This window comes from Pagrus pagrus (genome assembly GCF_965226575.1).
Source record: "Pagrus pagrus genome assembly, chromosome: 15".
In the NCBI taxonomy this organism is placed as follows: Eukaryota; Metazoa; Chordata; class Actinopteri; order Spariformes; family Sparidae; genus Pagrus; species Pagrus pagrus.
Genome location: NC_140199.1, coordinates 29621722 through 29887579, shown reverse-complemented (window position 1 = coordinate 29887579; position 265858 = coordinate 29621722). Strand labels below are relative to the sequence as shown.

Genomic DNA, 265858 nt, shown 5'->3' with positions numbered 1-265858 from the left:
GTTCTGCAGAGGCGGATTTGAGAGTTCATCAGATGAGTCACTTCTCATTTCTTCCTCTGGGATCCGTGACATGTCTCCAGCAGCTCCCATGAAAACAGAGGACGATTCATCATCGCTGTGCACAGGACTGGGCAGTGGAGTAGGTGTTTGTTTCTCAGAGCTTTCTGTCTGAGTTCCCACACTGACCATCTTGGGCTGTGCCTGGACAGCTAGAATAAAAAGAGGTCCCCCTTTATTTGTGTAATTTCATACATTCAGTGGCTGGTTTACTAGATACCCCTGTCCAACCTGCAATCCCATTCAACAGTTCTGTCACAGAATGTGTTAACTCAATTATGTGTTAAAAATGGAGGTCAGATAGCGTTGGAATTGTACCAACCTATACAGAAAGATTTTCTATTTTATTCCCCTCCAACATTGTACATAAATGGCATATACAATTACTTCTATATATGAGTGATGTTACAGTACCTGATGAACAATGAAAAGGTCTGAGGTTGCATTGTGAGCCACAGTGAAGTGCAGATGACTGAGGAACCGGAGGAGGGAAAGCCTCTTGCTCTGTGTCCACGTGCGCTGCAGCAGCAGAAATGGCTGTCATCTCTCCCGCCTCATCACTGCCAATGTCTCCTAAGTCCTTCAAAATATAACGGATTAAATACATTATGAATGTGTGCAAACAGGGTCACTGGGCTGTATCTAAACCTGACTGTTATAATGTGCACAGTTCACGTTTACGCCGAGCTGAGTCTCTGCCTGATCCGTGACCGTGTCTCCCGCCGAATTTGACATTTTTGCAAACAGATTTTCTTGATGTATTATGCAGTGGAGTTTCATGATGGGGTGGCCGACTTTTTCTTCAATCAGTTTGACAGCTCCCTTTTGTCTCCCAACCATAGCGGGGGCACCGTCTGTGGTCACTTCAAACACTTTTCTCAGCGCCGCCCCTCCCTACACGCAGAACACGCGCTGTCCGTAGGGGTGGGGGGCCCCATTTTGTTTTTGCCATTTTTGGCAATATGAATCAGGAGCAAGCAAAAGAAAGACAAAGTCAAAACAAGAGGAGGCTCGTGCTTCACTTGAAGGTGTTGTTGAAATAAAAAAGAAAACTTTGTGGCATAAACAGCCCAGCTGCTAGCCTGCTAATCATGAGACAGAAGAGAGGATAATTCTGTCTAGATGTGGACTGGAGATTAAATTTTCCAGCGGCCCTGATTATCATTTATTGAATGTCTTGTTAACTGCATCTACATTCACCTCTGTTGAAAAATGAGCGGTTAATTGACCAGTTGGTGGTCATATGTTGGCTCAGGTTTATAGCCTATCAATCTATGCTATCAGTAGAAGTTTTGGGCTATTTTTATGGAGGTAAAATGTCGCCATCTCTTGGTGAATTTAATTCATAACAGTCATAAGATTAGATAAAATCAATCAATCAAATCAATCAAAACTTTATTTATATAGCACTTTTCATACACTTCGCTGTGCAGCACAAAGTGCTTTACACATAAAAGACAAAACAATTTTAAAGAAAGCCCCTCCTTCCCACCCTCCATAATACACACACACACACACGCACACGCACACACACACACATACACACATACATACAAACACAAACACACGCACCTGCACACTCTCACTACTGACAATAGGGAGACATGGCATGGCACCGAGGATTTGAGGAAACGCCACCTTCGGGGGCCGTCCGCACTGGGAGGAGTCGCAGGCTGTGCCACAGAGGGCACCAGTGCCCAGGCCCCCCGACCCCGACAGACAACAGCTGGCAGGGCCGAAGGAACCCAGGACAGCACCCCCAGCAGCAGCCCAGGCACAACTCCCAGTGCGGAGGACCCCCTGGGGAAAACACTGGAGTTTAACCTAAAAAACTAAAAACATAAGATAGAATAAAAAGCCTGACAAGAGATGAATATAAGAGTGAACAGTTAAAAAGATTAAAATATGTAAGATAATAAATAAAATGGCACCGAAGGATAAATCAACAAATACAATTATTTTATATTAAGATTAAAAAACAAGATAAAAGAAACAACGTAAAATGAGATGAAACCACAAAAGAACGTAAGAAGAATTTAAAATATTAGTTAAAAGCCTGATTAAAAAGGTGTGTCTTTAACCTTCCCTTAAAAATATCAACAGTCTCTGCAGACCTGAGGCTCTCCGGCAGGCTGTTCCACAGGTGGGGGCCATAGTGGCTAAATGCCGCCTCACCGTGGGTTTTTGTTCTTGGTTTTGGTATGGATAAAAGGCCGGTGCCGGAGGACCTCAGGGTCCGCGAGGGTTGATATGGTAAAAGCAGGTCAGATATATATGAGGGCGCAAGGCCGTTAAGACATTTAAAAACCAGTAAAAGAACCTTAAAATCGATCCTGAAGCGGACGGGGAGCCAATGCAGCGACTCTAAAACCGGTGTAATGTGCTCCCGCCCTCTGGTCCTCGTCAGCACACGTGCTGCTGAGTTTTGTAATAATTGGAGATTATAAATACTCTTTTTGGGAAGACCAGAGAGCAGGGCATTACAGTAATCTAAGCGACAGGAAATAAAGGCATGCATTAGCACCTTCGTACTGGCCTGGGAGAGAAACGGGCGGACTCTGGCTATGTTCTTAAGATGATAAAAACCTGTTTTTGTCATATTTTTAATATGTGGAATAAAATTCAGCTCAGAATCAAAAATCACGCCCAGATTTTTTACGGATTGTGTTGGTTTAAGATCTTGTAGTTTTGGTAAAAGTTTCTCTCTCTGGCCTTCAGGACCTCGGTTAAAATAAGATAAATTAAGATAATCCTTTATTTGACCCACAATGGAGAAATTTAAAGCGTTGCAGCAGCAAACAGTAGTGTAGGAATATAGAACCTAAGTACAAAATATAAAAATAACTATATAAAAATATTTAAATATAGAAATATCATCAAATCAAATCATAATCGTTCGTTCGTTTTCTTAGCCACTTATCGGTAAGGGTCGTGGGGATGTTGCCCCTCTACCCCCCCCTTTCGGGGGGGTTGCGGGGGATTACTGGGGCCTAATCCAGTTTTCAATGGGCGAAGGCCAGGGTACACCCCTGGATGAGACGCCAGCTCATCGCAGGGCTCAAATCATAATGAATATTATTATTAGTTGTAGTCATATTTGCCATAATTGCATTTTAATCTTTGTGAGGCTAGCCCCATTGCAGTAACTCTCCCTGTTACAGTTGCCTTTGCTGAGCAAAGCTTTTCAAAACTGAAGCTCATCAATGGCGCAAGAACACTTGAGTGGCCTGGCTATCATAAGCATCAACTCAGAAGTGGCACAGCAGCTGTCATATGATGACCTCATTGATGACTTTGCATCCAGAAGATGCAGACGTGTGCATCTGTAAAAGGCTTCTTCCATTGTTGAAGGAGTCATTTTGTAATGGGGAGGGGGGGCCTCAAAATAAAATTCTGCTTAGGGCCCCAATTTGGCCAGGGGCGGCCCTGACTTTTCTGATGTTCATCAAGTGCAATGCTAAACACCGCAGCATCTTTTAATCCAGCTGTTTGCTGAGCTCTGACATTTTCCGCCATTTCATCGATAGGCTACGTCGCTGAACACTTCTAGCTGAGCTGGGAATGTCCTTTATTCGTGACTAGATCGTTTCTTTATTTGGCAAGCTTTTAAAAAGAGCATCTGAGCAACTGAGAAAAGCCTCCTTAATAAATTCGCCATCCATAAATGGCTTCCCATGCTTTGCAATGCAATGCGCAATGCGATAGCTTGCTTCTGTCCCGTGATTTTTAGCAGTGGTAAAAACTTTGAGGGAACCAGCTTGTTTATCATACCTGGACACAGCACATTTAATTGACTCTGCTTTGTCTGCTTGGTCTTTGAACGTCTTCTCGTGCGTCGTCTCAAAATGACGCTTAACACTTGACGTTCGGCACACAACATTCTCATAGCATAAAGTGCACACAGCACGGTCCTTCAAAAATACAAAACCAAACTCTTGTGTCCAGGAGGACTGGAATGCCCTAGTTTTGGCCTTTTTAGCAACACCGGCGTTGCCATTGTTGACAACATCATGTGCGGGGGTCTCTGGGAACGTGGGCAGGACCGCAGCTACAGCGCTGCGGCGGGAGCTGTCACTCAAACCCATGAAATCAGGACGCACAAAGTGAGGAACACTGAGGTGCCAGCATGCCAGTGTTTATTCCACGGCGTGCCACCCGTGCCAAAGGTTGCCGACCCCTGCTCTACACTGACACTGATATTCATAAGAAATCTGACAGAAAACATTTAACAGACACCTACCAGCCTATGACATCGAGGATGCAGTCACTACTTTGCTCTTCCAACCATTTCAGCACTGGCAGATCTGTTTGATTAAGCACAGAAAAATAAAGTTGACTTAGGGGATCGACTATGGTATGATTAAGTAGGCAATAGGAATTGATTGCCTTGTTTCCACAGTGTTCTCCACCTAAGCAAGAATCACTGGGTAGCTTTTCAGAAGTGTCCTGAGCGCCCTCTTGAAGTGCAGGAGCCACCTTATTCCCCTAGGTTTGTTGGCTTCCAAATCTTTTGGTGGAGCACATGTGCCAAAACATCCATCACCTGAAATAGAATTATAGGAGTGAGAGAATTAAACAATGTAATATGTCTTAAACAACAAAAGATGTTCTTATTTCAATTTTTAAATTGTAATACTAATTTTCACATAAGCAGCCCCCTAGAACTACTGTAATTAGGTGATTTGTTAGTGTAATAAATCAAACCATTACTTGAACCAGTATCTCTACATTGATTATGCAAGGACTAGGATTCACTTGGACTTTTCTGTACAAGTATCACAGATAGAATTTGGTTTATGTTGACTAAGATTTTTTCTGAACAGGCTAGTCTAGAAATAAAGAGAAGTAAACATTGCTGTAGGTTGGCTTTAATACTTTACTGTTACTCGCCTTTCTCATTCTGTCATTGCCTTTCATGGCATCACCTCCAAAAGTTCTCCGATGATACAGCCATTGTTGGATGTGTGTCTGAGGGGAACGAACAGGAATATAGAGGGGTCATCAACGACTTTGTTAACTGGTGTGAATGCAACCGCCTGCATATAAACAGGGTGCAAAGGACATTACTACGAACATTTTATGACACTGTGGTGGCATCAGCGCTCCTTTATGTAGTGGTCTGCTGGGGAGGTAGCAGCATGGACAGGGACAGAAAGAGACTGAACAAACTGGTCAGGAGGGCCAGCTCTGTCCTGGACTGTCCACTGGACACCATAGAGGTGGTGGGTGAGAGAGGATGTTAGCCAAGCTGACGTCAATCATGGACAACACCTCTCATCCCCTGCACCAGACTGTGGAAGCCTTGAGCAGCTCTGTCAGCAGCAGACTCTTATACCCACTGTGTAAGAAGGAGCGCTACCGCAGATCATTCATCCCCACAGCCATCAGACTGTGTAACTCAAGTACTACCTGAACAATGATTTTCCACTCACTTGTTTGTTTTTTATAAATATTGTATTTTTATTGTTTTTTTGTAAATATCTTGTTTTGTTTCTATGTATTTTCTATTTAACTTTATGCACATTTGTCTGACTCTTTTTCCTGTACTGTTGCATCTCAAGCTGTTGTAACAAGTGAATTTCCCCGTTGTGGGATAAATAAAGCCTGTCTTAATCTTAATCCATTGCCACCAGCTCCAGGACATGTCCGAGGCACTGAATGTTTATCAGATGGGGAGCTTCGGCATGTAAGAGTGTGGTGACACCTCCAAGCCTCCCCACTATCACAGCCGCCCTATCAGATCCAAAGCCCACAACCTTCTCTTTAGAAATACAAAGAATAGATTCAATAACATGTCTTACCAGTGTTTATTGCAGCATAGTGCCCAGGCGCAGTGGCATGCTGTAGCTCCTCTACTGCGATGAACACATTTGTAGACCCCCTCCAGATCTCTGCCACTTACATCTGTGGCAGCATCTGCCCCATCACACTTATACAATTCGCTGCTTTGATTTCTGCTGCGCAGCCCTCCCACAGCTCATCAAATATGACATTCACAAACCTTAAAAAAAGAATAAAGGACTAGTAAAACTGGAGACCAGTTGTCTGCAACTTGTTTGCAACTTGTTTGCAAGACAGTCACACACACACACACACACAAACACCCTTACAGACACACACTCAGCACGATGTTAGAAAAAGTTGGACTATTGTGTTCGTCCAACTGAAATAAGTCGAGTTTCTCAAAGTTGGACAAACACACCCAGATAATGTGGTTGGAAGTCCCTTTCTTTTTCATGTATACGCCTTAGTAGGCCTGAACTGGCCTCCGTGTTCTGTGCATGCACCACAGTCCCCGCGTCAGGCATTGACACAGAAGTTGTCCATGGCATGAATCTGTAGTAGGAAGCCGGAAAAAACAAAAGAAGAAGACAACGACGAAGGTATTTATACAATATATATTATGCAGGGCTTGAAGACTTCCGGCACGGTGCTGGAAATCCGGCGTAGGAATATTTTGGTGAAGTTTTTTTTTTTTTAAATAAAAAAAAACAAACTGTAACCAGTCGTTTAAAGTGATAGTTCCAACTACCAATGGTACTCAAGGTAGCCAAGGAGTTCTAGCCAATCAGAGGCATAGTAGGGCGGGCCTTAAGTTTTCAGGCACCTCGGACAACGTTAGAGTGGTGAGGAGCTGGTTTACTGTATACTGCTAGCATGGATGCCAGGTATATTAAACCAGGCGAAGAAACCTCGAGACGGGAAGCGGGAGTGAAAAATAAGCGGCCCTGGGGTTGGATAGAGGAGGCCAGAGTAGATGCAGACCTGCAAACTAGTCACCTTTCATTTACGTGAATCGTGCAGAACCGGGGAGTTTTTCAAAAAGGGGGGGGGGGTCGTCCGGCCGGCAGGGAAGTGATAGAGTCTGGCCTCACCGGAGTGACTGTTTGATGTTGTTCAGGCTGGAATAAACCTTATTGGACAATATGTAGTAATAACTCAGCTGCAACAGCCCGACACCTACAGGAAAAAACCCACAGAGAAGCACCCGTCCCAGTGTTTCCCATTAATTACCGAGACCATGGCGGCCCGCCGCAGTCTAATTCACCCCGCCATAGTCTCATAACGCACCGAAAATATGTTTATGCTGCTGTAGCTCAGGAGGTATAGCGGGTTGTCTAGTAATTGGAAGGTCACTGGTTCGAATCCCGGCTCCCCCTAGTTACATGTCGAAGTATCCTTGAGCAAGATACTGAACCCCAAATTGCTCCTGATGAGCAGCTGGCGCCTTGCATGGCAGCCTCCGGCATCAGTGTATGAATGTGTGTGTGAATGGGTGAATGTGGCATGTGTTGTAAAGCGCTTTGAGCTGTCCGAGAGGACTGGAAAAGCGCTATATAAATGCAGACCATTTACCATTTACAATAACACAACGTTGTGTTTTTGCGCCGTTGATTCAGCAAAGTATCTCTAACTCTGGTCAGCCGGTACTGTAACGTTTCCGGTGCAGGCGTGATGCTGCGGATGTGTCGGGTTCGTCTGCAGGCGAGTTAGTGTGAAATGATTGACGTGTGTTTTCACTCCTCTGTCAACACCGGAGCCACTGCAGCTGCATGCTCGTTAAATACGGTTAGCGTTAGCTTAGCTTTAGCTACTAGCCGCTAACGCTACTCACTATAGGCGTCCACGTTAACCGGAGCTGCAACTTCAGTTTGTCATATTTCACCGATAAGGAGAGAAATCACTGAAAGATAGAGCAACAAGTCCTGAGTGCTGCTGTATTTCATTCAATCTGTGGAAAACTACAACACCGTTCAATATTGTCTGTTTTCAAGCATCGGTTTGCAACGCAGGACAACAGCAGGACTTTAAAAATAAAGTCTTAATGTCTGAGAGCAGAACCAGCAGAAACAAATGACTCATTTCTGTTTCTGTGCTCCGGTGCTGAGTGCAGTGAAGTCGGCTGGACTCATTTTGACCCAGACTGCGGTGCTGAAAGTCTCAGTAAATGTAAAATTAAATGAAACAGTCCTTTTTTAAATCTTAGCTCAGCTGATATCTCTGAGCACAGTGGCGCAAAACGTTAAACCTGATGTGAAACAAGTAATAAACACAACACAATGTCAGAAAATAGTTATAATAGTTGGTTATAATTTCTTAGAGCACATGTTGATGTCTTCAAATGTCATATTTTGTCTGATCAACGGTCCAAAATCCAAATATATTCAGTTTACTATCACGTATGGTATGACACAAAAAAGCTTAAAATCCTCTGATTTGAGAAGCTACAACAAATACATGTTGGCATTTTTCCTTATTTGGTTATCAAAATAGTTGCTGATTGATTTTCTGTCAGTCACGTGCATGCAAAATTCTTGAACCCCCCCACCTTGGTTTGGTTTTGGACCTTGTCACCTTTTTCACTCTCTGGAGTTTGCAGGTCTGCAGTTATGGAGCAAATCATTGTTAAAAATGCTGCAAATCAACTACAATGTCATAGTAAATGATGATAAAAATTCCTTCTTTTTGTGAACTGCTCATATTATTAAAAAACTTGAAATTGTCATTCCAACTTCTTGATGTGATACGTGATTGATACTCTCAAAGTGCACCAGATTAATTAATTTAGATTGCAAATCCCCCCCCACGCATAAAAAATTTTCAGGCACAGGATTTTTTCCTGCTTCAAGCCCTGATTATGTAATGTACAGCACCAAACAGTCATCCATGTTTTCACCGTTCACTGTGCAGCCCGCTTCTTAACTTGTTTGGTATGTGACATAATAGGTCAACCGGATGAAGGTCCAGTAACAACTAGCTGAAGCGGTCGGACATACTTCCATCAATGACTCAATTCTCCCCTGGTGCTTGTATACTGGGACAATGGCAGCAGTCCAATTAAACGGCCTGATTGAGCTAGGACCGTAGCTCGACTTAAGTGTGCATGGAAGACATAGACTCACTCAATCACAGACACACATTCACTCACTCACAGACACACACACACACACACTCACAGACACACATTCACTCACTCACTCACTCACTCACTCACAGACATACACTGACTGACACATTCACAGACACTCACTCACTTACTCACTCACAGACACTCATTCACACACTCACAGACACACATTCACTCACTCACAGACATACACTCACTGACACATTCACAGACACTCACTCACTCACTTACTCACTCACAGACACTCATTCACACACTCACAGACACACATTCACTCACTCACAGACACACACTCACTCACTCACTCACTGACTCACTCACTCACTCACTCACTCACTCACTCACTATCTCACTCATTCACAGACACAATCGCTCACTTACAGACACTCTCACAGGCCCTCACTCACACACTCACTCACAGACACTCACAGACACTCTCACAGACACACATTCACTCACTCACTCACTCACACACACACACTCACAGACACACATTCAGTCCCTTACTCACACACTCACAGACACACATTCACTCACTCACTCACAGACACTCACAGACACTCACAGACACAGACACACATTCACTCACTCACTCACTCACACACTCACAGACACACATTCAGTCCCTCACTCACACACTCACTCACAGACACACATTCACTCACTCACTCACAGAAATACATTCAGTCCCTCACTCACACACTCACAGACACACATTCACTCACTCACTCACTCACAGACACACACTCACAGACACTCTCTCACACATTCACTCACTCACTCACAGACACACTCACTCACTCTCACTCACTCACTCACTCACTCACTCACTCACTTACAGACGCACATTCACTCACTCACAGACACACTCACTCACTCACTCACTCACTCACTATCACACTCACAGACACACACTCACTCACTCACTCACTCACAGACACTCACTTACTGACAGACACACTCACTCACTCACTCACAGACACACACTCACTCACTCACTCACAGACACACTCACTCACTCACTCACTCACTCACTCACTCACAGACACTCACTTACTGACAGACACACTCACTCACTCACTCACTCACTCACTCACTCACTCAATTCAATTCAATTCAATTCAATTCAATTCAAATGGGCTTTATTGGCATGAAAGTTTCAGCAATTTTGCCCAATTTTCTTTTGCTATAATTTGGTGGGGCCGGATCGTGTGAGGGCGGTCTTGGTTGCTGTTGGAGCTGAGCCTCTGGACCAGCTGGCTGAGGGGACTCCCGTCTTTGCTCTCCTCTTGGCATTGTAGTGCTTTGTAGTGGTAGGAGCTGGGCTCGCTGGATTTGAGGTGTTGGTAGAATTTCAAAGCTCTTTTTTGGATCCGAATTAACAGGGGAAATTTGCCTAATTCAGCTCTGCATCCGTTGTTGGGGGTGTTCCTGTGGACTCTGAGAATGCTTTTTCAGATCTCTGTGTGCAGGCTTTCCATTGGGTGTTTGTCCCATTTTTCAAAGTCTTGGTTGATGAGAGGGCCCCACACTTCACTACCATACAATATAATTGGTTCAATTATGGATTGAAATATTTTGAGCCAGATTTTGACAGGTATGTCCATGTTTGAGGTTCTTTTTATTGTCCAGAAAGCTCTTCTGCCCTTGTCTCTCGCAGATCTTTAATGGCCAGATTGAAATTTCCCGTCGATGTGATGTTTAGTCCTAAATATGTGTAGCTGTGTGTGTGTTCTATGTCCGTAGAGTCCAGGTGGAACCTGTATTGGTTTGTCTGACTCTTAGGTTGTTTCTGGAAGACCATGACCTTTGTCTTTTCCAGGTTAACGGTCAGGGCCCAGGTCTGACAGAACTTCTGCAGGTGGTCTAGTTGTTTTTGTAGAGCCTCTTTTGATGGAGCGAGCAGTAAAAGGTCATCTGCAAATAATAAGCATTTGACTTCTATGTCAGAGAGGGTGAGACCAGGGATATCTGACTCTTCCAGGGATTTGGCCAATTCATCAATGTAGATGTTGAACAGGGTGGGGCTCAGACTGCAGCCCTGCTTCACGCCTCTACTTTGGGGGAAGAAGTCTGTTTCCATGGTTCCAATTTTTATTGCACATTTATTATTTATGTACATTGTTTTGATGATATCGTAGATTTTTCCTCTAATACCTTTTTCTAGTAATTTCAGAAACAGACCATGATGCCAAATTGAATCGAATGCTTTCTTGAAATCTACAAAACAAGAGAAGATTGTTTTTTGTTCTGGTGGACGTGTTTCTGGACGAGGGTGTGGAGGGTGTAGATGTGGTCAGTGGTTCTGTGTTCTGGTGTAAAACCAATCTGACTCTTGTGCTCAATGATGAAGTTCTGCAGTCGGCTGTTCAGGATGCTGCAGAATAACTTCCCCAGGTTGCTGCTGACACATATGCCTCTGTAGTTGTCTGGTTCATATTTGTTTTCACTTTTAAAGATCGGAGTGATGATCCCTTGGCTCCAGGTGTCAGGAAAATGTCCAATGTTCAAAATCAGATTAAATAATTTCAATATGGCAGTTTTGATTTTATGACTGCTAAACTGAAGCATTTCATTCAAGATGCCATCAGGGCCACTTGCCTTCCTTGGCTGCAGGGCCTGGATCTTAGCCAGCAGCTCCCCTTCACTGATTTCAAAGTCTAAAGGATCCTGGTTGTCTTTAACGATTGATTCAAGGGTTTCTAGTTTGTTGATCAGATTATTTTGGGCCGAATCCAGAGTGATTGCACTGTATAGATTTTTAAAGTGTTTTTTCCATATTTCCCCGTTTTGAATAGCCAATTCTTCCTTGTGTGATTTGTTGAATGAATGCCATTTTTTCCAAAAGTTATTTGAGTCAATAGACTCTTCAATTTCTTTAAGTTGGTGCTGTTCATGCTGCTCCTTTTTAGCTCTCAGTGTTTTCCTATATGATTTCAGTGTTTCCCAGTACTGGAGGCGGAGCTCATGATTGTAAGGTTGTCTGTGTTTTTCATTGGATAGTTTCCTGAGTGTTTTTCTCAGACACCTGCAGTCAGAGTCAAACCACTTTTCAGTAGTGGACTTTGAACTGTGATGCTGAGATTTTTTCAGATTGGATATAGATGTCAAATATGTGGTTAATATCCCGAACAGCCTGGTTCAGGCCGTCACTACTGTGGGGATATGAGGTGGTGATAAAATGGTCTAATTGAGATTGGATTGTTGGATGACCGATTGCTTTCTGGTAGTCATCCTTGCTATTACTTGTCCATTTATAGTGTTGTTTGGAGCGGTTGAGTTTATTGGGTTCTGCTACATGGGGGTCAGTTGGTGTCTTCCTAATGTATAGGGTGATTTTGCTGTGATCAGATAAGGGTGTCAGGGGGCTGACAGTGAATGCTCTTAGACAGAGGGGCTCTAGGTCTGTAAGACACACATTCCCTCACTCACAGACACACATAAACTCACTCACTCACAGACACAAAGACACATGCTCACAGACACACATTCACCCACTCACAGACAAACACTTACTCAAAGACACTCACTCACTCACTCACTCACTCACACAGACACTCACTTACTGACAGACACTCACTCACAGACATAGACTCACAGACACTCACAGACACATTCCCTCACTCACAGACACACTCACTCACAGACACACTCACTCACAGATACATTCACAGACACACACTCACTCACTCACTCACTCACTCACTCACAGACACTCACTTACTGACAGACTCACTCACTCACTCACTCACTCACTCACAGAGACACTCACTCACTATCTCACTCACTCACTCACTCACTCACTCACTCACAGAGACACTCACTCACTAACAGACACTCACTCACTATCTCACTCACTCACAGACACACATTCGCTCACTTACAGACACTCTCACAGACACTCACTCACTCATGCACAGACACTCCCTCACTCACACACTCACAGACACACATTCACTCACTCACAGACACACACTCACAGACACTCTCTCAGACACACATTCACTCACTCACAGACACACTCACTCACTCACTCACAGACACTCTCACAGACACACATTCACTACCTCACTCCCAGACACACATTCACTCACTCACAGACACACACTCACAGACACTCTCTCAGACACACATTCACTCACTCACTCACTCACTCACTCACTCACTCACTCACAGACACTCACCCACTATCTCACTCACTCACTCACTCACTCACTCACTCACTCACTCACTCACTCACAGACACTCACTAACTGACAGACACACCCACTCACTATCTCACTCACTCACTCACTCACTCACTCACTCACAGACAGCCACTTACTGACACACACTCACTCACTCACTCACTAACTATCTCACTCACTCACTCATTCACTAGCAGACAAATTCACTCACTCACAGAAACTCTCACAGACACTCACTAACTCATGCACACTCAGTCACTCACTCACTCACAGACACACATTCACTCACTCACAGACACACACACACTCACAGACACTCTCTCAGACACACATTCACTCACTCACAGACACACTCACTCACTCACAGACACTCTCACAGACACACATTCACTACCTCACTCCCAGACACACATTCACTCACTCAGACACACACTCACAGACACTCTCTCAGACACACATTCACTCACTCACTCACTCACTCACTCACTCACTCACTCACTCACTCACAGACACTCACCCACTATCTCACTCACTCACTCACTCACTCACTCACTCACAGACACTCACTAACTGACAGACACACCCACTCACTATCTCACTCACTCACTCACTCACTCACTCACTCACAGACAGTCACTTACTGACACACACTCACTCACTCACTCACTCACTAACTATCTCACTCACTCACTCATTCACTAGCAGACAAATTCACTCACTCACAGAAACTCTCACAGACACTCACTAACTCATGCACACTCAGTCACTCACTCACTCACTCACAGACACACATTCACTCACTCACATACTCACACTCACAGGCACACACTCACTGACAGACACTCATTCACTCACTCACTCACTCACTCACTCACAGACACACAGACACACAGACACATGCTCACAGACACATATTCACCCACTCACAAACACTTACTCAAAGACACTCACTCACTCACACACTCACTCACTCACAGACACTCACTTAATGACAGACACTCACTCACTCACTCACTCACAGACATAGACTCACAGACACTCACAGACACACTCACTCACAGATACATTCACAGACACTCACTCACTCACTCACTCACTCACTCACTCACTCACTATCTCACTCACTCACTCACTCACTCACAGACACACATTCGCTCACTTACAGACACTCTCACAGACACACATTCACTCCCTCACTCACACACTCACAGACACACATTCACTCACTCACTCACAGACACACACTCACAGACACTCACTCATGCACAGACACTCCCTCACTCACACACTCACAGACACACATTCACTCACTCACAGACACTCTCACAGACACACATTCACTCCCTCACTCACACACTCACAGACACACATTCACTCACTCACTCACAGACACACACTCACAGACACTCTCTCAGACACACATTCACTCACTCAATTTCAATTTTTTCAATTTCAAAAGCTTTATTGGCATGACAAGGCAGTGCTTATATTGCCAAAGCATATAACAATAAAATAATATTAATCACAATAATAATAAAAATAAACAGATGATTAATGACAGTCAATCGCAGAATATAAACATAACAATAAAATATAAACAACTTAACAATTGAGATATTTATCAATCTACACACAGAAAAGGAAAAAAAAAAAAAAAAAGAAGAAAATCATTGTGATCACAACATATTTACAATATTTACAGGAGCAGAGTTTGGAGCGGTGGTTTGCTCCTCTGTGGTGTTTCCGTGGTCGTCCCTCAGTCTGTGGCAGGAGGACACATACTCAGCTGCTAGTCTGCAGCACTTTGGTTTCTCACCTAAAACATATTTTAATTTGTCTACGTCTGGAAGTGTCTCAAATTCCTCACAGTGGTTTTTAAATTTGGGGAAGAAATTTTGTCTAATTTGTTGATATTTGTCACAGCGGAGTAGAAAATGTTGCTCAGTCTCTACTTCTCCCTGTGAGCAGAGCGAGCAGAGTCTGTCCTCCCTGGGAGTCCAGGTCCGTCTGTGTCGGCCGGTTTCCAGAGCCAGACTGTGTCCGCTCAGTCTGTATCTGCTCAGAGTCTGTCTGAGGCTGTGGTCAGGTACGGTGGTCAGGTATTCTGCCACTGTGTACGGCCTGTTTAAGGCTGAATAACAATCCATTTTGCTTTGGTTCTCTGTGGTGTCTTTCCAGTAGGTGATGTATTTCTCTTTCTGTCTGCCTATGATTTGGTCGGGCCGGATGGTTTGGGGTCTGTCCTGAGGGTCTGGTGTTGATGTCGGGGAGCTGAGAGTCAGGGCGAGCTGACTGAGGGGGCTTTTCTCCAAGTTTGTCTCTTGGGATTTTAGTGCTTTGTAGTGGAAACTCTGGGGGTCACTTGATTTTAGGTGGTTGTAGAATTTGATGGCTCTTTTTTCGATTGTGATTTGTAGGGGGTACTGACCCAGTTCTGCTCGGCAGGCATTATTTGGGATGTGTCTCTGCAGGTGTAATATGTTTCTACAAAATTCTACATGAAATTTCTCAATTGGGTGATTGTCCCAGTCAGTAAATTTTAAATGTCTGCTGAGCGGGCCCCATATTTCACTGCCATACAGAGCGATGGGTTCTATTACCGATTTAAAGATTTTTAACCATGTTTTAATTGGAATATCTGTTTTGATGTTTCTTTTAATTGCATAAAATGCCCTTCTCGCTTTGTCTCTCAGCTCATTCACCGCCGTTTGAAAAATTACCTGTTGAACTAATATTGAGACCTAAATATGTGTAATTTTTTGCGTGCTCTAATTTGACTTTGTCTAGATAAAATTGATGTTTAAGGCTGTGATTCCCAGACCTCTTCTGGAAAATCAGTATTTTAGTTTTGTTCAGGTTGACAGTCAGAGCCCAGGTGTGACAGAAACTGTGCAGGAGATCCAGATGTTGTTGCAGGCCTTCTTTGGTAGGGGACAGCAAAACTGGATCATCAGCATATAACAAACACTTGATTTCAGTGTTTTCTACGGTGATACCAGGGGACGCAGAGTGCTCCAGGTTTTCAGCCAATTCATTTATATAAATGTTGAATAGAGTAGGAGACAGACTGCATCCCTGTTTGACGCCACGTTTCTGAGGGAAGAAAGTAGTTTGTTGGTTGACAATTTTCACTGAACATATGTTGTTTGTATACATTGATTTTATGACATCATATGTTTTTCCTCCAATACCCATTTCAATTAATTTGTACAAAAGGCCGTCATGCCAAATTGAATCAAATGCTTTTTTTAAATCTACAAAGCATGAGAAGATTTTGCCTTTGTTCTGATGTACCTGTTTGTCGATGAGGGTGTGGAGAGTAAAGATGTGGTCTGATGTTCGATATTTTGGGAGAAATCCAATTTGACTTTTGCTCAGAGTATTGTGTCCAGTGGTGAAGTGTAAAATTCTGCTGTTAATAATGCTGCAGAATAGTTTTGCCAGGTTGCTGGACACGCAGATCCCTCTGTAGTTATTTGGGTCAAACTTGTCTCCGTTTTTATATATTGGGGTTATCAGTCCTCGGTTCCAGATAGCTGGGAAAGTACCTGCATTCAGGATGATATTGAAAGCTTTTAGGATAGCCAATTGAAATTTGTTATCTGTGTATCTGATCATTTCATTCAAAATGGCGTCTGCACCACAGGCCTTCTGGGGTTTAAGCTTTTTCATTTTGTCTGTTAGTTCTGTTTGTGTAATCGGGGTGTCGATGGGGTTCTGGTAGTCTTTAATTGTTGATTCAAGAGTTTTTAATTTCCCTTGTATTTCTTGTTGGCCTGGGTTACTTGTTATTTTGCTGTAGAGGTTAGTAAAGTGAGTGGTCCAGGTGTCACCGTTCTGGATTGCCAACTCATCATTGGATTTTCGGTTAAGTTTATGCCAATTTTCCCAGAATTGATTTGACTGTATTGATTCTTCGATTAGGTTCAGCTGATTTCTGTTGTGCTGTTCCTTTTTTGTTCTCAGGATGTGTTTGTATTGTCTCAATGTTTCTCCATAAAGAAGGCGTATACTTTGGTTATTTGGATCCCTGTGTTTCTGATTGGATACATTTCTTAGTTTTTTCCTTAGATTTTTACAATCATTATCAAACCACTTTTCACCATTTATTCTTTTTGGTTTGCTTTTTTTCTTTAAATTTGCTAGTTTTGCTGCTTTCTCAAAAATGACATTTATGTCATCAATGGCCAAATTCACACCTTCATCATTGTAAGGGAAGGATATACTTAGAAATTTATCCAAGAGTGATTGGATTTGCGGACTATCGATTGCCCTCTGGTAGCTGTCAGCGCTGCTTGTAGTCCATTTGTAGGACTGGGCAGAGGGGTGCAGATTATTGGGTTGTAATGCTTCGTGGTTGGAATTTGTTCTGCTCAGATAGATTGTTATTTTACTATGGTCAGACAGAGGAGTAAGGGGACTGACTGTGAACGCCCTGATACATGTAAGATCAAGGTCAGAAATAAAATAGTCAACAGTACTACTGCCGAGGAATGAACTGAAGGTGTATCTCCCAAAAGAGACTCCTCTTACTCTGCCATTAACAATGTAAAGACCTAGCGTACGACAAAGCTGTAGGACTTGTCTCCCGTTTGTGTTGGTCACTTTGTCATAGCTGTTTCTGGTCGGATATGTGGGGTGGATAAGGTTGTTGCTACCCAGTATGTGTAGATCTCCATGACTGTCCACAGTGTCCAGCCCCTCTGCTGTTCTAGCATTCAGGTCACCACAGATTAAGATATTTCCTTGGCTTTGGAAATGGATTATCTCTCCTTCTAGGATGGAGAAGCTCTCCTCATTGAAATAGGGTGACTCGGAGGGGGGAATGTATGTGGGGCAGAGGAATATGTCTTTATCGGTTGAAATTATTTCTTTTTTAATTCTTATCCAGATATAAAATTCACCTCTTTTGATTAATTCTATTGAGTGGGTATATTCAGATTTGTACCAGATTATCATTCCTCCAGATTCTCTCCCCTGAGTGACTCCTTTTAATTTGGTGGATGGGACAATTATTTCTCTGTAACCTATTGGGCAACCACTGGAAGTGTCACCTTTACACCACGTTTCCTGGAGGACAGCAATGTCAGTGTCATTGATCTCCTTCAGGAAATCTGCATTTTTACTTTTCAGTCCAAAAGTTGAGGACCGGAGGCCCTGAACATTCCAACAAGCTATAGAAAAAGATTTCATCTGTACTTAATGTCCTAAAAAAATAAGAAAACTCCCACGTAAAGAAATAAATAAATAAAGCAATAAAGATAAGAGTGAGGTCTAAAGTCTCATTTCCAAAATGTTGACTATATATGCAAATATGTTTGTGTATTCTGTAAGTGTGTGTCTTTTACGCATTGTGCTGAGTGTCTATCAGGTGTGAACAGAGCAGGCTGAGCATGTGCTGGATGTCGTTCAGCTGGCCAGACCCGCCAGGATCACTCAGCTGGCCGGTGGGTTGGGGGCTGCCTGCTTGGTTGGGGCTCGTTAGAGGTGGGTGTCGCTTCAGGGCGGAGAAGAGGGGGCGGCCTAGTGCTGCCCCCCGATCACTTTCCTTAGTGATAAGGTCACTCGTTCTTGTTGGGTCCGTAGGTTGTTGGTGCCGGTGTGAATGATGATGTGGCTGGGGGAGCCGAGTTTGTCTTCACTCAGTAGCTCCATGGCTCTCGCTGTTGTTGGGCACCATAACTTCTGTACACGGTGGTTTGGAAACAGTTTTTTCTCTTCAATGAATTTTCCGTTGGAGTCCATTAAGAGCACGACCTCCGGTCTGGAGGGAGAGGATTGGGAGTCGTGCTGTGTCGGCGCTGGGGTGGATGGGGCAGGCTGGGCGTGGTCGAGTGAGGGCTGTGTGTTTGGGACTGGTGAGGGTGGAGGTGAGGTACGTTGAGGAGGAGATGCTGTGGCTTCTTCAGGCGGTTGGGTGCAGTGTGTGAGGTGGAGGCGTAGCTGCTCCTGGAGGTTGTCCACTTCTCTCTCTCTTCTCTGCAGTCTCTCTGTCAGCGAGCTCAGCTCTGCCTTGTTGCTCTCTCTCTCTCTCTGGAGCTCTCTCACTTCTTCTGTCAAGTCAGCCAGTTTGCTCTTGAGATGGTCTCTTTCTTGATGGGCACTTCTCAGCTGTGCTTGTAGATTGTTCAGCTCTCCGGGCTTAGTGGAGGGCATCTTCTCTGGGGTGTGGTTCTCAGGCTGCCACCTGTTCACCTGCTCTCTCAGGTGGACCAGCTCTATTTCCAGCTGAGTAAACTGTTCTTTCATGAGGGTCATTGTGTGGTGTATCTGGGCTTGCTCTGAACAGGGAGGGTCACTCTCTCTTTCTGGAGCTTCGGATGTGGTGCAGCTTGAGGAGGTAGTGTCCGTGTTGTCTTCCTGGATGGCTTCACTCAGGGTTGTGTTCTCTCTCTGGGCTTTTTCTTTAATAGTCTGGAAGTCTTTTTCAAACTGTCTTAAGTCTCCTTGTACCATAATAGTCCCATTTTTATATATGTTGACTGTGATTGCGACACTGTCTGGGTCTTCTTGGTCTTTGATCTTTATTTTCCACCCGTTGCAGATCCCTTCTCTTTTGACGGACTGGTAGTGTGAGCAGATGGCTGCCATGCACTCGGCAGTTGGGTGAAAAAGATGAGGTTACTCACATCACCGCTTTTGTAGTGATCTGCGAACAGGACCTCTGGTCTGTCCTTCAGTGCTGTTTGTTTATACAGTTTCCTGCTGGTGTCACTTCTGGCCTCGGGGGGGTAGAGGATGTTCTCAGCACTGAGTGGCAGTTGGGACATTCTGGGCATTGCAACCGTTGCCGTGTTCTGCTGCTGTTTGCTGATTCACTGTGCTAGCATGCTAGCTCTTCAATAAGTTGTTCAGTTGTAAGATATTTCCCCTCTTTTAAAAAGAAAAAAGTTAAAAAAGACTAAAAAAGATTACTTTAAACTTTGACGATGTAGTCACTCACTCTGTAGAAAATGAGGGTTTAAATCTGAGATGCTCTCTTGCTCCTCCTGCTGGTGGTCAGTTGGCAGTTGGTGGTTTCTGCCAGTTGTTTAGCTTTGCTGTACAAGATTTTTCTTTGATTTCCTTTGTTGTTTTTTCCTCCTCCTTGTGTTTCTCAGTTTCTTTTTCTTCTCCAAGGTATCGTAGAGACTTTTTAATCCTAAAATGTGGGAGTTTATCTCATTTTTTTCACTCACTCACTCACTCACTCACTCACTCACAGACACACTCACCCACTGTCTCACTCACTCACTCACTCACTCACAGACAGTCACTTACTGACACACACTCACTCACTCACTATCTCACTCACTCACTCATTCACTAGCAGACAGACATTCACTCACTCACAGAAACTCTCACAGACACTCACTAACTCATGCACACTCAGTCACTCACTCACTCACTCACTCACTCACTCACTCACAGACACACATTCACTCACTCACAGACTCACACTCACAGGCACACACTCACTGACAGACACTCATTCACTCACTCACTCACTCACTCACTCACTCACTCACAGACACACATTCCCTCACTCACAGACACACATACACTCACTCACTCACAGACACACAGACACATGCTCACAGACACACATTCACCAACTCACAGACAAACACTTACTCAAAGACACTCACTCACTCACACAGACACTCACTTACTGACAGACACTCACTCACTCACTCACTCACAGACATAGACTCACAGACACTCACAGACACATTCCCTCACTCACAGACACACTCACTCACAGACACACTCACTCACAGATACATTCATAGACACTCACTCACTCACTCACTCACAGAGACACTCACTCACTATCTCACTCACTCACTCACTCACTCACTCACTCAGTCACAGAGACACTCACTCACTAACAGACACTCACTCACTATCTCACTCACTTAGACACTCTCACAGACACTCACTCACTCATGCACAGACACTCCCTCACTCACACACTCACAGACACACATTCACTCACTCACAGACACACACCCACAGACACTCTCACAGACACACATTCACTCCCTCACTCACACACTCACCGACACACATTCACTCACTCACAGACACACTCACAGACACTCTCTCAGACACACATTCACTCACTCACTCACCATCTCACTCACTCACTCACTCACTCACTCACTCACAGACACTCACTTACTGACACACACTCACTCACTCACTCACTCACTCACTCACTATCTCACTCACTCACTCACTCACTAGCAGACACACATTCACTCACTCACACTCTCACAGACACTCACTAACTCATGCACACTCAGTCACTCACTCACTCACTCACTCACTCACTCACTCACAGACACACATTCACTCACTCACAGACTCACACTCACAGGCACACACTCACTGACAGACACTCATTCACTCTCTCAATCACTCACTCACTCACTCACTCACTAACAGACACACATTCCCTCACTCACTCACAGACACACATACACTCACTTACTCACTCACTCACTCACTCACTCACTCACTCACAGACACACGCTCACAGACACACATTCACCCACTCACAGACACACACTTACTCAAAGACACTCACTCACTCACAGACACTCAATTTCAATTTCAAAAGCTTTATTGGCATGACAAGGCAGTGCTTATATTGCCAAAGCATGTAACAATAAAATAATATTAATAAAAATAATAAAAATAAACAGATGATTAATGACAGTCAATCGCAGAATATAAACATAACAATAAAATATAAACAACTTAACAATTGAGATATTTATCGATCCACACACAGAAAAGAAGAAAAAAAAAAAAAGAAAATCATTGTGATCACAACATATTTACAATATTTACAAGCAGAGTTTTGGAGCGGTGGTTTGCTCCTATGTGGTGTTTCCGTGGTCGTCCCTCAGTCTGTGGCAGGAGGACACATACTCAGCTGCTAGTCTGCAGCACTTTGGTTTCTCACCTAAAACATATTTTAATTTGTCTACGTCTGGAAGTGTCTCAAATTCTTCATAGTGGTTTTTAAATCTGGGGAAGAACGTTTGTCTAATTTGTTTATATTTGTCACAGTGGAGTAGAAAATGTTGCTCAGTCTCTACTTCTCCCTGTGAGCAGAGCGAGCAGAGTCTGTCCTCCCTGGGAGTCCAGGTCCGTCTGTGTCGGCCGGTTTCCAGAGCCAGACTGTGTCCGCTCAGTCTGTATCTGCTCAGAGTCTGTCTGAGGCTGTGGTCAGGTACGGTGGTCAGGTATTCTGCCACTGTGTACGGCCTGTTTAAGGCTGAATAACAATCCATTTTGCTTTGGTTCTCTGTGGTGTCTTTCCAGTAGGTGATGTATTTCTCTTTCTGTCTGCTTATGATTTGGTTGGGCCGGATGGTTTGGGGTCTGTCCTGAGGGTCTGGTGTTGAGGTCGGGGAGCTGAGAGTCAGGGCGAGCTGACTGAGGGGGCTTTTCTCTAGCTTTTCTCTTCACAGACACACATCACTCACTCACAGACACTCTCACAGACACTCACTAACTCATGCACACTCAGTCACTCAGTTACTCACTCACAGGTACACATTCACTCACTCACAGGCATGCACTCACTGACAGACACTCATTCACTCACTCACTCACTCACTCACTCACTCACTCACAGACACACATTCCCTCACTCACTCACAGACACACATACACTCACTCACTCACTCTTTCACAGATACACGGACACACGCTCACAGACACACATTCACCTACTCACAAACACACACTCACTCACAGACACTCACTCACTCACACACTCACTCACTCACACTCACTTACTGACAGACATTCACTCACTCACTCACAGACTCACTCACAGACACACTCACTCACAGACACACTCACTCACTCACTCACTCACTCACTCACTCACTCACAGACACACACTCACTCACTCACTCACTCACTCACAGACACTTACTGACAGACACACTCACTCACAGACACACATTCGCTCACTTACAAACACTCACTCACTCATGCAGACACTCCCTCACTCACACACTCACAGACACACACTCACTCACTCACTCACTCACTCACTCACTCACTCACAGACACACATTCCTTCACTCACTCACAGACACACATACACTCAAATTCAAATTCAAAGGGGCTTTATTGGCATGAAAGTTTCAACAATTTTGCTAAAGCATCAAAACACAATATACAGTATTGTCAAAGTAGAAGATGACAGAATAAATAATACATATATAATTAATTAATAATAATAACAATAATAATAGTAGTAATAATAATAATAATAATAATAATAATAATAATAATAAAACAAATAAATTAATAAAGAAAAGGAAAAAAAAGTGTGTGTGTGTGTGTGTGTGTGTGTGTGTGTGCGTATCAGTGTGCAGGTAAGTGGAGGAGATCATGTCAGGTGTTGGCAGCTTCTCTTCTTCTGTGGCAGGCACTAACATATCTTGCTGCATCTGCAGCAGTGGCACTTTTCTCTCCCAGTAGATGTTGTATTTTTTCTTGGTCTGAGAGTTTGTGGAAGTTTGGGGTTCTGCGTGTAATGTTGGTGTAGAGCTGGGTTCTGATGTCTGTGTATGTGTCACAGTGCAGCAGGAAGTGCTGCTCTCTCTCAACCTGTCTGTGTGGACAGAGCCGACACAGCCGCTCCTCTCTGGGCAGCCACGTCTGTCTGTGTCGGCCGCTCTCTAAGGCCAGGCTGTGGTTGCTGAGTCTGTACATAGTCAACGTTTTCCTCAGTCTCGGCTCAGTACAGAGCTCAGATATTCTGCCATGGAGTATTGTCTGTTTTATTTTTTTAATAGTCCAGAAAGCTCTTCCGCCCTTGTCTTGGAGATCCGTAATGGTCAGATTGAAATTTCCCGTAAATGTGATATTTAGTCCTAAATATGTGTAGCTTTGTGTGAGTTCTATGTCTGTAGAGTCCAGGTGGAACCTGTGTTGGTTTGTCTGACTCTTAGGTTGTTTCTGGAAGACCATGACTTTTGTCTTTTCCAGGTTAACGGTCAGGGCCCAAGTCTGACAGAACTTCTGCAGGTGATCTAGTTGCTTTTGTAGAGCCTCTTTTGATGGAGCGAGCAGTATAAGGTCATCTACAAATAGTAAGCATTTGACTTCTATGTCAGAAAGGGTGAGACCAGGGATATCTGATTCTTCCAGGGATTTGGCCAATTCATCGATGTAGATATTAAACAGAGTGGGGCTCGGACTGCAGCCCTGCTTCACCCCTCTACTTTGGGGAAAGAAATCTGTTTCCATGATTCCAATTTTTACAGCGCATTTATTATGTATGTACATTGTCTTGATGATATCATAGATTTTTCCTCCAATACCTTTTTTCGAGTAGTTTCAGAAACAGACTAGAAATCTTGAAATCTACAAAACAAGAGAAGATTGTGTTTTTGTTCTGGTGGACGTGTTTCTGGACGAGGGTGTGGAGGGTGTAGATGTGGTCGGTGGTTCTTCTGTGTTGTGGTGTAAAACCAATCTGACTCTTGCTCAGTACATTATGCTCACTGAGGAAGTTTTGCTGTTTAAAATGCTGCAGAATAACTTCCCCAGGTTGCTGCTGACACAGATGCCTCTGTAGTTGTTTGGCTCATATTTGTTTCCACTTTTAAAGATTGGAGTGATAATCCCTTGGCTCCAGGGGTCAGGAAAATGTCGAATGTTCAAAATCAGATTGAATAATTTCAATATGGCAGTCTTGATTTTATGGCTGCTAAACTGAAGCATTTCATTTAAGATGCCATCAGGGCCACTTGCCTTCCTTGGCTGCAGGGCCTGGATCTTAGCCAGCAGCTCCCCTTCACTGATTTCAAAGTCTAAAGGATTTTGGTTGTCTTTAATGATTGATTCAAGGATTTCTAGTTTGTTGAGCAGATTACTTTGGGCTGAATCCAGAGTGATTGCACTGTATAGATTTTTAAAGTGTTTTTTCCATATTTCCCCATTTTGAATAGCCAACTCTTCCTTGTGTGATTTGTTGAATGAATGCCATTTTTTCCAAAAATGATTTGAGTCAATGGACTCCTCAATTTCGTTAAGTTGGTGCTGTTCATGCTGCTCCTTTTTAGCTCTCAGTGTTTTCCTATATGATTTCAGTGTTTCCCAGTACTGGAGGCGGAGCTCATGATTGTCAGGTTGTCGGTGTTTTTCATTGGATAATTTTCTGAGTATTTTTCTCAGACACCTACAGTCAGAATCAAACAACTTTTCATTAGCTGAGCTTGAAATGTGATGCTGAGATTTTTTCAGATTGGATAGAAATGCTGTGTTGTCAAATATGTAGTTAATTTCCCGAACAGCCTGGTTCAGGCTGTCATTACTGTGGGGATATGAGGTGGTGATAAAATGGTCTAACTGAGATTGGATTGTTGGATGACCAATTGCTTTCTGGTAGTCATCCTTGCTATTACTTGTCCATCTATAAGGTTGTTTGGAGCGGTTGAGTTTATTGGGTTCTGCTACATGGGGGTCAGTTGGTGTCTTCCTAATGTAAAGGGTGATTTTGCTGTGATCAGATAAGGGTGTTAGGGAGCTGACAGTGAATGCTCTTAGACAGAGGGGCTCAAGGTCTGTAATACTATAGTCCACTGTGCTGTTGCCAAGAGGAGAGCTGTGTGTGTATCAAATCAAATCAAATCAAATCAAATCAAATTTTATTTGTATAGCCCAAATTCACAAATCACAGTTTGCCTCAGAGGGCTTTACAATCTGTACAGAGACGACACCCTCTGTCCTTCGACTCTCGATTCGAGTGAGGAAAAACTTGCCCCAAAAAAAGGCCCTTTTAACAGGGGAAAAAAATGCGGAAGAAACCTCAGGGAGAGCCACAGAGGAGGGATCCCTCTCCCAGGACGGACAGACGTGCAATAGATGTCGCATGTACAGAGCAGATCAACGAGATCACAATGTATTCAATTATAAGCGATGGTTGACAGGAGTGAAAGTACATAAAGATGTATTACAGCAATAATGATGAAATGCACATGGAAATGTGATTACTAGTGATAACAGTAGTAGTGATTAATGGTAAGGATGGTATGTAGCAATGCAGTACGATAATAGTAGTGGAACGTATGTAACAGAGATGTGACTAATATTAGCGACAGTAGTGGTGGGTGTCGGGCAGGGTCATGGCAGTAGGCGCATCCACGATCAGGCAGGGCCATAGCAGTAGGCGCATCCACGATCCGGCAGGGTCATAGCAGTAGGCGCATCCACGATCAGGCAGGGCCATATCAGTGGGCGCATCCACGATCAGGCAGGGCCATAGCAGTGGGCGCATCCACGATCCACGACCCGGGCGCGGCCAGGATCCATGGGAGCCTGTAGGACTAGAAAGCACAAGGACTCCGGGGAAGAAGTAAGTCAGTGACATGCAGAGATGGGGCATGTATACAGGCATAATGTATACAGATGGAGAGGAGAGGAGAGGGGAGGAGAGAGAAGCTCAGTGTGTCATTGTCCCCCGGACTAGGCCTATAGCAGCATAACTAAGAGCTGGACCAGCCCTAACTATAAGCTCTATCGAAGAGGAAGGTCTTAAGTCTACTCTTAAAGGTAGAGAGGGTGTCCGCCTCCCGGACCAAAACAGGAAGATGGTTCCACAGAAGAGGAGCTTGATAGCTGAAGGCTAGAGACCGAAGGAGTCCCCTCGAAGCCAACCGTTGACTATGTACAGACCCAGCAACACTCACTCACTCACTCACGGACACACACACACACACACTCACAGACATACACTCACTCACTCACTCACTCACTCACAGACACACTCACTCACTCACAGACACTCACTCACTCACTCACTCACTCACAGACACACAGTAAAACACAGATAAACAGAGCCGGCCCAAGGCATAAGCGAACTAAGCGGCTGGCCCAATCAAGAAAAAAAAATCGATTTTTTTTTTTTTTAATGTATTTTTTACTTGTGCAGCCAGGTGAACAAGAGACCAAGACTGTTTTCAGACTGTTAAGACAGTGTTTTATAATTCTGTAGGGAATTATTACTGTGTTAGCAGTTTCTTTTTGTTTAGGTGACACTGTCACTTTAAGAGCAGCGCAGCGGTAGGTTGCGCAAGATTGCGGGAGATCATGGGAAATCGCGGCGTTCCGTGCAGAGTTTTTTAATTTTTTAAATTTTATTGAACAATAATTGTACACAATATATTGGCATGGTACATTGCAATACAGAATACACAAGGCACCTAGACAAGCCTCAGAATGTCCCCAAATGTATAAGATGCAAAAAAGAAACCACAGAAAAAGAGAAAAATAAATAAATAATATTTGGGAAAAGAAAAATTAAAAGTAAAATAAATAGATAAAGGGGGAGAGAGCTAGGGGTCTTCAGTAAGGTTAAGCTCCTCTACTAACCTACAAAGTTTCACTGCATTTTTCTTCTCCATACAATTCAAAGATGAAAAAAAGTGACATAGTTCTTTATGAAAGACATAGAAATTAGGTCTTGATTTCATGCATCTGTTTTTATGAAATTTTTTTTTACCGAGAATGATGAAAGTGTTAATGGCCAGGTCATGGGATGCCTCTTTCACAGATATACCATACAAAACATTTTCTTTTGTTAGAATAGAGAAATTGGGCAATTTAGGGAATAACCAGTCATACAAGTCTTCCCAGATGGTATTAACAAATTTACATTCATAAAATAAATGTTCAGTTATTGTTTCAATATCTTCATCACAAAATGAGCAGTTGTTGTGGTCTAAATTAAAACGATTCCTTAAAAATTCAGGAAGGGGACTTCCGGTTGTGACGATGTAGGAGAAAGTCGCTCGGAAGAGGTCTCCCGACTGGATTATTAATATATCCCTGTAAACACCACAATTTACTCGGGAAAGTGACGGGTTACAGTTTAAACTTCAACTCGGTCGTGAAATGTCTAAAACTAAAGCGACTACTTCTAGCTGTCCAGTCACTCGTGGCGGCACCGCGGCGGCTACTGTAGCTAGCAAACTTGCTAAGATGGCGAGCCTGGATACCAGCGACACACCTGGTCTCACCAAAGTCTCGCCAGACATTTTATCAACGAACCAGCTGGTTTCTGAACTAGACAAACAACGAGCCTCGCTACTGAAGGACATGTCAACCGTAATCCAGGAGTCTATTAAACCACTACAGTCCTCGGTGGACGCACTCCGTGAGACGGTGAATCACTTTAATGGCCGCCTCACTGCTGCAGAGACCCTGGCCGGGGACAACTTTGAGCGTATAACAAGCACGGAAAAGACTGTGAAGATGCTGGAAGCCCAGAACAAGTCTCTTCAAGATCGCCTCGACGATCTGGAAAACAGGTCCCGCAGGGTCAACCTCCGGATAATTAACATCCCTGAAGGTAGTGAAAAGGGACGGGACCCGACCGAGTTCATATCTGATCTGCTGATGGAAAACCTCGGCCCCGGCGTCTTCACCAGACCCCCGGAGCTCGAGAGAGCTCACCGCTCCCTAGCACCTAAACCTGGACCGGGAGGTAGACCCAGGCCTTTTGTGATATGCTTTCATCGTTTTCAGGAGAGGGAGAAAGTGCTTCGTTGGTCCAGGCAACACGAGCTTAAACACCGCGAAACAACGCTCCGGGTGTACCCAGACGTCAGCGCCATTACTGCAAAGAAACGAGCCGCTTTTAACAAAATCAAGCAAGCCCTCTACCAGAAAGGAGTAAAGTTCAGGCTTCTCTTCCCTGCTCGTCTGCAAGTTTCATATGAGGATGAAACGTTCACTTTCGAGACTCCGGAGGACGCACACGCATTTTACAACGAGCGAGTGATGGACAAAGAGTGAGAGGTATTATAGTGTCCCCCGCTGTCATCCACACCTGGGGGTTTCTTCCCCGCTAGTTTGAATGAGCCCGGCTGCTCCTGCCACTGTTTGCTGCCCTGTGGACTTAATGTTTTGTGGACATCTTCAACGAGAGTCATGGTAACCATGGAAACGGGTAGGCACGTGAACTGTGTTTACTCTGATCATGCTCCAGGAGCCATGTGCATAGACTTATTGTATTTTGCTCCTTACATTGGGGACCCCCCTTTCTTTTTTTTTTTTTTTCTTCTTTCTCCAACGGTGCAGTGTGGGTAACACTCATATGTGATGTCATCACTATCTTTTTTTGTCCTAATTTTGACGGCAAACATTTTAAGTTGGTGTTGAGTGGAACATTGCTTCATTAGACATTTTATTTTATTATTTACTTACTTTTCCTCTAACCTCACTACCTCTTTTTGTTTGCTTTTCTGTCTTGCGGCAGAATTTATTAAGTAGGATGGTTTCTTTATTGAGGAAAATATTGAGGCAAACTCATTAATGGCCTGTTTACCTTAGGTAATTGTCAAGTCTAATGTTGACTTTCTGTAATCTCAAGTTGTTCTTTAAAATATGGTGTATGTTTTATATATTGTTCATTTGGATGACCTCTTGAACGAGAGAAGGTTATGGAAGCAGAAAGCGTTATCCTGTTGGGATTGAAGATGTGGATGTGTTTGGTTTGTATAAAGGAAAGGGTGGTGGGGGGGGGGGGGGGGGGGAGGTTTTTCTGTATGTTTGTTTTTGTCCTGTGTTTTTGTTTTGTTTTCCCCCCTTTTTCTTTGGCTCAGGAGTCGCGTCGGGCCTCAGAGAGCTCCTTGTTTCTTTACGATATGACGACTCATGTAAGAATCTTCGCTTTATCTCTTGGAACCTGAAGGGCGCCAACCAGCTCATTAAACAAGGTGATGACTCATTTAAAGCAACTCAGGGGTGATATTTTCTTTTTACAGGAAACCCACCTCTGCTCCTCAGAGGGTAACCAGATCAAGCGACCTTGGATAGGGCATATATTTCACTCTAAATTCCCAGTAAGGGCAAGGGGTGCAGCTATCCTCATACATAAGAGTATTCCGTTTGAGTTATCAAACTCCATTGAAGACCCTAATGGTCGATTTGTAATTATTTCTGGTAGTCTATGTGGCATGCCTGTGATAATGGCCTGTGTTTATGCACCTACATAGGATGATGATAAATTTATTACGAGCTTTTTCTCCTCTCTTCCTAAAGTTGATGACCACTATTTAATAATTGGCGGCGACTTCAATTTGATTCAAAACCCTTCCCTAGACAGGTCCTCCTCTAATCCTCAGGTGTTGTCCAAGTCAGCTAAGGTCCTTGACACATATAGGACCAGTTTAGGTTTATTTGATCCATGGAGAGTTAAATCCTATTCAGACAAAGCTTTTTCTTTTTTCTCTCATGTCCATCATTCATATTCGCGGATAGATTTTTTTCTCCTGGATAATTACTTTTTATCAGAGGTCCACTCGTGTGAGTACCATAGCATTGTTATCTCGGACCACGCCCCTGTTTCTGTGGATATTGGCTTTCCTAGGCCTGTCCCCCCCTCCAGACAGTGGAGACTTAACTCCTCTTTGCTAGCACAAGCTTCCTTTAAAGACTTCCTTCATACGCAGATCTCCTTGTTCTTTGATACTAACGACTCTCCAGAGATCTCTAGACGCACTCTGTGGGAAACTTTTAAGGCGTTTATGCGTGGGCAAATTATATCATATGTTTCATCCCTAAAGAAGGCAGAAAGGGCAGAGTCAGAGACACTCACCAAGGAGATATTTAAGATCGACAATTTGTATGCTACAGCTCCAACCCCTGCTCTTTACAAAGAACGCCAGCAGCTTCAGTCTAAATTTGATCTATTATCCACAAGTAAAACACAGAAGCAGTTATTCCTCGCTAAACAACGTTTCTTTGAGACTGGAGACAAAGCAGGAAGATTATTAGCACATCAGGCACGTGCAGCCACACTATCCAGACTGATCCCCAAGATCAAATCTGCGTCAGGTGAAGTTACCTCAGATCCTATTAAGATAAATAAGATATTTTGTTCTTTCTATTCTATCCTCTATTCTTCACAATGCCCTTCAGATGTTTGGGATGGAGACAACCCTCTGGATAAGATTGTTTTTCCTAAAATAAATGAGGACTTGTGTAGGGAACTGGGAAATCCAATTTCTGTCAGGGAAGTTCAGGAGGCGATTATGTCACTTCAGAATGGTAAAACCCCAGGCCCTGACGGGTTCACTGTTGAGTTTTTTAAGCTGTTCTCTGCCACCATTGCTCCAGCCCTTCAGAGAATGTATAACGAATCCTTTGCTGAGGGTCGCCTACCTCCCACCCTGTCGGAGGCCTCTATTTCTCTCCTGCTTAAGTGTGATAAAGACCCTCTTATGTGCGGTAGCTATAGACCCATTTCTCTCTTAAATGTTGACCTAAAGATCCTGTCAAAGATTCTAGCCCAGCGCCTACAGCAAGTCCTATCAAATATAATATCAACTGACCAAACAGGTTTCATTTCAAATATCAGTAGTGCTCCCAGTTCAACTATCCCGGAAGTGATTATCTCACTAGATGCAGAAAAGGCCTTCGACAGGGTGGAGTGGAGCTTCCTTTTTTTTGTTTTGCGGAAATTTGGCTTCACCCCAGAATTTATATCTTGGATCAAATTGCTTTACGCCAACCCAGTCGCCTCCGTCCACACAAATGGATTCCAGTCCGCCCCATTTCCCCTCTATCGTGGAACCAGACAGGGCTGCCCTCTTTCACCCCTCCTATTTGCCATGGCTATTGAGCCTTTGGCCATCTGGCTGCGTCAGGAGGGTGGGTTTGAGGGCATCACCAGAGCTGGTACAGTTCATAAATTATCATTGTATGCCGATGACCTCCTTTTATACATGTCTAATCCAGCTGTCTCTCTCCCAGTGGTTCTAAATGTCTTTGATAAATTTGGGTCATATTCAGGTTATAAGCTTAATCTCCACAAAAGCGAACTTCTCCCCATCAACTATCTGGCCAGAAATATTCCCCCTGCTTTTTTCCCTTTCAAATATGCCATAGACGGATTCAAATACTTGGGGGTGCATGTGACAAATTCAATCAATCAACTTTTCTCCAAAAATTTTGTTCCTCTCCTTGAGAGGTGTAAACTAGACTTTGACAGATGGTCTGGTCTCCCTCTATCCCTAGTAGGTCGGCCAGTTTAGTTAAAATGGTTGTTTTACCCAAGTTTCTATATCTCTTTTCACATATCCCTGTCCTTATTAAAAAGTCCTTTTTTAGATCGCTCGATCAATTAATAAGTTCCTTCCTCTGGGGCAATAAAAATCCACGCATCAGAAGATCAATCCTACAGCTCCCAAAGGCTCTAGGTGGCTTAGCGTTGCCCAATTTTCTACACTATTACTGGTCCTGTAATGTTCATAAACTTTTGTACTGGATTACCAACACAGTAGATGAAGAGCGCCCTGCTTGGGAAGATATGGAACTAGCATCTTCTAAACTTTCCCTTCACTCCTTGGCTTGCTCCCGACTCCCTTTGACTGCCTCCAACTTTACCTCAAACCCAATGGTATTTAACTCTGTTAAAATCTGGATTCAATTTAGGAAAAGCCTAGGCCTCCATAGAGCCTCAGACTTCTCCCCCATTGTAAACAATCACCTATTTCTGCCCTCTTGCACTGACCTGACTTTTAAGACTTGGTTTGATAAAGGGATAACTAAATTTAGGGACCTTTACGACCAAGGGACTTTTATGTCCTTTTCTCAACTTTCTACAAAATTTGACTTGCCTAAATCCCACCTGTTTCGCCCTTCGGCGTTTGAGTTTAGTTCCTAGTCGGACCCGTTTAAGGGACGGACCGACTCGAGCAATGACACACGCAACACGAGTCTGCTTCAGTACAGAGCTTGGTAAAATCTTTGTCTGTAAGTAATTACACGTCAGCATTATGGTTATTGTGTGGTGTACATGTTTACTTTCAGTAATACAGTTTTTGCGTTTCGGACTGTATCGTTTTTACGTGTTACATTCACGGTAAATACTTTGTTCTACCGATGTAGTATTCAATTTGCCCAGCAGAGGGCCTTGGCGCAATGCCTCAGTATGATGACACTTAAACTGTAAATGTTCAAATGAAACAAACACCTTATCGTGTAAATGTGTATATGAATGTGTGTAACTTTATATTTTATTGTCTTAAAGAGACAACAGACATTACACTTTGTAATGTTCATTTTCTGTTTATCCTTTCAGTCTTACAGAACTTATGGAGGAAAATTTGAGAAATAAAACTGAGGAAAAGGAGAACAAAAGATTACACATCTATCCTCAACAAGACTTCTGGAGTTTCTCTTCATTGCTGTTAACTATCTGTCTAGCTGTATAGAGCTGACGTACTGCGAGGGCAGAATAGTAAGAAGACAGTAATACACTAAGTTCTTCTCGAAGCAGCTCAACACTGATTTCATCATTGTTCACCCAACATCATCCAAGCAGCCAGGATGGATGAACGGCGTAACACAGAAGAAACACATCAGTCCTTGGCGACTAGATCCATTGCTCATTCAAGTAGCAAATCATCAACAGCAAGCTCTGCGGCACTCAGAGCTCGAGCCAAAGCCGAAGCTGCTCGCACGCAGGCTTCATTTGCTAAGAAAGAAGCAGAGATGATGGTTGAAGAGGCAACATTAAAAGCAAAAATGCACATTCTACAGAAAGAAAAGGATGCAGCTACAGCCACCGCAGAAGAGGCAGTGTTTGTGGCTGCTGTAGAAAATGCAGAGACAGACTCTCGCCATGACATTGACTTACCTCTCTCACCATCCAGCGCTGCACAGCGGACAAGTGAGTATGTTTTGCAACACAGCTGTGGCGCATCAGAACACATATCCATGCACACATGTTCACAACCTGCAGTGGAGAAAGTCGAACAAGAAATGAGCAACCTCAAAATTGAAAATGAAGATACTCACCTACACACAGCTCACAAAGATGTGAACATCCAACCAGCAGTGAACGCCACACAACATACTCCTGGAAACATACCTCCTGTGCAAACACAGAAAAAGAGACATTTAGATCCACCTGTAAATTCAACTTACCTGAGACAACCTGCACAGCAGAAGTGGAATCCTGTCAACTCTTTAAAGCAGACAGCAGCCCCACCAGATGTCGCAAAATACCTCATGCGAAGAGAAGTAGTCACATCTGGTTTAATGGAGTTCGACGACCACCCGGAGAACTATTGGGCGTGGAAAACCTCTTTTCAAAACGTCATTGATGAACTCGCCTTAACTCCAAGAGAAGAGTTAGACCTCTTAATTAAATGGCTCGGGCCAGCATCTAAGGAACAAGCAAAAAGAATCAGAGCAATACACAGCCACAACTCAGCTGCAGGGCTAAACATGGTCTGGCAAAGACTAGAAGAGACCTATGGAAGCTCTGAGGCAGTTGAACATTCACTCCTGTAGAGGATCGAGGAATTTCCCAGAATCTCGAACAAAGACAATGTGAGATTAAGGGAGCTTGGAGATCTCTTGCTTGAACTTGAATATGCAAAAGAAGGAGGATACCTCCCTGGACTAGCATATCTCGATACTTCACGGGGAGTGAACCCCATATTAGAAAAGCTCCCATTTAGTCTTCAAGAAAAGTGGATTTCCCAAGGGTCAAAGTACAAAGAATACAACCATGTCCCCTATCCACCCTTCACCTTCTTTTCACAGTTTATTAATTCTGAAGCTAAAACCAGGAATGACCCTAGCTTTATGATATCTCAAGCTAACTACTCAGGTCCAACCAAGACAGAAAGACCCACAAGATACCACAACAAAGTACCAGTGTCTGTGAGGAAGACTGGCGTCTTTTCTGAAGCTACAGCAGCTCCCGCAGGCTCTGTCGAAAAAGGAGCTATAGATCCAGACCGTCTATGCCCTCTGCATAACAAGCCTCACGCACTCAGAAAATGCCGCACCTTCCGCAGCAAGCCCATAGAGGAGCGTAAAACCTACCTCAAAGAGAAGAACATCTGCTTCAGGTGCTGCAGCTCGACCAAACACAGAGCAAAAGACTGTGATAAAGAAATATTCTGCAAAGAATGCGGCAGCAAGACTCACACATCAGCTTTACATCCTGGTCCCGCACCTTGGGTCTCAGAAGCCCCAGCAGGTCAAGGCGAGGAGGAGGAGACCCACGAGACTCCCCGAGGAGCCCTCCCTGCAGTAACATCAAAATGTACAGAGGTTTGTGGGGGAAACACCAATGCTAAATCCTGCTGCAAAATATGTTTAGTTAACATCTACCCTGAAGAACAACCAGGAAAGGTAATTCAGACATATGTAGTGTTAGACGATCAGAGCAATCGTTCACTTGCTCGCCCTGAGTTCTTCAACCACTTTGGCCTCTATGAAAAAGCATCTCCCTACACATTAAAGACGTGCTCTGGTGTTATGGAAACTTCAGGGAGGAGAGCAACAAACTTTGTGGTGGAATCCTATGATGGAAAGATCAAGATCAAGCTTCCGACTCTTATTGAGTGCGAAATGATTCCAGACGACCGAGACGAAATCCCCACGCCCGAAATAGCCCGCTATTTCCCCCATCTGAGACATTTAACAGATAAGATACCACCACTCAATGAAAATGCTCAGATCTTCATCCTGCTAGGAAGAGACATCCTGCAAGTGCATAAAGTGAGGCAGCAGTATAATGGTAACCATGACGACCCCTACGCTCAATGTCTTGACCTCGGGTGGGTTATTGTAGGAGACGTTTGCCTGGACCGTGCTCACAAACCACCCAGTATCAGAGTGTACAAGACACACACACTGCCTAATGGAAGGACATCCATGTTAAGTCCTTGTCCTAACAAGATACAAGTGAAAGAGACACTTAAGACAAAAAACACTCATCAACCAAGTATTGTGGACTGCACATTCCAAGGCGAGGAGACAGAAAAACTTGGAGCCACAGTCTTCGACAGCCACCCTGATGATGAAAAGGTAGCTCTGTCAGTCGACGATCAAACTTTCCTAGACATTATGGACAAGCAGGTTTACATGGATCAAGCGAACAGCTGGGTAGCACCGCTGCCATTCTGCAAACCCCGCCGCCGTCTTCCAAACAACAGAGAAATGGCTCTGCGACGTCTCTTGTCTCTCCGACGAACACTAGACAGACGCACAGACATGAAAGAACACTTTCTGGAGTTCATGAAAAAAGTGTTCGAGAATGACCAAGCAGAACTAGCACCAGCATTAGAGGAACATCAAGAAAGGTGGTACTTGCCTCTATTCGGAGTCTATCATCCTCAAAAACCAAATCAGATCAGAGTGGTTTTTGATTCAAGCGCCAAACATGAAGGTGTGTCACTGAATGACGTGCTGCTCAGCGGGCCAGACTTAAACAACGCCCTGCTGGGTGTTTTAATGCGCTTCAGGAGAGAGAACATCGCAGTCACCGCTGATATTCAGCAGATGTTCTACGCATTTGTTGTTCGGGAAGATCATTGTGACTATCTACGGTTCCTTTGGTATAAGAATAACAACCTCAACAACATCACAGAATACAGAATGAAGGTGCACATATTTGGCAACAGCCCCTCACCATCAGTTGCCATATATGGTCTAAGAAGAGCTGCACAAGAACATCAGGATGAATACGGCACGGACAGTAAGGAGTTCGTCATGTGGAACTTCTATGTGGATGACGGATTGACGTCGGTTCCGACAGAAGAAGAAGCTATTGACCTGCTAAAGAGGACTCAAAAAATGTTAGCAGTATCCAACTTAAAGCTCCACAAAATCGCTTCCAACAGCAACAAAGTCATGACAGCATTTGCTTCCGAGGACCTTGCAAAAGACTTAAAAGACCTCGACTTAGGAGCAGATCCTCTCCCGCTTCAGCGGAGCCTTGGACTGATATGGAATCTGGAGAGTGACAGTTTCGGTTTCCAAGTATCCCACGAAGAGAAACCGTTCACAAAAAGAGGCATCTTATCAACAGTTCAGAGCCTCTATGATCCTCTGGGCTTCGTGGCTCCCATCACAGTTCAGGGAAAAGCTCTGGTCAGAGAACTGTCGTCTAAAGAATATGACTGGGATGATCCTCTCCCATCAGACAAGCAAGTGTCTTGGAAGCTGTGGAAAGAGTCCCTCCTGGAACTAGAAAAGCTACACATCAAAAGAAGGTATGTGCCTACCCCTCTTGCCTCATCTCAAAGTCGAGAGCTTTGTTTATTCTCCGACGCCTCCACTCAGGCTATCGCTGCAGTAGCCTACCTGCGTGTCATCAATGGTGAAAGACAGTGCCACGTAGGATTCATTATGGGCAAAGCGAAGTTGGCGCCACGTCCAGCCCATACAGTTCCACGTTTGGAGCTGTGTGCCGCTGTCCTGGCAGCGGAGATGGCGGACGCTATCTGCAGTGAGATGGACATTGAGATGCATGCTGTGAGATTTTTCACTGATAGCAGGATTGTTCTCGGGTACATCCATAACACCTCCAGAAGATTTCATGTGTATGTTGCCAACCGAGTCAATCGCATCAGGAAGTCGAGTCATCCACAACAGTGGCAGTATGTTGCCACCGAACAGAACCCGGCGGATCACGCCACCAGGCCCAAGTCTGTAGACATCCTCAGAGCTTCAAACTGGTTCTCAGGTCCTGGATTCCTGAAAAACACTAGTGAGTCTCCACAAAGCAACAGTTTTGATCTTGTGGATCCTGAACATGATGTGGAAGTACGGCCTCGGGTTGCTGTCAACTACACCAAAGCTACAGAAAGTCAGTTCAGCTCAGCACGCTTTGAAAGATTTTCTAGCTGGAAGAGATTACTGCAAGCTATCACAAAACTTATTCAAGTAACAAGAACATTTTCCAAGACTCACAAAGCAGACGCTGCCGACGCACGGTGGCAAGCTAAAACAGTCGTCATTCGTTGTGTCCAGCGAGAGTCCTATGAAGAAGAGTTAAACTGTTTGAGAGACAGAATTCAGCTCTCAAAGAAGAGTCCGCTGAGAAAGTTAAATCCTTTCATTGACGAGGATGGACTCCTTCGGGTTGGAGGACGCCTTACCAATGCTGACTTACCAAGAGACGAGAGACATCCTGTCATTCTGCCAAAAACTCATCACATCACGACTCTCGTAGTGAGACATTACCATGAGGACATTTTCCATCAGGGGCGTCATCTTACTGAAGGTGCCATCAGGTCAGCAGGAGTGTGGATAGTGGGAGGCAAACGGCTGGTGTCTAGGGTCCTCTATAACTGTGTGACCTGCAAAAAACTGAGAGGGAGGTTAATGGAACAGAAAATGGCACCGTTACCAGCTGACAGACTCACTTCTGAACCGCCTTTTACCCACGTCGGACTGGACGTCTTTGGGCCGTGGAGCATTGTCACTCGGCGCACTTGTGGAGGCAGTGCTGAAAGTAAGCGATGGGCAGTGTTATTCACATGCATGAGCACGAGAGCGACACACATCGAAGTGTTAGAATCCATGTCTACTTCAAGTTTTATAAATGCTTTACGACGATTCTTTGCAATCCGTGGACCAACCAAACAGCTTCGCTCTGACAGAGGCACAAACTTTATTGGAGCGTGCAGAGAGTTAAAAACCAACACCAGTGATCCAGAGCTGACAAGTTACCTTGACAAGCAGGGCTGCACGTGGTCTTTCAATAGCCCCCATTCATCCCATATGGGAGGTTGTTGGGAAAGACTAATAGGAGTAGCACGTCGGATTCTGGAAGGGATGTTGCTGCGGTCTGACACCAAACACCTCACACACGAAGTGTTTACAACACTGATGGCAGAAGTCATGGCCATTCTAAACGCCAGGCCGTTGACTCCAGTGTCAACTGATCCCGACAATCCTACTATATTGACACCTGCAATGATTCTCACTCAAAAGATGACTACAGTGACAGCTCCTCCAGGTGATTTTGATCATAAAGATCTTCACAAAAATCAGTGGAAACAGGTGCAGTGTCTGGCAGAGAGCTTCTGGAAGCGATGGAGACAGGAATATCTGGTGACTCTCCAGAAACGTCACAAGTGGACTGATGACAAACCAAGCATTCAAGTGGATGATGTAGTTCTGATGAAAGACAGTCAGGCTCAACGGAACGACTGGCCAATTGGACTTGTGGTAAAGACATTGCCTAGCAAAGACAACAAAGTCCGCAAGGTTGAAGTTAAAGTTGTGAGACAAGGAACAACAAAAACCTACGTCAGGCCCATCTCAGAGCTTGTTTTTCTTATGTCTAAAGACTCATAAAGTGATGGACATTCTGAATAAGTAACAATAGTGTTCATAAATGGTGATTGATTGTATATTTGTTTGATCTAATAGTTTGGTTGATTAACATTTGAGTAGTTAAGATGTTTCTAGTGGTATAATAATATACCAGGCGAGGACTGTTTCGCCCTTCGGCGTTTGAGTTTAGTTCCTAGTCGGACCCGTTTAAGGGACGGACCGACTCGAGCAATGACACACGCAACACGAGTCTGCTTCAGTACAGAGCTTGGTAAAATCTTTGTAGGTAATTACACGTCAGCATTATGGTTATTGTGTGGTGTACATGTTTACTTTCAGTAATACAGTTTTTACGTTTCGGACTGTATCGTTTTTACGTGTTACATTCACGGTAAATACTTTGTTCTACCGATGTAGTATTCAATTTGCCCAGCAGAGGGCCTTGGCGCAATGCCTCAGTATGATGACACTTAAACTGTAAATGTTCAAATGAAACAAACACCTTATCGTGTAAATGTGTACATGAATGTGTGTAACTTTATATTTTATTGTCTTAAAGAGACAACAGACATTACACTTTGTAATGTTCATTTTCTGTTTATCCTTTCAGTCTTACAGAACTTATGGAGGAAAATTTGAGAAATAAAACTGAGGAAAAGGAGAACAAAAGATTACACATCTATCCTCAACAAGACTTCTGGAGTTTCTCTTCATTGCTGTTAACTATCTGTCTAGCTGTATAGAGCTGACGTACTGCGAGGGCAGAATACCACCTATTTCGTTTTTTTCAGGCAAGGCATTTTATTCAGAATCAGAACCCCAAATTCCCTAGCCGTCCCCCTGAAACATTGGTTGACTCATTATTGGCTCTTGATCCTAAACAAAAGCGGCTAATTTCTAGCATTTACAGCCTTATTAATTCTGCTATTGACACCCCAGCTTCCAGTCCCAGGGGTTCTTGGGAGCAAGAGCTTGGAACCACACTGCCCGAGGATTATTGGCAACAAGTTTTACGGTTGGTTCACTCCTCTTCAATTTGTGCGAGGCACGGCCTCCTACAGTGTAAAGTTGTACACAAAGTTCATTACACTAATTTGAGGCTATCTCGGATTTACCCCAATGTACCTGATTCATGTAATAGGTGCAAACAATCTCCAGCCGACCATTCCCATATGTTTTGGTTTTGTCACAGGCTTGCCACATTTTGGTCTGAAATCTTTAATACTCTTAACACAGCATATAACACTTCTATATCCCCTGATCCTCTCCTGGCCCTATTTGGTTCCCCCCTGCAACCTCTTGCCTCTAAAGTTATGCAAACTGTTCTTGCCTTTGCCACCCTGTTGGCCAGGCGACTCATTCTTCTCAATTGGAAACACCCTCAACCTCCTTCTCACAGCAGGTGGGTGAAAGAGGTGCTACTGTCCATTAAACTTGAAAAACTTAGATTTTCCCTCAAGGGTTCCTTAGGTCATTTTGAATTAACTTGGAGACCTCTCTTGAATTATATTGAGTCTTTGACATCTCTGCCTGAGTGTGACGACTGAGCCCCCCCCTTATTTATATATTTATTTGCCTATTTGAATTGTATTTATTTTAGTTCCCCCCCCCCCCCCTTTTTTTTTTTTTCTTTTAACTTTTTTTTCTTTTAACTTTTTTATTTCACTTGCTTGTTTACTTTATCATTTTCCTTATTCATGTATTTGTTGTTTGTATTCTGTACTGTTTACATGTTACCAGATTTATAGAACTGTTCACCTTTGAGTGGGTTGGGATTGTGGGAGGGATAAAAAACGGGGAAAAAATGATAGAATGGAAGTCCTCGCTGTCACATTGTTCTGTCATATTGCCACCTGTGGAATTGCTTCCAATAAAGAAAGTTATAAAAAAAAAAAAAAAATTCAGAAGAGGGGTATACTCTATTTAGAACTTTAAAGTGAACTTCCTTCGCTTTTGGAGCAATGGGAAACTTAAAGAATTTGGATCTCAAACTTTCAACTTCTTTTTTAGAGAAAAATTGTAGAATTGATATGCTGTTTGATGAGAATGGATACAGTTCTTTACCCAAGGTATGTCGGATTGCGATATTAGGTAGTTTAAGATCAGTAATATTGTGACCATTTACCAAAAGCGAAGGAAGTGTTGGGTTCACATTACTTTCACACAAATTATAAGACATCACAACAATAGACTGAGGGATTGCTTTGACAAGATTATTATACTGCCTTCTGTCATTCAGGTTATATTTAGAGCAGAGAAGGGGACAATGGTATTATCCAAGAGGTGCATCACTGACCAAATTCCTTTCTCTAGCCAATTTCGATAAAAGAAAGATTTATTTCTCCACAAAATGTATCTGCAATTCCATAATGGGGTGTTGTGAGGACTAAAATTGTGCTTGTAGATCATTTTCCAGTAACGTAAAACCTGTTGATGGAAGGCAGACAATTTGATAGGGAGCTTATTTAGGTCAAAGTCACACCTCAGAAGGAAGTTAACACCTCCTAGATCATTAAAAATGTCATTTGGGATGTGAAACCACAAGCTGTTTTCATTCTTCAAAAAAGATCTCAACCAGTTAATTTTAATAGTGCCGTTGATACAGTCTATATCAATTGCTTTAAGACCTCCCTCCTCATAGGAACCAAAGTTCCTTTCCTGATGTAGTGTGTTTTTCTATTCCAGATGTAATTAAAGTTAGCCTGATTTATAGATTTGATTGCTCTTTTGGAGAGTGACAGAGAATAGGCCGGGTAAATGAATCTTGAAAGGCATTCCATTTTTGTGAGAAAAATTTGACCAATGATAGAGATGTCCCTTTGAGACCAGAGATTTAAAAGTGATTTACATTTGTCCAAATTGTTCCAAATGTTGAGATTATTTGAGGTGTCATTATCCTTAGTAATGTGTATGCCAAAGTATTTAACCGTTGATTTTTTTGAACAAGGTCTTTTTATTTGAGATTTTCATCAAATATAAAATACAAACATAATACAAACAGTAACTAATCCCTAGTCACCACCCGCCACCCAACAGACCTATACCGTTACATCAAAGACAGTCATATTGTGTACTTGTTGATAAGGTGAGTCACGTAGACACATATAGCAGAGACAGAAAGAACATATGTGACAATACCAGTAAGGGGTTCACATGTATTACAGGGTTACATTCTCTGCTTCCATTTGATCCACAAAAGCCAAGAAAGGCTGCCAGGTTGTATAAAATTTCAAAACAGACCCTTGGAGGGAGTATCTTATTTTTTCTAACTTCAGATGTTGCATAGTCTCTCTAATCCAGTGGGAATATGAAGGAGGAAGAGGGTCTTTCCATCTGAACAGAATCAGACGTCTGGCCAGTAGTGTACAAAAGGCTACCACATTGGACTTAGAATTACTTAAATTCATAGCCTGCGGAGTGACACCAAATAGAGCAGTAAGAGGGGATGGAACTATCGGCTCCATTAATATTTGAGAGAGAGTATTAAAAATTGACTGCCAGAAGTGGTGTAGTTTTGGACATGTCCAAAATGAGTGTAATAGAGTTGCATGAGTTTGCTTGCATCTATCGCAGGTAGGGTTTAACTCCGGTCTAATCTTAAATCTTAAATTGTACAACTGTATGCCTTTGACAAATAGATGATGTGTGAATCCTCCTAATAACTTTCTGCCATACTGCATCTGGGATCTGTTCATTTAAATCCTCTTCCCATTTGTGTTTGAGATAATCTAAAGTTGACAAGTTAAATAGATTAAGAAGGCCATACATCTTACCTACAATCTGCTTTAAGTTTTTCCCCAGCTTGAAGATGGGGTCTAACAAAGTTACACGGGGATATAAGGGAAAGCAGCTGGAATGTAAGACTATAAAATTTCGCAATTGTAGATATCTAAAGAAGTGGGATCTAGGAATATAAAATCTATCTACTAGTTGTTCAAAAGATGCAAAGTTATTGTCAACATATAGATCCTGTAATGAATGTATCCCACTCCTGGACCACACACCAAAGGCTCCATCCGACACCGAGGGAGGAAACATATGATTTTTTTGTTATCGGACCAAAAAGGGAGAGGCTGTTGAGAGTAAATGATCTCCTGAACTGATTCCAGATTTTTACCGAGTGTGCCACAACAGGGTTAAGGGTATAATAAGAGATGGGCTTTGCGAGTGGGAGTTCAGTGCACAACAAAGCTGGTAAGGAGGAGGGTCCACAGGAAGTACATTCCAAGATTAACCATTTAGGGGCGTTTGAGTTGTCTATATCTGACATCCAAAACATCAGTGCTCTAATGTTGGCAGCCCAATAATAAAACAAAAAATTGGGAAGTGCCATGCCACCCTGAAGACGTGGTCTGTGCAATATGCATTTCCGTATACGTGGTTTTTTTGTGTTCCAGATAAAGGTTGATATGAGTCTATGGAGCTGAAGAAGAATTTGGTCAGAAATATGGGAAGGTTCTGAAACAGATAAAGAAACTTAGGTAATACATTCATTTTGATGGTACTGATCCTTCCACTCAGGGAAAGGGGCAACAGATCCCAACGTTTAATGTCCTGTTTCAGACCATCTAACAGGGGCAGAAAATTAGCCTTATATACTGTAGGTCTTTGTAATTATGTGTAACCCAAATTCCCAGATATTTAAACTTTTTTGTGTTTACTTTAAAAGGGGTTGAATTGAGAGAGATATTTTCTGCAGATATGTTGATTGGCATTAATTCACTTTTTTTAAGATTTATTTTATAACCTGATATTTTGCCGAAATTTTTCAATGTGTCCAGCAGTTTAGGGAGACTTAACAAAGGATCTGAAATATACAGCAGCAAATCATCTGCATAAAGCGATACTTTACACTGTAACCCCCCTCTATCGATTCCCTTGATATCAATATCCTGTCGAATAGCTAATGCTAGTGGTTCTATGGCAACTGCAAATAAGAGCGGAGACATTGGGCAGCCTTGTCTGGTGCCTCTTTGCAGTTTAAAGTAGGGAGAGAGGTTACTGTTGGTACGTACTGCTGCCATCGGAGAGGAGTAAAGAGCTTTAATCCAAGACACAAATTTTGGACCAAAGCCAACTTTTTTAAGAGTGTAAAAAAGGTAGTCCCACTCCACTCTGGAGTGGGATAGTAAAATCTCTGGAGTGTCAGATGGAGAGGGACTATAAAGGATATTGAGAAGGCATCTAATATTAAAAAATGAATATCGGTCTTTCATGAAGCCTGTCTGATCAGCTGAAATAATCGAAGGAAGAGCTACCTCAAGACGTTGGGCCAAGAGCTTTGCAAGAAGCTTTACATCTGTATTTAAGAGGGAAATCGGACGATATGAACTACAGTGAAGGGGATTTTTATCTTTCTTTAAAATAAGGGAAATGGTTGCCTCTCGCATTGTTGGAGGGAGTGAATTTGAAGAGAGCGATTCCTTGAAGACTGATAAAAGGAGAGGGGCAAGCCTTACTGAAAATGTCTTAAAAAATGGATAGCCATCAGGCCCCGGAGATTTGCCACTTTGCATCTTCCCAATCACCTCTGTGACCTCTTTGACGGAGAAATCATCCTCTAGCACCTTGGCTAGCTCAGGATCTATTCTGGGAGCATCAAAATTGCAAAAGAACTCATCTAATGCGGACACATTCTCTGGTGATTCAGAGGTGTAGAGGCAGGAATAATATCGAAAAAAACAAGAATTTATTTCCAGATGTTCTGTACAGTAGGTACTACTTCAAAGTGGCCATTTCACTCGCGGGGAGCGAGATTCACGCAACGCGTGAAATGTAAGTGACAACTGTAGCCACTAGGTGGAAGCATACTACTGAATTGCAGCTCAAACGATTTTGGGACAATTCCACATTTGACCACAACGTAGCTGCAATGGAGAGTGGCGCTGTTTTAGGCTACAGGTAGAGTGAATGGAGAGGGGGACTGCTAAACCGTATCAGATTGATTCAGACTGATTGTTTCACAGCGGTGGGACACCTCAATTATCTGGGTGACCTTGGATAATCACTTGTGCTTTCTTTGTTTTACAGTAGAGCTAAAATATGGACATTAGTTGTTTTTTAAGGAACATTTGCTTACTGGTAAAATTGCCGACCTGAATTATTGTCTCAGTCCGCCCCCGTGAGCCTATATCACTGTTTACTGGTAAAATTGCCGACCTGAATTATTGTCCCAGTCCGCCCCCATGAGCCTATATCATGGCCTGACTGGATGTTGCTTAAATATAAGAATAGCCTATAGTAATATCTGATACCCTAAAGACATCTGAGGTTGTGATTTTGCTCGCTCGCTGCAGCCACGGCTAAGCCGAGGCAGAAACAATTACGCACAGCCTACAGAAGTTTCAACGTCCATACAAGCATTTAAGAAATGATTCTTATCAGTTCCATCAGGATTTTTACTCAACAAAAAAATGTATAAAGATCAGTTTTTAGGTTGAAGACACGACAGCAACACGTATGTCCAGACGCTGATGTGTGTCAGCTGGGGCAGCGGGTCGGTGATCCATAAGACACATGAGAGCATTATGACTGATGTATAGCTCCCCTGGTAGAGCAGCTCCCTCAGTAAGCAGAATCATCCGCTAGTAAGAGTTCGAATCTCAGTATAGGTTGTACCTTTAGTTAATGTGTTTTCTTTTCTCATCATCATTATGATCACATATGGCTCCAAGTTTGAGCAAATAAATGAGCAAATGAGCATTAATTCTCCGCCGGGCCACGGCACCAGCTTTCCTGCTTGTGTACATAAAATACATTAAATTCTGACACCACAACTGTAGTGTACGGAATATCAATAGATGATAACCAGAAAAAAAGCGTTCTATTGATCTGATTCACCGGCTTCATTATTTGTACCCTTGAATGAAAAAAAGAAAAGTCTGCGCTCCTGACTCAGGGCTTTCATGCATATCCAAAAGTGGACCTTCTCTCAGTTGACCTACTGATGAAGATTTTAAGCAGGGTCGAGACATCGCTTTCATCCATAAGGTCACTGTGAACGTTCATAACGGTCAAATGTGTTGGTCTCTCCTGCGTCATGGTGCGCAGCCAGGTTTTCAGCTTGTGCAAGGCTGAGAAAGAGCGCTCGGATGCCGCGACAGATATTGGCAGGGCCAGACACAGCTTAATGAGCTTCTCCACCTCTGACAGCATGGAGCGGGTTTGGGGCTGCAAGGTATGCAGGATGGACACATCCTGGATGGTGCTAACTTCTCGTCCTCTACACACATTCCTCAGTATGTCCAGCTCAAGGCTTAGCCGCTGTCATGGAAAGGGGGTCAGTTTCGAGGAACCCACATCCACTTGTTTCCCCTGAGCCGCCTCAAGAACTGCCTGCTCTCGCCCTGCAGCTATGCGGAGTCCTGCCTGATGAAAATGCCGCTCCGCCTCGGAGCGCACCAGTTCCAGATGCAGCCTGCCTCCTATGCCAGATGCCTAGGCTACTGTATGTAGTCAGGCAGGCTGCATGTCACATCAAAAGCATAGATCTATGCATTAATTATATGTAAGAGATAAATGTATGTCAGATTCTTTATTTTTTTAAAGCGTAATGCAGTGGGTAGGGAGGCTGATGGGGTGCGGGGAGGCAGATGGGAGCGGCCGCACCCCCCGCACCCCTAGTTCCGACGTCTATGACCGGCTTTCTTTCTTTCAGTTGTGCCCAAGTGATCAATGTATTTGTTGCAGACCTCTTTGCTGTCCTCAGCACGCGGGGGTGGGGGTGGGGGTGGGGGCACTGGCGTAGCAAGCTTTTCAAAAGTGTGGGGGATGGATGTGGTCTTTCCAGTTAAGCGAACTTGTTCCAGATGCCTTAACATTTGCATTCCCCCATACTGAGGAATGTGTGTACACTGTAACGAATTGCTGTATATTTACGGTGGATTTACAACAGTATCCTACTGTATTTGATAATAATTGTAAAATACTGTTAAATATTCATCCCTCACATGTAAATTAACAGTTAAATCAGTCATTTAACAATAACAGTAGATAACTGTAATTTAACAGCATAAAACAGTATTTGTAATTAATTGCTGTAAATTTACGGTGGATTTTACAACAGTATCTTACTGTATTTTAAAATAAAGATCTGCAAATTGTGTTTCACCATGTGAAATGGTTTAAGGTATTGACAACAGACTGCACAATTAGCTAAATGAGTTCAGGCAACTGCGAACTTTGTTCAGCCAATGGGTTTTAGTGTTTTAGCAATTGAGAAAAACTGTAATACAGGGGTCTACCAAGCCCAGGGGACCAGAGGTCTAGAGGGGCCAGGAGCCCCAAAACATTTGTGGTATGTGAGCAAGGGTGGATTACTGAATGAGCCTACCGGGCCCAAGAGGTCAAGGGGCCCTGAAGCCCAAGTTGTTGCGTGAAGTAACTACCGCAATAAGTCAAAAAGCAAAAGGCTATGAATCTGAACGAATTTAGGTATTGTCACTCTCCAGCTGGCCATCCCAAAAATGCACCAGAATACAGGAAATCACATCTACCAAATTCCAGGGGTGGAAAGAGTACCGAAAAAATCTACTCAAGTAAAAGTACTGTTACCTTGATGAAATTTTACTGAAATAAAAGTAAAAGTACTGGTGTAAAAATCTACTCAAGTAAAAGTAAAAAGTAGCTCATTTAAAATGTACTCAGAGTAAAAGTTACTTAGTTACTTCTTGGGGGGGGGGGGGTGCATAATCTCTCCCCATGCAATAGAAAAGTACAAAAACATACACGAAGCTCAAACTCACTTTTTTATTAAAGAAAACACATAGATCACAGATAGATCCAGATTACAGTTCCTCCTTAATTACTCAATGAACTTGCTATTAAGTCACCATCAGGTGAGCCAGAAATAATAATCAGAAATAAACCTTCTGGCGCTGCAGTTGTCCAGAGCCAATCAGATGGACAGTTACTGGCACGCAGATGCAGTGCAAGTTCATCTATTTTTTTTTTTTTTACTTTGTAGCGGAAGCTATTTAAAATGTAGTGAAGTAAATTACTTCCAACAATATGTACTTAAGTAAAAGTAAAATTACTGATTTTAAAAATTACTCAAAAAAGTACAAGTACACAAAAAAACTACTCAATTACAGTAACGAGAGTAAATGTAACTATTTACTTTCTACCCCTGCCCGCAGACCCCCCTTCCCCCATTTGCACCCACTTTCGTACAAATAAGGTAGGGGGGGGTCCTTATGCATCTGTGCCCAGGGGGACAGTAGTTTATAATCCATCACTGCATTAATACAATTTATAATGTAACATTATAGTGTGACATTTGTGTCAATAATTGTCAAGCACAGGTGACTCCGCGGTGGTGGGAGGGGGGCCCCAAATCAAATTCTGCTTAGGGCCCCCAAAAGGCTTGGGCCGGCACTGGCTAGATACAACAAGCCAAACATCACCACGGCGGGTGCTCTCTCTAAGACCACAACCAACCACAGGGCCTACATAACTTGCGGTCTTTCCATTCGCCCATCTGCTTTGTTGTCCAACCAGCCGGCAGGTCACTTGTGCTAGAAGCAGTAGCAGCTAACGTTACCTCAGCACCTGCTGCGTCTTCGGAGCACTCGGCCTCAACTTCACGTTGTTCTTCTGGGGAGTCACTGGGTGGGAGAGGACCCTCTGTTCTGGTAGCGAGTGGGCCCACTGTGCTAGCTGTACCAGCATCGTCTTTCAGTGCCTCTTCATCTCTGAGGCTCATTCAGTAATCCATCCTTGCTCACATACCACAAATGTTTTGGGGCTCCTGGCCCCTCTAGACCTCTTGACCCCTGGGCTTGGTAGACCCCTGTATTACAGTTTTTCTCAATTGCTAAAACACTAAAACCCATTGGCTGAAAGAAGTTCGCAGTCGCCTGAACTCATTTAGCTAATTGTGCAGTCTGTTGTCAATACCTTAAACCATTTCACATGGTAAAACACAATTTGCAGATCTCACTTATACTTTTCAACAGAACTCTAAACACATTCTCATTCTCAAAACACATTCTGCACTCTAATGTACATGCCACCCATACTGGTAAACACAAGTGGCAACAATCAAATACAAATAGAGAACACGTCATTGATTAAACACAACCACTCAAAATTGATTTCACTTGTTTCAAATCATGTGACACAACCAATATAAGCCAGTTCAGAGAGCAAACAGGTTGTTGAAGGTGGGACGGAGAAAGTCTAAGAATGGATGGAAGAAACAAATTGTCTGGCCCTGAACATTGTGCTTTCCATTTGTTTACAGTACTGACTGCTCAATAGATGTTGACTGGTTGCAGGTTCATATCAGCAAAAAACAAGAATAACAGTATCGCAGAAACAAAGGACACATTTGTGAGATGCAGGGTACAGTACTGTAAAAATAGGGGTACAAGGAGGAGGAAGAACAAAAAAAATTGCAAAGAGCAAAGCAGAGTATAATTTCTGATCAATTTTGAGCTACTATGATAGAACATGTTTTCATTCATCAAAAGACAATGACGGAAAAATATGAAATTTGTTTTGAGATTAAAAATGTACTTCTCCCTGAGAACTATATGTTTTGAACATCATGTTTTCTATTTTTTGGTGTATTGTTTACTGACTGCTTCATAGTGTATATCATTTTGATCGCTTTGTTTATGATTTGAGAGCAGTGTTTGGTTTTGAGCAAAGGTAAATCTTTTTTGAGGTGAAAGTTTCATTTTGCACGAGGAGTCAGAGGTTTTGTAAATAGTGCTTGAAGCTGAGGTTTTGTGTTTGTTTTCAGAAAATGGAGCAAGGTTTCAGAAATTGTGTTTTAGCAATTGAGAAAAACTGTAATGTAGTTGTTATTTACACCAAATCACTCACCTTTTGACCTTAGAGGGTACTAAAATCACAAATGTATTTTAAACTTTCATATCCAAAGTGAAGCACTAAGGGTGGTTTACTGAACTTGAATTGAAAAATAACAAAATACAACAGCAGAGATTGCATTTGTTGTAAACAAGTGTGGCCAGATCATAAATGAGGAGACCGACACAGTAGAATAATTATTGTGGGTCTTTTATTCCCCGACTGCAATTTATAAAAGAAACAGCATTAACACTGCAATTTTGAGGATTTGAGGTAATCAGTATCAAACAAACAAAATATTTTTCCTCACTGTACGTCACACTGACGGTAAACTTCAGTTATTTCATGAACTTCAAACACTTATCTCTGTGTCCTAGACATTTGCTCTAGTTAAAAGTGACTCTAGACTTGACTAGACACTCTAGACTTGACTAGACAACAGTAGTGGCTCTTTCTGAATAAATAAAATAAAAAACAGAAAAACAAATAAATACATTTTCCCAGCCACATAACTTATAGTCACATTACAGCATATTCTTTAGTTCACAGAAAACATACTGTTAATTACACTAATGAACAAAATACATTTTCAAGTAAATATTCTTGCATGAGCTTCACATTTTGTGAATAGTTTTAAACTCACTCTCACTCCTGTGTGCAGCTCGTGCGCCAAGTCACACACCTTGACCTCAGTGTGCTCTATCTATCTCCCCTCTAAATTCATCAAACACATCAAAATGGACAGTTTATGCAAACAGTTATTCTTGTGCTTTATCTTTGGGGATATTTTTCACACGCGACATCAAAATACACACCTCAGCAGTCTGTCTTTCACTCCCACTACTGCTACTTCCATGTAACTAACTCTGCACGGAACGCCGTGATTTCCCATGATCTCCCGCGATCTCGCGCAACCTACCGCTGCGCCGCTCTTAAAGTGACAGTGTCACCTAAACAAAAAAAAAACTGCTAACACAGTAATAATTCCCTACAGAATAATAAAACACTGTCTTAACAGTCTGAAAACAGTCTTGGTCTCTTGTTCACCTGGCTGCACAAGTAAAAAATACATTTAAAAAAAAAAAAGAAAATCGATGTTTTTTTCTCGATTGGGGGCCCAATGGTGGCCACGGGGCCCCAAGCAGCCGCTTAGTTCGCTTATGCCTCGGGCAGGCTCTGTTTGCATACGTGCTCAGGACCGGCTGCTCTGCTTGGCAACAAATAAAACATATTCCTGAATAAATGTTATGGATTCTGAATACTGGACATGGTGAGCTTAACCACATTTTAGTTACAAAATTTGAGACCCCCTTCAAATTTTGCTTTTGAGGCTTTCAGATGGTCTCATGGGTTGGGTTAATCGTGGGGGGGGGGAGACATATTTCGCACACTGGCTTTAACACCTTAAGGTAATCAAGCATGTTCGCAAGTTCAGGCAACCTAACAATTGGTTCAAAGAAGACTTGAGAAGAATTATTCAACCAACATAAAGTTAATGTAGTTTTGATAAATTGAAACAGTACAAAATTATTTACAGTGTAGGCCCAGAGCTTGTAGAATGGTCTGAAATGATGTCAAGAAGATATAATAACCTGTGCAATAGTTCCATATTCTCAGTAAGTGGATGTGGCTGTTGTCTCCCTTCCTGCATATTGGGTTTGACGTTTCAAAGATGGAATGGAGTGATCTGATTGGCTGCTGATTCTTTCAGCCCCCTGTGATTTCTCTTCTGATGCATCAAACAGGCTCATCTGTCTGATTCAGTCCCCACACTCTGCATGAGTAAGGAGGACTCATGTCCCCTTATTTGACTACCTGTTAGACCTGGAGTCATTCTTTACACATGGCAGACAGTAAATCACGGGCTGCCCATGAGGGTGAAAATGTGAACTGAACTCTCGTGAGGCTACATATAAGGTCATTTTAGGCTAGGCCTATCACTTCGGATCTACAGGACCTGCTCGAAAAATAGATTTTGTTATTATAGATTATATTTATAATTGCTTTACATAATACTACCGTAATCCCTCAGCACATCATTCCAACGTGTTTTCTTCTACTCTTGAAGCCATGTCAGGGGGGCGTTTTCACTGGATTTTCCCTCTCCTGAATTTTTCCCCTTTGCAGCATCAGTAGCACAGAGCCTGCCTCCGACCAGACGACGCTGTTCCTGCTTCTCTGTGGGTTTTTTCTAAGGTTGGGAAACAAGACCAGGGACAAGAAGAGTAAATCAACAGAAGCCAAACAAAGCGCGCCGTCTTTCACCGGGGGATTCATCTGTGTTCCGTGCAGGAGCATCTCTGGCCCGCGCTGAATCGCGTGAAAGGAGGACTAAACAGGTAGAAACTTGGAGGGATTTTCCATTTTTCATGGCTCGGCGCATATCCGGATTGACGGGGACGCTTTACTTTCCATGTCTGATGTGATTACACACATGCAGAGGATTGGAGGCTTCATGAAAAGAGAAAGGGGGCGGGGGGGGGGCTTATTAGAAGAAACGTCTCGTCGTGGTTAATGTCTCCATGTACAATACAGTCAACCCGGCGGAATGTGCCCCGTACTGCTTCATGATGATTGACGTTAGCTGGGCGAAGCCGAACTGGCGTAGCTCACATTAACCCTTAGCTTCATGTGTCCTCAGCCGCATTACTACGAATAAATAAATACACTTCTCCTTGTCAGCAAGTATCGCCATGTCAGGCTTTTCTACGATTTAAACCACGGAGAGGTGCAGTTTTACGTCTGCGTAGCTACGTCTGAGGAGCTGCCTGCTTCACTGTAACGCTAGGTCCTGTACAGTAAGGCTAGCTAACATAACCGCGGTCATATCCCGTCTTTTTCCGCTCGGCTGGTCGCCGAACAGCGCACTCACACATCATATCCCTCCACCTCCAAGGCCGGCAGTCAGCTCCTGTGTTCATTAGTAAATACATGTGAATTGTGTGCGGGTTGTAGCGGCGCTGTTGCAGGCCTCAGCCCGGCAGGATCAGTGTTTACATGGAGACCCGGGGAGGAGGGGGGACATCCTCGGTCAACATTATGGTCTTTAGGAAAATGATGAAAAACGACCGGCCTTCATTATGGCTCCCTAGATCGTAGTGGACGTGACGTATGTCTGTGCAACACTATACGATCATTGTACAAGTGTGTTCAACACATTCTCACTGAGCCCGTCCTGTAGGGCTGTTCAACGGGTCACATGAGCACAGACTCCCTGGACTCTCGGCTGGAGGTCTGTTCACCTTCAATATAAAAACATGGCCGAAAATTATTCCAAATGAACTGCTGACCGATTTGCGTTCACTCGGCCAGCTTCTAGAAAATAGATAATTATATAAGTGTTTTGTTTTTTAATAGAAATAGTTCCTGTGAGAAGTGTCTCCAGTGTGCTCTGTGGAGTAAGGGAGACACTGATTCTGGACACAGATGTTCCTGATACATTTGTCTGTGCCATCTCCACTATATTTGGGTGGAGGCTAATATCTCAGAGTCAAAACCTGGACAGATAAAACAAAAATGGTCTCTGTGGACTCCTCAAATCTGTTTATTTTTTAATCATCTGATTTGATCTAATCTTAGAGTGTGCAAATAAAATAAAACATAAATACAAATTAAAAAACACCATATGGGTGTTTAAGAAGCATATAATGATATATGTAGCACATGTTATTTCTGTTATTCACTCGCTGTGGCTGTTCTCTGTGTCCAGAGCAGGATGTCAGCCAGAGGAGGAAAAAAGAAGGCCACCAAGCTGTCCCGTTCATCCAGGGCGGGTGTCATCTTCCCTGTGGGGAGGATGATGAGGTACCTGCGCACCGGCACGCACAAATACCGCATCGGTATGGGGGCACCAGTTTACATGGCAGCAGTCATCGAGTACCTGGCAGGTGGGTGGCATCACGTGATGGAACAGTATATTTAGCGTATGCTAATAATTCTAGCTGTTGACAAATTGTGTATAGAAAATCCAACATATTTGTTTCCCATTATCTTACATTGCATGTATTTTTTATTTCTTTTATTACTGTGATTATGATGAAAATGTTTTGGTGTAATAATCCCTGATTGTGTTGTGTTTGACCATTTTTATAAACATATACTGTGTTGGCATCTAACTCCCTTATTAATTAATTTCCAATCCCTTCCTGGGCTACCCAGACCATCCACAAAGCATTATGATCATAAACTATCTGAATTATAATACAGATAGTGTTTATTATGGCACAGGTCTTATTCTTTTAATAAATAATATACAATTAAGTAATTTTAAAATAATTCTCCTACTTCTTTGTTATTAGGGATGGGGCAAGTTTCCAGGGCCTTAAAGTCAGTGAAACAAAAGGAGATTGCAGAAGAGAGAGACAGACTTTGTAAATACAAAGTCTTGTTTATTAGTTTTGTCTTTGTCCACATCACTGCTGCAACAATTCACTTTCCTCCTCATAGAACACATCGACCTAAATGCCTGACTGTTGGATTCTTGTTCCTGATGGTCTGGGAGTTCACACAGTGGAAAGTAAAAAGGTTTAAATCTGAGAACACACACTTTGTGTTTGATGGTTTACACTGTGTGTGTTTTCTCTCCTCTCAGCTGAGATCTTGGAGTTGGCTGGAAACGCAGCACGGGACAACAAGAAAGGCAGAATAACTCCCAGGCACATCAAGCTGGCAGTGGCCAATGATGAGGAGCTCAACCAGGTAACACATTGCTGTACAAGGGGCTGGCTGATAGTTGTGTGTAGACCTTTATGTTTCAGGTAGTACAATGTGTGTAACTGCTCAGTACAACATCATCATGTACAAAGCAAACCTTCTCTGACTGGATCACGTGTTGTTGCAGTAGAGTGGACATCACACTTATGGTTCATGTTATTACCCAGATAAACTGCTTTTCACTCTGGGTCCTCATGCACTCAGACGTTGTTGTGGATTTTGCTAAATGAAGACACTGTTCAGGCTTTCCAGTAAACAAGTCTTCTAGGAGTCAGAGACGGTTCAGAATATGTTTTCACTACGAGCGAGTGGAGAGAAAAGCGAGGAGAAGCTTTGATGAACTGCTGGTAATGCACCAGGACCCTTAATGAAGTGACAGAAAAACAACTGCTCATAGTTAAACTGTTTGCTCAACAGAGATGTTTTTATATTATTTTCAACTTTAAAATCTTCTGTAATAGTCAAAATTAACAACAATAAATTAATGTTTTTTAGAAAACACAACATACGGTATTTTCACCTTTATAAAGTTGCGATATCAACTTTATGTGTGAGCAAAACAATGTGTATTCAGCATCACATTAGCATTTATGTGGAGTTGTGGTGAATGTAACTTAGGGCTGCATGAAAACGTAAAAAAAAAATTTAAAAAAATTTGCATTTCAGTTGTCATCTCCACTGAAAAAAATATTAAAGTCCTGATGAGGTGACATTTGTTGGGTCTGTACCAAACAAACATGTTCTGTTACATCTGGAGAAGAAGATCTGTAGATCAGGACATCTCCGCAGCACTACAGTACTTCATCATAATGCTGTTTGTCACACATATTACCTTTTATCAAAACTAAAATTGCACGCAGTAGAGTGCATACCTTCCCCAAGGCCCAACTGTCCTTTGTCTGCATGAAATTGTATTCTCTCACAGATACCAGCCACCTTAATATGCCTGTTTTCTTTTTCATCAATTCCATTTATTATTCCCTGAGAAATGAACAATAATGTTCAAAAACTACCTCACAATCTCGCAATATTAAAGAAAGTGAGAAAACATTCCTGGATCTTATCAGGATCCACACCAAAAGTTGATGAGGTCTATTGTGGGCTGTGACTATCCTCCATTCAAGTTTCATGGAAATCTGTTCAGTAGTTTTTGTGTAATCCTGCTGACCAACCAACCAACCAACGATAAGGACATTACCTCCTTCGCAGAGGTAAAAATTGCAGCTTCTGTGATTTGGATATTGCATGCGGCCATATTGCTACTTAGACAGCATTTGTACTAACTGTGCAGCTGTAAGTCTAATATTCACGCTCCAAATTAATTTATAAAGCACATTTAAAACAGTTGGCCAAAGTGCTGAACAGTCAGAAATAGTAAAAAAACAACACAAAAAAACACAAAGACCATAAGAACAAGAAAGACAACTGTCATACTGAATCAAAAGCTAAGGAATAAAATGTGTTTTGAGACAGGATTTAAAAACAGGCAGTGTATGTGTCGATCTGCCCTTTGCTTCAACCTTGATCTGGGGACAACCAAAAGCAACTGGTCAGTGGACCTGAGTGACCTTGATGGAACATGTGGTTGTAAAAAGTCAGAGAGACAGGTTGGAGCTAGCCCATTCAATGATTTGTAGGTAAACAATGCACTCTTAAAATCAATCAGAAAGCGTACAGGGAGCCAGTGAACTTTATTCTTGATCTCCAGCAACTCCTGATGGAAATATCTGGCTCTTTAACTGCTAAATGCTCCACTGTGTTCAGCAGCTAGTCTCTAAGTCTGTCTGTCTGCTGTTTGGTGCTGAACAGGTAGTGTACAGTGGGGTTATCTGAGCTGCTGCTTCTGCTAACTGCTGCTCCTGCTGCCGCCGCTGCTGCTAACTGCTGCTGCTGCTGCCGCTGCTAGCCGTTGCTGCTGCTACCCAGTGAGCAAAAAGTGGTCTAGATCATGTCTTTTAGACATCATTTATGGACATGCAAAACATCTAAAAGACGTCCTCTGGGGAGCCAGAATGAAGGTTTTTTATACATCTTTTCTGGACGTTGTATGGACGTTTATATATCGTTTATCGACTAATTCTGGCTGTCAGTGGACGTCCAGATCATAGCCAGTATGAACATCTATTCTCAACTAATTCTGGATGTCAGTGGATGTCTAGATTATGGCCTGACTGGACGTCTTTTCTCAACGTCATTTATCGACTAATTCTGGCTGTCAATGGACGTCCAGATCATGGCCTGGCCATGTCAATAGTCAGGCCACTGCTGCTGCTGCTGCTGCTGCTGAGAGGAGAGTTTGTGGGCTATTAGACCAAACGATCAGAACAGGCAGCACTGAGGGGATATGCAGCGGTGGTGATATCTTCTGTGGGTTCATTACCACAATCAACATCTTTTACATTACACACAGTCATTTGATCCAAAGTCAATATAAATGTATTGATGCTGGTTTAAATTAAGTGTGTGTTTGGTCAGTGGAAAGTGTCTTTACACCAAGTAGTGATGCCATCCGGCATGACGTCTGAATACAGAAGACGTCAACATTCAAAGACATAGAGTATGTCTGTCTGCCATCTGGGGCCTCCCGTAGATCAGGTTGCCTGGTTCACCTTTAAACTCGTCCACTCTGCCAGACGTGCCAGTGGCTCCATCCCTACAAACACATGCTTGTAGGGAAGCTGAGTGGTGTTTGAAGCTGCAACAGTTAACTGATGAATACTGTTAAATAATGCAACATTTATCTTTAGAATCACTTATCATCCGTTTAAATATTTTTTTATGAAAAAAAGGTCAAAATTGTATGATTCCAGCTTCTTAAATGTGAGTATTTTCTGGTTTCTAAGTAAACTGTATATCTCTGAGTTGTGGACAAAACAAGACATTTGAGGCTGTCATCTGATTCGTCTTACTGATCGACATTTTTCACCATTTTCTGACATTTTAAAGACTAAACAATAAATTGATGAATATAGAAAATAATCAACAGAATCATTTGTAGCAGCCGTTGTGTTCAGACCCCAAGAACATTAAACATTAGTGAAGATTGCACAGTTTGAGACATCAGATATGTTGCAGTCCTTTTTGACAATACATATAAAATGCAGAACACATTCGCAGCTTTCTATTAAATTCCATGGAGCAGCCATAGCAAACAGTGTTTTGGTCTTAATGGTTATAATTATCTAATTAATTTTATATTAATACAAGAGTGACAATGTGAGTACAAGCCTTTCCTCTGTGTGTGAGGCATATGCATCATGATTGTGGAGGGTTCAGCTGACAGCAGATGGTTCATATAGCGTCTAATATTTCAGAGGGCATGAAGTATCTGGGAACAGCCAGTCATTTTACATCTGCTTGCATCAGGCAAGTCAGCATTTCTTAAAGAAAACCACATTCTCACGGAGATGTAAGGTGTGTTATTGTCTGTTGTAAGACGGGACATGGTCAAAGTCTTTGTTTCTGAAATGTTTTCTTCCGCAGCTTCTGAGGGGGGTGACCATATCCAACGGAGGGGTTCTGCCTCGGATTCACCCAGAGCTTCTCTCCAAGAAGAGGGGAGGCCGCGTGAAAGTGGACAGCCAGGCGTCTGTCCCCGAGAAGCAGGAAGAACGCTCAAAGAGCAAGAAACCCATCAAGTCGTTCAAAAAGGTTAAAGGCAAACGAGGCCGCAAGCCAAAGGTTAGTCAACTAAACAGAGTGGACAGAATCTCAGAATCTACAGGGAGGTGGGGGGCATTAAAGGAAAATGAAATGTTTGTCAGATTGTTGAACACTGACAGAAGCCACCTTTCCAACAACAGAACTGACAATTCTTCAACCTCTCTGAAACGAACAGTGTCGTCCACTTTACGCAGTCTTGGCCAGGTTGTGTGGAGGTGAGAAAGTAGGCAGGAGCCCACTGGATGTGTGCATCATCATCCCTGTTTGTTCAATTCATCTGAACAGGTAGAAACAGTTTGTGTTTGGACCACATGTCATACGAACTAGTTTGTCTGTAGCACACTGAGACCTTTACTGCACCATGCTACAGATCCAAACAGTTAGAACTGGTCTACAACTATTATCTACAGAAGGAAGAAAAGTTTCCCTACCACCTGATACACATGGATACTTTTTTCTGTACCTGAGTTGAGAAATAGAAAGTCAGGGGTCACCTATTAGCTGGTTCCGGAGCTTTCAATCACGTCTCAGAAGAAAAGAAGAAGAAAAGTAGTTAGTGGAACTTCAGTTGAGAGTATTTTGTCAATCAACTGTGTCCAGGGTCAAGGATTTTCCGTTTCACATGTTTTAACCCTTATTTCTTTAACAAAAAGTGCAAAACTGCTCAGTGCGTCCGCGTTAAATCAAGAGCTTTGACAAACTAATGTTTAGTCAAGCTAGAAAAGTTTCGACTGGATGGAGGAGGAGGAGCAGAGATAGAAGAAGGGCCCTTCTCTTTTCTCTATTTTGCGCCACCTTGTCTCCTCACTCCTCCGTCCTCTTGCCTGTGACCCGTAAAATTTATCTCAGTGTGCCATATTTGAAGATTTCTCAATTCCCAAAATGCTCCTTGAGGAGAGAGGAGTGAGGAGGCTTACTAATGAAGCTATGAGCGAGGATGCAAAGGTGTAATCTTTGTAGAAATCTTTTCGGCACCCGTGACCAAAAGAGGCATGACACACTCCTTTGTGTTCATATAATGTGTTAGTTTTTTAAGCTGATCATATGTTGGATCAAACCTTCTGCCCTTCACTGTTTGTGTAGCTCTGAATAAGGCACCGCTCCACAGTCCTTACTAGCATTTTACCTTGATATCACCTATGTCACCTTATGCCACATTGTAAATTGAATTAAAAGTAAATATATGTTGTCATGAACACTGGTCTGCTCATCTGACAGAAATCATAAAATACAGCAGTAGACTATAACAGAACTATGGACTAGTGGTGCAGCTGTGCCACACGTCACATTTAAACAACGCTCTATAACATGGGTGTCTCATTCTGTTAAATACCTGTTGCTCTCTTCTCATGTCTCTTCCTTACCCTCCTTTGCTTGCATCTGAGGCAGGAGGGATGTGATGAGAGGAGGCGAGGAAAAGGAATTCAGGATGTACAAACTGAGCAATAATGAGAAGAACGTAGCTGTTGCGCTCATGACATCAAACTGCTGCACCCGTGTAGACTGGAGAGCCAGACATGTCATTGCTGGGGTGGATGTTTTTTACAGTTTCAGAAGAAAAAAACATGATTGTAGTTTGTGACACATGACCCACAAGGGTAACAAGTTTTGCCACAACAAATCTCTTATTAGAGCTGTGGAATATGAAATCATCATTAGTCACCACATCCTCGCCTTTCTTTCTCAGGTGTGCATAAACTTCAGGTTCAGAACCTTTTAAGATACAGAAATGTGACATTACTTGTTCTCAGTATTGACTAGGTGAAAAGGGTAATTATTGGTTATCAGCCTAAAAAACACAAGACACTACTTTTTGAGCCTTGACACTTCTTACTTAGTGTCTGTACTCAAGCACTGAAGCTTGATACTCGGCAAAGTTATTATTTGTTCAAGCTGTACACTCAAGTTCTGATGTAAGTGTGGTTTAAATCTGCCTTTTTTTTCTCCCATGTGGCAAAGAGCACAGACAATGAGTCTGTACCAAACTCCACAGTGGAAGACGGTCCGGGAGATGGATTCACCATTCTGTCAGCAAAGAGCCTGTTCCTTGGACAAAAGGTAACACCTGTCAGACTGATAGATGATCACGTGACCTGTTAGACCCAATTCATGTTAGGACAGTAACGACCACGTGACTTCTGATAAAAGGCCAACCAACATTACAGTCTAATCCATGACAAGTAAGAGAGCCACAGTAGCACTTTTCTCACACGGTGTTTGTGACTTTGTGAATCCACAGCTTTCACTAACAGAGAGTGAAATCAGCAAAATCGGAACAATCAAAGTGGAGGGGATAATTAACCCAACAAATGCAGAGATGGACCTCAAAGACGGAGTGGGTGAGGACGACATGTTCGGATCTATTTTATTTCTTGTTAATAACTTTACAGACTTCTTCTGTCCGTCCCATCTTGTGCTCACCTTCTCTACTGTTTTCAGGCAACGCCCTGGAGAAAGCCGGAGGCCGAGAATTCCTGGATGGAGTCAAGGAGCTGCGAAAAGCTCAGGGGCCTTTGGAGGTGGCATCAGGTACAGAGTGTCCCGTGGGCCAATCTTCTTACAAGGATAACTGTGGTTTTAGATGCTGTTTGAGGTTTCTTTAGACGTACACATCTACAGTGGTTTTTAGTGGTCTCCAAGCAAACTGGGCTTCCACTCTGGCTGATGGCAGACATTACTGTCCACAGGCGTGTTAGAAGTCATGTGATGTAGTATTTCCTGGTCTTTCTTCAGCCTTGAATGACAACTAGGTTTCACATAGTTCTGCCTTTGGTTACTCCTTGACAAGACTTCATACTGCATTGTGTACGTACTGTAACCAGTCTGCTGGCTGAAGGTGCCCTTTACTTCTGAAGGTCATATAGAAGCATCAGTGTTATATTTCGACTACTCCTTGTAGTATGTTTACGAACAAATGTGTTGATACAAATGGTTCACATGATACCCATTTTTCCTGTGTTATATCTAGAAACAACCTGTAACTGAGAGCTGTGCACAGCACAGTCTCATTTATAAAACATTGCGTAAGATTCAATGATAAAAGTGCACGTGTGCCCAAAAGCCAAAAAGTATTCTGATTTATAAAAGCTGGTGTACGCCCAACAATGCGCAGTTTCCTTTAATAAATCTCAAATCAACCTGGAAATGCACATGGATCCGCCTCATGTACCTCCCTCTCCACACCCACATTCAACCATCGATGGTCAACACAAAGTGAATGTAAACGCCTGGAAATGAGCTGCTGATCGATGGTTCTTTACAGTGAATCATGGCCACGAGAGAAAGAAGAAGAAAATACATATTTCTGGCACAGAGGACGAGGTGTTGGTTGGTGAGGTGGTGGTTACAAAGCACATATTGTATTTGTTCATTCTCGTCGTCCTCTATCAGTGCTAGGACCGTGATAGTCCATGCAGCATTACGCACGAGTGGCACCGCAGTATTTATATGCATAGGCTACAGCGATCAGACTGACTGTTCCACTTACCAAAACGATTGTGACGGTCGGTGTTATCCCTCAGCCTGAGATATCATTTGAAAGTGGATACGTGAACACAATTCATTTATTTACTGAAGTTTAGTTACGGTGAACTCGGCCTGCATCATGATCAGGACTCACAATGAGGATATGGAGTGTAACAATTGTGTTTGAGCTGTCACACACTTTATTTCTACACGTTCTTAATTTACACAATCCACATGTGCTGGTTGAGAAGATGTACCGGGTGAGCTGACTGGAGAGGGCTGCGTGAGTGAGTGAGTGAGTGAGTGAGTGAGTGTGTGTGTGTCTCCAGTCGATGGTGATCACTGCAGCGATTTTAAACACACTACACAACCAGGCTGTCTGGAAACTAAAATGATACTTATGTTAAATGTGTATAGTTTTCATTCTTTGATGATATCTGATGTAATCTTGGATTTGTACAACCAATGCTGATAATTTGGTTATCAAACAGTCCGGCCTGAATAGAGGGACTTAAACGCTTATATAAGTGAAATGAATGAATGAGCAGGGTGATATATGGTCTCAGGTCGTGTCTGCATTCAATGGAAAGCTGTCAGTCATTGTTTGTGTGTTTGCACCCTGCAGTGGCCGTGAGCCAGGCCAGTGGGATGGCAGCTCGCTTCATCATCCATTGTAACGTCCCTCAGTGGGGTTCAGACAAGTGTGAGGACCAGTTAGAGAAGACCGTGAAGAACTGTCTGTCAGCAGCAGAGGAGAAGAAGCTCAAGTCTGTGGCTTTCCCTTCACTTCCTGCTGGACGGTGAGTCTGCTCACACACCACTCACCCATTTCATGTTGGCTAACGACTGTAAAGCCAAATAAAGACAGAAGGCCACTTCCAGCAGACAGATAAAGACACACACATTACATGTCTTTCAAAGGCCTACTGCTCATACACTTTGTTTTAAATGCAGCTTAACTGACCACTGTATTAGAGTGACCACTTTCAGATGCATGTGAATGAGGCCAGTCTGTTGGTTGCCCAGCAACAAAGCTGATAAGATGATCTGCAGCACAACATGATGTTATCTGTCAAGGTGCTGCGGTGGACTTTGTGGCGTTTACTCGACGGTCAGAAGATAAATACAGTCCTGCCATGATAACTCTCGCAGTTGTCATGCTGTCACTGGATAATAAACTGCTGTGCAGCATCTCATAAGCCTTCAGACTCCTGAACTGTTACTCTGGACTTCCTGGAGTCATGGTGCCATAATGACTTGATATTTCTGAGTCGTTATTCACAGCTTACAATCGAATCTGCTTGGGAACACATGGATGCCCACAGCAAACAGATGTTTGTATGAAAAGTGTGTGAACTTTACAATCAGCTACAGCAGCTGATTTGACAGATTAGGGCACTTAAAGAGACAAGATGGTCGTAAAGACTTCTATCATATATAGTATAGTAGAACAGGTTTACATACTTTAATTTTCATCCCTTTTCACACTATGTCTTTTACGCTCTGTTTTAGCTACAGAGTGAGACTTCTCGCCTCTTTTTAATCTTTGGTGACTGTTCCACATGCGCATTACTTAATGGATAGGATGTAGCCAATGAGAGGCAGAGTAGAGGAGGTCGTGCTGTGCAAGGTAGTGTGATCTAAAATAACACAACCATGGCTGCGGTAAAGCTGTTTATATTTTATAATAGAATAATAAATAATTAAAAATATATATTTATATACTGCTTGTTACATAGTGATGCACATAAGTCACAGAAGTAAAGGCTAGACTCCAAACCAGGCGATTCAGGCAGAGCAGGAGCAGCGTTTTCTATAGGAGACAGTAACTCATCTTGACTTTGGACTTTTGTCATTTTTCAGACCTTTTACATGCACAAAAATGCTTCATAACACAATAAAGGAAAGGCAAAAACCCCAAATCATAATATGACCTGATAAACTACCAAATCCTCTGCACACTGACATAGACTTTACTATAGTAATTTATTAAAGGGAACAACGCGTTTCGCGTTCAGCGTCATCAGGTTCACCTCAGGTCTGACCTGAGAATTCACAGGTGTGCTTAAATGCTTGCTGGTCACATGACCAATTTCATTTTTTCTTTTTTTCTAAGCAAGACTCAAACAATATACAAAAACAATACAATTACATAAATCATGAAGTTGAAAAATATGTATCAACCATGGTATAAAGTTTAAAAAATTCAAAATTTCAATGCATGAATAGCAAAGTCTACTTACATACGAGCAATTAATAATCGACAAAACGAGGATAAGAGGTAGAAATACTACAAATTACTCTATCTCAGCTTGAGACCACATTTAGAGACACAACATATTATTTCTCAACTATCCCTCTTTGATGACGGCCAGAAGGACAATCCGACCGTAGGTCTGACAAATGAGAAGTCGAAGAAAAAAGAGATTTGCCCTTAAATGGCATGGCATTGCACTGTCTGAATTTTGGCGCAACAAACCAATCCCCAGAGGACTGAGAATTAATAAGAAGCCCACGCTGGGTAATCAAGACCCTGAATTCAGAAAGAAGTGGGACCAGATCCTTAATAAGTGCTCACTGGATTTGACTTTACTTATTGTTGAACAAACTAAGCAGGAGACTCAGAAAGTGAAAATTGATTTGCAAGAAACAAAAACTACTCTGAAGAACAATATGAGCCCAGCTGACTACTCAACTATGGAAACTGAACTAAACTGAAAATTTCAATGCATGAATAGTAGAGTTGGGCGGTATCCAAATTTTGATACCGTCAAACCTCCTCCCTATTTTACCAGGGTATACGGTATTACCCTGGCTAATTAAAAATTATGACATAAGGCTCAGAAAGTGTCACCAAACTGTTGGCTTGTGCCTACACCGTTCAGAAACTGAATACCAAACACTAAAAGCCTACTGTAACAATAACAACATAACATGCACAATATTAACAACTTTTATTAGCAACAAATAGCAGCTTATAAAAAAGTGCAAATACAACAGTCAAATAGAAGTAAATTAACATAAACATCCAGAACAGTTTTTGCGCACACAAATCAATTAAATAAAATCACAGCCCAAACAACTTCTAATAACAAAGAGCAGCACATTTTCCGGCGTTAACAGGGCACTTTACCTGCGGTGCTGAAAACTTGCTCCGGGTTTGGCAACTTATATGAGGAAAAAAATACTGCAGTTATACGTGGAGAAGTGTCTGTCAGCCTGTCGGTCCTACCGACTCTTCGTCACATTTCTGCCCGAAAAACAGCATCTGTCCCCGGCAAAAAACTCTAACTCACCAACTGTTTGTCGCGGTGATTTTTCAGTGATCTTTCCCCCAGAAAACAGCATCCCTCCCCGCAAGTGACAGAGTCAGACAGCGTCCAGTTTACTGATGGCGATTATGTAATTATGTAATTTAGAGAAAAATGTAACTTTGTCACTTTCCAGGATGTTTGGTGGGTCAGGATCTCAATCACAACACATTATAACAGCATCATATGATTATAAACAGTCAGCGGTACGTTTAGATTAACAGGAGGACCCCGGGGAAACACGTTGAAAAAAAAAACCACGCGTCATCAACATAACGCGTATCGTCATGCCGCTTTTGGAGCCGCAGCGCCAGTTTACTGTGTGAATTATACTCTGGTTCATCTTTTACGCCGGAGCTGCTCGGCTCTGTGTGAACAACCAATGGTGGAGAATTGGCGAACCGCCACTGCGGCGATAATGCGGCATCTCTGTGTGAAAAGGGGTGCGTTGTTGTTTCGGAGATGTCCTTATTGCACAATTTACTAATTGCCTCGTCAGTATTTACCGCCTCTCCCTTCTCGTTAGCTCGGAACAGAAATACTGCCACTAAATAAATTATATTTAATATTTAATCCTTATCTCCTATATAAGTGCATTGTATTTTTTTTTAATGACAGTATTGAAACTGATGCCGTTGCTATTTTTAAGACCCTGCGGTATACCTTATTACCGTATTACCGCCCAACCCTAATGAATAGCAAAGTCTACTTACATATGAGCAATCAATAATCGACAAAACGAGGATAAGAGGTAGAAATACTACAAAGTACTAGTACTAGTACAAGTACTATCTCAGCTTGAGACCACAGCCAGTACCTACATACAGAATTACAAATACCTTTATGCAGAAAAACAATATAACATGACCCATCCTACAAATCTATCCCTTACTCACAACTCCGCAGGTGATAGTGCAGGCTCGAATTTCCCTGTGTAGGATAGTACAGCTTTCCCTACGCTGGGTGATGGCTAAGCGTTCCTTATGTATCCTACGGGGAGAAAAAGAAAAAACAGGTTAAAGAAAACAACTCAAATCCTGTGAATCATTCATTCCAAAAGGTTCAACAGTAGACAGTTCATTAATCCAAAACGCTTCCCTTCTCAGGAGCTGTTTGATAATGTTCCCCCTCTCGGATTAGGCAACACTCTTTCAATTCCAATGAATTTGAGGGAAGCTGCAGAACCATGATTTTTATCTTTGTAATGTCTTACGATGGCATAATTAAAATTATTATTTCTGATGGCCTCTTTATGCTCAGGAACCCTGCGTTACGTAACGCGGCTATGATTAGCATAAACCCCGCCCTGCTGCGGAAGCAGTATAAATACGTTCAGTGCATTAGCTTCGGTGGTTTTCCGCTAGCTCTCGAGTCTCGGATAGCATCGCTTATGATAGTTTGCAGCTAGCTAACCAGTCATGTCTCCTCCACGTAGCTCATGCATCTTTCCTGGATGCCACAGTGTGCAGGCCAGGGTAACGGCTCGGTTAGCCTATTTAAGTCTCCTACCGAGACAACGTAAGGAAATGGTGGATCGATGTTGTCAGGAGGAGCTACTGTGGAGAGTTCAAAATCACCACCAACACCAGTCTCTGCAGTGTCCACATTACCCCCGATAGTTACAGCACGGCCACCGGCATTACGTGCCCGCCACCGAGCCTCTCCGTCCGCCGACAGCGGCTGCTACCATCACGGCCACCGGAGAGAGAGCACCTGCTGTCGGTGGCGGGCACGTAATGCCGGTGGCCGTGATGGTAGCAGCCGCTGTCGGCGGACGGAGAGGATGTGCCCGCCACCGATCCTCTCTGTCCCGCTGACAGCAGGTGCTCTCATCTCCGCCACCGGCATTACGTGCCCGCCACGATCTTCTCCGTCCCCGGCTTGCATCCTCCCGTCCTACCGACAGCGGCTGCTACCATCACGGCCACCGGTAATACGTGCCCGCCACGATCTTCTCCGTCCCCGGCTTGCAGCCTCCCGTCCCGCCGACAGCGGCTGCTACCATCACGCCACCGGCACTACGTGCCCGCCACCGACGGCAGGTGCTCTCATCTCCGGTGGCGGGCACATAATGCCGGTGGCCGTGATGGTAGCAGCCGCTTTCGGCAGGACGGGAGGATGCAAGCCGGGGACGGAGAAGATCGGTGGCGGGCACCCTCCTCTCTGTCCCGCCGAAAGTAGGTGCTCTCATCTCCGCCACCGGCATTACGTGCCCGCCAGTGTAAGTGTGTGCTTATGTTATAAATATTGTATTCGTTTAATTAAATGCATTTTGCTGAAGGTGCAAATCCTGAAAGTGATTTTACATCATGCCCATGTAATGTTAGCAAATGTTATTGCATTTAATCATGACATGATTTGGCTTGATTCCCTGAGCGAGTCCATCTGACAGCACAATGATAATCCACAGGTAATATTTTATGTGCACCAATATAGCTATGACAAGGAATTATATGTAGACTGGGGTTTAAATTACTGGGAAATAAATTACCATTCTGATGGAGACTGTGAGGAACGAGGCTGAGCACTATCAGTGTCGGACTCAGAGTCAGTTTCTGGCTGATGGCTCAAACAGGTAGTGCTGGGTCCTTCAGATGATGCTGCTAGCACTAGCTTCCATTGTTGCTAGGCTACGTCCTTGTGCAGTACACAGAGGGCTCCCCTCCCGCGGTGGGCGTGGTTCCAGCGCCTCTAACTGACACGCCCACAGCGTTTCACAGCAGAGAGAAGTGCTTGTTTTTCCATGATTTTGAGACCTAATTTTATATACTTAGCAATTTTTTTAATCTTTCAAATTTGGCTCAGTGGTCAATGATACATGTTACTGTGGTGTGACAAACTCATAACACATTTTTTTTGCTGCTTTACACGCACTTTAAGGTCATCTTCACTGCCTACAAATCCCATCACAATGTCATCAATAAATCTGCGAAAAAACAAAATGTTACCAGAAAATGGATTGTTATTAAATATATGCTTTTCTTCCCACAATCCCATATACAAATTTACATAGTTAGGGGCAAAAGGTGACCCATATCGAACATGAAGTAATTAGACTTCAGAATAAACTTTGTCAATATCATAAGCAGTTCGGCAGGGAGAGCATCTTTTCTAGGTTCCAAGTAAAAGTCCATGGCTTCTAAACCACCTCCATGTGGGATGTTGGTATAAAGGGTTTCAACATCAAAAGTAACTAGAAAAGAGTTTTCAGGCATAGTAATGTGATTCAGCAATTTTAAGACATCAGTGGTGTCCACCACATATGATTGTAATGTCTTCACAATGTCTTTAATGAAAAAGTCCACAAATTGGCTTAGAGGTTCAGACAGTGAGTTCTTACTTGCTACTAGGGCTGTTCGATTTTGCCCAAAAATAAAATCCCGATTTTCTTCTCTCAAAATCTGATTTTCGAATACGATTATTGTGAAATGACAAAAGGCAAAGAAATTATTTCAAATATGCTGTTTTTTATTGAACATTTTGCAAATAATTTCCCCATTGGGATTTGAGTGCAAACCTTGCTCTTATTAAACAAAAAATCCCTCAAGGGACTAATATAAAGAACAATTAATGAACTTTTGCCATCTGGCTTTGCTCCATGCTATCTTCTTGTAGACCTCTTGTAAACAAAAAAAACCAATTTCTTTGGGATTAAGAGAAAAACCTCACTTTCACATTTATCTTAAGGCGTGTCCATTAAACAAAAATGAATGAAGTGCAGAACTTTAACTTTTTAAAATAAAAATAAATAAAGCTTGAAAAAATATAATTTGTATCTCTGAGACAAAAATCAACACTTGCAAACATAAGTTATTTGCATGCTAAATAATAAAATAACCCATGAAGGAGGTAGAGGTGCGTAATGTCAGTCGGTCAGTCATTACATTTGTTATTCACATTTGCAAGTTTTTTGCAAGGAACACGAGCCGGTCTATGGCATCTGACTTGAGGGATGCCCGGTGGAAGCCAGCCTTTTCTACTGTGTATATCGGGACCATGTCTGTTGCGATGTGAAATGCGACTGCATCCGTAATATTTTTCCCCCTTCTTTCAGTCTTAACATATGGTACACCACGTGAAAATGAAGCTGGCAGAGTAACTTGCTTTGGAGTGGGTGGTGGTGTAGCCGCATCCACGTTCCCTTGTGCGGTCCGCTCTGCAGCACACTGCTGCCATTCCGACGGGTGGTTTTTTTTGGAGGTGTTGAAATAAATTTGTTGTGCTGCTTTTAACTGCCACTGACTTAAAGTGAAACTCTCGCCAAAAAGCAACCGAGGCTTTATTTATGATTGGGTATGAGTCAAACCTTCACGTACAAGCACACTCATGACCAAAGAGGCACTTTTAAGATTTACCGTAGTTTCGTTTTGGGGCAAGCTCATTTTGAACGGGAGTACATAGGGCATACCACGACGGCATCAAAATGTCTATTTTTAGACCACTAAGAAGGCTCCACACATCATGAAACTTTACTGGTAGCATCACCAGGGTCTCTACTCATGACACGAGCAGTAAGAACATTGTTTGTGTACACAAAGTGTGTGAAAAAGACGGTTTTGAACTACTTACGCTTAGCTACTGGGACTCCGGCGCGCCGCCGCCATTCCAGGCAAAAAGTGTCGATCTCCGAGTGCGGCCATCATGACGGAGAGTAACGGTGGGACGCTCCTCAGGCTTATTTCCAGATGAATTCGCGGATAATTCGTTGTTCTGTCGTTAGTCAAAAGCAACACTGACGTCCATGTTGTTGCGTCCCACCGTTACTCTCCGTCATGATGGCCGCACTCGGAGATCGACACTTTTTGCCTGGAATGGCGGCGGCGCGCCGGAGTCCCAGTAGCTAAGCGTAAGTAGTTCAAAACCGTCTTTTTCACACACTTTGTGTACACAAACAATGTTCTTACTGCTCGTGTCATGAGTAGAGACCCTGGTGATGCTACCAGTAAAGTTTCATGATGTGTGGAGCCTTCTTAGTGGTCTAAAAATAGACATTTTGATGCCGTCGTGGTATGCCCTATGTACTCCCGTTCAAAATGAGCTTGCCCCAAAACGAAACTACGGTAAATCTTAAAAGTGCCTCTTTGGTCATGAGTGTGCTTGTACGTGAAGGTTTGACTCATACCCAATCATAAATAAAGCCTCGGTTGCTTTTTGGCGAGAGTTTCACTTTAAGACAGATTTTACAACGCGGAGTACTTTGCTCTTCATCTGAAGCGTCGAAGCCGAACCACTTCCAAACAACGGACTTGCTCTTCTTTTTGACAACTTAATCCAACGCCGACATGTTTGTTTACAATGTGAAGAGCGCGACGGGAGGACAGAGGCGGAAGTCACTACGGCAACCCAGCGCAGCCCATACACATGAACGGGGGCTGTACCGCAATTACCCTAGTTAACCCATTAAGGCCTAAAACGCCTAAAAGAAAATGCCTGTAAAACCTATGGGCGATTTTGGAAAGAACCCCTAAAACCTGAGGTTTTCTGGAAAACAGCACCCTGGTGTCTACGTCTACTAAAAAGCTGATATCTCAGCATCTGTAGGAGATAGAAACAAAATTCAAAATGTATTTGAGAGCTTACACCTGTGGCTTTGACAAGAATAATGTTTTATTTGTGCAAATCTTTATCAAAATATTTAAAACATTGCACAAACTATTACAAAGTTGAAAATACAATAAAACCAATAAAATAAATGACAAATCTCTCTAGTTATTATTTCTTATCAATAAACTTTTTATTTACAAAGCACTTTCCAAGTCAAACAGATGCAAAGTGTGTAACAACAAATAAAAAAATTGAAAAAAAAGTTACATTTACACCTAGGATGTAGAATAAGTACACTGTCATCATCAAAATTTCCTAAAATTATCATAGATCATAGTAATAAAACATATATTGCACTTTACATTTTACCAGTTTCAAAGTGCAGTCAGAAAAAACACTGGCCGCGTTTCCCAGATTCGTTAAGAAGCTCTTAAGTGCTAAGATCTTCTTAGGAGCACTCTTAAGAACGCTGTGAAAGAAGGATGTGTTTCCCAGAGTCGCTCTTAGCTTAAGAAGATCTTTCACTAAGAAGGAAATGTAAGATCGAGCTGACCCACTCTTAACAGCCTTCTTAGCGACCAAATGCTCAGTGATCAAGCCGCGTCAGGGAAATTTACATCCTCCACTTTTCGAAATAATTAAACAATGCTCAATGTTGAAATGCGCTCGTAGCTGCGGACCACTGGCGCAAGAAACATAGGTTAATAGAAGAAAAAAAACGTTTTATTGAATTACACATTTAAGTTTTCCACACACATCTGCATATATGAGTTTATAGTACTACACATAAAAACACAACAACCCTGTGGCATTTCACAGATATCAAGGGAACAGATGTAATTAAACTCAGCTGAACCTCATCCAGAGAGGCTTCACTTGCTACTCTATATAAATGCGTTGCCAAAGTCCGCGCGTGTGAGAAACCATGGCTGCAATACAGCACATTCTCGCTGCGAACCAACAGCGTCGCCCGTGCGCGAAGCCAGACGGTTTACATAAATGCATACGTGCGTCAGCACTTCTCCCCACTGGACGTGCTGTCAGACCGGGCTGTCCAGGCAAAGTACCGGCTGCCCCGTGCGGAGATCCAACGGCTGATCACTCTGGTGTCCCCACACATCCAGAGAGCAACCCGCTGCAATTTTGGCCTCAGCCCGGAGGTGCAGCTCCCGGTAAAGCTCTCTGTCTCCGCCATTGTTTACAATCTGTCTGAAGCACATGTAAGAATCACCCTCCTTATTATGAGATGAAATCCTTAGATGAAATGTACTGAGAACTACAACATGACGTATCCGCTTTCCTGGCCTCAAAGGTAGAAATGCGCAACAGCACCCCCGGCTTCAAAGGTAGAAATGCGCACATGCTCTCCCGGTCTAAATGGGTTAAAGTGAAAAATCGATTTCACGAGTTTCACGTTTTTAACATCGTCCTAACTAAATAATTGCGATTACAATTTAAAATCGATTAATCGAACAGGCCTACTTGCTACAATAGGTCTGCCCTGAGGATTCACCAATCGCTTGTGTATTTTGGGCAATAAGTAGAACACAGGAGTTATTGGGTGTTCTACTTTCAGAAATTCAAATCGTTTATTAGTGATCCACTGGTTCTCCAAGGCTCTGTTCAGAGTAGAATCCCTCTCTTCTACAAAGGTCTCCACCGGGTTCTGTGGTAACTGTCTGTAAAAAGAGGCATAACCAAGTTGTCTAAAGGCCTCAGTTGTATAATCCTTAGTATTTTGTACAACTACAGCCCCTCCCTTATCGGCTGCTTTTATCACAATTGTAGGATTGTTCTGTAGTTCATTGAGGGCCTCTCTCTCTAATATGCTGATGTTATGATTCATGACCTTGTTTTTAGATTTAACAGCAGCTTCAATGTCTCTTTCCACAAGTTCACTACATGTGACCAGAGTAGGATTAGGGACACCCGGGCGCAGAAAGGTAGATCTTTTCTTAAACTTACTCAAAGGGTCACGAAGTCCCATGTCGGTCTCATTCACTCTATTGTGAAAAAAATGTTTCAAATGGAGCTGTCTGAAAAATTTGTAGGAGTCAACTTTCAATTTGAAAGCATTAACTTTATTAGTGGGACCAAAAGATAGGCCACGACTCAAAAACTTATTTTGGAGGGTAGTGAGTGGATTATCAGAGATGTTAATTACTGAGAGTTCTACCTCCGACTGCCATTCCGTGTCACCATGTTCCACTCCCTGCTGGATGACGAGTGCGCTCCTTGTCCTCTGTCCCCTCCTGGTTTTCTTCTGGGTATGCGGTCTAAAAAAGCCTCATCAGCGGAGGATGCACTGGTGTGGTCCTGATCACTCGTCCCCTCCTCACTGGTGAGGAGAAGATTAGGACGTTGGCCCTGACGGCTGCCTACCTGTTGTCCTGGTGCGTGTGTGCCTGGTGCGCGTGTACCTCCATGCGTGCGGGGTCTCCAGTTGCGCTGTGCGCTGGTTGTCCAGCTGTAGACTATCCCTCTTTTATAATCCTCCGCGTCTCGCTGGTACTTCTTTATTTTGTAGGCTTTCAGTTCACTCTCAAACTTAGTCAATTCCTCTTTTAGTTCAGTTTCCATAGTTGAGTAGTCAGCTGGGCTCATATTGTTCTTCAGAGTAGTTTTTGTTTCTTGCAAATCAATTTTCACTTTCTGAGTCTCCTGCTTAGTTTGTTCAACAATAAGTAAAGTCAAATCCAGTGAGCACTTATTAAGGATCTGGTCCCACTTCTTTCTGAATTCAGGGTCTTGATTACCCAGCGTGGGCTTCTTATTAATTCTCAGTCCTCTGGGGATTGGTTTGTTGCGCCAAAATTCAGACAGTGCAATGCCATGCCATTTAAGGGCAAATCTCTTTTTTCTTCGACTTCTCATTTGTCAGACTTACGGTCGGATTGTCCTTCTGGCCGTCATCAAAGAGGGATAGTTGAGAAATAATATGTTGTGTCTCTAAATGTGGTCTCAAGCTGAGATAGAGTAATTTGTAGTGTTTCTACCTCTTATCCTTGTTTTGTCGATTATTAATTGCTCGTATGTAAGTAGACTTTGCTATTCGTGCATTGAAATTTTGAATTTTTTAAACTTTACGTTGATACATATTTTTCAACTTCATGATTTATGTAATTGTATTGTTTTTGTATATTGTTTGAGTCTTGCTTAGAAAAAAAGAAAAAATGAAATTGGTCATGTGACCAGCAAGCATTTAAGCACACCTGTGAATTCTCAGGTCAGACCTGAGGTGAACCTGATGACGCTGAACGCGAAACGCGTTGTTCCCTTTAATAAATTACTATAGTAAAGTCTATGTCAGTGTGCGGAGAATTTGTTTGTTTATCTTATCACACACGTTCCTGCTGCCTACCAGCACCTGACGACCTGTGGCTGTGCAAGGAGATTTCATTGATTCCAGTTTCATAATATGACCTCTTTAAGTAAAAGGTGAAAAAGTAACTGTTCTCTGTGTGCTGTCACACTGCTGTGATGTCATGTTTTGGCAAAGTCTTTGGCAAAGGTTTTAAGTCTTGTTGGACTGAGTTTCTGATTTGTAATTCTGACTTAGACAACATTGCATGTTTCCATGTGGGATGTGTTTTTATCTGACCTTTGAGAATATGTCGTGTCACTGCAGGGTTTCCTCCAGGATTTTTTTAAACCGTGGGGGAGGTCTGCCCGGGTGGAAGGGGGGGGTTGACAACGATGACGACAACATGAATTTTGAAATGTGAAATTATGACTATTTCAAACTGAATGTTTTTCTAAATACATGATTTACTATAGGGTTTCTGGTACATGAATTGAAAATAATAATTGAAAATAGGATCTTGCAGTATCACTAGGCCAAAACAACAAACACAACAACAACAAATTAAAGATATATTAAGTTAAATAACTAAACTAGTCTATACTGAAATGTTAGGAATATTTAAATATTACACTTATCACGGTACACATCATTATTATTCCTATTGACTTGAGGGAATAACATCACGATAATAAATCAAGAACATTGAGCCTCTCCTTTATATAACGTTACCTGACTCTCTTCCTCTGGAACCTTTCTCTTCTTTTGAAAATAGTTTAATTTACTCATCTGAAAATGTAACCAGAAAAGAGTCATGGCAGAAAATTACCTGGGCATTACCTAACCTAACGTTATGTCATGCTGGTCAAAACGTGTATCTGAAACGTAACGGGTTTCCTAGAAATTTAAGTTTTACAGTTAAAACTTAATCTACATAATATCTCTCTGTATAACCAAAGACTCGACATGCTTTATTAGGCCTAAAGTAATCTGAAAGTGTCAATGGTACAAAAATAAAAATAAGAATCTCTCTGAAATAATGCGTATCCTGTGTTAACCAATCAATAACACATTTATCCCGACTCAGGATTTTTTCTGTAGCCTAATCCATCTATAACATTAGGGCAGTGATGCCGGTAACGCGTTACTTAGTAATTTAGTAACGCGTTACTCTAATCTGACCACTTTTTTCAGTAACGGGTAATCTAACGCGTTAATATTTACAAACCAGTAGTCAGATTAAAGTTACTTATTCAAGTCACCGTGCGTTGCTATTATTTTTGTCATTTTCCTTAGTAAAAATATATATTTTTGCTTTCTTCTTGCGTCTCGGGGAGTGATGTCACGTATGCGACAAGTCACGTTTTCAGCATGAGGACAACTCAAGTGTAACACCACGCAGCGACACAAATACATCAACAATGGAGGGAGGTGAGAGATGCGTGTTTTCGAGCTGGAAATACAGTCATTATTTTGAGTTTGTGTCAGCTAAAGATGAGAATATTAAGGTTCGTTGTACACTTGTGCTGGCGACAAAGTACTATCAAGCTTCAAAAACACAACGTCAAATTTGAAGAAACATTTGGAGTTGCAGCACAGCACAGTTAAGTTTACAGAGCAAGTCCCACCAGGTGGTGTTAAGCAGAGAGCTGCGAGTAAAGCCACGGCCTCGACTTCTGCAGGAGGTCCCCCACCTCCCAAACAACAAAAGCTGGACTTCTTGCAAAACAACTTGCAAAACAAGTAAGTGGGGGAGAGTTGCAGAAGTTGGTCAGGTGGTATGTTGTAGAGGAAATGCTGCCCTTAAAGGAATATTTCACTCTAAAACAAAATTCGGTCATTATCGACTCACCCACATGCTGATGAGAAGTCCGGTGTAGTTTCTTATTCCTCAAAGTGCAACTGGAGACCCGCAGTGCTTCCCTCCGGCAGGAGTAATCCATATAACGAGCATAAGTGGCGACCCAGGGGAAAAGGTCCATAAAACTACACAAAAACGTTGTAATATTCCTCCATACTGCTCGTCCGCTGCAATCCAAGTGTCCTGAAGTGGCGACATCCAGAGTTTACTCGAAACGACGTCATTTAGTACATTCTTACAGCCTAAACAGTCACTATGCTATGTTTACACGGAGGCACGCTCCGCGTTCGTTCAAAGCAGGAAGTAAATACCGGTGTGTATCTATCGCGAGTCTCGTTCATCTTGTCCGGCACGGCTTCCGTAGTGCAATCGGCTGCGAGGGAGACTCGCGGAGCATAGTGACTGTTTACCCGCAGATTCCACTGGATACGGTACGGCTGCGTTACGGCTCCGACACGGCGGCGGAGCTGATCCGTAGCACTTTAGTCTATGTGTTAACTTCCACCAGGTCCGCTGCGCTGCGTGTCTGCTGCGTGCCAGCTCCGGCAGTCCGCAGCCCTGCGGAGCAGATACGCAGGACTTCTATTCTGGCAGACGCCGCAACACAACGCAGCAATTCAGCCGAATTTAGCACAGAGCAGACAGGAATTCAGACACGAAACAACAACAAGAAATCCGGTTGATTTTCAAAATAAAACACTCCGTGTTAATACAAACACAAAAACCTCAAAAAAGAGACAAATACAAGCTCTTCTTCTAATCCAGCGGTCGGGAACACTTCGTGTTGTTGTGTCTATAACACATACATATAACTGCGTTCGTGTGTGATAATGTAATTATCGCGGGAATTCCTCGGTTTCGTTTCTCCAGCTGATCGGCGGAGCTGCGCCGTAGCGGACTCAAAACGCAACTGGTGGGGGTTGCCGGACGAGGAAGCCGGAGCACAATCGTACCGGGGCCGTAACGCAGCCGTAACGTAGCTGTACCGTATCCAGTGGAATTTGCGGGTGAGGCTGTAAAAATTTACTAAATGACGTTGTTTCGAGTAAACTCTGGATGTCGCCACTTCAGGTCACTTGGATTGCAGCAGACGAGCAGTATGGAGGAATATTACAAAGCTTTTGTGTAGTTTTATGGACATTTTCCTCTGGGTCGCCACCTATGCTCGTTATATGGATTACTCCTGCCAGAGGGAAGCACTGCGGGTCTCCAGCTGCACTTTGAGGAATAAGAAGCTACACCGGACTTCTCATCAGCATGTGCGTGAGTCAATAATGACTGAATTTTGTTTTAGAGTGAACTATTCCTTTAAACACGGTTGACTCGAAAGTAATTTGTAATCTAACTTAGTTACTTTTAAAAACAAGTAATCAGTAAAGTAACTAAGTCACTTTTTAAAGGAGTAATCAGTAATCAGATTACTTTTTCATAGTAACTAGGCAACACTGCATTAGGGTCGTTTTCACGGGTTTGAACAAAACTGTATCAAATATAACCTTGCTTAGGTTCCTTTCTTTCACCCTTTTCTCTCCCTCCACGTCGGACTGTTGTCTCTACTCTCTTCGTCAGCCAGACTGGCAGGTGGTGACTCCGGTGTTGGTTTTTCAAAATAAGGGTATTTGCAGCGTAGCATCACATTTCATGAAAAACACCATGTTTTGTGCCAAAATTCACATTTCATACAATAATTTACATTAACATAAACATAAAACAACATAAAAACAAGGTAAAAAAAACAAACAAACATTATTCTGAAGATGTGGCGGCTTTTATTTTGCCGTGGCGGTGCGCCACAATCAATTACATGTAGAGGAAACCCTGCACTGGTACCAACAGCACCCTTCCCCCACAGCCTCTGACACTGTTCAAATTCAGGGCTGTTTTTAGTCTGAACGCTCACGGACCCTACCAAACACAACACTGACTGATATGGAGATGATGATAACTTTTTTTGATAAAGCACCTTTCTTAACAAGGTCACAAGGTGCTGGTACAAATAAAGTCAAGTAATACACAGAGAAGTGGATGATGTCAGACTGTGTCACATAAAGCTGATGGTGTAGACGGCCTCACAGACGTGTCATTACTCACGCACTACAGTTTCAGTGTTTTGGTGACATGCAGCTGTGATGATCAGATGACGGGCAGTGGTCAGCTCCGTCGGTGATACTTCTATCTGCTCACATGTCACATCATTAGCATTTACAGCACTGTTTTTAGCTGTAGCTCATGGACACTAGTCTTCCTCATTCCTCATTAGTCTAGCGTGTGCTCTTCCATTTGTGCTGCTCATTACAGATTGAGTTAACAAGCTGAATCTTTCTCACAGGAATGGGTTCCCAAAGCAGACGGCCGCCCAGCTCATCCTCAAGGCCATCTCCAACCATTTTGTGTCGTCCACCAGCTCCTCTCTGAAAAACATTTACTTTGTGCTGTTTGACAGTGAGAGCATTGGAATATATCTTCAGGAAATGGCCAAGCTGGACGCGAAGTGAGGATTCTTGTGTTGGGGTTTGTTTTTCTAACTGTTGTTTGTTGCAGGTGGTGTAGATAGGTGATTTGACATTAGGGCTTTGATGTGGAATCTGTCTTGGTTAAAGAGGAAGAAAACAATATTTGTGAGTGGAGTGCTGTTCACATTTATGTTCCACTGTCCCTTCAAGAGATTGCATTCTTTATAGATTAGATAATTTAAATGCGTACAGTTTGACATTATGGTTCCTTGTTTTTAATGACGTTTTTACATTCCATGTACAAATATAACAGTTTTTTTCCTGGCCTCTGTAGTTTCTGATACAGTTAGTTTACTAAAAAACTGTGGTTCATTCTGCTTTGAAATAAAAATCCAATGTTTTACACCAAACTTTTAACACACATTTTTTGTTTCATTTTTTAAGAATTTCAATTCTAATTTTACTAGAACATGTTGGGAGCCACATACACAAAGTATCTGACAGCTAAATGTATCCCAACACCTAAAACGTCAAGTGAGAATAAAGTCTTAAGCCTCGTGAGCATTCTGTTTACTCCGCTCGTCCTACGGGCCAAAAATGACCCGCCTTTGCTAAACCCCTAAAATAAAGCTGCCTGACTGAATTTAGTCCAAAGATCTACAACCTGTCATTCATCTCAGTCTTTGTGTGTATCTGAGTAATCTCTCTTCATAATCCAGAAACACTGAATTTTATCCGTGCACACCAATTGTTTTCATTACAACACAAGAGCGTAGCAGAAATGTGCAAAAAGTAGTTTTTAGTGCATTTTATTGAGGGGACACAATATAGCGATATGTTCTTATATACTGTACTAATAGTGAAACATGCAGTCATGGCTGCAGCTGAGAGAGAACCCCACTGGTAAACTGTGTTTCCAAGAAATGTTTATTTTATCTGATAAGCGCCAGCCACAACAGCATAGCCATATTGTTTTCACTGTCAACATGTTACATTCTGACCCAGGAGGACTCAGAATTCATTACTACATTATTACATTAGTACTGAGTACTCATGGGTCGAACCAAAGCCATCTCTAACGAGGCCTTCAATTTGATCTCAAGTACACACCTGTAAAGTTTTGTGACTGTAACAGGGATGGTTGGGATGTCCAAAGACCGCTGTCGCAGCTTGTAATAATGTAGTAATGACTACTGAGGATTGATGAGTGCTTTTTCTAATGTTTGGGTCATTTTAGGAAAAGTCATCAAATTTCATGTTGGAAGAAGGTAAAATAAGTTTTCACTACTGTTAAAATAGTGCCGGGTCATTTTTTACCCTTAGGACAACACGAGGATGAGGCTGGTGTAATAACAACAATGTGTTAGTCTGTCTCTCAAAACTCTGACTTCACTTCTCTGTGGCTCTCCGCCCAGAGCTCACTGGTTCCTACCAAAGATCTTCAAAAAAAACTTAAAATCTCTAGTTTTATTATAAATTCATAAAACAGCTTCTTTCTGGAGTTACATCTCAGACAGTGAGGCTCATTAATGTCTTTTTAATAGTTTTTGGATCACAATGGAGCTCTGTGGCACAAAGGAAGAAGATATATCAGGCTGTGATACACACAATACTTCTGCACATGGGACTTGTTGACTAGAAGAAACATAGAATATACATACAAGATGGCAGAGCTTTAAAATAAGAGGTGTGTCCATCCTTACTGTAGGTTTATTGTCTGATGTACATACAATTAAAGGTGTAATTTGTAATTATTAATTCGAAGGTGGCTCTAAAACTGTAGGTGGCCAACAGCTGCTTACTACACTATTTACTGTAGCAACTATCTGCTGTTAGCTTAGTTAGCTCTGGATCTAATTGGCCCAATAACGTCTGTCTGGGCTGCAACTTAAGACCACAAGGGGAATCGTCTTGATCGACAGGACTCAGCAGCCTCACAGTGAACACATCTGGACAGCAGACGGGGACTGAACTCAGCCTCTGAGAGCGATGGAGGTCAGCCTGAAGACAGGGGATACAGTACAGAGGTGATTTACAGCGGAACATTTTCGCAACTGACTCTGAATAGAGGATTTATTTTGACCAAACCAGAAGTGATCGTTTTGGTGAGTTTGAATGAAGCGTGTTTTACGATGATTTAACAGGCGATTAAGCTCATCTTAGTTCAGTAAAAGAGAGAAACTTGAATTTAGACGTGTACGGTTGTATTTTTCTGTTTAGTAAAGAAAATTGGTGTCAAGTAGTGAACAGGCTGCTTTTACATCTCCCAAGGAGACGGGACGGGCCAGGGCTAGTTGGTTAGCATGCTAACTTCAGGAGACATCTCTGCAACAACATAGACGTCTTTGACAGAACGTCAACACTGTTGTTTCTTCATTCTCTGTTCATAATGTTAGTCCAGCTTTTGAATGTTTTAGACTACGACTGGCAAAATCTGACAACCTACACCTGAAGTACCTAAAGCAGCCCTTCAGTCTGCGAGAAGTTGAGCTGAGTCACTACAACCTGTTCAGTTAGTCAGCTGCTGCCTCGCAGCATCAATGTCTGAGAAGATCCAATGACATTTTCTAATCACATTCTGATGGAGGGGAGTTGATCAGGACCTACTCAGTGCACCAATGAATCAAACTGATCATAAGACAACTTTCCACTATTATGACACAAGAAAAATACAGCTTGGTTAACGTGACTGAAACGAGAAATGTTAAAGGAGCGCTGTGTAGTTTAGGTGAAGAAATGTTATGAGCAGAGAAAGATCCTCATTGGCTGATTTCTTTCTGCCTAAACAAACTAAATAATCAAACTCTTTGTTTTCATGGCCGAATAAACAAACTGACCTTAAAGAACAACACAATTTATATTGTTTTACTTTGCAGACCCTGCCACCTTTATAGCATCAAACAGTGTTCTGGGACCTTATTTTGCTCTTAGAAGAGCTTGTTTATTCACTGATGGAAAAAAATATTATTTCTGACTTTGTATTATTACCAAATTAATATTGTAAATATTGAGTTTGAATTTCTCTTCCAAAACTACATAGTGCTCCTTTAATATTCAGCTTGTTCAGACACCAATCTGCCAGTTTACTCACCTTCATAATCTAAAACATGTCATCCACATGAAAAAAAACACACCACACCAGATTGAGCATTTTCTTTACATTATATTTATTACATAGTAAAAAGTACTTTACCTTTCATTTATATATACACATTATATTCATGTTATTTCCTATTCAAGCAAGAATCAGCTGATCCTGATATATTTAAGAGTCCCGTACAACAAATAAACACACAGCTTACAAAATGTCTCATGTTGGTGGCTCTATAAGGCTGTAGTGTTCCCTGACACACACACACACACACACACACACACACACACACACACACACACACACACACACACACACACACACACACACACACACACACACAATCTATGTCAAGTGTACTGCAGTGGAAAAGTCCATCTCTTCTTTCCCAGCTCAATAAATAACATTACACATCACTGAGAGAATCCCAGGGCCACACTCTACGTCACATATTTGGCATTTCAATGGTATATTAGACTTATCAGTTTGTCAGCGTCCATGTCATTGTACACAAGGCACAACCAGCATGCAACAGTGTCAGTATGGAAGCAACCTGTAGCAACTTAACACCTAACTGTGAAATGTAAATACCACTGAATTCACAGCACTGGAAAAACCGCGACCTAAGTTTGATGTTTGGTATTGAACTTGCTCAGATCGGTTCATCGAATCCTAATCTCTAACTCAAGTCAGGTCAAAAAGCCTGAATGACACATGATGCCACACACACTGGTAGGAGGATGGTTGTCCTGCAACATTACTTCAACACAAGCTGTTTAAGCTCTCGTCACTCTGAGGAACCAGGGAAAATCCCTGCATGTGTGTTACCATGGTTACCAGATGATTGGATCACACATCCTGTGGTTAGTCGGTTTTGATTGAACATCACAAATAAGAGACGAGCACTGAGACACACCCCACATCAGTTTGACTGACGGCTGTCTCACCGGGACGAACAAACCAAACACAGTACAGTTCATATGATCAGAGCCAACAAATGAGTTTCAGCTAATCAGACCTCGGCACAGTCAGCCGGGATATTCAAGTTTTTCTTTAGAATTTTAGCTGACGGGAAGTTTTTGACCAAATGTGAACAGAGCAGTTCTACAAAATATGAACTCTATTTTCTTGTCCTTTGAGCTCTACGGAGTTATGTGTGTGCTTTGCTATGTTAGCTTTCTATCAGTCAATCGATATCAAGTTGTTGAAGTTACAGACGCTGCTGAAAAAATTCAAACTACATCGATGGAGATGGCTGGTTTTAAAAGGTAAAATATTTTGATGCTGTGGACTTTTCAGCCTATCTGGATAACGACCTGCTTTTTATGGTTGATACCGATAAGATAACTGATCATTTCACATTTCTGTATTTTAAAAAGAAGTTCCTAACCTGTACTTATGCACACCTGAGGGTGAGAAAGTCCATTAAAGATGGATGATGTCCTGTTCCACAGCTCTGATGAGACAAGTAAAACTTCCCCTTCTCTCTGAACCCTTCCAGGTATTGTGTGCTGCCCTGCTTGTTCTTCTTCTCCTCCTCCTCCATGTTTATTGGCAGAGTGTGTAGATACCATGCTTGGTAAGTCCATGAAAGTAGTTTGCCTTTGTATTTTTGTCTACAATTATTGGCTATAATTTCACTAATACCAATTAAACAAACAAACAAAATGATAATAAAAAATGGTAACTGAATTTAAACATTAAGTATTCAGCAATGCTTACATTTAACAAGGTGTCAGGTTTCTGCTGTCATTAGCTTCCACGGGTTTCCATGTGCTGTGACGAGTTACATAAAGAGCTCCTCCGACCCCAGGGAGTCATCATGTCTGGACCAACATGATAACACTAGATCAATGTTCAATTCTTTTAATTATTAGTTACACTTATAAACCATATCTCCCATTATCTGGGTCTGTACAGTGGGCCGAGCTCACTGCACCTTCAACCACCTACAGTTTGGAATGTTGCCGCCGTGACATCACCGGTCTGCCTGACATCAGAGTTTGTTTTTGTTGTGGGGGCAAAAAGCTAATGTAGCAGTGAAAAGAAAGGGGCAGAAATACAGAGAACAGGAGAGTGTCTGTGCCTGAGGCCATCACAGGAGAACACAATAGATTTTGGCCTCTCAAACTAAAACTAACTGGTTTATAAATAAAGCTTTTTTTTCTGTACAGCTTCCAGTCAGACGCTGATCCCTCAGTGGTGGGTGATAGAACAGCTTTAATACGACTTCTGGAACTGAAGTCAAAGCTCTGGAAATCCTATTGAATCAACAACATGCAGTACCTAAAATCCAAATGACTAGTCTTCACTGTCCCTGCCTGAAATCTCTACATTAACATGAAGCACACAAGCCACGAGGTCAGCCAGTCTTAACGAGTTACCAACCTGACAAATACCACATTTCTAATGATGTCCAACATCAAGTTCATGTGTTCAGATATTAGTTATATTATACCTAATAACATGATCCTGACGTTGATCATAACAGGAACAATCCCCCCGCACATATGAAAACTCAACCTCCTGATGACATACTGAAGTCATGAGACCTATTCCCTGACAGCAGCTGATATTTTCTATTTTTCTTACTACCAATAAATCCCATGTGCAGAGCCACACCAACAACATGAGTCCTAAAACCTGGAAATACGTTTTTAATAAGCATTTTTGCACTTCCAGTCTCCTCGTCTCAAAGTCAATGTGTTTTCAGTTAAATGTCTGAAATACAGTGTGCTTTGTTCGTTTTGTTGTCCATCATTAAATCCATCATTAAATGTCCCACAGTTTAATTATAAAGCTCTTCCGTGAGTTAAAAATGGTTAGCAGTTGCTAACAAGTGTCTAAATGAGACTACAGAGGTTGTCGGGGACATTAAACGTCCTCACAGTGAACACAGAGACTCATCTACTCACTAGTCCGTCTTTACAGGCCCACTTTAGTTACACACTATTCTCACTCTGACTTTACAACTTGTACATTGATCAGTATATAGAAAACCTGTATAGTAATTGTGTAGTAAGACGCTTAGTGGTGGTGACGTTTAAGTCATGTGGCCACACTGTAGTCTGTTTATAGCCTAATATTAGCTTTTTACTTCTGCTGATATCATTTACACTTCAAAAATCACAAAGTGGTGTTCATCTGTGAAGATTATCTTCTAAGTATCATAAACCTGCATTTGCCACAGAGATTATTTTCTGCGATAATCCAAAATCCAACTGAAAAATCCCATCAGCGTTTTGTTGAGCAAACTACATCCTCCCTGCAGCACTGTGTGGTGTGTATCACAGCCTGGCATTTCTTCTTCCTCTGTGCCACAGAGCTCCACTGATGTCCACAAACTATTACAAACACATCAGTGAGCCTCACTGTTGCACTGGCTGACATGAACACACACTGTAGTTTATTTTGACCTAATCCAGTACTCACTCGACCAAACGTGGATTAATCCACCTCCGAAAGTAGTCCCCAACAAATGCACTGTCTTTTGTGTGAGTAACATTTATTAAAAACTACAGTGAGCAGCTGTTTTAGGACACTCCTGAACCTGAAAAGAAAAGACAGACGTCTTGGAGCTGAGAGCCACAGATTGACAAGTATTGACAGATGGACGAACACATTGTTGGATTGGGTCTCTTTAAATATTTGAAGACAATAAGAAAAATATAGAAAAATACCTGCTGTATCCTTGAAACTTTGCTTACACTCCCAAGCACAAGACTGATGGGGAAACACTGGATCTCAATTTGTATTGACTTTATTCAGAATTTTTACTATTTTGTATTTAATAGATTTTATTGTATTGGTCTAAACTATATATAACATATTGAGTTTAAAAGTACTGGAATCACCAAGTAAAATGTTCACCAAGAGTGTGACGACATCAACTGTTCCCAGGCTGCCCAAACACTATTGAGGAAAAGAGCTCAGGGCAGCTGCAGCCATGCTTCTAATTTACACTTTACCTCAGTCACACTTGAGCTTGTTTTTTTACTCAAGTAGGACTTTGGTCCTGCAGTGTCTGTTGTGACATGATGCCAAATCGTCTTCACAGGAATAACATTAGACTAAAGACAAAACTGGCACAAAGAATTCCAAGTGCACCAGCAGCAGGTGTTTCAGATGTTTAGGGGGAATGTTCCTTTAAATCAAACGTGGTATAACTGAGGTGTCACATCTTATTTGTCTTCTTGTACATGTTACATTTTTTAAAAACCTGGTGACAGGCAGACGTTGACGCCGTCTGTTGTGTCCAGTTGTTAAAGGGGGAGGTGGTCTGGAATGAGGACAGAGTGGGGCTGTAGGGTAACTTCAGTTCTTTTACTTGACCTCGTCAGATGGACTTGTAGGTCTGGGACTGGGAAGCAGCGGCACGGGGGACGTGGCTTCGATCAGGGCGGGGTTCAGGATGATTGGCAGGGACATGGGCGGGACTCCCACCTGTAGGGGAGAGGCAAGGGGCTGCAGGATGAGGGGGGACTGGCTCAAAGGTGAAGGACCCGGGGCAGGCGATGCTGTTAATTGCACCGGCATGGGGGACAGTGAGCGTGGGACCGGAGACGATCGATCTGATCCTGGAAAACACAGGGAGGAAAACAGCACAGACGTGAGCACATTCAAAAAACTGTTCCACTAATCAGTTTAAAATGGGAAATGGTAGCAGCACACTATGTTACAGCAGTGATCTTTCAGATTTACCAAAGGGCTTAAAACTATTCAACCTTCATGGAAAGATAAAAGTCATGTTTCAATCATAGTGATCATATTTCCTTTTGACAATAGAATATATTTCAATCTGAGTCTCCAGGTCCTGTTTCCTGGCAGGAACAGTTTTCTTTGCTCTGAGCCACAGTTTGGTTTTGTCTTTGGTTCCATTTTTGTCAATATGCTAGGATTTCATCGCTAATCATCTGGTAGGAGGCTACGAGTATGAACCATGGCTGGTAACTGGTGAAGGGATGTTAAAGAATCATTAAATATCACAAAGAAACTGAGCTGAGTTATCAGCGGGGCAATGGAAACAAATGCTTTTGGTTTACACCTACAGTGGAGACATTTTTAACTGAAGGTACCTTGATGGAACTTTAACAGGTTTATAAACCAGAGTGTCTGTGCGATGGTAGAAAGTCTGCTGTAACACTAGTTTTGACTGCTGACTGCAGGAACGCCCACATTCTCTGCACTGCTCATACAGTACTTTTTCAAGAGTGAATTATATTCTGCAGCCTATCAGCTTGCAGAGCATCAGTCTGCAGTTATTACTAGCTACATAAGCTGGCTAGCAAGTCAGTGTGTAATGATAACAGGGGCAATCACTGTTAGCTTTGGAGCTGTCAACTAGCTTTTAACTTGAAGTGAGCAGAGCATAGAGCGCACCAATCAGCTGTGTCAAATCCTGTCCTCCTGTACTTCTCCAATGAATGAAATGAGTAATTCCTCATGGTCAGGCGGGCTGAGGGTCTGACAGGCGGGGCCAGAATGATGTACATGAATTGTTGGACATAACGACGCTGTGACATGTGACTGTGTTGTTACCGTTGGCACTGGCTGGTTGGGACTCCTGAGGTGATGCTGGTCTGCTGGGGGTCTGTGTGTCTGCAGGGGCTACTGGGACCGGACCTGAGGAGGGCAGCTGGGCAGGTGGTGGACACGCTTGGTATGGAGGGGAAGGAGGCTGACCTGCTGGGGGTGTTGGCTGCACGGGCTCTGCTGGAGGACTGGGTGCTAGATCTAAAAACAAAGACGAGGGTCACAACAAAAGAATATCCACATGTTGTCATGACATTGAGCTGCTCACCCCCTCAAAGCAACTCGTTGTTGTTTGTACCATTCAAATTAAAATATGTCATGCATGTCTGCTGTTTACCTGGTATGACAGTCTGTTTGAAGAGCTCCTCCCTCAGGTGGGGCAGGAAGCAGACGATTCGTTCCCAGGTGATCTCCCACAGGTCTGAGAATCCTGTCCTTGAGTCAGCGCTGTGGAAGATCCCTGCTGTGTCCATCACCAGCAACATGTTCTTCAGAGACTCTGGGATTGCCTCCAACTACACATACAAACGCAGAAGCAGCACGTTACCAAGATCAGAGAGTCATTCAGTACTGGGCTCAGACCAAAAACCCTGGCAGGAGCTTCTATTATACTGCCAGATAAGTCAATCGATCGGTGCACCTCCAATATTCATCTCCTTGTCAGTGGTGTTTTAAACTATTAGGACTTGTTGTGCCACAAGGAGCTCTACATCCATCTACACTGCTCTCATCTCACTAGCGCCCCCTCTAATAGGCTGCTTTTCTTTCAGTACTGACAACTTGTGTTTGTGTTCATTCTAGGGATGCAACAATATTCAATATTTTATCGAACCGTTCAATACGCCCTGTTAGGTTCAATACACAAAGGCAAACAATACAATACAATACTACAATAATGTTTGCTGTTTAACTTGATTGGATACTGCATATGTTTTTTATGGAAGGCAATTAAGATAAGTGTTACATTTTTATAATAAGGTTTTTGGTTTGACTATATCTGCTTTTAATTATTTTTACATGCAATATTGCCTTTGCTAGTGTGAGTAGTTTTATATTAAGATATCGAAACTGTACCGTTACCGTGGCCCAAAAACTGTGATGCATACCAAACTGTGGGAAAACTCTACTGTTGCATCCCTAGTTCATTCACCAATGCTTCATCAGATATGATAACGATGGTTATCTCACATAGGACTGGGCAGTGGTGGTCCCTCATATGGGCAATATGGGCAGCCGCCCAGGGCGGCATTTGTGGAGGTGGATAGGTTCACCTCTGGACCTCAGCTCTCTCTACTGGTGCGGGGGAGCGGTGAAGCAGGAGATTCATCTAATAGTGCACAACTAATGCAGCTAGTAGGCTAAAGTCAATCACATCACGAATTGCTTCCAAATAAAGCACATTTCAGTCATAATAATATTGTGAATATTAGTTTAATAAAAAGTTATTTTGTGCATGAGTTTTTTTTTCTGTTCTTTTTTTGGGGGGGAAGTCCGAATGTGTGTGTTGGCATTGTAGGTGAGGTTCGCCCAGGGCGTCATGCAAGCTAGAACCGCCACTGGGACTGGGCATGATATCTAAAGAGTTTCATATCGGCTGATAATATCGATAATTATTGATCATTTTTAATGACTTGACTCTCCTATCCTATTTTTTTATAATTTTTTAAAGACCTGGCAAAAAAATTGTCAAAGTTATCTCGTTAAAGTAATCTCTTTATTTATAACATAACCACTCTATGTACACGTGAAACTATCGAACATTATATTGAACTATTTTCTTATTGCTATCAACGATGTGTCTTTTGTAGATTAGGGTTGTCACAAGAACCGATACTTCGGTACCAATTCGATGCCGACACGAAAAAAATAATACGATACTTGCTTTTTTCTGGTAACGTCAGAACCGAATATACAACTTTTCACTCGGCGAGCCGTGTCGAGTCTTGGCAGAACTGACGGGGGCAGTATACGCGTGTGAGCAGCACAGAGCAGTCAGCGGCGCTGAAGAAGGAAACCTGCCGTCTTAGAAAAAATGGCTTCAGCAAGTGAGAGTGAAAGCACAACACGTCGGCTCGTCGACAAGACAGGTACTAAGAGTCGCGTGTGGTAATATTTTGCATTCGAGGCGGATGAATACGGAGCAATTCTAGACTCAAACAAGCCGACATGCAAACAGTGCCTCAGAAGTTTTCAAACGAAAGGAGGAAGCACGTCAAACCTGGCCAAACACCTCAAAGACAGGCACCCCGACTTGTTTTTTTTTTAATTCTGTGCAAAAAGATGTTGAAGCACAGTGGTGTTAAATACTTGACAGTTTGAAGCAGTTTTCAATAAATTAATGAATTTAAAAGTACATGGGTTCTGTTGTTTTTTTTAAAATTGTGGTATCGAATTAGTATCGAGAATCGTGGAAATTCACAGGTATTGGTATCGACTACTGAAATTCTGGTATCGTGACAACCCTATTGTAGATACATACTGCTATTGTTTTATTGCCCAGGCCTAAAATCATTCCTGATCCTGCAGACAGGCTCCTCACTGCCTTTAAACTGCATCACACAAGGGTTGGATAACAATGACTGATATCAACATGTGAATAAAAACATCAGCTCTCAGTCTGATATATCCGTTAGCTGTAATCACATTACAGTAATGTGTATTAGTATGAAAACTCACCAACAAGTCACTGGATCCTGCATGCATGTATTTGTCCATAAAATCCAGAATGGTGAGCCAGAGGGCTGCAAAGGTTGGCAGGGACAGCAGAGGAGAGAGGTGCTGGAGGAAAACCTGGACAAATGGACAACAATCAAAGATTAGCACAGCTGAACGATGAGCTCAGCTGAATTTGGCAACCTGCTGGTTTGTGCTTGTTGAATGGCTCTATAGCCGAGATCCCCGCTTAGCAAACGCATGAAATGGGTCAGGAAAATGAGGCCTTTTATTGGTCCAGGTTCAAAGTTTTGCCCAGTATTCCTATTGGCCTGTTAAAAAGGCACAAGGACTGAGGCACCTCACTTGATACAGTGTTTAACATTTAAAGAGCTCTTATCCAAACAGCCTATTGTATTGCCTATTCAATTTTCTGGCTCATTGAGCTACGGTACTGATCACAGTTGTGTGGTGCAGTGTAAGATGATAACAGACGTGTCAGGTGTGCTCAATATGTTTTCACTTCTAAATCAGTGGGCAGGACTGCGGGCTTCTGTTGTAGAGACAGTGGCTGTGTGTCTGCACATGTTGCATTGTGAAGATCATTTAAATTATTAATCACAAAAAGGCAACACAAACATTTCCCACCCAGAGCTACAAGAAGCAGACGTTAACACTTTCATGTGTCTATGTTCGGGTGTGTTGCTTCAAACCTTTGACAAGAGTGTGCAGGCTCTCATTCTGGTCTCCTCCATACCGCCCACATCTGCTGGGCTGATGTTGTCAAGCAGCTTAGTCAGCAGGGGGAAAAGAACCTGCAAACACACGCACGCACGCACGCACGCACGCACGCACGCACACACGCACACACGCTAGCTTTGAAATCAGTGAGAAATGACTTGTTTGAAGACAGTATAACCAAACATCTATAAACACAAATGAAAAGTGTTAGTGGGGTTTGCAGGACATTTAATGATCTGGTTTGTAATATCCAACCTCGTCGGCACATTTAATCAATCCTGTTCTGTGTAATATAACAGACATGTAGCTTCTCCTCTCCTTTCTCACCTTATTGAAGCAGGATTCCCACTCAGTTGCGTCAAGAGTCTGAAGGTCGTGGACCAGCAGCGCCCTCTGGAGGTATGTGAGGGCCTGCATACGAACCTGCCGTCTGGCATCACAGCACAGCCAAGCAATCCCTGGAGTGGGCAACAATGTGCTAGACATGAGTTGTAGTTGAGATTCAAAGCAACCTAAAGCTGTCATACTGGGTTGAACAACGAGGCTGAAGTTAACCACCCTTAATATACATGAGACTTTTAAGACCTGGTATCAACATGCGTTCTGACCGATCCAATCACAAGTGGAGGTGTGAACACCCCACTACAAGCACGCTGTGCACTGTTGGCTCCTACATTAATAAAAAGCAACTGTGGCTTGGTTTAAGGTTGGACATGGTGCATGTGGAGAGAAGTTCTGATAAAATGTTTACTGTCATCTAGAAACTACAACGCTAATCCAATAGAGAGCCCTAACAAGTCTAAAGCAGCTCTCTGAGTACACTTCTAGCTTACTATTCTATTAAAACACAAAGTGAAGGATCAACTTTCAAACCTTTTTCACCTTTTTCATGTTGTGTTTATATATACACTATATATATATATATATATATATATATATATATACACACATGTATATATATACACACAGCTCTGGAATAAAATAGGAGACCACTGCAAAAGTATCAGTTTCTCTGATTTTACTATTTATAGGTATGTGTTTGAGTAATATGAACAGTTTTGTTTTATTCTATCAACTACTGACATTTCTCCCGAATTCCAAATAAAAATATTGTCATTTAGAGCATTTATTTGCAGAAAATGACAACTGGTCAAAATAACAAAAGAGATGTTGTAAACAACACAATACTAATGTTTTAACTTGGGAAGAGTCCAGAAATCAATATTTGGTGGAATAACCCTGACTGTCAATCACAGCTTTCATGCGTCTTGACATGCTCTCCACCAGTTCTTCACATTGCTGTTGGGTGACTTTATGCCACTCCTGGCGCAAAAATTCAAGCAGCTCAGCTTTGTTTGATGGCTTGTGACCATCCATCTTCCTCTTGATCACATTTCAGAGGGTTTCAATGGGGTTCAGGTCTGGAGATTGGGCTGGCCATGACAGGGTCTTGATCTGGTCGTCCTTCATCCACACCTTGATTGACTTAGCTGTGTGGCATGGAGCATTGTCCTGCTGGAAAAACCAATCCTCAAAGTTGGGGAACATTGTCAGAGCAGAAGGCAGCAAGTTTTCTTCCAGGATACCCTTGTACATGGGCTTGATTCATGCATCCTTCGCAAACACGAATCTGCCCAATTCCAGCCTTGCTGAAGCTGAAGCATCCCCAGATCATCACCGATCCTCCACCAAACTTCACAGTGGGTGTGAGACACTGTGGCTTGTAGGCCTCTCCAGGTCTCCGTCTAACCATTAGACGACCAGGTGTTGGACAAAGCTGCAAATTGGACTCATCAGAGAAGATGACCTTACTCCAGTCCTCTATGGTGCAATCCTTATGGTCTTCTGCAAACCTCAGCCTGGCTCTTCTTTGCTTCTCATGGATTAAGGGCTTTTTTCTAGTTTTACATGACTTGAGCCCCTAGGAACCTGTTTCCAACCGTTCTCGCCATGCACTTCAGCCCAGCTGCCATTTGTCATTCTTTTTGTAAGTCACTTGATGTCATCCTATGGTTGCTGAGTGACATTCGAATGAGTTGACGGTCATCCCGGTCAGTGGAGAGTTGTTTTGGCCTTCTGCCGGTCTGTAGCTTTGTTGTCCCCAATGTCTGCTGCTTGACCTTGTTCTTATGAACCGCCGTCTTAGAAATTTTAAGGATGGAAGCAACCTGACACTCACTGTTTCTCTCTGCCAGTAAAGCCAGAACTGAAACCTTCTTTTCCTCACTTAAAACTTTTCTTTTCAACTCTTTTGGCATGGTCAATAGTTATTTTTTGATTCCAATTACTTTTGAGGTACTACTAGCACTGTTTTTGCCATCCGGCTGGTCCGATTGCAAGAGGAAAGTGATGACCACAGCAGTGGTTTTTATAATTTTCCTCATTAAATAAGATTTGGGTACAGGTGATCACCTAATCAGTACCTCATTAAGTAGAATGAGCTGTGATTGCGTTGGAATTCAACAGACACTGGAACAGAATGGCTGTCAATGTATGGGATGCTGATTTCAGAAAAATGTGCAGTGGTCTCTTAATTTTTTCCAGAGCTGCATATATAAATTGTCATTTTATGTGTTTTGGCGCGCCCCACAGTTCCTGAGTGTAAATACAAGTCCCAGGTGTGTAACAGTTTGTCAGGTGTAATGTAGATGCTGACTACAACAGAACTCATGACATCATAACAATGTGATGTGTTGAAGTAAACATGTATGTAATGCTGTGATCCTCCCCTCTCACTTAAGTTACATAGAGCAGAAACAAGAGACAGAGACAACATTCACCCTGTTACAAGAAAAAGTTACATATGCTGCTAATTATTAGTAATGTATACCAGCAGACATATCATTATTTTATTTTTTTAAAAACACAAATGTTGGTAATTAATTATGTCCTCTTTATTTAAAATCCCCTTATTTGGGAACTTTGCTGCTTTTCAACCAGCTCTGTCTCACTAAAGTTTCAGTAGTATCGTGAACGAACAGGTCTAAACTTCTCTCCATTTTGCCAGCACCCGGAGCCCCATAAGTGTTTGCCAGCAGAAATCTACGCGATGAGACATTTTGCATCATCTGGTGGATTCTTCTTTCTCTCTCGTATTAAGTGAGGGGCCTCTCACCAAACTCTGATCAAACTGTCTAAACTAGGCAGTGCTGATCTATAACTATAAACCAGGATTCTATTACTACACTGACTATTTGCTTTTTTCATTAGATCATCTCTCTGCTCTGTATTGTGATGAAGGCCTACCTTGCAGCAGCGGGCACCAACAGCTGGTCCATAGAGTCTGGGAGTCGGCCTCAATCTTCCTGCCTGCAGCCTCCAGATGGCGCTGCTCCTCTGCCCAGGAGCTGTAGATGCTGGCAGCCCGGGTATGCAGTGTGTGCATCAGATCTAACAGCTACACGTCAAACACATCAACAGCAATGTTAACAACAAAAGGATGTATGGGTTTATATCTACAATATAAATGTAAATGTCAGGTGTGGAACGATGAAACAGTGACATGTGAAGTCAAGTGAATACTGGACATATATATATTATATATTCTGAAGTTTGATCACTTCAAGAAACAAGCATCGAGTCAATAACTAGTGTTCTGTATATGTCCGTCTCTTACCAGGGCATCATACTGTATATTCATTTTATACTTCTTATACTGCCAATTAAAAGTGTATGCTCAAAAAAACAGCACTCTTTTGAAAAGTTGATCATGTCTTTAAAAACCCACTTTAAATCCATGTTAGTTAGCCATGAAGAAGAGCTGCCACAAGAGTCATTTACATTACAAAGGGGTGATGAGGACGTTACATTTTTACCAGAGGACATACAGAATTTATTTAACACCATTAGTAAACATAAAGACTCTCTCAGCCAGATGATATACTGAACTTTATCAGACAGAGTGAAGCTTGGTCTGTGTGTGGAAAGGAAAAACAAAGGATTCACATGTCCCCCTACAACACAGATTAAAGGACAACACTGCTGTAGTATTTCTATGATGACATCCCAGAGATGCTGATACCAGCATATACTGTAAATTGCTTGCTAAATTATTTTTTTCATTTATTTCAATGGGATGTTTAACCTAATTGCAATTTTATACCCAAAAGGCCAAATGAGATAATAAGCAGATTATTTTGCAAGTGAGCACCTGAACTGTGACACTGAGTCTTTAAACTTAACTTTAAATACTAATAGTGTAAAAACATTTTCAGAAACACACTCAGCTGCTTTATTTCAGAGAGTGAGACAAGATGATTTATTGTCTGTGTGTTAGGGGCAAAGCTGGAGTCAGGATGTGGTCAGGCTCGCTTCACATTAAGACTGGAGGCAGGGAAGCCTGACTCTGCTCAAAGATCACAACTCACTGATCACAACATTGTACTATTATATAGTATACTGCTATTACCTTTCTGTCTCTTAATTTGGATTCAACAGGAATGCAGAAAGAACTAGTTGTGGTTACAGGAGGAGTTATGTAGTGAAGCTTATTCATAACACACTTCACAGCAGTTTATTGTCTCTCATGTATTCCATGTGTTGCGATGAGTTATTTATGCAATATTTTTTTAATTTTACTCATGTCGACATATTGACAGTGCTTTATTTCGAGGAGTTATTTGTTTGCCATGAATAGACTTACTCTTTCTCTGACCAGTATATTACTGAAGGAACTAGTAAAGAAAATTCTCTGAAAATATGAAACATATTTCTTTATGTTGATTGATTTTTAAATAGTTAAAGCAGAGTTTAAGTCCATGATATGTTCTTTAATATGCCATGAGAATGGAAAATATAGTTATTTTTTAAATAATTATTTATATTAAAATATCAATAGTTTTCAGCAGTGATGTTTTGGCAGACAATAACTGATCCAGATCATTTGACGAGTCCTCATTTACATTTTGAACACAGACATGAAAAAGGAAGCTCAGATGTAAAGTCAAGCCTGATGGCAAATACATCACTGGTAATATACTGTGTGTGACAATGATGATCAACTGATGGGACAATGTGCTTTACGAAAACTGTTGGAAACTCTGCTTAATAATAACAGCAATAGGATAAATACACAGTGTTGTTATCCGTTAATCTTACATTCCCACCCAAACTAAACCACAGCAGAAACACAGGACGAGCGGGATCCTGTCAGGAGGGGTGTAACGTTTCAACTTTGTTCCATATGACAGGTGTAGGTAAAGGCTCACTGTGAAACATTTTTGTAATCGTCATTCAAGTCACCATCTGAATTTACACCCGTCCTAAATGTCCCTTTGGCAGCTGACGCCATGGTTTCCCAAGAACATCTTGATGCCACAATCCTAGCCAGAGGGGGAAGGTGGAGGAACAAGATGCTTTTGGGATATCGGGACAGCTGGGCCCCAATCAAAAGGTAAAAGGGTAAAGAGTGCTGTTGTACTTACGTCCTGACTAACCTGTAATGACACCGTGTGGTAGCTGGCCGGGACACCCTCATCCTCCTCGTCATCACTGTGGGAACGTGATGGACGCTGGCTGGATGCCCGGCTGCCACCGCGCCTCGTGCCACCTCCACCCTCCTTCTCCCTTCCACCTGCCTTCTTCCTCATCCGGTACTTGGAGGAGTCATACTTGTGGCTCTTCTTCTTGTCGTGGTTGCGGTAACCTGAGGAAAATAATTAAAAAATTATATAAAAAAAGATCATCTAAAAGTAGACGCAGAGGGAGTCTTGAATTGTTTTCCTTGACCACTATAGAACCCCCTTTTTAACTAGCACTTCTAAAGTGTACCACAGAGTGATGAGTTAACTTGTTTTTGTTGTTTTGGTCTGTTGATTGAATAGAGAGAACACTGGTGGCACCATTGCATTCTCTTAGACTGTGAACTCTCGACCGAACAGCTTTAAGGCCTGAGATGGCTTGTCTCAGCGCGTACAACAGAGTGGTACAACTCTTTGGTCAGTGTGTAATATTTCCTGTACAAATGACCATCTTCAACGTAGGTAAAACACCACTATCACCATGTGTCACTGTAGGTTTTGTATACACCGTCATAAAGAAATCTCCTTACATAAGCTATCCAACTGCAAGTATAATGTTTAACTTTGATTCTTTAACATGTCATCTGTAGTAAATGCTAAGTGTGATAAACTTGTAGCCTTGTTCTGCTGTAGTGTGCACAACTCTGGAGTCTGAAAATAAGAGACACAATTGTGTTCACCACAGGATAAACTCTTTGATCGAGGTAATGACATGACTTCTCCTCTGGAGCTACCCTCAAGCCAAATTTGACTTCTGGAACCTAGCAGGAGCTGAGCTGGTAGTTTTTCATTCATCAATCAATTTTACTTTGTGTTTGAGATGAGCATTACAGCCTCACAGGCAGCAGACTTTTATACTTGTGTTTCTCTTTTTCAGACCTTCAACAGAGCCGTTCTACATGTATGTTGCTGTTTAATAGTTGGAAAAATAACAGTTCAAGTGATGGTGGATGAGATGGTTGGGCAACAGCACTTCTTCTGGTCTTCTTTTAAATAAAAAAATATCTGTAGTAGTCTCCCATAGCCGGACCTATCTTCATAGTGCTGTGTCAGTGGCTGCACCGATTCTCATTCTTGTATAGGGGGAAAAATGCTCTGGCTTGTTTGTACTTCTTTAAACCACAATCATCGTGGGTGGGGCTAAACCCAGAATGGAGAGTAAATTTGTTAGCACGTGGGGAGGCGAGCTCTGGCATCAAAAATCTCTTCAGCAGAAAATGTAATTGCTTGGTGTGCTGTGTTGCTCGGAGGTTATTGTTGGTGTTGTTTCCGGTAGCGATGGGGATTTTAAAAACAGTAACACACAGGTAGAGTGCTGTCAGAGAGAAGATAATCCCCTCCTGAGGTAAGACGTGGCATTACAAGACAGGATGGGCCAGGGCTAGTTGGTTAGCATGCTAACTTCAGTAGACATCTCTGAAATACAGTACTTAGACATCGTTGTTTTATAGCCATTACTATCATTAATATGAATATTGAAATGATTAAAGCTGTCATTAGTACTGTGGCTCCTGTGCATCTCCATGCCCACCACAGGATGTATGCAAACAATTGTGAAGGGTCGTAGACCTAAGTATAAATTAGACTTCATATTTAGACAGACTGAAGCACTGAAAGACTCAGTGATGGTTCATGAAAAACACTGAACAACATATGTTCACTATACACAATTTTAATTGTGTTGACCGGTGTGGTCCATTATGACATCATTATAAGGTTCGTCATGGGATCAAATCAAATCAATTTTATTTTTATAGCCTAAAATCATATTCACAATCACATTGCCTCAGTGGGCTTTACAATCCGTACAGTGAGCGACTTTCTCGGGATGGCCTGATCCTCAGGAAAAACGTAGCGCTACAGGCAATTTCCAAAACTTTCCATTTATCTTGAAACCACTCTTAACAAAATGATTTGAAGTCAGACCACAAAAGCTCAATAGAGTTAAAGCAGGTTTTGCACTTTCTATTAGTATCTCACACAGATTCGCGCCATCCTCAGCCCAGTTCTTTCATCGACCCATTGCTTTTGTTTGTCTTTGTAACGCTCTGTTGACAGCATGTATCCAATGGCCTGAAGCATGAGGAGAAAATGAATAGGCCATCAGCTATTCCAAAGCACAAGTGCACCACTGCCATTTCGCAACCTTAATCCCCGTCTTACTGTAGATCAGAAACTGCACAAGGAGGGATGAATGACAAAAGGGGAAGCTTGAGGGGCAGATGACAAGCAGGATAAAGCACAGAGAGAGGAAGAGGAAGGAGAATGTAGGGCAGGACACTGAGGTACAAACATGAAGGAGGACAAAAAGCAAAGCAGACTGAAGGCAGGCACATGGTGGCTATTAAAAACCTGTCAGGCTGTATGGTTGTTAATCAGTATATCTCTATCTGTCACTGTGGAGTTTAAAGGTTTAAGTAGATATTAAATCACTCTGGTCTGAATCAAACATTTCTGCATGCTGCCACAACAGTCCTAACAGAGTTGTCAGGGCAAATATAGAACCACTATAATAAGGATGATAGAGAGAATGATCGATTTCTATTTCTAATATTTAGTCAGTATACAAAGAGTTAAAGACCTAAGAGGGTTAAATCAAGTGTTTATACATGAGGATAGAACAGACCTGAAGTGTAAAAAGATGGGTTGCAGTGAGGTATGTATAGCACACACACACACACACACACACACACACACACACACACACACACACACACACACACACACACACACACACACACACACACACACACACACACACACACACACACACACACACACACACACACAAAAGCAACTAACTGTTGAACAGAGGTAGAAGGATTAGTTCATGTAGATGTTCATCTATCACATGAAAACAGAGATTACAGACAGGCCTGTTGCAACTTTATGGTTGGCGACACCAGAATCCCCAAAATAAGTGAAGGGTTGAAGGTCTCAATAAGACACAGATGGTCCTCTGTAATGCAAACCTTTGGAAGACTGCACATCCAGTCATTTAATAAAGAGTACCTGCCATTTTTTATACACATTTATCTTTGAGTACTTTCATGTCTTTTTGGTCAATATATTTTCATAACCCTTCATCTTAGTCACTTAAGTATTTAGTACATGGTAAATCTGAGCCTGGACCTCAGTCCAGATGCAGACAGAGGTCAGCAAGTCAATCGGGACCCCACCCAGAGTATTTCTTATAAAGGTTACCATACATTATGAAGTCTAATGTTTTCTGTTTTGAAGTGAATAAAACTGATCAATTGTTGTGTTGATAAATATGATGTTGAATACACAGCGGCATATCAGGCTTATTTCCCTTTTTAAGTCATGGCGACCTTAACTGCAAGAGAAAGTGAGAGCGTGTTGAGATAGTTCATGCATTAACATTACACCGGAGAATTTGCTGTCAGCTCCTAAATTACAGAAACACACTGTCTTTTTTCCTCAACTACACAGTGTCTCCACCAAGTGTAAATGTACTTGCAAAAATATGTCCATACGTGTCTGTGCCAGACATATGGACAGGGATATCATGGTGCATTCAAGTGCACCTCATACACTCCTGAACTTGAAAGACCACGGAGGTTGTTTCCTTAAATACATAGACGTACACCTGCACTCTTGTTCTTTCACTACAGCACGTTTAATAATGAGATGCTGAAACACTTACAATATCCCGTTCATTTCTACATAGGAAGATTTTAAAAATAATCATATCAAATTGTTATCAGTAAACTCAACCATATTCTTGTACAACTGGTCCCCAAACATACCCGTGATCATTTTCAAGTTGTCTGACTGCACATTTTCTACTCATGTTTTTGCTGTTTGGGTTTGTTGGTTGGTTGGTTTGTCAGGAGGATTACACAAAAACTACTGAATGGATTTCCATGAAACGGAGGATGGGTCTCAGAATTGACCTCATTAACTTTTGGTGTGGATCGGGATAATGGGGCAGATCCAGGATTTTTTTTTCGCATGAAAGAGGGCGTTTTTCCACATTGTTGGTGAATTTCTCAGTGAATAATGCATGGATCTTGTTTGAAAAAAAAAATCTGCTGTATTTAGGTGGCTGGCATACTGTATATGAGTGAGTACAAAGAGGGTTTTTTTGACATTGGTGAAGGTATGTACTCTACTGAGTGCCATTCTATCTATTGATTAAATGTTATTTTGTTGGCATCAATCATTCTGGACCCCTGACCTTGAATAAAAATCAGATACAGTCCTTTAAGTAAGAAGTGTGAGAACCCTGTGACTTTTCAAATCTCGTCCTATTAAATCTAAAATGTATTTTAATGTCTCACCTCCGTTGAGGCTGGCCTCCACAAACACTCGTATAGCTCTAACACACAGCTCAAAGTTGTCAGGGGTGACGTGGGCAGCATCACGAACGATGAAAGAGAGTGTTTCCACACACTTGATGAGAGACTTGGTGTCGTGCTGGCCAAGATCCTGACCCAGTGTCAGACTGTACTGGTTGACCAGTGGGTGATTCAGCTGAGCTTTAGAGCTGACTAGAGGGGTCTTACTTGTCTCTAGGTCATCTTTCCCAACCTGGAGAAAAACAGAAACCAAAGGAATTTAAACATGCATCAGATTTTGACCACACATCAGTGAAATCTTTACATCAGAGGTCTTTCTAGATTCAAACTATGTTAAGCTTCATTATGTGACCACTTGTTGACTTTGACTCTATTTTCAAAAATCAATACAAAAACATTTATTCTTAATGTTACCACAGTGGTTTGGATGTGATACTAAGCACATGTGACTGAGGATCTTTCAATGGCTGTGCTTATATGATAAAAAGTATGCATCACTGCTCATCATGCTTGTATTCTGTGCATACTGTATGTGAGGATATGTGTGTGTGTACGTATGTGTGTGTGCTGACCACGAGCCATCCACTGCTTGCTACATCCACATCTGTTGTGGAGCGAGGGATCCTGGTCTTGCTGTGCTCAGTGTAGACCTCTGAGTCAGACGTGTAGCCGCGGTCTACACTCACTTCACTTGGATGATGAGGAGACAGCTCACTGTCTGACTGGGCTCCTGGGCACACAAATACATCATCATTGATCTTCATTCTCTGACACCGTTTATGTGCTTGACTTTTTTGCATAACTAGGGCTCATGTTGTATCACGGTTTACTTTGAATAATACAAACTGGATGAAATTATTTTAAGAATACTCTACTCTCATCTACTTACAATACCACTTTCATTTAGTTTGTTCATCAACTAGTAATTGTTTGGTGAACAATCAACAGTTCATAGTGTGTTAGCTCCCAACACGGCAGGCGGGGACAGGAGAGGCGTGCAATCATCATATCATATCATATAAACAACACTATCAGGGACCATCTGTGAGCTTTTACAACAGTGCTGTCAAGCCATATGAAATGGAGGTAGGACTGAATATATGCCCACAAGTGTAAAACTACAAGTCACAATCACAAGTCTAGTCTGGCTACTGAGAGCAATACCGAACCTGTGTCATTGTCAGTAGTGGTGGAGGTTAGCTGGAAAGAGGCAGGAGGTTTCACTCCGGCTCCGATACATTCCAGCAGGGAGAAGAGCGTGTACCAGTCGTCTGTACAGTGGATGTTGGCTGCATTAGTCTTCAGCAGCTCGTGAAGGCCATAGGCAACCTCCCTGCTGACCCGGGACAAGACGTGAGGTTTCATCATCAGCAGAAGACGCAGAGAGAGGAGAACCTGTGTGTGCACAGGTAGAGACAAAATGCTATAACTTCAATGGACCTTTTAGGTACACTGAAAATTCTATTTTCTTCATTCAATTCTACCATCACTAAAATGTATCTCAAAGCGCTTTACAACACCTGTCACATTCACCCGTTCATACACTGATGACAGAGGCTGCTGTGCAGGGTGCCCACTACTTATCAGGAGCAATTTGGGGTTCAGTATCTTGATGGTGCAAGAACCAGGACTGATTTAAAAAGTGTAAAGGATGTAACTCCACAAGGGATGTGGACACACTGCATGCTTCACAGGCAGTCACTCGTTGCCAAGAAAATGAGCTCTGACTTGTCGGACATTACGAGTACATTGCAAACGTGTACTTTTTCTGCTGTGCTGCTGCAGGAGAAAAAAACACACTGTTCTACCTGTTGTCACACATGTTGGAGCTACTCCACAGTTTTTAATTCTCCAAAACCGCACAGAGCTAGCTGTAAATTTCAGTGATGGTGTCATCAGACTAGGAATCACTCTCTGAGGCTGACTCCCGATGAAGGACAAGAAATGGATATAGATTTAACTCAAGAAAAAACACCAGGAAGAGGGTCAGCACATCAAGCCATCCACAACGAATATACACACAGACCTGCCAAACTTGTGAAAATGTATTTACCACAACTTTGTTCACATGCTTTCAACCCACTTCACTCTGACCACAGTCATTTCTTCATAATTCTAGTTTCATTTGGATAAAGTTATCAGGCAAAACTGCAGAGTCTAACCTGATTCCAAAATATCACGTGCACTGCACTGGCTTACTTAAATTTTTTTTATAATGAATCTGTGATGATTTCAATTATGGCACAGACATAGCACTTGTAACATATAGGTCTGCTGCACTGTAGACTGAATTAACAGCCTCATTGTCTCCCTCAGTGGCAGAGCTGTGCAGAGAGTGTGACAGAGGAGAGACGCACACTGGTATAGCTTTACAGAAGACACATGTTATGTAGCTCAAGTTATACAACCTATATTGATATAATGTCTGAAACTATATCTCATTTGAAAATATGTCAGTATATCTTAGAAGTGGAGATTTTGCCCAGCCCTTGGGAAAGGGTAACATTTTCAGCATGTAGGATGCTAGCTTGGAGGTTGTTGTTGTTTCCTGTGGAGACAGGGATTTAAAACAGTACAACACAAATCGCAGAAGGAAGAGGGGATTACTGACTGTAATAGGTGCCCCAATGACAGTCTACTTTCACTGAGTCAGACTACAGATACAGATAAGTAAGGATTCACTTTCCCTTCCACATGTACATTTAAACATAAAACATGATTATATGAATCTGTCTTAACTGCTTCTCTAATATAGACAGTTTAATAGAATATATGTAGTGGAGGCCCTGCTTCATCTCTCTCAGCTAATGCATCCTCAGCCTGAAGACCTCTGATTTAATGTACACTAATAAGATAAGTAGAGTTTGAGTGGACATTCACTTAGAAAGTGTCAGTGTGCTATTCAAAGACATCAACAAGTCACATGGCTGTGGACCAATGCCCATCAGCTGTTTGGATTTAAGCTGACCTGAGATGATCACTGTGTGTGTGTGTGTGTGTGTGTGCATGGTGTACCTGAGAGCTAATATCTTCTCGTCGCAGCAGGCGGATTGCGAGTCGAAGGAGTCCCACCACAGCCCTCTCCACCAGGAAGCAGCTCTCATTGGTGTGGACACAGAGGTGGTAGAGGTGATCACGCACTGTCTGCCACACACATGACACACGGTCTCTACACACAAACACAGAAGGAGATGTTGGTTGTGTTCAATATGACCAAGACAACACACATTATGTACTGTGAAGGTGTTACTGACAGACCGTCATTCCTACCGGTTCTCCAGAACTATACGTAGCAACATCTCCAAGCAGAATGCAGCATCCTCTTCATCATACGTCTCTTCATCTGGGGTGACTGATATCAGAGCCTGAGGAGGAGATGATATCTAGTTTGTTTCTGTTTGGGGATATTTATTTGTCATCTTTATTACTGACCATGACATTAATGCTATTAAACAGATTAAATAGATTTATCCATACAAGCCTACGAGCACCAGCATTGTACCATACCAAATCAATAAACGACAAGACAATTCAGAGTCAACCCCCCTCCCCCGTCCCCCCCCCAAATCACCTTCATTAGCTCCTGCAGAGACTCCAGCTGTAGGAATTTACTCTCTGTGATGAGCTTTTCTGGGTCACATTGCTAGGAAGAGAAACAAAATAATTCTCAGTGACGTTGACACATTTTGCTACTCAAATAGGACAAGGTATTGCACAAATAATTAAAATGAGCCACCAAAGCCTCCACAACCCACTTTTTTGTACATTAAAAAGACAGATCAAAGAATATAAGGTGATGTTTTTATTTCAGTCTGTTAATTCCAAGAAAATTCTACCAAAGTTTCCTGGAAAGAACAAACACGTCCAGTTGGAGAAAGTCATTCTGTCATAAAGACACTAGTGTTGTCAAATATATTGATCTTTCACTACATATCAGTTCTGATTATTTGAAACAGTTTAAATACTTGTTTGTTGCTGTATCAATACACAGGTACCAGCTGTGCTTTCTCGCTCTCTCTTCTCTCCAACAGTGAGTACACACACACACACACACACACACACACACACACACACACACACACACACACACACACACACACACACACACACACACACACACACACACTTAGGATAAGTTCGCCTCTCAGATGGACCACCACTGGCTACAGCTGTTGGCTGTGAGCTTTCTGAGCTGCCAAGCTGCACCAGTGCAAGTACTAATACTGACAGAGGAATTTCATACCATCAGACACAAAGACTGGCATGTCCCAGTGAGAGAGAGAAAAAAATATATGAATACAGTTCAGCTGTTTTTTTCCTTTTCAAATCTAAATCTGCAGACATGTTGGACATTGCAGGTAGTTCTGCAAAGTTTACAGATGTGCATCTGAAGTGCTATTCTCACAGGGCTAGTATTACCAGGGTACCTCATGTGATTTAGAAATTACCACCTAACGATTTTACTCCGTTTACTGACATTATCTCCTGAATATGATGTCAAGGCTCTATGTACCATCAACTTTCAGAAGTGAAGCGTCTGCTCTTCTGGTCTCCATGACCAGCAGCCCACTGGGCCTAAGCATCGTGGAGGTCACAGCAGAGGTGAGTATGAGGTTAACTGCACTGCTACATTCACCTCTATAACTGTAACGTTAGAGGTGAACGTAGCAGGGCAGTGTGTACAGTCTACAACTCTTCATCTATTATTCATTTATTTATCCAGTTCTCAGGGTCGGTGCATATTAAAGCAACATTATGTAGAAATTGTCATTTTATATGATTTATTTGAAAGACACCATAAATTATGCATTTCTAACCATCAGGCTGTAGACAGACGCTTTGACATTAATGATGGACCAACTACTAAATTGACTGAAAAGGCAGAGAAACAGATAGTGAAGAAAATGACTGGTAGTTGTTTTTTAGTGAAGAAGATAGGAAACTGGCTGTATAACACTATTCTGCATGAATCTAGGAGTGATCATGCAGTAAGAAACCTGTCGCAACACAGTGAAAACATGTGACCTCTGATAACTATCTATGACAACTGAATACTTTTTACTTAGCACTTACTTCAGAAATTGTTCCCATGTGTTGTAACAGATAAATGTTCATTACCTTTATGCAGAGGACAGCAGCCTGCTTGGCCTCCTGGTTTTCCGTGGACGGCCCTCTGAGTCCAGACTGCTCAGCTCCACTCAGCGTCAACCAGTTGACAAAACTCAACACTGCTGACTCACCACTGACATGCAACACAGCAGGAAAATTTAAGTTTTACTTTTGGCCGTCTTGGTCGAGATTGTTTTATGAAATACATTTACAGATTTTCTCCTTATCATAGAAAGCTGGTCTCCTTCTAGGTATTAAAGAGTTACTTCAGAGTACATCAACAAATAGTAAATGAGATCCCTGCATACCGATTTGAAGGCGTTTCCTCTCTTTGAAGAGAAATTTTCCCATTTGGCTCCACAAAATCCTCCACCTGAGGCAACAAGCAAAGTGTGTGAGCACTGAACAGCAGGTGGCAGCAGAACATGTAGAAACGACAACCCACAGACTGCTCTGCAGCAGACAGGATCCAATCACTGACAAAATGTAGGAGTGTTTAGAAGTTCGAAGTGGAGTACTGACCTCAACCATGGCTTTGGGCAGGAGCTCGGCTCTGAACAGCTGCAGCATAGAGTCCATTATGTTCTTCCAGCCCTCCCTGAGGATGTTGCCATGCCGATGGGCAAGGTTAAACACTGTCTTGGCTGCTGTCTGTGCCTTACTATTGCTGCCAAACACTGTAGGAAGGTTTTCCACAGACTGCAGGGAGAGGACATACCAACATGCAGTCAACATTTTGAGACAGTTAATGTATTTACCATATGGCTGGTCTGTATATCCACTATTTACAGTGTATCCATTTATTTTGAAACAAGAACAACAACACTTTTTATAGCGATATAATTTGATGCCGAGTTAAAACATAAAACCTGTCTTTACACTGTGCAACGTCATCAACACGCCCACTTGCTGGGCTCCATCAGACAGGACACAGACTTTGTACTAGGGAGCTGGGTAAAGTCAGTTTAATGTCAAAATAAGTTCAGGGTTGCAGTACATGTATGGCTATGGTTTCTGAAAAGGATTACAAAGTTTCAATTATTTGGTGATGGTTTGGATTTAGTAGATGAAATGAGCGCAAGAAAGCACGGCTGTTTGCAGGAGAGGAAATCCTGTAATTGTTCTTAACATCAGTCATTGTTGTTCTAAACAAATGAAAAGCATTCTCAGAGATCGGCCAGTTTTTATATAATGTAGACAAATCTGAATTTATATAGTTTCTCATTACATGATGATATATTGTGCAGCTGCAGATATTTTCTTTTAATTCAAGTGCCTGTGACATCTCACATTCTGCTTTGACTTACAACTAAACCTTAAGCCCCATTAGAACAAAAAAACACAAAAAAACAAAAACAAGATATATTTATTATGTATTGCCATTCAGCCTGAAATACCAAGATATGATTTCTGGCCATAATATACAAGTTCTGCTAATAAGATTTTGGCTGTTTTAGTTGCAGGATGGATTTTTCCTCCGTGCAACATTAGTATTTCTACGCCCAGATGGAATGTAGTGCCAAATGTAAAAAAAAAACATAGCGTACACTTTAACTGATACATGTATTTTAGGTAGGACTTATTTTAGGTGGCTAAAATACATCTTGCTGCTGGTAAAGTTTCAGCAGTACAAAGCCATGCCCCCTGCCGGTGCTGCACGCTGCTTCTCCACACCGACAGAGAGCTGACGGTCATCTACTGCAGGTAACACACTGATGAGGGATAAGGACCTCATTCAAGCCCACATCAAAAGACCCCAAATATCGCTTTAAGTAAGTTTATCATTGACACAACCGAGACAACATATCCACCACATCAGAGTAATACGATTTTACTGCAATATGTTTGGATGTGAGAAATATCAGTTTTAAGAGCAAACCAGAGATAACTGTAAATTGGTAGGAGCACTTTAGTACAACGGGACACTGGGTACATTTTCTGAAAGGGCCTCACCTCACTGCTTAGAGTGGTAAACTTGCACAGAGAGATTATCAGATTGTCAAAAACATCACTGAAGCCATAGTGAGCCGCTATCATGGCACATTTCCTGCAAATACAGAAACACATTAGATTACACAACTTAAAAATCAACAAATTACACAAGGTCAAAGGGAAACACACACACGCACGCACACACACACACACAGACACAGTACACATTAAGGAACAGAATAACAATACCAACAGCTGAAAACCACATATTAAAAAAGAGAAAGAGAAAAATATCACTATATTATAGTATACATAAAGATTGAATACGTGGTAGATAAATTTGATCCCCATTCACCCAACCTAAATCTCAGAAGCTCACTTTTCTACGGTGGCCGACAGGTGCATATCACAACAGCAAGTCAGAAAACAACGATTGCAAATTCCAAAAATGCAACATTTACCAGAAAACACATCAGAATTGTGTCAAACGGAGAGGGCGGGACTTGCTGAATCTGATTGGGCAGATCAGTGTCAATAACAGTGGGAATGTGTGGAGGTCCGCTGACCCGAAATCATACAGAAGAAGATCGCTTGGTCATCACACTCTACATCGACAAAGGAAAATTGGTGAGAAAATACGTTTTTCTTTATATAATATTGCAGATAGTTCACATGGTAACGTGTCAGTAAGGTTTAACATTACTGAATACATTATGAACGACGTGAACTGTTGAGCAAGTTGATGAATGAATTAATCAACTTTCTCAACAGTTCTGTATGATTTCCCACTGTTATTGACAATGATCTGCCCAATCAGATTCAACAGGTACAAGTCCCGCCCTCTCCTTTTGACACAATTCTGATGTGTTTTCTGGTTAATGTCGTAGTGTTTTTGGAATTTGCAATCGTGTTTTCTGACTTACCATTGTGATTTGATCCATCTCACACAGACAGGAGCCTGATAAGTGAGAGATAAAGAAAGGACCACCAACTGGTAGAAGAAATGTAGATTTTAATCCTGATTCAAAGTATCTCCCTGTTCCACTATCTTACCTGCTGACTATTTTGAAATTATGTACCTGAAGCCAGTGATGGCCTTCTGGATGATGTTGTCATCCAGGCTCTTGTCAAAGACGTAGGAGAGTGCAGCAATTGTGGGACCCCAGGTCATGGTAAACAATTCATTGTCGTAGCTTCCGGGAGGCAGGTGGAGGAAAACACCCTCGGGTGTGGCACCACGGTGTAGCAGCACACTCCACACATAGTTCTCCTTCACCAACCCTGTCTGTTCATCTGGCATCACAATCTCCTCACTCCTGCAGAGAAAAAGCTCAGCTCTAACACCAGCCAAATCAGCCCAGCTTATCAATAAAAACTGTGGAAAAAGCTAGTAAGTGAATCTTAGTCGAACCTTATGAATGGATTACTTTTTGCTACTACTGCTGATGTGACACCTGTGACACCAACATCAAAGCAATACTGTTCTTACAGGTAAGATTTCTCTGCTGGCTAGATGCATGCTAATGAGAGCCAGGTGAGTGCTGCAGTGCGACGGCAGCTTACTTAATAGCAGTGTAGATATCCTCCAACATGTCCTGGTCAAAGTCTTTGTTTCCATTTACTCCCTTCAGATTTTTCTTGAATTGCTGTCAAGGACAAAAACAAAGCAGTTAGGTGTGGAATAATCTACTTTATCTACCTTTGTTTCCTGGCACAAACTTTATAGAAAGACCTCACATACTTTTTGCATAACTGTTATTTCTCCACCATCAACACGTCATTCAATGCCTATCAACACAGGAGCTTAGCTCAGACACCCAAGCCTCTGGCATTCAGGGCTCCATTAACTGTGCATCCAAGCAACAATTAAAAGGGCTCGTGTGGAAACACACTCGTTATGTGTTACTTAATACGCTTCAGTTGCAGCATTAGGAAAACAGGGATTAGAGCCAAGAGCCTCCTGTAAATAAACATAACCACCCTGCGATGACTGACAGCCTCAAGGCTCTGTTTTATGCCTCACTAGGCAGGGTTTGTCCTACTGGCAGGTAAAAAGGAAGAAACAGGAGCTTCTCTGCAGGGACACAGAAAAAATGAACGTGTGCAGAGAGAGCCAGAGAAAGCAAAAGGCTATGGAGGATCAGGCCTCTATTTGTCATGCTCATATCTGAGACACTCACTGTCTCACACTCGCATAAACAGTCACTCTCTGTCAGACAGCAATTCAAGTAACGAAAGCTAACACACAAGCTGCCAAATCGAACAGCATGCTGTGTTTTATGGACAAAATGAACATTATACCACTGAGCTGACCTGTACCTCACTGAAAAGATGTCATCACATTGTCAGGTCCTTGGGAATAGGCTCCGATTTACACAGTGTGATGGTGGGCATAGTTTTCCCATTTCAAAAATAACCCCACTGCCAACACATGCTGTGGTGAATAATACACATTGCAAGCTGCTAAGTAACTCAAGTGCTAGGCGCCACTTTTATTGGCCCTCTCCAAACTATTGTGTGGCAGCCTCTGCCTGTCGTCTGAGCCCGAAGGTCAACGAGCCTTCTTCACCAAACCACAACTGACCTTTAAGGAATGTATATGAGGATAAAAACCATACGACTCAAGCTGTATGACGAGGTTTGACTCAACTCAAGAAAGATCAATTCTACAAAGTATTTGTACACAAAAGAAAAAAAAGAGAAAGCAAGTGCTTTCTATTGTTTGTCAGTGAAAATGGCCCACCCACTAACTGCTCACAAGCTGCCCCACCACACACTCTGTTTAGTCTTCATCTGCTGTCAATCACAGAGAGAAGACACACACACACACACACACACACACACACACACACACACACACACACACACACACACACACACACACACACACACACACACACACACACACACACACACACACACACACACACACACACACACACACACACACTTAGGATAAGTTCGCCTCTCAGATGGACCACCACTGGCTACAGCTGTTGGCTGTGAGCTTTCTGAGCTGCCAAGCTGCACCAGTGCAAGTACTAATACTGACAGAGGAATTTCATACCATCAGACACAAAGACTGGCATGTCCCAGTGAGAGAGAGAAAAAAATAGATATATGAATACAGTTCAGCTGTTTTTTTCCTTTTCAAATCTAAATCTGCAGACATGTTGGACATTGCAGGTAGTTCTGCAAAGTTTACAGATGTGCATCTGAAGTGCTATTCTCACAGGGCTAGTATTACCAGGGTACCTCATGTGATTTAGAAATTACCACCTAACGATTTTACTCCGTTTACTGACATTATCTCCTGAATATGATGTCAAGGCTCTATGTACCATCAACTTTCAGAAGTGAAGCATCTGCTCTTCAACAGCTACATTATTGATGTAGTTTAGAGTTGATCGTGTGTGTGTGTGTGTGTGGGGGGGGGGGGACTCACCTCAACAGTCATGGGGATGTTCTGCTTGCGGACATTGTGGTTATGCTGGTCAGTGTTAAGCATTATGACAGCATAGGCCAAGGCAAAGCCTGCATCGTTGGTCATGAAGGGAGAGCCGTTCACCTTCTGCAAACACACAAATACAGTACACCCAATATAACACAATAAAGTGACATCATATGAGTTAAAGCCACTTGTTTCAGACCAAAAACCAAACCAGAAGAGTGTTTCACTGTATATTACGTAACAAAAGTTGACCTTGTTTCTAGACTGAATCTCACCTTGCACATACTGCTGATTTTACAGTGACTCCATATAGTGGAAAACTCATTTACAGTGTCACTGCCTAAAATAACTCTTTCAAGGTCACTATTTGTGTGTCTGCGGTCAGCCTAAGAAAAGGACATTACTAGGAATAGTTTCCAGGTCACATGGCTCCTCCTGCTATTTTGAGAGGTCAAATATTTCCCCATGTGGAGTCTGTCCTCTGCTCATCATTGTGTATGTGTGTCTGTGTTTATACTTTTGTCAGACTACTACTATAATCTGTAGGGTTGATCATGTGATCAGGAAATCATGTTCCACTTACTTACATAGGAAAGTAATTAACTGACATGAAACTTGGTGGTTTTAAGATATGTATATAGGTAAAGCAGGTGGGACCAAGTCAATTACAAGTTTACAGAGGTGGAACAAAGAAGTCTAGGTTTTGCAAGCCACAAGTAATACCCCTTCTCCACTGGTCTGCAGTAGACACAGGTTTTTATTTACAGTTTCCGTAGTGGCTAAACCGATTACATTGTCATGTGATGCACTGGGGCCCAAAAACACTTTGTTTCCATAAGCTAACACTGTGAAAGAAGCGTCTATAAAACGGTGGATACATTTTTTTGAGTGTCACAACCCCCGCAAAATGACTTGTTTCAGACAGAAGCGAGCCATTCGGTACAATAAAATTTGCAAGGTCTAGAATAGCCGCACGATTAAATTATTTCATCCCAATTCAAGTTAGCTGGGTGCTAAACAGGAAGTTAGCCGGCTCGGTTAGCTGAAGTCTCTATGGGCCGCACAATGCGGAAACTACGCAGAAGACAGTAGTCATTTTGGCTTCATGTGCCACTGGGCAGCAATTATAGAAATGAATGGGACCTCGCCTCCATGGCTGTGTCCAGGTATAATTATAAGGTCCTTGGGGTGAACACGCTAATTCCACCATGTGAAGTGATGACACATTATCAACATCCGGTGGTGTCGTGTAATAAGGAAGGAATTTGGGATGTGGTCTATTCAACGACATTTTATCACGTGTGGAGTCCCGTTCATTCCTTGAAGCCAAAAAAGCTTGACTTCCTGGGTCTGAAAATACCTGGATCACCAACCGAGCCGGCTTACTTCCCGTTTAGCTAACTTGAATGGGGATAAAATAATTTAATCATGCAGCTCTTCTCAACTTTCAAATGTTATTGGACCGAATGGCTCAAATTATGACAGTGAAATGAGTCATTTCGGGGGGGTTGTCTCAAAAGAATTTATCCACCGTTTTAAAGATGCTTCTTTCACAATGGGCCTATTGTTGTTTCTCTTCTGTTACAACTGTTTTTTGGCACAATCGTGAACTGAAAGTGAAGTCAATGACGTTCAATATATCAATACATGATTTTTAGTGGTTGTACCCGTGTTTAAAAAACCAGTGTAGAACCACTTATTTTGGTGGAAAAGCGGCATAAGTCTCAATAAAACCTATCAGGACACAAGTCAAGGCCAAGTATTACGTTGTTTTGAGTCCTAAACAGGTGATAATGTGATTAGGAAATGCAGCAAAAATCAGAGCCTGTCATTCCACCAAAACTTCCCTTACTAAAGTGGTAAATGGCATTCTACTCACTCTAGACTCAAACTCTACCTCAGTGCTTCTGTTACTGGATCTCAGCACTGCATTTGATACCATAGATCATGGAATACTGTCAGACCGACTTGAAAGTCAATTTGGCATCTCCGGCCTGGCTCTCGCTTGGCTAAAATCTTACCTATCAGAAAGAACACAATGTGTTTCTTACAACAGTACTACATCAATATTTACTGATGTGAAGTATGGAAGTTCCCAGGGCTCTGTTCTTGGCCCTTTGCTCTTTTCTTTATATATTCCACCTCTTGGCCAACTTATTTGGAGTTATGGAATACATTTCCACTGCTATGCGGATGACACTCACCTGTATGAGCCCATAAAAGCTTATGATAAACCTCAAATCACAAAATTAGAGACTTGCTTGTATGCAGTGAAGAAGTGGATGTCAGAAAACGTCCTGCTCCTGAATTCGGATAAAACTGAGATGCTGGTCATTGTCCCCCGCAACAACTGTGTTATTTCTCAAAACTGTCAAGAATCTAGGTGTTACTTTTGATTCTACCCTCTCTTTCGATCAGCACGTAAAAGAAATTACCAAGATCGCTTTTTACCACCTGCACAATATAGCTAAAATTAGGTCCTTCCTGTCCATGGCTAACGCAGAGATCCTGATTGATGCCTTTGTTTCGTCTAGGCTGGATTATTGCAGTGCCTTATTCTCGGATCTTCCGCGTGAGAGCACTAAAAGTCTTCAGATGGTTCAAAATGCTGCAGCTAGAGTCTGAACACATACAAGAAATTTTTATCATATTACACCAATCCTAGCCTCACTGCATGGGCTCCCAAAACATATAAGATCAGACTTTAAGGTGCTGCTGATGACATACAAAACTGTACACAACCTGGCCCCGTCGTACATGTCAGATCTTATTTTACCGTATACTGCAACTCGTGCATTACGCTCTCAAAATTCAGGGCTCCTGACAGTTCCCAGGGTTAAGAATAAGTCAGCTGGCTGCAGGGCTTTCTCCTATCGGGCCCCCTTCCTCTGGAATAACCTCCCAGCTGACATCAGACAATCTGGCTCTATTGACGCCTTTAAATCTAAACTAAAAACTCACTTCTTTTTTTTGACTTAGCCTTTAATTAGTCCTTGACTTTGATTGCTAGCTTTTTCAGTGGGTCCGCCTCAGTCTCAATGAGTCTCTTACCTATAGTATTAGAATTCACATTGTCCTGCCATTGTCTGTTTATTCTGATTAACATTGCTTTTCTCTAACTTTTGTTTGTTTTCTGTTCCCACAAGCTGCAAGCTGTCACTCTCTCACTCTCTACAGCTTTCTCCTCCACCTCTTCTCCTCCTATTCTCCTCCTCCTCCTCTCTTTTCATTCAGGCTCCCTCCTGATGGACCTCGGGCCCCTGGGATCATCTACCTCTCCTGGCTCCTGCAGCCTCACATACTGTCGGATCTGGATCGTCACACCCTGGGCTCTGCTGGATTATTGCTCTCCTCTGTTTCACTATCTCCTAATATCTGTATTTCTGTAAATGTTGATGCCTCTTCACTGTAACCTCTCTGTCTATTACTAATTATCCCGTGTGTCCTGCCCTCTTCCAGGTCACCACAGTGGACAGGAGGTTGTGTGGCTCGAGCACCACTTGGCGATGCCTCATCCTGCTCAGTCGTCTCCTGGATCCACATACTTTACATATATTATAATTTGTATCAGACATTCTGTCAATGCAACTTGTAAACTGTGATTTGTTGTTCTTTTCTGTACATGTTACATCTATTGCATGTCTGTCTGGGATCCCTCCTCTGTGGCTCTTCCTGAGGTTTCTTTCATCATCTTTTTTTTTTCCATCAACATGGCAAGTTTTTCCCCACTCGAATCGAGGGCCTAAGGACAGAGGATGTCGTTCACTGTACAGATAGTAAAGCCCATTGAGGCAATGTGATTGTGATTTTGGGCTATATAAATAAAATTGATTTTAAGGTGTGACTGCCAATCAGAACTCTCTGGGGTCTGCTTGCGAGGAAGTCCAATATCCAGCTGCAGAGTGTTGTAATTAAGCCCAGTGTTTTTAGTTTTCTAATCAGCTTCATGGTGAGATTGTGTTGAATGCTGAGCTTAGGTCAACAAACAGCATCCTGATGTAGCTGTTCTTATTCTCCAGGTGTGTGAAGACTGAGTGTAAGGCAGTAGATATGACACCCTCTGTGGATCTGTTGGTTCTGAAAGTGTACTGGTGAGGGTCCAGGCTGGCAGGGATGTTTTCTTTGATGTGCTGGAGAACCAGTTTCTCAAAACACTTCATCAGGATGGGGGTGAGAGCCACATGACGGCAGTCATTAAGACTAGACACAGCCGACTTTTTAGGATAATAGGAATAGGAACGATGATGGCTGTCTTGAAGCAAGAGGGAACAGTCTCCTGTGAGAGTGAGATGTTAAAAATGTCAGTGATAACATCAGCTAGCTGATCTGCACATGTTTTTAGTACACAGCCAGGTATATTATCTGGACCAGCAGCCTTATTTATATTCACTCTCAGCAGGCTTTTTCTCACATCCGCTGTGGTTACTGACAGTGGCCGGTCCTCTGTAGACTTCACAGCTCAGTCTTTGTTGAGGAGATCGAAGCGAGCAGATGTGTTCAGCTCATCCGGCAGTGTGGCCTCACACATGATGGGGGCGCTTCTGCTTTTGTAGCCTGTGACATTTTGAATCTCCTGCCACAGATCTTTATTGCTGTTGGTGTTGAGGTCCCTCTCCAGTCTCTGCTGATGATGACTCTTTGCCTTCTTGCTGCCAGCTTTCAGTCTTGCTCTGGCAGTGTTGTGTGCTTCTTTGTCACCTGACTGAAAGGCAGCTGTTTTGGCTCTGGATAGAGCCCTCACCTCTCCATTCGTCCAGGCCTTCTATGAGGAATGATCTTACTGTCTTCACCACATCATCAACATATTTGCTGATATATGATGTCGCTGAAGATGTAGATTAGTCAAGACTAATGTTGTTATCCTGAGTGGCAACACCTCTGAACATTTGCCAGTCTGTACACTCAAAACAGTCCTGTAGAGCAGCTGGGGCTTCATCTGTCCACTAGGGCTGTCAACAAATATTCTAAATTCGAATATATATTCGAACAGTTAAAAAAAACGGAGATTCACTTGTGAAAATTAATATTCGACTGTGGAAAAAAACCACATCAGCGGCTGCTTTGCGAGTGGGCGCACTGCATGACGGGTCAGGGACAGGTCCACTTGCACAGCATCACTCGCTGCTGAAAGTGAGACGCGACAAAAACCGTGGCAGATGCAGATGGCAGAGAGAAAAACGAATCGGCAGAAAGTTCAGAGCCCAACTCGGCAGCAGAGAGAGTGGTTTGGACTCCAAGCAACCTAAAAAGAGCCGTTTGGAAATACTTCGGATTTTGGTCAGTAGACGGCAAAAATGCGGAGCCTTGAGATAAAGTTGTGTGCTAGCTGTGTAAGCTACAGTTAGCTTACCATTCCACCACTAGCAACATGAGGGGAGTTTGTGCATAGAGAGAGAGGGGGGCGAGCGAGAGAGAGGTCTACGGTCCTAAAAGTTTTACGGTATAGGCCATTAGTTCATTTACTTATTTGTAATGTGTAGGTATGTTTTCAAAGACATGTTAAAACTAAAAGAAAAATACCTATACAAGTAGTTATGTCTCGTTGTATTAGTTTGTCCTCCTGTTATTGACATAATGCACAAATTTAGATATTCGAATGGTTCGAACCTATGTGTTTTTTTTAGATCGAATATTCGAACGTCATTTTGGAGCAATTTTGACAGCCCTACTGTCCACACTGAAGTAAAGACTGATGTCACAGTGTAATGGCTGTCAAAAAATGGCACCAGCCTCGTATACACTGGTTCACTATAAAACTCACTTTCACTACGCTATTCAGTCTACCACTGGGCTCAATTTTTCCTGCAAAAATTAATTTTAAATTACGGCACAAAGGAAGCACAACTGCCATTGTGCAACCAAAGCAGAGAAGAGATATCCCCAGGTAACAGTGGAACAACTGTGGAAACTCTACACTACAACAGAAAAAGAAGCCCACTGATGGAGGAGGCAAAGAAGGTGAAGAGGGAGATTGATAGAAACCAAGGTAAAACAAGAGGAAACGGACGGACATTCACTGGATGGAGAGCGCTCCAGTGTTGTGTCAAAGTCTGTTCCCACTTGATATGTGTTTCCTCTCACCACTGGGACTTGAGACGCTTCAAAACTAGCTTTCAACTAGATCAGTAAGTAACAAAACCTGCTACCTGCTACTTATTAATATGGTGTCTTACTCTGCCTTTTCATAGCACCAAGACCAGAGTTCTTTGTGTTAAACTGGGATTCTTATGGCTGTTTTTGCTTTGGAGGGTAGCCAGGCTGCTAGAGGTAGCCATGTTGCTAACCATCTGCTAGCTAACTCTAGCAGCCAGAAAACGAAAAAGGAGCTGCAAGGAAGCCAAGAACAAAAGACACAACCTTCTACATTTGTTTCTGCAACAGAAGAAAGAAAAATATATGTTTGTTTCTGCCTGCTCGCATTATTGATCCGGTTATCAGCTCTAACAATAATATCACTTGGAAGTAATAGTAAAAACTTGTTAAAGTTGTCTGTTTCCACTTCAAGTCTGACGTAATCCAATCCATTAATGTGTGACTTAAGTCCAAAGTATAACAATCAGGTTTACAGCTCGAATGTTGTTCTCAGAAGTTGAGAGAATGTGCCTTACATGCCAGTTGTCTGTAAAGGTTTCCAGGAGTCTCTGGATGACTGGAGCCTCTCCAGGCAGTCTAAAGGCCTCCAGGTAAAGCCGCAGAGCCTCATCTATACGAAGCCCCTGGAAGGTGAATGTGCTGCGAAAAAGTTTGACATTTTTAAACCCTCAATGGTCCTTTAACACCAACATTAAGCATTATTCATTATAAAAAACAAACACATCATGCTTCATGGGAACCAAAACCTCTACACCCTTTAAGACCAGAGTGTAAAATAATAATTAAGTGATCAACAAATGCACAATATTTCCTGGAATTCCAGCCTACTTTACAAAGCTGTCCAGGAGCTCCATGTTCTTGCGATCGCTGATGTACTCGCCAATCATTTTTTTGTCCAGTCGGGGGTTTTCTCTGAGCCACTGGGCCACTTGGTTGTTGTCCATAGGGTTACTGAGGAGGCCTTTCTCCTGCAGGAACTGGATTCCCTTCTTGGGCTTTTGGTTGAACTGTTCTGTGCCTGTGATCAGCAGCTAGACACATGACAAAAAGGGCACTTTAAAGTAGCAGTAGATTTTAGAATTGAATGTGGATGTGCAATACTACAACAAATCTATATCAATCAATTTCCTTTCACCTTTTTCTTGGTTCTAATTTCCATCAACTCCTGGGAATCAGGTAAACATGACGAAAAACGTTGGGGCTTTTTCGGGGCTTTCTTCTCAGCTGGGTGAAAAAAATGATATTAGCTGATGGTTTCTATCCCAGGGCTTAGGAAGACTTTATAGTAAAACTGTGTGTAAAATCAAAGTCTCACCAGAGTCATTGTCTCCTTGATCCTGTCGACCCAGTCTCATCTTCTCTGCCATCAGATGTCCACTGGTTGGGGGACACACTGGTGCATTCTCAGCTTCTGGACTCAGACCATTGGTGCTACCCAGTCTACTTAGATCTGAAGACAAAAGGATAATATGTTCTGTTCAAACAGAACTATAAGGGCCAACACTGTGAAGTTACTGATAACTCAAATTTGTGTTGTTATGTAATCTTGACATTTTAAGCATTTGAAGGCCTAAACTAAAAAACACACTTTATTAATTTTTGTTAGTATTAGAAGGTAAAGGATACTAGTAAAAACTAGTAAAGACAACAGAGTTAAAGCAGTACGTTTTAAAGGTTCTAAAGCTCAAATGTCCATGAAGTCAAAGTTGGTTGTGTTTACCAGCTGAAGTGTCTGTTCTGTTTTTGGCTGAACCTTCTCCCTCTGCCAGCAGTGTTTCTGACTGGTCTTGTTGAGCAGTGCTGTTGACCACCTTGTCCTGGCAGTGTGCTTCAGTGCTGTCAATCACTGTGAGCAGAGCCTCAAGGGACAGGAGGTGGGTGGTGTAGAGCTGCCCTGACACTGGGAATGCATTCTGTAGCAAACAATTTTACAACAAAAACTAAAGTTAGTTTTTTCACTAAATATAGCACTTCAGTTAATCTAAAACCATTATAGGGGCATAATCTGATATTTTTAGGTCAATAATTGGTCTGATAGTAATTACTATCTACTACTACTAAAACCTTTTGATTGACATGTTGTCTTGAAAATGTCTGCATTGTTCAATCCCACATAAAATGCAATTAAGTACCTTTTCACATTAGCAAAAAGAAAACAGAAAACCAGAAAAAAACATAAAGGACATAGTCACACATACAGGAAATCAACATTCGCCTCCTGTTCACTTCCATTTCATGCGCAAGGGGCAAAAAAAAAAGAAAAACATCTGGTGGTGAAGCAAATCTGCATCTTAGCCCCTGTGAGAAAATGCAGCCACAACCAATAGCAAAGATGTGTGAGTAGTTGACCCCTTAAATGGACTACAACCAGCACAAGAGTTCCGTGCACCTCACATCCAGCACTGCCCACATTCTGCACTGGAAGGCCAATTTAATTCGCCTGCATTCCTGTGTGTGTGAATGCAGCCTAAGTCAGTTTAATCAAAGTTATTGAGGTATTTGACGGTTGCCCATTATGGGCCGATGAGCTTTCTAGCTGGCAACAGTGTTTGTTACAGGTCTGATGGAGCCGACTGTAACTTGACAAAAAAAAACCTTTCAAGCCATTTGTAATTTCAATTAAACATATTTTTTTATAGCTTCAAAGTTTTTTTTTTTTTTTTTTTTTAAGGAAGTTGACTCTCAAAACCAGCAGATAAACTTAATAAAAATGCTTTTAAGAGTAGCCTTATTTCCTGTTCTTCAAAAGGGTGGCATAATTATTTAAGAGTCATGAAAAATGAAAGCTGAGCACTTCACTTGAAGTTTGGCAATCCAGGAAGGACTTCCACAAGTTTAAGCACGAGGGAATTCAATAGTTTTGAAAACTAAAAATCTTAACCACGTCAACATGCTGAAAGGGAATGTGACCTTGGACAGCAGCTTGGTGAGGTCTTCAAACAGATTGGAGCAGTAGAAGTCACAGTCATAGTTGATGTAAAGCTCAGTGACAAAGCTGGGGATCCTCCACAGCTGGACGAGTGCCTCCAGAGCCATCTCCTTCATCTCATAGGGCATCTTAATATTCTCTGACGTGATGATGTCCATTAGTTTCTTTAGGTACATCTGTTCAGCAACAAGGGTCATCATTATTAGGTCCTCAGGAATTTTTTTACCATATATTTGGATTGCATATGAGTCACTTTAGATGACAGTCAATGGACAAAGCACAGAGACTTTGATGACTATTAACAAACATAGTTACCTCGAGCTGAAACTTTAGATGCATTCTCATGCTTTCAAAAAGCAAGAAGCAAACTCGTATGGAGGAAGCATATAGGTTCATACGCTCCAAACTCAGCAACTACAACACAGAGAAAAAATGATCACTAAAGATACAGCAAAACATTAATATAGCTTTCTCCAGCTCTTCTACAACAGATGAGACGTGACAGTGGAGCGACTTGAACCTTTGTGAGTTATAAATCCATTAACATAACTTCCTTGTGGGGGCTAACAAGTCGCCTTCCACTTATTCAATGTGCTTAAATATGAGTCATATCAGAGAAGCGCCCATTTGTGCTTGTTAAGCTAACTGCTTGTTAATGAGAGTTAAGAATAATCTAATATGACAGCTGTCTGCGTAGGCTGTTTATCTTGTCACAAATCTTAAACTTCTTCCAGATATTGAGTTTATTGTGACTTTGCTGTTGTAAACATTGCTGTTCCTGCTAACATTCACAGTAGCAGTCACAGTAGTAATTTCTTGGTTTTGTCACATTTTTAGATGTGTAGCCTGTATTACTAGTTTGCACTGGCCCTCCCATGGTTTTCTTTTTGTTATGCAAGCTGTGTTAATGTGCAACCTTGGAAAACATATCATATTAGTCTTAGCCTACCAGTTCGGAAGTCATGACTCGGTTTCGGGAAGTCAGGAAATTGGTCTAGCTTATTGTCTAGCTAATAAAGGTCTCAGGCTAAGCTAGCTATGTGAGTGTGTGTGTGCATGTGTGCGTGCGTTCGTGTGTGTGTGCATGTGTGTGTGACAAGGCAGTAATGATGCTGTACCATTTTATATGCTGGCTTACTGTAGGGTTGCTTTAGTAGTAGTAGCACTAGTAGTAGTACTAGTAGAAGTTGTAGTTGCATGAATGCTTCTGCATTTATGCAACTACAACTACTACTACTGCTACTACTACTGTAGGCTAATAAAATAATAATAATAATAATGAAATAAATGATTAATAAACCAGTGTTATTGCTTTTTAGAATTGCAGCTGAATTTTTTGAACTGAAATTTTACATTAATTTACATATTGTGTTATTAAGGCCTGAAAAAAAATTTGGTGCACGCTAATAGTGCCCTTTTCTGACTTTGAGCCCCTGCCCCTCTATAATCATGTGCACATCCCTGCTGAGAGCTGAACATACAGAGACATCTTTCTCTCTGGTCTCTTGCACAGACTTGAGTTGAGTCTCGCCATACACACTTGTGGGATGTGGGGACGGCGGGACGTTTCAGGTTGCCCGCAATTATGAGACATCACTGCGGCCCGCTTGTAGGCAGGAAGGGCGCGCATTGGACCAACTTCTGAGAAGTCCATTTCAGTCGGGGCTTACTTAAACTTGGGCCAGTTAAACTGGTGATGGAAACATAAATGAGTGTGGTTTGGCGTAGTCTGACTGACAAAAGTGCCAATGGAAAAGCCCAATTGGTATGTAACCATTACCTAGTATTAACCAACATAGGAGTAGGAGCCAACATGAACCATCATATCATAGTAAAAATAGAACAGCTTCATTTCAAAGTTAACAAAAATCTTAATCAAAGCAAGAATTTGCTCATTGCACCAGAGCATATCACACAAGTGTAAGCTTCAAGCCAACCAATGAAAAGCGCCTATCCCTGGCCAGCAGGTGCTGCAACTTCCTCGTACTGTAGCAACTGTTACTAATGCGGAGGAAATATCCACCTAGTATCAATTTGACAATAAACAACACAGGTACCTGTACAAGTATTCATTTGGACCACCTGCTTTACCTGGAAGAGATGTCTGCAGAGCTCATCTTTGACCAGGCCGAGTAAAGACTGGTAGTTAGCAATGTGTCCTGACTCAAGCGCCACAGTCAGCAGCTGCAAGCCCATGTGCATCATGGTGTCAGTGTTATGACGGTCATGGGGGTTGGTCAGTGAAATCAGGAATCGAAAAAGCTCTCTCAGACATGGCAGGCCATAAGGGATGAGAGATGCTCCTACAGAGGTGAAGGAAGAACACATAACTGTGTAGATGAGCATTTTAAATGTAAAAATAATCAGACATCCTCAGTTGGTAAACAAAACATGATTACTGTACAATGTTGTCGATCACTGATTCTTGACCTAAGTGATTATTAAAATCAACGGTTTGCTTGAATTGTGTATTAAGAGAAACAAACAATTTCCGAGATGGTAACAGCACAAGAGAAGTCAGCGTTTCAAAGACCCTCATGATCCATACCATCTCTTTGTGTGGACTGTGTGAAACGAACTCCACGAGGGTTGACGTAGTCCATATCATGGACCGAGGTGCTGTCTGACTGCTCTGTAACAGATTCTTTGTCTTCCAGGACCTCGGGGATGGACTCCACAGAGGCTGACTGAGCTGGTTCAACCTGCCTGCCTTCAGACTAGATGGAAATGGAAACAGAACACAAATCATGAGCCATCATTAAAGTTACAGTCACATAGCAGCTGCACAGAAAAGACAGAGGATCTCACTAGGGTTTAAGGTCCCATCAAGTCACAACTGATGCTTAAGTGTTTTTTTCACAGATGTTTTGCGCTATATCTCACCTATAAGCCCAACAATGGCAAAAAGGTTGTTTCTCTTGTCAAGTAAGTAACTTTATTTATATAGCACCTTCAAGAGCAGAGACGTCACAAAGTGCTTCACAGAGGCGATAACATCATAACACATAAAACACATTAAAAGAAAATGGAAAAAATTACAATAAGGCAAGTCTAACCAAAGGTTTCTTGAGCGGATTTTTAAAGTGTCCATAGTGTCAGATCTTAAGTGATATGGGAGAGAGTTCTAAAGTTTAGTAGCCACAACCCTCAAAAGCACAGTCTCCTTTAGTTTTAAGCCTAGATTGAGGAACTACAAGCAGGCCCTGATTGGAGGACCTTAAAGACCTACTGGTGACACAGGGTTGCTCTATAAGTGATCACAATTAAAATAAATTGGACTCTGTAGACAGATGATATAAGATATAAGAGTCAGAGCCTGGCCCATAGTTACACCTAGATTTCTTACGGAGGACTTAACTACAGAGGATGGAGACCCAGGACCATTCATTACCTAGGGGACAGGACAAGGACGGGTAGAAATGAGGAATTTTGTTTAGTCAGAGTTTAACATCCAGTTTTTATAGCATTCACGCAATTATTTAAGACTGACCTAAAGTGCCTTGATAACATCTAGGAATTTGAATGGTATTTTAGAGTTTGTAGATTCTAGAAAACAATTTAAAAAGCATTGATGACTCAGCCTGCACTTCTGTGGATGGGGTCTCACAGATTACTGTACAAAAACACAACTTTATTCACTCATTTGAGTGAAACTAAATCATATTTTATGGAGAAACTGAAGTTGAGTACACACTAACAATAGACATAATTTCACAAAAAGAACATGGAAAAAGGTAAAGGCTGAAAAGGTTACTGATAAAAAATAAATACAATGTTTGGTGTGCAAGAAGTGATCATGTACAAAGAGGAGATATTAAAAGCAGCTATACCTGTGCATCTGGCTCAGGCCCAGGGAGAGTGGTAGCTGTGCTAGGGGTGGTGGCAGATGAGCTACATTGCTCCAGGTCAGAGAGATCCTCCCTGGAGGTGGCTTTAGAACAGGTGTCCAGGCCACTGTCTGTGGTTGTGGGGCTGGAAATGGATGAACCAGCACTGTCTGAAGCTGGTAGGATAGAGGTGGATAAGCCTTGCTCAATGAACAGGACGCCACCTAAAAGGATAGAGATAGAGTCATACAACTGTGCAACAAAGTGTTACCGCTTCATGTATCATGTAAAAACTTGCAGCAATAGCCATGGTCCACTGCAGATTTCTCATGTATTTGTCTACCAGAAAAAAGGGTCATATAATATGATTGTTAATGACAAAGACCACTTTATACTCGTCTACATTCTACCCTACTGGGATGAGTAAAGCAAGATAAGATGAAAGCTGAGGAAGGGTCATTGATGATTTTGAGTGTACTAGTACAATGGTGCGTCTCTTACCTGAAACACTGTTGTTGTTAAGGGTGCTCGACTGGGTTGGCTCCATCTGACCAGAGGGACTTCGCACCATATGGCGTGGTGGCCTTGGCGAGCGTTTTTGCTTCTTCCACTTCGATGACTCGCTCATCCCACCAGCACGCATCTTCAACTAGAGGAAACAGAGTGGTTCTCTGAGTAAGGCCTCCCAAAACACTCTGTACTACTTTGATCATCATTACTTATTAAGGCCATGATCAATTAGGATGCTTCATTTTTTTCCTCAGAAAATCAAAGACGTGGCAGTGAGCATTTCAAGTACCATGACTGCAAGCTAAAATGGTTCAATCATACTTAAAAGTGCAGTAGAGTTGATAGGTTGGGCTGGCCAACAACACAAACCAATGTATGTAATGCATCTCTTTTGGTAGGATACAGAGTAAGGACCAAAAGACAACATCCTATTTGATTATGGCATATAAGGAACATATTAACCAGCATTTCAGAAGACAATGCAGAGAAACAAACATGCACACAAATTCTGTCACTGCCACTTATTGTATGCATTTATTTTCTGTTAAGGTGTGTTTGTGTTTATTTATTCAAATCATTTCTGGTTTCAGACACTCTTCTGAATCGGTTTCTTTGATCCTATCTCAACTTTCTTTGAAACAAACAAACAAAAAATTACTTAAACATGCTCTATCCTGAAACAGATGAGAAAGCATATGGGTGGCATGATATACAGGAGCTGAGACATATGCATGGTGTACACCAAAAGACCATTCAATTCAAACAAAATTCAATAATACACATGTAATGTAATAAATGAGCATTCACAAGCAGAGACATGTTCTAGTGAAGTATCTGTATTATGACAAAGACTGTCCAGAACCATCTATCAGTTGCATTGTACTTAAACAATGGATGGCCCATTCTTAAATACAGCACACGTCAAGTTTCTCTTTTTAGCCAGTTCATCAGATAAAAGAAGTAAGAGGTTAGTGGGGTCTTAGAAAAGGACAGGAGGAGGTTATGGGGAGACATTATCCAGCCTGAATACTGAGAGTCATCTTCCTTACCTGCACTCGTTTGTTTTTCCACAAGATATTGTAAGCCTCAGAAGAGAAGGGGAGCAGGCAGGTGCCCGTGATTAGTGATGGGTAACATGTCAGCAGTGGAACCAACAAAACACACTCTCGAGCATACATGTTCGTACATGATGGGAGGGGTGTGGAATCCAGATAGGGCACAGGGTTTGGAGACACGGCCACTACAGGCTCTAACCACTAGGGAAGGTGCAGCCAGATAATAAGCAGGCATTGTGAGTGGACAAGCAGACAGAACATGCAAAGCGCGGCAACTGCAGGAACAACTGCTTCAAGCTCTACATTCAGTACATTAATACAACATATCTAACACTAAAACAACAGTCAATCAAACAAAATTGGGACATTCTGATAGTGGTGAATGTAACCAGATGTGTTTTTGCCAAACCAACTAACTAGCCCTCCTACTAAGTATTTACTCTTATAAAATCAAAAAATGCTGGTTTTAAACTCTTGAAATAAAACATAAAAGTCTGTGTGGGTTGTCAAAGTCTGTTTGTGAGCATGGAATGGGTTCATCGCAAACAGGTGAAAACACCCGCTACAACTGCAGTTCTCATTAACCTTACAGCCACAGGAGGCAGCGATGAGCCATTAACGACTTGACAACATCAGAATGAGGCGAAGAAGATTACAAACTTGCAAGCTTACTTGAATTGGCCGCATGCTTTTCCATCAGTATATCAACATTTTTCAAGACAGAAGGTTTCAAGGATGAGGACTTACTGGTTGGTATTGTAAATGTTCTGCGTATTAACCTTCCTCTGATAAACGGCAGCATGCAGACAGTTCCCTAACTGCACACATACAAAAGTGATTCACAGGTTCTCTCTCATGTCTCGGGAGCCTGAAAGCCTGCGTACGTGTTGACAGACTCATGTATAACTTTTTGGTCATGTTGCCACTACACTGGCACATGGGTCATTCCATACCAACTCACCCAGGTTAGTTAGTTCAAACAAATGTTGTCACAATACGGGAATTTCAAATGTCATCATAACACCTGGAAAATATTGATATTTGATACCATGTTCAATAACACGTGGCAACATTGAGGGCATAAAATTGAGATTTTTATTAAAAGATGAATATAACAAGGCTTGTATTGAGCTAAGGGAATAAGACGACATCATCTAGTAAGCAACAAACTGTAATTGCAAGCTGTAATTGCTAATTTCAAGAGCCCAAGAGCCCCCTCTCTCTCATCCCATTTCCTGCCATCTACAAAACCCTCTTGTCAATAAAGCAATGCAAAGGCCAAACAAAACAAAAAACACATGGAAGTTACTGTATATAGCATCTTTCAATTCTTTATATAAATGCAATAAACAAATAATGAATCTGTGACAAAAAAAGTTTCAAGGAAATTAAAGTCCTACAGTCATATCTTGGAGAGTGTGTTTTTCAGTTCTGAGACCATCTTGAGTGAGATCTGTGGCGCTCAGTTTTTTATGCAGGACCAATAACTTCTGGATGTGACAGAACACCATTAATACTACATAGAATCAACATCTGGTTGCAACAAAAGGAAAACTAGAGGAGATATACATTTTTGAAAATGAAAGATTTTTTGTTCCAATAAATAAAATATTTATTGTTAATTTGATTACTGGAATCATTCAGCAAAAACTACTGAAATGAATACAAGTTGTACAATTCTACGTAAGATGTCTTGGATGTTCTGAATCCGGTGAAAAATGAGTGATTGGTGAGGTTTAGAATACACATACAACGAATCACAATAAATGACTAAATTTAGCTCAGGGGGCCAAACTCCAAAAATTCACAACTTAAAAAGTATAGCAGGAGGATTTCGAGAGGGCCATGACATGAAAAGTTTTGAATTGTGGGTAATTGGCATGGAATGACCTTTTGAGTCACAGCAGTCAAAGGTCCAATTTGCTTTGAATTGCATCCTGTCATCTCTCCAGTGTAGGAGCTCATATGTGTGAACAGGGCATAATCTTTTCAATGGCAAACATCCAGCACTGTCTCTCATTCAGTGGATAAGACAGTCCCAAATGGGGCTAATTCCAGCCCGGTCCTGCCCTGGGCTGGAATTACTGATTTATCACAGCCATTTTCCCTAAACCCCTTAAACTTCTGTGAACAAAGCGTGTGTAAATAGTAGGGCCGGGACTCGATTAAAAAAATGAATCTAATTAATTAGAGGCTTTGTAATTAATTAATCGAAATTAATCGCATTTTTAATCGCATATAAATATTTGACCTGAGAACAGTGAGAAGCAATTTTTTTCATATGGGTTTTAGTATACCATTAAATAATGACTATTACACGGCCTTACGAGTGAAATAAATAATAAATAATCACCCACAATGATTCAGCAGCGACAAGGATTGCTCGGTAAAGTTTTAACTTTCACTTTCACTTTCGGGGCCTGAGAGAGGAGCTTGACAGCGTGCTGTGGTTGGTGTAACGCGTTCAAAGTCCAGCTGTCTTGCTTATGTTGCTATATGTTGCCAGGGCGGATCAGAGCGCCGTCCCTAGCTGCTCTCATGTGTCCAGTCACAGACATGATCTGACGACTTTCAAGGCCGGCCTGAGAGAGGAGCTGGACAGCGGTGCTGTCTTGCTTATGTTGCTATTGCCAGGGCGCCAGTGTCGGCGGCTTTTTAACTCGTTAAATAATTGTGCTCCAGTATAATCGGTACGCCTGAAACTCATCCAGTGAGAAACGTTCTGCGGTGCAAAAATAAGTGCGATTAAAATGCGTTAATTTTTTTAACGCGTTAATTTTTGTGTAATTAATTAATCTTAATTAACACGTTAAAGTCCCGGCCCTAGTAAATAGCAATGGGTTAAACATGCTATGGTCATAGAGGTGCTCCTTATACTATTAATATCACTTTAACTTTGGGTTGGAAAACTGATAATGAGTCCCTGTCAAGGATATAATATGCTACATTTCTACATTAGAATGACTGAAAACAACTAGACCTTTGTTAAAATTATGTTGTGGAGTTGTGTAATTAAATTTTTCTAGATGTTTCCAACACTGTTCAAACCCATCAACATCAGTGACTCCCAGACAAACATTAGTTGATATATCAGAGAGAGGAGGGAAGTCAGCAAATGTGACTAAATGTAATCTCAGTAAAACTTTAAAACGTTTTTGTGTCTGTGAACGTTTCTGCCTCAGTCAAGTCAGATAGATTTTCATCTGCAATGGTGGTTGTTAAACAATGAAGTAAATAACTCCCATGATGTCACACTGCTTCATGATGTTATCAAACTTCATCTTCTGTTTTCATTGTTTTGATGAGAGACACCTCAAAAGTTTCCCTCTCGTGTCTTTTCCTTGCGTTTTACTCCACCGAGGATTCGCACAGAAAAGTGAGGAAACCATGCAAGGAGAGAGGAAACATGTTTCAAGAGAAATAAGACATGCGTTTATGATGACGACTGACAGCTGATCACAGCTAGATCAAATGTCTGTCGGCTTTAACAGTTGTAGAGACCAGTTGAATTTGTGTCTGCATACAGTCCCTTGCCAAAAATGCATGTAGGGAACATTATATACATTTTTAATAACGGAGAAGTAATAATTTATTGTGATGCCTTGCCCTATAATGATAAAAGGTCAACTAATTATTTGACAGGACAGAGGAAACTCTCCAGAGGAATCAGAATTAAACTGTTAGGTTCTGAAATAAATACTTTAAGACAGCTCTGATGGAGCTAAGGATTAATCAGGGCGGCTGATTTATTCCAAACTATTTCACTATATGAACCTGGACTGTGTGTGTGAAGAACACAGAACATTAATTAACAACAGATCCTGACCAATCCTGTCAGCGTGTCGACAGATTTAAATAATCAGTGAAGTTGTGCTTTGTGGCATTCTTAATGGAGAGACGCACTTATTTCGTTTCTGCTGCTGGTAGTGCAGATAATGTAATATTTTCTCAATTTATGATATATTCACTCACCAACAATTCATCTGATATTAATCAGAATGTTATGTCATATTTTTATGACCTGGACCACACAACACCACCTTACTCTTGTAAATAAGACTGTGATTAACTTGATTTATGGATGGCTTAAAATAGAGATATTATTTCTTTTGCAATTACCCTCATGACTCTGCATTATTTCACCTGCTGTCTGTGCCCTAGATTATAACCAATCCTGTCCTTTAAACATCTTTAAAGCAAACAGTTGTTGGACAATCAATTTTTTATTTCGAGGCTCATCTCTGGAGAAACTCTGACAGCTGGACCCCTCTGGTTTTGTAGTTTGGTTCCTATTTTATTCTCACAGTTTTAATCACTTGTTGGACTTGACTTGAATCCTGATTATTCATTTTTCATGCAAACAAAGCTTCTGCTATCCACATTAAATTGCTTCTAGATTTTTTGTGAATGAAAGTTCAAACTGTGTTACCTGTTTAACAAACACCTGTGTATGAAGAACAAGCTGCAGTCTGTATTTATACTGTGTATTTATAGTGTATTTATACTGTGTACTGTGTATTTATACTGTGTACTGTGTCTACTCAGAGGCAAAGGAACCATTTCTACTGGCAGAGTGCCTTTATATATTAATTAATTATTAGCCTCTGTATTCAGTGATATTCTGGTTGTGAAATCATCATTTAATAACCCAGAATGTCATTACGGTGTCTTTTGAACAATGGAAACTATTTTTAAGCTAAATGTTTAGCTGAGAGAAAATGTATATGACGTTCAGGAATGATCAGCCTCGCATATGTTTAAAACAGACGTTGTTGTTGTGGTCCTTTTGTTCTCCTACAGTCAGGCTGACACATTTGATCTTGGTGGTTGTGGCGTAAGCCAGTTTATTGTGATGTTTTGAGCTGCACTTGCACACTAGTAAGCAGAGGGCGCTGCTGACTGTTGTTTGTTGTTGTTAACCAGAGTTAAAATAAAGGACATGGCTGCTGCCAAAAGTATGCTCCTCTCCCTTGTCCGTTTAGCATCTTAGAAGTTAAGATAGCCACTTCACAGTGGTGAATCAGAAAACAAACAAAATATAAAACTTGATTTTGATTTACTTGAGTTAATCTGTTATCTGTCGTCACTCCTCAGAGATCCCTTGTCGCTCCTTGGAGCACAAATAAGAGCTTAGGGACGGCCTGCAAGATGGTGGACAAGAACGACTTCCAGTTCAAGGGAGGAGCGAGGAAATGACAAATAAGGGAAATGGGATATACCCTATGTCAGAAGAGCCTGACTTGTGTTTCTATACTGCTCTGCACAATTAAGATCCTGATTGTCCAGGGGTCTCATTTATAAAACATTGTGTAGGATCCATAGTAAAACTGTACTTGTGCCCAAAAGCGGAAAATTGCGTGCGTGAAAAAGTATTCTGATTTATAAAAGCTGGTGTACGCCCAACAATGCGCAGTTTCCTTTAATAAATCTCAAATCAACCTGGAAATGCACATGGATCCGCCTCATGTACCTCCCTCTCCACACCCACATTCAACCATCGATGGTCAACACAAAGTGAATGTAAACGCCTGGAAATGAGCTGCTGATCGATGGTTCTTTACAGTGAATCATGGCCACGAGAGAAAGAAGAAGAAAATACATATTTCTGGCACAGAGGACGAGGTGTTGGTTGGTGAGGTGGTGGTTACAAAGCACATATTGTATTTGTTCATTCTCGTCGTCCTCTATCAGTGCTAGGACCGTGATAGTCCATGCAGCATTACGCACGAGTGGCACCGCAGTATTTATATGCATAGGCTACAGCGATCAGACTGACTGTTCCACTTACCAAAACGATTGTGACGATCGGTGTTATCCCTCAGCCTGAGATATCATTTGAAAGTGGATACGTGAACACAATTCATTTATTTACTGAAGTTTAGTTACGGTGAACTCGGCCTGCATCATGATCAGGACTCACAATGAGGATATGGAGTGTAACGATTGTGTTTGAGCTGTCACACACTTTATTTCTACACGTTCTTAATTTACACAATCCACATGTGCTGGTTGAGAAGATGTACCGGGTGAGCTGACTGGTAGAGCCCTGTGCTGGAGCCCGAGGCCCGAGGGGCCCAACAGACCTTATCTGGGTATATTTCGTTTCCTTTCAATATTAAGATTAAGATATAATGAATATAGCTTAATATGACCCTAGAAACCCCAATTAAAGTATTTTAATGTCTGCAACATTAACAGCCTACAGGTTGTTATGGGAGGTATTAAAAAAAAGAAAAAAAAAAAAAAAGTGAGGCTTTTTTTCGGGTTCGGGCCTGAGAATTCTGAAAACCTGTCGAGCCAGGCCGGGCTGGGGCTCCCCCCTTGGGCGAGGGCCGGGCCCAGATAATAGGCCCGTGCAGGCACTACTGACTAGAGAAGGCAGTGTGTGTGTGTGTGTGTGTGTATGTGTGTGTGTGTGTGTGTGTGTGTGTGTGTGTGTGTGTGTGTGAGTGTGAGTGTGAGTGTGTGTGTCTCCAGTCGATGGTGATCACTGCAGCGATTTTAAAACACACTACACAACCAGGCTGTCTGGAAACTAAAATGATACTTATGTTAAACTTATACAGTTTTCATTCTTTGATGATATCTGGTCTAATCTTGGATTTGTACAACCGATGCTGATAATTTGGTTATCAAACAGTCCGGCCCTCTCCACTGCGCTCCGGGGGAATGTGATGGTGATATTCGTACGCATGGGTGAGAGTTGGCTTACAGGTGCACACATTCTCCCGTCAAGTTAGTTTGTTTTTATAGATCACAGTGGTGTAAGCCTCTTTCAGGCCCCATTTTGTGTGTACACAAATTTATAAATGAGACCCCAGGACACTAGATGGGGTCTGTGGGATTGAAAACAGGCGCGCACACTCACGAAGACGGCCAACTCAAACCAAAAAAAACTAAAAGATCCAAAAGGCCACACTGCGCTGAAAGGGCAGAAATGAGATTAGAAGTGACTGCGATGTTAGGAACAGGTGACAGGAGCAGGGCAAAGACATTCAGGGTGCTGAAGGTTAACCCCAACTTTGAATCCTTAATTATATTATTAAATGAATCAAGGTCATTTTACCTGAGATATTAAGTAAATAGAGTACGAAAAATTAAAATATGCAGGGATACTGTGGCTAATCTTGATATTCTGGACATGTTCACATTTCTCAGGCAGTTAAGTGATGCTGTTACTTCATTAGCTGTAGTTTACAGGCACAGATACAACAGTCAGAAAGACAAAACAGCACAGTGACAATGAGATAAACCAAGACTGAAAATGGAGAATAGGAGTACAATAACAGCGAGCAGATCAAATACACATTCAACATCTCAGTCGTATTACCTTCTTCATGTTGGCACCCACATAACTCTTTGCCTCCTCTTTGAACTGTGGTAGTCTGAAAGAGAAACACCCATACAATTGATTTGATTAATATATTTCAATTCTGATATAAATCTGTCCCTAAGCTGTATACTGTTGTCCAGGCACAATCCTTAGAAGTAAAGGAACGGTACATTGCTTCTTTGTTGTTTCTTCTATCATTTTATAATCTTTATTTGCTGGTTCGGATACTAAGTTTTAAAAAAAGTCACGAACACGAGTGAATTCAGTGTTCCATAGAAAAAGGATTTTTGTGTGCAGCACAAATTTCAGTCTGAACAAGATACAAAACAACATGAGCTGGTAAACAAGTTTGTGAGGGAGGTGGTGTAGCAGCTATGTTGATAGAATTTAGTGACGCTCAGCTCCACATGTGACTTTTTATAATTATGAATCAGTTGCAATTGTTTCCCACATGTTTTGCCATTACAGTTGCATCTTGAGACACCTACAGTATATAATGGCACACAGCCTGTTTTCATTGTTAATATTACTCAAATACTGCAATGGTAGCACACCCAGTGAAATACAAATCTCATCTCTTCATTCACTGTTCTGTTGAAGTGATATGGTGCGAATGAAGCATACACCGGTGATGAGTCCTGAGGTGCACCCTATTCATAATATATCAGCATGTAGCACAAACCTTCCAACAGGCATGTGTTTATGACATCAGTTGGCTGAGTCTGGGGTTGTGTAGTGGTACATAAAACAACAGTACACCATAGTTTAAATATCAGAGCATGCAATGCAAACTATTCCACAATGAGATGCTTGTCTCAAAGAATGGTTGCCATCTTTCCTCTGTTTGTATTTTTATTAGACATTACCTGTTTAGACCTTGCATAGGGGAGGAGGGAAGTTGTTTTAAAGGGCAGCTCTATCAATTTTTTCACAGAGGTCATAAGGAGTACCACTCAGCATGTAAAAACAGATACAGGATACAGACTTTTTTGGGAGCTTGACCCATGCCAGGGACTAAAATTCAGCAGGGCTGCACAACGCTTAATCTACAATGTAGATTGTTGCATGTTAAAGGATAACTACCGTTTTTTTTTACAAGCTGGACCTTATTTCTAGCAAAATATATGATCATTTACTCACCCAGATAACTTTGGTGTCATTTGAAGTTGTTCGGACGAAATTAGATCCAGTGTAGCGCCGATATATCCATATAATGCGAGTGACGGGGCACCGACACACAGCCTCTATATAACGCCTTATCTGCCACGAAACTAGTTAATTTCACCAATATTTTGTCATGATACACTAGTGCTATTCCCCTCTGAGTCCGGGCTCGTCTGTTATCAACATCCGGGGTCAAACTAGCAGTAGCAGCTACAGGTAAACAAGCCGGCTGTCGCGGGTGCGCGCGCAGCTCAGAGACGACATCTTCCAGGTCAGAGGTAGTAGGTCAACCTACAGACCCCGGATGTTGACAACAGACGAGCCCGGACTCAGAGGGGAATAGCACTAGCGTATCGTAACAAAATATTGGTGAAATGAACTAGTTTCGTGGCAGATGATGCTCATAGAGGCTGCGCTTCAGCGCCCGTCACTCGCATTATATGTATATATCGGCGCTACACTGGATCTAATTTCGTCCGAACGACGCCAAATGACACCAAAGTTATCTGGGTGAGTAAATGATAATATATTTTGCTAGAAATAAGGTCCAGGTTGTAAAAAACGGTAGTTATCCTTTAATGTTTTGATAAGTAACCAATTAATTATTTGGCCAATAAAATCTCAGCAGATAATGAAAAATACCCTTCTCAAGTTTTAAGAGTCCAAGATGACATCTTCATTCTCTCTTGTTTTGCCACGCCAAAACCCAGAGAGACACAACTTTACAGAGAGCTAGTGAATAGCTATTAGCTATTTTTGGTTTAAAAGTCACTGAACGGCTTAACTGATGATCACAATTGTTGCAGGTGAGTGACTACAACTGTCCAATTATTTAAGTTCTTAAAGTCGGTCAATTTTTAAATCTGTGCATGTGATTCCCCAAATTGATAGAAGTGCAATACAAAATTGCCAAAGTCCCCCTTTAATGTATTATCTTAACCTATACAGATGAAACAAATAATACAAAAGAAATGTAGAGCATGTTCTAAGCTCCTTAAGAGCCAATATCACTGTGGGAACCTAAACATATTAAAACCGAGCCAATAAACTTTGCAGGCATTTGATGAGCAATGCTGAATGACTGTGTGTGTGTGTGTGTGTGTGTGTGTGTGTGTGTGTGTGTGTGTGTGTGTGTCACTGGGTTTCTGTGGACTCTAAAGCTTTGCTTGAAAATGAGATGTCACCACTAGTCACGCACACATACACACAGACCACAGCCAAACAAAAGAAAGGGTCTGGCAGCCCCCAACCTGACATTAGCTCCGTGTTAATAGAGTGTTGTCTTGCGAGCATGATTATTGGATGATCTGTGGGTCCAACAGATTAACATGCCTAATACTTTCAGCAGACAATCTAAGACTCCTTCTGAGGAGAGCTGCTGCTCATTATTCTCTGATGGGGGTGGAGTGGGGCAGCCCAGACCCTCTCACATCTCTATTATCCAGGGTCTGTGGACAAGTGGGGGGCTGGGAGTTGAACATGAGCAATATGCAATTGAATGTGTGTGAGCAGTATCAGAAGGATCTAAATCTCCTGTTCATGTGCAGGGATGCCCTTTGTCTAACACTACGGCTGCTGTCCTGTTGTTATCTCCATGCTTGCACAATTAAGTCTTGTTTCCTGACAATGAGTAAAAACAGGCGATGAATGCAAGGGGCAAGCATTAGTGAATGATGACAAGCTTGGCAAAGACCAATACTGGACTTCACTGGAGGGAATATAACCCATCATTTGTGACAAATCCTGTGTCAAACAGTCATGGTGGAGACAGACTGTTTGGACAAGAGGTGGATAACACCATAACTTTATACAGAGCCCTCTCCTACCTTCTCCAGGTATGCTACTGCACATTCAGATGAGCAGTTCACTGTTTTAGTTTAGTTTTTTTGTCTGGGATCACTTGCCATGCTAATTCTGTGTATGTTTCTGTAGGTATTTATAGGCTTGGGAGCTTTGCTGCTGAAGCAGACTAGCTTCATCTATATGCAGATCATGCAGCATGAAGCTCAGTTGGCTGATCTGCTTGTCTCTGACTGAATGTGACTAGCACTCTGATGCATCTGGACAGGGTGGTTTGTGTGGGGGGTGGGGGAAAGTGAGGAGCTCTTATGTTAAATGCCAAAGGAGAAATCATGTTATGGCATTAGTGAATCAGTGGCCCATTGACCCTGGGCATAGTACAAAATGAAATTCACGAGCTTTAAGCAGAATATTGAGGCCTGAGAGACAGCTATGTGCAGAAAAGCATAAACCAGAGGTGATGGAGGTGTGCAGCGGTAGTCCGGCCTGCTCTGCTTCTGTCCGACTATAAACCACTCTTCACTTTGACACAGTGTTCATGCTGCAATTCTAGTCCTACAAGAACCCTTTTGATTAGAAGGTTCACTTAGAAAAATGTCCCTAACCAGCCATCATATTTTTTATTCATGAATAAACTGAGCGTCAAGAGTCCTAACCACTTCAGGAGTGTACACCTTAACAAGGTTCCGATCTTCATCCACCACTGTCCCATTCACTTACCTGGAGAACAGCAGCTGCACCATGTCAACCAGTGTATGTTCAGCTGATTTCCTGAGGAGCTCTGCGAACACAGTAGAGAACCAGAGGAAGCACAGATATATAGAGATAAGAGTTAGAGAAAGCCAGACATTTAGACAAACTTCAAGTGGAGTCTAAGTGAGGTAGAGCTAACAGAGCAGGAGCTAGGACAGTGTCAGCTCTGGCAGACAGTCTGCACTGGGAGTAAGCTTATGATATGCAACTGTTCCAAGTTATTCTGAACTGTGGATCTCTTACTCATCATTGTGTGTTATACTCAAAAGTGAAATGGTCTGCTTTAGGTGCACGCTGCCTCAGTCACTGGCATTTTATTCACAGAACAACTCTAAGCAAACTTCCTATTTACTTATCTTATCTTTTCTTTTAAGCTATAGATTATAAGAAATATGGAACTTAAACTTCAGAATACTCTACCACTGAACAGCTTTAAAACTATGGTCAAATAAATTGAGTCCAGGTTGACTGTGTACAAATATTTTATCAGATTATTTGAGTGTACTTTATTTGTTAATTTGCTGTTGTAACTCTGTGTTGCTGTCATTCTTGGCCAGGTCTCCCTTGTAAAAGAGATCTGTGATTTCAATAGGACAAACCTGGTTAAATAAAATTTTTAAAAATATCGGAATTATCTTATAAAAAATCATGTCAATTTTTTTGTGCTGTCTTTCATTCTCAATTTGACTATTTTACGAAGAACAAGACTAAATGTATACATGCCTGAGAGTAATCAGCGTGCTGATTAATATGTCATCAAACTGATTAAATAAGATCCATTATGTGGAAATTCCTTTTTTTATTGTAGTGAAAGGCCAATCTCACCCAAACAGTGCTGGTCCTAATAAACTGTTGGAAGTTCTTATGTGTTAAAGCTGTTCCCATACTTTTGGCTTGTGTCCCCTAAAACGAAGCAATACATGTGACCCTTCATCACAGGTTTACTCGGTTCAGTATTAACCGAGGGACTTTTGCTTCTCAGATGGTCAGATTTTAGTCATTTTTAGATGCACGAGAGGTTAAAAGGATTAAGTACATCAAAATAAAATACAAAAGGTGAAAGTAAAGTCTGGAAAAACAAAAACAACATAATTTTGATTGAATTCCTATCCAATAAGCATCTCGTGAACCTTAGATATTTTCTTATGACCCATTTGGAGGTCCTTTTACATGTGGAGAGGTGAACTCTGGCATTAAATGGCTAAATCCCTGCGAGAGAAAAGGTAACAGTTGCCAGCTTGTTTAGGTTTACTACTAGTGACCAGGTCACAGTTAAAGTAACTTGCCATTTGTCAGCCTTAAGGTTGCTAGCTCAGAGGTTGTTGTTGTGCCCCGTAGAAAAGAACATTTTGAAAACATTAACAGGTGGCCAATGACAGGCTTACTCCCACAGCCTACATCCGGTGAGTCAAACTAGAAATGACTATCATATCAGTAGTGTTTAATGTCACTCACCACTTAGGCGCATCTCAAAACAGATCCTGAAGCAGGACTGCATGATCTCACAAACAGACTCATTGGTCAAATGGGCTCCGACTGGTGTCAGCAGCAGAGTCCTCAGGACCTAAAACAAAGCAGAATATGACCGTTTCAATACCAGCAGCCACGTCAATCCTGTTCATCAATCAAGTAATTGAGATGAAGACAATGATCATTTGTATACTGGAATATTATGTCATTTATCCAGCACAACACAGACCCCCACAGCCCATATGATAAACATTATAGACACGCAAGGAGAAGCTTTAAAAAGGTGCAGTTCACTGCCCAGCAAATGTTGGGATTTACTGTGAACATGAAGGGGAAATAATCAAAACCTTGACATATTTGTGACAGTCACAGTAAAATGGTGAAATTAAGCACAAAAAGACATTCGAATTAGTAACGCTCTTCATGTGCACTTAGTTGATCATGTCTATACTGTGATGTAAAAGTAAAAGTAAGCTGGTATATGTTGGTACTGGGTAGTATCACCACACTTGGCACTGGCACTGCACCAACGTAAATATCCACTCACTAACTTACCCCAGAGTTTAATCTGGTGCATTATATGAGATGATATATTAATTTTTTTAGCATAGCATTTTAATCTTATTTTGCCTCAATATTTTTTTAATAAAGTGAACATAAAATAAATACTATAGGAATGCTTTGTACAGATATTCCTGAACAAAATACGGCTCAAATCCTGCCCTTCTCATGACATTTCACTCAAAGAAGTGTTGGGCCAAACACATGTTTATTGTTGAGGCCCCAGAAACGACACTCAATTGAAATATACTCAATGATCTCAGTTATTGGAAGGTCGCACTCAACTGAATTCACTTATACAGGGACTGAGACCACATGGGTCTCATTTGTTGAGTCCATGGAATCAGTGTAAGACCAATGTAGTTGCTACTAGGAAACATGTAGTACCTGTAGAATTTTCATGAGGACAACTTCATCACTGGCAGGGTCTGTTCCTACAAATCTAGCGTGTGTGACTGCGTCTGCCATGTTCTCAATGGCCTCCGCCGCTGCTTCATGGTTAGCATCTGCAAACAGACAAGAGACACACAGTTTTCTCAAAAGGCTGACTCAGAAAATACAAACTCCAGAGCACACTTGATTTGCCTGATAGTGAGAGTAGGAGACAACACTGAAAGAAGTCATATTACTGAGGGCAGTTAAACTCTCAGAGTTGAGTATGTTCGAGACCTGCTCTAATTGAAGTGTCATGAGATAGCTTGTGATGTGAAATGGCACTGACTTGAGATTGATTATGTATATGGAAAATTAGATAAATGAGTTTCTGGGATTGAAGGGAGTCAAATCTCCATTAAAGACTGATTGTTATCAAATAATGGAGCAAAATATGCAGGTCTAGAATTTTTAAGTCCCAAGTAGAGACCTGAGAAGTTCGAGGTGGACTGTGAATTTTGAGGTCTTCCACAAGCACTCCACCTTGCAAAATGTTCACTTCAACACTAGCATATTGGCATTAATCCAGGGCATCAAAGGCTTTTTTTGTTTGTTTACCTGAACAGGTAGCACACCCAAGTAAAGTCTATGTGTGGGAATCACATGACATGTGTTTGAGTGTTTGAGAGGGAGAGACCGAGAGAGCAAGAGCTGGGCATGCAGCTCCAAAAACAGAATATATATGGCATTTAATGTTGATATTGTGGCAAGCTGCCACAAATAAATGAATGAGTGGACAAAGGACGTGAGGAAAATGTAGGCTGAGCTGAACATACCATGTTCAAAGTGGGGGTAATGATTGTTAGTTAACTCAGTAACCAAGCACACAGCTCCAACAGCTCAACTCATAAACAAAACTAGACAAATTTAGTATGGTCTATCCACATTGTCCTTCAAACCCTGGGATCTAATGACCAGATGTGGCCTTTTGTTGGAGGCAGGCTGGGACAAATTGGCTGTCAGAGCAACAGGAGCCAGTGTTTTTGAAACCCGAGTGGCTGGCCAGCTATCTGCCTGGAGCCAGCCTGTTTTCTTTTCCCATCGCCCTCAGGAGCAGCAATTCATTAACTAATAAGCACAGGGGGAAGAGAGGGGAGTGGAGGGATGGATGGAGAGACGGAGAAAGAGAGATGCGGATGAGGATTTTCCAAGCAGAACAACAATACAGTCTGTCAACATGAAGACTCTGATAATGTGGAGAGATGGGCAGCTCAGGGTTTAAAGTGAGCGAGCATGTGATTAATAGTAGACGGAAGATAAAAGACGATGCTCTTCTTCGGAAAATACCCACCAAGCAAATGTTTGAGATAGATATTATATCATTATCATGATATGAAACTATATGGTCTTAGATTGTGAGTATTATATGGTGATATGACTTAAGAGTCATCTTTTCCTGGTTTTAAAGACTGCTTTATAGTAAAGTGATATCATTTTCTGAACTTACCAGACTGTTCACTAGCCTTTACCCACATTATATCCACATTAATGATCAAGAATCTCATTGTGTTAATATTTTGTCAAAGTACTAATAGTCATCCCTGCAGTATTGTTGCAATATTGATATTGAGGTTTTTGGTCAAAAATATCTAAATATTTGATTTTGTCACCCAGTCCTAGTATTTATGAAGAGCTTTTGAGAGGATTTCAAAGTATCGAAGTTTATATCGTATATCATGACATGGCCTAAAAACATGGTGATATCATTCTAAGGCCACATCAAACATTTGAATGATTGGCCACTGTTGTGAAGACCTGGAGTGCAGACAGTACAGTCAGAAGCTGCTTAATGGCTGAGAACTGGTTTATGCGTGGTAGAAGCCATTGAGACAAAGCAATGCCAAAATCCCTCCAGAGGCGAGGGCGACAACAACCGTGGAAGTTGCGCTGAAAACATCCAACGTCCAGACACAGAAACTGAAGCCACAGGGGGATCCAGCAGAATGTCAGAAGTGATATAAAACACTAATCCTTCTCTTGGCATAAAGTCCATACAAGCGGTGTTCAAAGACGGGGTTGGGGGCATTGTTAAAATAACACTGAGGAAAGGAGAGGCTCAATGTGTGTGCGTGTGTGTGCCTGAGGGTATGCGGGCGAAGTCAGTAGGGGGTTGAACCAGCTGCACATAAGGCAGTAAAGTAACATCAAACTCTGGTCACAAGAATCAAAGATGTGGCGTGAGTGAGAGTGAGAGTGAGCGGAAAAGGCAGAGCGACTCATTTTTAAGCGTGCAAGACACAAAAAGGTCTAAAGCAGCACTCTGCATGTGGGCCGATACATCTTTAGAAACCAAACAAAAGACTGCTGTTTTCCATGGCCACAGAAGAAAATGAGTTTGTTCACCTGTTCATCTTCTGAATAGCACACGATCACCTTTCAGCCAGGCTGCTCTGTTTCCAGCATTAGCTACACAGCTAGTGTGAACAAGAGTAATGTATGGAAAACATTTATAGGCTTATTGGGATCCCTTCCAAAAATGCAACAATTATGCTCTCTGAGATGTATTTGGTTCACCAAAACAAATCCAGGAAACAGGCAGCAATCAAGTTGTAAAAAAGAGAAATAACTACTGCATTTTATTGCCAACTAATGACAACAAAAAGAAAAGTATAGTAAATTCTCATAAACAAAACCACTGAGCTAGGAACACAGACAAAGCTACACTCAACATTATATTGAGGTTTACTGGTTTTGAGTGGTTTATCACTCAACTCAACTACTTTTGTGTCCAACTTGTTCCTCACTTTCTCTGGAGGTTTACCCTGCTTATTACAAAGATTTCATTTTTTAAAAATGTTTCTATTTGGGTTGTTTTATCATATTAATGACTCTTTTTTTTATTATTAAACTTTATTTGTATAGCTTTATATCTTCTTTATTTCCATTTTTACCTCTGCTGAGGAGGTTAAGTTCTCACACGGTCAGTTGGTTGCTTTTGTTAGCAGGATTACACAAAAACTTCTGAACAGATTTCCACCACACTTGTCTTCAGGATGAGTCTCGTCCCCGGAATAGACAACATTAACTTTTGGTGTGGATCCAGGAATTTTTTCTCACCATCTTTAACATTGCAGGATAGGACGTTTTTGGACATTTTCAGTAATTTCTCAGGGAATAATGCATGGATCTTAACAAAAAAATAAATAAAATAAAAACCTGGATGTGTCAGTTTTAAAAATGTCTTATTTATACTGGATTAGGCTTGACTGAATTAAAGGGGACTTTCGGGCCTTGGTTGAGGCTTGGGCTCTACTCAGTGCTGTTCTAGTTTATATACGGTGAGCAAGGATCTTCTTACAGGTAAAACTGTTTTTTCTGTTAATTGCATTACATGTCTTTTAAAAAAGAGAGCCCACTGCTGTAGTATATGTTCTGCTGAAGGTGTTACACCAAAATGCTTCTCAAGTTTTATCATTCCATTATTAGAAAAAAAAAGTTAAAAAAGTTACTTATGGCATTGGGTGATTTTTTCTTCTTTTTGTTAACCACTTTATTGCAAACCTTTTCTTCAATTTGTTTGAGGGATACACATTGTGACTTTAAAGTAATGTCCCTTTTCCTTACATTTACTGTCTAAGGATTTTGAGGCGGGTGCTGTACATTTAATGTTGCTGCTCATGCCAATTATGCACTTCTTTACTAAATTATAACAACAATTAGAATAAAGAATAGCAATTTATTCAACCCTAAAATCATAGACAGGCTACAGCTGTACTCTAAGCTCATCTGTTCTAGCAGTGGCTGCAGCCAAAGCCTCAGCTGAGCCTCACTGTGAGCCCTATGTGGGCTGCTAGCAGCACAGTGAGGGGCTTTGCTGACTCTGCTGGGAAGGAGAAACAGAGGGGGGGACGGAGGAGGAACAGGGGAGGATAGAGCAGGGATATGGATATCTGTCAGTACCGAGGCTTAGTTGACTGCTCTCTCCACAAGAGTAGACCTCAGGCCACGGATCGCAAGGAATTAGCTCACTCTAAATGAAATGTGCGAGTACAATGAGTGGGTGTGTGTAGGAGACAATTATCTTTCCCTTTCTCTCGGGCCCCAGACAAGCAAAAAATAAAAAAGAGGATGTTGCAGGGGCCATGTTAGCAGAACAAGGGGGGAATGTTCAAAGGGACACATGAGAGGGATGATAGTGTTATGTGTGCAAACATCCACACACTTGCATCCTTGCTGGAAGCTTACAAAGCATAAAATGGTAACATTCAGCAAGTATCAGTATACAGTAGCAACATCATGTCCACTTACAGATGAATAGCAAACAGAACCTGTCTTACTGTACACCGTTAGAACACGTACGTGTGCAAACCTACTGCTTAGTAACACTGTTTGAACTAGTCCGAGTTCAGAAGAGAGAAGTCACAAAAAGTGTTCATCAAAGACTCAGATTTTTGTGTTTCTGCCTTGTCAGAAGATGGCAGTATTTGACAAGAACAGTGTTGTTGTACCTTACATCCATTTACCACTCACATCTACTCAGCTGTCCTGAGGGCGATGTCACTTTTATGTATCCTAACCGCAGTTGTTATTGAAGCTTTAAAATAAAGTATTTGGCATGTACTGATAATTGGTCTGTACAATGTTCAGACAACCCTTGGAGTGTCATGAGATATGGTTTAATTGTTAATATGTTAATATAATGAATGTTATTATTATCAATGGAATATTATGTAATGGTTTCCGTGGTTTTGCTTCGAGAAACAATTATGGGACACTATCATTGTACAGTGTATATTCAATGGTTTGATAGGATCTGTGTGACATTTTGCTACGTACCGACCTCCTCTCTTTCGTGAATTATATATATATCGACCTTGCTGCTGCACACTCATCACCACACTACCAGAAAAAACATGTACCCACCATTAAGTAAAACAAGAGGAAAGTAAAGTGTGTTAATGGGCTGCTGGAGTCTTTGCGCTGTTTGAGGTTCAGAAGTCAAACTGAGAGGCAGCAGGGTTAATAAAGCTGTCCAAGTTGTCCATTGTTATGGCAAGTAGAGAGTGAGAGCTGTTGTCTTGAGAGAGACTGAGCTGCATGGCCATGGTTGTGCACCCGTTAGAACAGTGCTGATGAGACACTGGTGGGGTTGAGATGGTGATAGGACAGGGGTGGTGGGGATTAAGGGTGCTGGTATCAGGTCCAGAGCGACAGACAAGAGGCTGCGGGACTCGAGGGGTGATTTGTGACAAGGTCTTTGACATAGCGTGCGGCATGTCTGCGAGCCGTGGCAGACGGAAAGCAGTGACTACTGCAGGTTTTCAGTTTGAATGAACATCCAAAAATCCCAAACCCTCATCTGTGGGGGTGGCTATCATCTGGATCTGAACGATTCTGATACCAGTTACACTTATTAATTCCGTTTCTTAAGGAGTCCTGATTCCGATTCTTTGAGGGGCGGGGTCTAAACAGGTCATATTCTTACTTCAATTTAATTGGCAGCTATTTTGATAATGGTAATTTTTCATTTAAAAACATTTCATGGTTCCAGCGTCACAAATAGGATGATTTACTGCTTTTCCTTTGATTACTTTGGACCGTGAGAGTATTTCTGACCATTTTCATAATATAACACACCACTCAATCAATTGATAAATGGAGAAAATCAACAGATTAATCCATAATGAAAATAATCATTAGTTGCAGTCCGATGAAAGTAGTTTAAAATTAGTTCCACCTCCCCAATTGCAAAAGTAAAATCCTGCTCTTACATTATAGTAATATTAATGAGTAATATTAATCTAATGGAATAACATTTAATAATTTAATAGTCAGAGGGGGCATTTCCTGCATTGACAACTTTTACTTTTTATTCTTTAAATACATTTTCCTGTTTATACTACCATGCTTTGACTTTTTATGTAACAGAGTATTTTTAAAGTGTGGTATTAGTACTTTTACTTATAGGGTAACTCCACCAATTTTACACATTTAAGTGTGATTACAGGTCCTGGGGAGTACTAATGCATATATGAAAAAAAGTGGTATAAAGTTTTTTGTGGCCCCAGAGGAAGCTGCATTTAATCTGATAAATTGCCTTCAGTGATGTCACTCAGTAGCTAAGTTGCATTGTGGGTAATGCAGGCACCATATATTAAAAAGCATTCCACTGGTCTAACATTGCACTCCTATAACACTGTTGAACTTATTATGGACAATTCAAAGACAAATAATGTAAAACGACACAGCAGAACAGAGATATCACCTCCTTATTCCACACATTTTTTCAAAACCTGATGCCTACATTACCCACAATGCAACTTAGTCAGATGCCCCAGTATCAGAGGGAGTATCAGAGTTGCAGTTTTGGCGCACCAAACCAGTGTAAATGGATAAGCCGACGGCATGGAGCGGGGGTGTGTCGATCTGACAGTCTGATAACTAAACAGATCCTTCACTCATCAAATAAAAGAGAAATGACCCAACTGTTGACTCACCAACTGTTTGTCGCGGTGAAAAAAATCACAGTGACGGTCAGCCCTCCCGACCGAGACTTCAGTGAACTTTCCCCCCAGAAAACAGCATCCCTCCCCGTGAGAGAAAGAGTCAGACAGCATCCCGTTTACTGATGGAGATTATGTAATTATGTAATTTAGAGTGAAAAACGTAACTTTGTCACTTTCCAGGATGCATGTTGGGTCAGGATCTCAATCACAACACATTATAACAGCATATAAACAGTCAGTGGGTTCATGTTTAGATTAACAGGAGGACACCGGGGGAAACACCTTGAAAAAAACACAGACGTCATCATCATGACGTGTACCGTCATGCCTCTTTGGAGCCACAGCACCGGCTTGCTGTGTGAATTACACACTGGTGTGTCTTTACACTGGAGCTGCTTGGCTCTGTGTGAACAAACAACGGCGAAGAATTGGCGAACCGCCGCTGCCGCGATAATGCGGCGTCTCTGTGTGAAAAGGGCTAGTGAGTGACATTACTAGAGGCAGTTTATCAGATTACATGCAGTATTCCCCAAGACCTGTATACAGACACACACCAGCCACTTTATTAGGTTTAGACTTATTTGGTTGTCCTTTCTTCTTGCTAGTATCATGTCAACATGGAAATGGACCGGACACCGTGTGTGGTGCATGCCATACAACTTGTGGTCCACATGTTGCAGAAAGAGACAACTGTCAAAAGAGTCCTCGATAAAGCAAGGTCTGTGGTGAAGCTCTTTCACAAGTCCTCAGTTGCAACACAGAGGTTATTGGACCAGTGTGGTGTTATTGTTGCAAATGACTGCCCCACACGCTGGTCAAGCACATTCAACATGGTCACACGACTCCTCACAGTCAAAGATGCAGTCTGTGAAATTACAAACGACATGGGATGGGACAGTTTGCTTACTAGTGAGTGGCAAAAGCTTTCATCATGGCATGACCAACTGCTGCCTTTTGTGGAACACACTAAAACCCTTCGGAGTGACACCAAATCTATGTCCCTAGTGGTTCCTGCCCTCTTTGATCTGCTGAGCCACCTAACTGACTTTGCACAGAACACTCGGTACAGAGACCTCGCCACTCTCGCAGAGAGTGATCAAAAAAGACCCAGCATTTTGCTTGACTCTTGGATTCAACCGATGAAAAGTTCTCACCACTTGCAGCAGCTGCCTGCCTTGTCAACCCAACTGTCTATGAAATCCTTGTTAATGTTGATGTGGCTGATGGAAATATCCAGGAACTGCTGAAACAGGCAGAAGACTATGTGGTCAAATGCACTTTCCCACACACAAAACAGGAAGACCAGTCTGAAGATGATGCAGAAGAAGAGGTTATTGAGGAACCAGAAGCAGCGCCATTCTCAAAGCAGCCGGTGTTTAGGTTTCTCTCAAAATGCCGCACCACAAGGCCTAAACAGAAAACCTCCACAACCATCATCATGCAGCAGATCATCAAGTACAAGGAAGAACTTTCACATCCCATCACTGAGGACACAGGAACAGACTTCTGGCTGGAAAAGAGTGACAGTTTTTATCACAGTTTAAAACCTTTTGTGTTAGACTTGTTGGCTATGCCAGCTTCTCAAGCTTTTGCAGAGAGGGTATTTAGCATCACAGGTGACCCCACAAGAGGACGGCGCAACAGAGGAAGGGTCACATTGGAGCGAAGTGCTTTCCTTAAAATGAACAGAAACAAATAGAACTGTTGTATTCACTGCTATTTACAGCATTTCCTACTTGAAAGTTACTGATCTGGTATTTGTTTTGTTTTTTGTTTAATATGAGAGAATTTTTTTGTTCCATGCAATAATGGCATTACAGCTTAGCATGTAATTCACTTGTCTTGAGTTGAGCACATTTATACTTCTTTTAATTATTAACAGAAGAATATTTCATTTTAGTGTGCAAGGACATTACAACCAATGCATATTTTCTTTTACATATGTTTTGTTTTTCTTTTCAAATCTCTTTGATTTTGCACACAATGCTAAGAGTAACAGATGATGAAGAAGAAGATGATGCTTACAGAGTTGTGCAAATGTAAGATATTTTTTTTATATATCTGTTATTTAGACAATTTTAAGTAATAAAAACATGCAGAACATTTTTTACCATGCCTAAGTAATATTTCATGCAATAGAGGGTTGAAATTTCTCATATTTTTTTTATAAAATAAAGACCTACATAACATACATTTTATTTTATTTTTCTTTGAAAAAAGGCATGAAACATGTCATGACATGCTAAGCCAACGCTGCCTCTGATTGGCTTGCCCTGGCAGCACTCAAATGCTTCACAGAGTGGGTGGGTCTTTATGCCAAGGAAGGCAGTGCTCATATGTCACAAGCACGTCATGGACAACCCTCCCGCTACCCCCGATGCGCCCCTGAACGCGCCAGCCCAACCATGGCCATATTTGAGCATGTACATGTTGGATATAGATGGCTTTTTAGTGTTGGTAAAGATGTTTTTAGTGCCAAACGGAACTGGCTGTCTGATAAAAACTTTGAGAGACTGCTCATGTGTCGTGTCAACAAGCGATTCTGCCCTGGCATCTAGTTCTAGTGCCTAAGTGTTAGTGCCTCTGAAGTTCCTGTGATGTTGACCAAAAATGTCAGCTTTTGTTCTTTAAAAAATAAAACTTGATTTGCGATGCATATTTCTGCTGGCATTTGAATTATATTTTGTTTCATATACACCATATGTTGATTTATTTAACGCCGAGTCAAATGAGTATAAGTGGTATAAGTACTTGCTAAAGCTACTTTTTTTAGCAGTAGTTTTACAAACTACATTTCTCCAGGGGTAGAAATGTAGTTTGTTCAAACTACTGCCAGGCTGAACTACATGTAGTTTTACAAGCTACGCTTGCAAAGTAGCTGCCCCAACACTGCTAGTGGATAACACAGTAGGTGTTTGCAGTGAGCTGTTTATTTGAAACTAGCACCAGTGAAATTTATTCGGGAACAGATGAGCTGAATCCACATTTTGTAATCAGAGTTTTGAAACTGGTCCTAATTTGGAACCAGATCTCGAAGCCCAACACAATTTGTTTTGATTAAATCAATCAATCAATCAATCAATCTTTATTTGTATAGCACCAATTCACAACAAAAGTCATCTCATGACACTTTCCAGATTGATCAGGTCTAGACCATACTCCTTGATTAATTTATTTACAGAGACCCAACATTTCCCCCATGAGCAAGCACTTGGTGACAGTGGCGAGAAAAAAATGCCTTTTAACAGGCAGAAACCTCGGAGCAGAACTGGACTCAATGGTGGTTAAACATAGTGAAAGGAAAACTACAAACTACTTAAAAGACCCAGAAATGTAAGGTCAATCCTGTAAGTAGCTTCTTCACAGTGTGCAATGTTCCTGTAAGCCTGGCTCTTATTTAGTTCAGCAGTGACTACAGCTGTTTTGACAGCAATGTAACATTGACTCAATCCCTGCTATTTAGACTAACATCTGGTGATGCATGCTCATTTCACACTTAACAAAACCATCTGGCAGACACTGAGCCATATTTCTATGATGAGGCTAATGAGGACAGGCAGTCCTGGCTGTACACATTCAGCTTCTGCATCCATGATGAGAAGAGACCATTCCTGACATTCCTTGATTGACCTGACAATCAGCAACAGCAATGGCCAAAACATAGCTTCCAAATGAAAAAAACTGTCAATATGATACTTAGGCTTTCTGAGCTGATTTCAACTTACTGCTGCAACAATATTGACAATATTAAATTTCCATGGCCACAACTTGGGCCACAGATCGGTGGCACTCTAGTATGTTACGCCCAGTGATACATGATAATATACTCCCACCTAGTATCAACATGTAATCTGTATCTGAATAAAATACCTGGAAAAAAGGTGAAGATGACAAATTCAAATAGCTGAAGACATCAATATTCGGGATGGCACAATATAAGATTTTATCTTAGAGATGTGACATACCTTGCAAATGGTGCCCCCCACAAAAACAAGTTAATGTGGACATGTGTAAATAGTACAGATTCCAAACCAAAAAAACGACAGGGAAATGAAGTTACCACCATTTAATTATCCTTTATTGATGCAGACAGTCAGATGATTTCAGTATGTTTTAGTGCAATTTTTGTTTTTATTTGAAAGTTTTTAGAATATTTTGATGATTACTGATAATGTTGTAAATCAGAATAATGTTGGACAGGAAAATCGTGAGCAGAGGTAAGGAAAAAGTTAGCAGTAAGTTGTCAATCAGGCAATAAATGTTTAGTATAGGTTAAGTGAGTCAATCAATAAATGCCGCTGCTTCTCAAGACCAACACAATAATTATTTCCAATAACCAATATATTGGCATGTATTTACACTACTCAAAATTAGTTAGGATATTGGGATATTTTAGTGTTTCACTTGATTGTTAATATCTGAATTTTTATTTTGTAGTGTTCAACTCTGGACACATACCGCACACGTAGCACAAAATCAAAAACGGGTATTCCCACCACGTGCATCATAGACAGCCTGACATCTTTGCCTCATACTCCTCACTAGAAGTCTAATATTGTTTTGCGGTATGGCGATCTGCAACGACAGCAACTCTGACTTCCTTGAGGTTACATGGTGGAGGGTCACGGGCATAGATGCAATATTTCAACTGGTCCCAGAAATGTATGGGGAAAAGAAGTATGTTGCTGCTCAGTGCACTAACATTACGTCTCCATGTCCCATTTATCATTTTATTATTAAAAAAGCTCAGTTAGGAGAACCTAGGACACTCGGTTAAATTTGTTGCAGCAGTGTTTGTTTTTTCCTGCGGGCCGCTGTTTCTCTCAGTCATGCCGTTGTTACACAGAGTTTTCTTAGCTTAGCTTCCTTGGCTAGTCGGCCAACGTTGTTTTATGCTTATGAGGCTGAACAAAGCTAAGTCATGGACATGTGGTGCAGAGACGAGGCCACTTTTAAACCTGGCAGAGGGATGTATGTAGGGCTGGGCGATATGGCCTCAAATCAATATCACGATATATTGAGCAACTCACCTCGATAACGATAAATGAATGATAAGTACAACTGTTTACTCAGACTAGTGTTGTAGATGTGAATCTGACTCATGGTTGCATGTGATCACTCTACTCTACACACTAGTGTTTACTCCAGGTTCTTGCTAAGAAACACTAGCATGTTTACCATTTCAGGCTTCAGGCAGGATCTGAGGCATGTAACAATGTTTCCTCCAGAACTGAAAAAGCCACTTTTAAGTTTCAGTTTCGTTTCCAGGTCAAACTCATTTACAATGGAGGTGCAGGGGCAACTTTTTTGTAGCATCGAAATCGCTATTTTTAAAACACTAGGAAGACTCGACACAACATGAAACTCTGCTCGTAGCATCACCAGGGTCTCTACACATGAACACGAGCATTGAGAACATCGTTTGTGTACACAACGTTTGCTAAAAAGAAGGTTTTTGAACAACTCACGTTTGCTTAGCCGTCCTGCCAGTTGCGATGCGTCGATCCCCGATGTAACATGGAGCTTTCTCCTTCATGTTACACCGCACTCGGGGATCGACGCATCGCGACTGGCAGGACTGCTACTGCTACTGCTAACGTGAGTTGTTCAAAAACCTTCTTTTTAGCAAATGTTGTGTCCACAAACAATGTTCTCAATGCTCGTGTTCAGGTGTAGAGACCCTGGTGATACTACGAGCAAAGTTTCATGTTGTGTCGAGTCTTCTTAGTGTTTTAAAAATAGCGATTTTGATGCTACAGAAAAGTTGACCCGTGCACCTCCATTGTAAATGAGTTTGACCTGGAAACGAAACTACGGTGAATCTTAAAAGTGGCTTTTTCGTTGTAATTATGCTTTTACACAAAGGTTTGACTTGTGTTAATTCACAAAATAAGCCGAGGTTGCATTTTGGCAACAGTTACACATGAACATACTGGTAGCCTACCTACACACAGCCAAACAAGACATAATACGATTTTTTTTTTTAAACACCGAATATACCGACATGGGCAAAATGACGTCGGTTATCGTCGTAAATTTCGGTATCGGTAAATTTTCGGTTTATCGCCCAGGCCTAGATGTATGTCTGTGGTAACAGGAGATAGTTTCCTCTGCAGGGTGAGACAGTTGAAAATTCATGTCAGAGCAATGGTGGGAAACAGCGGTGGCTACAGTGGTGAGCTAATACGCAACTGCTGCCTTCGGACAACACTGAGGGGACACGCTGCCTCAAACTCGTAAACAACGATGTCATCATCCATCACAATGTTTCACTGTAGACATCGTCGTATGCCAATTCGGCAGACATCGACCAACATTACCCCAAACAAACACTTTTGCTCAATAACAACTTCCATTATATTTGTGTGAGTTTTGAGTTTGACCACTGATTCGAGTTATAACCCCACAACTGAGCTGAAGTGGAATTCAGATACACATGACTCTCAATAAGTAAAACCACTGAAGCAACAAATATATTGCTGGACAAAATATGCACTCATATAACGATATCCCTAGCTAATTTTGAATAGTGTGTGTGTGTGTGTGTGTGTGTGTGTGTGTGTGTGTGTGTGTGTGTGTGTGTGTGACGGTAAATCGTTGTCAAAACAACCAGAGAGACGCGCAGCAACGTGTGTGTGCATGCATGATTACTTTGTTATGCGTGCGTGTGTGCGTGCATTGTTACGTGCAGATTGTATTTCAGGCGTAAAAAGAAGCTGCATACGTATGAAGCAGCGTGTGCACGTCTGTCTGTCACTGTGACAAATGATGTTACGTGTTCACACACATGTGCGGCCGCAGTTTCTGATGCTACGCAACCGGAAGTTGATCTGCATCGCGCGCACCAGTCCGCGTACATGAACGCCTCACGTAGTTGGCCTTTTCATTTTATTGAATTGTAGTCAACCAGGGGAGGCAGCAGTGAGCCATACACTGCCTGCCAGACTTTCAAAAGAAGAAGAAGAAGAAGAAGGAGAAGAATATATATAGATTATATATATATATATATATATATATATATATATATATATATATACATTAAAAAAATGCTGCTGCTCGAGTCCTCAGTGGGACCAGGAGGGTGGATCATGTCACTCCAGTCATCAGATCTTTGGACTGTCTCCCTGTCTGTCAAAGAAGTGATTTTAAGGTGCAGTTGACTGTTTATAAGGCACTGAACGGCTTAGGGCCAAAATACATTTCTGATCTGCTGGTACATTATGAACCATCCAGACCTCTCAGGTCATTTGGGACGGATCTGCTCTCTGTCAAAACTAAACACGGAGAAGCAGCATTTCGTTTTTATGTTCCACATTGGAACAAGCTCCCTGAAAACCGTAGGTCTGCTGCAACTCAGTTTCCTTAAATCAGGGATGAAGACTTTTCTGTTTGCTGCTGCCTTTGATTAAATCAAATCTGAGCCTTCTTCTCACACTGCACTGTAACTTTTATTTTGTTTTATCTGCCTTGTTTAGTTTTTATATCTGTCTCCTATCCCATATACTTAATTGTAGTTACATTAATGTGTCTTTTTTATGATGCCTATTGCTTTTACTTGCTGTATATTTTATGTAATGCATTCTGAATTGCCTTGTTGTTGAAATGTACTATACAAATACACTTGTCTTGCCTAGTGAGCTTTACCATAATTTATTCAGTCAAATATTTTCTTTAAAAATGGCTGATATTGAAGTAAATACAAAATTAGGCTTCAGACTTGTTATGCCGAGAAGTGCCTGCCTGCTAAGAACTGCATGCCCGTCACGGGAACGTGCACAACTAACAAAAAAAAAAAAAAAACAGTATCAAGGTTACTAGGTTTCTGTCCGTGTTTTCCCAATTAGGCTACATCTAATAATATATATACAATTAGACTCTCATCGGCCGGGAGTGTGTTGCAGCTATTCAGGTGCACAAACCCAACGCACCTCTCCAGCGGTCCCAGCAGTCCTCAATGAACTGATTACCTGCGGGGGGCGTGGTTAACTTACAAATGTTTGTCATTGATTTTGTGTCTTATGTGAGAAAGCAAAGTAAAAGAAACAGCAACAGAACTCTTTCTCTGTCTTCACTGAACAAATGAATCATGTCATGCAAAAGCCTATATGTCTGTATCTCGTATTTGATCGATTGCACCATCTACTGGATGAAAATGGAACACAGAACAACTACGCGAGGCGTTCATGTACACGGAGTGGTGCGCACGGTGCAGATAAACTTCCGGTCGCGCATCAGAATCTGAGACCGCACGTGTGTGTGAACACGTAACAACATTTGTCAAACAGTGACAGACAGACGTGCACATGCGGCTTCATACGCACGCAGCTTCTTGTTACGCGTGACATAGTTTGCGCATGTCATTTCGGCGTACGTGTGAGCGCGTGACAAAAAAGTTCAATTATCTTTATGCGAGCGTTAATGCATGCGTTTGCAAAAATGCATGAATGTTATGCGTAGTCACTATGCGTCGTGTGATTACTGGCGTGCAGCAGTCATCACACGTGAACGTGCGCGTGAACGGGGGACCATTATAAGTCAATGAGGAAACTACATTACACGTCAGACGCTGCTTGCTGCACAGGTGTCAAAGCACGCGCATGTGACACATTCAGTTGATAGGTGCGCACGCAATATGACACGATTCTACCGCCATAGTGTGCGTGTGTGTGTGCGTGCGTGTGTGTGTGCGTGCGCGTGTGTGTCCATTGATCCTCTTGTTACAATGCAACGGTCTGCTGGTAAACCTTGGGTCGTGGCATTCATGTGGATGTCGTTTGGCATGAACACTCACAGCTGCAGGTCAAGTACACCCCTCTTTACAACGGCACTCCCAGATGGCAGTGCCCCGCCAGCAGGACATTGTGCCCTGCCACTCCACAAGACTGCTTAGGAACAGCCCAAGGAACCTCAAGGTGTCATCCTTACCTCCAAATTCCCCAAATCCTACAACAACAAGTATGATCCACAGAGGCCCCACCTTGCAACAAACAGGACCCAAAGGATCCACCGCCAACACCCTGGTGCCGGACACCACAGGATCAAGCCATCAGGGACAGCCATTGTTATGAGGGGGTGTACCTGACCTGTAACGGTCTTTGGGTGGGTGGTGTGTGTCAAGTGGCATCCACATGATTAATGAAGGTTTATCTCCAAATTCTTCCGGAAAACCTAAAATCATCAGCAGAAGATTGGGTCTTGGGTGCAGTTGGGTGTTCCAATAGGACAATGATCCCAAACACACATCTAAAGTGGTAAAGGAATGGCTGAATCAGGCTAGAATTGAGGTTTTGGAATGGTCTTCCCAAAAGCCTGACTTGAACCCCATAGAGAACATGTGGACTGTGCTGAAGAACCCAGTCTGTGTCAGGAAGCCAACAAATTTAGTTGAACTTCACTGATTCTGTCAATAGCCAGAGGACGACCAGAAGCTTGTGGATGGCTATAAAAAGCACCTAACTGAGGAGAAAATGGCTAAGAGACATTAGTGTTAGCGTAGAGCCTATGGAGCCAGAACAGTCAATTTTGGCATCAAAAATCTAATTTGACATTGAAAACAAAGCCTGAACTAACAAAGGAAACATTGGCATTGAAACATTTGTATCTGAAAAAGTTGTATTGGCACTGAAACAAATATTCTGCACTGATCATTTTTGGGGGTTTTGATTTGTTTTTCAAAGACAATCTTCTTTCCCTTTTTTCAGTAACAGGATTTTTTACAATGTCAGTCAAACAAATACCTGGGAATCATACAGATACTTGGGTGTGTGCTGGACAATAAACTGGAGTGGTCTAAAAACACGGAGGTAGTCTACAAAAAGGGTCTGAGCCAGCTTTACTTCCTGAAGAGGCTATGTTCTATCAGTCTGTTGTAGCGAGCACCATCTTCTTGGCTGTGGTGTCCTGGGGTGCGGACATCAAAACGAAGGACGCTAACAGAATGAATAAACTCATCAAGAAGGCAGAGTCTGTTGTTGGCTCTAAGCTTGTCACCCTGGAGGAGGTGGTGGAGGACAGGATGCTGGTAAAACTGCTGGTAATCATGGACAATGTCTCTCACCCCCTCCACAAAAGTCTGGACAAGCTTAAGAGCAGCTTCAGCAACAGACTCATTCAACCCCACTGCCTAAAGGAACGGCACAGGAAATCATTCCTACCTAGTGCCATCAGACTCTATAATAACGCTCACTCCAAAACACACAATAATGCTCTTTAAATTATTATTACCGTAAATACTGCACCTTATCCTCTTGCACCTTATGTTCCATTTACCTTTTTCTCTTCGATACCTCAGTATTTTATTTTATTTACCTCAGTATTTTATTTTATCTACCTCAGTATTTTATTGTAGTTTATAACTGCTTAAGCATTTTATTGCATATAGCATTTTATAGTTTTTTGTATATTGAATATAGTACTTTATTGTGTCTTATTGTTTCTATATTTGCCCTTGTATTCTGATTGTATTTTTACTTTGAACCTGCTGCTATGATAACCTAATTTCCCCTCGGGGATTAATAAAGCTAGCTAAATACAATCAAAATATCTATCTATCAATCAATCAATCAATCAATCAATCAATCATATACATCTGCTAATGACGATAACTCCTCGGACTGACTTTTGCAGTTACGGAACTAACAGAGTTCTGACACAAGCACACAGCTTCCCCGATTTCACCTGAAACTTCCACACCGAGGTATGTTAAGTCTGCTGTATGCTCGGTATGTATTCTAGGGTCAGAGCAGACCTGGGGTCCACATGAGTGACGGTTCCTCACTAGTATGCTGCTATGCAAATCGCACTGTCCTTGCCCCTCCGCTCAGACACCTCCACTGCATGCCAAAACAGTGACAGAAAATTGAAACTGAAAACCTGTGACACTGGAAAAATACTGACATTGTAAACAATCCAGTTACTACAAAAAGACAGACATGAAGAAAAAATTCTACAGATTCTCACTGAAAAACGCATCAAAATCCACCCCAAGAAAATATCTAAATATAATTAAAGAACTGTTAATATCTGTGTTTTATTTTTCTATGTAATTTGTACCAATATATATTTATATCAATGCCAATGTTATTGTATCAGTTCAGGCTTTTTTTTTTAAACTTTTCCAGACAAATTTTATTTTTAATGGCACAATTCACTGTCACTGTCGTGGCTCCATAAGAGCCCTGCAGGCATGGCAGTTCTCCTCTTATTAAGATAAAGTACAGCCATGAGATGAGGAATTACCTCTGTAATAGGAAGACAGGTTTTTTCCCATCTTTTGATTTAGGTAAAGGTAGGACAGGCAGTGAAATTGTCTCTGTAATGCCCCAGGTTCGTGGACCTGAACCATTAAAATTTTTTCATGTTCTATTTTCACATGGAACCACCACTTCATGTGTTCAAAGTGTTCTCAAGCTTTTCACTGGTATTGTCGGAGACATATGCATGAGGATGATGGTCAAACTGATACTGCCAGGTTTAGTATGCATCAAGTAATCCACCTCTAAAAACAATGTGGGGCCATGCGCTTTTGAAAACATACGGTGGATGTTGGTGGACTAGCAAAACTATCACCTAAAGAGGGAAAAAAAGTCATATTACATATTGAGAATGTCAAGATATCTTACCTATGAGGCCATAGGAAAGGAACTTGTTGACAGAGGTAAGAGCGAGGCCTGTGATTGGCCCAGTGGTGTCTTCAGAACGGACCACTTCCAGAAAGGGCCTAAGAAAAATGTTGGGTTCAACATCTGACAGCTCTGAAGGAGGAGACACAAACACACACACACACACACACAATAGTCAGTCCTGTAAGCACACACTGTGAGATTATGGAAATCTGACTGTGCTCATTTTTATGTACTTATTTGCAGGTTAGTATTAATAATTAATATATCATATCAAATTTGAACATCAGACTAAGATATCATTTTACCTCCAAATAGTCAGAGGGGGTTGTACTTCTGAAACTTCAAGAACTTTAGGGGTTTTGCTGCACTATACTCATTGGTCTATTACTTTCAGCCACCATTTTAAAAAATCTGCAGCCGCACACCAGTTTGTTTTTTGTTCATGTGCTTTAACACATCAACATGGAGTCGCAGAAAAAATGATACAACAGAAGGAACATTTAAGTTCTCTAAAGTAATTTTTAGGACTAAAAGTGGGTGGAGACCTTTTGACCAGATCATGAGTACAATTCAAGGAAACATGAAAAAAAGTTTTTAAAATGTTATAAAATGCCTGTTCCAGAAGTAATCAAACCCTTTGACATCTGACATCTGTAATTACACAACTAACTGAAAAAAAAAGATTTGAAAGTCATCGTTTATTCAACATTTAAGATTTTCAGCAGCCTGTAACAAACCAATTCTCCCAAAACTTTCATTGGTTAAACATCACTGCTAGACAAAAGAGACCATGAGTGGGTCCATGAGAGATTGCATAGAGTTATGGAAGCTAAAGGAACGGAGGCTAGCCAGAATGTGTCAACATGACTTTTGCTCTCTTTACAAACCTTTCTGTCAGTACAAAGGTAACAGTTAGACCAAAAGGTCATATACTGTAATTCTCTTATAGACCTATAGACCTACAACTAAAATCAGGACAGTTTTATGTGCAAATATCTTGACTGTCTAATGCTGTATCTCTACAACTCATGGCAATGCCATACCATGTGGGGTTCCTCTGTGAAGGCTTTAGCCTTAGACATGCTGCACATACAAATAAGACAGAACAGAGTGGTCAACAGTGTTGCATAGAGTTTAATGTACTCTCCCCATGCACTCTGCATGAAGGTCTGTGCAAACAGCACTGATACCCTGAGGGGGCCAGATCAGTGAGGAATTAACGTCACAGGAGGCTGAACCTCTATTCCAGAGAGGGAGAGAGATTGGAAGAAGAAAGAAAAGAGGGATGTATGAGAGTGGACAGAGATGGAGGACAGAGATGAAAGGAGGGAGCTTAGAGAAGAGTTCAACATTTTGGGAAATATGTTTACTCGCTCTCTTACCTCAAGATAATAAACTATTTATGGAGCATTTTTAATATAGAGATGGGTCAAGCACAAAGACTGAGCTACCATCACCTTGAAAGATGAATCATTTATACCAAGCATCTTGTTTTTTTAACACCCTTTTGTACAGAAATGTAAAAACGACAACTTGTGATTTTAGGAGTTGTTGCGTGCCAGTGTCCAACATTAGCGTTTGACTCAGACACAGGGGAGGGGTAGATGGCCAACATAATAAAAAAAGTCCAAAATAATTAATTAACTTCATGTGTCACATTTTAGTTTTAGTGCATTTCCTAAGAACATATAAGAAGGTATTATGTTGAAAAAAAACTTAAAGAGGCCAGAGCAAAAGTTGGAGCAAAATTATTTTAATATATCGATCAACGGTTTATCAATTCAAGCCTCATAACAAATCAAGAAGTGTAGATCTCAAATTTCTATTGAAGTATTTGCATTCACATTAACACAAGAATCAAACATTAAAGCAAATGTAAAGGTTTTGTAAAGCTTCCTCATCAATCCTCATCAGACTCCTCACCACTAGCAGCACACCAGCAGCAAGTGATAGTTTAGTGAGTAGCTGATGTCAGATCAGGGTTCTATTTAACCTTTATTTAACCAGAAGGCTCATTGAGATTAAAAATCTCTTTTACAAGAGTGTCCTGGCCAAGACAGGCAGCAGCATAGTCATACATACACACAAACACAAGGTGGACACAAACATTAGAAACACTTCTAAAATAATAAAAGTCTCAGGCCAAACATCTACAGCTAGATGTTTCAGCCTCCAGGTCATCCAATTTCCCCTTAAAAGTGTTCAATGAGACCAACTCATTTTGTTTCAAAGTTTTCTGTAACATGTTCCAGGCAGAGGGAGCAGCAAACCTAAATGCTGTCTCTCCCAGTTCAGTTCTGACTTTTGGGACAGACAACAAGAACAAATCCTGAGACCGAAGATTTTAAGTCCCAGCATTACTTCGGTTAATGTAGGACAAAAGGTAAGAAGGAAGTAAACCTAAGATTGCCTTGTAAGTGAGAATATGCAGGTGTCTCAGTCTACGTATTGATAAGGAGGACCATACAACCCGTTCATACAGTGTACAGTGATGAGTAGGCGCTTTAAAACCAGTGATGAACCTCAGAGCTCCATGATACAGTGTCAAGAGCATGTAAGCTTTGAGACGAGGCTTATATACAACATCACCATAGTCCAGAACAGACATAAAAGTGGCAGCAACCAGTCTCTTTTTTGATTTAAAAGAAAGGCAGGATTTTATCCTAAAATAAAAACCCAGTTTCAGTTTCAATCTTTTTACCAGCTGCTGATTATGATTTGCGAAAGAGAGGGATTCATCAATTAATATCCCAAGATATCTGTAATTGGAAACGCACTCAATTTTCAAACCCTGAGAAGAGAGGATTGAGGGCAGATTTTGTGGTTTTGATTTTGTATTAGAGAACAGCATGACTTTAGTTTTGTCAGCATTTAAAACAAGTTTTAAATCATACAAATGTTCTTGAACCATGTTAAAAGCAAGTTGCAACTGGGAGAGGGCCCCTTCTGGGGTGGGTGCTGAACTGTAGAGTACAGTATCATCAGCATAAAAGTGAGATTTCACATTTGACACATTTTGATCAATGTCATTGATGTACAAAATGAATAGGAGTGGCCCCAGGACTGACACCTGGGGTACACCTTTACTTACAATGAGAGAGCTAGAGGTGCAGCCCTCCGCCCGCACACACTGTGTCCTGTCTGTAAGATAATTAACAAACCAACTAACAGTTTTTTGAGACAGTCCAGCTTTAGATAGTCAGTGCACAAAGTAGTCCACTGTGTCAAATGCCTTAGAAAGATCAATAAAGAGGGCTGCACAATGCTGCTTGTTATCCATAGATTCAATAAAATCATTTAAAGATCACTTTAAGAGCTGCTGTTGTTATGCTATGCATTTTTCTAAAACCAGATTGAAAGTCAGATAAAACATTTAAAAAATCCTTTAGTTGATCACTAACAAAGGATTCCAAAACCTTTGCCAGGACAGATAGTTTTGAGATGGGCCTGTAGTTATTTAAAATAGTGGGGTCACCCCCTTTGGGGTTAAATCCATTTTTAAATCTGCAGTGTTGGCTCTGATATAGCCGCCTCGCTCTGTCTGTAGTCACCACTCTGTAGTCTTGCTTATGCTGCATTCCAGATGGATGGGACACCACCCGCCCGAGTTGCAGAGTGGGAAATCTCACAGCTAAAGGGGGCGTGCCTCGGTGAAATGTCACGAGACAGCTGTGAGATTTCCCACTTTGCAACTCGGGCGGGTGGCGTCCCATGCATCTGGAATACAGCATTAATGTCCCGCCAACAGCTGATCACATCTGACTGGATGTATGGAACGAGTAACTGCCTATCAACACTAGCCCTTTTCACACAGAGACTCCGCATTATCGCGGCAGCGGCGGTTCGCCAATTCTCCGCCGTTGTTTGTTCACACACAACCAAACAGCTCCAGTGTAAAGACACAACAGTGAGTAATTCACAAAGAAAGCCGGCGCTGTGGACCCAAAGAAGGCGTGACGGTACACATCATGATGTTGACCTCTGTGTGTTTTTTTTAACGTGTTTCCCCCGGCGTCCTCCTGTTAATCTAAACATGTACCCACTGACTGTTTATAATCATATGATGCTGTTATAATGTGTTGTGATTGAGATCCTGACCCATCATGCATCCTGGAAAGTGACAAAGTTACATTTTTCACTCTAAATTACATTATTACATAATCTCCATCAGTAAACAGGACGCTGTCTGACTCTCTCACTCGTGGGGAGGGATGCTGTTTTCTGGGGAAAGTTCACTGAAGTCTCAGTCGGGAGGGCTGACCGTCACTGATTTTTTTCAAGACAGTAACTACAACAACACAATAGTGGAAGGAGACAAACAATTGGTGAGTTAAAGTTTTTTGCCGGGGACAGAGGCTGTTTTTTGGGCAGAAATGTGACGAAGAGTCGGTAGGACAGACAGGATGACAGACACTTTTCCACGTATAACTGTGGTATTTTTTTCCTCATATAAGTTGCCAAAGACACTACCAGTTACTACGTTACTGTTGTTTGGTCCTGTAACGTTGCTTTGTGGGTTGAAGACTGTGAACACCATCAGATCGACACACCCCCGCTCTGCACCGCCGGCTTATCCATTCACACAGGTTTGGTTTGCCTCTGCTGCGCCTCTGATACTACCTCTGGAGGCGCATCAGAGCCACAGTGAAATTCCACCGCATCTGAAACTTTCACACAGAGGAGGTTGCGGAGAATTGGCACAGGATCCCCGCACTCAAAGGGTAGTGAGGATGGGGCTACTGAGGGCGTCTATGACACAGAGACTGAACCTATGACAGTGAGCAAGCAGAGCTGTTTTTTTTATTGCCAAAGTTGCAGTTAACATCACCATCTTAAGGTCTTTTTCTATGATGACAAGCTTTTGCTTTTTGCCAGTTACATCACTGAAAATGCCTACGGGATTTCACTCAGTGGTGGTGAAAGTGACACCTTTTAAATCATTTGCTCTTGCCAATCCCTGAGGCTTCAGAGTTAAACAGAAAATGCATCTGTCTTGTCTATGTTTACGCTGCAACTCTGCATCAAGACTGAGGGAATCATTGCATTACACAGTAACAGCCACAGTAAAAATGTATTTCACACTATGATGAGTAAATTTTGGAATTAATCTGCCAAGCATATAGATGACAAATCAACTCTTGTTTTGTTACATCACTAGTGTATGCGTGTGTGTTCTATGTCAAACTCTCACACAGACAGCAGAGGACAGAAGCAGCGCGTCTATAAAAGACACCAAAACACGATAGAGAAAAAAAGAAAACACTATGTTTTATACATGACTATTTGGATACAGATGACAATGTAGTGATAGCCTACATTTTTCCTCACCAACAGAAAATCTACCAACATTTAGAGCTTGGCAGATGTTAATTTTGGACCCTGGCTACAGCTGATAAAATCTGCCAGTGGTCAATTCAAGCTGCTAAATCTGACAGCCTCCAGCTAAAAAGTAGAAGCTTATATCTACTTCTGTCTCAACTGAAAGGTCTATTGGACCAAAAATTACAAATACCAACCAACTGAGCAGGCAACGTCTGTGGACGTCCAAAACAGGTTGATATCATGTCCGTCGGGCCAGGCCATGATCTGGACGTCCACTGACAGCCAGAATTAGTCGATAAATGACGTTGAGAAAAGACATCCAGTCAGGCCATAATCTAGACATCCACTGACATCCAGAATTAGTTGAGAATAGACGTTCATACTGGCTATGATCTGGACGTCCACTGACAGCCAGAATTAGTCGATAAGCAACATATAAACGTCTATACAACATCCAGAAAAGACGTATAAAAAACTTTCATTCTAATAATAATAATAATAATACTAATAATAATACATTTTATTTTATTATTATTATTATTTTATTCTGGCTCCCAAGAGGAAGTCTTTTAGACATCTTGGATGTCCATAAATGACGTCTAGAAGATGTGATCTAGACCACTTTTTGCTCACTGGGAAGTGGCAAACCTGCCATGGTTATTATCATTATCAACCGCCAGAAACCCCACTGACTTTAGTGACCCCTGATTTTTTATCTGACGCCACAATGAGGTTGACATTTCATAGTCTCAGCAACTATGGATCGCTTAAAATGTGGTCCAGACATTCATGCTTTCCACAAAATAAACTGTAGTGATGTTGGTGATACTTTATTTATTTTATTATTCATCAAAAACTCAATTTGCCCAATACGTTGGTTTATGACCAGATATCAGCAAATGGATACTATTTCCATCAACTTTAAAAAAAAAACAAAAAAAACGATAAACCAGGGAACAGTAGAAAGCACCTGGTCATATACCTCTAATGTGGAAAAAAACAGAGAGGCAAACTGATCCACTGGCAACAGTAAAGGAGTCATTTGCCTATTTTAAGCAAGTTTACCCTAAAAAATCTGCATACACATGCCAACCACATAAAAGTGTAGTTAAGGTTGATGGAAATAGATGTTGAACTTTTTTTTAAAAGTCTGGATAATATTCTGAATTAGACATGCCCTTTGTCTTCTCCCGTCCTTTTTTATCTCTGTTGAGAGATGCACATCCTCAGTACCGATCAGGCAGCTGACTAGGCTCGTGACATAGAAGTCACTCACAATGTAATGTTGGTTACTGTTCTTAAAGTATCTTTTAGTTTAGTCTCTCTTTCACACTCAGTGCTGACTGAACCGCTGCTTTAACAGAGACCGATGGAAAAGGAACAAGCCAGCGCCCGTGTCAACCTGAGTGTTGCGTTCCATTGCAGTCGACCAGAGCTGGAGCCAATAAATACCTGTGACTACAGCAGAGTCATTTGATGCGGGACTGAATGCTAATTGTGTCCATTCACATTAAACACAAAAGCAAGATGTTAGTGAGTGTCCTTGGGTTTTTACAGTGTGAAAGGGATATTTTTGATAAGTGTTAAAATTTTTGTGAAAAAGTGTAAAACTGAGCATGCAAACACACTAAACTAAGATGGAAACCATGGTCAGCATCATACCTGCTAACCATGAGCATGTTAACATTGTCATCGGGAGCATGCTGACATTAGCACTATTGTACAGTCGAGTTGCTGGTGTGGATGTAGACTCTTGTTAAAAGAAGAAGTTGATTTCAACTGCATTTTAAAAAACTCTGACATAGACATGATAGAATGATGAGAAAAAGGGTACAATATTTTGTGCTCAGGGGTCGTGAAATTTTGCCCTTTTTCAAAAATTCATAATAATGATTTTAATCATTTTAAAATAATAATTTTGATTTATTTTATTTTTCATTTTTTTAAAGAAAAGATCCATTTAATAATTGACCTCAGTATAATATCAGCTATCAGAAGAAAACCATAATCATCGGCATTAGTGTCAAAACGCCACACCAATTGAATCCTACAGTTTATTGAATCCAGCTGCAGTGCAAGATGCAGCAGATCTTCCTCTGTAATCAGTTCACAAGGAAGGGAGCTTTGCTGGGCATTCCACTCTGGGAAACCACCTTTGGCCAATCCCCCCCGACTTTAATAATCTCGCTCTTTCTCTGGAGAATTCGGAGAGAAAGGGGGTCAAGAGGGGAAAGCAAAAATACAAAACAGGTAAAACAACAAGAGAGAAAATTAGTGGAGTCACGAACGCTGCTGTGAAATGTCGTGCCAAAGGAGTGCTTGCCACAGCAATACCGTGAGGATTATGGCTTTCTTAAGTGCAGCTCCACTCCAGACGAGAAAAAACAACTTGGACATCAAAAGCAACGAGGAGAGTGTCCAACCAATTTCCAAAAGTGCACACATGTGACCGCTGTGCATTAGTGTGTGATATCCAATACCCCTGCGGCTTGTTTAGAAATCAAATATGAAATAATTTGAAAATTTACACAGTCCCTTTATCAGCCGCCAGTTCACTTTTAGGCCTCACTTTCAAAAGCAAATCTCTTGCTTTCTGCTTTAATGAATATTTTTTCATCTGGTGTTTTATTTCAGTTGTTGTTAAATCTGAAAGTTTGGAGTAGTTTTGGTTTAAAGGGTGAAGGGTGACAGAGAGTATAAATTTGGAAACAACTGCACAGTTTATTTTAACTTTCCCCATGACAGATGAAATAAAAACAGAAATTTACAAATTAGGCAAAATTAAAACCAGCGTTCTCTTCAGAGAGTGAGATAGCTCTGTTGGTTCGATGTGTCCATCAGCTGCCAGAAAACTTTTTAAAGAGGGTTTTTGTGTCCCATTACTTTACAGTGTAGTAAGGGTGGAAGGAGAGTCCTCAAATGAATCTGTCAATAGACCCTGATGAAGACTTCATCAGATGCGATCACCCTGTAAGTGCTATGGCTGCGTTCACAAAGACCACAGATTGGAAAACTCAATTGTGTTGTATTGATCCGGCTGGCCATCGGTGAACACAGGGCTGACTGGAGCCGTCTGTCGGTGGCCACCACCAATCTTCTTATATAAAGTCTAAATATGGGCTCTCTACTTCAACTCAATCTCCGGGGCTTGTGGAGAGGAGTGAAATAAATAACGACGTCTGCAGCCGTGGTGAGGCAATCATTCTATAACCAGGTTAACCTCTGCCTGACATTGACCAAAAGAAAAAAAGAAAAACACAGGATTAAAGGGGCTCACCCAAGCGTGCATGCTGCCATCTAAGGGCTGGGTTTGCTGGGTACAAGTCCTGATTTAAGAATGCCTACAAGTCCAACTCGAGTCCGGCTTAATTGGTAAAAAAAAAAAAAAGAAAAAGAAAAAAAAAAGAGGTTTGTGAAATGAGCCCATTACGATTCAACATGAGCCTAATCCTTTCTACCTTTACCATGCTGAAGCTCCTTCATTCTGCTTGGAGCTGTAGTGAGAGTATCCAGCCATGTGTGGATTACCTCTCCAAATGACCCCAGCAAAGAGAGAGAGAGGGGAGGCGAGGGTAAACCTTTGCCCCCAGGAGAGCACCTCGGATGAGGCCGGCTCACCGCAAAACAGAAGCCATCTTTAACACATGCACATCTATTGGCAGTGGAGCAGAAAAGGCTTAGAACACAGGGAGCGACAGCAGGAGATGAATCTGCACATATTGTCCAGACAACAGGATACAAAAAACTGCAGAGAACATGAAAAGAAACACAAACAATATCTACACCCAACCAGGCCATCTCAATTTAAAAAACACAAATATTTCAGTTCATAATCTTTTATATCTCCAAAGAGCCGTTTATGAAAAAGTTCAGGCGGCAGCTTCTCATTTTACCCCCTTGCTGATTGCTGCTTTTGCCAAAATTTTGGCTGTTGTCTGGTTTGTCATAAATTTAACATTATCAACTTCACAGTTTGAATCAGGACCTCCAATATTTGGATCACATACCTTGTAAAAAAATAAGCTCAATCAGATAGTAGACTGCATTTGTTATTTTGATGTGTTATTAGTCTTTGATGAACATTTTATCTCTTGCTTAGCTCATTTTCAGATTGTAGTTACAGGTTGTGCACTAGGGGTGTCAACGTTTAAAATTTTTTCTACACGTGTACACGGGGCTTCTAACCGACGTGTACCCGGTTACACGTCAGGGATTTATGATCTCTTTCTATCGCAGTTGCGCTACATAACCACTAGAGGCTTCTGTCTCCATTCAACCGCCTCCTAATCCCATTAAATCAAAGCCATTCAAGTAGTTATCAGACAAAAACGTTTATTCAACGTTATTCTTGTAGACCTATTTCAAATAGGTACAAAATTAAAGCCAACATAACAGATAAATCATAGAGCTTCATTTAACATTTTAAGGCTTAGGCCTACTTATGACAGAAAGTAAAATGAGTTGAAAATAAACTCATCTATCATTTTGACAGACAAGAAAACGTGAGTGAAAGCTGAAAAAGGTTTAACCTTTTAATCATTGTTTTAACTATTTCTCACAGTTGTACAATTTGTTTTTAAACTTGTACTGCATCCCTCTTTCGCAACGGGAGCTGCATCTGAATTTTAATATACGTCTCATAGTAAAAGTAGTCTGGAATTGGCGATAGAAAGAAACTAAAAAAGAAGCCAAAGTATGCTGAAGTGAGAGGAAAAAACTTCATCTTTATATCCACAAAGCTAAAAAAGTAGAGGGGGAATCTCACAATTATTCACTAAAACTGTCGGAAAAAAAACGTTTTCCCCTCCTCTTTAGACGCGAGGATATGTGATCAGGTCGTAAAAAGCCGACACAGAACACCAACCAACAATATAATGTGTACAACAACACGTAACAATAAAGGCTAAAATAACAAGCTATTAACAGTTTTTGTTTTCAGCAGGACGACATTTGCGCATGGAGAAGATGATGAGCTCCGCGCTCTTCTCAAGTCCTCCGCAGCCTATTCTACACAGCAGCTGTCTTGCCTTTAAGTGGTCTCCTGGTCTGAAAAACACAAATGGCTGTGGCCACGGGTTTTTTTATATATCAACATAACATTGCGCCCTATGCATCTATTATGTATGCTGATTACTGCACTAGTGGGAACATTTAATTGTATAGTTAGTTAATGTTATTATCTGAAGCTTTCAGGCAACATTATCACCCCTAAAAATACTATATATATATATATATATATATATATATATATATATAGGCCTATATATTGGTGAGAAATAAACGAGGAGGAGGAACAATGACGTGTACACGGTTATTGATTTTTCTAAACGGTTATGATTTATTATCCGTGTACCCGTTTACACGTGTAGATGTTGACACCCCTATTGTGCACATTAAAAAATGGTGACACACCAGTCAGTCAGCCATTGGCCAAAGTCCAGCCATCGGTGAGCATCTGTGGCCCCAGTTCATTCTGTGTGTCCCGCACAATTGGCACTAGTCGGCGGCTTTTCAGCAGAATGAGCATGTCAAATCAGTTACAGCGCCCATCGGTGTGAGATATCACTCCGATTGATTTTTCAGCTAATGGCTGATTTATGGTTGCAGGTAGGCCTGACGCAGAGCCGACGCTGTAACCTATGCAAGTGGTCTAAGCAGTAATGAGCATTAATACATGTGCGCTGGCGTGTCCGTGTTGCTGGCAGTGATGAGCGGAATGCCAGTTGTACTTTCCACTTTAAACACACCCCTCCTTCAGCTCACAGCTGTGTCTCTGGCTCTACGCTGACATTTTTCCCAACGAGCACATGTGCTCCTAAAGTAAAATATACGGGAGCACAAAAAATATTTATTTATCAATGCTTAACACCTCACACTTAAATAGGCGGCACAAACAAAATTTCAATTTACAGTGTTTTTACAGTGTTTGATTTCTTTTTTTTTTTTTTTCATTTCAGGCAGCACAAAACAATTTTCTAAATTTACAGTGTTTGATTTCATTTTTTCATTTCAGGCAACACAAAACAATTTTTTTCAGCTTCTGGCCCCTGCAGTATTTGCAAAACAATGGTTTTGGTGTTCACTGTCTGATAACTAAACAGGTCCATCACTCAACAAAATATAGAGAAATGTCCCACAAAGCCACGTCACATGACCAAACAACTGTAACGTAGTAACTGGTCGTCTCTTTGGCAACTTATATGAGGAAAAGCCTCTGTCCAACCGACTCTTCATCACATTTCTGCCCGAAAAACAGCGTCTGTCCCCGTCAAAAAACTTTAACTCGCCAACTGTTTGTCGCGGTGAAAAAAATCACAGCGACTGTCAGCCCTCCCGACCGAGACCTCAGTGAACTTTCCCCCCAGAAAACAGCCTCCCTCCCCGCGAGTGAAATAGTCAGACAGCGTCCTGTTGACTGATGGCAATTATGTAATTATGTAATTTAGAGAAAAACATAACTTTGTCAACTTCCAGGATGTTTGGTGGGTCAGGATCTCAACCACAACACATTATAACAGCATCCATATGATTATAAACAGTCAGCAGGTACATGTTTAGATTAACAGGTGGACACTGGGGGAAACGTTGAAAAAAACACAGACGTCATCTTCATGACGTGTACCGTCACGCATCTTTTGGAGCCGCGGCGCCGGCTTGCTGTGTGAAGTACACTCTGGTTCGTCTTTTACGCCGGAGCTGCTTGGTTCTGTGTGAACAAACAACGGCGGAGTATTGGTGAACTGCCACTGCAGCGATAATGCAGTGTCTCTGTGTGAAAAGGGCTGGTAACTTGTGACCTTTGCTCGCACACTGTGCGCCAAAATCATTTTCCCGGTTAGCACATACATTTTTTTAGGGGCAAATGCAAGCGAAATGCTTGCACTGTAGAGCCCTGGTCTCTGGGCTAGAGAGAGCAGACAGGCCAAACACACCAAGCAAGCCAGTGTTTGCCCATGGGCTACTTGTGGAGGTGCACCTGTCCTTCAGACATCCAGCCTGTCTGCTCTCTCTCGCCCAGAGACACTCTCGTAGCAAAGGGTGGCTCCAGAGGAGAAGTATAACTAAAGAGAAGCAGCAGCCGGGTGGTCAAGAGAGACTTCAACAGCTCATTAGTGTAGAGTATTTACTGGGGAAACAACAGGTCACAATCCCCTTTATTAGCACCACAGCTAAACACCAGATGACAGACTGGATTCTACCACACATGCGCAAAATGGCTCCACCCGCTGTGAAGCATCTAATCTGCCAAAGATATGACAAAAGAAGATCATTTTTTTTCCCCCAATAGAAATTTCAATTTGTTCACTCACTTATGTTTCAGCTAGTAACACTAATTCAAATAGTAACCTCTTTCAAATATCACCCTGTTCTTTACATGAGCACTCGTCTCTAAATAGCTCTTGGCTAAATATGAGGCTGCAATTAGACGGTTGCGTCCACAAGTATGCAGTTACCTATAGTTCCCTCGAACAATGTATCGAAGATACGCATCAGATGGGATTTAGAAGTGGGTATATGCAATGTCAACTGAGACCCAAGCCACTCGCTAATGAGCGACCACGGATCATCACAAGTCCACAACGACAGCGACCTGGTCAGTATCCTCCGGCTCAGCCGCCAACAAGCCCCTGCTACAGTACCACGGTGAGAGGGTCTCGATATTCCCCGACTACACGGCTGAGGTATCATCCTAGTCGCTACTGATGTTGTGATTTAGCATTTTGTCATTCTTAATGTCCAAGTGTTGAATTCTCAGTGTTATAATTTTCAGCCGGGAGTGAGATATGATACTTGCTGTATTTGTTTGTTTCTCATGGTATTGATACCCCACCAGGATTTTTTAACTCATTACTTAAAGTGTTCAGGCCAGCCTTGTTTACCCTGGTGCGATTTTCATTTATCTTTCTTTTCTATAAGGGACCCACCTAAATGCCACTCCTCCAAACATTTCCAGTTTAGGCTTTAGCAATTGTTTGCTATTATTATGTTCCTGTAGGTGCACCTTACTGTTTGTTAATCTTTATTTTGGAGGTGCTCACGCTGCTGTTAGTAATGGCCAGCTTATTGCTGTACGGTTTAGCCGTCTCTGTTACCCGGCAGCCTCCACGACGGATAGAGGGTAGTGCCGCCTAGTTCTCATTGCGGCTTTTGGTATGTTTTGGTGTTTTTTGTTTTTTGTGTGTATACTGCCAGTTTCTTGTCAAGTTTGTCATGTCAGCCTTTATTTTCTGTTCTTTGGTTTTCTAAATGCAGGATAGTCATTTGGCCAAGCCGGGATTGAGTCCTATTACTTTTACCCCTTGGAATTGTAGAGGTCTTGGCAAGGCATTTAAGAGGGGAAAGGTATTCTCACATTTAAAGTCCTTGTCGTCTAACATAATTTTTCTGCAGGAGACCCACATTCAACCTACAGAGCAGAGACGTTTGAGATCGTTATGTGTGTGCAAGTGTACCAATCCCCTTTCTCTTCTAAGGCGAGGGGGGTTGCCATCCTTGTCTGCAAAACTATCCCGTTTGTATTAAACTCCATAACAACAGATTCAGGTGGGAGATATGTCCTCGTCACTGGTGCAATCAATTCCATCCCATTAGCTCTTTTAAACATCTATGCCCCCAATTTTGATTGTCCTGATTTTTTCTGTAAAGTTTTTAATCTTGTTGCAGAATACTAGTACTAATACTCATAACATAATCATCGGGGGCGACTTTAACTGCTATTTCGACCCTCAGTTGGATAGGTCTTCCAACAAAGCCACCCCATCGTTGAAATCTGTGCCAGTTCTCAATGATTTGGTGAATTTGTTTGATTTGGTCGATATTTGGAGGCTTCAGCACCCCCTTGAGAGACAATATTCTTTCTTCTCTCCCGTACATGGTACCTTCACCAGAATTGACCACTTCCTAGTAGACTCTAAACTAACCTTGCACATGCTCAGTTCAACATATCATAGTATTTTAGTGTCCAATCATGCTCCTCTTTCATTCCAAATTAATTTTAACCTCCAGACACGATACAATTGGAAATTCAATCCCTCCCTAAATTCAGACAAAGCATTTAATGATTATATTTCGGCTAAGATTTCAGATTTTCTGCTCACTAACGATGATGGGGCAGTCTCTGATTCAGTTTTATGGGAGTCGTTTAAGGTGGTACTGCGGGGTCACATCATCTCATATCAATCGTCCACTAAAAAGTCCAGGCTGAGGCGTCTTGCAGTTATTGAGGCTGAGTTGGGGGCGTTGGAGGACACTTATCGCAATACAAATGATGAAGACCAAGCGCCATCCTGAAGATAAAATACGAGTATAATCAGATGCTGGGAGAACAGGTTGGAACCTATATCCGTAAACTTAAGCAAAAGCACTTCGAGCTAGGAGATAAGCCTGACAAATTACTTGCTAGACAGTTAAAAGGTGTACAGGCTGACGGGGCAATACATAAAATTTCTTCTCCCACTGGACAATTGATAACTGATCCTAAACTGATTAACGACAGATTTTTTGACCTTTTCAGTCAGTTGTATACCTCCAAATCTAAGACCTCGATGATTAGAAGCTAGAATTGGATTCTGATTTCACACTAGAGGAAATAAAAAACGTCCATTCGCTCCTTTCCCAACGGTAAAGCTTGTGCCCCTGATGGCTTTGGAATATAATTATATAAAAAACATAGGTGTAATTGCCCCTCTTCTTCTTCGGATGATAAATTGCTCTGTGAAAGATGGATTTTTTCCTAACAGTATATACTGTATGATGCTCACATTTGCCTTCTCCTGAAAAAAGAAAGGGACAGCACTAATGTTGCGTCTTATCGCCCTTTAAGCCTGCTAAACAGCGACCAAAAGATTGTTGCAAAAGTTATGACTAACCGATTAAGCAAACATGCTGGCACATTAATCCACCCCGATCAACTGGCTTTATCCCAGATAGGTTCTCCTTCTCCAATACTCGTTGTTTACTAAATATTATGTATTTCACCAATCTATCAGTCTCTGCTTTTATTTCATTAGACGCTAAGCAAGCTTTTGATCAAATTGAATGGAGATACATGTTCGCGACCCTCAAAAAGTTTGGTTTTGGCGATAAATTCATGACTCTTTTAAAAATGCTGTATGCTTGCCCCAAGTCTACGGTCTTGACTAACCACGACAGATCTCCTCCTTTCTTATTGCATCGCAGAACCAGACAGGGATGCAGCCTCTCCCCTTTGCTCTTCGCGCTCGCTTTGGAACCCCTGGCTATTTCCATTAGATCTTGTCCTCAGATTGCTGGCATCGGGGGTGGCGCAAATGATAGCAATGCTACTCGGTCCCAGGTGTGTGTGTGTGTGAGTGTGTGAGTGTCTCTGTGTGACTGTGTGTGTGTGTGACTTTGTGTGTGACTGTGTGTAGGCCTGTCACGATAATCAATAAATCAAGTAATCGTACGATATATTAAAATGAGCTTGATAATTTTGCCGGCTTCGATAATTTCCTTTTGCATGCTTGTTTGTTTGTTTTCCTCGTGTCTCTCCCTAGAACCCTCTTGTCAGTCACTCTTTGTCTCTGTGTGGGGAGGAGGGGCCCTGCACCTGGCGTAGCACAGAGTGCAGCATGAGAGCCCTGTGAGGAGTAGCAAGCCAGAGGTAACGCTAGTTGAGATTTGGAGGAATAACAACAAACATGGAATTGGTTTCATTCGAATGCGACAACTGCAGTGTGGGAGCACTTCGGATTCAAACCGAATGACAGGGGTGAACCACTTAACCTGGACAAGCCGGTATGTCGCGTTTGTGGTAAAACAGTAGCAACTAAAAGCGGCAATACAACAAACATGCATCTGCACCTCAAGCACCGTCTTCGTCTTCCCAACAATCCACAATCACTGAGGAGGCATTTAGTCAGCAAACAAAATACAAACAGGACAGTGCAAAATGGTGCGCACTCACCGTGTAGTTCGCTACATCGCTAAAGAGATGCAGCCATTTAACACCGTCGAAAAGCCGGCATTTCGACAAATGCTGCAAACATTTGACAGCCAGTACGAATTGCCTGGGAGAACATACGTATCACAAATGGCAATTCCACAACTGTACAACAGCGTGAAAGACGACATACTCAAGGAGATCAAAGACATCCCATTTTACTCTGCCACTACGGATATGTGGTAAGGGTGTACTTGCATTATTATGCCATTATCATTATATTAGTTGAAAAAATGTCTCAAAACGACAATATTATCGTTTATTGCAATAATTTCCGGTACAATTTCTCGTCCAGCAAAATTTGTTATCGTGACAGACCTAACTGTGTGTGTCTCTCTGTGACTGTGTGTGTCTGTGTGACTAGTTCAATTTATATTTACCGTAATTTCCGGACTATAAGCCGCTACTTTTTTCATACGCTTTGAACCCTGCGGCCTTAACAATGATGTGGCTAATCTATAGATTTTTACGGGCTAACGGCCTCCAGGGGGCGCTCTAGCAGGAAGCGCAAGAGCGAGACAGAGAGGTGGAAGAGATAATGCGCAGAGGAAGACGCTATTTTGATTGTGTTTTGAACAGTCATTTTGCGCATCATGCACACACCATAGACATGTATATATGGCACACACCCTCATCATGGAAAACACACGAAGAAATGCATAAGCACAAGTACAAATTCGCCTCGAGACGAAAGTGACATTGAGAGCGACAACGAAAGAGAGACTGAGAAAGTGTGTGACAAAGTCATTCTGAGGCTGTTCAACTCCGACACGGAAGAAGGCGACTTCAGTGGTTTTGGTGCGCAGGAGGAAGATGAAGATAGCGATCAATTACTTTTCTGGTAGGCTGGTTATTTTTTTAACCAGCCGTGTTACTGCTGTGTTACTGCTGTGTTACTGCCGTGTTACAGGCACTTTTCGGAAAAAAGCATTTATTTAATTAAAAATTTAAAAAATCTTTCTGTGTACCATCTTTCTGTGTAAATATCTCATGTTACAACGTGAACACCTGCGGCTTATAGACAAGTGCGGCCTATATATGTACACTTTTTTTTTTTCATACTTGGTGCGGCTTATATTCAGGTGCGCTCAATAGTCCGGAAATTATGGTAGTTTGATTCAATATTTGTGCAATATTTTAATTGAGCTATTAAGTTGACTGTGTTAACTGTGTAGTAAGTTTCATTGATATTTTGTCAAGTTTCATTTGGTCAAATGTGAAGACAGGACATGCTTATTTATATTTATTCTTATTTAATTTATTATCATTTGTTGTAACAAGCAGAGAAGAAAATAAATCCTGTCTTCCAATTCAGTGCATCTGTAACCTAATAGTTACTTTTGTGGTAGAAATATCGGTATCAGTACTCAGTATCGGCAAGTACATAAATGAAAATACCCATACTCGTACTCAGTTTGAAAAAAATGGTATCGGTGCATCCCTACCTGTCAAACAAGTGATTTGATGCCTGCAAAAAGAATAAAATCAGATTTTATGATTTATATTTAAATTGAATATCCTTTACAGTTTCTGTGTCGTAGCTTTCACTTGTTCACTTGTTTCACTTGTAAAGCATTTATGTATGGAGGTCAGTGACTGCGTAACGGCACTGTAGATCCTGTTCTGTGAAATCTTTAGACTGCTTATGCAAGAGTGGTTCTGACATAATCTAACATAAAAAAAAATTTAAATCATCAATGCAGACACCGGCACAAGAAATCTGTAAAGAAACAACTTTGTCCAGCTGTTACATCTCCAGGACATTACTGCAGAATACATCTATATGCTCAGCACAACACACAAATCTCACCCTGACACTGACATACAGTTCACAAGCTTTCAGCGAAAATGGCCAAAAGAAAATGGCCCTTTCTATAAGGTGCTACATCGGCAAGGAGAGGGGGAGCAGCAGAGCAGGGAGGGGTGAATCCCCCTTTGACCGACAAAGCGACCCAAAACCAAACACTGATGGTTATTGATCTGGACCTCTTCAGCTGCTAAAATTAAGAGTCAGGGTCTTTGGTTGCAATGCCGAAGCTCCTCATGCAGAGGAGAGAAGCAACGCTTTAACAAGACCAGCAAGGCTAAATGAAATCCAGCGAGAATTCTGCTGTTCATCTGCTGAACAAAGTCTTGCATGACAGTATTCTTATACATCTGTCGGGAGAAGTTTGATGAATGTCAGCTCTCCTTCACCACCTGCCCCCACCCTTGTTTCATTCATTCTTTTTTTCTGCCCTCAGTCCCTGTATCCTCCTGAATGAAATTGACACTTGCAGATACAGGCAATTAGGATGAAACAATGCTATGGAGGTCCATATGGTCATTTCATTGGGCCACAGTGGTATTTTATAGATGCTTGGAACAATGCCTCTGTGCAACCTAAACAGGCAATTTGAAAGCCCTGGAGAAATTAAAACTTTTCTAAAATGCTTGGGAGGACAGCTGTAATGGCTATTGCAGCATTTCCTAAAGGGCTACATGGAATATAGTTTGCATTTGTATTTACAAGAACACCCTTGGATTGACTGGATTGTTCAAGGTGGAGGAAGCAGGGAACCAATAGCCTTACAAGCCATATAAGCTCTTAAGGCCAAATCATCATAAGTCAATCAAAAGATGTCGTCACATTGCTTCTTCAGAAAAGCACCAAATTTAACAATGGCTACCTGACTAACCAGTTAAAAAACAATGGAAATTAAACAAGTTTACATCTGAGTTATTATAAGTGAAGTGTAAAAAGTACAGCTTTTACATGGACAAGTTAGTAACACTAATTCAAATAGTAACCTCTTTCAAATATCACCCTGTTCTACACATGAGCACTCATCTCTAAATAGCTCTTGGCTAAATATGAGGCTGCAATCAGACCAAATCCTGTGTTGTGGCGAGAATGCAGCGCCTACCATTAATTTCAATGAGGGTTGTGAGTTTTGCCTGCAATCCGCACTGCCAGTGAAAAACATTCAGACAAGCAGCTTGACATATCAAAAACATATCTACTCGATTTGGTCTTGTCAACCAGTTTAAAACAGTTTTCATTTGTGGAGGTGTACAATCACTGTGGGACCAGCATACTAAATCTATAGTTAGGGCATGACCAACAGATCAGAGGCAGAGTATTAGTATTAGTAGAGCAGGTCAGTCCCGTGGGCACTAGTAGCATGGCTAAATGCTATCTTGGGAAAACAGACAATTAGCATTATGCTTCACTTATACTACCTCAATTTGGTCTTGTGCCCCAGTTTCAAAACTAGGGGTCGACCAATATGTTTTTTTCAGGGCTGATACTGATACCTATTATTAGTTATCAAGGAGACCGATGACCAATAATTGGAAACAATGTGCATTTACAGTAAGTAATTTTACTGTCAAAATTTAGAATTTGAGATACCACAAACTCCAACACAAAGCTAAGCTGAAATGCCTTTAAGCATTTGTTTAATGAAAGAAGAACTTTCATAGTTTTATGAAATATATAAATTAATTACTTATCAAATGAATAATGGAAGTTCATCACTTTAATATACAATTTAATTGAGAAAGTTCAATTAGTTCATTCACTTTTTTGTTCTGCCTGTTAATTCAATAAGGATGGACCCACATTATGAACTGGATACAATATTTTCAGTTATTCACATATTCACACTTCACTAACGTTGCTACAGTTAGCTAGCTAGACCGGCCCTGATAAGTGCAAGAAATAACGTTAAAGCCTATCATCTTTTTGCAAGTCAGATGGCTGAATAATGGACCTGTAAATAAACTTGCTGACTTCCGCTAACACAGTCAAATTAGCTCAAAGAGACTCAACATGGGCATATGTTATTATCAGCTAATGTCACATCCAGCATGTAAAAACACCAACTCATACAGGCAAGTTTTGTTATGTTTGCAGTGTGGAAGCTTAAGTAAGTTCCAGTTCTAATGGCTCAAATGTTACTCAAAGCTATAACGTTAGCTGGGGGTACAGAAATAAACTCTTATTTAATTATCGTATAGTGTAACAACAAAGGGCATCCAGTGTTTCCTCTAGATTTTTTTGTAGCAGCGGTGGTCTAAGTTGGTAACCTAGCAACACTAGGGGGGTCCGGGGGTATCCCCCCCCCCCCGGAAGAAAAAATTGAAAAATTACCCTTTAAATGGTGACTACTGGTGAGATTTTGGAAAAAAATGTGAGAAATAAATGTAAAAATTGAGACTTACACAATGAGTCTTATTCTTATAGGAGTAGCGTTTTGCCTAGGAGTGTGGACAGCAGGTCTGAGGGGGCTTCAGATAGCTCTGTCAAGTTTACCTAGCTAGCTGCTAGCAACTTTTAATGCAAGCTAGTGAAGCAGCTTTAATGTGGTTGCTTATAAACTGAAGAACATCAGTCAGACCAGGAATCAGGATCTGCACATTTATTCCCTATGGGTCAGCGAGGGACACGGTCAGTACACACAGGCTGTCAGAGCTCTCAGTCTCCTGCAGCAGGTCGTTAAATATGCAAATGAGGGTAAAATCTCCGTCAAATTTACCAAAATAAACGGCGGTTTTCACCGACCAAAACAAACGTAAATATTCAGCAGTGTGTTAGCAATGATATTGTTACGTTTATATACAGTTTAAGACAAAATAACTTATGCTAACTTAACCAACAGACAGAAAGCATCACAACCCATCTTACCAGCACAAAAGCTTCACAAGTTTTGCCGGGAAGGTAAATAAGCTACGTGACTACAGCGTCTTCGTGTACCGTTGATTAAAGTCCCCCCCGTTACAACAGGTGACACGGAACTATGAAAACACTTATTCAAAATAACGCTGATTTCAGTCACTCAGCTTAAACGGTGACTAGTAGAAATTATACAAATAGCAGTAATGACAATAGTGATCGATTTCAAGATAACTTAGGATGTAGTGCTTTCACTGTGTGCAACTTAAATTCGCTATTCGCCCGTGATATTAAACCTACAAAAATCATGTCTTTTTTTCTTTTCTTTTTTTTCATTGTTCAGGCATTATCAGCGGTGTAACTGGGAAACTGGGCATGCTTGTCGTAATGTAAATAGATCATAGGACTGTGGTGTTTTGGGAACTTCAGTGTTGAGGATTGTGATGTTTTCTTTTACATCAGAAATACCTGCTGCCTTACCTTGGTAATGTGACAGCTCACCAGAGATTTACCCCTACCTCTGCCGTGTCTGTCAGTGGCACAAAGCTTTCACTGATAATTGCCTATTACTCGTGTGACTTGTAACCAATCAGTGTTGTGGACGGGACATTAAGTGAGACCACAGAGTGGTGAATGAAGACAGAGGGGCAGCTGAATAGAGCCAAAATAGCGCTGTTTCTAATACATAAATCTTATCTGCAATCGGGAAATAAACACAGATAATCGGCAAAATGCTGGATATCGGCCAAACCCCCCCCCCCCCCCCCAAAAAAAAAAAAACAAACACCCTAATGATATGCTTTGAATTCTGGCTGCTTACTATTATTCTTTAAATTTGTCAATGTGGACAAACAATCACTAGTAGGACCGACATGCTAGTAGCAGCGAAGCATACCAGATCCTCCTTTTGGCAAACTGATCGGCATAGATTAAAGCTCACAACATGATGTCACACAAATTGGCCATGGAACACCACCACACAACCCTACAGCTAATCATCACAATGCCGGATTTGGTCTGAATGCAGCCTGAATGATCCAAAGTTTCTTAGGATCCTAACCCAAATGCAGGAACATCCAAGTTTTTGAGGGGCTTCAACTGTTAGTCAACTAAATCACCTATACCTACAATAGTCTACCTATTTTATTGTTTATATGCTGTTCTTATCTAAATAAATGATTATCTGTTTAAACATTTTCTGTGTGTAGCATATAGGGGGCTACACCTGCATTTTATCTTGCATTGTAAAATGACAACAGAACAGAACCTTATCTGTTAATGCAGAAAAAGAAGAGGACATGTGGCCCGCATGGCTGCTGTTGGTCAATTTTTCCATCCATTCCCCTCGCTCACCCTCCTGCTACTGGTCACGTCTCGTCCCAACCCACTTCCGCATTTGAAACTACAGGGAAAACAGAGCTACAGTAGCAAGCAGCCTCTGCTTGCCCCACCGGCAAAGGCTGAAAGAAAGCGCAAGGTTGTCACTGAAAAGGCAGACACAAAGCGGAGATGTGACATAAAGAGGGCTCAAACCCGAGTAAACATTGGGTCATCGTTTGAACGGTGGCGAAAGCTCCATGAAGATATGGACCTGAAAAGCAATGCTGATACAGCGGAGTTTTTGTTGAACAGGTAATCTTTCGTCCTTATTGTGGATTTTGTGACACAGATAACTTTTATGCCGATGCTGGCTTATGACTCTGAAAGCTGCCGTTAGTTTTCTCATCTCATCTCATTGTCTTGTCCTGTGTTCTTGTCTTGTGTTTTTCCTGTTCAGGTCACGGGGTGTTGCCGCTTTATCCCCCCCCTCTCGGGGGGTTGCGGGGCTACTGGGGCCTAATCCAGTACTCAAAGGGCGAAGGCCAGGGTGCACCCCTGGATGAGTCGCCAGCTCATCGCAGGGCCTGCTGATGGCAGAGGCTGCCTCGCAAGGTGCCAACTGTGCATCAGGAGCAATTTCGGGGTTCAGCATCTTGCTCAAGGATGCTTCGGCATGTAGCTCGGTTCCGCCCAGGGGAGCTGGGGGTTCCCCTGCTCTACCCACTGAGCTAGTTTTTTTCTGTGTTATTAGATGGCGTCAAAACAATTTCTGTCTCTGCAATATTGTCAACACTTGTTTACTTGTTCGACGGAGACGTTAGCCTCTATGTTAGCATTGTAAGTTAAAATTGCTATCATGTTTACACCAAATCAGCCTATTTATTTGCTCGTGGCAGCTAAATGAAGCAGCAAGTAATGCAAGGATTTATTTCTCCATAACAACCTCTCGCCCGGTCACTACTCAACTGTTTTGCTAACCCTCCTCCCAGTCTTGTCCATTTGTTTTCAACAAAGCCTTTGCTAAATCAATATGATGGATTATCATATACGCGTTACGATGTGTGTATTTGTGTGTCTTATCTGTCATAAACAAGAGATTGCGGTTTACGGGGCACATTTGTGTCATGGTGCTAATGCTAATGACGTTACGCTAGCTTGGCTGTGGAGCTTAGCTGTGGTCATTGTAATGACTTACAAGATTTACGTTAGTTTCAACGTGCATTGTAATAACTTTACCTGTGAATCCGACATCGTTACTCCGCATTCAAAGCTGACGCCGTATTTAGTTTATGCCGGCCGGCTTGTTGCTCTTGCTGCGTGTTGCGGGAGGGGGTGTGTCGCAGGAGGCTCTGAGGTGAGAGTGATACGAGCTCGGAGGGGAGGGATTAAGGAGCACAGAGGGGAGGTGTGTGTGTGGGTGTGTGTGTGTGTGTGGGGGGGATGCTTTTTTCAAATCTTTCTCAGATCATAGACCATAGCTTTAAGTCAATGACTGTTGGGCCTTTGCAAAGGTATGCACTCTACCGACTGCAAATGTAGCTTAAAATAATGGCACTCTAACGGCCCCAGAAGCCCCAGAAGCAGCTCTCCTATAAAACATTTCCATCTCTTTATGTTCTTGCTTAGTCATAGTAGGTAGCAGTAATGCGCTTTAATGCTGGTTGAAACCTGCGGGAAAAAGAATATGAGGAAGCCACATAAACTGTTAGTTAGCTAGCTACTATCACAGTTTGTGGCTACTGCTCAATGATTTGTTACTCATGTTGATGAAGGTTATCCAGGTCATGTTAATTCTAAGTGCTATATCGTAGGCAACTACACTTGTTTCAGTTTCTTGAAGATGTTTCACCTCTCATCAAAGAAGCTTCTTCAGTTCTAACTAACTGGAGGACAGTTGCAGGCTTTAAACCCTATGTGGGAGTGTCCTTCTGTGCTTCTGTTCTTTCTCCTTCCCCTCTGACTTAGTGGGCACAGTCTCAGCCCAAGGGTTTAGGGTTCTGATAACCCCAACTTGTGCTCCAGTAGGTGATGAGAGTTGAACAGCAAGTATTGATCTGTGTGTAGGTTTTCTGTACACCTCAATGTTGAGGCTCTATCATTTTCAATGTGTACTGCACAGTCCAAGAAGGGCAGACCATCTCCTTTGACATCTTCCCGCATGAACTTGATGTTATTGTCCACAGCATTTATATGTTCTGTGAAGGCTTCCACTTCCCTTTATTTTGGCCAAGGTATCGTCTACATATCTGAATCAGTGGCTAGGAGCAGTTCCTGTGAAGGTAATCAAGGCTCTGCTCTCAACTTCTTCCATGTAGAAGTTGGCTACTATTGGCAACACTGGTGAGCCCATGGCACAGTAGTACTTCTGTCTGTAGAAACATTCACTCTACTGGAAGTATTTGTTACTCAGTTTGTTAACCCTGAAGCAGGAAATGTTACATTAAGTTCTCAGTGCTGTTAAAGCTAAGGTAACATGGCGTTTAACTTGATAGTAATTTTTCTCTCCTGTAAGCTAGTGCCAAAGAAGTGAGAGAGAGCTGGGGATTCAGTTTAAATAATGCCGTTTGAGTCAGTGGAGAAGTAAAAAGGAAGATGTGGCTCTTGCATCACAGTACAACAGAGTGGTTAGTTGTCAGCCTGTGATTCTATTTCACCTGACACTGAATTGATGGCAGATGGTAGGGCTTTTGGCTCTTTGATCTAGAGTTGTTCCAATCCGCCGATAATGCCGACCGGAGGTATCGGTATCGGCAAGCACTTGAGTCTACGCACCGATCCGATACCACGTAATTTAGAAACTGGACCCTGCTACTTCCCAGTTAGCTCCATCAGACGGAGTTATCAACATGTCAGCTATTTGGCAATATTTTACTCTGGATAACCACACCAGTAAAACAGTGACATGTTCACTAAAGACCACGATGAAACTGCTCTCCCCAATCTGAGGGAACACATTTCATGTAGGCTGAAAGACATGTAGGCAATCAGCTTAACTACTGACATTTGGACCTCCGATGTGTGCCCCATGTCTTTGCTGAGTCTGCACACTGGGTATCATATACAGTATCGCTGTCAACATTTGCCCACAAGTGTGGTGCTGCAAGCAAACAAGTTCCGTAAGTACTATTTAAAAAGTGGCTGCACTTTTTCAAGAAATTGTTATTTATTCCTACATTTCTTTATTTGTTCTTTTTTGGTTATGACTGACTGTCAAAATAGTTAATAAAAGAATGTTGTATGGCAATCATTCTCTGCAAGGTTTTTTTTTTTCTTTTGGCCACAATTATCATCCAGTGATTTTTTTTTTCTTTTGGCCACAATTATCATCCAGTGATAATCTGATATTGTGATGGCCCTACTTCCTGTGCAGAATCTCGATCATAAAAACAGACAAACAAAGAAACCTTTTAACTTCTGAGCCTACTTACCCATGGTAGAAGCACAAAAATAAAAGGAAAAATGACCACTCTTCACCAATATCTGAGCCATTTAACAAAACTGGCCAGGCAAACTACTCCACTTCTGAAACACTCCCAGTCGCATAGTAAGGATGGATGGAGGACAAAACAAAACCGAGTTGCAGACACAATGTCATATAGCCGTGCCCTGTCATTGTATGTGTGTTTTGTCTCCCCGTTATTTTTCACTCATATCACAGAACTCCCCCCACTGCCAGTATTCCATGCTTTGTTGGCTGCAACTGAGGCCCTGATATTAATGGCATCACGAGTGAAGACCGAACAAACACACAGCACTGGTAGAAACCTCTGACCTACAGGGCTGCCCTTTGGAATTCATGCTGATCATTAAGGCAATCCAGAGCTCCTTCCACTTGAAAGACACAAGGCTCCATTTTTTACAAGGCATTAGAGAGCATGTGTGTGTATGTCTGTCAACTATAATGTTGTAGGCACCATCAACAGATTTCAAAAAGTCTTATTTAATTTCAAACTGCCATTATTGTGTCACAGTCACAGTGTATAATAACTTTAAATATAACCTTTTCATACCAAATCCCTGGTATGTAGTTTTGGGCAATAAATCAAATTACAGCATTCCTACACATAAAGGTCAGATTACTAGTCATGGGATTACTCTCAGCCTGTGAAAACATTTGTTTAATGACTTCTGCGGATCTGAAGAAGCTTTGTCAAGTCTGAGAAAATAACCCTGATGATGTAAGCAGGGTCGAGCTTGCAGACTAACTTTTTTTCAGAGAAAGCTTGCGTTACAAACTGGACATGTGGAGCTTAGCAGAACAGACCTAATGAAAAGATGGATATTGGATGTATTATGGGGAATGTAGGACCCAGACCCCATACAAAGGACTAAAATTCTGAATCTCAACTTCTGCTGCTTAGACTTTGATGGAGATTGTATAGCATCTGTCTTTTGTGCATACTCTACTTTTGAATTACACAACTAAAATCACTTTAATTTATGCTTTTGGTTCTGCACAATGTGTTAAATGTCAAACACTGAGTTCTATTCCTGTCAGGAGAGAAAGCTTCTGAAATGACATCTAGACCTTGGATCTCTAAAAATCGGTTTAGGTTCAAAGAAGATTCCTTTTAGCAGAATTGTGTTTCACCTCTAAAAAGCAGAGCCATAAAAAAAAGAAGGTGCATGCAAACAGCATGACTTCATTACCAAACTTTGCCTGGGCTAAAGCCTGCCAGCCACTGCACTGCTTTGCACCTGTTATCCTGTACATAAAATGTATTTTCTATGCTGCATACTTTGCACAGAGGCCACATTATTCCGGCAGAGAGCTGGCCGGGCCCCAACGTCCACTTAATGTGTTTCACAGCCTGCTGTCCCCTCTGTGATTGATGGACATACTTTACGCTCAGAGTACTTATAAATAACGGATGTTTCATTACACTGAATTCAAACCTGAGGGATTGCACTTGAACTTTTCGTGCATGACTGTGGAGTGTATGATGAAATATTTTGTATCTCTGTGAGCTCAAAGAAACAAGCTCACATGAATTTATCTTTTATAGTTACATACCTTTGTCCTTTATAGTAGCTGTAAAACATCAACTTTTCACACATTACTTCAGATGACCTGCCACACAATAAATGCAGCCATCTAATCAAAACCATTCTATTTCATTTTGATTTGTAAGTGTTTGCTTATAATGTCACAGTGAGGTGCCCTTCAGATGAGGCAGGCTCGTATTATCACTTCTATTTCCAGAAAAACAAACAGTGGAGAGCAAGACGCACAATTTCCATCCGATCCTTTAACCATGTACCCTTGCCAATGTCAGTGTGTGCCTTCGTTAAGATGTTGGGTGGGGAAAGAAGAAGGGGATGAGGTCGGGATTGGAGGGAGGAGAGGGGGCACACAGTTGGGATAATGAGGTTTGGAGAGCTCAAGGTTTCGTACAGCATAGGGTTAAGCTGCAGATGGCATCCATTCTGCAGGATAAACCAGCACACATGCTCAGGCTTGGACTGGATTTTACACCCTGTTGATGAGTACCGGTTCCACAAATGCAAGAAAAGAATAAGAGGTGAAGGGCCAGAGAAGTAGATAAGGTGGTGAGGTAGTGAAGTATCTACTAAGATAAGAAAACTGATGAATGCAGTCACGGTAATGCAAGAAATATGGTGATTCTCGAACCTACATGTGAAGCAAAGCATGCAGACATATTGGTATCAGCAAGAACAAGAAATGGCAGCAGAGAAGAACCACTACATTGTTTGTCCACCAGAGAGCACTGACAAGTTGACTTTTCAACTTTAAATGTCACGCTCAGTATGTCACAATAAAAAAAAGGATCTGGATCAAGATATCTTATGTATCATTCATTTAACAAAAAAAAAATAATAATATTGCTGGCCGATATAATGTTTTTAGATTTTGTGAACTTCCAAATACTGACATCAGCGTCTGCCTTAAAACTGTACAAGCTGAACAAACAAGGAAAATCATTTCAATGGCAAGGATACCAAGTGGCACCAAGGAAAATACAATAGTCGTTGATGAGAGAAAGAAGGCAAAAATGTTTGACGTTGGGAGAGAGAGAGAGAGAGAAAAAAAAAGAGACAGCAGCTAACACAGCGACAAAGCTCTGCTGTGTGTGTGTGTGTGTGTGTGTGTGTGTGTGCGTGTGTGTGGAGGAGTGGGGAGTTATCAGCCTTATTTGTTTCACCTGCTGCACTCCTTCAGCTCCCTACTAATGGCATTCCCATGGGGTAGGAGAGATTCCAGAAACCACACACTGTACAGACTCGACTCTGTTCATATGAGACACAATACACCACTGCCAAAGGGGCTAACGCTGCAACTGCACTCTGCTGGGAATCACACACAGCCACTATGAACAAACTGATGTAAAGTAAGCAGCATCACTGAGCATTGGCTACATGTATTTAAGTCAGAATGACATCTATGGGGATGTCAGTACATTCAATACAATGACAGAATACAACCAACCAAGGATTTAAAGGCTGATATCGGTGATATTCATAGTATTTTTGCCAATGTGGTTTTTATGGTCAGGGTCCATCTTTAAAATAAATACATTGTTAAGGTAGGTGTGGAGATAATCAACTCATTGTTAACATTTGTTGGTCACTGCTGCAATTTGACTATTTTGTGCGCCTTTTTATCCCCTTTGTATTGGTGAGCTGCTGGTAGGGCTGGGTATAGATACAATTTTACTACTATTCTCATGCTGCTGAAATGTTACTGATAACCTGTAACGTTAGCTAACAATCTGACTTGAACTCCGTGTTGGCTGTGTGTCACTCTGAAACTGGAAAGTTAAAATGCATTCTGGAGAAAAAGTCTTAACTTCTCTAATAGTGTTAGCGAAACAGATTACCTTGTATCTAATCGCTGCAATGGTCTTTAATTATTAGCCCTTACCTTGTAAGGCAGTGTTCATGGGATCTTAATCTTGTCATGCTTCATTCAGGAGACTGCTGTTTATCTCTAGTATGACTCCAGAAGTAAACGATGAGTTCTTTTAAATTACTAATGTAGTTAAGTTTGTTGTTTGTAACTGATGTTACATAAGTAAGTAAGTTTTAACCCAAACCATGATGTTTTCCTCAACCTAACCAAGTAGTTTTTGCACCTAACCTAACCAAACTGTGACCAAACAATGACAGTCCTGTGTCGCTGGTGCACTACAACAGTAATGTCGTTTCGGGAGCGGCTGGAAATTGACCTTATCCATTGTTTTGATGTGAGGATGTGTTTGAGGAACTACTGGTAGCTACAGATGAGTTTAGATATGGCCCTCAGCGACTGTTTGAAAACAATTATGGTGGCTCCTCAAGAGGTTGGTGTAGCTGCTATAGCATTAGTTAATTCAGAACTGGAGAATTTTTATGAAGGCTTTTCTCATTGGAAAAACATTTTTGTTATCCTCTCAACTGATTTCAGTATGAGTTTGATTTGGCCCCACCAGCCAATAGTCGTTAATTTCAGAAGTAACTTGGTGGCAGGACTAAATGAAACTTTTATTGTCTGGTTAATAGGCATTCTGTAAACCTGTGTTTGTACTTGAGAAGGGGAAAAGAAACACCTCTGTGCTACGGCAAGTGGATAACGTGTTTTTGTAGTTCCAACAAGGCCATCAGAGTGACAAGCATTCTCCAATAAAACAAAAATTACGTCTTATTAAGTTCAGAAGTTTAAATTGTATCCTCTTCAACTCTAATATTTATTAATAGTTCAGTTTAATTATCTAATTTTTAGGTTGTATCAACATGTTCATAACATTATTGACAATAGAAATTGATGTTTCTTCCCTTTAAACCAACAGAATGAGATTGACTCTCATTTATCAAGAAATGTAGTAATGTTAAAAGCTGAACCTAATTTAATTGCTTCAGTCTCGGTCACAGAATCATTAGAAGCCTAATATATTGCTCAATTTAAACAGTACTCATGACATGACGATCCACTACCACCATCCAGGCAAATCAGATGAAGAGTTCCAAACTCTGGCACTACTCCAAAGTAAAATCCCTAAAGAACTACTGAGGGACTATCTCAGGGTCATGGTTGATTTTCTTAACATTACAGTCACAGCCATCTGTGCAGTCACTGGTGGTGCACTTGGTGAAGTGGTCTGTTATTTCAAATTTAAGATTTAGGACAGTGAAGAACATTGTTTCATTTCTTAAAAGCTCTAAAGTCTGGATGAATATGTAGTTGAACTTGATATTTAATTAATTACACACAGTTTTAAATATATATATATATATATATATATATATATATATTTAAAACAACTGTGTAATTAATTAAATTTGAAAATTTGAAATAACAGACCACTTCACCAAGCTTCACAAATGGTTAAAGCACCACCAGTATATATGTATATTTGTGTGTGTGTGTGTGTGTGTGTGTGTGTGTGTGTGTGTGTGTGTGTGTGTGTGTGTGCGATATTTCTTTATCTATCGACTTAGTAGGTGCTTGTAAAATATGCTCAGGAAGTTCAGCAACATGTAGGAAAGCAGGATTCTGTGGCGAGCCCATTTATCCCATTTTATCCCTGCCTCAGTCTGTGAAATATAACCATTCACAGCATATCTCATCAGTATTAAAAGGCTGATACCTATGTATTTAGACGTGATGCTTGCTTTATACCCACCCAGCCTTGACAGCAAATCCTTTGTGTGTGTTTAATAAATCGCAGCAGTTAGGTTGGATGGCTTAGTTTCAAGTCACCTAATGACTATATTATGAGCCACAGCATTAAGAGGGATTAATACTAATCTTGGCTGTTTCAGTTTACCCTGGACTGAAGGGGTGGGCAGTTTGAGGGGACAACAGTGTTTGTTCCCCTGACCAGCAGCAAGTCTGCCAGTTCCCAAACACAGTGAAAGTTCATTTCTGAGCTGGTTTCGCATGCTGATCACTGTCAAAGACATATCTTTGCTGATGATCCCCAGGCTACATGTTGTTTAGTTATTTTTAATAGACAAATTATTTTAAAAAATAAATTAAAAAAAAACATCTACAGAGCTTTTAGAGATGTGCAGAATCTTTTCCTTAAAATCATTATTATGATTGTGAATTAATTATTTTAAAACATTTTGTTGATCAAAAAAAATTTTAGTCCGACAGTTTGTTTTAGCATCTAACAAGGTTTGTGAGCCAATGGTAAGGGTGCTCTGATCAGGACTCTTGGGGCCGATCACCGATTGCAGGAAGCAGTATCGGCCGATACCCACCACCAGTCAAAAGAACGTTTATTTACTTTGTCATCTATAGTTGTTAGTTATTAGTGGCATAGTAAAATCGCCATTAAAATGTTGAGGAAATAAATGATTATATTCGTTTCACACTGATTTAAAGAAAGAGGGGTAAAACAAAATGAGAAGTTGTCCGTAAACTGAAAAATCTTTGTCTAATTCTCAGTTGTCTTTGTACTGAGGTCTTTGTGCCATGAAGCCACTACTCCACCACCTGGTCACTGATGTAAAGTGTCTGTAAATCCAAACTCAAAGTACTTTTACCTCCAAACTGTACTCAGCTAAAGTACTTCAGTACATTTATTTACTGTAAACTTGTTGTGTTGTCTCGTTAAACTGCAGTTCACTGTTTAACATGATTCTTCTGAACAGAAACTCTCAGTCCTGCTGTGTGTTTAGCTCCGATATAAGCTAATAGCTCAGGCAGCCGTAAGCCGTTCACTCTGTTACTTATTACAAACAGATAATCACAAATGATAAATTGAACTGACTACTTCTGACTACGCTGACCACAATGGAACACCTCTAGTTACCTCTCTCTCCACAGCACTGTGTCAGCACTAGTTATAATCTCTGGCTGGCCTTTCAGCCCGAGACCTAACATTAAGAGAATTGTTCAGCGGTGCCGGTCCATTTGTTGCTTCAGTCACAAACGGCTTGCTGGCAGGACCTTGCAAATATGTTGTACTGGTTAAATCAAGAGGGCCCTGAAAATCCATATTGATATTGACTAGTGGGCTGTTAGCAGCCAGCGAGCAGCAAAGTCCTGTGGTGTGTGTGGCTGTGGCATTTTAGCAGCGCATACTCAAACTGTCTTGTCTTTAAAGAGTGCACCTATCAAACTGTTATCTGCCAATAACAATTGTTGTACAATCAATCAGAGCACCCTTAGCCAATGGTATAACGCCGTTGGTATCATGTGGTATCCGTGTTTCGTCAGCAATCAACAGTCTTGGCAGCTGCCTGTTTGTGGGGGGAAAAAAAGTTTTACAGTATGCACCCAGCATACTGTAAAAGAAAAAAAATGTAGAGAAAAGTTACATTCAATTTTGTCCCAGAATTCATGCCACTTTGCTAGAATCTGTATATTGACATTTATGACAAGGGAAGGATGCACCTCACACTGACTCTTTAAACAAGGCCACTGTATTATTGATGATGCAGCGAGCTCTGTTACAGCAGTTTACACTGAGTGAGTCACTGAAATTAGAGCCAAAACAATATATTGACCAGCCGATATCACAGATATCTATTGGTATTGGCGTATATGTTGTCTGATATGCTCCAATATGAAACCTTTTTTTTTTACAGAACATAATGCATTAAAAGACGCCTGCAGTCAATTATAATTTTATTAATTCCTAGTGAGTTTTATTTTTTCAGTGCATTGATGTCGTTTGATGTGTTTTTGACAATAGTTGAGATAAAATGTAAAATATCCTGCCTCCATTATATACATCTCATTGTTGGGTTTGAAAACCACATTTGAGGATTCATGGCAAAGAATGTGTGTATGTATATATTTGTATATAGGAATATCAGCCGATATATTGACATCTAAATGTTTTTATTCCCCAATATTCCAAGCAGCTCCAAAAATCCAGTATCAGTCAGGCTCTAACTGAAATACAAGAGTCGGCATCATTTAAATCTTGGGTATTCCCCCTGATAACTGTGCCCAAACTGTACTTTTCAAATCATACTGATGGCTAAATAGTGGATGCAAGAAACCTATAAAACAAATGAAATCTAATCCATCCTTGCTTTTTCTATATTCTGCACACCTACCTGTGGACAGTGGATGGATTTTACAATTCTGCTTTACAAATACTGATATTTTAGATTAAATGTAGACATGCAGACAGTTTAAATTTGGACATTTTTACCAGGTAGGGTAGGTAGCTGATAATACCTGCTGTCACTAACTGTCAACAGAAGTCTGTATTCAGACCAAAACCAGCGTTCCAGCAATTAGCCGCAGGGTTGTGCTGTGTTTTACACTGATGCACAATGCCAAACTGAGTGAATACACATGACACATTAGGGTACACTCAACTGTCATTCATGCTCCAAGTCCGATCACCAGCTAACGTCACATTACGCACAACCCATATGCATTTGAATGGGAGGACCTACATTTTTACCGCAACGGCTGATTTGGTCTGAATCCAGCCGACGAGGAACATTTCCTTGGGAAGTTTTTAATTAATTAAGCCTTGTTCAACAAGTCTCATTGAGATCGTAAGCTCTTTTACAAGAGAGATCTGAAAAAATATGACATCTGTACAACATCAAAACAACGATTTTATGAATAAATGCTTTGAAGGCTTGTAAGATAAATTTGCAATCATAAAGATCTTAGTACGCTTTAAATGAACTGCGCAGTTGGATGTGATGTCCAACCACATCTATAGGCAAGTATTGATACCTGTTCCAAATGCTCACTCAATAAATATAATATAAATATGTGTCGATCATACTGAATACCAGGTGCAGCTTACTATATTCAGCACAACTTGTTTTTCACATACTGGAGGTTGTCTTGCAAAGCTATGATATTAAACAGCTTTGACTGATATGACACAGCTTGCTTTCACAACTTGGATGGTCCCGTCCCACCCAACCATTTCTGCCCTAAGAAACCTGAAAAGTACTTAATTGAAGAATACTGAGTGCTTAAACTATTTTCAACCAGCTTTGTATCACCACAGTTTTTGTAGAATATGCAACTGAACAATGTTAAACTTGCACCCAGAACCCCCCACTCTTTTGCCAGCAAAATCTGCCAAATGACTTAAATCGCTTTATCTGGTGGACTTTAGGGCTATTTTTGCATATATCAATAATATTTGTGTCTTTCTAATGCATAGACAGCCAAGTTTTATGCAAGGGCCATCTTTCAAGCTGTGAAATACTTCACAGGAGAGCACAATTAATCATTCCCAAATGTGACACAAAGGCTCTTTCCAAAAAAGACACACATGCACAAGGTTTAGTGTCATGTAGGCTCTCTATATGCAACAGGTTGCCCTCTCCATGGTAACAAATGGTGACTTTTGAACAACAGAGACTTACAGGGGACATTTCTAACCACTGATGCCACACAGGCTCCATGGCAGGGATACATTAAAGCCTATCGGGTTTATCCCCACTGGGGCACTGAATGGCCCCGCTCAGAGTGGTTGGAGATGTCCCGGGCTGGCTTAGCAGACCAAGGCGACAACTGTCATAAATTACTCCCCTGTGGGCCTGCATGACTGCCGCACTAGAAACAGCTTTGGAGAAACGCAGAGACAACAGGGCTAGAGTTAAGAGGCCCCCAACAGTCAGTCTGTTGCAATACTTCTTCACCTGTATATGAAGGAGGCATTAGCAAGAAAAAAAATAAACTTTATTTTATTCTGTTTTTTCCATTTGTACACCTGTATACAAATTAATATGATATCCTCTATAATTGAACAATTCTAATGAAAGTGGTATATTACTTTAACACAACATTTTTAACACTGTAGCCTTCTCTTCTGACTCCATGACATCCAAGTTCCCTCGTTTTTCCTAGCAAGTCATCTCGAGGAGGGGGCTGAGTGGTTGAAGAGTAGAGAAAAATAAGCCACTTCACTGCTGTTCACATGGCAGCTCACTTCCACAGATGTATAAAGTGCACTTCCCTAGGGCTTGCTGTTTGTCATAAAACATCTTTCAGCACATAATTTAACCAAACTTGAGAGGCAAAAAGGGGGAAAAAATGGAAAACAAACATAATTTACTAAAGGGGTGTTGGAGTCTAATACTGAGGCTGTTTGCCAAGAGTGCAGTAATTCTAAACCACACTGCAGTAAGTGGCTTCTCAAAAGATACTGTGGGGTAATGTCAGACAGCTGAGCACATGGGATGGGTTCCAGGGAGTGCATTATCTTTATGAATTCATGACTAAATTTTGAACTGAAAGTGACAGAGGCGTAGGTGTTTGTAAACACACTTTCCTGTATAGCCTGCTCTCACGAAAGAATGTTCAAGAGCTAAAATGTACAGCGTACAGCAGGATTAAATGCATCTTCATTTGTCTCATTTAACTTCTGCCAGCAATATTAGCCGACTTAAAAACGAAACTTGGTGTCATCACTTCTGCATGCATTAATCTTTCAAAGTCAGGCCTAACATCTACTGCAAATGCAAAATTGTACACATCAAATAAAAAAAACTTTAAAGTGAAAAGATAGCCAACATAATCTGTGTGAAAACTAGGAGGATATGGTTTTCAGCTACTTTGGCTGACACTACATGCTTTACGATGATTAACTCCAAACCACAAAATGAGAGCCAGCATGTCTGAAAATAACACTGTATTTGGTTAAAAACATCTAAATGCCAAGACAAAATAAAAAAAAAAATGCATAAAACAAGTCTGACAGATGTGCACAGCTCAAAATATTTTTTGTTTGCTGTTAGCTATTTCAAACATGTAGACAAATTCTTTCCCATAAAGTTGGTTTCTGCAGTGCAATGTGTCTCCCTCACACCAAGCTCGTTCTGCACACGCAAGGCTGCGCCTATCCAATCCGACTGGCATCACGGCCATGGAATGCTGAAGTCCACATTTTTCCCATTCAGCAAGGAAAAACGGCCTTTCAAAGCCAATCAGCTAGAAATGTTGCTTTGTTTTTATTTTCGACTGAACTTCCTGGAACCTATTATGGAGCTGTCAGGGATGTATATTTAGCTATGGCAACACAGGGCCTCCTCGCCCCCTTGCGCCACTGGTCATGTCACCTCTGATAAACAGAAAAACAATTGGTTATCCCTTTTGTCACCTTTAAAGAAAATGGCGTGGGTAGTATGTCTGTGGGTGTAAGTGACAAATACCATCTGTATCACTAAACACAAGCTCTCTGTAAACAACAGTAGAGGGGTTTAAGTATAGATGTTTACATTCACACCAATACTTAAAAATAATCTTAATCCACTGGATTCTTCAGAAAGGACCAGTAAGATACAACATTTCTACTCAATCAAAAGATGAAGAATGGATCAGGTTCCATCTGATGAGATGTAATCTATTCACGTATAGCTGTTTATCAGGGGTTTATTGGCAGTTCAGTGGTGGGCAATAGTCACAATACCTTATAGCATAACAAAGTCGAACAAAAAATGTCATGTTAGTGCTCTGTGTTGCTGTAGAAAAACAGTTAGATGGATTAAAGCTGAGGTCCTAAAGTGTGTGATCATAGTCAGTTATAATCATTAAATAACCAGGAGAGTTTACTGTTTCAGTGCACTGATGTCACTTGGACAATAAAGGCAAAATGACAATAAAATGATAATCGTTTGAGGAATCACTGTTAAAAAAAAGTGTAACAATTCTGAGCCGCATGGACCTTGAGGCCAAACAATCCTGACTGGGACATCAGCTCTATGCTGGACTTGGCTGCATATAAAAAGTGAAGAAAAGGAGATAAAATGTAGGCTACAATAGAATAAATACACACGTATAGTTTTTGAAGTGTGCTACATTTTGCCGTTTCCGCGTATCAGGAGGTAGAGTGGTCGTCCAGCAATCGCAGATCAATGGTTTGATTCCCAGCCTCTGCAGTCTACATGCTGAAGTGGCTCTTCCATCAGTGTGAGAGTGTGTATGAACAGTTATTGCTCCTGATGAGCAGGTAGAGCCTTGCATGGTAGCTTCTGCCACCAGTGTATGAATGTGTGTGTGTGAATGGGTGAATGCTAACTTGTGTTGTAAATAGGGCTGCACAATTAATCGAATTTTAATCACGATCAGAATTTTGGCTGCCACAAGCATATCAAATCAAGCACTTTCTCAACCCAATAGTCAGCCAACCACCAGGGGGCGAACGAAAGGTTAGGGCTTCATTAAGCTGCCTAAATAGCAAGAGAGCGCACCCTGCAGCAGCGGCAGCCTTAAATTATATTCAACAGTGTGACATCCCGTCCTGACATACAGCGACGCGACAGCGAGGCAAAGTGATAAGGATGTGTACTTTTTAATCAGCCTGTCCTGACGTGCCGCGAGCGATATCGCTCCGTCCAGCGATGTCGCTCAACCCTGAAAAAAATCGCTCACTCTGTCTCTATCTGGATGACATTTCGCGGCGGTGTCCCGCTCCTACACTTCTAAAACTTCTAACTTCCTAAACTCCTTCTCTTTTCAGAGTTGTGTCTGCGCCACAGGGCAACACAACTAACTTATTCAACCACCTGAAAAAACACCACAAACCCAAATATGATGAATGCATGAAGGCCAAAGCTAACGCTGGTCCACTAAATCCCCGTCCGTGTCCAGCGCCAACCCAGACAACCCAGGCACTTTATGATTGCACTCTGCAATGGCATATTTATTTTTTGCCCTTTGTCTTGGGTACATTTTATTTTATTATTTATGATTTATTATTAGTTTAAGTTTCAATTTGAAGCCTTGTTCACATTCGGTTTGTTTTAAAAAGAAAGTGCAACAAAAAGATGTTTTACCTAACATAATGAATAATCGTGATTAATAATCGCGATTTCAATATTGATAAAAATAATCGTGATTATCATTTTGGCCATAATCGTGCAGCCCTAGTTGTCCTTGAGTGGTCGCTAAGACAAGAAAAGCACTCTGTAAGTACAGTCCATTTAGCCCTAATCAGGCTAGTGCTATGAGAATCAAAAGTAGAAAGATATACTGCTTCTTGTAAGTGCTACCGGTGGCTGTATTTTCAAAACCACTGGGACTTCTGACTTTGAGTTTTGACCTGAGCAACCTTTGGGGTTACTGTAGCTGGTCAGTGTAGTAACTGAGTAGTGGACTGAGTTAGCAATGTGAAGTCAAAAGCTATTAGTTCATTTCCACAGAGCACTGAAAAGATGAGCACCCATGTTTTGTGTTAAGTCTGTGAAGTAAAACAGATCACTTGTTAGGATCATATCACATTCGCAATGCTTAACTTATAATGGGAATTACCAATAATTCCCCATATGAGTTAGGATTGAGTTAACAAACTAATCGCTTGTTATTTATATGAAATCAATTCAGGAATCAGAAAATCGATTCAGGAATTGTAAAATAAAGAATTGAGGGAAATTCATTAAATTAATCAATTTTCTGCACCCTAATAACTATAGTGATAGCAAATAGAGCCCGACCGATATATCGGTATCGGCATTTATAATGGCCGATAAATTAATGTTTAAAAAATAAAATAAAAACGGACGAAACACCCTTTAACCATGTTATGAGTGTTGGCGTTGCATAGTTTGTCCACCAGAGGACACTCTACAATGTCCCAATTGGCAACACTCATGTTTAGAACGCCAAAAACCTTACAACCAGCTGATCCAGCCAGAGTTGGGCAGAGCGAACCAGTTATCCACGACTGAGATCATCGGTGAAGTGTGTTCATGGCAACTGTCAGGAGAAATACATTGCTTGAATAACAATTAAAAGAACATCCCCATCAGTTCTCTTAAGTCAAATAAGCATGACAAAATTTGTGACTACCATGTCCAGTTTTGCTGCTGTTACGTGTAAGCCGAGAGTAAAACGGAATTAGCTAGTAATTTTGATGTTCCTCTGTTCTGTTGTGACAATAAAACAAGTGTATTTTTAAACTGCATTATCATATTATTTCAGTGAGGACTCATAAATAACTACAAATAACTAATGTTACGGAAATCTGTTGTATGTTTTGTTACGCGTTTCTGGATTTATTATTTTTATATACACATATATATATATATATATATATATATATATACACACACATACAGTACAGACCAAAAGTTTGGACACACCTTCTCATTCAATGAGTTTCCTTTCTTTTCATGACTATTGACATTGTAGATTCACACTGAAGGCATCAAAACTATGAATTAACACGTGGAAATATGTACTTAACAAAAAAGTGTAAAACAACTGAAAATACGCCTTATATTCTAGTTTCTTCAAAGTAGCCACCTTTTGCTCTGATTACTGCTTTGCACACACTCTGCATTCTCTTGATGAGCTTCAAGAGGTAGTCACCTGAAATGGTTTTCACTTCACAGGTGTGCCCTGTCAGGTTTAATAAGTGGGATTTCTTGCCTTATAAATGGTCAGGTGGATACACAGCTGATAGTCCTACTGAATAGACTGTTAGAATTTGTATTAAGGCAAGAAAAAAGCAGCTAAGTAAAGGAAAACGAGTGGCCATCATTACTTTAAGAAATGAAGTGTCCCCAAGTGCAGTCGCAAAAACCATCAAGCGCTACAAAGAAACTGGCTCACATGAGGACCGCCCCAGGAAAGGAAGACCAAGAGTCACCTCTGCTGCGGAGGATAAGTTCATCCAAGTCACCAGCCTCAGAAATCGCAGGTTAACAGCAGCTCAGATTAGAGACCAGGTCAATGCCACACAGAGTTCTAGCAGCAGACACATCTCTAGAACAACTGTTAAGAGGAGACTGTGTGAATCAGGCCTTCATGGTAGAATAGCTGCTAGGAAACCACTGCTAAGGACAGGCAACAAGCAGAAGAGACTTGTTTGGGCTAAAGAACACAAGGAATGGACATTAGACCAGTGGAAATCTGTGCTTTGGTCTGATGAGTCCAAATTTGAGATCTTTGGTTCAAACCACTGTGTCTTTGTGCGACGCAGAAAAGGTGAACGGATGGACTCTACATGCCTGGTTCCCACCGTGAAGCATGGAGGAGGAGGTGTGATGGTGTGGGGGTGCTTTGCTGGTGACACTGTTGGGGATTTATTCAAAATTGAAGGCATACTGAACCAGCATGGCTACCACAGCATCTTGCAGCGGCATGCTATTCCATCCGGTTTGCGTTTAGTTGGACCATCATTTATTTTTCAACAGGACAATGACCCCAAACACACCTCCAGGCTGTGTAAGGGCTATTTGACCAAGAAGGAGAGTGATGGGGTGCTGCGCCAGATGACCTGGCCTCCACAGTCACCGGACCTGAACCCAATCGAGATGGTTTGGGGTGAGCTGGACCGCAGAGTGAAGGCAAAAGGGCCAACAAGTGCTAAGCATCTCTGGGAACTCCTTCAAGACTGTTGGAAGACCATTTCAGGTGACTTCCTCTTGAAGCTCATCAAGAGAATGCCAAGAGTGTGCGAAGCAGTAATCAAAGCAAAAGGTGGCTACTTTGAAGAACCTAGAATATAAGACATATTTTCAGTTGTTTCACACTTTTTTGTTAAGTATATAATTCCACATGTGTTAATTCATAGTTTTGATGCCTTCAGTGTGAATCTACAATTTTCATAGTCATGAAAATAAAGAAAACTCTTTGAATGAGAAGGTGTGTCCAAACTTTTGGTCTGTACTGTATATACACATATACATATATATATATATATATATATATATATATATATATATATATATATCGGCCGATATATTGGAATATCGGATTTTTAAATCACCAAATATTTGTATCGGTATCGGCCTTAAAAATCCTTTATCGGTAGGGCTCTAATAGCAAAGTATATCAGTAATAATGACCACAACTTTGATAGGATGTCAAATTCTACAACCCCTGTAAGACAATGTTCATAAGTCACATTTGTGCACCTTCTTTTCTCAGAGTAAACACCATATGAAGCCCAGACCAATACATCTGTGGTGCTGAGTTGAGGGGTCTGTGTCCTCTGAGCCCTGGATTAGTTTGAACTATACTTGACTTCAACAGTAACATTGATGCTCACTAGTTCACAAGTTCATTCTCCCTTGACCTCCCTTGTCTGACCCCCTACCACCCAACACCAACCCCACCTCAAGTCCATTATGTCCACTAGCCTGCCCAGAAGACACGCACGACCACACACAAGTCCTTCCAAGTTGTAAATTAACCAACATTTCACTATTCACAACCTGCTCAGCTCCTGCCAGTTTATTTTTTGTTTTTTATTTTTTTGTTTAAAACCAACATAGACATATCTGCATTGCTAGGATGGCTGCTAGCTGCCCTGTGCATTTTGGGGCTGGTCAGACTGGGAGGATGGAGGGCCTAGAGTGTTGCAATGGACAAATCCAAAGATAAATATATTCAACTGCTCTTCAGTACATTAGCACCTACAGGCAAACTGTCAAGGTAAATTCAAACAGTGCAAAGAAAAAAACATGCATTTGCTCACCATAAGTATGCTGTATGCAGTAGGGTCTCACTTATATCACAGGGAGTTTTCAACTGGTTATAAATAATCTCAATTTTATACTGATGCCTTTATTTGATTTACATGAGCAAACATGACTGTCAGCGAGATTGTCTTTTTCCATAATTGATGATGCCTGGTATCTGATTTCATGCCGATGAAACAGTTTACAGTATGCAGACCAAAAGGACCTATGCTTACATTTTGTCAGGCAAAGTTTTGCTATGAGTAGAGTATTAGTCAGCTAAAAGGAAGCAGGAAGGGATTTTTCTGCAGTGGCAGAGCATGGGCAAAAGCACAACTCAACCTTGGTCACACATTGAAGGCAGAGGGAGAGAATTGCAGGATTTGAAACAATTTTAACTGTTCCTGAATTGCCCCCCTTCCTCCTAGGTGTGTGTGTAATACAGGGAATGTTTTAATTTTGTACTGAACCCTTGCTCTGGAACCAGCGCTACTTTAGCCCAACTTTGAGTCGATCCTACAAGTCTTCATCGTGAAGAAACGCTCTAGGTGTGCACCTGGACCCTTCTGTGACCCGTAGTGGCCACAAATGCACTCCAAGGCCTCCAGGCCTGAAGCTCTTCTACGTGCTATCAGCACCCAGATAGTGAGTGGTTCTACTACACGTAGTCTTCACACTAGTAACAACTAACTATGATTCAGTTTGATCTGGACAGAGACCATCTCTTTTCGGGTGAGGTCTCGAAAATCAAGCCTGAAAGTCCCGACCAAATGAGGTAGGAGTGAGAGCATCCTTACTGGCAATCATTTCAGATACCTTTAATCATGCTATGTTTGCTCTTAAAACACTAAAATTAGTTCCTGTTTGAGATCATTTGATATTGACCTTTTTATCTTAATATCAGATTTTTCCCTGCTTGTCTTACTCAAAGGCAGGCCGACTTTGTTTTATTTGCCAACATGAATTAGCATTGGCTAGAGATGTTCTGATACTCTTTTTTCCTTCCCGATACCGATTCCGATACCAAGTACCGATCCGCTCCCATCTGATCCGATACCAGTGCGAGATTTTTTTTCAACAGCTGTATATTTTACTAACCCTGTATGGATACACACACATCGGAGGTCCAAATGTAAGTAGTAAAGCTGATTGCCTGCACATCTTTCAGCCTACATGAAATGTGTTCCTTCAGTTTGGGGAGAGCAGTTTCACTCTGCTCTTTCACATAAGCATCTTCAAATGCTTTATAAAGGTTGCTGGTGTTGAAATTGGCAACACTAGTGCCACCCCTCCAAATTACAGCCTTGCACACTGAACATGTCACCGTTTTAGTGGTGGGGTTATCCAGAGTAAAATAATGCCAAATACTAGCTCCGTCTGACTCCTCTACCACGTAATTTAGAAATGGGACCCTGCTACTTCCCAGTTAGCTCTGCTTAAGGTCACACCGGAAATCAACTCAAGGCTTAAAGAACTCAGTGACCAATGTGTGTGCACATTCATAGCAGAAGGAAGCACTTCAAAGATGTCAACTTGTCACTTTAAAGTTATAGCAGTACTGTTTACAGCTGCCATTAACATGCATACTGCAATGTACATTCTTCTATAGCGAAGTAAAGTGTACAAAGCACATACTGGACGTTATTATGTGCAATTCTTGATTTCTGGTGTGTGACGTTAGGCAGAGCTAATGGAGCTAACTGGGAAGTAGCAGAGTCCCGTTTCTGAATTACGTGGTATCGGATCCGTGCATAGACTCATATCCTCACCAATACCGATAGCTGCATTTTCTGCATTGTCGGCGGCATTCCCGATACTGGTATCGGAACAGCTCTAGAACTGACACAAAACCAATAATATTTTCAATATCTTTGTGCTGACCTGCAAATCATGATAACCCGACTTCATGTTGCACACCTATTCTGACTGCGGATGTGTAATTAGTTCAGATCACATAAATATTTGAATAGAAAATTTAGCAGTTTTTTCAACAGTTTATTGCCATGTGACCCAGTCGAATCACTGCTGAACTGTATTATGCTGTGTTCAGACGAAATGCAACGTGAATTATTCGTGTGACTAGAATATATACAAAGTCAATGATAAGACACTCTCCCCATAGCAATTAGACGTCATTGCCACGACGCGATTGAAGCAATGACGCAAAAAATTGCGTCAACTGACAATCGTGTCTGTTGAAAATATTGAACTCAAGCTAATTTTCCACGTGACGCTGTGTGGCAAAAGCCTATCGGCATTGACATTCACACTGACGTCATGACATTAACGTCGCTGATGTATGGACATTCACGAACAGCAATGGAGGAGAGCATAATTATTATTAATCATGGCCATTTGCGGACACCCAGAGCTGTACAATACCACATCTTCTTGTACCAAGACAGGACAAATAAGGAGCTGCTGGGGAGGGAGGTGAGTGAGAAGGTCAGGCTACCTGGTAAGTCATGTCAGCACAGCATAGCTGTGATCAATCCAAACTCCATTCAGGGAACGAGCATTTTAAAAGTTGTGTGCTTGTCGTCTGGCCGACAGACCTTATAAAGCATGAATTCAGGCTTTTTACAAGGCGGCATTATGATGTTGTTACTTCAGCGTCCTTCTGATCCATTTACTGCAGTCAGATCACAGAGACATCTCTTCGTTTTGGCTTCATATCAATGTGCCGAGCATTCGCGGTTTTATTTATTTTTATCGCATCGCGCAATAGATAGAAAAGGTTAATAATAACCCCACGATCAAATTCGCGCAGGTAACGCAACGCAAATATTTTCATTGGTCTGAACGTAGCATTACACTGGGAAATCTTATTAGATTTTTGTCCTTTTTTAAAATAAAAATTCAGCAATTTTTTTTCCAATAGCTTCCATGCCATGTGCCACCACTGTTTGTTATGGTTTACTGCTCACATTGAGGAACTCTTTTTCTCTCTCTTTCTTCACTTTTTCCATCAAGCTCTGTGTCTTTTTTTAAATCCAAAACATGGAGTCAGGAGAGTGAGAAGTGAACAGGAGGACTGCACACTTTTTTGCTGTTGACTCTATGCCAAAATGAGGGTCAAATGTTTCTGATTCCATTTTCTTCTGGGCATAAAGCTCCATCACTGTTGTGTTAGAAAAACTCTGGATTTCACGCTTACTATGTGATCTTTATCTTCCTGTGCTTCCTAAGCTGCCTACTAGTGTTCATACTCAACAGTAGTACAATTATCAAATTTCAGCCTTACTGAAACTTTAGGCCAAAACAAACTTAGATTTTTACACTTCATAACATTCTGCTGAGTACAGAAATTAATATCCTGCACATAATAGCCACACACCGATTTTGCTTAAAAATTCAGAATCTTCAGCCATCTGAACACATACAAAACACAAATGATATCTACATATCTACAAATCCTCTTCTCTTCCGTGAAAAAAGAACAGTGGGCCAAGAGAGCAGGGAGTGAGCATGGTTGTACATATCAGCAGGTCTATTTTGCTTTCAGGGCAATCAACACCTTCTTGTTGTCCCAGGTTGTTAGCATGTCTCGTCGTCAGCTGCACTGGCCCGCACCAGCCTGCTCGTCTCTCTCGCCTGTCAGCAGGGTAGCTTTTGTTAAAATTTGTTATCAGCGGTGCTGATCCCACTCTATTTAAGAAGGGGTGCGTCAACAGGTTTAAAGCACTCCTGCTGCATGTGTCACCTCCTTTTGATTCAATATTTGTGCTACAAAATGTAACCAGTTGTTTAATCCCCTCGCCTCCTTTGTACATGCCCACCAGTCACCCTCCCACAATTCCTCGACAAGACATTTATGACCCATGTCACCTTTACAGCACACACTCACACCCCCAGCTGCAGCCCAGAAATAGGAGAGCTTTTTTTTTATTCTGGATGTCGACTCAGAGGGGAGTGCCCTGTGCCAGTGTCCTGCTCCAAGCTCAGACAGGAGGGGGGTGACAATGGTATGGATGTTATGCAGAGTTCATCAGGTGATTTCACTGAAGAAATGGAGTACCTGCGTTTCCATATATAGTACATACGCCTGCATAGTGTTACTCTTCATTTCATCAACAAAAATTATGATGAAAACATTTCTGACAACCTTTTTCCATAATGAAAATTATAGAAAGAGGATACCTGAAGCAATGGATATATTTAATACAATCTACATCAAAGAATGAAACATAATAATTATTTCTTTTAATTTTTAAATAAAAAAGACAAATGGGACAAATTAAGTAAGTACAGTTTTAACGCTAAGTGTTATTCAACAACCAGCAGGCATCTTTGGGGGCTTACATTGTAACTGAAGACATCAAAGATGTGCAACAAATAAATAAGAAAGATTTCACTCACAAAAAACTCAACGGTAATGGCTGTAGTTTTTGTTGTTGACTCCGAGTCAACAAAAACATATCAAATAACTAAAAAGGAGACAAAAACTAAAAAGGTAGTTTTGTCAAAAGATCAATTTAAACCAAAACCTGGTCCCATACAAACGCTGCAGTCCACCAACAGCATCACTATCACACCAAACAGAGATGCCACATACTCAGTTTTTTCTCTTGTCAAAAACAAAATAATCCAAGTTAACACTGTGCATTTACCCAGTGTAAATATGTTACTAGAAATGAGTGTACATTTGTTGTGAAGGTAGCATTGCCCATCATGGGATCCATAGCCATTGTTTTTTGTTTTTTTAATTCTACTCTAAAGGCAATGAAAATACATCAGGAGTGATCATTTTGATTTTGGTAATTTCAGTTATGGACTTAAGATTGTTGATCTGGGCTATGTATGTGGGCTACCATAAATAAACCTGTTATCATCATCCTCAACACGGAGAACATAGATTTATCCATCTATAGCTACACACACGTGCACAAGTTAACGTTCTATGCGAGTACAACATTGTGATGAGAGACTTAAGAGAAAATAAATTCTCTGTCCAGTACAAGAGAGTATGTATGTATCTGTGAGAATCCCAGTTTGAGACCAATGGGCAAAGCAATGCTTAGCTAATTGGATATGTGTATTACAATGTCCGTGGTCACAGCACCCTTATGGGGCATGAAATAACAAGCAGCTGTGTGTGTTCAGAGACTTCATGTGTGTGTGCTCAGTTTGTCTGCCTGTGTATGTGGGAGGGATGGCTGCTGAGAGGTTTATTAACCCAGTCCATCAAGGCAGTGTGGGATTCACACTGAGACACCAAAGGCTTAAGGATGTGAGCACCACACAAGCAAGACAGCAAGACAGTGCCTCTCCAAAATACTAATATGGGCCCTTATTTTCTACCACAACAACCCCCCCACACATCATCCATCCCCCTCCACAGCCTAGACCTCTACACCAGCGCTGCTTCTACAGCTTGCGGACTGTGTGCTTTGATTTGACCAGCTTTTCTGTCCTACTGAGGAGATTATCAACAACGGCCTCAATTCCTTGCCTCTGACTTTCCATTGCGATTCAGCCTGCAGAACATTATATGCTTATGATAATGATTCGCAGGGCAGTGTGTGAAGCCTAGTTTACAGGACTTTACCCTATCTAACTGTCAATGTGGAATTACAGGGCTCTGTCAAAGGTGCAGCAGATTTTAAGACCCTATTTTAGTCTGTGTTCTCACAAACACATTTTACAACCACGAGCATGGCAACATAGCCGACAACAGAATGGTGGCGAGCCTGGTGGGGCCATTACCAAGCCATGACTTCTGCTTTGTCCAAGGGCTGGACAATATATGGCTATTTTAACACTATAAGACCATATATTGTCTTAGATTTTGAACATGATTATATCGTGATTCCAAACTGGTTCTACTTATTCTAATACTTGCCCTCACCCACCTGGTTATTATATCTACATTACTGATGATTACTTATCAAGAACCTCATTGTGTTAATATTTAGCCAAAGTACCAATAGTCATCCCGACAATACGGTTGTAATATTGATATCAAGGTAATTGGTCAGAAATATCATGATATTTGATTTTGTCATCCAGTCCTAGCATTTATTTTAAGTATTTTTGAGAAGATAAATTTGAGATTCATATCGCATGGAGCAATATAGCCCTAAAATATTGCGATATTATTTTTAAGTCATATTGCCCATTGTCCACATAATAGTCAAACTACAGCTCTACTCTATAGTATACTTATTTATGTTGGGTCGTTTTACAGTAAGAAGCGGTTGTGCTAATACCTCTATAGTGTGCCACAAGTATTAGAAAATTGACAGTGATACTAAAGCTAATATCCAGAGAATACAAATAGTAACAACGGTCCAAATCAAATAGTAAATATGGTACAGTGATTATTGCTTTATAATGTTTTGTTCTTCAACCAGCTGCAAAATCTTCAAGTTCATATGACAACAATTGTGGAGTAAAACTGAATATGAACAAATCTGCATCATGTGGAAACAATAAACAAGCAAAGGCTAGGCTAGGAAGATTCAGGACACAATGAACCTTGTGTATATAAAAGAGATATATCCAGGTTCCAGGTGAAGCAGTCGCACTGAGAGGAAAGCTACTGTATTGACCAAAGTATTACATGACCATGATATTTAAACATAAAAGCTGACCTAAGCTCTCCAAACATTTAGAAGGAGACCTACTAACAGACTTAAAGACAAGCTAGCTATGTGAATGCTACAAACAACTCATAATCCAACACTCAACAGGAGACACTTGCCCTTCAAAGAGAATATCTGATGTTGTGAATAATACATAATCTATTCCTCAAATACAAGAGAACTAACGCGTCTTCAAACAAAATTTCCGCATACATAAAAAAATGTCTTCTAATATATACCGTTTTTTAGAATGCTGTCCTGGCCGTACCACACCACATAAGCCCAGGAAAATACAACACTTTTACATTACATACACAATAACAGGATATCCCAAATCTAAGACATTATATAGTCTCATATCCCTAAAACAATATATCGATATATTGTCCAGTCTTATTTAGTAGTGATGACGACCTGAATCTTGTCAAGTGACACCAAATGACAAGACAATAACAACTACAATTGGAGGTTCAAATCTAAAATAATTACTACATAATCTTTAGATGGTAATTGGTGCAAAAGATGTAAAACCCATTAGTTAGCTGATGTGTGCTGACTGGCTGTGAGGATAATGTGCATTTCAGATGACAGACAGTAACATACCAAAAATATACAAAGTCATACACTGCAGGTCATGTCAACAAAATTTAGATGCCCACCAACTTTGCCTTGCATGGGGGCTAAACTTAGAGACACACTCATTTACACATTGAAAACCTACACTTAACACCTTCAGAAATTGTCAATACCAGCTTGTGTAGTCAATCCTGAAAATGCTGTTCAGCCAATCAACTTGTCACCACATGCAGACCATGAGGCTGTTTTTAGAGCAGACCTCTGGTGAGAGTGGGCACTGGATTCAGAGGTGTTGAAACATCCCAAACCCTACCTTAATACCCCATTTTATTAATGCTCCAGGCTCAGTGTGGAGTAATTAGAGCAACGCTGAACTCAAAGCCCATTAGCTCAGGAGTAAACTAAAATGAGGTGAGGTGTGGGTCAGGGTATCTGTCTGGTGCTGAACCCCAATTACCACCTCATAACCCCAATATGCTTAACAGAACATTAAAACACAATCCAGGTTGCACAGAGGAAAACACTAAATCCTCACCATCCAGTCACAGCTGACAACACACAGAAAGTCTAGACCTCAACTGATCCAGTCTAAACTGTCTGTGGCAAGCCTGGAAAACAGGCATGTGATGTGATGGATGTTTACAGATAATTCGGATAATAATTTTACTGTTGGCCTTCATTTTCTAGTTTGACTAACCTCGTAGAGTATGACTGCTTCAGTGTCATTGCCACTTTGACAGTCAACCTATATACCTGGACAAGTTCACTATTTCTGCAAATGGCCACCCATGTTCAGTATAACACACCACAAAAGTCTTTATAGTAATATATTATCCTAAGCAGTAAGAGTATTTCAGTTACAATCTTACAGTAACTATGCCCAGTAACACATCCCCCAACCAAAAGTGTTTAATAAAGTTTTATCCATACCACAGCACTTCATCCAGTGTGCAGATTTCACTAGCTCCAGCAGCTGTCTGCCGGTTAAACAGGCATGTTTGTTAATCCAAAACACTGGCGTCTTTCCCTTCACTCCAGTCAAGCCGTATTATTTGCCGGTATTTCACTGGAAAAACTCTCCAAAAGGCACAAACACCCTAAAACTAAAATGAGCTGAGGTGAAGCCTAGCAGGCAGCTTGCTGCTTGCTCTCACTCAAAGTGGCTACACCCTGAATTATGCATAACTTACCTTAACATACCTAACATACCTTATATAAGTTAAACAAGCAACATATTTAAAGTTTCGACCCCCTACAATTGTGATGAATGGGGAAATTAGGTATAGAGACAAAAAAAAAGCATTTCTCATACCAGGCTGTAAATATGTTTATTTCTGCTGTAAAGTTGGGCATTTTAAAATGGGCTCTTATGGGGAGTGACTCCCTTTTGAGTCAAGTGGCCATTCGAGGAACTGTTAAGTTATTTTGGTGAAAGTAACGCAAAAGTAATCAGCAAAACATTACTCTACACAGACAGTAATATTAAAAAGTAACTTACTACTTTGAAATGAAAGTATTAGTAATATGTAATAGATTACATTTTGGAAGTTGCCCAACACTATAGGCAACTGTGATAACTGTATTGTGATCAAAAGCTGTTTAAAACAACAAACAGAATTCAAAGTACTGTAATGTAATGTAGCCTCTACATGAATTTTGCTAATCACAATTTGAGCACTTAATTATGTTGATGCAATCAGGTTAAAGTGACCGGTTTCATCGTGACTTAGTTTATATGGTGACAAGTGAAATTTCTGCATTAATGAAGGGCTATACGATGCTAAATCTGATTCAAACAAGTTCAAAATTGTGTGAAACTCCTCAATGCATGTTGGGGGCTTTAGTGTGAATGCAAAGCACATTTGTTGTGTCCAAGCCCTGGCCCAGGCCACCCACCCACCTTATCCTCCCCCTCCTCTCTTTGGGGGCTCAGGGGGGATAGTTTGTTTTGTTCACATCTTGCCCACTGTTCCTGTCAGCACATCCAGATCCTCCGCGGCACCCTCAACCCTCTCTTCCATCTAACCCTTAGCCTGTGCCCGACCCCCCTCCCTTCCAACAGACACCCCGACCAGCATGATTAATAGCCCTCTGCTGGGACTCTCCATCCACTCACCACATTGTTGAGAGCCTCCGAAACAGGACAACAGTTGCATCCCCTCTTCACACTGGGCCTAAGCCCTGCCTGTCAGTCCCCGGTTAGGGCACTGTTAACTGGCCAGATTTACAGCTACTAACCAGCACTAGGTGGCAGCCTGTCTGGGGAGGGGAAGCCACTCCGATTAATCATGGCTCTTTTGATGGGGACTTTTACAACTGGTAGGCCAAAGGCTTGCCACTGTATAACGTGGCGCCTCCCATCAACAGTCAATCACAACTACACACATATGCAGCTCGTATTTATATTCTCTATGGCATTTAGTCTGATTCATTTAACGGTAATGTAAACCTGAGTCTTACTCTCAGAAGTCAGATGACAATGTATAATTACTTTAATTCACCTAAAATGGAAGGTCAAATCTTGAATCTATCTATCTTTGTTTAAATAAAGGATCATTTAAAATGTTTTATGTTCACATAATAATAGTTTTTAAAAATGTTAACATCAACTCTATAACCAAAATCACTGACCTTATGGGATAACATGTTACCCAACTTCATCTAACAACTTCTAGAATTTACATTTAATGCGTCTTGTGAATTTGAATGTGAATTTGAGCGCAACAAAGACAATTTCAAACTTTATTATAACTAACATCAGTACATGCCTGCCCTTCTCCAACTGGAAACTCTTCTTGTTCTTGCCATTTATTTGTTTGTTTGGGGTTTTTCTTGCTGTATTCTCACCAGGCTTTTTACACTAGGCTAACTAAGGGTCGATGAAAGACCAACCCCTCAGACAATATAATGAAGCATATCGTACTGTAAATGCATGTACACTGACTACAGTTTAGATTTTGTTCTGTTGAGCGGGGAATCCTCTCAATGGAACTGAATCTCACAGGAACTTAATCATGAGAAATAGCCCACAAAAAACTAATTGATTGTTTCACATCAAAGGGAATAAGTCCATCTTTAGCCACTATGATGGCATTAAGTTCCGAATTGAGGTCCAGGAAGTGTGCAGATTGCTCATGTCACATGCATAATTTCTGGGGAATTAATTCCTTAAAACTGGAGCCACCACCAGTTTCGATCTAAATGAAGTCCAGTCAGATTTACACAAAGCCTTCCCAATAAAATAACTAATAAGTCAAAATTGTGATTATGTGTAACATGACATAGTCATTTTGACAGTTTGTTCCATTTTTACAATTCCTTTTTCGTGTTGTTACCTTGACTGAGCTATATTTTAGCTCAAACGACTTCAGTCAGTCAATTGATCAGTCTTTTGACAGAAAATCAAAATTTCCATTCCATTGTTTCAATTCAAGTTTCAACTCAAATTCCTTGAGCAAAAGAACCCAGGATGATTTCAAAATATGAACAATTTGCTGGTTTTGTTTGTTTTTGGACTAAAATAAACCATTTAATGACATCTATGGCTCTGATAAAGTGTGAAGGTCATACAGGTTTTGCTGTTATTTTTTTATGTTTTATAAACCAGAAAATTAAATCATTAATAATAGAAATAATCCCCTATTTGCAGCCCTAGTATATTTTTCTATGAGCATGCACACATATTATTTTTTTCATTTATCTTGGTACACTGCCCACCAAACATAAAGGCAAAGTAAATCTGACAAGACATTAATGTGAGCACCAACTCTACCCACACAGTTCATTGTCTTTTGACCGTATCATAAAAATAACCCTGACGGCAGGGTTAAGAACCTAACCCCTGATCTCATGCTTACAGCTATGGGACACCAGGGCCACGTGGCAGACATGTAAAGAATTGGCATGAGGCAGATTCTCCTTGCTCAGAATGCATTCACGAGTAAACATATTTGCATAAGTGGCTGAGCGACATGAATTATGGTTCCTCCTCTTCTGCATTTTCCAGCTGCCTCGGCTGGTTCAATTGGGAGTGATATATGTGTGAAGATCAGGTGGCAGGGAAGAGGAAGGGAGGGGTGAGAGAGTGGAAGGGGGGTAAAAGGCCACGTCCAGTTCCAAAGTGCTCGGGCTGTGAGCCCCGGAGGCCCGTCAGTGCCATCATGACCACAGCTGGGAACTGAGACGACATACACTTAGGCTTGACCTTGAAATAAGACTGAGAGGGATGGCATGTGTGCATTCTCTCTTGATGACTGACATGACGGTAAAATGCAATGAATTAGTGAGGTTGTCAGTAACGCATGGAACAGGCTGTGTAAAATCAAAAGGAAAACATTTCAAAACAGATGTATATTTATACTGGTGCCACTGAGTACCTTCAATTTATTGCCAGAGATAAAATAAATGAGTGTGTACAATGAGCATTACATGTTGGCGCCTCAAATTACGTGACAAAAAATACATTATTTTTCTCATAATTCTACTATTCCATGCCAAATTAGCTCCACTTTGTGCTTTGCTTTTGGGACAGCAGGATAATTATTGTAAAGGTCAGCTCGAGAGTAATCAAATCATCCTCCACAATGTTCAGTCGGCAAATCCTCGGCCATGCCCCCTGATATCTACCTCTGGTGCGGTGCTGGTGATTCGAGTCAATTAGAGGTGTGCTGGTGAATTTCGTTAGTGTTTGGATGAAAAGAAGAAAGCTGTCAGTCAAAAGGCCACTCTGGCTTTGTATCTGGGGGCTGCAAGGGACTCTAAACCTGTATTTGTATGAATAAAAATGAAGGGATTTAGGAGCAGACTGTTTCTTCTGCAGACTTGTCAAAAATCTGACCTTTGCTGCAGCAGAGGGGGTTGATGGGAGAGGAGGATGGAAGGAAAGAATTGAAGATTTGAGAAGCTGAGGCTCAGTGACTTCTGCATATAAAAAGGTGCAACTGAAAAAAAAAAAATAGGTGAGCAGGATATAAAATAAACTGTATGTCAGAATGAAAGGCTGTTCTCCACACTCTACTACTCTCTGAGGTATAGTCCAACAATGAAATAAATCCACAGAATTATTCAACAAGAGATTGAGACAGATTTGTCTGTGTGATGACAATCCTCTCTGGAGCAGACCCCCTGTCAATGTCAGATAAGAGAAAGACTCAATCTGCAGCTCAAAACAATACTTCACATGTTAGAACATCACATATAGTATGTTCTGTAGTTGAAAGTGAGAGTTCACACTGAAATGCAGCAACAAATCAAAACGTAAAACCAATTTGTACTAAAGGTGGCCTGTTTGAAATTCAAATGTAGTGCTTTCTGGTCTTTTTAGGCTACTATCACTGATGAGGTCAAAATACAAAACATAACAAAACATAGCAAAAGACTTTAAATGTTCAAAATGTCATGAAATTAATCAAAATAATAACATAACTGATGTTAACAACATATGGATGTATAACTAACCATCAAAAGGTTTCAAAGGTACAATCAATGGTTAAGCAACTAGCTTGATTTTGGGGTGTATGTTTCCAATGCAGCAGGAAAAAAAACATTTTGGTCCTTTATTCGGAAAAACTATCAAATTCTTATTGTAAATATTATGGCACTCAATAAATAAGAGTAAATGTCATTATGACTGTAATGCTCCACTGATATAAGAGCCTGTATATTCCTGGTGCTCATAGGGCATATTTTGATTTAAAACACTACAATGGCACTCAGTAGAGCTCATACCTCCACCAAAGCCCAACATTCTAACCCCAATTCAATCAAGCCTAATCCAATATTAAATAAAATTTATTTAACCGCGCTAAATCCAGAGTTTTACGTGTATCCACATCAAATTGTACTCACTCATAGCGATGCCAGCCTGAATGCACCTGATTTTTTTCATCAGGATCCATGCATTATTCCCTGAGAAATTCACAAAACACGTTCTATCTCGCAATGTTGTCAATGTTGTTCCTTTATCCAGATATAAACCAAAGGTTAATGTCATCGCTTCTCAGCTTAGACCCATCCTCCATCCAAGTTCAGTTAAAATCTGTTACGTAGTTTTTGTGTTATCCTGCTGACAAACCAACCAACCAACCAACGGACATGGGTGAAAACATCTCGCCTAGATGAAGGTTATAATACATGTACCACTGTGTTCTGTAAGTTTAAAACCAAAGAACCTTTGTAGGACAGGAAAGGCCAAATTATTTTGCAAGTCAGTGCACATTTAAGGACAGATGCTGTGGAAAGCACTCAATTATATTTTATGCTATAATATGCTTCCTGGGACTGATTTGCCTGGCTGACGGAGCAAGGTAGAGCTGAGGCGTCACAACATATGGTCCATCATTGGCCAAGCTTCCTCATCTGTGCCCTCATTGTTTGGGAGTCAAGAGAGGAGCACATTTTCCCATTTCCAAGGAGTAGAGGGAAACTTTTTTTTCCGCTTTCAGAAAAGAGAGACAACATTTCCTTTCCCAGAACAATTTATCTCTCTGCTTGACAAGACTCCCTGCTATATTTACCCAACTAGAATTGCAGATGATATACTTCCAGCTGCACTACTCTCCAACTCTATGGCACATGGTCCTGTCAATCACACTAGTTACAACAGAACACGACAACAAGAGCAGTGAAACCCCCAGCCAGACAGAGAGAGAAACAGAGAAGATGGAAAGAAAGAAAATAAGAGAAAACACACGGAGAGGGCCTGAGAAACCTAATTCAGATTTCCTTTGCTGGTTGGCTTTTGTTGTTAGAGGAAGCTGAGATACACAGCAGAGTGAATGGAATTACTGGGCTTTCATTAAGCAGACAGCTGGGCCGCTGCGAAACCTCAAAGCAGCCGCACAACAGCCCACCCGCAAGATTTCCATCTAAAATACTGCTCAGTATGAGCAATATAGTAACGGAGATGTATTAGGTTGTTATGCTGCTGCAGAAACAAAACAAATTGATCAGTCTGTCAAGCACAGAATTTAGCTCTACAGTGGTTTTTGATCTCCATTTTGTCCCTCATCAGGGCATGGATGTTACATTTGAGAGACTGGGTGCACAGGGGATCTGGGCTTAAGGCTTTCAAACATCCTTGACATGGACTCATTACTTCATGCAAATGCGCTAAAAAAGGTGGGAAAACAACATTTCAAATTCAGATTCGACTCCCAATCTGGTCAAATAATTGTAGGAACATAGGTTTTTGGTGATTTGAGGGCTGAGGGGGTTATAGGGAGAGGAAAAGGGAAGAGGAGGGTTAACCAGTGTGTTGGATTCCTCCTCAGCCAGCAGCGCCTGTCCATCTTACAGTTGCAGAAGCATTCCCTGGAGGGAGGCAGCAGCGGTGGGGGCTCAGACTGTGCAGCTCCATGTGTTGCATCTTTCCTGTTGCCTCCAAATTCTACAACTGGAGCTGTAGGGCTGTTGGAGCTGCCAGAACTCTCATTGCAAAGGCATGACAACATGCAGGATTGTCCTCTGAGCCTGTTTGGGCCTCTCTCAGAAAAGGGGGGACTGTCAGAAGGGCACCGCTGCATTTACACACACTTGGACTCACAAATGATCAGTCACCACACTCAGTGGTAGTGTGATTAGAATCAAATCCAATTACTTGCTTTGTCCAATCAACAGAGAGTTTCTATCACATAAGAGAAAAAAATCAGCAAGTCCTCACAACTGAGAATCTGAAAACGCCTGGCATATCTGCTTCAAAAATTAGACAAATTTAGTTGATTTTCAAAATAGTCCACAGCCCATTATCATTCGGACAATCATTTAATTGACTGATAGCTGTAATTAGGACGTATCACTTGTGATTTCTTAGACTGTATGGAAATGTGATATTTTCACATAATAGATGAAGCAGTAAAACCTACAGGTCTTAAACATGAGACTTAACATGTAGTTTTTTATAGGAGTGTGGGGCAGCTGCTCTGTATGAGAACAAAGACTGTAGTGCAACTGGTCAGAGGTCAGGGTTTATCTAGTGCTTCATTAAAGTGACTACGAGGAACTTTTAAGTGTTTATGAAACAGTCTCATGATTCCTCATGATTATTAAAGACTTGCAAACGAGACCATTAGCAAAAAGACTGCTATTTTTATATACTTATCATTAATGCCTGTGCTCGGGTCCGATCACATATATCATATAAAATCACATATAAATACATACCATCAAAAACCATCCTGTGGTCTCTCTGTCACTTGCTCCCAAAACAAATGCACGCACCGCCGGCACTTGCCAGCAAGGATCTTTACAACAGCAGGCGCTGGTGTCGTAGCGCTTTGGCAAAAGGGGCGACTAGAATCAACACAAACTGAAAGTTCCTCGTAGTCACTTTAGCCTGAATTTGTGAAACTCTATCAGCAATAGTTGCAGTATCAGCCCACACTGGCAAATCAAATGGTCCTTATATATGCACATATTAATCTTCTTATAGTCTATCTGAACTTTACATTTAATAAAAAAAAATTTTCTGATAGTTTTGTGCTAATTGAAACCCAACCCGTTTTGGTGCATAGCAAAGACGACAATCCAAAAATATCTTTTAATCTATTTTATCTAATTTATTAATCTGGAAGGGACTACAGTATATTATTAATCTGTGACACAACTGAAAATGACAATCCACAAGAGATTCAAACGTTTCAAGACAATCACACGTTTCAAGACAATCACACCATAATTAACAACATAAGCTTGAAAACAAAGAAAGTGTCATTAATTAATCTAAAGATGTGATATATAGCATTGTAAAGCATCTGCATGGCCTCACATTTTCTCCTTTTATTTGTAAGACACACTTGCACTCTTCCTTCACCTAACATTTACCTTTACTGTCTTCTGATATTGAAGATATGTCAATATCAGGGAATCACCTACAGTAGGCGAGTAGTTGAAAACACTTTTCTGGTCCGAGTTTGATTCATGATAAATCCGTGGTATATTACTGAGATGATCAGTCGGTCTTCCTGTCGGCGTGAAGAGCAGTAGCTAATGGTGCCTTTTTGTAGGCCTAATGTTGGATGGTTGTCATGTTAATATGCTGCTTGACTCAGCAATAAAAAGGATTTGAAATTATTTTTCTGCCTTTAATTCTTTGTAGAGGTGTCTGAAAGGCTCAAAAGCAGCCATTTGTTAAAAAAAAAAAGTAAATATGTAGATATATTACTTAAATTAATAAAATTTTAAAACTTTATAAAAAAAAATTAAAAATCGGCCGATTAATAGGTTATCGGATTTTTTTCCCCCTAATAATCGGTATCGGCATCGGCCCCAAAAAATCCATATCGGTCGGGCCCTACTACATACCTTTGATGTTGTTGAGTACTTCCTTCAGGTGGCCAAAGCTGTTAAGTAATGGGTCCTGTTCTTCATCCTGTGCAGAGAAAGAACATGATAAGAATGTGATGGGAGCGTGGGAGGACATCATGTAAGACATCATTTTTATCATTTAGCCTAGTCTAATCTAATCGTATACTTTAATGCTCAGTCTCACCATATACTAAGTTGAATGTGTGCTATTAAACTAACCATTTCTAGTGATAAGCATGTGAAGAATATTCTGCATAAAAACAGAAATGGCTGATTCTAAACTGTATTAGTAGAACTGTTTGTAACATGTTGGCTCTTGACAGACCTAACAGCTTGTTGTATTGCAGTTTAATACCACTTTGCAGCAGTTCTCAGTCCTGGCTCTAGAAGACAACACTTAACACATTATTTAATGCAGTTATCAGGTTAATGAAATAAGTCTTGTATTAGATAGGAGATTAGAAACTCTGTGTTGGGATAATAATGTCATATCTATCATCTATGCAATGTGACGTCTGGTAGATACAGTTAATTGTGACAAGGGGCGGAAGGTATACCAGCTTCATCACAGCTAGCAATGTCACATATTATGGATGGATGGATGGATAATGTAGAGTGCATACCTCAGCCAAGGCCCAACAGTCCCTTTTAAAGCTATAGTGCGTAACTTCTACGTGTCTGTAAATATCCGTTTCACCCAAGCCACTATAAGAGGAGATGATACAAGGCTGATTAAGCCGTTCGGCTCCTCTAACATCTCGCGGTACTTTTCAGTATTTGCTCTTTTTGTATTTACTGTCTTGGAGCGACATTCCCGCGCTGGTGCACAAGAAATGGCGCGTTCTACTCTTTATCTGAGAACGAGAAGGGAGGGGGGAGGAGAGCGCTGCTAGCAGCAACATGGCGGAGAACCCGAAGAAGCGAGCAAGAGGTGGATCCGAAGTGGTGGATCCTACTAAAAAGCCTAAAAAACCTTCACGTTCGGCAGAAGGTATCTTGGCAAAGAAAGAGAGTGGCAAAAGGAGAAGACAAACGGGGGTTATCATCGGTGTCGCTTTTCCTCGATGGAGAGCCCTGAAGGAGGAGATTGGACTGAGGTCCGACACGGATCTTGCCCTGTTACTGCTGGATAAGTAAGTGACTCTGTTTATTACGAGCAGGATGTGTTGCTGTTACATGTACTGGACCGAGTACTTTATTATTTTTCTTGGAAATGGTGCTATGAATGTAATGTACTGTTAGCAGCCTGGTGTTAGCCACATCGGTAGCCTAACGAGCAGTAAGTTACCAGGTGTGTAGCCTGTGTTGCTGTGTGTAACTTACTGCGGGGGGTCTGTGTGCTATGATGAGTAACTTTAGTAGCCTACACGCTGTGTGGACAGTTACAGTCCGTGTGTACCGTGACGAGAAGTACACGTTGTGTGGACAGTTATAGTCCGTGTACCGTGACGAGAAGTACACGTTGTGTGGACAGTTATAGTCCGTGTACTTCTCGTCACGGTACACGGACTATAACTGTCCACACAACGTGTACTTCTCGTCACGGTACACGGACTATAACTGTCGAGAAGTACACGTTGTGTGGACAGTTATAGTCCGTGTACGTGGTCCGTGACCAATAGCATGTGGTGTGTCGCGAGTGTTACTCTGTGTATGTGACGAGCAGTAAACATTTTGTAGCCAGCGTTACTTTCTGTACCGATACAAACAGTATGCTGTGTCTGGTGAGTGTTACCTGTAATGTAGAATGTGCATTACACGGTACCGTGGAGAGCTCCACTCTAACACAGAATTTACATAATAATTGCCTCTTCTGAAGAGTCCTTTTTTTTTTTTTGCATCGGCTGTTTTTCAAAAATGTTGTTTAATCGCATACGGTGGTGGAGGGGTAGCGGTGGGGAGGGGAGGAGTAGCGGTGAGGATCTCCATGGTTACACCGGGCCATACGTCATATTGAGGGGCCGGCCGTGTCATTGTAATAACGCAGAATTCCTTTAGGGGCCGGTAGAAGTTACGCACTATAGCTTTAATTCAATCAAGCCTAATCCAATATGAAACTCAAAAGTCCTTTATCTGAATTTGGAACCTCCCATGACTGCTTAGCCCATAATATCTTGCAGTGTTAAAGAAAGTGGGAAAGAAATCCTGGATCAATCCCTTTATTGGATCTGCACCAAAAGTCAATGGGGTCTATTCTGGCTCGCCATCCAAGTTTTCTGGAAATCAATTAAGTAGATTTTTTTGTAATCCTGCGAACAAACAGACATGATGAAAACATAACCCTCTATGCAGAGGTAAGAAGATGGGATGGTTCAAACTTCTAAGATCTAAGTTTTACAATTGTTGTTGGTTGCTGTTCATTTTGCTGGTTAACCTGTTGAATGTCCTGCAGCTAATGTGGCTAGTGTATTGTAGCAGATTGGAGCAATGTTGGAGTATTTTGCATTAAGGGAGTCACAAGAAATAGTGTGAACCATAAGCCTTGTTTGAAACTGATTAAATAACCACAGTAGTGCATTAGATGTTGGGAAACTGTTTTTTCACTTTGCTCCATGTAGAACTTGATACTGTAACACAAGCTCAGCTGGCTCTGTTGTTAACGCAACGCAAAAACTCCTTCTACTCCATCATCTTTGCCAGGATGTATGTCTGTTGCTGCTCTATTTAAATCCACTTGATAGACGAGCCTCGTCCATAAATATACTTTGGGTTTTTTACAATAAATGCTGTTGAGATGCCTAATCCAACCCTTTGTCCAACTCTGACAATGATTGATGCAATCATTTCTCAAATGTGATTATCAAACACGTGACAAAGATATGTAATTTAGGCCAGATATTTTACAGTTTAACAATACACTTTTTTGTCTGAGTTCGGAGCACTGAAACAGCAAAACAACTGGGAGCTTAAATTACCCCAGGCATCTTTTTCTGCATTAAAGTTTTCACATCAGCACATATCTGGTAGAGGTGTGAATCTTCACTTGCCTCACAATTCGATTACAATTCAGCTGTCAACGATTCAAATGCAAAACAATTCTCGATGCATCGCAATGCATCTCAATGCATCTCAGTGTATGGTATCCTCAATGATCTCTATTACTGCACATGGCTACTTTTTCACAATTTAAATTTCCCTTTAATTCAGAAAGTCTACAGACTACAGCAGTCTACAAAATAAAAGCTGCATCTTTTCAATACGTAAACATTACAAAAACAAAACGTGTATCCATCTGCAGTGCCTTTCACATTTGTTGTAATCTACAATAATACTGTTTTCACATGGCAGCTTTAAGATAAGGCATTTATTGACTCTGCTGCACACACCTCTCTCAGAGTTGGACTGTAAAGTTGACAGCGCCTCCTCAGATCTTGGCTGATTAGCTGGGCTGCTGTAACGGTTATTATTTATGGCTGCAGACGTTAGCTTCAGGTGAAAATGGCTAGCGTCTTTAGTAATTGTTGTGAGGCAGAAGTCACACTCAGCGTGGGTCTCATCCAGTTCTTGCTTCCCAGCTCTTTTTTTTTTTTTTTTTTTTTAAATCACTCGCAGATCATCTCTGCCTCGCTCTGAAATACCTCCTACATAAGTAACGTTAGCCTAATGTCCACCCACAGTTCTAAGCATGGGAGCAACGTTGCGACTTAACTTTATGGTTATCATTATAAAATGTTATAGTTTACGGTATACAGTAGGGCAGCCACTTTTAATTCAAAATACAAACGTTCATTTGACCGGGGTAAAAATTTCATATTCAAACCTGTTTAAAAATGCATAGTTTATAAGCGCATTAGGCCATTTGTTGTAGTTTGCCTTGCATTAATTTACAATTTATTAAGAAGAGTGCGCTCCAAAACTTCACTTTCAGCCTGACATAAGGCCTTATCGACCTATCAGTAAAAATCAGCAAAAACGTTAATGTTGTTTTTGCTAGGAAACAGAGAACAATAGTGAGCTGAGCCAAAGAAAATCTGCAGTTATACCTGGAGAAGTGTCTGTCATTCTGTCTGTCCTACCGATTCTTTGTCACATTTCTGCCCGAAAAACAGCGTCTGTCCCCGGCAAAAAACTTCAACTCATCGCGACGGTCAGCCCTCCTGATCGAGTATTCAGTGAACTTTCCCCCAGAAAACAGCATCCCTCCCCACGAGTGAGAGTTAGACAGGGTTCTCTATTTACTGATGACGATTATGTAATTATGTAATTTAGAGCAAAAAACAGAACTTTGTCACTTTCCAGGATGCATGATGGGTCAGGATCTCAATCACAACACATTATAACTGTAGGGGTGTAACGGTTACAGGTGTCATGGTAGACCACGGTAAAATTCCTGACAGTGAAGGTTACCATTTAAGTTTTAATTACCATGGTAACCGCCGCGGTGTGGAAAACTCGCGAGATACTTTATCCAAGTCTCCCTACGCAGGCACAACGTGCGCTTGTTATGTAGTGAAGAAGACATGGCGGAGGGAGGACGTGATAGTAGCGGCCCTCAAGGCATTTTTCCGCCTTCAAAGAGAACCAAATCTGAAGTCTGGGCGTATTTTGGTTATTACAAGTATGCTCAGGGACAGCTGGTCGAGGATGGCAGCCCTATCTGCAGGAGCTGCAAGAAGAAAGTTGTTGCGAGGGGCGGCAACACATCCAATTTACTTACTCATTTGCGTGGCCATCACCCTCAACTGTTCAGCGAATGCAAGGTAAGTTAACCTTAAGCTTGGGTGCATGATGTATGTGTATGTCGAGTTTTCTCTGTATAATTTGCTGTCGTCACTAATGTAAACTGACCGGATAGTGGTATAACTGAACAAAGTTGATAATAATAATAATAAATTTTATTTGTTGGCGCCTTTCAAACACCCAAGGTCACCTTACATTAAGGAAACAAAAAACAACAAAGAACAGATATGAAACACAATAGCACATAAAATGAATATATACAAAGAAAATAGGTTAAAAAAAAAAAATTAATAAATAGATAAAGTGGATAAAATGGTGGAGGGACAGGGGATTATAGGGAATAGGACAACTTAAAAAGATGTGTTTTGAGGTGGGATTTGAAGGTGTCAATGGAGTCCAGAGTGCGTATGTGTAGTGGGAGTGAGTTCCAGAGTCTGGGTGCAGAACAGCTAAAAGCTTGAGCGCCCAGTGAGGTGAGTGAAAATGAAGGGGTGGAAAGCAGGGAGGCAGATGAGGAACGGAGTGAACGGGGTGGAATATAAGGGTGTAGCATATTAGAGAGATATGGGGGGGCCTGGTTGTGGAGAGCTTTGAATGTTAGCAGAAGGAGTTTGTAATGTATACGTTGATGGACAGGGAGCCAGTGGAGTTGCATGAGGACTGGTGTAATATGATCCGAGGACTTGGTACGGGTGATGATTCTGGCGGCGGTGTTCTGGATGGTTTGTAGACGGTGGATGACTTTTTTGGTAGACCGGTGAGGAGGGAGTTGCAATAATCTAAGCGGGAAGTGACCAGGGCATTTATGAGTATTTTGGTGAAGTGCTGTGTAAGGGAGGGGCGGAGTCTGGAGATATTGCGGAGATGGAAAAAGGCTGTGCGTGAGATGTTATTGATGTGGGATGTGAATGAGAGGGTACTGTCCAAAATAACGCCAAGGCTTTTAACTTCGGTTGAAGTGGGGACCAAACAGCCGTCGATGAGAATACTGAGGGGGTGGGATTTGGAGAGTGATGATTTGGATCCAATGAGGAGAATTTCACTTTTATTGCCATTGAGTTTGAGCTTGTTGTTTGACATCCAGTTTGTAATGGTTTGCAGGCAGTCCATAAGGGCAGTAGGTGGTGATGTAGTGTCTGGTTTGGTGGTGATGTAGATTTGGGTGTCGTCAGCATAACAGTGAAAGTGAATACCAAAATGACGGAAGATATTGCCAAGAGGGAGGATATAAATGATAAAGAGTAGGGGACCGAGGACAGAACCTTGTGGAACACCGTGAGGGAGTGGTGAGGATGATGATCTGGTATTGTATCCTTGGATAAACTGTGAACGATCAGAGAGGTAAGAGTAGAACCACTGAAGAGAGGTGCCAGAGACCCCAGTGCCGGCCAAACGATCTAAGAGGATGGTGTGAGATATTGTGTCGAAGGCGGCACTGAGGACTAGGAGTATGAGGATGGTGAGTAGGCCAGAATCCGCTGCTAAAAGAAGGTCATTTGTAATTTTAGTGAGAGCTGTTTCTGTACTGTGATTGGGACGGAAACCGGACTGGAAAGGCTCGTAGAGGTTATTGTTGGATAGATGGTCTTGAAGTTGGCAGGCTACTGTGCGTTCCATAACTTTTGAGATGAATGGGAGGTTTGAGATAGGGCGATAGTTATTAAATTCGTTCGGGTCTAGACCAGGTTTCTTTAATATGGGTGTGACTGAAGCAGTTTTGAGTATGGAGGGAACAATACCATTTGATAGGGAGGAGTGTACAATTTGTGTGATGAGTGAGGAGAGTGTGGGGAGACAGGCCTTGACCAATGTGGTAGGAAGTGGATCGAGCAGACAGGTAGTAGACCTGAAAGACATGATCAGCTGAGATATTTGTTGATTTGAGGGAAGATGGAAGGTAGACAGGGTACTGGTGGGCCATACAGTAACATTGAGTGAAGGAGTGTTTGACTGAGAAGACAGGCAGGGGGTGAGATGGTGATGTATGGAGTGAACTTTGTGATTGATGAAGTCCAAGAATTGCTGACACTGAAGGGCTGATGTGAAGCGGGTGGCAGTTTCTTTGGGCTTGAGTAGTTTATTTACTGTGGAGAAGAGAATCCTTGTATTGTTTCCGTCACGGTGGATGATGTTTGAGTAGAAGGCAGATTTGGCAGTATTTAGAGCAGTCTTGTAAGAGGTGATGTGGTCCAAGTACATTTGAGAGTGAACAGTGAGTCCGGTTTTCTTGGCAAGGCGCTCAAGACGGCGACCATGTGTTTTTAGTTGGCGGAGTTCTGAGGTGAACCATGGAGCAGTCCTAGAAAAAGTCAAAGTTTTTGATGGAGCTAGGGTGTCCAGTGCAGTAAGTAGTGTGCTGTTGTAATGGTCAACAAGTTCAGTAACAGAGAAAAGGTGTGGATGAGAAATTGTCATAGAAATTAGACTGTTAAGTTCTGCGATGTTGATGTTCTTAATATTACGAAAGGACATGATACGGTCTTGGCGGGATTTGCAGACAGGAAGGTTGACATCAAAAGTTAAAAATTTGTGGTCTGACAATGGAAGTTCTGTGCCGGAAAGATTAAATGGGACAACACCAGAGCAGCAGATCAGGTCTAAAATGTGGCCCTGATTGTGTGTTGGAAATGTGACATACTGAGTGAGGTCAAAACTATCCAGTGTGGAGATAAAGTCTATGGAGAAAATGTCATTGGGATTGTCAACATGAATATTAAAATCCCCAGTTAAAATGATATTTGGAGTGATGGCACATAGATCTGCTAAAATAGATGAAAGTTCAGTGATGAAGGTGGAAGAGGGCTTAGGTGGACGATAGAGAGACACAATAATGGTGGGTACAGGTCCCTTTAACTGCACAGCCAGCACTTCAAATGATGGTGAATCTTTCACGGGAATGGGGACTATTTTCAAACTCTCGCGATAGATCAGGGCGAGGCCACCGCCTTTACCGGAAGTGCGTGGTTTGGCAACGTAAACAAACCCATGCGGCAGAGACTGATTTAAATGAAAACAGTCATTAGGCTGCTGCCAGGTTTCAGTAAGACAGACAATGTCCAAGTTAGAGTCTGCAATAAAAACGGAGAGAAACGTTGCTTTGTTCGTGAGCGACCTGATATTGAAGAGGGAGAGCTTGAGAGTGACGTTGGGAAGTTTCTGAGTCCGCAACACAGGGATTAACACAGAGTGGTCAACCGACCTCCTAACTCGGTTTGGCTCACGTGATCTCTGTGTCCAGAAGGAGCGAATGGCGCAGCTGCTGTCATCACCAGAACGGGGAGTGATAGTTTGGTGATTTGCTTCTAGTGTGGGAGAAGGAGGAAAGTAGAGAGCGGATAGACAGGTGTGCACATCGGAAAATAGTCAATCAGGTGCATAACGCACAGCATGCTGGAGTTTGGCAGCGAGCATGCGGCATCCCAACATGCTCAGGTGTAGACCGTCTCGCCCAAAGAAGGATGGACGCTCCCAGAACATGTCAAAGTTGTGGATAAAGCAGATGTTATGTGCTGCGCAAACGGATTGGAGCCAGGTGTGGAGATAGAGAATCCTGCTATAATGAACATCGCCACGGCCCATTGTGGGGAGTGGGCCAGAGATAAAAGCAGACTTTCCAGAGTTATTAAGAAGATTTAAAAGTTGAGAAAAGTGAACTTTTGTCATCTCCGAAGGCGTGTGGGTGGTGTCGTTCGTGCCGCAGTGAACAATCACTTTTGTAATTGTTAAGGGCGCTGACTCAAGGATACCTGGAAGTTTTTCCAGGATGTCAGCGGTGGTGGCACCTGGGAAGCAGTGAGTGACCGCATTCGCAAAACGAATGTGCCGAACGATGGTGTCACCAACGATCAGGGCAGTGGGGGGGAAGAGAGGAGTGGGTTCCTGGTTCACAGCAGTGTGAGAGGGGACAGGAGTAGCAGCAGCAGCGGAGGAGGATGGGAAATCCACAGTGGCTGCCAGAGCTCCAGGTGTGGGGCTGCGATCCAGTTTAGGAAACATCTCTGAGGGCTGAGGGCGGGGAGGACCACCAGAGCGCCTGTTGACAGCCTCCCTCAGCAACTTGCGGCGGAAGGAGGAGGACTTCCCCAGCTGATTGTTCTGCTGAGAGGAGGCCGACTGTTCGCCACGGACCACATCCGTCCAGAGCGGCAGGTGAGTGGACAGGTTTGGTGGAAAATTGGCTGAGTCCTTAGGTCTGGCTCCAGACCTGAACCACGTAGCGGCCGGAGATGGGAGCGCCGACACCGCAGCTGCCGCCGAGGGAGTCGACGCGTCAGGTGGAGAAGCTTCCACCGCTGCAGCCGCTGCTACTGCTGCCACAGCTGGGACAGAGTCCGGTTCCATGTGAGGGGAAGGAGGACCACCAGCCCCTGGGACAGCATCGGCCGTGGGGACATCAGCAAGGCTAACATCAACAGGGCTAACAGGGACATCAGGTGCTAGCATGGCAAAGCGGTTAGTGAGGTTGAGGGATGGAGGTGAGGCAGTGCGAGGACGCACACTCCTATCTTTGCCCACTACCACTGACCGGGGGGGCCTGTGAGCTGGGGGTTGAGCACGAGGAGGGCCGGTGACAGGGTGATGAAGAAGGGTCCCAGTGGATGGTGTCAGCGAAGGCTGAGTTCATGGAGGAGATGATTTTGGACTGTGTGGCTGCGGTGTCAATGAAGTCAGTGAGGAGAGAGTCTTTTTTCCGGAGTTCGTCTGAGAGTCGTCTGATGTTTTCGGTGAGGTGAGTGATCTGTTTTTGTGCTTTCCGGCAATCATCGCAGGGGGTGGTGGTGGATGGTGGGGTGCTTGGTGCCATGGTTGGAGCAGATGGTGGCTGTGAAGAGAGAGAAAACAGCTCCAGCAGCAACAGTGTTTGTAGTAACCTATGCCTGTTTGGCTAGCGGCTAGCTGGATCGCTAGTGTAACATTAACTTCAGGGAGGCAGTGGAGACTTACACACGAGGACTCGAGTTGGAGTCCATGGCGTCGAAGAGGCACATTAGCAGACTGTTTAGGTGGTGGAAGGAGGCGAGACTTACCGGCAGGTGAGGTGGCTGGGTGTCCGGTAAGCTAGTTGGTTGTCAGCTGTCAGGGATTTTCCCACGCTGCGCAGTGCTCTTCCTCTGCTATGTTACACAATGCAACTTAATCTGTGCAAAGATCTTGTGCGTAGTCCTATTTCTCAGTCTTTTTAGCTTTGGACATAGCCACGTTTTAAAATATGCTTTTATATTTTAAAGCCAGCTCTTCCGGGCCTGCTGTGTGTCTGTGTGAGCTTCACAGCTCTCAGTCATGAGCGGAGGAGCAGATCCTTGATCCGTGATTTGGCACGTTATCTGAACCGCTTATTAATTGTAGATTTCACTTTTTAAAGTCAACCTAATAATTCCCCAAATATTGATGCAGAGCTGCAGTGAGGAGGATTTGAGACAAACACTTTCATCTCAGCTCCGTTCACCGGAGGAGCGTCTACCTGTGGCTCAGCAGCCATTTGATCAATCAGATTGACCGAGTCCATTGACAACAGACAAGCAAGCAGACAGAGAGACAGACAGCCAATATATATGTAATATCAGAAATATATAATACTTGTGGATTATTTGTAGAAGAGACTTTATATAAAGAATAATATAAAATGGTGCATATAACAAGCGTATTCATAATTAATTTCACAATAATCCTTTTTGTTTTGATCTAAAAAATTATCCAACCTGTTTCTAACAAAAGTGATATGATCTAAATTGTGAGTTTTGTGATCCGTTTGTTGCACCCTTAGTATTAAGTAACAATGACAGTAATAATTAATAATGACATTTTCTATTCATTTTTTTCACAGAGAGGGTCTGCTGACCAATCGAGTCCTACTGCCAGTACATCTCATTCTACCTCTGTAACGCAGACATTAAAGGACACATTTCAAAAGCCATTTCTTTCTTCATTGCTAAGGATATGATGCCATTCCAAATTGTGGAGAGGCCTGGCTTTTTGAGGCTGATGAAAACTGCTGTGCCTCACTACAAAGTTCTGTCACGGATTTTCTTTTCCAAGACTGAAATCCCCAAACTCTACAATCAGGTTAAAGCTAATGTATGCAAAAGTTTAATTCAGGGGAAATTTTTTGCTGCAACAACTGACCTGTGGACAAGTGAAAGTGGAGCTGGTCTACCATACATCAGCTTCACCATTCATTACCTCACCCTGGACTGGCAGCTCGAGGCTCAGTGCTTGGACACCCACTTCTTCCCGGATGATCACTCAGCTCAAAACATCAGAGAGTTTTTTGAGAACATGCTGGAGGAGTGGACAATAAAAAAGACAGACCTGGTCTCCATAACCACAGACAATGCAACCAACATGATAAAGGCTTTTGAGGACTTCCCAGAACTGTGGCTTGGGTGCTTTGGCCATAATTTGAACCTGGCCATCTCAAAGGCTGTGAAAATTCAGAGAGTGGACACAGCAGTTCAGGCCTGCCATCATCTGGTCCAGGGCTTCTCAGGGAGCTGGAAGAGAATGAGGGCTCTGAAAGAAAAGCAAGCTGCCCTCAACATGCCACAGAAAGCACTGATCCATGATGTGGTCACCAGGTGGGGATCTACCTACAAAATGATTGAGCGATTCCTCAGCCAACAGCAACCAGTCTGTGCTACACTGGCTGGAGAAAGGATCATCTGATGCCCAAGGATGCTGACATAAGTGTCATGGAGCAAGTGTGCCAGCTCTTTGAGCCACTGAGCAAGTTTATGGATGCACTTGCCTCAGAGACACGAGTGACACTGTCAGCCATCAAGCCTGTCCTGGACCACATCACCTGTGAGGTACTGGTGAAAAATAATGAAGACCCATCCTTGACTAAGGAGATGAAAAGGGTCATATGAGAAGACCTTAACTGCAGGTACACAGAGAGGGCAAATAATGTCATGAAAATGGCTTGCTTCATTGATCCCCGCTTCAAAATGAGCTTTTTGGATGCGCCTGAGCCAGCAATTGTTGACAGCTATGTCCAGAAAGCTTTGAAGCTGACACCTGCACACACTGGGGAGGAACCACAAAGCAGCAGCGACCCCCCACTGGCATCAGAGGGGAAAGGCTTGGCCGGGTTGTTGAAAAAGATCTCCTCAACTAGACAGAAGAGAAGTGAAGAGGACAAAACTCCAACCACCCCAGAAAATTGAGTGAGAATCTCTTCCAGCAGAAGACGATCCACTGGTGTGGTGGAGGGGCCATGCATCAGAGCTGCCTTATCTTGCCAGGATTGCCAGAAAGCTTTTGTGCATCCCAGCAACCAGTGTGCCATCAGAGAGACTGTTCAGTGCCAGCAGACACATTGTCTCCCCCAACAGATCCCTCCTTAAACCAGAAAAAGTTAATATGCTGATATTTTTACACTTTAATCTGAAGTGAACAGAGATGCATGCATACCGTCTGAGGAGATATGGGAGGGAGAGAACAAGCACACCCACTATGCTGTTCATTTGATTTGTTTACATATTTTGTGTTATTTTAACATAAGTAACACTTTTGTTGTTATTGGTGCAATATGTTTATCATGATTGTTGCTTTCATTTGAATTACTTATTCAAATTTACTTAATGTGAAATTAAATTGTTTTTTTTACTGTGATAATTATTAATGTTACAGTTTTGATACATATTTCTTTTTACTATATCTAATGTTTATTTTGCACAGTTTTGATAAATGTTTTACTGTGATTATTGTTAAAGGGGAATTGCCGTTTTTTACAACCTGGACCTTATTTCTAGCATAAAATACGATGCTTTACTCACCCAGATGACTTTGGTGTCATTTGGAGTCGTTCGGACGAAATTAGATCCAGTGGAGCGCTGCGTATATCCATATAATGCGAGTGATTCGGGCACCGAAGCGCAGCCTCTATGCTAGTGCTATTCCCCTCTGAGTCCTGGGTTGCCTGTTATCAACATCCGGAGGAGTTGATAACTCAGAGGAGGGAGAAAAGTTTGCACTCATGAAGTCCGGCTTTCTATACGTAAAGCAAACAAATTGAAGGCAAATAAACAATCTATGCATGTGTGTGAGCTACTTACTCAATCGAAAGTTGCCCATTTGGTCCTGCAGGCTTTGGCTGGGTCTTCCAGTTGACTTTTGGGACACGAAAAAAAGTCTCTACCTCAGCCCTGTTTATCATTGAACAGAAATCCTCCAGTGTTGTGATACAGACATTTATTGAGACATCCAGACATCTCCTGGCCTCAAATCCCACTCTGAGCAACACAGGCATTCCTCCTCTGTTGTCATAGATGAACATTGTCCACAAGAACACCACCAGTTACCATCTTCTCGCAGACATGCAGCCGTTTGTTGTTCTTTGGCCAGCTGTTCCTCTCTCTGCCTCCGCATCCTCCTTTCAACGAGCTCCTCATCCGTGTACTCTGGCTCAAAACGGTAAGGACGTCCATCATAAACAAAGTCATCGTCCACCACCTCAGAATCGGAAAAATATTCAGCCATGTTGCAAAAAACTAGCAGTAGCAAACTACAGGTAAACAAGCCAGCTGTCGCAGCTGCGTGCGGCGCTCAGAGATGACATCATCCAGGTCAGAGGTTAGTAGGTCAACCTACAGACCCCGGATGTTGATAAAAGGCAACCCCGGACTCAGAGCGGAATGGCACTAGCGTATCATAACAAAATATTGGTGAAATGAACTAGTTTCGCGGCAGATAATGCGTTATATAGAGGCTGCGCTTCGGTGCCCCAATCACTCGCATTATATGGATATACGTGGCGCTCCACTGGATCTAATTTCGTCCGAACGACTCCAAATGACACCAAAGTTATCTGGGTGAGTAAATGATCATATTTTATGCTAGAAATAAGGTCCAGGTTGTAAAAAACGGCAATTTCCCTTAAATGTTGCAGTTTTGCTAAATGTTTTACCGTGATAACTGTAAATGTTGCACATTTTTGATAAATGTTTTACCGTGATTATTGTTAATGTTGCACAGTTTTGATAAATTTTTTACCGTGATTAATGTTAATGTTGCACAGTTTTGATACATCTTCTATTAACTGTATTTAAGGTTTATTTTGCACAGTTTTGATACATTCGTTTATACTTATTTAATGTTGATTTTGCAGTTTTTTGTTAAGGTTTTGGATTTGGATTATTTTATTATCTAATAAATCTATTTAAATATAAATCTTGGTGAAATTATTTCAATTTATCAGTGTATCAGTGTTTTTTCAACATTTTGAAGACCTTTTAAAAACATTTTAAAAATACCCCGGTATACCGATAACCGTGATAATTTTGGTCACTATTACCGCGGTGTGAAATTTTCATACTGTTACATCCCTGCATCCATATGATTATAAACAGTCAGCGGGTACATGTTTAGATTAACAGGACACGTTAAAAAAAACATCAGATGTCACACCTCTTTTTGATCTGCAGCGCCGGCGTGCTGTATGAATTGACACACTGGTGTGGCTTTACGCCGGAGCTGCTTGGTTCTGTGTGAACAAACAACAGCGGAGAAGGCAGCTCTTCAACAACAACAAATCTGCGGACTCTCCAGCTAGTTTACCACCTAACTATGGCGAAGGCACCACTGGCAAGTGTAGCAGTGTGTACAACCTCAGTTTAACTGCACGTCATTCTGCATTCGGCTTCAGCAGGCCCCCTGCCGGAAGATCGTTAAAAGGCCATTGGTGATGAGATAGAAGCAAGGAAAAAGTGACAGGCATGTTGTTAAACAATCAACATTTGATTGCTGGAAGAAGGGGAATACTATGACGTTAGATGGGCTGTAAAGTCAATCAAGTAACAAAAATAACGATGTGCTTTGGTCGAGCACATGCAAAAGGATTCCAATTAATTGCACGTCATTTCAAATTCTTTCGATCTTGATTTTTGGAAAAAGTGAAAGCCCTAGTACACAGTGTTGTAAGTTATTTGCCTCTTTTTACTGGCAAAACTGCAGATATCAGATCATTTAAATGGTCCAGGGTTTAAGTTAGCTGGTATAAGCCAGCTTTTTGCCAATATCTTGTGTAGTTGTCCAGCAGATGAAAAGATCAACGGCCAAAATGTTCTGCACCATTTGTGAGAGTGTAGAACAAGTGATAGTTGATCATAGTATTTGTATTTTTTTGTATATTTGAGTATATGAGGCGATTTAAACTATGTCTGGCGGTTGTTCTATATGAATATTAAAGGTCAAATTGGCCGCCAAAAAAAGTCTAGTGTAAACTCTGATATGATCTATAAATACAGATTTGATGTCATACATTTTATTACTTCAACAATGTGAATTTCCCTGCTGAGCGGTCAATATAGTCTATCTTGTCTTACCAAGGATGCATTAGTTTTGTTTGTTAGCAGGAAATCTCAAAAACATGTGGTCAGGTTTAATATTCGTAAAATTTTCTCTTGACACACTTGAATTAATCAAATACAACTTATTCCCCAGGTATTAGTTTTTAGTTTTTGCTAGACTTTTGCTGCCCTGACATGGAGGTGTTCTCTGACTCTCAGTACTTTCTGGTCTCCATTTATTGGTATGCTCATCAGTGAGTGGAGTGTAGTGAAAGCAAGGCCTGAGGTAGCAGAACAGAGGAGGATAACTGTGGGATAACTCAAGGTGCAGCTGAAAGGCATAACTTTTAGCTTAAGGGGTTTCAGACACATAACAACCTTCATCAAACAATTTGCTGCAAGTGCTCGAAGACAACAATAGCTATCCTGCTCCCCTCGATATTTTCTATATTTTCTGATAAGTTAGTCTTTGCTTTGGTGTTATGATCAGTACAATGAGCCAGGTCAGTATCCTAAATAATGAGTTATCAGCTCACCAGCATCAATCATCCATCCATGTTGCAAACATGGCTTCAAAGGAAGTTGCTGCAAGATTTGAAAAGCACTTTCAAAAAAGTTTTAGTGATTTGTCAGTGACATTCAAAAGGAAAATGAATGAATATTTGAAAGTGTTTCTCTATTCTAATTTTACTTCATTTCTACATTTCTGGGACTGCTCTTCTCATGATAGGTTATCAAATGTACACTGGAAACAAACAAAATGCATGAATACATTTAATTAAAGCTCTGGTCTACGATCTGAGAAAGGTTTGAAAAAAGCATCCCCCCCACACACGCACCCCTCCCCTCTGTGCTCCTTAACCCCTCCCCTCCGAGCTTGTATCGCTCTCCCCTCGGAGTCCCGCGACACACCCCCTCCCGCTACAAGCTTTTTTTTTTCTCTTCAACGAACTTTATACGTCCCGCAACAAGCACCAAGAGCAACAAGCCGGCAGAAACCAAATACAGCCCAGCTTTGAATGCGGAGTAACGATGTCGGATTCACAGATAAAGTTATTACAATGCACGTTGAAACTCACGTAAATCTTGTAAGTCATTACAATGTCCACAGCTAAGCTCCACAGCCAAGCTAGCGTAACGTCATTAGCATGCTACAGCTACGTTACCTTACAGCTACGTAATAAGTTACAACAGCTAAGTTAGCCACTTCTAAAAGTTACTGAGGGCCAAGAGACTAACAGATGCTGCCGCCAGCTTTCATCACAACGATCGCTTCCACATTGTGGCTGAAAAACAAACCTGTGTCCCAGCTACTGTTCGGTGCTACTCAGACTTGTTGTTAGCTTACAATGCTAGCATAGAGGCTAACGTCTCCGTCGAACAAGTAAACAAGTGTTGACAACACTGCAGAGACAGACACGTCTAATAACACAGAAACAAACTAACGGCAGCTTTCACAGTCATCAGCAGCATCAGCATGAAAGTTATCTGTGTCACAACATCCACAATAGAGACGAAGGTTACCTGCTCAACAGAAACGCCGCTGTATCAGCACCGGGTCCATCTCTTCACGGACCTTTCGCCACCGTTCAAACGATGACCCGATGTTTATTCGGTTTGAGCCCTCTTTGTTTCACATCTCGCTTTGTGTCTTTTCAGTGACAGACTTTCTTTCTTTGACTCTTTGTCAGTGGGGCGAGCAGAGGCAGCTGAACTGCTCAGGGCAAAACAAACCTCTTGTCCGCTTGTAGTTTCAAATGCGGAAGTGGGTCGGGACCAGACGTGAGCAGGAGCAGGAGAGTGAGCGAGGATTGGATCGGAAAATTGATCCAATAGGAACCATCCGGGCCGGATGGCTCCTATTGGTCAACTTCTTTTCAGTTTCACAGACACTAGAGAGAATGGATTTTTTTGGTTCCTTTTACTCTCCACATTGTGTAGGTGGTACTATTGGGTCATAACCACCATCTAAATGATGTTAATAATAATAACAAATCTTTCAAATCGTAGACCATAGCTTTAAGTCAATAACGCCACAACAAAATAAAATTATAAAGTCCATAAACTTACTACATGATGTCCCTTCTACACTAGTATCCACTGAATACAAAATACTAAGTGGAAAAAAGAAGTAAACCATGATCAGCAATTATTGAGGACTTTACAGGGAAAAGTGTCCTTAAAAATATTATTTCCATCAGAGTCATTTTGTACTGAGAAATACTGACCCTTGAAATATCAGTCTTTATGAGCTTTTCCACATCACCGTTCTTTATGAAGTTTAGCCAACTGACCATTATCTGGTGGGTACTAGGGCTGCACGATTAATCGTTAAAAAATCGCGATCTCGATTCACACATACACGCGATGTCATTTTTACAACAGCATTTTATATGTCGAGCTGCATCATAAACAAATGCTCCTATTTCCTCCCGGATTTTTTCAAGCGGCCCCAAACGCAGCACTGCCGCTGCCTCCTCCCTCAGCCTATGGTAAAGCGTCTTTACAACACGTGATTCAGTGGAGGAAGCCCGGCTGCAGTTGTGTGTTTGGAAAGAGTGAGTGAGAGTTAAAGCGGAGGAAAGTCTGCGGTAAGGAGGGTTGAATGGATGGCGACGAAAACCCAAGTGGTAGTGGCGAGAGTCACCCACCCACCCGAACCGACCTCGTTCCAAAAAAAGGTTCGCATTCGGTGGTGTGGAAGTATTTTGGATTTAAGCCAGACGATGACAAACAGTGTGAGGTGCATTGTAAAGTGTGTTTTGCCGTCGTTGCAGCACCGCACAGCAACACCACAAATCTCTACAATCACCTTAAACGTCACCACAAAGTACAGCATGATGAAGCCGTACAAGGCAAGAAACAAACACAGAGGTCAATAACCGGAACCTTGTACAATGCAACGCCATACCCACCAAACTCCAGTAGACATAAGGAGATCACAGCAGCTATCGCATATCACCTAGCCAAAGATATGGCCCCAATAAACACTGTACAACATGAGGGATTTTGGAAGATGATAAACACTCTCGACCAACGGTACTCGATGCCCTCCCACAACTACTTTTCAAACGTTGCGCTCCCTGACATGTACAATAAGTAGCGGGCAGTGGTCGAGGCAGAATTGCGGGAAATCGATCATTTTTCCGCTAAGTCTGATTTATGGTCCAGTCGGATCATGGAGCCGTATTTGAGCCTGACGGTTCATTTTATAGCGCCTGATTTCACTCCTTTATAAAGTCACAACAACAAAAACAATAATGAACTGTATTGTATTTGTATCACTACAACAAAAATGATGGTAATAATAATAATAATAATAATATAATAATAATTTTAAAAAGGCTAATAAGTTGATGAGGTATTAAGTCCATTTTTAAAAAAATTTCCTTGTAGAGAATACAATGAAAGATCCAAGAGTTGAGCGTTCAGTTCTGAAGTGCTATGTTCAGGGCCGTATGCTCTAAGTTCTAAGGAAATCAGACTGTTTGATGTGCATATGATGATAAGGGGAAGTTGTTATCAGCCGCATGTCTCAATTTTTTTTTTTTACTTTTGTAAAAATCAATTCTCTTCCAATGATAGAACTACTACTATGCCTCTGCCAAAGCAATGTTGTTTTTGTTTTGTTAAAGTTCATCAGTGCAAGAAACATTTTGTGAAAAAAATCGTGCCAGAGAATCGTGATATCAATTCTAAGCAAAAAAATCATGATTCACATTTTTTCCAGAATCGTGCAGCTCTAGTGGGTACTACCCTCCCCACCACTAGTTTTCATTTCTTTAACAAATCTAACTTACAGTCAGTTACAATTTGCATGTAGTTATTTTACTAACCAATGGAGTGTGGGTATTCCATCTGGAGTTCCTCTTGATGGCTCCAACAACAGCACCAATTTCACCCTGGACGATGTAGATATTCTTGTCCACCATGCTGCTTTTCTAAGAGAAAAATACAAGAAGAGAGGGTTGGTTCTAGCAGAAATGAGAGCCACATAATTCTATATTAGCATTTATAGTTCTTCTATATAACTGTATCATACAAAATGATCACATCTCGATATCATCGTTCAGAGTTGAATTACAGACGATTATATTATATTAAAATCTGTCACAGAGTAAGATCTGAAATACCTATAAAATTTAGGGATGGACCGATGCATCAGCTGAACATCGGTATCGGCCGATGTTTGCCTCGTTAACTGCCATCGGCCATCGGCAAATAAAAATGACATTCGCAGATGGCCGTGGCCGATGATTTTATCTTGATTTAAAGCTCTGGTCTACGATCTGAGAAAGGTTTGAAAAAAGCATCCCCACACACACACACACCCCCCTCCCCTCTGTGCTCCTTAATCCCTCCCCTCCAAGCTTGTATCGCTCTCCCCTCGGAGCCTCCTGCGACACACCCCCTCCCGCAACAAGCAACAAGAGCAACAGCTGGACGGCAGAAACCAAATACAGCCCAGCTTTGAATGCGGACTAACGATGTCGGATTCACAGGTAAAGTTATTACAATGCACGTTGAAATAACTTTAATAATAATAACTTTATTTTTAAAGCACTTTTCATACATTAAAAATGTAGCACAAAGTTCTTTACATGTTTTAAAAACAACCCACATCCCGCCCTACCCCACCCAAGGCCCCAACCCCAGCACATATAAACACACACACATGCACACACAAATAAAATTGATCTTAAAAACGTGGCTGAAACTCACGTAAATCTTGTAAGTCATTACAAAGTCCACAGCTAAGCTCCACAGCCAGGCTAGCGTAACGTCATTAGCATGTTACAGCTACGTTACGCTACAGCTAGGTAATAAGTTACTATTCATCAACAGCTAAGTTAGCCACTTCTAAAAGTTATTGAGGGCCAAGAGACTAACAGATGCTGCCATCAGCTTTCATCACAACGATCGCTTCCACATTGTGACTGAAAAATAAACCTGTGTGAGTCTCGGACCAGCTGTGTCCCAGCTGTTGTCTGAGTAGCACCAGACCGCGACACAAACATGCATGTAAACAGTAATCTCTTGTTTATGACAGATAAGACACACAAATACACACAATAACGCGTATATGATAATCCATCATATTGATTTACCAAAGGCTTTGTTGAAAACAAATGGACAAGACCGGGAGGAGGGTTAGCAAAACAGTTGAATAGTGACCGGGCGAGAGGTTGTTATGGAGAAATAAATCCGGACAAATAAAATAAAAATCCGAAACCTCTCCGCTTCGCATTGGGGTTTCATTCATCCATTCATTCATCTTACTTGCATTACTTGCTGCTTCATTTAGCTGCCATGAGCAAATAAATAGGCTGATTTGGTGCAAACATGATAACAATGTTAGCTTGTTGCTAGCTTACAATGCTAGCATAGAGGCTAACGTCTCCGTCAAACAAATAAACAAGTGTTGACAATACTGCAGAGACAGAAATTGTCTCGACACCGTCTAATAAAACAGAAACAAACTAACGGCAGCTTTCACAGTCATAAGCCAGCATCAGCATGAAAGTTATCTGTGTCACAACATCAACAATAAAGACGAAGATAGTTAGTTTTGGCTGCATGGCACACACACTTCAACTAGCAATCCATGACGGTGTTTTTTTTGTTTCATAAATTGGTCTGATTGGATTTGTGATCATTCAAGTATAGTGTGATGAAGAACTGAAAGACTTGTATGTTTCCGTGGCACAAAAAAAGGAATAAATAACAAAAAGAAAAAACATCGGCCATCGGCCAAGTTGTTATGTTAAACATCGGTATCGGCTCAGAATTTCACAATCGGTGCATCCCTAATAAAATTACATCTGACAGATTAAAGCCTCCATTGTCACAATGAGCTTTGTGGTTTCACTATGGGCTGTAAGAGCTACAGTGGACAGAGGAAATAACAGGAGATGATTCACTAAATAAAAAACATTTTCTATTTTCTTCCTTTATACTCCTCATGAAGCCTCCTTAAAAACTTTTTTTGTCAACTGACTTTTTGATTTCAGTCAGCCTGGTAAAGCAGCTGTGCTCCTGACGGGACAGCGACGCTGTAACAGGGGTCAGCCTTCATGAGCATTTACAGACCTGTGGTGTAAAGTTAAGGTAAAAAAAAGAAAAGAAATGTATTTTAAGCGATTGATAAACAATCCTTTAGACTTAATATATCCAATGTGCAATCTCAAACACTGCAAAAAGTACATGAAAATTAAGTTCCCAAGCTTAAAGTCAAACTATGAACTCTCACCCTCAAATGAATACAGAATCTAAGAACAAAATGGCAGATGTCCATGTGTACCTTGACAATACCTAAAACCAATATGGATTACCAAACAGAATAGAAATTACATGCTGTTCATATTTGACAAGCAGCATACCTCAAAGTGGCTGGATTAACCTTTTTTTCTTGTGTCATGAGTGCTATGTTGGATAATGTTCTTACTTACAGGAAGATTTATGAGTGTGGTGACTGAGTGGTTGAAGCCATCTTATTTTAAATTCATAGTGAGCAGTCTATTCAAAATATCCAGGAGGATGGTACAATAGGTAGAGGCTAGGAAGGAGGGACAGAGGGATAGGATTATAACTGATACGACTGTCGTATAAATAGGTCTTCACTAGGGATGTACCTTCAGTGGGTTGGTCTCAGTCTCAATGAGTCTCTTACCTATAGTATTAGAATTCACATTCTCCTGCAGATGAGAAACAATCTGTTTATTCTGATTAACATCGCATTTCTCTAACTTTGTTTTTTTGTTTTCTGCTCCCACAAGCTGCAAGCTGTGTCGCTCTCTCACACTCTATAGCTTCCTCCTCCTCCTCCTCCTCCTCCTCCTCCTCTCTTTTCATTCAGGCTCCCTTCTGATGGACCACAGGCCCTTGGGAACATCTCATCCTCACATATTGACGGATCCGGATCGCCATAGCCTGGGCTCCAATGGAGCCTTGTTCTCCTCTGTTTTACTATCTCCTTATATCTGTATTTCTGCAGGGTTTCCCTCAGTGTATTATAAGCTTGGTGGGCCGCCAGGTCTTACTTGTCCCCCCGCCAGGCTAAGCATCATTTATTTATTTTTTTTAAATCAGTTTTTGCGCTCCATCAACACGTGATTAGGTGTCTTTTTCATCACCTGACAACGTCACAACTTCGTCGCGCATAACGAGACATGTCATGGACATCATGCTCATCAGACCGCTGCTTCACCAGCTGACCGAGAGGAACGCACCATGTCGACGTCGACCTCGCAGCGGTTAACGTGCGCCGAGCCGCGGCTCTAGAGGCTCAGCCAGCTGCTGCAGCGGCTAGTAGCTGTTAGCTGTTAGCACGTCGTCCCCTGCAGCGTCAGAGCTCTGGACTTCTGTGAGCCGAGGTGCTTTCACCAGATGTGAAAATGACCCAGTGTTTCATTTTTCAGCTCGTACGGTTCGCGTTTACAAACGTTTGTTTTCTCTGGTCCAAACAGTAGATTACAGAGTATCTTTGGTAGATCCGTGATTGTCACGTTTCCATGACGACTGACCGGAAACAGACGCGTGGTCATGTTTACGTGACTCCAGATTGTAAAAATCTCTGAGGAAAATATAAAAATCTCTGAAGACACCAGGTAGTTGTTTTTTAGTTTTTAGTGCAGACAGTTGATATTATTTATCTAAATAGTATTTTTATTATTTATTTATTTTTGTGGTTGGTTGAACAACATTTCAAGAGTGCAATCTGTAAGACCTGGTGTTACATAAATGTCTTATAATAACACATGATAATGATAATATTTTCAAATTTCCAGTCAACTTTTAACATTGATCTTAAAGCCTTATGGAATCACTCCTAAATTCTACTACTCCATTAATGAATCTGTTACCTATAGGGCCCTGCCATCAGTCAAACATCAGGGTCAGGCCTCCGACACAAAAAAACACGCTTGGGCACCGATGGGCCGCTGGTGGGCCACCCTACCACTGGGCTTAACAAGTTTTCTGGGGGAAACCCTGTTCTTCAAAATTTGATGCTTCTTAATTCGGATGCTTTCTTTTTTTCTGCTAATTATCATGCATGTCCTGCCCTCTTCCAGGTCACCACAGTGGAGTGGAGGTCGTGTGGCTTGGGGACCACTTGGCGATGCTGTCGTCTCCTGGATCCACACACTTTACATATATTATACAATTAATTGTATCAGATATTCTGTCAATGCAAATTGTAAGTTGTGATTTTGTTGGTCTTTTCTGTACATCTATTGCATGTCTGTCCGTCTTGGGAGAGGGATTCCTCTTCTGTGGCTCTTCCTGAGGTTTCTTCCTCTTCATCTTTTTTCCCCCGTTAAAAGGCTGTTGTTTCTTTCTCAATATAGCAAGTTTTTCCTCACTTGAATCGAGGATGTAAGGACAGAGGATGTTGTTTACTGTACAGATTGTAAAGGCTGGGCTGTATAAATAAAATTGATTTGATTTTGATTTGATTTACCACAGGGCTCAACAAGGAGGATTGCCTGATTGGCTGGGGAAAGTGAAATGCCACAGCGGGCTGGTGAATCGGCCAACTCGCTTGCCAGAGCCAGGAAAAAAGTAGAAACTGTAATACGATTTTAGATATGCAAGAATGTTGTTGCTTCACATCTATGTAACACTGTGTCCTTGTCCCCATTCATTGACTTAAAGGATAACTACCGTTTTTACAAGCTGGACCTTATTTCTAGCAAAATATATGATCATTTACTCACCCAGATAACTTTGGTGTCATTTGAAGTCGTTCGGACGAAATTAGATCCAGTGGAGCGCCGATATATCCATATAATGCGAGTGACGGGGCACCGACACACAGCCTCTATATAACGTATTATCTGCCATGAAACTAGTTCATTTCACCAATATTTTGTCATGATACACTAGTGCTATTCCCCTCTGAGTCCGGGCTCGTCTGTTATCAACATCCGGGGTCAAACTAGCAGTAGCAGCTACAGGTAAACAAGCCGGCTGTCGCGGGTGCGCGCGCAGCTCAGAGACGACATCTTCCAGGTCAGAGGTAGTAGGTCAACCTACAGACCCCGGATGTTGACAATAGACGAGCCCAGACTCAGAGGGGAATAGCACTAGCGTATCGTAACAAAATATTGGTGAAATGAACTAGTTTCGTGGCAGATAATGCTCATAGAGGCTGCGCTTCGGTGCCCCGTTACTCGCATGCGCTCTACTGGATCTAATTTCGTCCGAACGACGCCAAATGACACCAAAGTTATCTGGGTGAGTAAAGCATAGTATTTTATGCTAGAAATAAGGTCCAGGTTGTAAAAAACGGTAGTTATCCTTTAAAGATCAAACACAGCACTGAATTTAGTCTTTGTTGTTAATTGATTAAAAATGAAAAGATTAATGCTTATTGTGTGTGACACTCAAATGTCTTCATTGTGAAATTATTCTAATAAACACTTTGTACTCATTCATATGGTAGAGCAGTATTTTTCAGCCTCCTGCCCTGCATGTGTTTGAAGACATCAGACTTCAGCAGAGTTTGATGATGAGCTGATGTCTCCCCTTCAGATCAGTACTTTATACTACTTTCAAATGACAGCTCAGAGGCCAAAAGGCCCTCCCTACTGCTTAGAATACTACATATCCAGATTTAATAGTGTTTATGGGAGAGTTTATTTTGGAAGGTGATTATTTTTTGTTGCACCAGCCTCTACATGATAAGAGCATTTCTTGTGATGTTGGAGGTCAGGTTAGCAATTAGGAGCATGAATCAATGCATGTCGTTCAGTAAACTCTTGACTTCCTGCACCGCTGTCAGATATCAGTGACAGCTGGTCGCTCACGTTGGTTTATGATAACGACCAGGTGGATGTCACAACACCACAACAACTCACCCTGTACCTTGTCAGAAATACAGAATGAGCCAAGACTCCAACCTAGTCATAGTGAAACCCTCAATACATGTTGTTTGAATGCAACATACTGTAAATGTGTCATAAACGAAAAGCAAGTGATACGAGCCAGTGAGCTGGCTGTCAGGTGAACTGGAGGAAGCTGTTTGCTGGTTAATTAGATCAAACAAGCCAGTAATGATAGCGTCTGCTCATGGGCAAAGCTAACAGGCTAGCTCTCCACCACAAGATGTTGAAAGACAGTCTTCTGGGAAGAACAAAGACACCACGACACAAGGAAACGCCATGTGACTGATATACATTACATATCTATCAACGCACTAAAGAGTTTACACATTTCCTGCATGGACAAGACCAATTACCAGCCCAGAAACCCGACAGCTAGCTAACTATCTAGCTCAACAAGCTAGTGTGTCACCCGGCTCAGGGTTGTTAGACATGTCTTCAGCGTTTGTCCTCTCGGACAACAGTCATTTCTCTCCATAATTCAATTAATGACAACGGTTATTGACAGGTATTTGAACACGCTTTTCTAGTTCTCTAGAAATAAATATATTACCTGTGTGTGGCTGCTATTTCAAAGATGGAGTCCTGCTGTAGCTAATGCTAGCCTAGCTCGGCAAGCTAGCAGGCTAGCCGGCCAACAGTGAATGAAGAAGACCAAAGTTGAGTTTACTACGACAAAAAGGCAATCTAAAAGTTCCGGACATTCCTCTGCATGATAACGTAATATTCCCAAGCACCACTGATTAATTCACTGTTCAAAAAGATGCTCCATAAGTGAATAAATGTAATTCCTCCCGCAGCTGTCAATCTAGTCTTGGTAAACACACTGACGTGGAAAAGCTCTGCAGTCTCAGCCTAGCATGAAGACAGAGTATTGATTGACAGGCTACTGAACCGATAACCTTAAGCGTGATACAGAGCTTTAAATTGATATATACTAGATATAGAATTAAAATTAAAAACGTATTAGCGCGTGTATTGTTTTTTTTTAATCATACAGAGTGACAGGACAGTTTTGAAACAGGAAATGTCACTTTTGTGTTACAGAGATAAGGGCGGGACAAAGGTATCTGTAGTGGAGTAAAGGTTGGTTGCGCCGAGTTGATGACGAAAGCACGGTCTGTTTCTCCAATGAAGTGAGCAGTCTCACTCTCACTGTTTACTGTTGGTCTCAGCGCAGTTATTCTATTGTGCGGTTCTTGTGGCAATTGGGTCCTCTTAATCCAATCAGTCTAACTCAAAAAGGCCCCAGGAGCGTCTGCAGTAGTAATGATTATTAATTTAGGTTTTGTTGGACCCTAATACCTCCCTGCATTATATACAGTAGGCTACTGTGCAAAAGTTTTAGGCAGGTGTGAGAAAATGCTGTAAACTAAGAATGCTTTCAAAAATGGAAGTGTTAATAGTTTATTTTCATCAATTAACAAAATGCAGTTTATGAACAGAAGAGAAATCTAAATCAAATCAGTATTTGGTGTGACCACCCTTTGCCTTCAAAACAGTATCAATTCTTATAGGTACACTTGCACACAGTTTTTGAAGGAACTCGGCTGGTAGGTTGTTCCAAAAATCCACAGATCTTCTGTGGATGAAGGCTTCCTCAAAATCTTCTGTCTCTTCATGTAATCCCAGACAGACTCGATGTTGAGATCAGGGCTCTGTGGGGGCCATACCATCACTTCCAGGACTTCTCGTTCTTCTTTACGCTGAAGATTGAGGACACCATTAATCCTGACCAAATCTCCAACTCCATTTGCAGAAATGCAGCCTCAAACTTGCAAGGAACCTCCACCATGCTTCACTGTTGCCTGCAGACACTCATTATTGTACCGCTCTTCAGCCCTTCGGCGCGTAAACTGCCTTCTGCTACAGCCAAATATAAAAAAATTTGACTCATCCGTCCAGAGCACCTGCTGCCATTTTTCTGCACCCCAGTTCCTATGTTATTGTGCATAGTTGAGTCGCTTGGCCTTGTTTCCTTGTCGGAGGTATGGCTTTTTGGCTGCAACTCTTCCATGAAGACCACTTCTGGACATACTTCTCCGGACAGTAGATGGGTGTACCTGGGTCCCACTGGTTTCTGCCACTTCTGAGCTGATGGCACTGCTGGACATCTTCCGATTTCGAAGGAAAATAAGCTTGATGTGTTTTTCATCTGCTGCACTAAGTTTCCTTGGCCGACCACTGCGTCTACAATCCTCAATGTTGCCTGTTTCTTTGTGCTTCTTCAAAAGAGCTTGAACGGCACATCTTGAAACCCCAGTCTGCTCTGAAATCTTTGTCTGGGAGAGACCTTGCTGATGCAGTATAACTACCTTGTGTCTTGTTGCTGTGCTCAGTCTTGCCATGGTGTATGACCTGTGACATGAAACTGTCTTCCACAACCTCTCCTTGGTAGAGTTTGGCTGTTCCTCGCCCAGTCTTAAGCCTCCTACACAGCTGTTTCTTTTTCAGTTAATGACTGTTTCAACCTACATGCGAAATTGATGGTCATTAGCACCTGTTTGGTATAACTGGTTGATCATACACATGATTATAATCCTACAAAATCCCTGACTTTGTGCAAGTGTGCCTGTGATGTCTACAAGACATAAGTTTATTTTGTAACAACAGTTACTGTTTTGCGATGCTTTTATTTTGAAATGTGTTTTTGTCAGTTGAAAGTCACATGACATCCTGTCAGTCAGATCAGGAATGCAAGGAAGCCACATGTTAGATCAGCACATGAATCCAGTTGCATCCTCAGGAAAGGACTGATAAATCAATGTCGTAAGTTGTGTAAATTGATTATGTACATGTTTAAGTTAATATATTAAGGATTATTTGATGAAAATGAAGCTAATAAGTTAAGGTTAAAAGGCATTTTTTACAAGTCAACTATCTACAAGATAGGGCTAGTTCATGGCTTTGTAAAAGAATGACACAAGATTTGTTTTTGTATTTTATTTTTATTGCAGTTTTCACTCCATGTCAATGTGAAGGAGTCACCAGTAAAGCAGTCTTCGATTACAACGACGAGTCATCTCTTCATTTGAGTGGAGTTTAGCTTGGTGTTTAGTCGGCAGCTCTTACGCTTTGACGAGAACACTAAAGTGAAAAGACAAGAGGAGATCAGTGGTATCAAAATGGCTTCCAAAAGTGGAAAATCATCAACCACAAGTTCCAGATTAACTGCCTCTTCAGCCAGCACAGCAGGACGTGCCAGGGCAGCTAAAATAAGAGCAGCGTACGCAGCTGAGAAACTAAAGCTGAAGTTAGAGTCAGCTAACAAGGAGTTGGAGGCAAGTGCTACAGAGGCAGAGAAAAAGAGAAGAGATGCTGAAATACAGTTTGAAAAAACTAGAATAGACGCAGAACTAGAAGTGTTACAGCTACGATGTGAAGCAGAAGCTACAGCAGCAGAGGCACAGGTTTTGGAAATGGCAGAAGCTACAAAGGTGATAGGTGAAGCTGAAGCAACAGAGGTTGAAACTAGAATCGAACGCACCAGTGACTATGTCTGCTCTCAGAATGCCCTGAAAGAAAGTGCTAACTCACCATACTTACCGGTTGCTGGCCCATCTAGTGCAGAGCCAGAATGCTTTGCCACACCCCCACACTCACCTGTTGTGAGACCAGCCCGTGGGGAACGGTATGAGAGTTTAGTAATGCAGCAATCACTTGAAGTGGACACCCTACAGCCGTCATTAGATAACGGCAACACGGAACGTAAAGCGGAGAATGATGTGTACTCACCTCTACCAACGAAAAAACAAGTCAAGACAGAACACCAATTACCAATGTACAACCCGGATGGAAACAGGAAAACATACTTACCTCAACACACTAACAAAATCTTTCAACCTTACACCCCTGAACTAAGGAACGTGCACGCGTTGCCCTGTATTCCAAAACAACCTTCCCCAGTCATACCAACTCCTGTTGCAGACCCATTGGCACAGTATTTAATCAGACGAGACCTCACAACCTCAGGGTTGTACCAATTTGACGACAAGCCCGAAAACTACCGTGCATGGTATATTTCATTCACTAATACAATCAGTGGCATTAATCTGAGTGCAGCCCAGCTACTTGACCTCATGACAAAGTGGCTGGGGAAGGAGTCATGTGAATACGTAAAGCGCATACGTTCAGTGTATGTTGGCAATCCCACAGAGGCGCCACGCAGAGCATGGGAACGTCTCCGTGACTGTTATGCCACCCCAGAGATTATGGAAAGGTCGCTCTTTCAGCGGTTGGATAGTTTCCCAAGGCTCACCAACAGAGATCATGTCAAGCTATGTGAGCTTGGTGACTTGTTGACCGAGATCCTTGGTGCCAAAGAAGATGGCTATCTTACGGGTCTGTCGTATTTGGACACTTCACGAGGCATCTCACCAATCTCAGAAAAACTACCTTTCCCACTCCAAGAGAAGTGACTGTCCACCGGGTCAACGTACAAGGAAAACAACAATGGTCGGTTCCCTCCCTTCGAGTACTTCTGCGGATTTGTGTGTCATGAAACCAAAAAGAGGAACGACCCTAGCTTCATGCATCAAGGAAGCGCTGCAACCCCTACCAAACCAGAGAGACCTGCCTCTAGGAAATTCAATGATGGCAGAACTCTCTCAGTACACAAAACTGACGTTTCCTCAACTAAAACCAATAAACTAACAAATGATGACCTGACAAAGACCTGCCCGGTGCATAACAAACCACACTCTCTCCAGGATTGCAGAGCATTCAGGAACAAACCAATCGAAGAACGGAAGGCCTTCCTCAAGGAGAGAGGTATATGTTTCAAATGCTGTGTTTCCACTTCTCACCTTGCCAAGGACTGTAAGTCCTCAGTTAAGTGCCTGGAATGTTATCGCACGTACCATGTAACAGCGATGCATCCTGGCCCTCCACCTCAAAACCCAAAAGCTCCTTCACCCCCACAGGAGGATGGCGGGGAGGGAGAAGCAGATGTTGATCAGGCTGTTATTAACTCAGGCTGTACAGAAGTTTGTGGCGAGGGCCGATGGAACTGCTCCTGTGCAAAGATCTGCCTCACAAAGGTATATCCAAAGGATGCTAGGCACAAGGCTGTCAATGCCTATGTGATAATGGACGACTAGAGCAATCGCTCACTAGCCAAACCAGAGTTCTTCAGTCTCTTTGGTGTAGAAGGAAAACCATCCCCATATTGACTGAGAACGTGTTCTGGTTTAGTAGAAATGTCAGGAAGACGTGCGGAAGGATTCCAAGTTGAATCTCTGGATGGCCGGGTGGTCATTCCTCTCCCACCACTCATCGAGTGTAGTGAGATCCCGAATAATCGTTCTGAGATTCCAACACCAGGTGCCGTGCTACACCAACCTCATCTCCAGCATATCGCCAAACACCTCCCGGAACTGGATCCGAAGGCAGAAATTCTGCTGCTTCTCGGGAGAGACATTTTGAGAGTGCACAAGGTCAGACAGCAGGTGAAGGGGCCGCACAATGCCCCATTCGCTCAAAGCTTAGACCTTGGCTGGGTGGTAGTGGGGTAGTTGTGCCTGAAAAGTGTTCATAAGCCGATAGCGAACAGCTTCAAGACCAATGTGCTGGAAGGCGGTCGTCACACACATTTCCAGCCCTGTACAAGCTACATGCGTGTCAAGGGAATGCAGGATAGCGTCGGCTGAGTAACTGAAGCTACAGAGACACTAGGAAAAACAGTGTTTAACACAACAGAATATGACAACAGACCTGCTCCATCAATCGAGGATACAATCTTCTTGGACATAATGGATGCTGGTGTGTACAGAAATGATGAGAAGACCTGGGTTGCCCCACTCCCTTTCAGAGAACCATGCCAGCGTCTTCCTAACAACCGGGAGCAGTCTGTTAGCAGGTTCTCATCTCTTCAGAGAACAATGAGAAGAAAACCAGAGATGCAAGAGCGTGGCACCACCACTGAAGGATGATGAGGAATGCTGGTATCTGCCTACGTTTGGAGTATACCATCCTCGCAAGCCCAACCAGATCAGGGTTGTATTCGACTCCAGTGCTCAGTATCATGGTGTTGCCCTTAATATAATAATAATAAACTTTATTTATATAGCGCTTTTTAAAAACAGAGTTTTACAAAGTGCTTTGACAAAGACAATGCAAAATTGTAGAGGACAACAGAACAGATTTGAGAGAAGTAGTAGAAGAACATAAGTAAGAATAAGAAAAAGAATAAAAGAAATGGGTTAAATCAACAAAACAAGAACAACAATATAGTCAACTCAGACGGTAGGGGCAAAGTAAAAGGAAGACATCACATAAAAGCAAGTCTATAAAAATGGGTTTTAAGAAGAGATTTAATGACGTGTTGTTAACTGGCCCAGATTTGAATAACACCCTAATCGGGGTTCTTCTCCGCTTCCGGAAAGAGAAGGTAGCAGTGTTAACAGACATCCAGCAGATGTTCCACTGCTTTGAAGTGAGTGAATGTTACGACCAGGGCCTAGGGGAAACCCTGGCGCAACATGAAAGTGAGACTCCCCTCTTTCCATCACCCAAGCACCACCAGCAGCAAAGCATTTTTAAAGGTTTTATTTAAAAACACATTTAGCAAACGAACAAACATGCTGGCAGTCTGGTTGAGAGAGGAGAGCCCACAGGAACTGGGAAGAGCCGGCCTTTAAACTCCTGGCTTCGAGGCGGGAACCAATCAGCTCCATGGACAACCTACAATCAATTAAACACACCTGCAACCAATCACACACACACTCACTCAGAGGGTTATTTAAGCAGAGACAAAACATATACGGCCTCTGGGGTCGTAACAGTGAAGAACATCGGAATTTTCTCAGTTTCCTCTGGTACCAGGACAACGATGTCACCAAGAAGGTCATTGAGTACCGGATGAGAGTCCACGTTTTTGGTAATAGCCCTTCTCCAGCCGTGGCAATTTATGGGTTGAGAAGAGCCATTAAAGAGCGTGCACAACAGTATGGCGCTGACACTGTGGACTTTGTCGAAAGGCACTTCTACATCGACGATGGCTTGATCTCCGTATCGACTGACCAAGAAGCGATTGACTTAGTAAAAAGAACACAGGCCTCTCTGGAGGAATCAAACCTTCGTCTCCACAAGTTCGCCTCGAACAGCCAAACCGTCTTGAAGGCTTTTCCTCCTGAGGACTGTGCGACGATCGTCAAGGACCTAGACCTCACCGGAGAGACACCAGTCACACAGCGTAGCTTGGGTCTTCTCTGGGAGATATCCACTGATACTTTCACCTTCCTTGTGTCGACAGAAACCAAGCCATTCACTCGCCGTGGGGTTCTGTCAACGGTGAACAGTATCTTCGACCCCTTGGGTCTATTGGCACCAGTTACCATCCAGGGAAGGTCTCTCCTAAGAGAGCTTTCCTCTGAACTATCAGACTGGGACACTCCTCTCCCAGAGGAAAAACGTGACAAGTGGGACACCTGGAGAGAATCACTCCAAGAACTCAAGCAGCTTCACGTGCCGCGTACTTACTCAAACATGTCCCTTCTCAAGGCTGAACACACCGAACTATGTGTGTTTTCAGATGCCTCAACGAGCGCAATCGGAGCTGTTGCATACTTGAAGACTTTCCAAAAGGACGGACAAATCGAGATTGGATTTGTCATGGGTAAAGCGAGGCTAGCACCCCAATCGGAACCTACCATCCCGTGGCTGGAACTGTGTGCGGCTGTGTTAGCTGTTGAGATGGCAGATCTCATACAGGATGAGTTAGACATCAAGTGTGACGCTATACATTTCTATAGTGACAGTAAGGTAGTCCTTGGTTATATTCATAATGCGACCAAGAGATTTTACGTCCACGTCCATAACAGGGTCCAGCGTATACGCCAGTCTTCAAAACCAGAGCAATGGCATTACGTTCACTCTGAGGAAAACCCTGCTGACCACGCGTCAAGGTCCCTACCTGCATCTCGCCTAGCACAGACCACGTGGTTCTCCGGACCATCTTTCCTGAGATCACCACCCACAGGAAAAGTGCAAACAAGTGAAAGATTCGACCTAGTAGAACCTGAAGATGACACTGAAATCAGACCAGAAGTAAAACCATACAAAACTTACCTGGATGAGGAAATGCTTACCCCAGATCACTTCCAACGCTTTTCCAGTCTCCGCGCACTCCTCAGAGGCATCGCCTTTCTCATCCATATTGCCAGATCCTGGAAACAGATGAACAAAAACAATGAGTGTTCCAGGTGGCACAGGTGTAAAGGTCCTCCCACCCCAGAGGAACTGGAGCAAGCAATGCACATTGTCCTGCAAGCATCACAAAGGTCAGCCTTTGCTAAGGAACTTACAGCTCTCCAGGCACAAAAAACAATTCCTAGAGACAGCTGTCTCCAACAGCTCAGTCCAATTATCAAGGATGACTTGATCCGCGTCGGAGGCCGGCTGCGACACTCTAACTTGGGAACTGGCGAAAGAGATCCCGTAATTTTGCCCAAAGACAATCATGTATCCCTCCTGCTGACACGCCACCATCATGAACAAACGAAGCACCAGGGTCGTCACATGAAAGAGGGAGCTGTAAGGGCAGAAGTACTATGGGTCTTGGGTGGCAAGAGACTCATAAACTCAGTACTCCTCAACTGTGTGACATGCAGAAAGCTCAGACGGAAGTTCGAGGAACATTACATGGGAGACCTACCTTCCGAACGCCTCCAGGTATGCCCTCCATTTACATATGTAGGTCTGGATGTCTTTGGTCCTTGGGCAGTTGCAGCCAGGCGGACCCGCGGAGGACAGACAGAAAGCAAGAGATGGGCTATCATGTTCTCTTGTATGAGCTCAAGAGCAGTACATGTTGAGCTTATCGAATCTATGGATGCATCGAGTTGCATAAATGCACTCAGGCGTTTCTTCGCCATTAGAGGCCCAGCCAAGAAGTTGTGGTCCGACTGTGGCACTAACTTCGTCGGCGCAAGTAAAGAAAGGTAGCAGCCAGCAGGACCTGAGTATACAAAGGTATCTCAGTGAACAAAGATGTGTCTGGGAGTTCAATCTGCCTCACGCTTCCCACATGGGCGGTTGTTGGGAAAGAATGATAGACACTGCGAGAAGAATCTTGGATTCTATGTTGCTCCAACTGAACACCCGCCTTACTCACGAAGTGCTCTCTACATTAATGGCGGAAGTCACTGCCATTATGAATGCGAGACCACTTGTACCTGTGTCCACAGACCCAGACAACCCCCTGATCCTCTCTCCATCGATGCTTCTCACACAAAAGACTGGAGTCTTACCACCGCCCGGTGACTTCTCAGAGAAGGATCTGTACACAAAACAGTGGAGACAAGTTCAGGCTCTGGCAAACCAGTTTTGGACACACTGGCGACGCGAGTACCTACCTTGCTTGCAACGCAGACAGAAATGGACGACACTTCGCAGAGACCTACAAGTCGGAGATGTGGTCTTACTCAGAGACAAACAGGCAGCACGAAACTCTTGGCCTATGGCTAGGGTTATTAAGACCTTCCCTGGGAAAGACGGACACGTCAGGAAAGTAGAGGTTAAGACAGCCGACCAGGATGCTGTAAGAACATTCTGTAGACCAATTGCGGAGGTGGTTCTACTTCTCCCAGAAGAAAAGTAGCAAGCCTGATTTGGATGTCTTATGGTTGGTGTTAGTGACCTCATAGAGATCAAGCGGGGAGTGTGATGTCTACAAGACATAAGTTTTTTTTGTAACAACAGTTACTGTTTTGCGATGCTTTTATTTTGAAATGTGTTTTTTTCAGTTGAAAGTCACATGACATCCTGTCAGTCAGATCAGGAATGCAAGGAAGCCACATGTTAGATCAGCACATGAATCCAGTTGCATCCTCAGGAAAGGACTGATAAATCAATGTCGTAAGTTGTGAAAATTAATTATGTACATGTTTAAGTTAATATATTAAGGATTATTAAGGATGAAAATGAAGCTAATAAGTTAAGGTTAAAAGGCATTTTTTACAAGTCAACTATCTACAAGATAGGGCTAGTTCATGGCTTTTTAAAAGAATGACACAAGATTTGTTTTTGTATTTTATTTTTATTGCAGTTTTCACTCCATGTCAATGTGAAGGAGTCACCAGTTAAGCAGTCTTCGATTACAACGACGACTCATCTCTTCATTTGAGTGGAGTTTAGCTTGGTGTTTAGTCGGCAGCTCTTACGCTTTGACGAGAACACTAAAGTGCCTATAAGAATTGATGCTGGTTTGAAGGCAAAGGGTTGTAACACCAAATATTGATTTGATTTAGAGTTTTCTTTTGTTCGCTCACTTTGCATTTTGTAAATTGATAAAAATAAACAATTATTATTTATATTTTTGAAAGCATTATTAGTTTACAGCATTTTTTGTTTTTTGTTGTGAGCAGTTTACCTGCCTAAAACTTTTGCACAGTACTGTATATGGTGTTAATATCAGGGGGACTATGTGCACCTATCCATCATATTTAGTCTTTTCCTGAGCTTTGGATTGATCTTACCAGTAAAACACTTTACCAGAGCATTTTCTAATGTCTGTAGGCGATTTGGAGTGCTACCAGCCCTACCCAACACCCATTTGCATTGACAGATTTTCCACTTGCAATTTGTGCCACACTGCTCCAATGGTGTATCCATATCTGGGTAGAAATGGTTCTTATTATCACCATCTTATTTGTTCATTCACTGTTGAAGTCCCTGTGATGCAGTTGCTCTTTTTTATTAACTGCTCTCTTGTCCATACCTGACAATATTAAAATTGACAGTACTCAGCCACAATCTCCAAACTACCCTTTATATAAAAAATCCTGGAGTTTGGCCATGAACTATTTGACAATTAACACGTATGAATGATAAGAGCATGAATTTTAAACACAGGAAGAAACTGTTTTGGTTTAATCCTAAAACTGTCAATAGATCAGATTATCAAATTACATGTACCAAGCTCAATGTATTCTTGGTATCAACAACATGTCTGACCCTGTTAGCATTAACCATCAGACAGCTGCTGGAGCTCTGGAGGAGACAGCTGTGGGCAGAGCTGTCTCCTCCTGGAGGAATAAACACCCAGAGTTGAAGAGAGCACAGAGCTTAATCTTTTTTTTAATTTTATTTTTTTTACTGTTTTTACTTTTTAAAAAGTTGATTTATCTTCACTCTTGCTTCTCAGTCTGTCTGCAGCAACACGCTCCAGAGGTTCTGAAATCCACAGTAATGTACTGTAATTGTTTATTTGACTGCTTAACAGAGAGGAAATGTACTTTATGAGTATGTATTGCAAAAGATGGGTCAGAGAAAAGACACTGTAGGATAACAGTTAAACAGAGTATTTGGTGAGTGCTAATTTGATCAGAGACAAAACTGAGCACCAATACAGACACACAAACCCTCGTGCTGGTTGTTGCTTGCTAGTTTTTGGCTAATGTACAGTAAGGTATGTATGTTTGGTGAGAATAAACTTGAGGTCAAAGACTAACTTGAATAAACACAAATGAATCTCACGTTCAAACTCACTGGAATAACGTGAGGTGACATTCATTTCTGTTGATGTACGTACACAGGTCACTCGTTAGCCTTTGCTTAGCTTCCAGATGGATGGGCTTGTTTAGCTAACTGGGCTCATTTCAGCTCCACCCATGCTCCCCCACTCTCTAGCTTCATTTTGGCTGTTCAGAAACCTATGGGTGATGTCACAGTTGCTCTGTCCACTATTTTATACAGTCAATGATACAGACACATCTGCCACAGACTGAAAACCGTTCAGACTGCACCTTGGCCTATGAGTGGGCTCAAACTGTAGACAGTGTATCTAATTCAGTGACCCAACAATCAATCGTAAAGCAAAATATGTGTGCTTTCTGTGTGATGGGTGGTAATTTGAGGGATGCAGGGGTCAATGCAAAGATTGCACAGCTAACCCTACAATCTCTTATCCCTCTGCGCAATCAGGAGGAGCCATTTGCCCTACACTCAAAGTATTGCTATGTGTTCAAAGCATGTCGAAGCTGCTTGTGTCAGACCTCTGTTTGCTCTTTGCAAAGTGTTTGATCACCTGCGGGATTTGTAATTGCAACATTTCATCTGCAAATTTACGAATGTCATTTTCCCAGTGGCAGATATGTCTGCATTGCTGAGGTAAGAACAACATCTGTCTTTATAAGTTTTGTCATGCACTTATATATAGTTGCAATGCAAGCATGCAGTTACAGACTGATTTATTTGTAACTGCTTAAAGAAGCAGCTTTACTAATCAAAGGAATAGTATCTTTTTTGATCGTCTTTAACAACCATCATGTTGTGTTGCCTATCCTCATTTGATCCACCATATTTCTGCTCTGTCCCTGTTCAGCTGCTTATGAAACAGCTGGATTTCTCTTGATTACATTTCCTTCATCCTAACTGAAAATATTTATGTAAGCTAGTCTTGGGCATGTGTCTGTTCATCATTAATTACAGACATGAGGAAAAGAGCATTGAGATTCCTTTAATTTTTAAATCCAATTTATCCAAAAACCTTCAGAGAAAACACCTAAGTGACACATTTACAGCACTTTGTCAGGCTCCAGGTGAGGTGCCTATGTCATATTGTGTTTCTGCTTTTCCTTGTAGTGTAAGTTTATAATCTGTCCTGTCTGGTCAGAAGACAAAGAGTCCGCATTTTGGCTTTACGAAACATACAAACATAAAACCAGACAATGTATTATGCTCTCTGTTCCAAAATGTTTGTGTCATATTTGGCAAGTATGTTCTTGTTTGAAAGATGTGGAAGTGATTAATCAAAGCTTGTTTATCATGAGTTTCTCTCACATTCTTGGAGATAGTTCTGAGCACTGCTTGAGGCCTGAGGCCATATCATTGCCATGAAAATGTATGCATGACAGGAGATAATAGTAGAGTAATATCACCAACCACTGGAGTAGAAGGGATCACTGCTTCTGGAAGTGTTTTCCCCAATTGTTTAGTCCCGTTTCAGTGATATTCCCAATGCTAGTGAACATAGAAACACAGGACTCTCCTGTATAATGTGAAAATGTGAATCCTATAGGTTCGTGTTGTGGCCACCAGTTTTAATTATTTCAACTTTGTTTTAGAGAAATAATGTTTTGTCCCCTAATGTTCGGTGGCCAACAAGTGCAGACACACTGCAACTTAAGAATAAACATGCAAATACACAAAACACAAGCAAATTAAGAAAACATCTTCATCAATTTGACAACACGTGGAGCATTTAGGAAACGTACTTAAAATACAAACAAAACATCCAAATACACTCAAATTTGGAAAAATGTGCAAATACAGAAAAATGCATGGTCAGTCACAGCAGCAGTGGGCAGAGACAAAAAAGTCAGCCAGCCTTGCCCAGTCATGCTGATCTTGCCAAAGAGTAAAACACAGAAGTTTAGAAGAAAGTAGTATGTTTCTGCAAAAAGATAAAACTTAAAACTTAAAAACTTAAGAGTTAAAACTGCAACTTGCAACTTTACGTGTGTTTAGGTTGAATTTTCTATTTTTCTCACAACGCTAGCCTTGCTCCTTTGTTTAGGCACAACAACCACTTGGTCAGGGTTAGAGAAGCATCATTATTGACTTAAAATACCTGATCCTGATGGAGATGGTCTGACTTCCCGTGAAAAATAGCCTGCTTAGATCACCACAAAAGCGGGAATGTCGCAGGTCTCGGTTTTGTCACCACAAAACATCTGGGAATATTCCCATGTGTCCCTAATAACATCCACTGGTGTGACTCCGACTGTATGCCATGTTTGCTATAAATGTCAGCCTGGGACGTATCTTTGGTTTGCAGAAACGTTTTATCCTGGCAAACGAGCTGTATTTCTAGCCAAAATGCACTTTAGGAGGTGGAGATAACCTTGGGGGCTGTGGCTCAGAGGGTAGAGCTGATGGTGGTTCAATCCCCGGCCCCTGCAGTCTACATGTCAAAGTGTCCTTGGGCAAGATACTGAACCCCAAATTGCTCCCGGTGGCTCTGCCATTAGTGTGTGAGTGTGTATGAATGGTTATTGCTCCTGATGAGCAGGTGGTGGCCTGCATGGTAACCTCTGCCACCAGTGTATGAATGTGTGTGTGTAACACTAGAAAGCGCTATATAATACATAATACATTCTGGGCCGGATCTACTAAAGGTTTGCATGTATTAAAACGTGTGCAAACTCCTTGCACACGCAAAAAAATGTACAAACTGATTTACTAACAGTGCGAAAAAGGGCTGCGTCTGCCAAAGGTGCAAAATAGTGCGTCTGCATCCAGTTAGTACATTTGCAGCAAAAAATATGCAACATGGGGCGTTTACACGCAATTGTGCGTGTTGTGGGTGGAGAATCCCTCCGAAACAATGGAGGGAGACGCCGAGAACGCATTTTTCACCCTCGTGTGAACATTTTTGGGATGAATGAGGAAACTATCATTAGAACATATGGCCTATCCAGCCTTGCCATTTTGGAGCTGTTGGAGGAACTCAGAGCGGATTTGGAGCCAGCTACGAGAAGGAGTCATGCAATACCTGCAATAACAAAACTCCTTGCAAGTTTACTATTATTATTATTATATTTATATTACTATACGCCAATTTTTCTTTTGTTCTTCTTCTGATGTCTTGGTATCTCCTTTTCACTTCATCCACTGTTCGCCTGTTTTTTCCAACAGCATCAACGATTTCACCGATTTTCTCCCACACGGCGTTCCTTTGCGCGACCGTCAGATTCCTTTGCTGCAGCTCATTGAAATGTTTATTCGCTTCCTCTACCAACACTTCTAATTCCAAAGGGTCCAATTTCACTTTGCGCTTTTGCTCTCTCAAACTCGCCATGCTGAAACCCATGAAACACGCTAAACCCTCATTTAAATAGGCGTGTCTCCAACACGTTTTCACCTGTTGTCATTAACGCAATCACTCCAAATCGCCTGCAAACCGCGGTTCAACCCCACACGCAAATGTCTGGATTGCGCTGGCAGATTAGTACAAGCAATTTGGGATCTTAGTAGATCCGGCCCTCTGTGTTATAGTTTTTCCTTTTCTGTCCATAGGCTTGTCCTTCACCTTTTCATCAGAGAACCAGATATTTCTGATTTAGCTGTTCATCTTTTGCAAATGGCAGATTTTCCTGCTGATCCAAGTTGTAGAAGGGCTCCAAATGGGAGTCATTTGGAGTCCCATAATCCTTTATGGGAAAAAATTATTTGGACTTCAAAACCGGAGCACCCAAATAGGTACTTCCTCTATGCAACTCTATTGGCTTTCAGTCTTAACGCTGAGCTAGACTTCTTCCATTATAGAACATATGCTCACCCCAGGTTGCTAAATCCAACAAATTCACAGAAATAAAGGGTACATAATGGAGGTAGATAGGGCCCTGAATTTTCCCCACTAATTAAAAAAATATATACAACTACAATTATAATAATATCATTAAGACGAGCATGACCTGCAGAATACTAAAAAACAGTTTATCAGTGCTGGTATGCAGCATGGGCTCCCTTGCACACACCAGGTGTTACAGAAAAACAAATACACCTGTGCTCCCAACCTCCTCTGCAAGCCTTAGAGTTCCAGTATCACAAGCAAAGTTCACTGAAAGATGACAAATCTTTGTGTTGTGTACACCAACGTCATATCTCAAAGCCCACAGAGCCGTAAGAATGTGTTAACACTATTCAAATAAATGTGATTCATAGCCTTCTTTCAACCAGTGCACAACGTAACTCCAGGATGATTATTCTCTCTACATTTCTACTACTACAACTTCTACTGCTCTTCAAGTGAAAGTCTTCCTTTCTGGTAACATTATAATAATATAAGAAATAGGAAGAGGGCACAGTATTTGTGCATTTAACAAATATTACTCCATATAATGACAGGTGTAAAACATTTCAATGTTTAAAACAAACAAACAAACACAATTTGATTTTCATTTGAAAGTCTCAGAGTCAGCAGCTAAAATGCTAATGTTTAACAGGTACAATGTTTACCATTTTATTTTCGGGTGTTAGGATAATAACGTGCTCGTTATGCTTGGTGACATTCACCCTAAGGGATGATGATGAACACAAATATGGTATGTTTGTATTTTGTGGTGTAATTACAAGCCTTTACTTAGCCCATAACTTGTTTGTATAACTTATGAAAAAAACTTGTTACCCTCACCATGGACACATGTTTTAGGTCCACGTTGTCTGTTTGTCTTGACAGGATTGCAAAAAAAATACTTGTCCACTTTCATGAAACTATGTGGAAGAGTTTAGCATGGGCCAAGAAAAATTCTTTTTTGAACCGATTTTGGATCCAAATGATAGAGCAGATATATCAATAATGTTTCATCTCCAATCACATAATGAGGTAGCGCATTTGGTATCTATCAAATAAAAGTCATATATCTTAAAATCCAGTAAATGGTAGTGGCCAAGTTCAACAGTGACAAAATGATATGAGGACTCCATATCACCACCCACATTCACAGGTACCAGTAATCCTCTGGGGATGGCACCACCTGTAGTTACTCCAACTTCCTAGAGAAAGCAGTGTCATGTCTCGTCACCTGAGGTCATGTTTTCATGTTTCCTGTTTTATTGTGGAGTCTAACTCTCCCCTCGTTTAAGATTTCCTTCCTGTGTGTTTCCCGCCACTGTGATCGTCTGCCCCACCCTGATGTGTTGCACCTGTGCCTCATTGTCCCCTCCCTCTTGTGTATACAGTCTTTGTGCTCCCCTGTCTCCTTGTCAGTTTGTCTTTACCTGTATGTTGCAAGCGTTCCAGCATTATTCCTTGTGTGTTTATGACCTCTTGTGTTTTTGACCCTGTTTTTAGACCGGACTGGCAAGTAAACTTAAGAAAAACCCTGAACTGTTTTTTTATCGTGCTTTTTAAAACCTGTGTGCTAAGTTTCTGTCAGTACAGAACACAGTCCACACAATGGACCCAGCCGACTCCGCCATGTTATGAGCTCCCAGTCGCTCTCAAGGAGTGCTTCTAAATGGAATTATAAATGGACTTTCATTTCTATAGTTTTTTTTCAGTCTACTGAACGCTCAAAGGGCTTTACAACACTTTACAACACCCATTCACACACACTTTCATACACTGATGGCAGAGGCTGACATTTAAGTTGCAATTTGGGGTTCAGTATCTTGCTGCAGCTGGGGGAATCAAACCAGCGACCTTCTGATTACTGGACAATCCGCTCTACCTCTCCCTCCTGAGTTACAGCCGCCCCTAAACCAACATGAAGACCAGCTGTCATATTGGTCTGCCTTTGTCTCCAGGAAATCAATGGTCACCACATGGGGCTCCAGACCACGCTATTATCCAAAGTGAGTGTACTCACCGAGCAGATGCAGCAGCTTTTGGCTCGGTTCGGTTCCCCGGTTATTTCTCCGGTTATCTCCCCACCAGCACTCATTACAATGGTGTCGGCAGTAGCAGCTGCAGCGGTTTCAGCTCCGACTCCAGTGTCTCTTCCTGTAGCACTGCCACTTTCCCGACCGGGACCTTTTTCCGGAGATGCCACTAACTGCAGAGCCTTCCTGGACCAGTGTGGTCTGCACTTTGAGCTTCGTCCAGTGACTTTTCCCTCTGAGCGCTCCAAGGCACCTACATCATGTCCCTCCTCTCCGGGCAAGCTGAGGCATGGGCTACCACTGAGTGGGCTTGAAATTCCTCCATCTGCCAGTCCCTCAAGCTCTTCACCTTGTGTAAGGTATTCGACCACTCAACTCCAGGCCCAGACATCAGATGTCTAGAGAGGGATATCTGATGACATTTGAAGCATGAAGGGTCAGTGTCCACATGAATCAATAAGCTACACTGTATCCAACCGGCCCATTCTCAGTCCCAGTGCATCAAATACAGAAGCCTGGTCAGTTGCCTAGCGCTTCTTTTTGACACTGCAGGTACCCCTCTAGCATAATTGCTGGAATCTCCCCTCCAACACACTAGTATAAAGAACAAGAACAGTTTGAGTTGGAAGGTGGTTGGGTGTCAGCACTGAATATTTTTAAGTTATGTTGTGTAAGTAAGCTTTGAAACAGGGGCCAGAAAAGATTAAGATTGGGGGTCCGTTTTGCTGCTGACTGTAATGTTTCAAATTTCAAGACAGGCCTACTTGCCAACACAATTATGTCATTGTGGCTGTCAAATTTACATTATAATGTTTGCAGAGGCCAGCGCAAGAACCATGCAACAACCCTTACTCTCCACATGACATTTCAACTGCTTTCATCTCTTACTCTCCAACCGACAACTGACCTGCTTTAAGCGCTTACACATATTTTTTAACTATTTTCATCTCTTAGACCACATCGACATTAAGCCATCTAAATAAACACAGTTTTCATGGGAAAATGACTTGCATCCAGATTAGCATTTTGAGGTCATTTTAGTTGAGACCTCCATCTACAGAGAATCACCTGAACAACAGAAAAAACTGCTAAATCTTTTCTTCTTTGCCCACAGTTCAGTTTGCAAGCAACAAAGATGCATCACAACCAACTTTGGTGAAAGAGTGGGTCAGACATACCCGCCAGATCAAATCACTATTTAATGATCAAGTCAACAAACCAGGAAATACAGGTCAACAGCTGTACCAACATTAAAACGAGTGATCACAGAGAAAGTTGTCTTCTTAATTGCACTGCCTCAAGTCTTTTTTACATATGTTCTTGTCTCTGTTGTCAGACAACTGAACAGACAAAGAGTAGTTCTTTAGTTAAGTCTCATGAACACTTCTTATTAACCAGCAATCATTCCAAAGCTGCTATACTTGTTGATAAAATCACTATTTTACATCATCATTATCACTATTTTACATCATCATTATCACTATTTTACATCATTATTAGGATGGATAGATCCTAAGGATCTATCCATGCTTCAGTTATTTCAACTCCTTTTATTGCTTGCTTGTCAAAATTAACTTTGCTTCCCATGTATTTTAGTTTTCCTTAAAAATGGATTGCTGGATTTTGCTTGAACTCCAGTAAAATATAAAAATAAAATCACATTTGGATCTATAACCTACCCATATCAACTCTCCAACAGCAGCTCCAGTGCTCTGTCTGTGTACACAGGATGCGTTCAGGCACATCACTGAGTGTGGGTCAGCCATGTTTAGGCAGCGTTTACAGCCCAACACACAGTCACTGTTGTTACACATGAATAATGGAAGAGAATCGACCTGAATGACTCTTCACCTGACAGGTACACTGCTCTCATCTCTTCTTTAACTGAGAGCTCATCTGCTTTGACTGATTACATTTCAACTGACACTTCCAGCCCAGTAATAGACTCACCAGGTCGGCCTCATCAGGGACGGGGACGACAGAGCCTACAGAGAACTTATTAAGGACTTTGTGGACTAGTGCCAGCAGAACCACCTCCAGCTCAATGCTGGAAGACCAAAGAGCTGGTGGTGGATTTCCACAGGCTCAAACAACCCTGCACACAGGTGAACATCCTGGGAACAGACATTGAGATGGTGACATCTTACAAGTACCTGGGAGTTCACCTGAACAATAAACTGGACTGGACTCATATCACGGGGTCTGACCGCTATTCCGACATCCAGCTATTCCGACATCCCTCTATTTAGACATGCCGCTATTCCGACATGTCTCCGACAATGACAAAAAACAATGTCGAAATAGTAGGACGCTTGAAAAATAACTTTAATGCCGCTATTCCGACAATTAGAGGTCACTGTCTAAATAGCGGCATGTCGGAATAGCAGCATGTAACCCTGATCACACTGCAGCAGCATATAAGAAAGGTCAGAGCAGACTCCATCTGCTGAGGAAGCTCAGGTCCTTTGGAGTGCAGGGGGCACTCCTGACAACTTTCTATGACTCTGTGGTGGCATCAGCCATTTTCTATGGTGTAGTCTGCTGGAGCAGCAGCATCTCGGCAGCAGATAGGAAGAGACTTGATAAACTCATCAAGAAGGCCAGCTCCATCCTGGGATGCCCTCTTGACCCAGTGCAGGTGGTGGGAGAGAGCAGGATGATGGACAAGCTATCATCGCTGCTGGTGAAGGAGTCCCACCCCCTGCAGGACACCATCACCGCACTGGTCAGCTCCTTCAGTGACAGACTGATACACCCCAAGTGTGTGAAGGAGAGGTATCACAGGTCCTTCCTTCCTGCTGCTGTCAGAGTCTACAACCAGCACTGCTCCCAGTAGACCTCACATGTGCATTATGCCATAAAAAACTCTACACATATCCCATATACATTTTGGTTTGCACTAACTGGACCATTTTTAATACCCATATTTATTATTTGTAAATAAAAATACCACAGAGTTTATAATTACACTGTTCATATTGTAAATATTACTACAGTGTTCATATTGTAAATATTATGTATATACGAGTCAATTCTAGTTCTTATCTTCTTATTATATTGTTTACTTTTTTACTTTTTATTATTGTTTATTGTAATTACTGTCCTTTGGCTGCTGTGACAAAGAAATTTCCCCATTTGCGGGACAAATAAAGGAATTCTGACTACCTTTCTACTGGGGTTAGTGCCTGAACTCCAGCTGATACCACAGCTTCATGCAGTGCTCACACTGCAACTCAAACTTCTTCAGTGCCTCCATTTTATTTTAAATGCCATTTTAACGCCTTGTAGTCATTGTATTTAGACTGCCACTTCAACTATTTTCAGCATTTCAATTTTTTCGAGGTTAAACTGAAAATCAGCAACAACAGGTATACATTTAAACATTTTCTAGTTCTAGTACATGTAAGTATCAACATTGATAATGAAGATGTACCTATATGTTATACCTCAGTGTCATAAAGTGTTAAACTGAATATTGCTGCTCCTGGGGTGCTTTTATTTTGCATACATTACATACATTATTGCACATCCAGTAAAAACAAAAAAACTATTACAGTATTACATCAAAACAATTAAATAATGACCTGCCATCTAAAAAAACATAGAGCTGCTCTCTGGAGGCTGCAGGGAGAAAGAGATGGAGAGAGTGCTTGTAGAAAGAGAGCCCATGAGAGAGGAAAGACAGTGTGTGTTTGCACTGAGGACGTGGATGCGTGTGTGTGCCCCATGTGCGCGCAGAGAAAGAAAGAAAGAAAGAAAGAAAGAAAGAAAGAAATACAAAACGCATGAGTGAGTGAGGGAGGGAGGGAGGGAGGGAGGGGGCTGTCCTTTCTACGCTGGACACATTATTTAGCATGAAGTCACCCCTCTCCCCCACCCCCTCTATACTCTGTGTGGGGATCAAGCCTCACTCCTCCACAGCCTTCATGTCTGACAGCACAGAGGGAGGAAGAAGAGGAAGAAGGGAACGGACGGACTGACTGACTGACGCCTTTTCTGACTTTTTGACGTACCGAGGAACTTTTTGTCCATGTCACCAGCAAACCTGAGGCCAGGACACCCATCAGCCTGCAGTAAAGATCTTTGCCTTTTCCACGGATTAATTTAATCACACCGGGATACGATGTAAGTGCAAATAACCGCACTTCACCCCCTCTCTCTCCTCTCGTCTTTTCTTTCTCTTCCTCCATCAATTTTTGTCTTTGTGCGTCTGGAATCCATCCAACGCCTTTTGATTTGTCCCTAAAAGTTGACAACGCTCTACCACGGTAGGCTACAAGTTGCAGCGTCCCATGATACCAGCACAGTTCGATTCTTCATTTATTTACAGGTTAAAGTGCCAAGAATGAGCTTTAAGAGATCTGGCTGTGGCTTGAAACACAGAAAAAGGAAAATGTGAACAGCAGTGTGCTTTTGCTGTGCGTCCACGGAGCAGCTCAGGATGCTGATGAGAGGCGACACCTCAGACAGTGAGACATATTTAAAAGCATGTCTTACATCTTCCGTTCAGACTAAATGTTCACCGTGATTACGAAATGCAAAAAAGATCGAAGTCGTCCTGCAGCGCTGAATTCTCCGTGTGTTCGTGTTGGAGGCCCGCGGGGGGAGAACGCAGAGCTTGGTTTAGAAGTGCGGCGCTGTTAACTCTCCTCTCTGTGTCTTGGTTTGTTCTTTAAAACTCCAGGAGCTCGCACAGGCGGCCGTAGGAAATATCTGGGCCGTCAAAAATATTTGGAGATGTGGAGGAAATTGATAGGTGGCAGGTGGCTCACAGCGAGCCGTACCTCCACCTCCAACCTCCCGACGCGCGCGCACACAAACACATTTACCAAAACGCCAACCTCGAATATCAAACATTTAAATAAAAATATTGTGACGAGTTCATTTCAGGTTTTAACGTTTTATATGAACATTGTAGGACGGTGGAAACAGTAGTTTATATACCGCTGTTACTACTACAACTAATGTTAACAGCAATGATAATAAAAACAATAATTATATCAACAATAATAATAGTAATAATAATAATAATAATAATAATAATAATAATAGTAATAATAACAATTCTAGTAATAGTTAAGTGTATGTTTCTGTGTGTCTCGTACACTGGGTCTTTATATTGTAAATGTGCTGTGGTTGCTGACGGCCGCTGGTTGTTCGGAGGCTCCGGGCCGCTCGTTCTTCCTTCAAAAATAAATAAAGCAATAAAAATAGAGTCGTAGTGGAAATGATAAGAGCATGTTAAATAAAGAGGGGAACCCGCAATGCAGGTTCTGTATCCACAAGTTATTTTAAGCTTCATTATTTTAAATATATATATTTTAGAATAGCTAAAGGTCTATTCCGCATTTCAAGATTTACCTTTATTTTACTCATTAATTTAGGATCGTCTCTGAAGCTCGCGCTGTTCGCTTTCTTTTCTAGTTGCCCACCACAGGCTAAAGACGCGCCGGGTTAGATTTCCTCCTGGAGGCCTTCAGTTAGTCTCCTCTTTTGCATCTGATCCCGGGTCAGGGCATATGAAAATAGGATTTGTTTAATCGAAGTTCACGTTTGGCCTCAGGGTACGATGTAAATATTTCTTCTAGTGCTGATCACCCGACCATGTGCCTCAGAGGCGAGTGTGAAGGCCCCGGCCTGCTGGAGGCCAACACCGCCGCACACACAGCTCAATCACGTTCACATCTTTATTTCATTTTAAAATCGTCTGTTTGTTTTCCCTTTCAGCCAAAAAATTTAGGCTACTTCATGCCACCTAACAGTCGGGAACTTCTTGTATTTGACCTAACTCGCGTAATTCCATCATTCAGGAACAGCACAATGTGCGCCAGAAGTGCGCATTCATTTACAGTCAGAGCGGCTGTCCTGCCTTTTCATTCCGATGTGTTCAAGTCATTTAAATATATTGAGTGGAAAGGGAAACTCACCTGACACTTGATTTTCACAAGAACAATATGAGGGCCTGAACGTCACGGTGCATGTGTTCATTAAACGGACTATCATCATGCGTTCTGCCTGAGCCTGGAACAAATGATAAATATAAAATGATCATTTCCTTTATTTAGACACTGTGAGTCACCTCAGAGACAGGTATTCCAGGTTTACTGTAATAAAGGTTCGCTGTTAATCACTGGTGGACTTGTTCTTCCCCGGCTGTGTGCAGGAGGCAGTGATTGTGCTCAGGACTGCTCGGCCTCACTCAATCATATGCAAATGGCTGTTATAGGAGGGCAGAAATTAACATCTACAAACATTGGACTGAAATTCCATCTGCCGCCTCTTCGAGGAGGCCCTTAATAAGTTCTCAGACAGCAAAGTGACACACATCTTAATCAACTCTTAATCCCGGGAATTAATTCTCGACGCGTTTATGAATAATTCCCGGGCTAATGCCTGCAGGCCGTGGAAATGCAAGCAGTCTGCCGCGCGCACCGCCAGATGGACCCGGCAATCTCCCGAAAAATGAGAGGATTTTTCCTTCCATTATTGTATTTTCTATTATTATCAGCAGATATATATTTTAATGAGATCGGTGTCACCGGGCGGGTGCTTATGCAAAGCGCTCCATCTTATGCAAACAGAGACTCTCATCTTGCTGTTGATTTGCGTCCTTTTCTAAACAGGAGGCCCCCAGCGGTTAGAGTAAACACAGTCCCACCGAGCAATGTTTCAGGCTTTATGGAGGCGGCTGAACAGCATGTCAGGTGGAGGTGGTGGTACAGTGCACCAGGAATTAGCCTGGGCCCTCTGTTATCCTCTGTAGTAGATGAAGTGGAGGGTTGGAGCTGAGATCAGCTCATGTTCACTTTTCATTTTCATAAACTTGATGTAGGGGTTAGCTCACACTCACATGTATCAGCATAGAGGGGAATCAGCATCAACACCGGCTATGTGATCAATCCAGCTGTCAGCTACTGAGCACTTCAGTCTGCTTGTTAGCTCAGTGATAGCTTGTTGGCCATATTGAGCTCACAGGGAGGGGACAGAAGGGCTCTTGATTTTGGAAATATAATCATGTGGCACCCCTGATGTGCGTGTGTGTAGCTGGGAGGGGAGGGGAGGCGGGTGGAGGGTGGAGGCGTACTGACACCTTGTTCTGGACAAAATGACTGGCTTGAATCACCCGCACGCCCCTCGTTGCCAAGCCAGCCAGCCTCTCAGCACCACATTGACACCAGGCCGTCTGTCCATCCATCACTGCCTCGGCGGATATATCCCCCCGGACTGGCTCCCGTTCATATTTCTGACCAAAATACTGGACCTTGCTGATAGTAGACTGGGGCTCTGCACTCACAAAGGGACAGCTGTTGCTCTGTCAGGCAAGTACCCTGACTGAAGTGTTCCAGCAGCCACTGGGACCGGTTTGTGGAGTGTCTTTGATTTAAAAACCCAGATAAACGACTCAGCACACATCTACAGCAAGGTAACGCTGTTTGAATCCAGGTTAGATGGACTCATTTTTAACTTTAAAGAGTTAAATATCAATATTATGTTGCTTGTGTGTTGAATTTGTCTCTTGTCGCCTTCTTTACACATACATTAGTCCTGAGTTGTGCTACTTTCAACAATGGGAAACCTCAGTCGTGCCTCTTGGAAAAGGACATGAAACAGTTTTACCGTTGTTGAAAGAAGTCAGAATAATAAGTGATGGCATGAGTTGTTTCTGTTGGTTATGAACAAAGTGCTGCAGCTCTGTCACGAGGCTGCTGAAACGTCAGATCAGGGTTGTCTGAAAAACTCAAACACAAAATGAGATAAATGTAAAATCAAGCTTATTCAACCAGGCAGAATGTACGGCTTACAGGAAAGATGAAAACAGACACATCGTTTTCTGTCATCCATCGAAACAAAAGAAAAAAGAATATAGAATATTTGTGTGGTTATGAACAAGGGAATAACTGATCTTTCTAACCCACGAGTCAACTTTACCCTCCAAATCCATATCAGAGGCTCATTAATCCAAAGCCACAACACACAGGGAGTGTGCTTACCGAGGTAATCTCTTTTCTGGGAGATTCAACCTCATCCTTCGTCTTGCATCTGCTTTCCCAGGGACGCAGCGATGGCCTCTGGCCGACAGCAGAATACCCATTTTCCTGTCTGCTAATCTTTTGTGAAATTCTCTGATCATTCTCACGGATGCTAAACAAAAAACAGATGCAAGTCTTTCTTTAAAGTCTCTGGCGAATGTTATGTAAGCAGTGACAAATATTAAACATGCATTAGGCAGCATTTTTAGGGATTGAGGCATTGTTTGTCTGTCAAAAATAAGACGGCAGATGTGTCTGATGGAAGAAAACGTTGACTCACCTATCAGATGTCACAGATATCCAGTGGTAATAAGGTGCTAAACCTTTAATCAGAACATGCAGGTTGGCTTTAGTGCAGCATTATGATGCTTTGTCAGAATGACTGACACCATTTTAAGCGAGGGTCAGTCAGAGTTTAAGGGAAAACTCTTAATAACTTACAATGATGATGTTGTTCAGTTTTGTGTGTGAAAGGAGCTGTGGTGAAAAGAACAGCCCTGTTCTATTGGTTTTAAAACCCAGTGTAAGTGAATGGTGCATTTGGAACGATCACAGCAAATATTAAATTGTTTTTGGTCTTAATTTCCTCTAAAAACCAGACTTTCCATATGTTTACTGATTAAAAATGATTATTTATAAGATCGATCTGAGTTGAGTTATATAATCCTCATGTGCCCGTAGTGATTATAGCTGTAGTGGAAGTCTGTTATTTTTACGAGATGTCTTTTTACACAAAGCACAATCTATGTCAGATATTTTTATGAGAATTTGAATTGGCACGTAACTGAATTTAAATATGCTGTATTCCTGCGGCACAGACGTTTGTTTTGAGCCTTACTCTTAAGACCGGTGGG

General features: G+C 41.8%; 3 protein-coding genes across 7 annotated transcripts in view; 2 read left to right on the top strand and 1 right to left on the bottom strand.

Annotated features, from left to right (window-relative positions):
* Positions 1-51884: 51884 nt before the first annotated feature.
* On the top strand, positions 51885-78808 carry macroh2a2 (macroH2A.2 histone). Of its 2 annotated transcripts, none has more exons than XM_084375096.1 (9): positions 51885-52415; positions 53791-53963; positions 54668-54774; positions 58273-58470; positions 60412-60510; positions 60692-60791; positions 60892-60981; positions 62543-62717; positions 78264-78808. In XM_084375096.1, exons 2-9 carry the CDS (start codon positions 53792-53794, stop codon positions 78427-78429), a joined length of 1107 nt encoding a protein of 368 aa, XP_084231222.1. In that variant the 5' UTR covers positions 51885-52415; position 53791; the 3' UTR covers positions 78430-78808. The 2 variants fall into 2 exon arrangements, with proteins under 2 accessions (XP_084231222.1, XP_084231221.1); XM_084375095.1 differs by having other exon boundaries at positions 51886-52415; positions 53786-53963.
* A 4870-nt stretch (positions 78809-83678) lies between these two features.
* On the bottom strand, positions 83679-240501 carry gbf1 (golgi brefeldin A resistant guanine nucleotide exchange factor 1). Of its 3 annotated transcripts, none has more exons than XM_084375308.1 (40): positions 240203-240501; positions 233602-233706; positions 214797-214863; positions 156731-156862; positions 138619-138737; positions 137656-137764; positions 136168-136228; positions 132481-132535; positions 124087-124234; positions 123589-123809; positions 122307-122475; positions 121850-122061; positions 120074-120172; positions 119740-119934; positions 118550-118742; positions 118145-118279; positions 117965-118053; positions 117658-117860; positions 117345-117468; positions 110731-110856; positions 108849-108931; positions 108365-108601; positions 107307-107400; positions 105876-106052; positions 105662-105726; positions 105363-105486; positions 103816-103887; positions 103515-103609; positions 103260-103413; positions 101414-101639; positions 100817-100974; positions 100227-100476; positions 95827-96047; positions 93650-93800; positions 90731-90861; positions 90376-90477; positions 89687-89800; positions 87348-87525; positions 87017-87211; positions 83679-86055 (listed from the first exon to the last, which is right to left on the bottom strand). In XM_084375308.1, the coding sequence occupies exons 2-40, from the start codon at positions 233695-233697 to the stop codon at positions 85802-85804; spliced, it is 5634 nt and encodes a 1877-aa protein (XP_084231434.1). In that variant the 5' UTR covers positions 233698-233706; positions 240203-240501; the 3' UTR covers positions 83679-85801. The 3 variants fall into 3 exon arrangements, with proteins under 3 accessions (XP_084231434.1, XP_084231435.1, XP_084231436.1); XM_084375309.1 differs by having other exon boundaries at positions 95839-96047; XM_084375310.1 differs by lacking the exons at positions 214797-214863; positions 233602-233706; positions 240203-240501 and adding an exon at positions 177688-177783.
* A 20413-nt stretch (positions 240502-260914) lies between these two features.
* pitx3 (paired-like homeodomain 3) overlaps positions 260915-265858 on the top strand; it is a 22520-nt gene continuing 17576 nt past the window's right edge. Inside the window, exon 1 of one of the 2 annotated variants that reach the window (XM_084375903.1) lies at positions 260915-261099. The gene's annotated coding sequence lies outside the window, so the exon portion shown is untranslated. Of the gene's footprint in view, positions 261100-264337; positions 264418-265858 lie in introns of those variants that run through there. The other variant, XM_084375904.1, reaches the window with a different exon arrangement.

Coding starts and splice junctions, on each gene's coding strand:
- macroh2a2 (XM_084375096.1), top strand. CDS start 53,792: ATGTCAGCCAGAGGAGGAAAAAAGAAGGCCACCAAGCTGTCCCGTTCA. Junction 60,792..60,891: donor GGACCTCAAAGACGGAGTGG/GTGAGGACGACA, acceptor TACTGTTTTCAG/GCAACGCCCTGGAGAAAGCC. Junction 60,982..62,542: donor GCCTTTGGAGGTGGCATCAG/GTACAGAGTGTC, acceptor TGCACCCTGCAG/TGGCCGTGAGCCAGGCCAGT.
- gbf1 (XM_084375308.1), bottom strand. CDS start 233,697: ATGGTGGACAAGAATATCTACATCGTCCAGGGTGAAATTGGTGCTGTT. Junction 103,414..103,514: donor CGTATAGTTCTGGAGAACCG/GTAGGAATGACG, acceptor GTTTGTGTGTAG/AGACCGTGTGTCATGTGTGT. Junction 100,975..101,413: donor CACTACTGACAATGACACAG/GTTCGGTATTGC, acceptor TTGTGTGCCCAG/GAGCCCAGTCAGACAGTGAG.